The sequence below is a fragment of the Epinephelus lanceolatus genome, chromosome 22, assembly GCF_041903045.1.
Source record: "Epinephelus lanceolatus isolate andai-2023 chromosome 22, ASM4190304v1, whole genome shotgun sequence".
Taxonomy (NCBI): domain Eukaryota; kingdom Metazoa; phylum Chordata; class Actinopteri; order Perciformes; family Serranidae; genus Epinephelus; species Epinephelus lanceolatus.
Window position 1 is genome coordinate 26,596,844 of NC_135755.1, and position 288,358 is coordinate 26,885,201.

At 41.1% G+C, this 288,358-nt stretch overlaps 8 protein-coding genes, 1 long non-coding RNA gene and 7 other non-coding genes across 23 annotated transcripts in view; 7 read left to right on the plus strand and 9 right to left on the minus strand.

Annotated features, from left to right (window-relative positions):
- Nucleotides 1-525: 525 nt before the first annotated feature.
- On the minus strand, nt 526-6,213 carry slc3a2a (solute carrier family 3 member 2a). 2 transcript variants are annotated; one of them, XM_033609737.2, is made up of 11 exons: nt 6,075-6,213; nt 4,789-5,000; nt 4,475-4,659; nt 3,445-3,618; nt 3,259-3,353; nt 2,995-3,131; nt 2,262-2,371; nt 1,771-1,970; nt 1,596-1,673; nt 1,283-1,511; nt 526-1,198 (listed from the first exon to the last, which is right to left on the minus strand). In XM_033609737.2, exons 2-11 carry the CDS (start codon nt 4,983-4,985, stop codon nt 1,059-1,061), a joined length of 1,545 nt encoding a protein of 514 aa, XP_033465628.1. In that variant the 5' UTR covers nt 4,986-5,000; nt 6,075-6,213; the 3' UTR covers nt 526-1,058. The 2 variants fall into 2 exon arrangements, with proteins under 2 accessions (XP_033465628.1, XP_033465629.1); XM_033609738.2 differs by lacking the exon at nt 6,075-6,213 and adding an exon at nt 5,419-5,555.
- Nucleotides 6,214-15,301: 9,088 nt separating this feature from the next.
- snx15 (sorting nexin 15) lies at nt 15,302-22,429 on the plus strand. The gene is made up of 7 exons (XM_033651854.2): nt 15,302-15,530; nt 16,162-16,318; nt 17,134-17,249; nt 17,444-17,726; nt 17,834-18,007; nt 18,863-19,060; nt 21,770-22,429. Exons 1-7 carry the CDS (start codon nt 15,432-15,434, stop codon nt 21,907-21,909), a joined length of 1,167 nt encoding a protein of 388 aa, XP_033507745.2. The 5' UTR covers nt 15,302-15,431; the 3' UTR covers nt 21,910-22,429.
- Nucleotides 19,805-19,886, plus strand: trnal-aag (transfer RNA leucine (anticodon AAG)). The gene has a single exon. It is a non-coding gene; the product is annotated as a tRNA-Leu (tRNA).
- On the plus strand, nt 21,570-21,651 carry trnal-aag (transfer RNA leucine (anticodon AAG)). The gene has a single exon. It is a non-coding gene; the product is annotated as a tRNA-Leu (tRNA).
- A 7,143-nt stretch (nt 22,430-29,572) lies between the features above and the next one.
- prox3 (prospero homeobox 3) lies at nt 29,573-43,415 on the plus strand. Its single transcript, XM_033651617.2, has 7 exons — nt 29,573-29,945; nt 32,223-32,311; nt 33,089-34,944; nt 35,053-35,160; nt 37,080-37,192; nt 37,825-37,930; nt 41,373-43,415. The coding sequence occupies exons 3-7, from the start codon at nt 33,091-33,093 to the stop codon at nt 41,544-41,546; spliced, it is 2,355 nt and encodes a 784-aa protein (XP_033507508.1). The 5' UTR covers nt 29,573-29,945; nt 32,223-32,311; nt 33,089-33,090; the 3' UTR covers nt 41,547-43,415.
- Nucleotides 36,270-36,343, minus strand: trnai-aau (transfer RNA isoleucine (anticodon AAU)). The gene has a single exon. It is a non-coding gene; the product is annotated as a tRNA-Ile (tRNA).
- trnai-aau (transfer RNA isoleucine (anticodon AAU)) lies at nt 38,799-38,872 on the minus strand. Its single transcript has one exon. It is a non-coding gene; the product is annotated as a tRNA-Ile (tRNA).
- Nucleotides 39,411-39,484, minus strand: trnai-aau (transfer RNA isoleucine (anticodon AAU)). Its single transcript has one exon. It is a non-coding gene; the product is annotated as a tRNA-Ile (tRNA).
- On the minus strand, nt 40,473-40,546 carry trnai-aau (transfer RNA isoleucine (anticodon AAU)). Its single transcript has one exon. It is a non-coding gene; the product is annotated as a tRNA-Ile (tRNA).
- Nucleotides 43,416-45,651: 2,236 nt separating the features above from the next.
- Nucleotides 45,652-51,033, plus strand: tmem179ba (transmembrane protein 179Ba). Its single transcript, XM_033651929.2, has 5 exons — nt 45,652-45,808; nt 46,803-46,999; nt 48,455-48,592; nt 48,962-49,040; nt 49,744-51,033. The coding sequence occupies exons 1-5, from the start codon at nt 45,713-45,715 to the stop codon at nt 49,942-49,944; spliced, it is 711 nt and encodes a 236-aa protein (XP_033507820.1). The 5' UTR covers nt 45,652-45,712; the 3' UTR covers nt 49,945-51,033.
- trnas-gcu (transfer RNA serine (anticodon GCU)) lies at nt 50,118-50,199 on the minus strand. The gene has a single exon. It is a non-coding gene; the product is annotated as a tRNA-Ser (tRNA).
- Nucleotides 51,034-51,809: 776 nt separating the features above from the next.
- Nucleotides 51,810-53,301, plus strand: LOC144459778 (uncharacterized). Its single transcript, XR_013488576.1, has 3 exons — nt 51,810-51,942; nt 52,040-52,158; nt 52,671-53,301. It is a non-coding gene; the product is annotated as an uncharacterized LOC144459778 (long non-coding RNA).
- A 516-nt stretch (nt 53,302-53,817) lies between these two features.
- On the minus strand, nt 53,818-59,520 carry brms1 (BRMS1 transcriptional repressor and anoikis regulator). Of its 4 annotated transcripts, none has more exons than XM_078164417.1 (11): nt 59,388-59,520; nt 58,571-58,629; nt 56,622-56,837; nt 56,443-56,533; nt 56,234-56,361; nt 55,415-55,494; nt 54,851-54,947; nt 54,623-54,712; nt 54,424-54,488; nt 54,195-54,234; nt 53,818-54,107 (listed from the first exon to the last, which is right to left on the minus strand). In XM_078164417.1, exons 3-11 carry the CDS (start codon nt 56,794-56,796, stop codon nt 54,100-54,102), a joined length of 774 nt encoding a protein of 257 aa, XP_078020543.1. In that variant the 5' UTR covers nt 56,797-56,837; nt 58,571-58,629; nt 59,388-59,520; the 3' UTR covers nt 53,818-54,099. The 4 variants fall into 4 exon arrangements, with proteins under 4 accessions (XP_078020543.1, XP_078020542.1, XP_078020545.1 ...); XM_078164416.1 differs by having other exon boundaries at nt 56,622-56,841; XM_078164419.1 differs by lacking the exon at nt 58,571-58,629 and having other exon boundaries at nt 59,388-59,509.
- A 2,365-nt stretch (nt 59,521-61,885) lies between these two features.
- On the minus strand, nt 61,886-94,790 carry ppp1r14bb (protein phosphatase 1, regulatory (inhibitor) subunit 14Bb). The gene is made up of 4 exons (XM_033609935.2): nt 94,102-94,790; nt 64,568-64,651; nt 64,440-64,472; nt 61,886-64,306 (listed from the first exon to the last, which is right to left on the minus strand). The coding sequence occupies exons 1-4, from the start codon at nt 94,300-94,302 to the stop codon at nt 64,238-64,240; spliced, it is 387 nt and encodes a 128-aa protein (XP_033465826.1). The 5' UTR covers nt 94,303-94,790; the 3' UTR covers nt 61,886-64,237.
- Nucleotides 94,791-104,268: 9,478 nt separating this feature from the next.
- On the plus strand, nt 104,269-159,774 carry plcb3 (phospholipase C, beta 3 (phosphatidylinositol-specific)). The gene is made up of 34 exons (XM_033609297.2): nt 104,269-104,823; nt 121,929-122,015; nt 139,580-139,648; nt 143,050-143,187; nt 144,761-144,840; nt 144,921-144,974; nt 145,278-145,350; nt 146,188-146,288; nt 146,489-146,655; nt 147,541-147,687; nt 147,802-147,959; nt 148,640-148,722; nt 149,431-149,515; nt 150,278-150,425; nt 150,594-150,695; nt 150,796-150,869; nt 150,956-151,052; nt 151,349-151,433; nt 152,718-152,842; nt 153,084-153,238; nt 153,320-153,481; nt 153,583-153,682; nt 153,847-153,951; nt 155,618-155,712; nt 155,883-156,024; nt 156,656-156,697; nt 156,897-157,006; nt 157,199-157,308; nt 157,478-157,637; nt 157,875-157,951; nt 158,656-158,745; nt 158,858-158,915; nt 159,269-159,355; nt 159,439-159,774. The coding sequence occupies exons 1-34, from the start codon at nt 104,725-104,727 to the stop codon at nt 159,748-159,750; spliced, it is 3,777 nt and encodes a 1,258-aa protein (XP_033465188.1). The 5' UTR covers nt 104,269-104,724; the 3' UTR covers nt 159,751-159,774.
- Nucleotides 159,775-188,073: 28,299 nt separating this feature from the next.
- The window catches only part of slc8a4b (solute carrier family 8 member 4b), a 124,238-nt gene continuing 23,953 nt past the window's right edge, over nt 188,074-288,358 (minus strand). For 2 of the 4 annotated variants that reach the window (XM_078163771.1, XM_078163772.1), the window contains exons 2-17: nt 255,189-255,448; nt 252,704-252,843; nt 252,092-252,244; nt 251,772-251,999; nt 251,259-251,660; nt 247,122-247,232; nt 246,883-247,035; nt 243,490-243,586; nt 243,069-243,260; nt 241,500-241,692; nt 201,974-202,080; nt 196,386-196,510; nt 195,588-195,623; nt 194,870-194,969; nt 192,830-193,102; nt 188,074-189,050 (exon numbers count right to left, since the gene is read on the minus strand). In XM_078163771.1, coding sequence (XP_078019897.1) covers nt 188,671-189,050; nt 192,830-193,102; nt 194,870-194,969; nt 195,588-195,623; nt 196,386-196,510; nt 201,974-202,080; nt 241,500-241,692; nt 243,069-243,260; nt 243,490-243,586; nt 246,883-247,035; nt 247,122-247,232; nt 251,259-251,660; nt 251,772-251,999; nt 252,092-252,244; nt 252,704-252,843; nt 255,189-255,369 — 2,871 coding nt within the window. In that variant the 5' untranslated portion in view covers nt 255,370-255,448 and the 3' untranslated portion in view covers nt 188,074-188,670. The remainder of the gene's footprint in view (nt 189,051-192,829; nt 193,103-194,869; nt 194,970-195,587; nt 195,624-196,385; nt 196,511-201,973; nt 202,081-241,499; nt 241,693-243,068; nt 243,261-243,489; nt 243,587-246,882; nt 247,036-247,121; nt 247,233-251,258; nt 251,661-251,771; nt 252,000-252,091; nt 252,245-252,703; nt 252,844-255,188; nt 255,449-288,358) is intronic. The other 2 variants (XM_033609316.2, XM_033609317.2) reach the window with 1 other exon arrangement.

Genomic DNA, 288,358 nt, shown 5'->3' on the forward strand with positions numbered 1-288,358 from the left:
TGATTCATCTTACAGGAAGTTTGTTTATAAATCACTGAATTTAGCAGAATGGTCTCGGAGACCACGATCAAACACGCTGTGAAAGGAAACTGCATTTGTGTTTTTTTTAAAAGGTATATTGAAAGTTATCTGGGGTCAAAGTGTTGCTTAGCATTAAAAATTAACACATTTGCTTTGCTACGTTTTAAAACGAGACATATTGTTGAGGTTTTTTGACAGTAGTGACTGTAAGAGTTAGTGTTTAACCTATTTTGTGAAACTTGTGGGTACGTGCGCTGCGTACATTTTAGAGTCATGTGTCATGAGCCGATAAAACCCATCTGAGGATGATGATAAACTCTACATGCTTCCTCTGTTAACATCTGTGACACACTTACACACACCTGTACGGACTGAAAATAGTGAACATCTCATCTGATGTTATCTTCGGGAAACAGGAGCACAAGACAGCAACACACGACACAGAACCCACTCCTACAAAGATGTTGTCACAAACACAAATAAACATGGAGGAGTACACAGGAGTCGGTACAGAACTTTCTGTTTATTCATCTCCAATTCAGCCGACTTGACAGACTTGATGCAACTTGCAAAAACAATTGTTTACGAGCACACTTAAAAGACCTTAAACCAAGTCACCACACAAATTAACCTGTTTTCCTGTGTGACAAATGCCGTTGTTAGGAAAAAAAAAATCCATGAAAGAAAGTAAAACTGTCGCTAAAACAGAACTTCTTCAAATTTATAATTAAAAACTACCAAAAAGGACTGCTTAAGAAATGCCCGAGGAACAGGAATGGAATGTCTTTCACATAATTGGACAGATAGTCAACAATAATAAAATAAAAAAAGGATTAAAAAAAGAACAAAATACTCAGTGGATGAGAGTCTGAGGGATCTGAATCTGTTTTTCCTTCTACAACAAAAAAAGACAAAGAAATGTCCTGAATCTTATGGCTATGCGCTCGTATTTCTAAGGATTCGGACTGACTTTCTAGTTTTCGTTTTTAAAAACATGTCTAATCTGTGGGTAGCTTTCCTATTATTTGGCTCCATCTTTAGCCTGCATAGGGGAACTGCAGCAGCACTGCCTGTCCGGGTGCTAGGGTGATTTTGTCCAGGTCGACCATGGAGTCTACCTCCTGGTCTTTATCAGTTGACAGCTTCACCTTGGCTCTCTCTGGCAACTCTAGTCCTTCTGCAGAAACAAAGATCATAGTGTTAATGTAAGTTATTGCAGAGGACACATTATACCTTGACTCAATCCTTCTGTTGAACTTGCCTGTCGAGCCTGTCAGTGCCAGTTTGAATTGGAGTGTCTCAGCTGTTGCTCCCCAGTTGACAGCTGTTATGAATCTTTCGCTCTGGTCCCACACACGCAGGAAAGAGAGGGAGGAAGTGGAGGAGGAGAGAGGATAGTAGTCGCCGTGGAGGAGAGAGCGCTCTTTGCCTCGCAGGTCGCTGAGGGATTTAAACCACGTCCTCACAGCGACGCGTTCCTCCCGCTGAGCCTGTGAACAAGAGAATTGGAAAAGGTTTTAAAAACACGAGGAAATCAATAAGGACACTAACACTCACTGTGAACACACTCTTACCTCAGCAGTCTCATTGACAGCCTCTCCTTCAGCTGGTTTCTCCTCTATGTCCCACACCATTTTAGGAGATTCTGCACCCTGATAAGGAAATGAAAAAGGTGGGGAAAAAAAGGTTACACTCTGGAACAGCTGTAAGGTCACTGAAACATTTTTACATCTCAGTTTCATAGCTTACGACTGCCTGAAGGCCGATCTCATCTCCGTAGGTAAACACTGGGGTTCCAGGCATGGTGAACAGCAGGAGCTGGTAGAGACGAATCAGAGCCGGAGTCGCCGCTTGTTTAGACAGCTGGTCCTGTTGAGCGGCACCCAGACCCCATCCCAGACTTCTCTGCTGAGAGTGCAATGTGTCCATGGCCATGATGCGCCCCTTACCTGCACGTATTTAGGTAAAATACCATCATGCACTGCACCAATTTGCACCAACTGGTTGGTTTTCACACACAAATTAACTTTTGTTTCAGTGCAATTGATAGCTCCTGATTTACACACTACATAATCATAAGATAAAATAGACAAAATAAGTAGCAATGGAGTTAAAATTAAAAATAATGGATGTAGTTTGTCTGAAACATCCTGATGTTGTGTTTAAATAATAGCCAAAAAATTAAGATGAACACTTGACACACATGCAAGTACGGCAAAAGAAACGAGATTCCAACATACCTTCTTTTTTGCTGCTGAGCAGGTCAGACAGGACCAGGTCTACACCTGTGGTATTGATGAGTTGAGACACCTCTGCAGGCGAAACACCTTCAACAACACCCATCAGAGCCCTGTGGAAAAAGAATGTGCAAAGGTTAAATCACATAGACTGCTGACACTATATTTAGTTAGCTGAAAGTAGAAAATGTTAAGTTATGGCATCTTGAAATACCCCATCGAATGTTAAAAATTAGATTGTCATTCCTAAAACCCGCCACAAGGTGTCACTTCACCATGAGAGAGTGTAAAGCGCCATCTGCCTGGAAGCCTGCCTTGTTGAGCCATCTCCCCCTGACCCCCACCCACAGTCCCCCTGCAGCACTGGAATGCTTTTAATCTCCGTCTTCTCTCCGGAAACACTGGCAAGGTCAACATCCTGACATTTTACTCATGCGCTGAAATTACTTTGCCAGCAAAGAGCAGTCCTACAAATTCTTCAACTTTAACATCTTCTGTCCCAATTAATTGGTGGAAGCCATTTTTTTGTTCTCTTTTTTTGCCAAATTGAGCTTCTTCTAATACCTAATTTTCAAATAAATACCGCTGCAGTCTTTGCTCAAAACTGCTTTCTCTGTATCTGTGGGCAATAGCTACATTTATTCAGAAATCTTGCAAATGAAACATCCTGTGTCATTGCACTGACTGTCTACTTGCACAGAACCAAAGAGAGACATAAAATGGCAGCCATAGTTACCTGCTCTTGGTGTTGTCAGTGCGGTTGCCCTGTACGGCTTCACGCAGCTTTGACCAATCAAGAGAGTTGGTGGCAACAGTGAGGTCGGATACCTTGATGCCATCAACACCCAAATCCAGCCAGTGCTCTGCTGCAGCCTGAAAGATTCAGCAACAACAGAATCAGGAATAGTTCAGTGACATGGATACTTTCAATCAGGCAACAGTTTCACATACTTAAAAGTTACTAAATGAAGGACCACAGGACATAGGGTGTGTGTCCTACCTTGACTTTATCCATCACATCACCAACATCACCCGGTGTAAACCAGGGAGAGGCTCCCCGGTAGTTTGGAGTCAGGTCAAGCACCACAGAAATACCTAAGGGGAAAAGTAGACAAAAGCAGTTCACAATCAGCATCCAAAACACAGCAAAATCTGTCTTGCTTTTAATTGAGAATGAGCCCCTTACCCTTCTTGTGGGCCTTTTCCAGCACAGCAACTAAGGCGTCCTGATTTCCCTGGGTCGGGTCGATCTGTTGCAGATTAAGGGTGTTTGGCTGGTCTTCCTGAACAGTGTGAAGAGGGCCGAGAACAAGGCCTTTCACCTTCAACTTGTTGATTTCATCCAACTTTGCCTCAACACCTAGAGACAGACAGAGGAACAGAGAGGAAGAATGAAATGTTGTGTCAGGGTGAATTTCACATTGAGCAAAGACAACAGAGAGTTGATGTAGCAGGGTGAGAGGGGTGGAAAGAGAGGGCAAATGTCTGGTGAGACATTTTGATGGTTTAGGAGAAAGCCCAGTGAAGAAAGGTGCTGCTCTTTTTGCTAGGTATTGACTCAAAGCAGGAGCATGTGAATGACTCCCCCCACACCCTCTGCTGGCCATGTGAAGTCTGAGCACAAGGAGGTCCTTTATGTGAAAACTCCACCATGTCACGTGTGGTTGTTGGAATTCTGCCCAAGGCCTGTTGGAAACCCGAGCGCTCCCTACTTATTCACTCTAAGAACAGCAGAACAACCTGTCCCCCCTTCCTGCCTCTTAAAACCAAAACAGGATAAAAAAAAGAAGCCTAATAATTGTGAACGTTGTTTAGTGACATTTGACAAAGAAAAGAAAAAATGCTTGTTAGACAAGTTTAATCACTTTTGAGATCCCAAGTGAAGACACTTTTATCTGCAAACCACTAAAAAATGTACAAGATTGCTCAACCTTGACCTCAAAGCTGAGTAGGAGAGATATGAAAGGAATGACTCGCAGGCTTTTTACGTCCTTTAGACCTTGAGTCACTTGTTGTCAGCCTTGTCAGCAGTTTGGTATCTGGCCATCTGAAATAGGCCACACAGAACTAAAGAAACCCAAGACCAAACCACCTTGTATAGATAATCTCAATCCTTATTTTGGGAGTAAGGATGGCACAATAGGCAAATAAGATCATGCAAACGGTAGCAAGAAAGGGCATCGCTATAGACATTAAAAGTCTGAAATTTAAAGTACCTTTCAATCCCTCAGAGAAAGCTTCAAGGTCAGAGATCTGGTACAGAGGGCCGTCGTTCCACCAGTTCATCGTGGGGATGGGTTTGCAGCGAGGGGCCCGGACTATGATCACTATGGCTCCAGCCAGCATGCCTACCCAGCCCAGCCAGAACAGGACAAGAAGCACCCAACGGGTTCGCACCCATCTAAACACAAAGGATGAGATTGGGGGGATAAAAATAAGTTAAGATGACCAATGACTTTATGCCACACACCAATACAAGACCTGTATATCTTAAAACATTGTTCAAAGCAACTCTTTTCCAGCGGCTTACCCTGGAGTGCCAGCAACCTTCATCAGCTCCTCTTTAGACAGGCCGGTGAATGTAACCTCATCCTCTGGAACCTTCAGCTTGACACTGCCATTTTTCTCCCCGCCTGCAGCCTGGCCATCACCAGTCATGGGCTGCTTCTCAGGGTCCAGCTCATTGAGCTCCACTTCTTTCATATCGATCTCTGTGTCCTTATTCATGATTCAATCTGATTTCTGTAGAGATGGAGGTATAGAGGAGTGGATAAAGGAAGGAGGAGGAAATAATGGACTGTCACGTTAATTGGTCTTCATGTGAGGAAGGGTGTGGGTCTGAAACACTTGTGCTTAGCAATAACAGCCTTATTTCACTGGAAAATACAATGTCACCAAACATATGGACAATGATGAGATAGCAAAGAGAACAAAGTTGTTAGTCTAACACCTGTTGCATACAGTAACGTTACCTCACAGTTAAGACGTGAAAACAAATGTTAGACTCCTAAAACTAGCTAGCGAGCTAATTCCTAAAGCAGAAATCAAATGGGCGTTGCTAATTAACACTTGCGTCAGGTAACAGCCTCAAATTTTTAAGCAAGTAACTGACAAAAAGCTCAACAACACATAAAACCGGAGATTAACTTTGTTTACTTACACTGCACTTTGTAATGACAGCATTTGTTGCTCTAAGAACAATTACAAGGGGCAGACAACCCTTGAAATGTTCGTTACGAGTCGTGTGTTCAACAGTTGACTGATGAAACACCGGCCGGCAGTTACAGGCTGCGTTCAGCGACGTTCAACGGAAACAATATTCCTTCACAATAAAACTATTACATTTATCAAAGCGGTGACAGGAACAGTTAATATTTAAAAACCATTGCCATCTTTTTTGAGACCACTTCTAGGAACAATATTTGACATAAAAGATTTTTTCTCCATTTCTATAAACTAATTAATTTATTCGATCGGAAGTACATTAGTTAGCCGGTTTCTTCTAGTCAAGTTAACGTTTCAATTAGTTTCACATAAATTATTCGACTAAAACACCTGCCCAGCTGTTAAAACAACTAATTCAAGTAAAAACGGACCGGTCGAAACCAAGAAATGTTAAATATTTGTGTAATTTGTCTTCTGTAAAGATGATGACATCAAGTTCATCGCTACGTCATCTTCTGGTGCACGAGGCTCCGAACAGCTTGTACTTTACTTCCCAGTGATGATGCCCCCATAAAAGCGGTTTAATTCAGAGTTACACCACCATGAGCTTGTCCTGTGGCTGTAAACTCGAAGACGTACATTCAGCATTACCTGTAAAAGCCAACGTATAGTCCGTCCGGGTTTTCTCCCCCTCTTTCAGTCGATAATCCTGTTGTCTCTGCTAATCTTGTTTCAGGTCGGCCGGCTCGGTCTGTATATGTAGCAGCCCTGGTTTCTCCGCCCACCAGGGGACGAGCCAGTAATCTCCCCCCTCCTCTCTGTCTCTCCTTTCCTAGGAACAAATGTTAGGCTACACCCTGTGCTCCAAATCAACATTAATTTTAATACCACATGTCCAGTCTATTAGAGCACTTATTTGAGCCACATTTCTGTTTTGGCTCTGTCCTTACACTGTTTCAGCCTTTGACACATATGCCTACAGAAGACAAGACATGCAGAGCTCTGTTTCTTTTGTGTTTTTATTCCAGACTGAAGTAAAATTCCACCATAAATAGGGGCTAATAGAGATGACATGTGGGTACCTAACAAACCAAGTTAGGTTATGCAAACACTTCCTCAAGATAATACAATCAGTTGCGTAAGCCATGTTGATAACCCACTGATTGGTGGACTGATTGCACACTATAGGCTCATGCTGAGGCCTTTCGTCTTTCGATTAGTGTCGATTGCCTCTCTGCTCCTTATTGATCTAATTTAACCCCCACTTCCTACCACTTCTCTCTCTCTGTGACACCACACAGACTTCATTTGCGTCACTTTTTGGCTTCCATTAACATTTGACAAGCACTCACTGAGTAATCTGTTCAGTCTGATATGATCATGTTCTCATTTTAGTGCTAATTTATGCAACAAAGTAAAGTAATCCCTTCTTGGCTGAACTGGACTTGCGTGGCTTTCCAGTTTTCTCCTGGTAGCTGAGCAACAGTGCTGCTGTAGTAAGCAAATGATTAAAAAATGTTCTTTTATAAATGTCACAGATGTGTCTTCATAAGTAGAACATTTCTTGTACAGAAAATAATCCGACACACCAGACTCTCCCACTAGAACTAACAAACCATACCACCAAACAGTACCACAATATATTATGTTTAAGACAAGAATAATATCACAAATTATTCCAAATCAGCTTTCAAATAATACAAGACCTACAAAATGGATGCATTGAATTGATATTGAATTAATATATTTTAGACAGAACACCCACATCATGTCTTGTCTGAGTGTGGCTCTGAAAATAGTTGGTGAATCCCCTTTTTAAAATGTCAGGTTGTTGACATCACTGCTGTATCGTTTAGTTTTGTCGCTGTTTCCGCCCATGCTTGTGCTCCGAGACCTTCCCAGCTGTTGTTGATCTTCATTTAACAGCAGACTTCTAGGAAAAGCATCCACAGAATCCCACTGTCAAGTACATAAAGTACATGTACACAAAGTTGTGGGCTATTTATGAGTAAGCACATAAGTTTTATTATTAATGAGTAAATAAGACACACAATACTGTTGTAACTGTTCAGAGGGTAATATTTTTGGTTTCTCAATTTACAAACTGTTGTCTTTTTGTAACAGGTAACTTCAGGAACACGCTCCACCACTTTGCTCTGGTGTAGCTGTGCCTTTGCTTGTATGTGCTTGTTTTGAACACCTGTATGTTTTTGTTCAGTCTCTATCCTATCGCCCTGAGGGGGCAATCAACGGGGAGCCGCATTTTCATTCTGTTTCTTTAAACAACCCCCATGTTATTTTATGTAAGTGGATCCCAAATCGTGACCTGTGTTCCTACAGATTATTCCTCCTGCAAATCAAAGGATATCCTTATTTTAACAGGAATAATACCACTGAGAGAAAACAAGTTTATTCACTCTAACCCCTGCTACAGTACCATGTGTTGTCAGACAGTTCAATGTAAACACATTTACAATAACATCTTTCTAAATGCAGGCCTTTCTAAACTTGGGCCTGGGATAAAATTAATCCAGTGGGGGTGTCCGAGCTGCTGCATTTCTATTTGTGGATTTGTGACACTGCAACCTTCCATGACCCTTTCATGTCACCTTAATTATTGATCCAGGTTTTGGAAATTATAACAACCCGATGCAACTAGGAGTACTTCTTCTTCAATATAGAACTGGAAACCTGGAGACTTAATCTAATGAGCATATAAATTTAGCCACAGACTAAATGTGGGTCCACAGCACGTGTTTGGAAGCTATATGTCTCAATGTATTGTAGGAATGGTATCTCTCCTAGAAACAAGCTCAAACACACACCATCTGCTTCTGTTTTTAGCTCGGCCGGAACACGTGTGTGTTTGGCGGAGTCAGGCTGTAATGGAGCTGTTGACTGCCGGCCGATGTGAATACACACTGTGCTGTTGATCAAGGAAGGATGATGGACCGATGCTGTGAGGAAAAACAGTGAAGGGATGATCTCCGTTTCTGTGATATTCATCATACCCTCTGTTTTTTCCTAACTTTCCTGCGTTCAAAGATGAAAGGCGATGGCAAAGGCAAAGGAAAAAACAAGGAAAGAGGACAAGACAGACCACTGGTTTGCTCAGGTAACATGAGTAACAAGGCGTGGCCAAGGGAGCAGGAGGAGTCAGAAGAAAGAGGAGAAAGGGCAGACATGAGAGGGGAAGAGAGGAGGAGGCAGAAATACGTAAACATGTTTGTGAGCTGGGGGTGCTGCAAAATTTGGAACAAAAATTGGAGCAGTGGTATTAAGGGAAATGCAACACTGAGCTATAGTGAGACTTCTCCAAAGTGTTTTTCCACATAACAGGTCAACATCCAAGCAACATTTGAAACTTTGTGTGACAGTACATTGATTAACATGTTTTCCAAAGTAGTGACTTTGTCAGCCACCAACAGCAGAGATAAGTTCATGGAGGACACTGATGAAACAACTCACTCTGAGACATGTTCTGTTGTAAAGCAAGCTGCTTTGTTTGTGCGTTTGGCTGTAGAGGAGGGGACAGTATCATTAAATTCATCAGCAATCATGCACACACACTAACACACACACACACACACACACACACACACACACACACACACACACACACACACACACATGGAAAGGAAAGAGAGAGAGGAAAGGAGGGCAAAGTTGCTGCATGGTTTTGTAGACAAGAGAGGAAACAGGCAGGGATTATTATACATTACACTGTAGTCCGCAGTTCGGAAAGACATAACAGTTTACAGCAGATGTCAGGCAAGTTATTTCAACAGCAAGTGTTGTATGGTCATACACAAGTATATTGAATGAGTAAGAGGAAACTGTCATTTTTAACAATTAAAAGTAAAATTCACAGCTGATTTTGTGACTTAAATTTGGCCAAACTCTTAAAGCTACAGAGTACAATGTTTACTTGTAACAAAAGTGGCTTAATGCACAGTTTTAGACAACACTTCAAATGCACATAACGCAGCTAGTACATAGACAGGTAACTGACACAAATGCTGCTGTGTGGGTCTTAACATAATCAATAATTTGGGTATTCATGTAATTTTTTTCATCCTCAAACAACCAACTTGCCATAATTAATAGCATTACATGTCTTCAAACCACAGATGTTTTACATTTGTACGCTATTATGTAGCAAATAAGTTGAAAATTTACATCTTTGTATTTCAACAACACTATGGCTAAAACGGGTTATGTTAAGGCACAAAAACCACTTTGTTATGATTGGGAAAAGATCATGTTTTGGCTTAGAATACCTGCTTTTGGTGGCACTATCTCAGGTGGAAGCATGGTGATGTCTCAATAAAAAACAACCAGTTTTCATGGCACTAACCTGACTGGAAACACAGTGATGTCTCAGTGAAAAAACAACCAGTTTTCATGGCACTATCCCAGCTGGAAACACAGTGATGTCTCAGTAATAAACATTCACTTTTCATGACACTATCCCAGCTAGAAAAACAGTGATATCTTGGTAAAAACAATCACTTTTTATGGCACTATCTCAAGTGGAAGCATGGTGATGTCTCGGTAAAAAACAACCACTTTCCATGGCACTATCCCAGCTGGTAACACAGTGATGTCTCAGTAAAAACTTCCACATTTGGTGGCTTATCTACTGGAAATGCAGTGATGATTTGCTAAAAAACAACCAGTTTTGTTGTTTGTTTGACTTCAGTAGCTGTCTATACTGTGGTTTCTACTCCCCTCCACATCCCAGTGACAAAGTAAGCCAATATGCTATGTCATTTTAGAAACATTGATATAAACATATGAAACTTACATATGCAACATATCCATGGTTTTCAGAAATTAACAATGCCTAAAATCCCTATAAGTTTAACTTTTAGTGGTGCCTGCAGGTCTGTGTATTGTTCTGTGACAAATCTATAGTCTGGAGGAACACTCACACACAAATACACACACAGGGCCTCACTATAAATCCTTGTCTGATCCCTCTGAGAGAGTTTATTTTGCAAGACAGCATGAGCTTGAAAAAAAAAAAGCCACAGCGGAGCAGACCTGGACCAGTTTAAACCAGTTTGGCTGCTGAGGTCTTGTGCTTTTATCTCATTGTCTCAGGCTCAGCGCAGTATGCAGTCCGTACAGTTCAAGATGAACCCATAGAGCACTATGTTGCACTGATAGTTGGTGAACAATTTACAGAGAAAACTGTAAGCAAAACATTTTATTAGTTTATGCTACACACACACATTCAGTCATGTTGGTTGTACTTCATAGGGACTTTGTCATATTGTGTAATGTTAATGCTTTATGCTCTAAAATCATTGTAGGTGTATTTTCCTCCAGTCTCTCTTCTCTTTCATTTGTCTTTCAGTCTGTAATATATTTCCTCCTATTCTTTCTTTGTTCCCAATGTGTGGCCTAGTTTTCTCTCACAGACAAAGGGGAGACTGTTTGGTGCGGAAAGCCTCCCTCTGTAACGCTCTCCCGGCATGAATGGAGAGCTAATATGGACACAGCAAACACTAATTAGTTCATCACAGTGCAGTCACCACATGAATACATCGGAAATATGTAAAGAATAAAACACACAGAGTACAGAACTAGCATATAAAAAGGAACATAATGACTCGGGACACATCCTGCTTGTATGATATATATAGACAATAAGAGTTTAAATTAAAATAAGTGATCTTGTGTTGAAGCATGCTAAGATAAACCGTACAAATAACATTCTTTCAGAGACAAATTAAAGAATCTCATTGACGTTTTACCATATTTTTCTCCTCTCAGTCCAGTGTCTCTACATTTCACATCTCCCTCTCTACCAGTCGACATACATCTCTTTCTCATTCACGCACTCTCTCCTCCCCATCCTTTATTGGCCCGCTCTTAATGTTACATTTGTTTTTCACCCTATAAACCTTGTACCCTCCTCTCAGGCCCTTTCTTTCCCCCTAGCAGCAGGAAACAATGGCTGCACATTATGTAAGAGTGCACGTTTCTGTGAGGAGAATGCCAAACAGTTCACAATTCACAGATGAAGTAGTCTTTCTTTCCCCTCCCCCAATGTGAAGCAGAGTGGCGCAGCGGAAGCGTGCTGGGCCCATAACCCAGAGGTCGATGGATCGAAACCATCCTCTGCTATTTTGCACAGATCATCCCATCATTCTTGTACATACGTCTGAGCTGAATGAATTCGGTAACTACACTCAATCACCAATGTGTGCGCAGGAAGCCGTCCATCTATATACCTCTGTGTGAGAACAAATAGAAAGACGTCAAGTACTAATGCTGAGAGACGAATTCAGGTACTTGAGCGACTGATAATACATGGTAAGAATACTCTGAGACACAAAAAAGTCCTGCAAGTAAAAGTACAAGTGCATTGGCGTCCAAATATACAACGTACCCATTATGTGGATACGCACATTATGGTCCATTTCAGCATACTGAATATTATATTACTGTAGTATAATCATTGATGCATTGTGTCCATCTCTAATGTTGAAGCTGGTAAAGGTGGAGCTCATTTTAATTACTTTATACACAGTCGGGTAGCTTGCCCCTTTACACCCATTATATTTTGTATTACTAAACTAAATCTGCAAAGTGCTGAAGTTATTAAATAAATGTGAAGCATGGAGAACAATATTCCCCCTTGAACTGTAGTGGAGTAGACGTACAAAGTAGCAGAAAATGGAAACCATACCATATAAAACTGTAGCCTGAACACAACAGGTTTGACTTCTATCTGTCACTGAACTTGTTAGTTTTCTGTCAGTAAAGCCGACCCAGCTCAACAGGTTATCTCAGATTAAACAGTGACCTCATTTCTGTGTGCCGCACATTTTCCCTTCAATTTAACAAGCAATTACCAGAGAGGACAGCAGCACCTGCGACCTTTGAGCTACAGCCTGTTAGGTATCAACTCACACTCAGGCTGCCTCCTGTTCAAGGCCTTGAGAGGGTTTTGATTATGTTTTGATTGCATTTACTTGAGTTTTTGTATAGTTTAGTTTGCATTATAATACTTGTTTATATTGTTTATTCTTGAATTTTTTGTTAAAATAAATTACTTATTTTTATGTAACTCCCCATGTGTTTCCTTATTTGTGATGGTCTTAGAGCCGGACCGTAACAGGTATAGAACTCTGATATGAGGAACATATTGATCTTGGGGTCATTTCAGTGCTCTCGTGAGTCTGTGAATACGGTAAAATAAATAGAGCAAGGTTCTCTGATCTCAAAATGGCCGCATAAAAGATAAGAGCTGGGAAATAGATAAGAGCTTGGGAAAGAGGTGGAATGTATTGTTGCACAATATGAATGCACGGCTGGAACTTCCTCAGCATTACAGTAATGTCTGTTGTTGCTCTCTTTGTTGTATTGTCTCAAACAGGGTAAGGCCTCAACCTTTATGTGCTGTTCTTATTTTAGCATCTTTGACACTGAGACACAGACAATGTGAATGCAGATTTGCATTGGTTATATCGAGAAGCTATCATCAAACAAAAGTCATTTAAAAATATGTTACAGACATTTTCATTTAATGTAAAGTCCCTTTTCCACTCGTCAACGTCACCATGTAAATTACATGAACTTTTAGCGCCACCTGCTGCATTCTGATGATCCTTGCAGAGGTTTAAAAAAAATGTCGTGTAATCGGCAGTTTTATGATTACACATAATGTAATACAATTTGCATATTTTTATGATTTTGACTTCAATTTCAATAAATCACTGTTCCTATGTGAATTATTTCTTAGGTAAATTCAAGGGGTAATGCATGTTTTACATACAAGTAAACATTGTACTTACACATAGACTTTCTATTCCACGTGGCATTTTAATTTTAATCACTTTGAATTGAATCTCTTTCTTTCCTTTTTTTTTTTTTTTAGATATTTAGAAGAGGTTAGCTGATTACAACATTAATGTACACACTCATAATTTAAATGCAGTATGTCAAGGCCTGATATTTTGTCTTGATTAATCCATATCATAGCTTTATATGAAAGAACAAAATATAATTCCATTGTTCACAAAGGATTTCAATAGCATTTAAACTGTAAAAACGCACAGAGCACAAGCCTCATGCTACGTAAAGATATTCGAGTTGGTGATATATTCCAGTCGGGAAAAGACAGAACATAACCTGAAACCTAATTTAATTAGTGCTTTGCCATTATGATTATTAGAATAAGGCTAATTAGGCTATAAAATGGTGCTCCTAGATATAATCTCAACATCAGACAGCAAAGAAAAAACTATATTAAAAATATACAAATAGCTTATCACTGCTACTAATTAGAATGAGATTAACAATAAACAGAAATATTTTAATTGAACTGAACTGATTCTTGCATGTCATAGTAGGTTTTGACATGGAGAATTATGAATTGAATTAGGTTCTTTTTACTTGAGTTGAATATATTGGATATTTGAGATTTGTCACGGGATTTTGAGAATTTTTGTTTGGAAATGAATAAAGTAGCAGAGGATAGGGCATGTAAACTTTTAAACCACAAGAGTTCACAGCAGATGGGCAGAAACAGAAATAGATCTACCCAGATGCTACTAGTTTACTGATGACGACTTCAACCAGCTCCAAGGCCAGGAAGCGAAACCAGCCTCAGCAGCAGAAGGCAGAGAGAGAGACGGAGGTCACATAACTTGTAACTGTTAGGGATACAATCCTGAAAATAGTCACGCATCACCTGCTGGTTTCCAGAGTATTGTCAAAAACATATGGTGGAAGACATTAAGGAAGTGTAACACTTGTCAACCTGGAGAATCAAACCTTGAAACTCTGTATACCCAAGCAAACGACCTACTCACTGTGCCACCAGGAAGACACAGTTTCCTGCTTATCTTATGACTACTTGAGCCGATGATCATGTGCAAACTGGGATTTTTTTGTGTATGTGTTTTTCGGTTTAAAACACTTACAACAGCCAAAGTGTTGGTGATAAAATTCTGAAAATAAATAAATAAAAATATCACATCATTCTGCTGGTTTCAGGTGTTTTGTCAAATGGTTTGGTGACATTTGGTTAAAAATGAGATGAAACAGAAAATACTGTGCATACAGTACAAATTACATCAAGATATGAAATATATCTGTGGACTCACCATTACACTAACACATTAACATTAACACTATTTGGAACATATGATATATCATATCCAAAGAATGTCTTTTTCAATTTTGGTTAGATTTGAATGAAGACGTGGAGATATAGATGGTGATTCATTTTGAATATTCTTAGAAATATAAGTAACGGGCGTCTGAACTGACTATAGGTTGCAGTTATTATAAATAACTAAATAAATGTTGAAGCTTGGAATGTGAAATGTCATGAAATTTAGATTTATTGTAATATAGCCATGCCTCTACTGAGTCATGACCCTAGATGGTACAAACTGAATTTTGCTCGAATCCTTGCAGCTGATTATGAGAACTTCACTTTCTGAAACTTTACAAAGTTGTGGCGCCCTCTAGTGGCAGAGTATCCCAAGACTTTTTAGCAAAGCCTGGACAAAACATCCACACATGTGCACAAAGTTTGGTTACAATTGATTAAGCCATTTTTGATTTCTAAGTATTTATGTAAAATTGAACTTAAGACGAATGTTTGAAAATGTATAACTACTTTTTGTGGCTGAGGAGTGAGTGGAATTGCAACCCACCTGTCAATTATGGTGAGAATTCGTCCTGCAGTTTTTGTTGCAGAAGAAGAAGAAGAAGAAGAAGAAGAAGGAGAAGGAGAAAGAAAGAAAGAAAGAAAGAAAGAAAGAAAAAGAAAGAAAGAAAGAAAGAAAGAAAGAGTGATAAAATAATAATAAAGTTGCATCGACCTTGACGCATCTACCATACGTAATCACGCAATCTACGTCACCAACCAGGAAGTGAACGAAGAGGAGGAACAGGAGAATCACAACAGAGCTACTACAGCTTTGACAGCTCTGTTTTGTGCCGCTGAAACACGCTGTTTGTCTGTTGTTACCGTTAACTGACATGTCGCGAAAACCCAAAGATGAATTCTACCGTTTTTTTTCCGTTAGCGACCCACGCACACACGAGAAGGGGTACACCGAGTACAAAGTGACAGCGAGGGTTGGTTTACTCTCTTTCTCTTTCTTATACAGTGTGTGATCTCTCTTCTCTCTAACATCATTTACTTATGGTTTGCCTTCATGTTTTGTTTCTCTTAAGTGCGTAACACATGCATTGTTTCGTGTGTTGTATTATTGTGCTCTTTGTTCAGTTACATCAATCAGAAGTAACTTTGTGTTGTTATTCGATTATAACACAATGGAGTCACATCAGTCTTACTCATAAAAAACAAAGGCTCTGCAGCTAGCTCAGCCAGACTGATAAATACACAATGGCCCTGTTATTTGAGGCAGTGGTGCACAGTGAGCACTCAAGTGAAGCAAAGCGAACTTGTGATTCAGTTCATGAGCTCCAGCACCCCCATGACCACACTAATAACCCGTGGTCTACACAGGCATGCACACAAAATCAAACTGGATAATATCTTTATAGATGTAAGCCTCCATCACCCTCCCTTAGATGTAGCTGCCTTACTTCTCTATTCTGGAAATCTTTTTCAAAACATGATGTCACCCATAATTTCGTAAGAATGTCCTCTGATTTGTGCGAAGATGCTAAAAGCTGACTTGACATTTAATGTTAAACATGTATTTGATGACACAATCTGTCCTCTCGTCTCTGTGGTTTGTAGTTTGTGTCCAAGCGTCATCCAGAAGATGTGAAGGAGGTGGTGGTGTGGAGGAGGTTCTCAGAGCTGAAGAAGCTCCATGGGGAGCTGGCTTACACTCACAGGAATCTGTTCAGAAGACAGGAGGAGTTTCCATCTTTTCCCCGCTCACAAGTCTTTGGTATAATAGGCAAAGAGTCTGATACATTGTAGATACACCCAGTTACAGCGTAGTCACCAAGGGCTACGATCACGGATTAATTGCATTGTTTGATGTGCTGCAGAAGGTAGACAAAAATACCTCAAAATATCAGAGGTTGTAATTCACCTCAACTTTTTTTAAAAAAGATAAGATAAAACTTTTTATATCAAGAGAAAATTGCTGTGCAGGAGTAGCAATACAAAGTGAGAAGAGTGCAAATATAAAAAATCTGAGATAACAATAAGGTGCAAATCCACAAATATATAAATATATACAACACGCTTAGGCTTTAGTTTGTAGCTGTTCTATGCAAGTAGCCTGTTGAGTGTCTTTCAGTCATTTCTGGTGACGATCTACTTGTTCCAGTGTGCCTGTTTTTAGCATCTCTCTTCACTCTTGTGACACTTCCCCTCGGCCTGTTGCACTATTTTTCAGTGGTTACAGATTCAGAATTGCAAAGGCAGCAGCACAGCTGAGTCATATGCCAATGGACTGTCACCACTTAGATTGACTTTGAAGCTGCCATGCTGCATTGCTTGAATGCACAAAGGCAAACTACTTTGGCAAAGAGTAACAGTGGCTCTAAACCATCACAATGTTGAGCTGATGGGATATATGTTAAACAAAACTGTAAGCTACAGCCTGAAAATTGACAAGCAATTTCAATAAACACATCTAAAAGTCTCCCCAAAATCCAGCACTGTTAGGTTGACCAGCTGGGTTTCCATTTCTGCTGTTTGTTTCTGTCATTTTTTCCTAGCGTTGTCGTATTATATTGTCTGTCTCTGTTTCAGGAAGGTTTGATGAGGCTGTGATTGAAGAGAGGAGAAATGCTGCAGAGGCCATGCTTCTATTTGCCACCAGCATACCTGCTCTCTATAATAGCCCACAGCTCAAGGACTTCTTCAGAGTAAGACACATTTGCATATACACATATAGACAGTGAGACAGATATGAAAGAGCCATGCACATCTGCACACAGGAAAACATGCCAGACCTGGAATAATAATATTACTGGACTCCTTGCTCTCCTTACTCTCCTTCTACCCCACAACACCTCTTTCTCTCCCTACATCTACCAAATTCTCCTCTCCCCTTTCTCAGGGTGGTGAGGTCACAAGGCCTCTGGAGGCCACCCCTCTGTCCACTGCAGCGTCTCTTCCTCCCCCTCTCATCCCCCTCCCCAAGCGGAGGGACTCAGACTGTGAACCTGCCGAAGAAGAGGAGGGAAGGGAAGCTCCCGCTTTACCCCAAGACCTGGGTACCAACCTGGGCTTAGAGGTGGGAGAACCGGAGGTGGCGGCTGAGGCTTACAGCGAGATGGGAGGCTCTCCCAGAGAAGAACAAGAACAAGAGGAGCTTAGCGATACAGAACTGGATGACAGAGGTATGACAGGGACAAAAAAAAAAATCTTCCAAAAATTCACACTGGTGTGCACTTTTATTTTATTATTAGTCATGTTTTTACCTTTTGGTCCACGTTTCCACCTCCAGTTCCATCTCTCGACCCGTGCCCAGCCAGAAACTACCAATCACAAGAGTCCCAGGAAGAATTTGATTCACTGTTTGACTCTGTGGCAGAAGAGCAAGTCCCATCCCTGAAAGAGGATGGTCCACCTCCTCTGACTGATAATGACTTGGCTGTCTTTGATCCCTGCTATAAACAAGGTGACAATAAATGTGAATGGATACACATGAAACAATAACAAATTTGTCTTAATCTAATTACAACCTGTTTTTGGTGATTTTGTCAAAAATGTTTGCGTCTTGTGCAGATTCTTTTTACTTCTGACCCTCCTGCCAACGTACCTGAGTCTAAATCTGATATGCAAATGTAAAACTGATAATATTGAGGCTTCTCTTCCGTTGTACTGCTGTGTTTCCACTTTGTGAAAATAGGTCTGTACTGTACAGGCTGAGTGGCATTGTGAAGTTATGTTGAGCTAACACTTGCACATTATGACATTATGAAATAAGTTAATACATGGAATTTGCTCTGAACTGATATGCTTTCACGGTGTTTGGTTGATAATTGTATTATGTTGTAAGTAAGTGTTTAAAGTAGTAAGAAAAATACATAACAAATGAATGGCAGCTCGTGGTATAAATATAATTATTACAACCCTTAGAACTTGCTGGTGTGTTAGCTGCTGCGCTCTGATTCAGAGCAAGTCTTGGCAGAGCAAAGCTGAGCCGCTCTTGCTAAAGAGATGTCAGATAGTGAGCTCAGTGCCTCTTGAGATAGTGTGGCTGAGTGGTCCAAGGTGCTGCAATATGAATCATTTTCTTCAGGGGTGTGGGTTCAAATCCCACTCCTGACATAGGAAAATATTTAGCTATAGTGTGCTTTTTGAATCATGCTGCTGTCAAGAAATCATGTCATGTCTAAGTAGGGCTACAACTAGCAGATATTGTCATTATCAATTAACCTCCTGATTATTTTCTCGCCAAATGTATTATTAATCTAGCTTTAAAACTCCCAGACCCCAAGTTGACTACTTCATGGTGTTTGTGTTGTTCCAGATAAATCCAATTCCTCCAGCGACCACTCAGAGTTGTTCTCTCTGCCGCCTGCCAGTCTGGATGGAGGGGATGCGGGTTACCTAAACCAAGCTGGCACTGAGCTAACGGCTGCGATGGAGTTGGAGAAGGAGGGAGAATTTGGTTCTGCCATTCGTAGATACAGGACGGCGGTGGATATACTGATCACTGGAGTGCAGGGTGAGAAGATGTATGAAGGGATCGAAGGAGATGGGATGGTGGAAAAGGGGAGAGGATGGAAGGAGGAGGGATGTGGTAAAGTCTTTAGTTCAGTGATAGTCAGGTAATGCTCCCAAAATAATAATCACACACATGCTAAGGAAAAGGAAAATGGTAAACTTAGTGATGAATAAAAAAGTGTGCAGTGGCGTGCACCTGCAAGCACTCTCAGTTTTGGGGTTATTCACAATCTTGCATGTGAGTTCTATTTCAATATGGCATTTTACCTGAATGCACTCTATCATGCCCATTCCTGCATGAATCATGAGCCAGCTTTGTTGCTATAGTGACAGACCATCTACTCACTTGCAAAAACTGCAAATTGCGTGACCATGCTCCATGTGCAAATAAGCTAGTACATCAGCACAAATGATATTGTGCATTTAACTATGATATCTTGTTTACCACATTTACTCTGCACTACATATTCTGATGTGCTGCTCACACGCTACCATGCTGACAGATGCATTACACACAGCTGACACACACGTACGCACAGAGGTAAACAGACACCGCACAGCAGAGCGTGTGTGCCATGTCAGCATGTGACCTCATCGTAAAATCAACACTGCTATTTTGTCCTCGTATTTACTGTCCTGTTTTAGCAAGGGTAAACTGTGTGTTGCTCTGCCATGACTCTGCTAGATCACTAATGGATGACTTATTCAGTCCTCTTCACTGTTGTGTGTGGCAGTGTGGTGTATGGGTAGCGTGGCCGAGCGGTCTAAGGCGCTGGATTAAGGCTCCAGTCTCTTCGGGGGCGTGGGTTCGAATCCCACCGCTGCCAATAAGCTTTTCAGCTGGTGTTCCCTCTGAATAGCTGGATCATACCTGTATGGAATGGATTTAATCTGAGTCATATCAGAAATCTGATTTGTGTCTGAAGACTGTCAGTTATGCAGTATTTAATATCCATAAGTGTTAAGAGTCAAAGGCAACTGTCTGTGCATGAGATACTCGAAGATATTTTGCCTTTCATCCAAAATTCGTCTTCATTTCTCATCTAATCATATTCTCGAAAAGACACAGAGGTTTTGAGTGCTGGAGTCAGCTTATTTTTTTCCTCCTAGTAAACAATATTGATCCTCATTTTCTTTCCTGTGAGATTGAACTCTGTCTTCTTACTTTGCAGCGTGGCTGAGTGGCCTAAGAGGCTGGATTTAGGCTGCAGTGTAGTATGGGGTATGGGTTTGACTCCCATTGTATCTGTGGAAGACAGAAAAGCAAAAAATTATGTAAACCTGAAGACCTCTACAAACAAACTGCTTCAGAAACTTGCTTCAGAAGCTTCATACATCCCTGAAAAGTTTTTACTGTGATAAGCCATTTTACGTGCACATAACAATCGATCACATAGGAGGCGGGGGATAAATTTGACAGTTTCCAGTTGTCTTTATTTATTTATTTATTTATTTATTCAGCTAAGAAAAGGATGAGATTACCATTTGACATCAGCACTAATTGACCATCCTGATCGTGCACAGTGAGGGGTTAGAGGGTTTTAGAGATACGCAGTCAAAACTGTCTGGCAGAGCCACTGAAAATGAATGTTACAAATAATATTATGAATTACTGATACTAATGAAAGGGCTTTTGTTTTTGTTTTGTTTTTTTTACAAATTGCTTTTGTGTAAAGGACAACACTTTAAAATGATATTGCCTCATGGTGCAGTGCCTGCTTAACCAGTTTACCTTGCTTTCTCAGTTGTCAGAAAAAGAAGAAGCTTATTTTATGTGTTAATCAAACATAAAATTAACTGTGCAACGTCTAGGGTATGGAGGACAAAAAATGACTTAAGTATCAATAAATGAATAAATAAATGTATAAATAAAAATAGGAAATAATAATTAAACATGGGAATGAATGTAAAATACAAATAAATGAAAAAGAAATACCGAAATCAATACAGATATAAATAAATGCATTAATAAGTATTAAATAATAAATAAATAAAAGTTGATAATTAAAAAAGACATAAATAAATATAGTAAATTTATTCCTAACTTTTTGTACAACTGCATAAATATATTTTTGTATTTCTGTCTTTGCATTTTGAGGTAGATGGTCCTAACCTCTGCATTTATTTCTTGATTTATTCCTTTATTTATATTCCATATTCTTTTATGTATTTGTCTCTGTATCTGTATTATTTCAGTATTTATTTATTTATTCTTGTATTTAAAAAAAAAAAAAAATTGATCGATTGATACTTAGTTATATTTCATCCTCCATACCAGTGTGCTGTCTACAGCTAACTGAGTCAAGCAGAGATTTAAGTGAACGTCACAGACTAACACAAGTATGTGTGTTATCTGCTGCTGTGTTATCATGTGACATTCTTGTAATAGGTTATCTGGGGTCATTTTGTGCCCAGTGTTTTCTTCTTTTACACAGTCCAGATCTATTCTTGGAAATATTGACCCATCTTTCAACATGTGTTATGCAATAGTAATATAAGCAGAGTCATGAGGTAGCGTGGCCGAGCGGTCTAAGGCGCTGGATTAAGGCTCCAGTCTCTTCGGGGGCGTGGGTTCGAATCCCACCGCTGCCAGTAATCTCTTGCAGCTCAAATATCCTCAGTAGACTGCTCTCTTTTAGCACTGCTGTTTAAATAGTTAGATAAGGTAACGTAATCATCTCCCTGTTTATGTGTCTGTCTGCCCTCTCAGGAGACCCAGATCCGATACGCAAGGAGTCTGTGATGAGGAGGACGGCCCAGTATCTGAAGCATACTGAGATGTTGGTTGACAAGCACTCCTCGCCCACACACACTCTCACACCTACACACACAAACACACAGGATCCTTAGTAGCACATGCACATTTTTGAATACACTATTCACACATGAAGACTGATCAAAGACAAACAAGCTCAGGGTTGTGACATACATAGGCACACACATACATTTCACACACACACACACACACACACACACTACCATACACTCTTGATAAAGGTTCACATAAGCATACTTACACAAATGCAAAGTTACATACAGTATGTTGACACATAGTGAGAACACAGAACTCAGAAATACATTCAGGCACTACCAGCACACCACACACATATATGAACACACACTCCTGAGGTACACACTACACTGCAGACTGCTGCTTTAGCTGCCTTTGTGTAGTAAAAAAAAAACTGATTTACTAAATCTAAAGTAACTGCAAACATCATGCATTTATGGATAAATAATCCATCTCTCTCTTTCTCGTTTGATTTTTACCTTCTTTTTACAATGTTTCCTTGTTAAATACAGTAATGTGTGTGTATATCAGTAATTTGCATTTTGCACAATGTTTTGTTAATAAATATGATTTTAACTTAAGTCAATATGATATCTGTGTTTTTTTTTTGTTAAAGCTTAAAAGGAGCAGGTAGTTTGCTGCAACCAACACTGTTTGGTAAGACTTCCTAACTGCAGCTTTTGGATTACATAACCAGATGGTCAAAATAAATCACTCAGCTTATATCAACAATAAATGCATAAAATTTGCTCTGATGACAAATGGTGCTCTTTAGGAACCGCAGGTACATTTCTGTTTATAAGTGGCAAAAACGTCCGTTGAGTTGGTATAGGCAGCCTTATACCCTTTCAGTATACTGTGATGATGCATTTGAGTATGTAGTGGTGCTTTTTTCTTTCAAGGGTATTTTTTGGCATGCTGTATTGATAGTGAGAGAGACAGAGATATATTAAAGGAGAGAAAAAGGGGAGGACCTGCAGCAAAGGGCCCTGGGCCAGACTAGAACAGCGGACTCAAGCTGCAGTAAGGACTCAGCCTTAGTGGTATACACTCTACCTAGTGAGCTAAGCAGTACTTTAAACGGTGTCATCATTACACAGCAGTCTGTCAGTAGTCAAGTACACAGCGGTTGCTCAACAGAATCATTAAATTCTCTTAAAGGTTTGCAGTTGCGCAGCAGTACCTCTGAGGGGCGCTGTTGGCTATTAGATCGTATCAATTATACTAGTGCAGAAACTCCTCATTCCCTGTGTTCTCCAGCTATAAATCTGCTAAATCTTGCATTTGTTTTTCTCAGAGTAGCAATTATGACAGCAAAGCAGCAGTTTAGCTTTGCACTCACTAAAATAAGCTGCAGGATCGTTGAGGAAACTAGAACTTACCCTGTGGATGAACTCTCCTGTCTTCAGCTACAATGATCAAATGGAAACAACTGCTACTAATTATTAGTTTTTTTCTCATGGTAAATAACCTGTGTGTACACCCTTTCAGTGCCGTCAGGTAGACTGTTAAAGAGGCGATGTACATATTCATAACTTACTTTAGAAAAATAATATCACTAGTCTCTGTAACTGAGCTGCTGCCATCTGGTAATCGTTCACCAGTCTGTTTGTATGCCAATTTACGCTTGTGCTACTTTACCTCCCCAATTCTCTGTCTTCTCTTCCATGCTCAGTACTGTACCTGGTTAAAGATGCATCAGAATTGTAAGAGTTTCACATTTTTAAATAAAATTGCAAAGAATTAGATCAACATCCCTTTTAAGCTTAAGTTTAAGTATTTTTATCCAAACAGTAAAGGAGAAGGGATTGATTGAGAGAAAAAAGAGGAGGAAGTGGGATGCAAAAGAGAAGAGAAAGAGGAAAGAGATCAGCACCATACAGCCCAATCCCTTCTCTGGAGAGGATAGAGGGATGGAGGGAGAACTGGAAGGACAAACAGATGGAGAGGCGACAAAAAAGGGAGGCCGGCAAGAGGAAAAAGGCTACCCTTTTTCTCACCAGATGAGCAAAAGAGGGGTTGCGGGGAGCGAGAGATAACAGAGAGGGACGGAGGAGAGGAAAAAAGAAGGGACGTGATTAGAGGATAAGCAGAGATCATCCCTCCATTGTTAAAGGGATGGAAAAACTGACCCTCCCTCTTCCTCTATTTTCATCCTCCCGTACCTCTTTTTTTTTGCATGCTTTGTTTAGAGCATTGTGGGGAGCTTGAAGAGGATGGAATGATGGCAGAGGAAGCGAGAGATAACATTGCTCCATCCTGTTATATATCCCTCTTTCCCTCTCATCTCTCCACCTCTCTACCTTTCTGTCCATCTCTCCCTCTTTCTAGTGCTGCACCTGTGAAATGCAGAGGATGTGAGATAGAGAGGAAGATGGAGAGACAAAGAGATGGATGGAGGGAGGGAGGGATGAAATCAGAGGGGGCTGGGGGGGGTAGAGCCTCGCAACATTAGCATGCTGAGAGTGTCAGCACTCTCCTCTTTTTCTCTCCCTCCATCCCCATCCCTCTTTCCATCCCTCCCTCTGTCTCTTTCTCCTCACTGGTCACTGCAATTATACCATCAAAACACTCCAGCCTGAGAGCATAATAGCTTCCCCCTGTGTGTGTGTGTGTGTGTGTGTGTGTGTGTGTGTGTGTGTGTGTGTGTGCGTGCGTGTGTGTGTGTGTGTGTGTGTGTGTGTGTGTGTGTGTGTATAAGAGAGCGAATGTGTGTTGTCATGACAGATCAAAAGAAAGAGATGTGTGTGTGTATTTGTGCATAATTCAGTGCCATGCATGGTGCATTACATGTGCATGTATGACATGAAGGGCAGCTGTCGATGTGTGTGAGTGTGAATGCCAAAAACTGGATTTGCAGCATGTGTGGGTGCACATGAGTGTGTGTGTGTGTGTGTGTGTGTGTGTGTGTGTGTGTAAGTATCTATTGAGTCCTACCAGCTAGAAAAACTGCTTCTCCAACCTCTGACCAAACACACTCTTAAACGTACGCTAAGAGACCCACTTTACATGCGTGTGTCTAGTGAGTTTCTATTTACACACACATACACACACATGCTCACACACTAATGGATGCACACAGGCATACAGTCATGGCTTCGAGACACAAACCGTTATGACCTACATGCCCAGTGGGTCATCATTAAGCCAAATAGCACACTCTGACACCTTCGGCTGTCCGCACACACACGCACTCTCTCCCTGTTTTTGTTTTTGTTCCCTCAACTTCCTCTATCCCTCTCCCCTTCCGCCCTGCGTCTCTTCCTTTTTCTCTCATTCTCTAACACACACGTACACGCACACACACAATCCCCCCTCTATGAGCTTGTTATCCCTCTCTGTCCGTTCGTTTCTCTCTGTCACCTTGCCCTGAGCTATTTGAGTACACTTCTGTCTCTCCCTCGCACTCCCATCCCTCTCACACACACATAAACACACTCATTCTCTTTCTGTCTATCTGTCTCACCCGTATGCTCTGTTCCAACCTGTCTCTCTCTTCCTGTTGCTGTCAGTCTTGACGTATGTGGTGTGTCTCTCAGTGTCTGGCTCACTTTCACTCAGGGGCCTGATTGTGAGGTATCACCAAGAGCATCTGAATACATCTGCATACAAGTAAGTCAATCAACACCTAATACAGTTTACAGAAAATGAATAGAGCTGTATACAACATTCAGAGCATATCTATGATTCACAGTCTGACTCAGGTTGTCTGCACAACATAGAGGTGGCCTAGCTGGCTAGCAGTTAATGGTGTTAACTCCATAAACAGTGCTAACAACAGTGCTGGTGGGGACCATCAGCCCACTCTCATTCCGAACTCATTGCTGCTTTGTCTGTGATCTGCGTTTTAGGTATCGACACACAAAGGCACCTTTCATGGCAGTATGATATGCACCGGACAGCGGCAGTTGCTGACACAGTGCCCACATACCAAAGTTCAATCAAGACCACTGTAGTCAAAAAAAAAAAAAAACAACAACAACTCTATCTCCATTTGCAGTATTATATTTGACAGTAAGGCTCTATTCTGGGGCCTCTATGCTTTTCATAGGTCTACACAGAAAGCCTAAGGCGGAGAAAGCACACCTCTCTGCCCTTCCATGCACCTAGACGGAAAGCCTAAGTCGGGAGAGCAGCAAGGAAGACACCCCGGGAACAGAACAGAGCAGCATCATTGACTAACAGAAATGATATGAGTCAGACACAGCATGAAAAGGAGGAGCTGAGGTGGAGGCAGGTTGCAAATTGGCTTGCAGAGGAAGCGGCAACAGTAGACAGGCCGAACAACATAATATAAGGAGCTGGAAAGTCCCTATAGGGTGGGCATGAGGGGAGGTGGATGGGTCCAACAAACCTTTGATTTACACCCAGGAGCTGGCTGTTTACTTCCCATGTGAATGTTGAGCCAAACTATGACTATAAAGTTGTGTTCTGTAGTCTCATTCATCCACTTGTTAGCGACCGCCTTTCTAGAGATACATAAAGGCTTCAAAGTTTATGAGTGGGGTAGGCCTATTTACTGACGTATTTTATGCAGTAGAACAAAATGTGATAATCTCTTAAGATTGTGTTAACCACAAACAACTGACTTTGAAAGAGGGAACCATAAGTGGTAAAACGCTAACACATTTCTGGGTTTTCGGACTGATTCCTGTAAGACTTTATTAATACTCTGAATGTTGTATACAGCTTCTTTCGTACACACACAAAGTTCAGTTTACATGTCACAAGGTTTACGCAGCCTGTTAAAACAGTTATATACATCTGTTGTACCTCCGGAGGGATCTTTCCAATGTTTGGGAAAATGATGTCATCAGGATTATTTCAGACTGGGCTTGAGACACAGTATTGTCAGCAGACAACATGTATTGCAAACTTTGGGTAAGGGGTTTGAAGTAAGAAGGCAAGAAGGATGCAATGAAAGATGCCATTGAGTTGCATTGTGGGAAATGGAGGATCCAGTGTTTCCTGTAGTGCTTGACCATTTTGGCCGTTCTTTTTTTAAAAATCTGTCTCTTGTGAGTCTCCCCAATTCATGGAAGGGAACCACTAAACTATAATAAACTGAGCAATATTTGATTTTGCTTTCGGCCTTGTGGGGGCAACAAAACAGTTATGGCTAATGTGTTAGCAAGCAAATTTACACATCCATAGCTGAGAGGAACTACATTCTCTGTGGCTCCATTGCTATGAGTGACCCCCTTCACATTGCACACAGTCATTTGACCCATAGCTAATATAAGTATATTGATTAACACAGCTTTAATTAGGTCTCTATACCTCACATTGTCCCTCGCTTTATAGTATTGCTCTGACTTGTTTGCTGTTTCCTCTTTATTATGGCTGACTCTCCCATGCTTCTCTGTGCTCCCTGCTTTTTATATCCTCCCTCGCCCTCCCTCTCATTCCATCTTTCTCTCCCCATCACTCTCCCCCTGTAAGTAAATCAATGAACATACACTTTATGCCATCTATTGATTCTTTCATATCTATCTGTCCTCACCCCCTCCTGTTCTTGCCCTCTCTATTTCTCTCAGTTTTTCACTCTACACTCCCCCCACATCCTTTCTTCTCACCCTTTTCGGTCTCCCCTTTGAATTTATAATCTCTCTCCCCCCCTCTTTCTCTTTCTCTCTCACCCCAACAGTCCCCTTCTCTTTATATCTCTCGCTCTGGGACGTCCTATTTATATGGCTGGCACCTTCACGTTTGTACTGAAGTGTGTGTATGAGTGAGAGAGAGTGTTTGATGTTGGTCTAAGTGGTTAACATAATATGAGCCCTCAGAGAGATGGTGTTCCCGCACTCACTCACACACACACACACACACACACACACACACACATACACAATTTTAGGCTTTTTGGTAGGCTTTTCTGTGAACAATTTGTGCTTTTTAGTATTCTCTAGCTTGTGCAGCAGATCCATGTATTATCTATCACTTGCATTCTCCCACTCTGCCACTCTGTCCAACACACACACACACACACACACACACACACATACACACACACACACACAAACAGACACATACACACACACACACACACCTTTGTGGCTCGACCGCCTTCCTAGAATGACAAAACCCGGTATTATCTTTTGTTATTTATTATTGCAGATGGAGCCATCATTTCATGACCTCGCCGTCTCTCGCCCTCCTCCCTCTGAATATGTTTTTATTTATTCAGACCTCTCTCACTTTCTCTCTTTCCTGTCCTTTCCTACACTCTGCATGTTTATGTTTATTCAGACACATCTCTCTCTTTTTCTCTCCATCTCTACCCCCTTTCTCTCCCTCTGTACCCATGTGTCCAGCTTTTGTTACCAGCCTCGTTTCCATAACAACTGCGACCTTTCAGTCAGTGCCTAACCATTTTTAATCAGAAGTAGAGAAAGACAGAAATGAGATGAGACAGAAAGAAAGAGAGGTGGAGTGAGTTTGGAAGGGGAAGGTTACTTAGGTGATGCATTTGATGGAAGATAAAAGAAATGATTTTCCAAAAAAAAGAGATAATAATAAGGAGGTCTGAATAAAGTTAGGAATGGAAACTGGCTCTGGGCTCCTGAGGAGACCTTGTGAGCACTTTGGAGGCTGGCTCTGAAGGGCAACATTCCCAGCAACAGGTGGCAAAGTGCTGCTCAAGGTCAAGCATCAACATTATTGTTTTCCTTGAAACTGGTTGATTTAAGCAAAAAGGTTGAAGTAAATCATCAAAGACAGTTCAAATCGGACTTCACTAAAATTGCTAAAGGCTGTGATAAACGGGGTATTTTTCCTGTGTTGCGTTAAAATATGGTCCATTTACTGCTGTTTACCTTCAGTCATTATAGGGTTGACTCCAAGACTGGTTTTATTTCAATACTGTGATATCTTGAAATAATGTAAGCATAGAATAGCTACCTATATTTTTGTTCAGGAGGTTTTCACCAGGAGCCGAATTATCCGCAGATGTCTCCTTCCCTCCAAAACAAACTGACCAGGTGATTAAAATCGATAAAAACACTGAATAAAGCAGTTTCACAATACAAATCAGTGTTTCTTCCACCCTGTTTGGCATATCACAGATGGCCTGCTTGCCCAGCACCTGCTAATGTGTGCTCACTTATTTTTTCTGCTAACCTAAAGCTTGCTCGCCTTATTTCTGAACCAGATGTTGGTGAGCCAACATTGGTGAGCCGACCTTTAAATTAAGTATTACTTTTGGCTTACAAAGTTCTGCAGTAACTCTTTAGTGCCTTAATTCTGGATTTGTTTTGTTTGTGCTGAATCAAATTAGGGATGTATTGTCAGTTCTGTGTTAGTTTCTATGCCTGGTTTCATAGAAAATACTTGTGATGAGATAAAACTGTTAATGAATGACCTGACTTTCATTGGTGAATATAACCTTACAGTACATGAGAACATGCTGCTAAAGGTCTGTCACCTCACTGTTGTAATGCAGCAGAAGCTCTACAGACTTTGTTTGGCTTTAGAAAGGCTGCTCAGTCTCGGTCAACTTCCCATCTCCATAGCCTACCTGTGGGTGTGTCTGTGTGGGGAACAAGTAGCTATCTGCAACAAACTGTTGCTATCATGACTTATCAAAAATGCATTAATCTGAAATCAGTTAGCGTTACTTCTGACTATTTAAACCAGCATCTCTAGTGTGTGTGTGTGTGTGTGTGTGTGTACTGGGGGTCATGCCAACATGGGAGGGACCGGACCGTCAAGTGGCCAGCTCTCGAGCCCGCCCGCCCACCGCGCGCCACTCCACACCGGGAGCAGCGCGTGAGGATGATGCCAGCCAGAGATAGATGGGTTGGCGAGGGAGGAAAAAAAACCTGCACAGTGACACAACTCGAGTAAAGAGGAGGCGGTGGATGAGTGAGAGTAAAACTGCGAGAGTTACGGAACAAAGGACAAATAAAGAGCAGAGGGGAACAGGAAATAGCCGGAAACTCGCTGCTGGCTGGTTCTTTTTCTGCCCGCACCGATGTCCGAGGCCCGCCCGGTGCCAGCTGAAGACAGTCGACCGAGGCAGAGCGCACAGGAACGGCCACTGGAGTGGGAAGCGTCGGGGAGCGGACACCGCTGGAGCTCCTCTCTGTGACTGAGAGTGAGTAAAATTTTTAAACTTCACACGCAACATAATGTTTGACATTTTCCACGGTGAACAAGCTACGAGGGTCAGTGTCTGTTCTACTGCTCTCTGTGTGTGTTTGTTTTTTCTCTTTCATACTGCGACATTACAGTCCACCGCTGCCAATTAGTCACAGGACGCACCGCGGGCGCGCGCACACATAAACTGACAGCTCGTGCGTCAGAATGGCCAAAGCGGATTCCTCTCGCGTGGCAAAACCGGCAGATGTTGCCACGCGGAGGCTTCAAACATAAGCTTCAAACATTATATAAATTATTCAAAGTGGCGTTATTTCCACCTGCACAGACAGATAGATAGATAGATAGATAGATAGATAGATAGATAGATAGATATGGGCAACATACATTAAATTAAATATTTTAAAATAATTTCAAAAATAATTTTAAACAAAGTGATAAGCCCAGACAAATAGCTCACCCATATAATGCTAATGGAATTTATTTGAAAACCATACATTTTAGATATTGTTTAAACACACAGTCTACCTACTGACATTGTGCTAAAAATCTACTGATATTTAGCTTTCCCTTTATAATACAATTAGACCACAAATATATATTTTTTAATCAGTGTGAACTGCTTGGATGCAAATAGGCCTGAGAGCCTAATAATTGGGGTAACCTGTTGGCTTGTGTGTTTTTCTTGTGTATTACAACATGCTATCAACACATACACCCACATTAGAATCTCTAAATATACTTTATATAATACCAGTGACTTGTGTGTGCTTTATTTAGTGTGCATTCCCTCTCTTGTCAGTTTTCCCAGTGCCAGCCACAGCAGTCCAAGAGTACCATTCTTAAGTCTAATCTAGTGGTTAATAGCTTTCATTTTCATTGCTCAGTGATCATATTTTGCGCAGCTTTCCGCTGGCTTTGAAAAGCTAATCTGTCCCTGATATAAGCGCATTGGCTGGTTTGCCATCTGGGCTGTATTATAGTAGAGAGGACAGGGCATTTGAATAATTGATATTTAGCTATTTATAGTAGGATTATTCTCTTCATGTTGCACAGGGGACCTATGCACTGGTCTATCTATCTATCTATCTATCTATCTATCTATCTATCTATCTGTGGTCTAATCATTTTTAATTCCAGCCACTGACAATCAAGTAGTTCAGTCGGCTTAAAATTTAAAATACTGTCTGTGTTCACATTTCGTCTGCCTACTACACCTCTTTTAGTCTGTCCTTACATCTGTCCATTTATCATCCATCCATCTTTCTGTTCAGTGAGCGGTAGTGTATCCATCTGAAGTGGATTAGGGGTGTTATCAATGCTAAGTAGGACTGCTGTTCACACACACTCTTGCATATGCACACACACACACACACACACACACACACACACACATACATGCTGCTCTCACTCTATTTCACTCCCCAAGGACCATTGACCATTGTCAGCCCTCTCTCAAGCCTCTTTCGCTTTTGTGTGAATGTGTGTGTGTGTGTGTGTGTGTGTGAGTGTGTTTGACGGTAAACACTCTGATCAAACAGTGCTTAACAAGCTGCCTGCACTGATAACAGAAAGAGGAGAGGAAGAGAGGATGAGAGAGGGATAGAGAGGAAGGAAAAAGGGGAGAGGGGTGTCGGGACGGAGAGGTTACATACTAAAAAAAAAAAAAAAAGGAATGGGGATGTGTGTTTTTGATCTTGATTAAATAGTGAAATGTGCTGTTATTCATAAGCCCAGCATTCGCTTTTTGGTTTTATAAGCTTTTCCAGGTATTGTATGGAGGCCGCTTAGAAGTACCCACTGTCAGTATTTTAATTACCCACATTTCCCAGCGATAAAAAAAGACATTTTCCAGCAAAAATGCTCTGCAGTATTTTAGCACAAGATCATCATCCGTACACAGCTGTCTTCCGCCATTTTGTCACATTTTTTTTTTTGTTTATGACATTTGTGCTTTCTTAGACAGCACACAGTTGAGAGAAACAGGAAAGATAGTTGGAAGAGAGGTAGCTGATATGTGACAAAGATCATCAGCCAGATGTTAACCTACTGCAACACCAGCAACTAGCCTGGTACCCGGTCTGTTGACACCCTCTCTCCCTGTCTTCCACTGGATTTTGGTCATTCTGTAAAGTGCTGTTCCTCCTATGGTAAAAAAAGGCATGGAGGTGGATATTGACCCTTTGAATAACTGTTTGGACCACTTGGGAATTCATCTACTCTGTGCTTTGCTAAATTCTTCAACACTGTTACAATGTGTGCTTCTATTTTGCAGCTTTACGCAAGGACATTTGCAGCTCATTGTTATTACAAGTGGAAGTGGCTGTGTGCTGTGATCGGCCGGTGACCTGTTTAGCTATCCAGGTAAGCAGAAGTCCTCTTTGGCAGCACCTATGGCAATAAGCTGTAATTGGGGGTGTGTTTTTGGATCTCACTTCCCAGAGATCAAAGCAGTGTTGCCAGTGTGATGTCATTCTTTTGGCAGTTGGCACCTGACCATTGTAACAGCTTACATGCATCGCTATAGCAGAGAATGGAAAAAACAATATTCTACTTCCCACACAAATTGAAGAGGCAGTTCGTTGCGTTAGCTCCGCCTACCCCCTCTGGCAGACCAACCACTGCTGAGTGATAAACGTGTCACTAACTGCGCCACTCGTGATTTTTTCAGAGGGTTTGTCACTACTCTTACCTCATTCAGCAGTAGATAATGACTTAACAGGCATTCATTTAAATGAAAATCTTTAAGGTTATTACTTGAATGCAGAAAAGTGACCCGTGTGGCTGGTATAGTATTATATATTATATCATTTGATTATTATTGCTCATGTATTTATATCAAAGCAGCATTTTGCTGTTGCTTAAGGTGGAGCTTTAACTGTTTTCTACAGGGCTGCAACTAATGGTTATTTTCATTCTAGATTAGTCTGATGATTTGTTTTATTAATAGATTGTTTGGTTTGTAAAAATTTGAAAATTCAAATAGAGAGAAAAGCCCATTAATTACCCAACACCCAAAGTGAAACCTTCACAATGCTCAATTTTGTCAAACCAATATGAACCCAAATCAATCCAGTTTAATCACTGATTAAAAAAACAATCATTCTTTTTTTCTCCTTCCTCCTCTGTCTCTCTCTGCAGTGATGGATTCCCCCACAGATCTTTTCAATGACTCTGCTCCCCAGATGCACGCATTTGCTCCCACTCAGGGCTCTACAGATCTCCCCGGAGTTCATCCTCAGCCCAGTGCAGGTCGCCCTCCTCCTGCCTTCAGACCTCCTGGCTTCCCCCTCATCCACCACCTCCTCCAGCCGGGAGGAGCCCCCAGGAGGATTGGAGGGCAACTCAACACAAACCTGGGCACACACAGACACCTGGAGGACAGAAATTTGGAGGAAGACAGGGGAGAGAGGGATGGACAAGTGGAGCAAGGGATGGATGGAGCAGAGGAAGGAGTAATGGAGGGAGAGGACAGCTTGTTGGGGGTTAAGAAGAGGCACAGTGATGCCGCCCTCGCAGCTGAGTGGAGTCAGGACGTCTTAAAAGTGAAGAGGATGAAGCTGGAGAGCCGGCCAAGAGATGGAGAGGCAGAGGAGGGAGGGAGGAGGCGCGAGGGAGGTAGGGAGGGGAAGAGAAGAGAGAGGGAGGAGCTGAAAGAACAGCTGGAGGAGGCAAGAGAGAGACTGCAGGCCCTGCAGGAGAAAGTATGGAGGGCTTTTGGGGAAAAGCACATGGCAGAGGAGAAGAAAAGGAGGTGCAGAAACAGAGGAGAAGGAGGAGAAGGAGATGCTGGGATGATGGAGGAGGAGGACATTGCAGAAGGGATGTATGATGAAGAGGACATTGATGGTGGAGAGATGGAAAAGGAAACTTTCTCCCTTCTTTCTGTTTCCCCTTTTGACAACTTCCACAAACAGAGAGAGGAGAGGCAAAAAGACAGAGAGGGGAGGACGGAGAGAGGGAGAGGTGGAGGGTTGCACCTGGAGGGTGTGATGGAGGGAGCGGGGTTGTGGTTGGATTGTGGAGGGCTGGTCAGAGGTGACTGGCATGGAGGGATAGAAGATGAAGGAGAGGAGGGAGGGCAGAAGTTTGCTCAGGCTCTGAAGCTGGAGTTGGGCAGCGCTGTTGCTCGAGTCATTGACCGAGTTCTCCGCCTTTACACCGAGATGACAGATGTCACTCCCTCCTCTCCTCCTGCTGCCATCTCTTTCCTCCCCGCAGATACGGGGAACGATGATGGGAGGGAGAGGGGAGTGTGGATGGGACTTTTAACGAGAGGAAGAGGGGAGGAAAAATTAAGAGGTAAGGATGAGAAGACAGGAAGGCAGGATGGAGAAAGAGAAAAAGAGCTCCAAAAGAGAAGCAACGGGAGCACCATGCCTCCTGGACAGCCTCATCGCACTGAACCATCAGATCTGGCAATGCCACTGGCTGTTCAGAGGTCACCTGACATACGAAAAGCCCACCCACTCCTTGGCCCACCTCTCTCTACTCACCTGAATCCCTCTCATCCGAGCCTCTCCCTCCATCACCCCTCTCTACCTCGCCCTCCTCCTCTTTCTCATCCTCCCCTCATGCCTCCGGCTTCACAGCCCAAAGACCTCTCCTCCACCTTCCATCCATCCTCCTCCTCCTCTTCCTCTTCCTCATCTTCCTTCCCTGCGCCTCCCCCTCCCCCTCCTCCGCCTCCTCCCCCTCTCCCTCTCCCCCTTCTCCACTACTCCATGCAGCAGCTCTTCTCTCGCTCCCTTCACCACCCTCAGCTCCCCCACCTCCCCCCATCCCGCAAGGACTATTTGAACTCCGACCCTTTCTTGGAGTTCTCGTCTCACCCCTCATCTCACCCCTCTTTCCCACCGCTCCCCTTGCTCGGTCACCTGGACGCCTCCCTTGCACGCCACGCTCATGGAGGCAGGGAGAGAGGGATGAGGGGAGATGGGGGGATGAGGGGAGGAGGCGGGATGGATGGAGGAGAGCTCTTCCTGACTGCTGGGGGAATATCCTTTTTTTCAGCAAGGGGGGAGGAATGAGGGAGCGATGTGTGTTTGTTCATGAGTGTGTGAAAAAGGACGTATGTGTATCTCCTTAACTGGCCTCATGTATACACCCAGGAAGGCTTGTCTCCCTGCCATCTGAAGAAAGCCAAGCTCATGTTCTTCTACACACGGTATCCCAGCTCCAATACACTCAAGACTTACTTCCCTGATGTCAAGGTGTGTGTACCCCATCGCAGTGCTGGATCAAGGTTTCTTTAAACTATAATAAAAGTCGGATAATGACATAGCAGCCAAAATTCATCTTCATTCAACATCTGCAATGTAACAAGTAATTATTAGCACAATATTTCCCTCTGAAAAAAAAATAGTGCATCAAATTTAAATACTCAGGTAAAGTACCTTGAATTGTGCAAACATACTTAGCTACTTTCCACCTCTGGTTATATGTGAGGCACAGTTTTAAACTTCAATACAACACTAATATAAAAATACTCAATACCTCTTTGAAAAACCACTGCAAACAGAAAAGAAAGTCCTAGGTACAAGAAAAGAGGTGCATTTTTTCTTTTTTTATTTTTTTGTACAATCTGCACACACTTCTGGTACAGAAAAGTCACTGAACACACACCCACAGTCACGTGGTGGGTTTGTTGCATAGAGAATGTTGTATCAGCCACAGGTTAAAGATCAGTTGATTTTTTTAGCCTATGTGCAGTAGGCTATTGGGTTGCAAATCTGATTGTAGATCTTTTTTTAAATTCTTATGGTACTTTCACTACTGTCAAATGTATAATTAATGGAGATCGTATCCTTTTCAACAGAAAGACACAGAAAGACACTGAATGCTAGCCTGCTAATAATAAATAAAGCGAAATATAATGTAATTGGTACATTTTCTATTTTCTTACATTTCCCCATGCCTGTCTTCAACTCACTGCCGGCCAGGCAGCATCTCTCATGCGGGGCAGTTTGTATTTTTCAGAGCCAGTATCATAGATTTTATGGCATGTTAAACACAATGACAATCAATCTCTCCTCCACACATACTTCTTTCACCACAGTTGAACTTCCGAAGATGTAATTTTGCCACCGGAAGCAAACTTATACATATACCCTTCTACTTGCACTGATTCGAAAAGAGGATGAGGTGAAATGTGTCAGCGCTATTTTAATTCATGAGTGAGTATAGCTTGAATTTAGTAATGGTTTTTCAAGGTGCAAGCTGTGGTTGTGAACACAACCTACCTACTGTATATAGTTTTTTGTCATTACAATTATTGGTATTAGTAGGACTATGAAGAGTTCCTGTTCATATGAAAACATCTTGGCCCATACGGGGATCGAACCCGCGACCTTGGCGTTATTAGCACCACGCTCTAACCAGCTGAGCTAACAGGCCATGTTTATGTATGAGTCATGTGGCCATCAGATCGGAAGTCATTGTGCTGTTAGCCTTTCATATTATTGTATTTGTTTATGGGCAACCCTTCCACAAGCAATTCTGGGAATTTTTAAAAAGCAATAGATTGAAGTGAAGGAAATATTCCAGTCAGATAATTTAGCTTGAACTGATTGAGCTCTAAACTGGAGTCAGAGCGGGGATTGCTTTGATGAAATGTTTGGGGTTGTTTTACAACAGTCTTAATAGCTGTTAGAAACTACTGGAAATACAATTATTCATAATAATTGTATTGGAAATACAATTATTATGAATAATCAAAGACAAATGACAATATTTTGACTCTGACAGGCAAAATCAAAGGTCATATTTACATAAAATTTGAGTTTGGAAATAAATATGTAATTTGTGTTTGAATATCTGTTAATACCCATACATCTGTAAAAAACTAATATCAGCAGATCAAGTGCAGTCCAAGGTGGAGTTTACAAATAAAGAAAGAAATGTTGTTCTCATGTATTATTATGATATTAATTAGTGAATATTAACATTTTCCATTATGAAGCATCAAAACAATTTCTCTCTTTCTCTGAGCTACTGGCTTTTAAAACTCTCTTTGAAGTCAAATGTTTTTATATAATTATTAATGCCAAACGAAATCATCTAATAAGCACCCCTCTCTCGCTGTCCTCACCTGCTCACTTCCTGTCCTGCTGTTTTCCTGTCCGCTGTCTAGTTTAACCGCTGCGTGACCTCCCAGATGATTAAATGGTTCAGCAACTTCAGAGAGTTCTTCTATATCCAGATGGAGCGCTTTGCACGACAGGCTGTCCGCGAGGCTCTCACCCGGTTGGTTTGAGTTGGCACTGGTTCACGTCAAACTCATTTGCTGCAAAACTTCCATTGTTTGACTGGGTTTAGGAACTTGCATGTTGGCACTGGGCTTTTACATTAGCTGACACTTTGTCTGATTTATGCATCAGATACTGTGCATATGCTGTCCTACACATTTGGTAATTTGTAGAGAGAAAGAATTACAAAAACCAGAGTGACAAAACTTTGTTGTATCATGCTGCAGGCTTTCCTGTTTTGTGCAACAGTGTGAAGCGCCATCACTTCCTCTCTGACAGTCATGCAGTTGTCCTATTATCAGCCAAGCAAAGAGATGCTTGTGGCAAAGAGATTACAGATCATATTTTATATTCATGAGTTATATTAAATGTGAATTTCCATCAATTCCCACCACTACTCCTATTTATGACAATTATCAGTGTTGGGTCTGGTTTACAACTGTTAGTGTAAGTGTATATGAAATTGATATTTTGGTTTAAGTGGTCAACATTCGCCATAGTGCATGCATTGAACACCCTCAGGAATTAAATAGGAATTAAATAACTAGGACTTAAATTCCACTACTAATAATACTAGTTGAATAATATATTCAATATTTTAAATATTAATATATTTTTTGTGCAATCCAGGGATGGTGCACCTCGTCTGGGCAGAGAGAGTCAGCTGCGAGTGGGCCGTGACACAGAGCTTTACCGCATACTGAACATGCACTACAATAAAAGTAACGTCTACCAGGTAAGGGGAGTGTGTCAGTATGCAGCATGGTTATAGTCCTTGGGTGGATGCTTTAATACCGTATAGCTCTGTCAGTGTGGGGAGAGTGTGACTGGGTACCTTGAATCTGATTTGCTCCAAGTTTTATTTAATGGCAGTATGTCATTTTCCGTAAACACAAGGACACCCCAAGGTATTTATTTTATAATGTATGAAATAATATATGAACAGGATATACATCACACACTCTAACTGCTGTCTATAATGACACAGCCTTGGTTTATCCAATAAAGAATGACTTGTGCTGTCTGGGATGTTATATTTTCACCATAGCTGACAAGCTGATGTCAGGGAAAGACAAGATGAAAGACGGGCCAATCAATTTTTATTTTTAACTTACTACCATGAGAGTTTCTGTCCACATACATACAGTGTTTTTCCTGCTTATTTTAGTCTTTTCATTAAATGGAATGGAAACTAAAGCTGTGTTGAATTCATCCTCCTCAGGCTTAGTTGTCTTAAATCATCACTATTAAAGAGTTAAACCTTGTTTAAATGTGCTTGATGTATGAATGTCTTTCAACTGCTGTGATATAAAAAGCCTATTTATGGTAGTCTCTGCACAGGCATGTGTGAAAATGTAGTAGCTATTGCATGCACCTGTTAATGTTAGGGTGCACACTGTGCAAATGATGGGGCAGGAACTGTGTTTTAGTTCTCACTAATGATATTTGATAGTGTTTCCAGATGTACACTCTTTTGTGTCATATGTTGAGTGCACCGTGCACTTACACTTTCTTGTTTACCTGATACATGATGAATGTGTAATTCTGGATCAACAAGGATGAAGTGCTACTTAATGGGCACCAGATGTAAGTCAAAAGTGCACTGGCCCGTACGGGGATCGAACCCGCGACCTTGGCATTATTAGCACCACGCTCTAACCAACTGAGCTAACCGGCCATGTCTCTAAATTGATGATTGATGGCCGTCCCTTCATTAATCATTATGATAACAGACATTGCAATAAGGATCTTCTGTTATTCAGTCAATATCAACCATGATGTATGGTTCATTGTAAATGATAATTTGGCAAATGGTGTTGTTCCAGAGAATGTGGCTGAGATAGACAACCCCCATATAGTTAGTTTTAACATTCTAAATAAGAAATTAATTTAAAGATATGCATTTAATAAATAAATAAAAATAAAATACCATAATAATAATAATGATAATAATAATATAAATAGGCTGGTTAAATGTCCACGAAGTCAAAATGGTAAATTTGTTCAATTTCAAATTTGTTTCTCTAAACCCAAGTTTACTTAAAAAGTCGGCCTGAGAATATTTTAAAGATTAAGTGACATAATGCACAGCACATGAATTCGAACTTTGTACTAGTTTCTATTGGGGATATATTAGCATTGTGTTTTCTTTCTGTAGTAATGAGAGTATTTGTTCATCAATGTCATCATACCAAGCATCCATTCTAAAATCTCTTTGGCCCGTACGGGGATCGAACCCGCGACCTTGGCGTTATTAGCACCACGCTCTAACCAACTGAGCTAACCGGCCATGTTTGATACTCCCCTATAGCCGCCTACTGCCGAATTATTATTCAAGCAGACGTCGTATGTTGACAATCCATAAGCAAATTTGAAATAGGCTAAAGACTGAAATGAATCAAGTGATTCAGACACTGAGAATTTAACTCTCCCATCAGCCAAAGTAAGGATTTTTGTCATTCACTCATTATCATCATTTGATGGATAACCCCTCCATTGCTAGTTTTAACATACTCAAACAAATATGAATGTAAAATAAATAATATATTAAATAGATAATTAAATTAATGATAATAATAGGAGCAAAGTAGTGGTAAAAATCTTATATGAATGTGCTAGTAAAATCTCCAGAAAGGTTAAAATTGTTGTTGATGAGTGTAAATGTCACATTATGAGGGCACTGCAAAACAATATCATTATATTATCATATAATGGCGATCCATATACAATACTGACACTCCCAATGAGCAACATACTGAAATGAAGGAGGCAATACTGACACTTTGATTCAGTTTGGAGTTTCTGTCCAATATACCAAGGATTTTTGTGATAAATCATTATCAATAATCACGACGTATGGTTCGTATTGATTGATGATTTCTTCATAGCTAGTATTAACACTCATGAGTCATTTATTAGAGGAAATATGAATGTAATATTAATGAAAACGACAACTATAATAGAAATAATTATCTTATTGTTATTAAAATTTCCATAAAGGTGAACATTGTAAATTACTTTTCCATTTGCCTTGACGGAAATTCACTTCAAACATTGCCATTGAATACTGAAGGTATTTCATAACACATTACAACACCTTTGGCAGAGTTACGAGTTAAGCTCATCAGTTGCCTATGTTCGGTAATGGTTTCTATTGAGTCTATTCAAGAGACCACTTATAGTACCGACGTCGGAGGATGTTTTCCTTTCATGATGATGGTGGTACTTACATGATGAGTGTTCAACTTACCTATCATGATTTCACTGCAAAATCTTCCTGGCCCGTACGGGGATCGAACCCGCGACCTTGGCGTTATTAGCACCACGCTCTAACCAACTGAGCTAACCGGCCACATGTGGGAAGAAATTTGAAGACATTTTAACCCCGACTAAATATGAAGTAGACCAGTGGCAGTAACACTAAATCACCTCTGCCGTGTGACGTCATACAGCTCATTATGAGATTCCAAAAATACAGTTGTTAGGGTCTGTGCTCACCCATACAGGTGTTAGGAGTTTACTGGCTGATTACACCTCTGCTCAGGCTGAAACTGTGAGCTGAGCTCCACATATTCTGACATGTCGTACACCAGGATGAGCACGTGTAATTAATAACCTTAATTATGCCCACGCTCCATTAACAGTTCCAGGGCCCAAGTATTATGCATGCTTTTTCACATGACATGGCTTTCGGTGACGCTTAATGGAATAGAGCACTCATTAACGTTATTCTTCTTCTATCTTCTTGCTACAATATCCTATCACGTAAGGTCACCAGATTCCACGCACGGATAAGAAATTGTATCTAACAGGAGAAAAGGGGTTATATCAATGAGGTACAGTCTGTATACTCCCAGAGAGATCCAATCGGTGAAATTGTGAAAACATCTGCGTGGGTGCACTGTAGGTGTGAAAGGACTTTAATAACAATGATGCTAAAATTCTGAACAGCCATCATAACATGCGTTGTCATCTGCTTCCTATTGAGGTTATAGAACCATTCACTGCCCTGTAAATCTTGTTAAAATAAATAGAAGTACAGTAGCTTGTATGAGATAAAATAATAGGATAATTTTAGTCTTGCAAGATTAGATGTATAATTGTGTCCAGAATTTTAAAGCCCTACATCTGTAGACCTTGAAGTATTTATCCTTTGACGTCCATATTTGTGTCTGCAGGTCCCAGAGAGGTTTATCGAGGTATCAGAAGTGGCTCTGAGGGAGTTTTACTCAGCCATCTGGACTGGGAGAGACAGCGACCCCTGCTGGAAGAAAGGAATCTATAAAATCATTTGTAAGCTTGACAGTCCTGTACCAGATGCCTTCCGACTGCCAGGTTGTCCTGTTGGCTGATGATTGATCCACATGTATAAGAATAAATGCATAAACACACAGACTCACTAAAAGAAAGGGAATTGTGTTAAAGCATTCACAAACTGTGAGAAGTGGTGTGAAGGAATCCATTCAGTTCTGCAATTCATTCATAATGCATTCATTCTGAGACAAAAAAAAGATAATTTTAGATGATAGAAGTATTTTGTTTGACAGTGTGTGCAGGGAAAGACACACAGACGCTTAAATGAACAGACACTCACAGAGTGAATGGTATTCTGACATCCTCAGTGCTGTGATAAGAGTCTTGTGACTGCACTTATCGAGGAACGTGACCATACCATTGAATTAAAACGGACAGAGCAGGAATTCCCTTTCCCAACATTCTTCACCAGTCAGCTGACTTGTGAAATCACAGTGCTGCTACACTGGATTGACAAAAACTGTCGTGAAAATAAAAATTGCTGCAGGCACAGAGCTGGGATAGACTGATGGACTGGATTTAATAACAACTTCACCGAAATATGCATACTTGTTGTGCATTATGTGTTACCATGAGACCACACATCATTCATTCACTTGAAAAGATAATATGCATTCCTTGGCAGTCCCTTGCAAATGATTGCAATTCAGAAAAAATGCCATACTATGCACCCCCTCAGTAATCAAATGTACTGCTGATATCTGTTTACCGAGCATGGGCAATGCACAAATATACGTTTCAGATACTTGCAGACAAAGAATCCACATACCAAATTTTCTTAGATTAGATGCCCTACTTTCCTCATTGTCACTTTAACTGTGAGCAGAGCGCACTGTTCCTACAAAGAAAAAAATCCAGCTTCCTGATAAATATTGTTTAAAAAGCAGTAATATTGCTTTGTATTTGTTGGTAATTTTGCACAAGCAGCACCCAACTATCACCCAAACATTTACCCACTGCTCTCCCTCAGGGGGTGTTCACAGTTTTTCATTAGAGCCTTGTCAAAACGTTGAATCTGACTGTTTGCTAGAAACTCACTGTAATCGCTGCCTTGTGTGTGTAGGCTTCCCTGCAGGGTCACAGGTACCTTTTTGTTCAGTGTGCCCTGCAGCTTTTACAGTTTCTCCATGCTCAGAGATGCTTTCCTCTTTCTTTTGTTTGCTTGTTTGTTTGCCCCACCAACACAAAGCTGTCATGTATCCAGCAGAGAAATCAGTCTTGGGAATCTTTAAAGAAAACATGAGGACCAATCATAACTACTGTCACCTAATATATTGCTGTTGTTTGAGAGAAATTTAAGGGCAGTGGTTGATTTATTTTTGCCTGTATTTCCATCTCTTTGTTCAATAAGGAATTATTATAGCTTTTGTACATGATGGCACAATGTAATCAAAATGTAAAGTTCTGCCAAGAGGGACATTATATTGAATTTAAAATAGTAAAATTAATGTTTTGTTGTTTCCTTGCTGTACTCTTATTGTTGAAATATTCACTTCTGTTTTTGTATTTCTTTAACGTGATGTTAAACTAAATAGGCCAGCTGCACAGTTAGTATATATCGACATTTGTTTCCTGGAAGTATTGCGGAAACTTTCACTCTATCTACTGTATATCATGACTCTGACCCAGAGTGGACTTCTGTTCATCAAAGTGTTGCTCCAGATGAAGCCTCCTCTGGCTTAATCACACCCCTGTGAGACCGAGCCCGTGTGTGAACTATTTGTGATGTGTTTTCAGGTGCATGTTTCCTATATTTGCATTACATTTTGTATCGTAATCTCTTCTGTTTCTCTCACGGCTCTTATCGGTCTCTCTTTTATATTGTACATATTCTTTAGATCTGTGCCTCATTCGGACTTTGGTGAATTTTGGTGTTTAAACTTATCAGTGAATTAAAGTGATACCAGGCTTGTGTTGTGATGTCTGGTTTCACACCACACACACGAAACACACACACACACTCTCTCTCCTGGTAGCCAGCACTAATACCATCATACTTTAAGCCTTTAATCTAACAACACTACCGCACTAAAACACACACATACACACATTCTCGCTAACACTAATGCTTGGATGATGGCTTTGTAAGAGGCTCAGCCCTGGACTAAGTCTAGCCACCTGAGACAGCAACGCACACACACACACACACACACACACACACACACACACACACACAGTTTCTCTGGTATGCTAGCTATGTATCCAAACCACAGTCCTGCAGAAAAGCCTGTTTTTGACTAACAAGCTGGACAACGGCTCTTGTCACAGGGAACCTGGTTAAACCTAGACACATGCTCCACACATTATTAGCTTTAGTTTGGCATTTTGAAGGAAGGCATTGGTGTCACGACACAGAATATAAATGCAAACATTCCCCAACTAACTTACTGTTGACTGTCAACACTTGAGAATAAACCAGGTCAGATTTTAGCCATCAAAATCAACAACATGTTCTTGCTATTATTAGCTGGTCTCTATTTATTTTATAATAAAATATTTCTGACACCAGCTTTATCATACTGCTGTGACTGATGCTGAAGCTTTAATAGCTTCTTTGAATATCATTTTGCCATCTCTTTGTGTGCTTCCCCTTCGGACAATTCAATCGCCTGTGGAATCAGGAAAGCACCACAACAAGAACGTGCTCACAGTTTTCACAGAACTCCTCAAAGCACAAAACATCTATAGAAGTCTTCAGTGGCCTGACACAGAATTGGCACACATTACAGACTCTATACAGACTATTTGTGTAAATCTGTAAAAAAAAAAAAAAAAAAAACCTGCTCTAAATACTGTAGTGATTAGCTCTGAAGGGAATCTGCAGTAGCTTTATTCTGCTTGCAGAAGCCTTTGTTCACTATGTGACAAGTCTCTTGAAAATAGAAAATAAACCACATAAAAACATCCTTACAGCAGACTACTGTTTCATTTGTGCAGTCTGAGGTCAAACACATTTCTTGTGCAAACTTGAATGATGCAACAAGCTCCCAGTGGGTTTGGATGTGTGTCAGGAATTAGCATTTCTACTGCAGAAGACTTGAAAATTGTGTTACATATATCGGCCCAGCATGGATCATATGACATAAGTCACAAGGTTTGATTAAGCACTTTGGGGATGAAGTGCTACTTGCAGCCATCACTCTCTCTCTCTCTCTCTCTCACACACACACACACACACACACCCGGATGACATGCCTTTAGATCAAGTAGCTCAACCTTTGACTGAGTCTAGCCACCTCATCTTTTATTACACTCAAACTGCATGTGACATCCTGCTTAGAAATATGACTTTTGCATAATGTTTTGACATTTACTACATAAATAAAAAGCTGATGCATCATCCCTTCTTTCTGTTTCCCACAGCTTTAAGTTTATCTTTCTGGGTCAGGATCAGTTGAAACCAGCTGCTGACCCGAGGAAAATTGCTCTGTATGACAACCACTGTTGAAGCTCCCCAACCCGACAGTGTGACAAATACACGATTTTTACGCATTCTGCTGGAGCTCAAAAGAAACTCCACCGAATCTAAAACCTGGAGGGAATCGTAAAGGGTGGATTGTCGCTTCGAGCAGCTGGACTGTAGGGACGCAAAAACGGCCAAAATAACGCCGGAAACTAAATACACTTATCTTCAAAATATAAGCGTGACATATCATACACTGCATTAGGAACAGACAGGTGAGTAGTGCGAGTCAAAATGGCTTCATCTGGCTTTATTAACAGAATTTTAAATGATGTTTTTCAGTCTTTTCATAGCCTAATACAACAACTTTCAAGTCAATAAGATTGAAAGATTTTGTTTTGAATATCACATCTTTATGACTGACTGTCTGTCTGTCCTCAAGGATATTCAGTTACACAGTGATAAACGAAACGACTGCTAAAATACGGCCTTAAACTCCAGTCAGTCATGCAATGAAAAACTTTAATTAACTGTGTATAATATTTTCTGGCATATCGTGAACATTTAATTGGAACTTTTAATTGATTTATCCACTTGTGTTTGACACCAGTCCGCCCTGTTTCTACTGCGCACTCTTCAAGACATGCTAATTGTTTCCTCCTTACAAGCTCAAGTCAATTAACGTTTTATCGCTTTTATCATCCAAGATTTTACTTTGAAGGACCATACCGGAAGTTATTTATCTAACTGTGGCTGCCTTTACGCTGGTGTCCTCCCAGACACGAACCTGACCGCAGGACGATGGCGTTAACGGGGCTGCTGCTGCTGGAGTTGGGTCTGTACGCCTGCTGCTTCGTCTGTGGGATTGTTGCCGCCGCATCCGTCACCATTGTCCAGGTGACTTCATCCATACATCAATAAACCAAACTAATCCTTAAACTTCTTTTATCTCCATCCTCTTCCGGGTAGACTCACTTTTTCAGTGCGCGCGTGAGTTCCAGAACGTGAAAACGGGCAGTGAAAACGGAAAAAATAACAACATAGAGGCTGTATTTGTGCCATTTATTTTACCGTATTCAAAGTTAATTATGTTTTCGATATATCTCGGTTCTAAAATGAACACAGTACGCTGCTTTTGGGGGCCAAAACAAATTTTTAATCCCTTTTTACGCTCGTGCGCATCTTAACATATTTCTGTAAATGTTACGTAGGCTGTTAGTAGTGGGGCGCGAGCAGCTAAAAAAAAAGACACGCGCTTTCACTTTCTTCTGATTTCCTGCTAACTGTGAGTGTTGTAGGAAGTCTCAGACACATCTTTATATTATATCTGTGTTTTTAGGCTAGTTCCTACATCACAATGTGTTGTTTCCTAAAGGGAACTACTTTCCTTATCAAAAACACTAAAGAAAATTACGCAAACTCTATTATCATCAGCACGCGCAGTATTGTATCACTGTGTGTCCAATTTATTCCACTTAATTTAATGAGCTTCTAGCTAAAGGCACAGTTAAGAATAACATTTATTTTGAGGCTTAACATCCGTTTAACTCCACTTTCTCTATCAGGAAATACATGAGCGTGTGAAAATGCGCGTGCACCTAATTGTTTTGATGTGCGTGCGCGCGCGGGTAATAACAGAGTCATGTGTCCAGATACTGTTCTCATCATGTGACCAGATGGTCCTCGTGCCCAATTATTCTCTCCACTCTTTTATAGAAGTCAGATGCTGCACTTTATGTGTGTTGTATTTTGTTGGTGCAATTACAGCAATGTGACAAAATGGAAGTCACGGGAACAATGTGACTAAACTGAGACTGTTGAGTGAAACAAAATGACAAAAAAGAAACAACAGAAGTACAAAAATAAAATTTAAAATCTCTTTATCTCTCAGGGTAATTTTGGAGGTCGGTGCATGCTGTATGGACTCGTCAACTACAATGCTACAGCAAGCCTCATTGATATCAAGTCCTCCAGCTCCTCCTCTCTGTGCTACTTTGTGTCTGCCATATCAGTCCTGGTGGCAGTGGTGTGTTTCTCACTGTCTCTGTACTGGCTGTACTCCTTCTGCATCGAAGGGGAAATCAAAAGGTAATTGCACACGTGTTTGTGTATGGCATCAAAAACCATTAGCTCTCAGTGCCCTGATAGAGGAAACAGCCATTGTTTGTGAGTTCCTCTGTCTTTCTGTTGAATTCTGTTGCTTACTCTGTTGGAATCCTTAAAGCAGGGCCAAACCTTGTGTGACCCAACCCTTAGGAGACATTTGTAGAAACTCACCAGCTAAACCAACTTAAAACAAAAATCAATGAGCAGGGGATGACTGAGTGCCTTTTTAGGGAGCCAGCACATGACTGAAGGCAGCACGGGGGAAAGTGCACACACTATGTCTTTTTACGACTTTTTTATATTATTGTTTATGACATACCAACTCTTTACGAAAACTATAACAGTTGACAGTGATATAGCCTACCTAACACTCATATTACATTTTAGTTTTACACTTTTAATACATTTGAAAGTAAGGAAACAGAGAGACAGTACAGTGTTTGACAGTGATTGTACCTGCTGCCCACAGCTGTTGAGCAAAAGCTGGTATGGCAACACCACTTGAGCAAACCAGATGCAAAACAGATTATTTTGGACATTGGTGCATGCTTGCCTGTTGTAGCATTGCAATTTTTTTCCTTTATATTTTTTATCACTATATTGGGGGGGGCTTGGTCCTTTGTTAAAATGGGTTGACTAAAACTGAAACTTCTCCTGTAACTCTGTAATCATCTTATATTTGAACTTTACTATTTGCCAACTAAGTGAACGCAAATGTTACACAGCTTGTAATAATCTTAATTGATCACACAAGAAACTTTTAAGTGATAAAAGCTGATATAAGTTCAAAAAATTGGCACTAGTCAATGTTTCCACTCAAAATCGAGAGGAAAATGAATATCATGTATTAAAGCTGATATTAATATCCCATACAGTATTTTCCCACCCATAACAGCCATCTCAGCCAGGCATGTGTAAAAGCATTTTACTATAAATGCATGTACAGAAACCGTGCAACTGCACGAAAACAGAAGTGTCACAATTCTCGTAAAAGCACAACTGCTGTTATGCTTGTTTTAACTTGTATCAGCCATTACACTGTCTGTCCCTACTCCAGAGTTGTATCCTTGTTAGTGTGAAACAATGAAACAACGTCAACCCACACTTTTAAACTTATTTTGGGTGTGTCAGCAGGATGGTTTAATTAGGTTTTGCTACAAGTTTTACAGACTGAATGGCCTCTCTGACACTGGTCTAACAGTTCAGGCTGCAAAACGGGCGAGGAGGGAAAAACAAACATGGAGCAGAAATCAAAACCTGGTCACAGAGGACATGCCATTGTAACATAGTCACATGTTACATACAGTAGTTTGACGTCATTTCCTCATTTGTTCAGAGGTTGAGATAACACTTTATTCTTCCATTTCTGTTTTCCATCGCTTCACAGAACGCTCGCCGCCGTTCTCACCCTTGTTCTGTTTACTCTGTTCTCCACAGGGAGCGCTTGGGGATGAACCTGATTATAGCTGCGAGTGGCTTCTTCCTGTTCTTCCTGCTCATCTCGGGGTGCATGTTGAAGATCGGACGCGACTCGCTCTGCAAGTCGGTCATAGAGAGCGTTCCCAACATCACAAGGTGGCACAGGCACACACACACTCACACACTCCTCACAGTGCGACCGCAACATGCACAGGCTTGTCCACACTAAGTCAGAAATGAAAGTCAACACAACTTTTGAAACCCTGTGAGCTTTACCCTCATGCTTGCTTGCTTTTTCGTTTTGTACTCAGAACTGTTTAACTGTCTTCATCTCTTTTTTACAGCCTTATAAGTATGCTTACTGTATAACTTTTAAGCCTAAGTGGTCATGTTTGATATTTCATGATTATTTTGAAGGAACTTTGGCAGCCAGTCAGCTAACACCTATTTGACAGGACACAAATGTTGGTTTGAAATGTTATGATCAGTAACTTTCTAACATGCGATCTATTTCTGTCTCTGAAGATGTGAAGATGCCCAGGCCAAGAATTGGGTCAGCCCACTTAAAGGGGAAAGGTTCTACAACAGTCTATATAAAGCTGAGGTCAGTAGGCTTCCTCCGTTGCTTTTTATGGGTACAGAACCAGTTCTTGTAACTCTTTGCATTATGTTATACTACATGTTATATACCCCAAATGTTCCTTTTAATAATATACAGCAAAAAAGAGCAATATGGTCATTGTTCTTCAGTTTAATGAATGGAAGAGTTGCCTAACATCTGCGGGAATAAGAGAGTTTAAAAGAAAAGTGATCAGAGAGCTAGTTTTTACAAGATGTGTGAATGAATTGGACATGATTCAGTCAGCGTTCATTCTTAAAACAGCTATAAAGAACCACTAGTGCGGGGATATTCAGCTTGCTCTGCCCGGGGGCCACTTTTGCAAAATGACGGGAGACAAGCAGCCCGTTAATAAACTGTTAATTGTTGTCCTCACTCATCTTTGCCAAGAGGCAAATCCAGCTGCAGCAGCCCTGCACAGGTCAGGTGTACACAGGGTTGTTTCTAGGATTTAAGGACATTCAGGGCTTAGCAGGGACTATTATTGGGGGGGGGGGTCCTCCTCTGGCACTGTTTGTTTTTTTAAACAAGCTCTATGTTGATGCTTTTTTAAATGAAAGTTGGCACCTTATTTACATCCAAAGAACAAAAAAATATGTAAAAAGAAAAAAAAATTCAGATTCAGATGAAAGAGCTTCAAGTCCATCTTGTGTGTCATGTTTCATCTCCTCCTCCTCCTCCTCCTCAGACGGCAGTGTGGGTCAACTTCTTCTTCTGGCTTATCATCGGGGTTCTGGTGCTCGTCCAGAGGCGTCAGAGCTCAGGGTCAAAGTTGATTCCAGGAGGGTATGGAGGGTACGGTGGGCCGGCCGGGGGGCTTTTTGGTGACGCGGGGGTGACGGCTGCAGAGACTGAGCCATTTTTCAACCGTCCCGCAAGACCACAGTGAGGACGGGCGTGGAAGATGACTTACAGAAACACGTACATTAGCACAACATGATTATGTGGGAGTAGATGTGGAAAACAGGTAGACACATTCAGTGTTCATATTTGTCACAGTTATTTATTGTGTTTAACTTTATTTGCTCCCGAGTGTTGTGATACAATAGAAGCATTGCGCGTCGACGAGGATGGGATTCGAACCCACGCGTGCAGAGCACAATGGATTAGCAGTCCATCGCCTTAACCACTCGGCCACCTCGTCAAGCTGGTGTCCCTCACTAAAAACAACAATGTTGTCAAGCCTTTCTGTCAGGGCATATCTGCCACAGACTGCCACTTTAACTGCTGATAAGAACATTTACCTGTTTCCCACATGTACTCACAAAAGCCACTTCAAATGTCTGACCACTGGATCACACAGAAATATATCTATTTGTTTACATAACAAGAAGCAGGACAATGTTTATTGCAGGCATTCATTTTTTATATCAGTGTGCTACAATTTTGGATTTTTGATTTGACTGGCAGATGTGTCCTATGTTAAAAACATTTTCACTCATTTTACAAATATTAACACAGCCCTCAAAAGCCTAAAGTCTTTTTTTTTTTTTTTTTTTGAAAAGTTCCACTCTGTGCCCACTAATTTTATTTCTATGAGTTGCCTCTGTTCTTTATTTATAATTAATTATTTTATGTGACATTGAGGCTGATTGTCGTTTCTGTTCATTTTGTCTGGAAATGTTTGCCATGTGATCTTGGATAGTCCAGTCTGTCACACTATGTGAACATAACCACTGCTTATAGAAAGACTTGCTATGGCTCAAAACAACCACAGTAACCTTATATTAAATTATGCAACACATAAATGGATTTTTACTTTTAGGTATGATATTTGCTCCCACCATAACTTTTACATCTAATATCCTGTCTAGGTGCTCATCAACAGTGATACTGTGTTTGGGATATTGCACCTTAGGAGTTAATGTACCTTAAATGTCTGTATGTCAAGATCTCAGCCACTTGGTTTGTAGTGATGACACGTGGTGTGCTCCTTTTTGAACCAATAAACCAAAGAGTTAAAACACAAAGACCCAAATGTGTGTACTGCAAATGTTTTTCAATGGGAATGGAGACATGGAGACAGATATGATGAACTGTGTCTCCCTCTGCTGGTTCATAACAAGTTAGGAATTGTACCAGGGATACATGGGTGTTAAACTGAGTATATTTTGTGTCAGTTCATGCTCCTCCATTGCAATTAAGCTTTATTTTGGCCATCCAATTCAAGTACTAATCAGCAGGGATAGATTCAAGACAAAACAGCGCATTTCCTCCAGAAGAAATTAGCACAAAGCATACTTCATGTTGCCTTTTTCCCTTCCATCAGAAGCCTGTTTCTGCTACAGCCTCACAAAACCAATAGGTCCCACCAGTTTATTAATTTTGCCCAGGACAGCTAACCCCAACAAACCACTGCTTGGCTGTGATATTCGTCAGTGATTAGCAACCGATCACCAATCTTACCAAACCCAAGAACTTGTCTATATCAGAAAACCCCAAAATAAATTCAGACCTTTATTTATATTGGTAATAATCTAAATGCACCATGAAAAATGCATTTATAGGTTAATCTGTGCACAGGCAGTGAAGTAAAACATACTGTAGCTGCATACTGACAAATATTTGATCAATATTCGACCATCAGACTCGGGAGATTTCTTAAAAAATTGAACGAGGTGTGACTGAGCGAGTTCCCAGTGGTCACCTGACAGATCAAAATAGACAGCTTACTCCTGCTATTACAACATGACTCCTACTCCTTCCTTAAATGTCTAATCTCTGTGGATTACCTGACCTCACTTGAGCCCTGAGGTAGAAGATAATAATCACTGGAGGGAGAGAGGGAGAGACAGGATTGGAAAGAAGGAGACACATGGGGACAGAGAACGGAGATAAAACAATATAGGGAAGACATACCAGCACACTGGAGGAAGAACTTCACTTGGTCTGTAAATCAACTTCCAAAAGCTACTTCCACAATCTACATCTAAATTAGAATCCAAACCTGGAGTTACTGTATGTTTTTTCTTAAATATGCACAGGAAGTCTAAAGGACAACTATAAAAGAGAGAGAACGCTGGAGAACATCGAGGACTGTCTTGAACTCGAGTCCCAGAAGAAGACCACAAAGGTTGTGATTAATTTGACTTTGGAGTCTCTGGTAAGACCTTTTCACACCTATTTGGCTATTCTATTGATCTACTGATTTAAAATGAGCTGTGTGGATGCAAACATGTCCGAGAGGAAAAAATAAGAGTAAATTAAATAAGAAGATAAAAAGAGACTGATGGAAGAACAGGGATAAAAGAGGAATACAGAGAAGAGCAGCAGTGGCCACTGTAGCCTGAGCTAAGCCATGATAAGCCTCTTTAAGCTACTTCACTCTCCACAGATCAAATGTTCTGTTTAAAACCTGTTGATCTGTGAGACTTCTGACTGCAAGCTATTGATTCACTTCATCTAATTTTTTTTTTTGGCAGGATAGCTGTAGTTTGCTGCCAGATCAGACAAAAGGTATAGAGAGCAGAGTCCTGAATAAAGAGCCTTCCGAATGGACAAAAAGACTCTTTTCAAGCATCTGTCTGCTTAAATGTCCTTGAGCTAATCATTGTACAATGTCTAGCTCGTGTTTTGACCTCTGACCTCCATCCCCCCCCCTCTATCTTTGCACAGAACATGTCTCTGAACCAGTGTGAATCAGTGGCAGTGAGCGTGGAGTCCCTTCTCACTGACGCCAAGAGGATGCAGATGCAGTGCCGCGAACGCAGCGAGCAGCTCTCCATAGCCGCCACGCAGCTGAGGGTGGAGTCGGCCGCCCTGAGGGAGCAGTGCGAGTCCACCCAGCTCGACATGGCGCGAATCCGCCGGCAGCTGGACGAGCTGATGGATACCAAAGCCGCCTTCGAGGCTAGGGAGAGGCAGGCGCGTAAACTCAGCAAGCATCTGTGAGGGGAATGAGGAAGAGAGGGATGGTGATGGTGATGGTGAACACTGGATTTGTACTAAAGGTGGAAAGTGGGGGTGAGGAGGTGAGAAGAAGGGGTTTAAGTCTAGAAACTCTGAGGGAAGGGGGAGAAATGGATGAGGGAGGCAAGGAAGACAGAGAGAGAGAAGGAAGGGAAAAGATGCCCAGTGATGAGAGTCAGAGAAAAAAAGAAAGAAAGAAAAAAGCACTTTATCAATACTGACAGCTCTTTCTTGTTCCTATTGGCTTTGGCTGCTATGTGAAACGTGAATACGTACAAGAACTTGATCCCTCTCCTATTTCCCACTTTTCATGTCAAATAAACACTGTCCAAATACACTCGTCTCCTTCTGTCCTTGAACATATCCTCTCCTCATTAAGCTTGATTTAAACTCAACACTATCATTAGGCATGTGAGGTAAGTGGCTTAAAGTTGATAAAGAGCAACCGATGTCTGTTGAGGAATGACATCATGAACTAAATGAGATAAGTTTTTTTCCCAACATTTAACCTGGTATCCCTGAATGCCTCACATTGCTCCCTGATGTTGTTCCTATGGAAACGGGGAGCCAGAAACTGTTGAGCACAGGCTGTTAGCTAGCTGTAGCAGCTATAAAGATAAAAACAAAGGGAGCAAATAGGTTAATTAATATTTAATCTGTTAAAGAATGACAGTTAAAAAATGTTCAAATATCCAACTGATGCAATAAACATTAACTGACCCTTTATTAAATAAAACTGATGTACTACTTTTATCATTGCATGCAGGACATGAAAAAAATTTGTGTGTGAATTTGTGTGTGTGTGCACTCATAAACACCTGAGAAGGAACTGATCGCACAAACAAGCAAACCCTTGTGTCACAAAAGATTAAAATTTTAATCACCATTATAAATCATTCTATAAATACATAGTCGCCATATCATTAAGAACTTATTTTAAATAGCAATAGATAATAAACAAGCAATAGGGAGGTTGGTCGCCGGGGTCAAGGGTGCAGGAAAAACAACAACACAGTAATCTTCTGGTTGATGCAGTGGGGACAAAACCGTGACTGTTAGTGGAAGTAGCTGGGAATGTGTGTGTGTGAGAAGTTTGGTTTCTTTGCCATTGGTCTTCGGTAAAATCTTCCTCCTATCACCGCTCTGAAAGACAAAATGAGAATGGGTTACAGAGAAAATCTCCCAACAGTAAGGTGTTTGCACATGCAAACAGGTGACAGGTAGACTTACTTTCAACTTTCTTTTTTAGTGGCGACAGTGCTGCTTTTGCCTGAAATGCACACAGAGAAATCACACATTTAGCTGGTTTATTTGTTGGAGTGTGTATGTAGTGTAGCATTGTGACTGTCAGTTACTTATCATTGTAATTTAGTGTAATGTCAACACTGAAATGAGAGTGTAGTGCAACAGCTGAGACACATGGGAGCTGAAATGGAGACATAGCTAGTCATTTTTTTACCTTCTTGATAGCAGTCCAGTCTTCAAGGATGTCAATGTCTCTCAACATGTAGACGATGAAAGGCCCTGTGAGACAGAGAGGGAGTACTGAACTGAACCGTACCGAACTGCTTGGTGGAAACAGGGCTTAAATGTTTTTGAATGAAAGGTAAAAGGGGATGTTGAGGTAGGGGGGAGCGCAGAAAAAGGGGAAGGTTTACCTGAAACCAGAGCTACTTTCTTTTTCCTCTCCGACCGACCCAGCAGGTTCTTCCTTTTACACTTCTTGCCCCTCATCTCATCGCTCCACTCTGGAATTAAATACAGCATTTATTACATAACTGTAACTGTTCAGATTCATTTCTTAACAATGGCAGCAAAAGTACAGTAGATTTATGTTGTTCCTCACATCAGCAAGACTAATAATGATAATGACATCTTAGCTGTACCTGAGGTGAGGTCTATATTCTGCCTGTCCTCCTCCAGTCTTCTTATCTTTTCCAGCAGTTCAGTCTTCATGGTATCGAACAGCATCATCCGCTCACTCTGTACCACACATACAGTACAAATACACAAACACAGTTTTAGTAATGTGTTCATTTTGCTCAGTGACAATGGCTAATGTGTACCAGTGTCCCTATGCAGTGTACAGCAAGGGTGTCCAAACTTTTTAATGGAAGCTAGATTAGATCATTTGAATACTTGGGGGCCAGCTGCTGCTTGCATCATATGGTTCATTTTTAATCATTGCTAGGTAACCAGATGTTTACTTGTTTACCGTGTGTGTGTGAAAACACACTAGTTCTGCCCACGTGCATGCCTACAATCTATATGACAGTCCTGTCATCATGAGGTGAAGGGAAAAAAATGCAATTTAGCTAGCTTGATTAACCAATTTCCATATAGCCTCGTATATTTTGAAACAGCAGCCATTTAAAATCCACCCGCAGGTCACAATTGGCCCCCGGGCCAGACTTTGAACATGCCTGCTGTACAGTATGTTTGTTAATTACCTCCAGGTGCTGCTTTGCTCCTTGTTGTTCACACTCATACTTGTGCTTGATCACCTGCAGACACAGCTCTTTGTACACTCCTTCAGACAGAGACAGAGAGAGGATGTTTAAGACAGAAAGTGGATATTTATAGATTTTTTTTGTGGTTTTAGTTGCTTTTAGAAGTTGACAGAAACAAACACAGCCTGACCTTTATGATACTAGCATCATTTAACGCCCACTCACTAATCAAAGCAAAGACCAAACACAGACCATTTCTATATGAACACAGCTAAAGAAACTATAATGGGCAGAATACAACAAGACATTGCTGTAGGTGTAGGAATAAGAAATTCCCTTTAAAGTGCCCTTACATAGCATTTGAAATCAATCAAATCATACTTTAGGCTACAATCACCCTCCAGTCTGCAGATTATATTTAGCACAGGGGGACTTCTGGAGTCCCATCAAGCTGCCTGAGACACTGATGTTTGTCAAACAGCCCCACCTAGTGGTCAGAAGCTATATCATGCTACGTTAGACTTGAGAAAACACACACACCTTGTAAAAGATGTAAAGTCCAGTTTGTGTGCTGGAAAATGTATGACAAAAGTAATACAATGCAAACTGTAACAGATCTCCTGTTAAGTTTTTCAGGTCTGTTTGGGATGCATATTGTGTGCAGGTGACATTCATCCAAAAAAAGTCACACATTAACTATAAATTTGAACATCATTCCACTGTGGTTAAAGGAAACTGTAGTGTTGTACGCCATGAGATACAAACTCGGGCTGTTCAAAATCTGAGCATGTCGGGTTCCGTGTGTGTGTTTTCACTTACCAGCTACTTGTGTCCGTATCTGCATGCTGTCCTGTAGTGCAATCAGTGGTTCTCTGTATTCTCCAGCCTTCCCTGTCAGCACCTCGTCCAGCTTCACTTTCACTTGGTTCTGCCGCTCCCGAAACAACCTGTAATCACACGGTGCAGTCAGTCTTTCCTTCTTTTTTTTCTGCTTTTCTTCATACTACTGAGATTATGTTTCAACTTACGTCTCTTTCAGCTCATGAAACTGTTTTTCCAGATCCATCATCTCATCAATACATTCTCCTCTCCTTCGCTCACAGTCTTCATCGTCCATCTCTTCACGAAGGAGACAAGACACAAACAGTGAAAAACAGAGACATTGCATCTAATCAGGCAACAATTCCGCAAAGCTCTTGGATTTTACCCGAACTCTCCTCTTCTTCCTCCTCTTCCTCGTCTTCACTATCATCCAAGTCGCTCTCCCTCTCTTCCGTGCTCTCCTCCATGGTCTCCTCTCCTCCTGCACCTCCACCATCCTCTCTTGGTTTCTCCACCACCCCGTTGGCCTCAGGGAGCTGTGCCTCTCCTGCTGCCTCCATCCCGTCCTCCGGCACCGTCACAGGCGGTTGGGTGGACAGGCCTGGCTTCGAAACATGTAGACACACTTTAACTATACCACAAAGGTAAAGGTTTATAAGTCAACCAAAACTTGTTCTTTCTCTTGCTGAGCTATTCCATTGATTATTGAATATCACATAGTACAAAAAATGTTTACCATTAGTAAATATTCTAATTAAGATCACTTGATTACATTTATTATTTTTCTTGATAATTTTAATTATCATAAACAACCCTCCCAAATGCTTAAACTCAGATTTGTGATATCATCAAATATAAAGTCTGGAGCTGCTCCACAGACTACAAATTGGGAAAGACGTTGTAGAGGGGAATGTTCTGAGTATATGAGTACATCACCTGCATATAAGATAATTTTATGCGTTATGTTATTGGTGCGGATACCTGTAATGTTGCTGTTTTGACATAATGCTGCTCCTAATAGTTAAATAAGAAGTGCAAACAGTGAGGGTGAGAGCAGACATCCTTGTCTGGTGCCTCTACGGAGTGTGAAACTTTGTGAAATGAGGTTGTTAGTCATAACTGCTGCCCTTGGAGTGTTGTAGAATGTTGTGATCCATTAAATAAATGATTATTAAAAGTCTGCCTTTAATAAATTCTGTTTGGTCTGGGTGAACGAGGGATGAGATAACTGATTCAAGTCAGGTTGACAGTGCTTTGCTGATGATTTTGATATCTGTGTTAATCAAGGAAATGGGTCTGAGACTAGTACAGTGAGTAGGGTCCTTATTTGTTTTAAGCAGTACAGAAATCAGTACTGTGTTCATATGATATGGTGATATTTTTTTAATCTCATCTGTCATTCTGGTGAACAGTGGTGATAGTGTTTGCCAAAAGTGTTGGCTTGAATGTGAGCATGAATGGGTGTCTGTCTCTCTATGTGTCAACCCTGTGACAGTCTGGCGACCTGTCCAGGGTGTACGTCGCTTCTCGCCCAGTATCAGTTGGGATACGCTCCAGCCCCCGGCGACCCTGTACCAGGATACGCAGTTACAGATACTGAAATAATAAATGAATGGATATAAACACACATTCTGTGGGTCCACAAAATCAGTCTCTTATTCATTGTCCATGGGACAGCTCCAGTCTTTATACTTGATGACATCACAAGTCTGACACTTACTTCTCCGGTTTCAAGCTGAGAGAGAGAGTAGCTCATGTTCATAAAAACTGATTGAACTTTCCAAGGCCATGGAAATAAGTTAACATATTTGAGTTCTTAATTTAGGTAGTGTTCCCCTCAAAGAACGTAGAAAGATTTCTTTGCTGATTTAAAAAAAATGTTTTTAACCACCATTTTGTTTTGGATGTCCTTATTTAAAATAGAAACATATAAAATAGCTGCATGAGGAAGTATTGCCATTTATATCACAGTTGCAATACTTGTAAAATAGAACAATGTATGTGTCCACTACTGGAGAAATGCAGTGGGAGCCTAGATTTAAAATAGCTATTTTAGGTTCTTCTTCTTCTGTACACAGAGCAAATTTAAATGAAACGCAACCGTCTTTACTGACAATGTTGATTTCCTTGATTTCACGACTACTACTTACTCATTATGGGTGACACTGGTAAATGACAACACTGCAGCTGGGTGGCAATAATAGTAACCAATGCCACATGAAAGCACACAGAAAGCAGACAGAGGGGAAAACATATTCCCATGTTGGTCTGTTCTCGTTTTATTTGTGACTTGTAGCTTGTTGTGCAGACAGACATTAATGTGAATATACTTACAGTGGAAAGCCCGCGGGACACCGAGCTACCGTATGACTTCCGTATCTCTGTCAAGTCAGCTGGAATAGAACACAGCACACGACCGGAAGTTACCCGACTTTGTTTGATGAAATGCAAAAGAATAAGCAAAACATATTCTACCTTACACAACGTTGGTGACGCTCTATGTAAAATAATTAAAAAGTTGAAAATACAAACTGTTTATTTTCTCCGAGATGTTGCTACACTCATTTACAGGGTTTTTATTTTGATACCTTACCGGATGACTCATTTTAATCTGCGCACTTGACCACTGGCAGCTTCCGTGATGTCATACAGTAAGACGGTGAACGTTATGAACCCGTCGGTGTATTTACACCAAACTAACGTCCTGAGCTGAGCCTGAAGCCATTTATCCTGTCAGTACATTCACATACAACCCCCAAGAAATTAACCGAGACTCGTTGTTGCGTTTTCATGTCAAATTAGCGGCAAATAAAGCCCAGTGAAGTCAAGTGCAACACTAGCTAACAATTGAACCCACACAGCGAGGGAATGACTGCTCATCACATCACACTGTCACAATGTTTAAGTTTATTCAATGGCAGGTATTTTCTCTGCGTGTAGTTGGTTGTTAACAATATAATACGCGTTTAAGTGCCATTATGTACGCTGAGGCATCACCAGAGTAGCTTTCACACTGACCCTCTCCTCCAACTGTACACGGATTAATAAGTAACGTTATCCGTCCATGCAGACAGACAGACAGGCGATGCTGTTTGTAAACACATAACGTTTCCTTTACCGGACAACACAGTGACCACAAGAGTCCGCTCACCTTCTCCCTCCGCTCTGCTGTAGAAAGTTAAAGTATCATTTGCTGTATTTCCATTTTAAAAAGTACTTCCTCCTCACTTCAATCTTCGGTTCGACACTTTGCCGGACTCTACAGCCCGTGAATTCAACCAATCAGCGCTGAGCCGGACTGTTGGAGTGGCCAATAGAAGCGACGATCCCCGAACATCGCTTGTCCAATCAAAAATGCTGAAGCGTGTCTAGAAACCAATCACAGTCCACTTTGGCGCTGCAAACCACCAGAATTAGCCGGTAGAGTAGACCTTATAAAAATACCGCGCATCTTCATTTTTTTTTACATTACATTTTTACAACATACATAACATTAAGATCAAAACAAAAACAAAATAAAACATTTTAATACAAAATAAGAAATCTATCTTTCATAGTTATTATTAATGATTGATATTTATCTATAGTGGCCTAGCTGACCTGATATTGGGGGTGTGAATCAAGGCCTCTGTGATGTAACAGACAGTTTTTCTGATCTTTTTATTCATAATATGCATGTGTAAAACACCTGTTGTGTTACATACATTTCAAGCCAAACATCAATAAAAAGATCCAACTACGGGCAGATGATGAGACAATGGGCCCCTGGGCACAGATATGCAGAGGGGCCCACCACCTCTCCTACATAGGAGCAAGACTTGCAGACTTTGTGGTGGTTTTGCGTCTCTTTGTAGTCGTTCTGCATCTTTTTATAGTAGTTGTGTGTCCTTTTTTGTTGCATTGTGTGTAGTCAGTTTGTGTCTCCTTGTGGTAATTTTGTGTCTTAATGGTGTAATTTTGTGTCTCTTTGAAGTAACTTGTCTTATTTTTGTTTATGTGTGTCATTTTTTTTAGACATTTTGTGTCTCTACTTGGTTGTTTTGCCTGTTTTTTTGTTGTTGTTATTTTGTGTCTTTTTGAAGATATTTTGCATCTATTTGTGGTTATTTTGAGTTTCTTCCTGGTTGCTAAATATTAATTTGACATCTTAAATTTTGCAAGTGAAGGCCAGGGTTCCCCCTGAAACTGTGGGCCCCTTGGATCCATCCATGGATCCAAGCTGAGCCCTTAACTCCTCCTAAAGTTGTTACTCTAGCAGTCATTATATTAGTGGTGTTAAGCATCATTCTTACATTGACTACCTTGTGATCAGAACATCAGACTATTCAGAGACCACTCCTGCTTCTCAGTAGGGTACAAATGTGGTGTTTGTACTGCAATTAGCCACAAGATGGCACCAACGTAATGCAAAAATGTCTGGAGAGCCACACAAATGATAATGGTGGAATTCATATCATTTGGACAATAGGCCTTTTCATGGCAGACATTTTGGCATGTCACTGCAGGAATACCACAGGTGGAGCTAATAACATTAATTATGTCTGCATTCCCTTTCCTCTGATTGTGTGTCACTGACTTACAGTGACACTTAATGGAACAGAGCCAGTGCTCTTGTTATTAATTACACCTGTGCTTAACCTGCTAAGTCCAAATGTCTTCCATGCAAAAAAACTATAAAGAGTTTATTTGTGGGGTTAAGTTAGTTTAGTGAATAAATTGCACACTGATGAATATCAAATTCAAAAGGGATGTTCTGTTGAACATAATACAAGCAAATATACTGCGGTGTGATCATCTATAAGACTCTCTAGGTCATCTGAAGCACACAACTGACAAAACCAACAAAGACAAACAATAAGTCCATTTTACATGTTTTTATTAAAGTTGCATAAAAGTGTAACAAAATTGGGCAAAAACAAGACCTGTTGTTGATATTGCTACATTTGTTTGTTGGTTTGATCTAATCATTGTCCAAAAAACACCTCCCCTCCTTCAATCCGCATGGTTTAGCTCTTGTATTTAGCCTCAATGATGATAATCAGTATATATATTTTTTGCAATTTTCCCCAACAGTAAAAAAACAGACTTCTCAATAACAGTCTAAGAAGTTATAATCCAAACCTGGATTTAGAAATGAAAATCCACTCGAATTCACCTACTGATTGAGCTTGCCTGGTACAATCCCATGTTTCCAAAGAAAATGCAGACCGTGCTTGATTTGGAAACACTACCAGGAAGGCAAAAGCAATCGCACCAAAGTGTATCTGAATGGATTTTTCGTTCAACTACATGTTAATCCAAGGCCTGGCATCAAGAAGTGTCATGATCACAATAAAAACAGAGCAGTATTCAAATGGTAAATGTAAAGAACATTGTTTTATCTAAACAAAATCACTGTATCAAGGCCTAAGTATTAAACACTCCTAAAAAAAACAACAGAATCTCATTTTGTTTTTCCAAAAAAAAAAAAAAAAAGCGACAGAAGATCCGAGATTCTCCACGTGCCGCAGTTCTGCTCAGTAACACAAGTGTTTGCGTTACCTTTTTAAAAATGAATGTCTCCCGTTTATTTGGTTTGTGTAACATAAATAATACCTAAGGCAACATCTGTTTTTAAAAAGGGGGGGAAAGGGGGGGGGGGGGGCTGAAGAAAGGACAGAGGGAGGGAGGGTGGACAAAAGGATGGAAAAGGGTGGAAGGAGGAGGAGAGAGGGGATGCCAGGGAGAAATGACAGAGCAGCAAGATGAAAATGGGCCAGTGTGTGTGTGGATGTGTGTGTGTGTGTTGGCACTGAGAGAGGAAGAGACAGACAGTGGAGGTCTGCTGTCACCGCAGGTGTTAGCAATTGGTTGCAGGAATCATAGCAAACGCTGCTGCTTCTCCAATTGGCCAATGGGCTTCGGTCTCAGCTCTGATTGGCTCACAATGAGAAACAGATGGCTTACTCTTGGAGATGATTGGCAGCTGCAGCAGGGAAACACACACTTCTTGTGACATCTATGGACCTGTCTGTCTCTATCCCTTTCTCTCTCAGCACTTGGAGTGTGAGTGTGTGTGTGTGTGTGTGTGTGTGTGTGTGTGTGTGTGTGTGTGTGTGTGTGCACATCTGTGTGAGAGGCAGCTGTGTTTACTAATGTGTTTCCTTTTTCCCCGCCTCTAGGGTGGCCTGTGTGTGTGTGTGTGTGTGTGTGTGTAAGTGAGAGAAAGAAAGAGAAGGGTGAATGCATTTAGACAGCTTCAATGTAAAACAGTGGCCTCCCTCCCTCCAGCCGTCCCATTCAGACGTCTCATTGGTGGGTCTACTGACAGGCAGAGGGCAGCGCAAAGTCTCAACAGCAACACACAGCTCTGGAGTTTCCATGTGCGAGTGACTACTCTGAATTGACATCTGCCTAACACAGACAATGTGGCGGACTAAATAATTTCTAAGCTAAAGGGAGAGAAGTGAGACGTATAGGGGGGGGGGGGGGGGGGGGGGGGTGGATACAAAAAAACAAGGCAGCTTTGTTCTGGGTCCCCCTGTCGGACTGTCAGTGTGTGTGTGACAAAATGCATTCTGGAAAAAAAACAAAACAAAACAAAACAGGAACCAGTCCTATCCTAATAATCAAGTTTGTCGTACAGAACAGCAGAATATACAGGCCAGGAAAAAAACACTCCTATTATGAATGTTGCTGTACATTATGTAGCAACACGTAGCATTTAGCGACACACAGACGCACAAACGTGTGTATGTGCAGGCTGGACAGCAGTGGCTTCTGAAGAGCCTCTCTTACGACTGCACTACGCATTTGAGGAAAGAAAAACACTCTTTTTTCCCCCCCCAAAGACTTGGATTTCTATTCACGCACACCCGACCTAAGAGAACCTACTTCTACTCTAGCCTCAAAGGAAGATTTTAAGTCTAAAATTAGTTGGGCCGTATGACCACCACAGCCAACCAGTGACTTTTTAAAGGTTCAACCACTATTTCCAGGGATCAGATTTCCCTCTTTGTTGCTAAAGATACACCACACATTATTCTTTGTGGTCAGAGGTTCTGATTTTCTTCCCAAAATGACATAGTGCAGATTTTTCAACAGATCCACACACACAAAAAAATGACAGTCTTTAAATGCACCACTGTAGCAAATGCCTCTGATTAAAGGGGGGGATTATCTGAAAAGACTGTACTGACCCCCCCTATAAAGTTAACTAATTAAAAAACTAAAGTCAAGTGAATATCCCCACGCCCTCAAACTGAACTTATCAAAAGAATCATGGTTGCTAGCAGGATCATTTACAAGTTTAACCCCCTTCACGAATAACAAAATAAGGAATCTCACTGGTAGAGACATAAGCAATGATTAGGCCCTGCTTCAAGCCGATTGGCTGTTTCCACCTTCGTCGTTCACCCTTCCACTCTTCTCTTGGCTGTTGCAGACTTTCTCTCTTTCTCTCTCGTGCCTCTTCCCACTCTCAGCCGCTCCGCTCTCAGTAATTATGGGACTCGGCTCCTCTTCTCTTCCTCCTCAGACAGATGGAGGGTGATATGAGGGAGGGTGGGAGGATGAAGAGCTTGGTGAGGAAGAGGAGTAAAGCCAAACAAAGGGTGAAGGAGGAGCAGGAGTGAAAAAAAGAGAGAGAAGGAAAGTGCCTGGATTCAAACCAATGAATCGCTTATTGCTGTTTTTTTGCATTCTTTACTTTTCCTTCTTTAATGATGTTTTTTTTTAAGAAGGAGGTCCAACAAACAGCAAGGGAAGGTCACAAAAAATGAAAAGTAAAAGCGATTTATGTGGCTGGACCCAGGCAAGGAAGAGATTAAAAGAAAAAAAAAGAAAGGGGTTTTAGCATGGAGGGTGTGCAAAAAGAGGAAACAAGGTTTAGTTAAAGTATTTCATGAGGATTCGCGATGGAAGACGTCAAACTAAAAAGATGGAAAGCACGGTAGGAAGACGAGAGGTGAGGGCTGAGGTGGGTGGGAGGATGAGGGGGGTTGAGGATGAGGAGGGACGCCATCATTTCTTCTGAGGCGTGGAGAGCTTCTGCATCCCTCGGATCTTGTCGAGCAGCTCTGAGATGAAGTCCTACGGGGAGACAGGTGGGACAAAACACATGAGGGGGATTCAGAGAACAAAAAATCCGCAGAACATAGATACAGAGGTAAAGTGTCAGAGGAGGAGGATGGGAGACAGGAAGGAAGAAGGATAAATCTCTTACCTCAGTAGGTTTAAAACAGTCAACCAGTAAATCCTGTAAAAAAGTGAAAGAAGGTATTAATATATATCTGGCCTTTTGCATCTGTGAGTCCTCGCATGCTTTGACACAAGCTTATGTTTGTGGCCTACCTTGACCCTGGCTCCCCGTTCAACGTCACTGGGCATATCCAGCAGCTCATCCACATCTATCTCCAGCTCGGGAATGGCCTCCTCCTGTAACAGCAAAAGAAGAAGAGAGGAGAGCACATTAAGAGACACAATCCCAAATGTATTTACAAAAAAAAGTGATCATGTTTGGTTGGGTAACACTGCTGGACTCAAGTCACATGACTTTGACTCGAGTCAGACTCGTATCACAAACATGATGACTTTGGACTACACAATATCAAAGAGGACTTGCACCTCTGCTTGGACTTTTAACAAGACTTTACTTGGACTTGAGCCTTTTGACTTGAGAATACTTAAATACCTTGCTCCAACACCCAGAGATAAAAAAGAATGTTGTTTAAAAAGTGTACCACGAATCAATTCATTTCCTGAATCAACTGACATTAACATTATTCATTCAAAGATCCACTCTGTTTGAACCAAAGAACTACATTACTATGCGGCAAATGATACCAAAGATAAACTGTTTGCATGCAAAAAATATGCAGAGGTTAACAAAAGTTGAATTGCAGTATGTGAACTAGCGGTGGGGAAAAATAAAAACCGATACAGCATAGTATCACAATATTTTTGTACGGCAATATTGTATCGTCACACAGTGCCAAGTGTCGATTTTTTTTAATTCTCTAAATCATTAATATGACAAATACCAATAAAAACTTTGGTAGCCTACTAGAAAATTATTATATAATTATTATACAATTGCTTTTTCAGTCCACTACATACATTATACTGCTGCAAAAAATGGCTGGTGTGAAATGAACAGACTGAAAATTTTGTCTTATTAGATAAAACAGATGTTGAAAAATTTTTCCTTTGGGGAAATAATTTGGGACACATCTGTGACTTGGGACTTGCCTGTCTTGACTTGGGACATGAGACTTACTCCAGCCTCTACAGCTCACTGTCAGAGTGCTCACACATTTTACTGAATCCCATATTGTATACTTTTTCTTTAAACTTTAGGTAAATAAGACACTGTTGCATGGAGTATGCATACAATTGGGATATTTGTGCTTGCTAATGTATCCGTCTCAGTCTGTAGCGCGAACTTTGAAGTAAGAAAAGTATGCAATCTGAAATATGGCAGATCTTAACGTTACCTCAGAGATGCAAAACACAATTTGCTGAGCTTTGCTGCCATTTTGCAATGTTGGTAGTTTTAACTTTTATGTGATAACTCCATACATTGTAGACTCTAACATGCATGATAACAAAATTACGTGTTCCTCTGACATCCTTATGTTGTTACTGTTAATCTATATGATTATCTTATGGCTTCCGTCAGCAGTTAGTGAGCTGTCATCTGTCTGCGCCTCAGTGGATTTGATGTATCTTCCGCTGCACAGAGGACTGCGCATAAGAATAGCCATAAAAGCATGATGGCTTGCATGAATCAGAATGTGAAGCATTACATCCTGGTATTTTTGTATTGGGACATACTAAATCTTTTTCTGGTATACTAAATGGTATGGTAGTATGGGTACATGGATGCAACGATGGATATAAATCCTCACCATTCTTTCTATTCTTAGTCCCTGTGTTTATGTTATGTGGTTGTCTGCAAATTGACCAGCACAGTCTTTTCTGTCTCTGTATGACGTGGTGCGGTGACTGATGAATGTCCATTTGTGAACACTAGAGGGCGGTGTCCTTCCTTTACCCAACATGCTGTCCGTGACCGAAGAGAGGAGAGACAAAGAAACTAGACTTTTTCAAACAGCTAATATTTTTCAAGAATGTCCATTTAAATTCAAAATGAATTTGCCTACATGCACACAGTTTGTGAAAATGCTTGCTCTGTAGAAAGAAAGCAAATTTCCATTCTTCACTTTCAATAACCCACCCATGTTCGCAACACAAATGACAGCTACACTTCAATCTTAAAAATCCCACTGAACATCAGCAGAGGTGGGGTGACTGTGTTTCAACAGGGGTGCTACACTCTGATGAACTACATTAGGCCTGCATCTCACAATAAACACTATAAATTAATCTGCAGACCATTTTCTCGCTTAATATTTTTGTCCAAAAATTTGTGAAAAATGCCACAAGTTTGAAGAGTCCAAGGTGATGTCATCTAATGCCTCATTTTGTTTGACTAGAAGACAAAGAAAACCAGAAAATACTGACATTTGAGAAGCTGGAAATCTTGAACATTTTTGTATTATTACTTTAGGAATTCCCTTTTTGCATTTAATCAATATCAAAATAGTTTCTGTCACTAATCCACTAATTGATGCAGCTCTATATGGAGCCATGACACAAAGGCACACAAAGACGCACACTTTAAACATTAACAGAGAAGAGCAGGACTAAAAAACATATGGTCAATGCTGACACATTTGACTCTATTATTGATACCACCCATAGTAGGTATTTTAGGAAACACATTTGCTTTCTTGCTGTGAGTTAGATGAGAAGATTGATACTATTCTGATGTCTGTCAGTTACAAATTAATCTACAGCCAGCAGCTGCTTAGCTTAGCTTAGCATAAAGACTGGAAGCAAGGCAGATTTTATTATCCTTGGACAGAGCCAGGCCAGTTGCTACCACTTGTTTCCAGTCTTTATGCTAAGCTCAGCTAACCTCCTACTGGATGAAGCTTTATATTTAGCAGACAGATATGAGAGTGGTATTGATCTTCTCATCTCACTCTGGGCAAGAAATCAAAAAAGCGCATTTCCCAAAATGTCGAACTATTGCTTAATACTACGTCGAGAACATTATTGAGAGCTTGCCTGTAATCTGCTGACTGTCACGCTGCTGCCTAAAGTGAAAACACGCTGCTGTAAATCTCAAAAGGGTCAAATTTGCTTCTTTGAATCATTGAAGCTGTTTAGCGGAGAGAATTGGCCTGTAATTCACGTTTAAACAGAAATAGCTGCAATAAAGGAAAATGCACACTAATGCACTTTTAATTTCAGCAAAGCAATTATCGCCTGATACTGATAAGCTGACCTCTAATATGAAGGTTAAGAGCACCCTTGCCCCTAGCGTAGAGATATTTGGCTTATTAAATAAGTAAAAGTGAAAAGTGAGTTCACTGTAAGTTCATCTTTGTCTCTTTCCTTCCCCTTCTCGCCACGCCCTCTCCCTCAGGCCAATCAATTCCTTTTTCTGATTAATCTGTTGCTCTATATAAAGTGGTTTAATAGTCTCCCTCTCTTTCACTGTTTCTCCATCTGTCTCACTCAAACACACTAGCTCAGTGTGTGCTATCAAAGCGGTTCACCACTAGCAACAGCACACTCACACACACACACTCGTACAAACACTCGTTTCCCCCTCTTTTGCAGCTCAATTGCTACCCTATATTCATGTCATTCTCTAGGAATCTCGCCCTCGCTCTCGTCCTCCCCCTCGGTTAGAGTTGCCCGCACCAGCTGTCTCTGCACCTGCCCAACTGCCCCCTACTCCATCTCACACACACACACAATCATGTACACTCACAGACAGACAGGCACAGCATGCTGTGTGTGCACATTCGTGTGTCACATTAACCGAATGGTGCTTTTTTTTTTATTTTCAAGTGGCAAGTCCTCAACATCACACACATCCTTTCTGTTACACACACCTCACTCACACACACATGGATTAAAGAATTATAAAAATGAGCATTAATAAGTCTGAGCTGGATGAAATGTGTGTGTGTGTGTGTGTGTAAAGGGTGGGGTACGAGGATTTAATTCTGAGCAGGACAGCCTGTGTGTGTGAGATAGAGACTGGAGGTGACAGACAGACTTACTGTCAGCAGAGTTAAACACACACACAAATGGACAAGTTGACGCACAGACAGCAGCAACGCAGGAAAAAATGTGCAAAAAATACACACACACACACACACACACACACACACACATACAACACAAAGTACACCCAAAGTACACCATTAACACACTTACTCACAGACATGCACACACAAAGACACATAATCCGGTATTCTTACAGAATTTAAAAATTAAAGCTCCGACAGACAGACAGACACAAAGGTGCACACATGCTCGCACTGCAGACATACTGACGCTGTCTGTTATTAACACTCACACACATACAGGCTGTTAAGTCTGACACAAAGACTGATCTGCACAACATGTGGGCTCCATGTGCTACCACATGCAGTAAAGAAAGCTATGGCACAAAGCATGAGAAAGGCGTGAAGACAAAGGAAACGATACTGGATTTTTTTTTTATTACTATAACTGCTCAGTCATGTGGCGAGAGAGAAAATCAACATTATTTTTCAACTTTGTAGCTCATCATTTGTCATATTAACAGCATTTGATTTCTATTTTGTATCTCTGTGGCGGTCTCACAAGGTAAATGTAATGTACTAATTGCCATTCCTGAAAAGCGATACACTTTGGCTTCCATTTAATACAGCTTACTTGAAAATGATTTGAGAGACAGACTGTTAAAACTGCCGGGGGGGGGGGGGGGGGGGGGGGGGGGGGGACCAAGAGGAAGGAAGGTAAGAGGTTAAGGAGCACATCGAGAAGAGGGAGCAGCTGAGTGGAGCGAGGAGAGAGGGAGAGGGAGGGAGGGATTTTGAAAAAGGCCGGAAGATGGGCTTCAGAGAGGAGACACAAAGAGAGCAGGGAATCACGAGGGAGGATTTCCAAAACAATCTTCCAGACTGACTTACTGAACTAGTCTGGAGTCTGGAGGGGGTTTGTGCTGTTGGCTGCAGATGTGATCTGGACTAAAAAGTGCCTACGAGATATTGGCACACACTGCGGGGTTGTAAACAAAGCAGTGCAGTGTGGGACTGTTCAAAGAGGAAAATCTGATTTACCCTGAACCAGGAATCTTCTCAGTACAAACACAAGACATCAGCAGTTTGGATGTTTGATACATTAAACACATCACTGTGCAACTTTATAGGGATACATGTGCAAGTAACAGATAAAGCTGGGGAGGAGACAAACACAAAGAGTACAGTGTTGCTCTACCAGGAGCCTCCAGAATACCGTCAGTGCTCCATGATATGTAGTCTTTAGGTGTCTGAAACTGTACTGGAGGAACAATACTTATTCATAGCTCTTCTTTCAAGGTACCAAGGTAGATCACCACTGTAACGTATGCTGCATGGCTCTGACACCTGTTAAAGTTACAAAGCACCTCAGCTTCAAGTGATTTTGTTTACAGGGAAAAACATTTTCAGCATCATTTTTAGTATAAATGGAATTAAACATCACAAAATTTTACTCAGCTTCAACCACCTGCATCATCTGAGAAACAAACTATAAGCTGCCATACAGACTCCCTTTACACCTTGCACATAAAATGTGTCATATCCAGGTTGTATCTAGATATGATTTAACATGATTACATTTACACCTGGTATAAAAATGTTTCTCCAGGGCCCACACTTAGATTTGATTGAGATTCGATGACTCTGTAGGACTCAAAAAAAAATGAACGGTTGTAGCTGTTCTCCACCATTTGCTCCAATGCAATATAAATTGCCATTTTTTACTTGTATACTTTTGTCAGACCAAACTGCAAGCAGACACTTGATAGCATCTTGACTCCATCCACGAGAGTCATGAATATCCATAAGCTTTGCTGCTGCTTTCTTGCTAGTAGCTTAGCTCGCTAACTGGCTAATGGTCACGCTGGTTTTTGAACAGTCAGTGGTTGTTGTTGTACGTAGATTGAAAAACACAGTTGCATTTACACTTGTGTTCAGTGTGTTCTTATTGCGTCCATGACCACCAGGGGTGGTTTGGCCGAACTCACAAAATGTCCAGAAAGGTAATATTGTTACACCTACTTTCCTTGTTAAACAGAAAAATAGAACTGTACACCTTCTGATTTGAAGGTTCTTTCTTTCACCTGACTAGGACTGGTATAATTGCCTTGTTAACTCATCATAAAGGTGCTCACAGACTCGGGCGTACTATAAGCGGAGCGGACTCCGCGAGGAATGTCCGCAGTCATTTGGGCTTCCATAGTCGAGCGCACTTCCGCGTTGTAGTTTCCTGTAAAAATGTCCGTGAAAAATCCCCACAATGTGAAAAATACATGCCGAGCAGTCTTTTGTGTACACTGGTGCGCGGAGCGGAGTCCGCGCGGTTGTAAAATCTGGGCTTTGTGCACACAAGGCTTGCGGACGTCCGCTTTTAGTCTGGGCAGATATCCGCGGAGTCTGCTCCACGTTCTGCCCGAGTATGTTTGGGCCTTAAAACACACCTCTTTTAAACTAAACAAACTTTTTTTTGGTTAGACCTTCCACTGTTCCAGTAATCACCAACTCTGGTTTGGTCAAAATAAACCCTTGAAGGTGTAGTATGCAGGATTTAGTGCCATCTAGGTTGCAGATTGCAGCCAACTCAAACTTCTACTGTGTGCCAAGTGTGTAGGAGAACTATGGTGGCTGACGCAAGAACGTGAATGACCCTATCTAGAGTCAGTGCTTGGTTTGTCCATTCTGGGCTACTGTAGAACAACATGGTGGACACCGTGGAAGAGGATCCATGCTGTATGTGGATAAAAATGGCTCATTCGAAGGTAATGAAAATACAGTGATTGATAGTTTCAGGTGATTACACAATAACGAAGACATAGTTTTGAATATTAAATTCAGTTTCTGCCAATAACCCCCCTAAATCCTACACACTGTATCTTTAATTCACAGAGTTCAATGTGAAAATATGCTGGCGATACATGCTGTTTTTCTCCGCTGTCTCTCTTTGCTGTTGCTGGCAGCAGCTCTCGTTCTTTGGAGGCAGACCATTGAATTAGCAAAATAAAATGACAAAATTTCCCCCACCAAAAAAACAACCTGCAGTGTACTCAGCCAATCTCCAATAAAAGATATTCTTCAAATCGCCCAACCCTAATATAGATCTATTTTACTGTGGTCTTTAAACTTAATTATACTCTTACTGACAAGCTTGTGAATATGATTCACACAACCACAATGAGGCTGAGACAGCGAAAGAGCAACAGACAGACGCTCTGTCTGTCTGGAGGCTGCCTGCAGAACAGAGCAGAATATGATGTGACAGTATGAGAGCGTATTTATGTGTACGCGTAGGTCATAGTACTATCCCTCTCACAGGGGGCTGTGTACAGCGGCTGCAGGCTCGGACAGATCAAATGCCAGATACAGCAGCCTTACAGGAAAAACATAAGCTACACACAAACAAGTAGGTCAGCGTCCTTGTATTACAATAAAAAGGCCTATCATGGCAACTGTAAATGTCTTTGGAAAGGGAAGTGATGCGGGAGAGCGCATTGAAGCAAAGTCAGGGTTTCTCCTGGGAAGTCTGGTCAGAAACTAGAGATAAAATCTTCATCGTGTGTCTACTGCTTTTATTTTAGACTGGCTTGATTTGACAGTACTCTAAGTGACTTCTACTCAGTTTAAAACTTCCCACACTGCAACTGTGATTTACTTGTGAGACACACATAATGCAGTTACAGGCTACACACAGTGAAAGATGAACTATGCAGATATAAAAAGAAAAAAAAGGGGGTGTGGGCGTAAAACCAGAGAAACAGCCACCAGACAAATGCAGATAGGATCATCTAACTCTCAGCACATATAGACACAGAGCTAATGAAATGATAATACAGGTCCATACTGGGTATAATAAGGTGGATATAAGCCAATGTCTTTTTAATGTGGGGAGCTTCATGTGTAAGTAGGTCACAGAGGCCACCTACAGGGATTACACAGCATGTCCTCCAGTGATAACACACTACATAGCTGATTCCTGTGATAGGATCTGTGTAAACTGTGTGTGTAAGTATGTGTGTGAGTGAGGCCAGAGAGAGACGGAAATGGAGAGGAAAGTGACTGAAATGTAAAGGATTACAGAAAGGCTACTGAAAGCTGATGATGGATGATAAATAGCCACTTTTGCTTTCCTACTGCCGCAGTAACAAACAAGAATAAAAATAGTCCCACTTCAGGATGGCTACTCGCCCATTTTCCTACAAAGACAAAGACAATGTTTTGGCTGGGTATGGTGCGGGGGATGAAGAGGGGGGAAAAAGGAAGTTGGAGACAGAGGGAAGTGATGGCTGAAGCAGGCAGGATGGAGAATGGAGGAAGGAGGATGATGAAGGAATAGGAAAAGTAGGCCGCGTGGCGCTGAACAATGTCACCACTCACTCCAGTTTCCTCGTGTTTGTGTCCCTGTTTTGACTGAATAAACCAGACCTTTACACTCCATCTACCTCTTCTTTTATGTTTTGTGCTTGTAAGTTCTTTTTATTGATTAGTGCAGAGGGGAGGTTGACATGTGATCTACAGGGATCAAATCTGACACTACTAGGCTACTACACAAACACTATATGTCTTTACTTTCCATATCTATCTGCACTTATTGTTGGGTTGCCACCACATTACCACTCCCACCTCATCAAATAGGCTATGGTCAGTGGCCCTATATGTCAAACTATGATCCTCTAGGTATCCCTCCAGCGTCAGAGACAGTGTGTCAGTTTACGCTCATTATGTGAATTGTGTCTTTTCCTAAATATACTTCAGTTTTCACAGGAAATGTACAGTTTCAGCTTGTTAAAGATATACAGTCTCTCTTTTAAATAACGCAGGTAAAAAGGCTTTAGACTTACTTCTTTGGGTTTAGGCCACATTAGGTATGTGGTTAGGTTTCAAAAGAAAATAAAATTAACAGCACAGTTTGACTAAAAATTGTAACGTTGCATGGCATATGTTACTAGCGTAGTATACTAGACATACTAGCTTGAGATTTTCCGATACCATTCTTTTCTTCCCAATACCCATTCCGACATTTGAACATGCGAATTGGCTGCTGTTTTATCTGGGTGTGAAACTACTTCAGAGTTTATCAGTAAATGACATTGTATGGGACTGGTGCATAGACTTGTGTACTCGCCGATATGCTATCCAGCAATTTAGGTGGTAACGAAGGCATTTCTAAAACTGGTATCAATATTGGAACAACTCTAATATTAGCACAAATAACTTGGTTGACTTTCAGAATGATCTCCTGAGTAAAAGTCCGGGTTTGTTTGACCCATCAGCCACCACTCCCACACGTGCCCTATGCAAACTTTCTCACTCTTTATGCTACAGCAGTTGATCAAAGCATCAAAAAGTGTCTTCATCTGGCGCATCTCATACCACAGCTAAAGGGTGCCTCGGTGCATTGATATCTGTTGCCAGGGGCCACTAACCACGTGTCAGCGTTTGACAAATGGAGAGTGAGACTGGCTTGGGTTTTACTGTATTGAGGTCAGTCCAAGTGGGAATGTGTGTTTTTGCTGAGTGGCTATATGTGTTTGCATTATAGAGTGGATGAATGTGTGTGTTTCTGTAAAATGTGTGCGCTCCATTAAAACTATTACCCCATGCTGGTGGACTTGGCACAGTGACACAGGTACAAAATATGTGCAATGACAAGTTACAGACACACAAACACACACACACACATCACTAGCAGGAAATGTGAGCACAGGCATAGCTGAGATTGTTTGGCTGTTAAAATGTTTCAGTTCTCACAACTGAGAGAGAACATAATGTCCACACAACATTTTTACAGCTCCAAATAACTGACATCGGAGCAAGACGGTGCTGGTATCAATAGGTTTTAATTAGTGTGGATCAATTTGTCAAGAGCTAAGACTAAAATGCCTGAAACTAAAGCATCTACTTAGATTTTCTATTTGCCTATTTGCACCCAAAAAGGATGACACACATCTTTAATGGAAAAAGCTGGATTGTGTTTTAATCATCTAATGTCTAATGGTCCAAATCAAATGGCCTGAGCAATAAATCATTCAGTGCTTTGTCGATAGAGCTCAGCTATTGTAATTAGTTGTGAATGTGAAAAAAAGGATTATTGGTGCATCACGAACAGAGAGTCACCCGCTGAGGTGAGCTGAAGGACGGGCAAAGTAAAGAGGTGGGAAAACAGAAGCGTGGCTGAAGGCCAATAAAAAAAAACATTCAAAGAACAGGGCATTTTGATAAAATATTTGGCTGTTGCCCAGGTCTGAAAACATCCAGGCAAAAAAGGAAGATGGACAGAAGAGAGGAGATAGTAGAACAGCTGACAATCAATTTTAAACAATCATACACTGATAGAACGAGTATGGTCTTGCTTAAGCAACAAAAAAGTATATTCCTGCACAGTTGCGCTGGATTAATTTCAGAAGGGGGGGGGGGGGGCAAAAAGTGCTGTGCATCTGGGGCTTTTCACCGTGTGGGCGTGGCTACCTGTGTAATGTCCAGTTAATAATAGGGACTAGTTACAGGTGCTGTACTTAAATCAGGGATTGAAGTACAGCCTGAGTTGAGTGTGAGCTTGCACAACAGCGGCAACAAAGGGCCGAATTCACAAAGTGGCGGCCGCTTAACCAGTAAAAATGGAGCAAACAGATACCGTCTAATTCACAAAGCACGCGCAGAGGGTGAAATGCTCCACTAACTGCGCTGCCAAGCAGATTGTGTCTCGGTGCTCCGGTGTTATTTGCACCTATTTATATGAGGTAATATGCATATATTTGGCGCAAAAATTGCCCCTTTAAATGAGCCTCATTGATAAACAACGTCTAATTCACTAACACCAGCGCTAATCGCAACACGCAGTTTGAGTGACGTAAATAACGTCTTTAGAAAGCTGGTGCAAACTGGGCGCTCCTCTGTGGAAGCCTCTCGCCCAGACTTTCCAGTGATCGTGGCAGCAGTGATCGTCTGTTAAATCAGTCTGTAAATAATATTTTGACATTATTATTATAATCATTATTACTTTAATGGCATCCGAAGATATTGATGCGTTGAACAGGTGACAGTCTGCGGTCGTTCTCAAAACGCACTTCTGTCACGCACTTCAAAAGCAACTTTCAATAATTTATTTTACGAAACGGGGGAAACAAACGTGAACAAAAACGGTTCCATAATTCATATTAAATTCAAAAGATGACGAAAAAACAGCTACAAGTGAGAGGGAATAGTGATAAAGTGGTCAAACTTGGTCAAATCCACAGCCTCAACCCATCCGACACTGTTAGACTGACTCGCCAGCAGACATCACTACATGAGGGTTTACAGTATTCAGTACTTTGCCAAACAAAGTCTGCCATTGTTCTGCCACGGTGTTCTTGGTGCAAAGCCAGCATTTATACTTTGCCATGTGTGGCTTATTGCAATCAGGGGCAAATCAGGGGCAAACTGCACTCAGCTGCCAAACTTTGTGGGCGTGTTTGCGCTGGTATATCATTAGCGCAATATCCTTTGTGAATAGGACGTTAAGACGGAGCAAACTGCGGGTGCAAATGAAGTGCAATTCAAGGTGCTATCAGCAGCCGCAGTTCATTCTTTGTGAATTCGGCCCAGTGTGTTTTAGTGAAAGCAGCAGTATCTTGCAGCAAGTTACACGCTCGTCCTCTCTCATTAAAAAGATGGCGAAGAAAGACAAAAAGTCAGATAATGTATTTAATCACGAACTTTATCTTGGGAGGAAAAAAGCAAACAGTTTATTTCTTAACAGTGTTTGCATGAAACCTGAACACTTTGAACCCTTTATGGATAGGGCTGTACCCAAATAATTGGATAGTCTATTCGAATATTCGTTTCTATGGGTAGGTATTCGTTAAGAAAATTTGATATTTGATTTTCGTTTTTTTTTTCTTTTTACATATTTTTATATAGGCCTAGCTGTTTTTTCATTATCTTTTGAATTTAATATGAATTATGGAACCGTTTTTGTCAACGTTTGTTTCCCCCGTTTTGTACAATTAATTATTGTTTAAAGTTTCAACAAGTTTCTGGAGTGCGTGACACAAATGTGTTTTGAAAATGACCGCGGACTGTCACCTGCTCAACGCATCATTACCTTCGGATGCCGTGACAGTAAGAGCATAATGATTATAATAACAATAATGTCATCATCATTTACAGACCGATTTAACAGACGATCACTGCTACCCGACCCACAGGTCCATTTGCGGGTCCCGCAGGTTACGGGTCGACCCGCGCATCACTACTCAGCTCAGTCTATAAAGGCTGTACACACAACAGTAAGGCTATAGACATTATATTCTACTCAGGCCAGCAGAACCAGCAGCGCATTGGCTCTACAGTGCACGGCACTGCTGATTAACCATTTTATTGCAGCACAGAGTGTCTGCCAGCAACCAATTACTTGCAGAGACTTCCTACAACTTGTTTCAACGGTTCCGATTTTATCAGAAGACAAATTAAACAGGATGACTAGCCAATGTGAAAATCAAAAGAAAGCATAGAATAATGTACTGAAGGAGACTGTTGTGCCATCACATTTTTTTGTGGTTTGAGAGCAAAGATCCGGTCGCCGCTGCGCAAAACTCCGCAATACAATTCTCAAACTTGAATGACAATCAGTTTCGGAGTGGGGCTGGTTCGGAACGGCGGTGTTTCGGAATGGAGGGCTGTCCCCTGTTGGAACATTGTGCGCGCACAGCCCTTCACCACCTGCATCCTAAAATAAACACCTGTTTTATTACATAATCATGCTTCCGTGTTGCGCCATTCATAAAGATCCTATTTCTGTCATTCAAATAACAGGAATTGTGGTTTAATACTCTTAATTATAACAGCCAACTTATTGTAAAATAACGGGTTTGGATCATAATTAAAATCCCGTCATAATTTAAATCCCATCCCGGACATAACGTGCACGGGCTCGGGCCGGGTCGGGCTGGATTTTTTGGGCCTGATCTAAGCTCTCTTAGCCGCTCTCGTTTCCCCTGAGCCGCCTCAAGAAGTGCCTGCTCTCGCCCTGCAGCTAGGCGGAGTCCCTCCTGATCAAAACGCCGCTCCACTTCTGAGCGCAGCAGGTCCAGGGCCTCTGTAGCCTATGTAGTCAGGCAGGCTGCATATCACATCAAAAGCATAGATGTATGCATTCATGATATGAAAGTGATAAATGTAAGTCAGACAAATTGAGTTTAAATTCAGATTCTTTATTTTTTGTTTTATGTTTGTGTACTACGGAGCCGCAGAGGGGCATTGAGAAAAAAAATAAAACACACCAGCGCTAGAAATGTTTGATTGCGAACCAGATAGGCCTACAATTTGGCTCGCTTTTTGATTTATTTCTATTTTTTATAACTGGGGAGTTCTTACAATACGGTGGGGATTACTGCTAGGATAGAGCCAGACGGCTAAGAGTCTACCCGGAACCTGCCGAGGATGCTCGAGGCTTTACCGGGCTGGTGAGGCATTAACAGGTACGCACAATTGAGTGCCTGCTGGAGGCTGTATCGTTCTCTCTATGGCCCCTCTCAGTATTTTACCTACTGTATGAGTGGAAGTGAAGAGTGAAAGTCTTTTTTACCATAAGTAATGTAATATAGGGACCTTTGATTCGGCTTAAAAATAATGTGTCAGGAGGGTAAAAGTGGGGGGGCCAATGGCCCCCTGGCCCCCCCGTTCCTGCATTGCTCAAGTTCAGGATAGCAGTGGCTTTAGGACGAAACATGCTTAAGCAGAGATTCACATAATTATACTTAACTAAGAGCTCACAAAGACTCACAGATGAGCCGCTAAGCACACCTTTGAGTTCACACATCGCAGTCATGTGCAGGCCTGTTTCTTAAATAAGCACTGATTGAGCCAGAAAGATTTAGTAATAACATTAGAGTTGAGCAAACACCCAGACCTCAAAATGTGTTTCATAGAAAATTATGAATAGGAAAATTCCACCATTACAGCAAGTGGAGAAGTTAAGGTTATATTGCCAGATATTGTGCAAATATGTGCAGGGTATGGACATGCCAAGATGGAAACATGTTATTTCATAAGATGACTAAGTGGCCTATTTAGAAATAAAGGACACTAAAAAAGTTAGCACTCTTTTATTGTCAAAGTAACAAACTAGAAATATCATCTTGTGGTTGTATGCCTTGTATGCCAATGGACATTTGTGCCAGATCTTGAGAAAATTCTCTCACGGCCTTCTTAAAGTGGGGGTACACACATAAAGATAATCGGGCTGATTTTGTCTCGATTTTCCCCCTTCCCGACCCAGGACGGCAAATGCCTGATCATCTTATGTCTCATAAGATTATCCTATAACATTATCCTGTGGTGTGAGGTGTGTTAAGAGTCCATTTGTCCCGATAATCGTAAATATTAAACTTGTTCAATATTTACGATCAAAAATCCTGTGTGTGGGGAAAGCCGAGTCCTGACTCCATGAATTGTGACGTGGAACAGAATGTAGCCATCAAGAAGCGAGCTGACTGAGGAACAAGGAAGCAGACATAGTAAATAAAGAAATAAGCATGTTGCAAATAAAGTAAGCATGGCTGACTCGAAGCACAAAGTCAGGTGGACGTCGGAAATGGAAGACCAGCTCGTAGAACTGGGAAACCCACAAGTGTTTATATAATGTCTCCGCCAAGTTGTATCACAACAGGAACAACAAGGACAAGAGTTGGCAAGAAGGTAAGCTAATGGCTAGCTAGCTAACAGCTAGTCTTGCTCCAGCCAGTCGTTAGGTGTGTGGTGTGCTGTGTTGAGAATATCGGAGCACACCACACACAGTACGATCAAAACCGTTCAATCCATGATTTTTTATCTTCATGTGTGGGGTCTCCCACAGATAAAAAATCTCTTAAGATTTATAAAATCCTTATGTGTGTACCCCGCATAAGATATGGTGTTCAGGAGAATCAGTCAGATGCAAGGTCATAGTAACCTTTGACCACTAAAATAAGTTAATCCTTGAGTCCAAGTTGACGTTTGTGCCAGATTTGAAAACAATTCTCTCAAGTTTTTTGACATGTTGTGTTCACAAGAAAGAAACAGATGGGGTTACAGTGACCTTGACCTTTTACTACCAAAGTCTAATCAGTTCATCATGTCAAATTGTGTCAGATTTGAAGAAATTCCCTCAGGGTGTGAGATACTGAGATATTGCATTCACGAGAATGAGACGAACAGACAGACAACCCCAAAACATAATGCCTCTGTCCGTGGCTATCACCAGTGCAGAGACATAAAAATATTTGACGTTAAAAACTGAAAAGTTGCCTGCAAGCCACCTCGAGGTGGTAATTCATGACACCCTTGTGACTGGTAACCAGACGTCAGTAGACCAAACTATCAGATCACAGACGCACACTGACACACAGACACTCGGACGATGATGGAAATAGTGGAAAAATACTGGGCTTGAATCTGCTTCCTGTCATGCTCTCCCCTTCTGTCTCTTTATCTTAATGTCTCCTTTGATGCCCTTCCTTCTGTCAGACTTCCTGTCTGGTTGACATTACCACCCTGTGCTGCTGCTTCTATAAATCACTCATGGTGCGTGTAATAGGGCAACTCATAGCGTTGCTGTGGGCACTTATGAGTGAACGGGAGCAAGAATATATGAGAGAGGGAGTCAAAGAGGGGTCAATGAGGTTGTAGGGATTAGGGATGCATTGTGTCAGTCTTCGCCTGCTGCTTACCATCTTCTTCCTATCTCCCAAACACGATTGCTTATCAGGAATCTGCAGCTCTTTCAATAACAGACATTGTTGGCTACCCTCCTCAACACTTCTTTTCCTTCCTCCCACAACCAGCGGGGCTCACAAAATGTGTGACCCCAGAAAATAAGTTTCAAAAGGTCTGATGCAAAGAAGGGGTTAAAACACAAGAGCACCCAGCTACTTCCTGTCTGGGCACGTGACCTTGGGAGATAGCCGGGGGGAGGGGAGGTAAAGCCATATCTGTGGGAAGTGCATGGCTGAGTGTGTGTGTGGAAGAGTTTACAGAAACACTTATAGAGGGCTGAGTTGACGGTGTGTGTGCGCGTGTGTATGTGTGTGCAATTAATCTAAGTGGTGATTGGCTGCTGTAACCATAAACCACAATCCATAATCAATACAATGCAATGTACTTAATTTAGTCTGGGAAGTGCATGCAACATCGTGTGTGTGTGTGTGTGTGTTATTGTGCACCTTTTGTTTGTGTGTGTGTGTGTGTGTGTGTGTGTGTGTGTGTGTGTAGCTGATCTTCATCTCTATTGCACGTCTAATCAGTCAGATGTACTTCCTCCCAGGAAGAATATGATGTCCTGTTTTGAATCATATGAAAAACAGAGAAGAGCCGCAGGCAAAACAGTTAAACCAGACTACCCTCTTTATAGCCTGCTTAGGTAATATGACTTAAGTGTCATAAATCATAAATAAGTCATAGTTTCTTTACTCTCTCACACCTTGCAGTGCAGTAAATGTCCGGTTTTCAATTTCCAATTTCCAGTGTCTCTCAAATACACCTCTGTGAAAGTAGGGACACATGCAGTTCCTTCATGTTTTTGTTCTATTTAAAACCCCCTCTTAAAACAACACGCACCCCTCAATGAGTACATCCTACCAGAGGCTCCATATGTTTCGACTGCAGCCCTGTCAGCCTTCCTGCTATCTCACTACTGATAAAACAGATCTGTCATGTAAAGTAAAGGGAACCAGAGCCTCCAGAGTCTGGTGGTGGTGGTGGTGGTGGTGGTGGTGTGGGCATGCCATTGTGTCCCAGTGTGTGTGCGTGTGGGAGTTGCTTCAGACTTATTGCAGGAGAAAGCCAAACCAAACAGGCTCCAAGTACACAGGATGGATCTTCATATGATGCCAGGAAACATTCATCACTATAATTAGGTGAAGGCACAGTAGTTTTGGCAGTTCTTACTCTGCAATTAGGCAACAATAGCATATATATATATATATATATATATATATATATATATATATATATATATATATATATATATATATATATATATATATATATAGCATTAGTAGAGTTGAATGACATACATAATATAGAGTTAAGTTATATATTAGTAAAGAAGGGAGTTGCAAGCAGAATCTGAAGATGCTGATAGACATGGATTGGCCTACTTGCACCCAGACACACACATACACACACACACACACACACAGCTAAAAAATCTATTTGGAGAGTTAAAATGTAGAGTGTCACCCAACCTTGACCACCCCAAAAGCTGCCCAAAGTCATAGTAGCTGGCAGCACGGTTGAATGATTCACACATCAGCTTGTTTGGCCTGACTGAACGGTTCAGTGGTTTCAGTGTGTTGACTGGACATGTCTGTGCTGCAGCCTCTCCTGGGGGAAAACACTCTGGCTGGTCCCTCAGGGTCACAACCAGCCTCGGGAAGACTTGTACTGGCAACCGCGCCGTGCCGCCAGGGCTGGAGGTCTGCCGCTGGATCACGCTTACCAACGACTACATGAGGGCAACAGATTGCCACTGCTGCTGTTCAGTTTCACTCCATTTGCTCTAGCTGTTCATTCAGCTGTGATGGAAAAAATAAAGCAAAAATGGGCAAAATATTTATATTTGACTATTGCCACTGACTACCATTTAACGCAATGTAACAGCAGTGATTTAAAGGAGCAGTGTGTGGGATTTAGTGGTACCTAGCGGGGAGGATTGCAGCTGAATTATCCACAGAGGTCTCTTCCTCTCCAAAACAAATGGACCAGGTGACTTAAAACGGTAAAAACAGTGAATAAAGTACTTTCACATAACAAATCTCTGTTTCTCCAATGTTGTTTGGCTTGTCGCAGATGGGCCGCTAGCCCAGCACATGCTAATGTGTGCTCACCTTTTTTCTCTGACAACTTCAGAACCAGATGTTCAGAAGGTTTTTAGCAGGAGACAAATTATCCACAGAGGTCTCTTCTTCTTGTAATGGAAAATTACCATATAACTGTACAACCCATCACCTGAATTACCTTTGCTCGAACAAATGTCTTATGTAAGTTGCTCACTGATAGAACTCTCCAATGACTGTCTCCCATGTAATTTAAAAATGCTCACACAATCAAATACCATACAGGATTTGTAATGTTTGTTTCATTCTGTTCAAGGCTAAGTCGACTTGTTGACCACAGAAACAGTCCTAGCCGGTTGACGTCCTTGCAGGTGCGCATACCTTCTTATCAGTTGCCTCCCTAACTTGTCTATAAGGGAGCCCCAACAAGGATACCTTTTGTCTACACTCTGCAGACTGCCTGCTGGCTGCCACTCTATATGATTGTCTGACCCTTTGCGCAAAGCATTAAAAGATTGAAAGACGTCTCTGGTGTTTCAGAAATCTTTTTTTTTAGACTCTCACACGCTAATAAAGTGCATATATTTTTGGAAACCACATTCTCTAAAACAGCTCAGCTCATCATGGAGGGGCCGCTAGCTATGGTGGCTGACATGAAAATGCAAAAGGCCCTATCTAGAGCCAGTGTTTGGTTTGTCTGCTTTGGGCTACTGTAGAAACATGACAGTGCAACATGATGATCTCCATAGATGAGGACCTGCTCCTTATGTAGATATAAATGGTTAATTCAAAGGTAATGAAAACACAATTCTTATATTCAGGTGATTATACACTAAAGAAAACATCCTTATTCTATTATATTCCATTTCTGCCAATATATCCCCCTAAATCCTACACAATGGACCTTTAAGTTAGTTCATTCAAGTTTTTTTCCCAATTTGCCCTAAATCCTCTTAACAGCACACTGGTGACACAGTGACATACTTAGAATTGACTGAAAGGTTGGGATAGGTGGAAATAGCTACCATAGCTAGACAGGCAAAAACTATAAACACTCAAACTTTGTCAAACGTAAAAACCCAAGTGTAAAGAGATGCCAGCACAACTGCTGTGATCAACAGGAGATCTGAGGGAAGAGCAAAAGCAGCACAGGAACAACTAGTCAGCCAGTTGTTGAGGACCACTTCAACAAAGTTTTGTAATGTTGTAAAAATTAAAACAAATGTAATGCATTTGTGTCAGCTAGGTAAAGGCAGGTACAGTAAATATGTATGTCAGACAACCAAACTTGGCAGTTGGGGGGGCGCCAGAAGGCGTGCTAACTTTTAACCTTTGCTTTAAATTTCCATACCGCTTTTAATAATTTGCATAAAAAATACAGCTTCTATCTGCCCCCATTCTCTCTCACAGACACAAAGAATATCCATTTCTCTCGTCAGCCCACTCTAATTACTAAATGCCCCATCTGAAATATGTGATCCAGGCAGCATCGTGAGTGCCCGCTTCCACCCTCCACCTCCACTCTCCATCTTCTCTTGAGTCTGTCATTTCTGCAGCAGAGAACACCTCAGGAGAAGAACATAGCGCTCTCCTAATTCACACACACAGGCTGATATCGATGTGTGCGCATGCATCCGGGGAACATTGGGGAAAAAGTCCTCTGGGGTGTTCTAACAAATTGATTTATACTTTTCTTCCATCAATTACTAATTATCATGGGAGCAAACAAGTAAAAACAAAAAACCCAAGAACAAATACGTACAGGAACAGACAGTGAGGAAGGCCACACATACACGCGTACACACACACCTCCACCACAAGCCTGAGGAGTCATTACTACTACAATTGGACTGAAAAACCAGATTACGTGCAGATTAAATTAAGAATGCGTCCAAACAAACAAGGATTACAACAGATTATCATTATGTCATTCTTGGCGAGTACTACTAACACAACCAAAGAGCTCAACATTCATTTGTTCATTTGCCATGCCACTGATTTAATGACTCACTCCCTTATTCTGGCAGTTTCAGGCAGAAGTAAAGTTTGGCAGTCCTACAAACTCATTCAAGTCCCATTTAAATATTTTTTCCATTAATTTCTTACCCACATAGCCAAAGACATTTCCATATTTATTTGTGGAGCCCTTCAATTCATTCTGCCATTATAGAGATGTAATCCCTGTGGATTTCAAAAGGGATTAGAGAACGCTATAATTCTTTAATACAGATCAATCATTGACACAACCTCTGACTTCCTGAACACTGGCAACACTCTGGGTACTTCAATACGTGAATGCTTTGAGGAGCAGATTATCACATGCAAACAAAAACAGTCAGACAAGACAAGGTCTGACACAGTAAACCTAAAAAGAAACTAGCTGTCCCAACATGATCATTCATCCATTTCAATAACTGATTTATTCATTTAGCCACCTAATAAATCATTTACTCCTCTGAACATAAAACACACACCCCTGCTGGTTTGAGGGGTGGCAGGAAGGAAGTTACTACGGACATGTTGGTCAATTTTGTTGTCATATTTTATAATATGGAACAGGAACAAGTAGTGAATGACTGAACACTTGTGTTGCTTTGTTCACTGAATGCTCCTAATTCCAACATCATGAGAGTGCGTGTGAGTGAGAGAGATTAAGAGACCCGACTCCCTTCCTGATGAATCAGTAACTTGTAAGTCAGACGCCCAAATATGGTCGGATCTTCCTTCCTGCTTAGTGACTAAATGCAAACTACAGGGTTTGCTTGAGTCCATAAGTTAAAGGGATAGTTCAGATTTTTTTGAAGTGGGGTTGTTTGGGGTGTTTATCCATAGTCAGTGTATTACATACAGCAGTTGGTGGTTGGCACGTCCCAAGTTTGGACAAGCAAGCGGGAATCTCACATGGAAACTAAGCAATGTAATGCTCAGGATGGGTGTCAGCAACAAAATGTATTTTAACCGCCTAAAAAAGTCCCACCTAAAAAAAAAAAAAATCAATATAAGTTCAAGTATATGCTATATTGAGAATATATATATAAATTTTTTTTTTTTACCATTTTGGCTTTTTGTCAGACAGTCCGTTTCAATGGGTAAGCTGTTAACGGCTTCAATTCCTCATCTATGCGCTCGTCAAAGCCACCAGACTCCATTCACAAAAACAGTAATTTTAGCTTGCTGAACAAAGGAGCTGCTGGTCTACTGCTGCTTCGATTGATTAATTCATTTGTGTTATTGTATAACTTTGCTGAATCTCAACTAACCCTTATAGACACCAAAGAAACACAATAATGCAAATAAAAAAATTCTTAAAGGCAGCAGTAGACCAGCAGCTCCTGTGTTCAGCAATGTTAAATCAGCATTTTTCTTAAGGGAGTCTGGCTTTGAAGAGAGCAATATAACGACTTCATTTTACGGCTGGAAATCACTGTCTGACATTAAGGTAAAGCAGTGAACGTATTCTACATATAGTGTACACTTAAACTGATAGTGATTTTTTGTTTTTTTTAAGTGGCTATAATACATTTTGTTGCTGATCCCTCCACAGCAGTATATTGCTTAGCTTCTATGTTGCACTCCAGTCTGCTTCTCCAAACTGGGGGCATGCTGACTGACATCTACACTTTCAATGGATAAGTACCCCATACAACCCCACTTCAAAAAAATCTCAACTGTCCCTTTAAGATCACACATGCAACACACATAGTATGAAAAAGTAAACTGTAATCTCTTAATGATTCACTAATTAACCAGATGGACAATATAAAACTACATAATTAGAATTTCTTACAATAAATGAGAGAAGTGACTGGTCATATTATTCCTCCACCTCATTCATCAGTTTGTCTATCATCTCTATTGCCAGTCTAGTTGTCGCTCTGCCTCCCAGCTGTCTGTCCATCTGTCCACACATCTTTCATCCATCCACGTCTTCCCAAAGCCATTTTAACCAGAGCAGTTTTCATAATCACACAACAATCCTTCCACATGACTTCTTGTATGTTATGATACTGTGAAAGCTTAAGTTGGGTTTCACACAACGGTGACATCATGGAGGACATATGAAGCCAACATGGCACCGGTGCTCTCACCTGGCAAACTCTTCATCAGTGTCTGCTAACACAGTGCCGCAGCTCTGAACACAGCCTGTTTCTGTGAACCCATCTGACCGCACGCCTTTTACTACCTGCTGGAAGCTATAACATTAAAAATCACAACTCAGGTTTGACATCATCCATCAGCTTCTCTAAATATACACTATAAACAGGGAGGACATTGTGCACAGCTCCTGTACAGTCTGTTATTGGCCTACAAACAGTACAATAAACACATTATACACACACAACACAATCAGAGACAGTGAATAAAGCCTGTGCTTCCCTGCAGTTAACAAACAGCCCAACTGGCGTCTGCTCTAATACACCTCCTGGGACGAAAATACACTCCTGAGTGGATTTGCGTTACCTCACTCAACCTGCAGGCAGTTGGCGTTTCTTACGAAGAGACTTCATGATGAGAACAACTCCATAACAAAGATGTATGCCAGCTGCTGCCAACTCTAGTCGCAACTGTTAAATATTGGGATAATGGCTTCATTGTTTTCATATGGTTTCAACATGGAGGCCAATTAAAAAACGCATCACCAAAATCTCATATTCATTTCTCATCTAAAAGCACTGTTGGAGGAACAACACCCTAGAGTGACATACGGTTATAGCACTTGCCTGTGTACCAAACTATATCACTATTATACCCATGCTCACTTTAAAAAGCCTCCTCAAGGGTGCTGGAGCTTTCTCAGAGCAGCTATCAAAAGCATACGTACAGTTTTATAATGCATTAATTAAAAAAGGACAGTGAATAGCACTTTGGGTTTGGACCGGGAAGAGTGTTTGTAGGAAACAAACTGTGTTATACATTGCAGCTCATTCAAAATAATGAGCAGAGGAGCAAAGGGGTACTTTAATACATCACAGTCATTATCTTTATGGAGGCAAAGATCTCAACAGCTTGAGTATTTACAGGATGCCCATTAAATGTGCACACACAAAATACACAACTGTTTAGCAGGAAGATGTCAATGAACAACTGGCTTTTGAGTCTGTAAACTGTCTCGTGGCATTAAACAAGTTACTGCCTGCTATTAGAGTCGCTGCGAGCAGCCGAGTTTCATAATCGAACTCCGAACCTCCCCTGCTTGACTTGTGATCGTTAAGGTAAAATGGTTTTGTTTAAACCTTTTGCAGTTGGCTGACAGCCCCAGGTGTGTGACAGAGGATGGAATGACAAGCTCATCAGGCTTAGCTAGTACTGAAACATGATACTGAAGGGTTTGACTTGGTGGAAAGGTGTTAGACAATCAGTACTGTATGTGCAGACTATGCTGGCTGACACATGACAGAGCATGTGCCAAGGATTGTTGCAAACAACAAAGAGACTGAGACACAAGAATCATGGATCCATACACATGAGTACACACATTATTTATTAGGGCTGTCCGTCAACTACACGGTTATGAAGCTTTTGAAACTTTGGCTCATTGGTCAACTTACGTCTTAAAGGTATTTTGTGGAGTTTTTTGTCAAGAAGGTGATATTAATATTCATTATTTCTCACTAAAATACACTGTGTGTATCCCTGAGGCCTGACAAATGTGCTAAAGGTCCCTGATGCAAATTTAATGTTTAAATTAAAACATTATTTTTCTCATTCTATCTGCCTAAATATACCAGTTATCCCCCTTATTATAACAATAATAAGCCATTTTTTTGGGGTACGCTTTTAGAGCCAGTAGCGTTTACATCCATATTTGCTAGCTGGCAGTCTCTTTGCTTTCATGCCTGTTGCTGACCCATTGCTACATTTCTTCCTCCAGTTGTGAAACATCACTAGGAATTTATATCAAAGCGCCAAAATTCTCCGGCAAATGCATGTGTGTTTTTGTGCATGTGCACCTGACACAAACAAAACAGGGACCTGCACTTCAAAACATTGCTCCACAGCACTACTAATGGTCAAAAACTCCACAGGGTACCTCAAAGTAGCCCCTTCATGATGTTGCAATTGCATCAATTAATGCAAATTCAGCAAACGTGATCCTGAAATTTTGTCCGATCGCCACAGCTTTACCGTAAATGTGACTATTTAAAACCTTATTTCATGGTAGAGCTGCATGTACCATGCTGATTTGCGAAGCCCCTCCTTGCCCCTCTCTCTGTTTCTTTCTCTATCATGAGACTACTGCTGCGGGAGTGTGAGCTCCATGCCTGGAACTTAAACACAGTGACATTGCTAACTGTTAGCATCACACAGCTAAAGTTACCCAGTGGTTATTTATGTGTTTACCACATTTATGGTGTCGGTGTGGGATTGTTGGAACCGTTTCACGGCTCGGTGTCGGATGTTAGCACCTGCTGCTGTGTTAGGTCGTGCAGAGTGAGCAGGAGGAGAGCTGCTCACAAAGACAATCCATCATCACTGTGTCGAATCGCAGCAACAGCTGATTGTCAATGATCAGCTGTTGCCAGGCCCACCCCCTACCATCACAAATAGATTCTAATTCTGTGGGTAACACTGATTGTTCACAATAAAAGGATCCGAATCCCAGACAGCATTGCGACTATTTTTACAGTTTTCACTTCCCCCTACACTTTCACTGCAAAAAACATTAAAAACATTGCAACATGCATTGCAATGTTTTAGAACAGCAGAAAAGGCTGCAAAATAGTGTAGGAACTACCTTAGATAATATACTGTATATATCTGAAGATATTCACAATATGTACCAGGCTGCCAGACTAGTTGTTTCCAGCTCACACATTAAAATGTATTATGAGTGGTAGGTGATAAGCATGATCTGATGTGTATTTGAATTTTAAGCAAAGACATTTGGCAAAAGCATGCACTATAACAAATGGGAGGATTTTGACATCCTGGTGTTCTTGTCAGCTTCAATGACAAATTGGCCAACAGACCTATCCCCCACGCATGTGGTGTATTACAGTCCCTTTTCTCTTATCTTAACATTAAGCAAACCTTAACCTCAAACCTGACTCACATGTTTTCAAAGTCTTTGATAGCAAAATGTGTCTCTTGATCATTTAGAAACCCTAAAGTATGCACAACACAAGTGCACTTAACCAAGACAAACATGTGAGTGTGCGTTTGTGTCAACAGGTGTGTGCATTGACTGTACACTGTACTTTGAGGGGAAAGTGATATGTTAATATTGTCCATTTTTCTGTGGACTCTTATGTGTTTGCCTGTCACACACTTCCTCTCTGACAACATGCATAAACATTCCCCTTGATGACTCACATCCCTCATTCTCTCTCTACATCCCTCTTTTTCTTCATCCATGCCTTCTCTTGCCTGGCGTCCTTTACTTCCTTCCGATCTTACTCACACACTAACCAAAACACGTGCTCGGCCTCCCTCGCTCACAACATTCTCGGCCGCCTCCCTCCCTCCTCTCTAGATTGGTTGATTTATTCACTCGGTGTCTTAAAAGAAGCTCACATGGTCAGTCAGTGGGTCAGGCTACAGTACATGCTGACTCACCCCCCAATCAAACAGGAAAGAACTGTTCAACATGTAAAACCACATGTAAGCTATTAACACGATGTGTGCATGTCTGTGTGCGACTGTGTGTGTGTGTGTGTGTGTGTGTGTGTGTGTGTGTGTGTGTGTGTGCGTGCTGGTGTTAGTGTGGGGGGGGGTGTTTACAAAGACACACTAGAGTCTTTCACTCCCGCTGTGTAACAACCACTCTTTGTAGTCACCCTCTTACGCACACTGAGGGAAACAGGGTAATGCTGATTGGTATTCCGACCTTTAAGTGTCAGGTTAAAGCAAATGTTGCAGTGTCTGTGTGTGTGTTTTGGTGCATGAGTCGGCTGGAATGACTTACACAGACACACAACACCATGTATACATGTTGTGTTTTTACCTGACTATAATGATCCCTTCTTTAACAGTCTGTTGTTTGAGACAGACTGAAAATAAGGCAACATAATTAAAGAATAATCCATTTACAAACTTCCTTTGCTGTCATGCTCCTATTTTGTTCATTTATTCAGCTGTCAGAAGTCAAAAGATTGTTTTCAGTGCTGCTGCAGTCAAATAAGAAGAATTTAGGCACTATTGTATTAAAGCAATCGCAAAGGACACATGTTACAAAAACACTTTCTCCCTCTTTGACATCCCTGCCTCCTCCTACTACTTTTTCCTTCTCCTCTTGCCATCCCCTCCAGTTTTTTTTCCTTCTCTTCCCCCGTTTATTGCATTCCTGCTCACCAATCCTGCCTCTGTTCTCACTCGTATCCCCATCTGTGTTTATGTGTGTGCGCGTGTGTGAGTGTGTGTATCCATGTGGCCACGTAGGGCCCTGGAGTTTAGGGATTGGACCGCCCACTCGCCCCACTGTTAACTATGTAACTTCTGGTCAGCAGCGTTCTACGAGCAGAAAACAAAAGGAACCAGCAGAAAATTATTCTTTACTGACACATAAACATTTAACAGCACAGTTGCCATGGAAATGATACCAAGGCTGGTGTGAAATTTGATCATTTTTACTAGAAGTAAAGTTGCGGACTCGACGAGCGTAACCCCCACTTTCCTTTTCCCTAGTGTAAGCAGCTCAAACTCACTTAGCACATTATATACAAAGCCAGTAATAGAGTGGAAGCTCAATAACAACAAAGAAAGTGTACACAATTTAAAAAGTCATCTCTCCTTAAAGAGACACTCACTCATTTTGTTATGTGCCCCTTAAATCCTAACACTTCCTGCCAGCTCGGTGTTTATGTTTTCAACCTAACACAGTTTACAGTTGGGTTTATTATATAAACTGTGAGACGGGCTGGAATTGTGGGATCTGGAGGCTCTTTTTTTTTTTTCGATGTGCCCCAAAAGCCACATAAGATGAACTCATGTAACCCCTTCACCTACACCCTGGTCGAGAACCACCCCTCTACTGGGCACCCTATCAAAACTAGGCAAATAAAACATTAAAATCGACGTGCAGGAATTCACTAAAGCCCTGCTAACATAAGAACTAAATGGCTCTAATTATAATCTTGCATTAAACGAGCAGAATGAATGCAGGGGCTTTTTGGAAATGATGGTTTTACTAAGCTTTCTTTCACTAAATGGGCAGCACCGTTATTTTTTTCCACTGTATGGTTAACCAACATAAACATTTAACCAAGCCTTGTTGCCATGGAGCCATATTAAGGCTCGGCTCCTCGCTATTACCCATAGCAACTCTGACTGATAGACTGACTAAGTGGCTGGATGCATATCTGACAAGCTGGCTGGCAGAAATGACTGGCTGACTGCTTGTAGCGTGTTTAAAGGGATTATATGAATGGGGGAAAATAGCTTATTATGAATTCCCTGTTGAACAAACTCCATGTGGTTGTGTTAATAACAGAAATATGTGTCCAAGAAAGGAGAGAAATAAAGGGAGATGGGAAAAAAATGGAGGGTGAAAAATGAAAATACGGATTATGGCATGAGTCAGAACATAGAGGCAAACACGGGCCGGCAAGAAAAGGAGGGAAAGACGATGTAGGAAGGTGAAAGGAAAGGAGTGAAATCCCAAGCCACATGCGCCATATCTTTTGTCAGTGCACAGGGTTCTCCCAGTACCCTCTCTGCTCTGTGACCGGCTAAAGCTGCCTCTCCGGTTACACTGTTTAGTAGCACGTGCTCCACATTTCCCCGTCTAAATGAGCCCAATGTCTCTCCATCAGTGAACTGACTGTAAATTAATCTCTTTGTTGTCTAACAGCCTGGGCAGAGATGAGATCAGGACAATGAAAAGGGGGGAAACCACCATGAATGAGAGGAAAAAATAGGCATCATTACTAGAGATGAATGAGATGTGTGTCCAAAAATGTGGAATAAATCAATATCCTATTTACATGAGTATAATCTGATGTGCCTGTGATCTGGCGAAATCATTACAATCCAAGTCTCACTGTCAATGCGACACCTTAGTGTGAGGATTTTGGACTCTTTGTGACCCCGTTTGCTCCAAAAAACAGCTGACTAACAATGAAGCATCAGTGCATTAAAGCATGCATGACTAAAAAACTGAGTGGATTAGTGAATGAGAGATGGATGTGAGATGGGTGAATGAATCTACATTGAGAAAATCCTCTGTCTACTATCATTAACCACTTTGATTGTCTTCTAGTGAATTACAGAAAGGTCACAACTAGAACACAGTGCTGCAAAGATTTTCTCCTGAAAATGTACTTTTGTGACTCTGCAAGGTTTTAATCCACAGCATATTAATCCATCGTTGGCAGACAATCAAAGCACATTGATTTTAAAATCCTCCCTAGGCCATTTAATCGCCCCTGCTGGTGTGCGAGTCTCCGTAGTATCCCTGCTAACTTTATTGTGATCTGCGTGTCACGGGATATCCCTGTAACTGCCGTTACAATCTCAATGAAAGTAGGATACAATCTGGTGGTTTTCACACCAGATGATATGGGACGTATCAGTTAACAACTCTCCTGTTTACCAGTGGCTGTGAATAACATCTGGTTACAATTAGTTACAGTTTGTCAGTGGGTTGGATTTTGAACTTCCATGTGTAAATGTGGAGACGGCCACACCGCCTGTAGCGCCTCTGATGTTAATGGCCAACCTGTCTCCAACAAGACAACTCCTTCATGATAGCAACATCCAGTCCTAACCCTTCACGTGTAGATAAGTAGAACATTCTGAATGTTTTTAAAAGTTTTGCTCTGCAACAACAAAACTTCTTATCCCCTGTAGAGTGTGTGATTTTGCTTCCAGCCTCCAGCCTCCAGCACTCCTGCCTTTTCGTCCCCTACTAGGAATTCTCCAAACCTGTTAAGTCGTTGTATTCCTCCCGCTCGGAATAGAATGTGGGTCAATGCCAGCTCAGTAGAGTCGACATGAGCTTACCAACTACTGACGCCAGCAGCCACACCACAGCTGCCGCCAGGTTACATTAGGACCATGCAACTCTCCCTTTGGGTCACCATGACCAAGGGTTTGATGTGCAATAGTGCAGGGAGGGACTCTAAAGTTAGCGTCCGCTGATGGTTAGGCTTAGTCATTATTACAGCCAGGGAGGTTATTATGAGGGGCCCTCCCTTAGATGACTGAACAGCCCGCGCAGATTCATCAGTATCACCTCATTTGTCCTCAACCAACCTTCCTTGAACAACAAAGCAACACCTTACTTTTGCGTACTTAAAAGTTTGCATTCAGTCAAAATCTGACAAGCTGATCTTACTTTAAAAATTTAGGAAACCAATTGTATTGAAAAAAGTAAGTAAACATAACTATCACACACAACACACAAAAAGTTTTCCCCCTAAATTTCTATATTGAACTATTGCTGTTAAAAAATGATGCCTGCTGACTTATTTTCCCACCCAAATAGCAGAAATAGTCTGATTTCCATTCAGCCATTCATACTTGATTAAATCAGTTCACAGGTGTGCTTTAAAACAGCTCCAGCCAATCAGAGGAGAGAACAGAGGGAGTCTATTTCATGATAAGGCTATAAAGCTGCATCAGCTACATTTAGCCTACCTGTGGGTGGGGGGTCTGAAGTTAAACCACAAGGCTCTTCCTCTGACTTAGAAATGTCTGCCATGAATAATTTGTTTCCTGTAATGGTCACACTCTTTCCCAATTCTCCATCTTCATTACCTCATCTATACTTAGCCTCCATATGGCCCAGATACTATGGGCTATAGAAGAAGCGAAGCTAGGCCAAAAGCAGCGACAAAGGGCCTATTAATGTTTCTTTATCAAGAGTTTGCTTCCGGCCTGGACACACAGACAAGCCCCAGAGCTGATACACTGACTTATTAGGCTACACTGTAGGGCTCTATTACTTAGCACGGCCGCCTGATCGATACATTCGATCGGTTTCGAGGCCGGTTATTGTTCGGGTCTTTACCTCACAGTCGTAGAGGTCCGTTAGCTGGTCGATAATCCACTCCTCCAGGTTCAGTCTCTTCCTCAGCTCCTTACGGTCGTATTTGACGGTTACGCGTCCCTGCTTCCGAACGGGTGTCTCCGGTTCCTCCGTGGTGCCGGCCGGCGTCTGGAAATACACCCGGGGTTGAGGGCTCGTCTCCGGGCTTGTTACAGCAGCCATGGTCGCTCGGTTAGGGGAAAAGAAAAAAATCGCCCCCGGGAGGTGTGGAAGTGTGAACGGGGCGACGGAGAGGAGGCGAAGCGGTGTGTGGACGTCGCTTCTCCGCACTGAAAAATCCCGACTGATAAATGAGTGACTTGGAATCCCCCCGAAGAAGAAACAACGTTGGACCTGATGCTTTTGTTGTCCAAAGAAAAATCGCTCAGAGGGACATTGGCAGCAGCCGGCCGCTTCCACAACACAAAAGACGAGCGAGGGTTACGATGAAACGTAAAGTGTAACCGGCTTATAAGGCTATTTACAGCATGCAAACTCTGCTTATATAAAAAGAGAGGTGCGCGGTGGCGGAGCCGGCCTCAACTCTTCATTCAGTACAAAGAGAAATCACACGTCTTTCTCTCTGTCCCCACGAGAGGTGCGTGCGCGCTCTCTGGCTGGACTCGAGCGCATCCGACGTAGAGCGACTAAAAAAAAAAAGAAAAAGCAAATGTTGATTTTTTTTTTCCAACTTTGAAAACCAGCTCACTCCCCCTTTTCTCCTCTTTTCTCAAACACATCCCCCCTCTTTCCCTTAATTTTCACATGTGGCCCCCTGGAGCCCAGTGCCCTCATGTTGACTCAGTTAAACTCACTTGGCACAAGAGGAATATGCTCTACTGCAAGCATTATCACATTTAAACAGCAAAGACAGATATTTTATTGTCTGTATGCTCTTATCCCACTTTTAAAAACTAAACTCCTTCTCCACAGTGGTCTATTCAGGCCTATTCAATAGCCCAACCCTTGACCAACTTTTTGACTTTTTAAATGACCTATTATCAGTGCCGTACCCAGCACATTTGGTGCCCTAGGTGCCCTGGGCAAGTTTCATCTGTCCCCCCCATAAAAAACACATGTTGTAGTAGTAGTAGTTGCTTTACATGATTGTATTTATAACAAGAGCTATCTAACAAGAAAAACTAAACTGACAAACAACAATAATAAATACCATAAAACTTCTAAAACTTTTACTAGCCTGGTGTGCACATTAAATGTGCACAAATAAATGCCTATCTTAATTAGACACCTGGTCTGGTTGCCAAGCAGTTTATTTTTATAATATTTCTTTTGATTTATAAAACCAGTTTGCACATACAAATATAGAGGTTTAAACTTTTGTCAATAAGAAGATGCTACACATCGTTCAAATAAACAATTTGATAGTTTTTCATCATCTTAGCTGAGCAACAGTTTTGCTCAAAGGGAATTAAAGGCCTCTCCCATGTAGATGCCATTCCCAGTTATAAGCCTGTTGACTTAAGTGATTTGAGCAAATAATAGCCCGGGCTATTAATTGAAGTTTTCATTTTTTATTACTCTAATGTATTCCACATAAACTCCACTCCCTTATGTTCATTTTTTTGAGTGTCTAAATAAATAAATATATAGATAATGGCAATATTTTGTCATTGTGCTCACCATCAGAGGCAAACTGTATACAATACTACGCTCGCAGTGCATTGTGCAACACTTTGTCCTTACACAGTATTTACACAACTACGGTTTAACTACTTTAAACACTTGGTATTTGAATGCTCATTTGACTAGTTCATAACAATATCTCCTCTGGAATGTGTGAAATGTATACAGGCAAAATTTCACACCTCGATTTCACAGTTTATCACAAGATAAGCCTATGATTCACAGTTTACAAGTATGATTATTGTATGCTTTCCATGTTTGCTAAATTTAGCTATTCTCTTCTAAGCTTAATTTAAGAGGAAAGCAGCTCGTTTTTCTAGTTTCGGTTCAGTTTTGGAGTTTAACTTTTACGCTTCATCAGAGATAAAAACCACTGGAGGTGTTCCATTAACAGGAAACCAGTCCCATTTTTTCACAGCCTGTCCATTGTGTTGTCACAGCAGGGAACCCCACACCCCGGCCAGGCTGGTTAATAACAAGAGTTTTAATAATAATAGGAGTGTGAAGTGAAGGGGGAGGTAGAGAGAAGGAGAGCAAATTCATAATGTCTGACTCCCTCTTTTGGAGTGTTTATGGGGGTGTTCACATCTGTCAACATGCTCATATTGGTGCGTGTGTGTGTGTGTGGTGCTGGCCCAAGCAGCCATTTCAGAGACAACCATGGCAACAAGACATAAAAACGTGAATTATTCAGTGAGCATGTCTGAAACTTACAGTTGAGTAAGCACAGACAGACCAACACACACTCATACACAAATGGTAACTGAAACAATCACGTGTGCTTGCATATAAAAATACCCCCACACACACACACACACACATAGTCATGCAGTCGCTGCTACACAAAAACACTTGGCACAACCCAAATGTGTCACCTGGTAAAACAATAAAATGCATATGCAGACTCGCTGTGTACATCAGTGCCATTACACAGGCTAAGTGGACTTGCAAGACCTGTCAGTGATATTTGGGTCTTTTCCACTTCATGTCAGACACAGACCTCTGGAGAGGAAGTCGGTATAATGTTAGCATGCAACATTGACACTGTGGTGGCCTCGGGGAGAGTGAACCGTATTAGGCCAGTATATATGGTATGATACATGTGTGAGAAAACGTCATGAGCTCAAATAATCTCACTAAGAACCTCAAGCTTGCAAACAGCCATAAAACTGAGTTTATTAGATTGTATAGTGAATGCCCCTGGGCTTAAGCACTGTGGGAGACCTATACATGACACAGATCCGCTACTGCCTTACACTTATGTAACTGCAGTGTTGATCAGTCCATGGCTCCACGGTGACATAGTTTTGTCCTATGAGCAGCTTGTCAGCTCCTTCATTTAACTAAAGTTCTTTTTCTTGCGCGGACATTGTGACCTTTGAGAACTGGCAGCCACAGGGGTGGAGTAGGTTTTCAGATCCTTTACTAAAGATAAAGCAGCAATACTGCAATCTGAAAAATAAAAACTAAACTAGTCTCCAATCATTTGAGTGAAGTGCTGCAAAGGCATGTACAGTAAGAACATAAGTGAAAGAAACAAATCCCGTGGTCTACTCTCAGTCTCAAGTTCCTCTTTAGTGTGCAACCATACAGAATGTTAACCCGTGTAGCTCATACTGTACAGCTTGACACAGTGAACCAGACTCTCACCTACTATTTATGTATGTATTTATTTGGACTCATGAAGCTTCATATAGAGAACTGCTCTCAGAAATACAGACCTCTTTTTCTTACAAGGAGCCAGGACAGGAAGTCATCCGCCCACAAGGGGGAGCTGTCGAGCCGTTTCCTCTGAGATGTCAGCTCTGTAATAAACAACCTGGAGTGTTTTGTGTCAGTACATTTGTTTTCACCTACTCATTGCACACTTTTTTCCATAAGTAAGAATAAGGTTACACTTTGTTTATGATTGTAGACACTTTCTTGTTACTATATCCTTCTATCACAAGGAGGTCAGAGGTCAGAGTTAACTACATCCAACACACCTAGACCACACCAGAATGTGTGACATCATACATTTCAATTGTTAATTGACATATAACATGATGGATGAAACAAATAGAAATAAATACTTAAACATATGAAGTCAGCAGGGCTGGACCTAAGGCCAGCTTCCCCTGGTGCCCCCTCCCCATATTGCATTTCTTCTTCTTCTTCTTCTTCTTCTGTCTTATTATCATTATTATTATTATTATTATTAGTAGTAGTAGTAGTAGTAGTAGTAGTAGTATTAACAAACCAACACAAATAACTTAGGTAACAACAAATTCAAAGAATATGGTTTGTGCAAATTTGTTACTTAAGTTGTATTGTTTTACTTTGTTTGTTTGTTTGTTTGTACTGCCCCTGGATGGCTTTTGCCTTTTAATTTTCTCTTATTCTAATGCTGTCGACATACACTCCCTTGTGTTTGATTGTCCCAAGTGTATTGTAAAATACTTTGATTTAAAAAGTGTCTTGTATTATACTCTATTCTGTGATTTCCATCTTCTTCACTGTCATTGTTTTAGAATGGAATCCAAATCTGTCTGTCTCTTAGTCTTGCTTTAGCCTATGTTATTTGTAAGTGGTGTGCTACTGTATACACAGTGGGTTTACCCTGATTCACTTGTGCAAATACACTTAACACAGACTGCTGTGGTTGACAGGTGTGCACACACTCAGGTAGCCTACACCCCCGTTCTCACAACAGAGGACAACTGACTGACGCAGACTTTAAACTAGTGCACTCACATTCCTAACTGTTGCACAATCCACCCAGCACTGCGCAAAGGGGAGGGTAGTGTTGCCATGCAACCACTAGATGGCAGTATAGTATAATCCTATACTGCCATCTAGTGGCAGTATAATCCTATACTGCCACTAGATGGCAGTATAGGATTATATTGCAGACGTGGTGATGGCGTACAAATCTTGGGTTCAGTCCCCCATGTGGAGCATTTCCATGCTGCAGGCTGTGGGGATTGACAGCTGGAGCGAATCTCATTTGGACAGAGTGGACTGTGATGAATGGAACTATCATGAAAGATACTTTGGTTCTCAGTCATCACATCCATCTGCGTTGTCTATGAATGCCTCTTCTGGGGGAAAACTGTAATCAGCACTTTGCTCACATGCCCACACCATAGCTCTTTCTCCACAATAACCATGCAGTGTTATGGAGACAGATGGGTCCAGTCTCCAGTGAACTGTCAGCGACTTCAGGCCAAACTCTCTGCAGTGCTGTGGAGGGTAATCTGATCAAGCTTTTATTGCCACTGTTGACTGAGTCAGGCCTTTCTTATTAAAACTGGTGTGTGTACTGTACATGCTTGTGTGTTTCTGTGCGTGCAAATGTGTGGGTGTGTGTGGAGAGGGGGCAGTGTGTGGTGAGACAGTGAATATGCCTGTGTGTCTTCATACAATGTGTCTTTGTGAGTCCTTGGCTTTGCGTTGGAGAGAAAGATCTGGCTGTTACTAGAAAGAGAGAGAGAGAGAGAGAGAGAGAGAGAGAGAGAGAAAGAGAGAGAGGAGGAGAGAGAGGGGAGTGGTTGGGGGTCTTCCCTTTCTCCACAACATCTTTTCCATGTGTCTCTGTCCTTCACTTTGTTCCATTTTTAACCTCTGTTGTCCCTCTTTTGTCTCTTTTCATAACCCTCTTTATTACCAGGCCATTATGAGTTCTCCTTTTATTTTCTTCTGGCAGCCTACACTTATTCCAAACTCTGCAGCCGTCCTGCCTCCCTGTGGCCCTTCTCTCACTCTTTCTTACTTACTTTATTTATTTGTTTCCAACACTTGCGTGCCACTGTATGTGAAAGGTAATAAGGAAAGACTAAACTCGGCTTCCTTGTCAAACTGAGCACAAAAGAGTGAATACCTGAACATGATAAGATCTCACGTTCATCCTGTTACATTTCCCATGAATGTAAAATATCTTTGTCCCTACTCCCCTCCTTCGCCCATAAATCCTCTTATTTTGTTTTTTTTTTCAAATTGAATGATCCTCCCTTCACTCTGCTTGTCCTCTTTTGCTCCCATTTCTGTCTCAGCTTTACCCCTTACTTTAGTGGTCTTATGGAGAGGGCTTGTGAGGACACTGCAGCTGTTTTGATGCAGCCCAACCAGTAGTTGTCAGGACATGTCACTGAAAACCAAAAATTCTAACCTGCTGGTGGGGCTAGAGGAAACACCAGGGTGTCATTTAAGGCTACATTGTCTTTTTACCCCTTTTCCCACCAAAATTAGCACTTTTTTTTTTTAAATGTGGGAAAACCAGCTAAAAATTGGCAATAGACTGCTTTCCCCATTGCCATTAGACCAGAGGGGTGTATTGCTTTATCTTTTATTTACTTATGTCGCATTCAATGTCCAAAACGAGCCAGAAAACAGGGTTAGAAACAGTAGAAAGCAGCACGGGGGCTGGTAAAGATGTTACAGCGGTTACTTAAGTCTCTTTGAGACTCGCTACTGACTAATTTTAAACAATGTAAAGTGCTGCTTGGTTGGAGCCATTTGGTATGTTGTTGAGGCCCGTTATTGCATCGCATCGGAAAAAGGTCGAGAATTAGTACATTCATGAGGGTGTCATATTTCCATTGACATTGATTGGAGCCAGTCAGTGCTGGAGCTGCTAAATACCTATGCCTACTGCAAAGTCATTTATCTGGGAATGAATGCCAAATGTAACTTTCCTCATCAAACACAAAAGCCAGATGTTTGTGGGTGTTTGTGTTTCTTCATCCAGTAAAAAAAAAGCGGCTTATGGTTCATCCTCTGGGGACCATGAATGTCTGTACCCCATTTCATGGCAACCCATCTGATAGTTGTTAGTCTAGAACAAAGTTGGGGAGTGACAGACAAAAACAAAAACTCAAAACCACCCCTCATACACTCCACAGACACAAACTCCAAACACACACAGTCACTAAGTTTTAGTGTGGACACAGTTGTGACTTCTAGAAAGCAGGGCCACGGAACCCTCACCAGGGGTAGATCTATTCCTGTTACAGTTAGAGAACCTCCTGCGTGAGAGAGCTGACTGGACAGGAGTCAGAAATGTACTGGGGAGCCAAAGCATTCAGAAGAAATATGAGGTTGATTCTGAGGAGAAACAAAAAACAAAAAGCCTGCTCATCTACATTTACTCTTTCTTCAGAGTGCAATATGTGTTATTGCCTATTTTCATATTTATTCAGATGAGCAGCTTGCACATCATGTCGCATTAACCAATGGAAGCTGGACACCTGTTGGAATGAGAGAGCAGGAGATAAGGGAAAAACACAAAGGAGGAGAGAGGGAATGTTTTTATCTTGGACGGAGAGACCTAAAGAGAGATTGTGTTTGTAAAACGAGAGACAGAGTGGTGAATGGAGGGAGAAGGCTGTCTATTGACACCACAGGTGCCTGCACTTCAAATGCAGCCTTCAACACAACATGGTCTGGCTCGAAGGAAGTGCATTTGTGTGTATTAGTGTGCATGCATTTTATTATGCACCATAGAAACATAATATCCCCGCTTATGCCGTGCTGCTGAAAGGATGCATATGCATGTGCCCATTTTCTATTTGTTTGTTGTCATTTGAGAGGTCATGTGTGCGTGCATGTGTCTGTGTGTGGTGATTCAAGATCAGATTAATCAAGTCCACCTGGACTCAGTTACGGCCCAGACTCAAACACACACAGCTCAGATATACAAAGACACACACACACAACTACATCAATGTCAATCTGTCTAGCTGCTGAATTGTTTAACAGTCTATCTCCCATTGGATGTGTGCACCTCTTCGTGGTCATGTAACACTGGCACCAGCACTTTCTAGAGACAAATATGGACTCTGTGTTCATGACAGATTATTTCTGATTGATTCTCGTGCGTTTTCATTGGATTTCCTCTTCTTCACTTTGGTTTTGGTCGAGGAAAAACACACCGTCTGCAGTCAGCAGGCTGCAGCATAGCAGACATTCCTGCAGGGTGTAGTTAGGGAGTTGGAGAATGGCAACGGTTTCCAAAAAAGCTGTTGCTCCGTAGGGTTTTTTTTATGAGAAGTCCAAGTTGTAATGTTGCTTGGCAGCAGGATTTGGATGGGATTGTTACTATGCAGCCTCCTTCACACTCGCACTTCTTAAAACATGATACACTGCCACTGATGAGGAGCAGGCAGAGGAAAGTTACCTGATGACTTTCGGTGGCTTAAATTACCTTACTGCCAAATCCTCTGAATTATCTCCTGTCTCTGTGATGCAGATTTAATATCGTCATTTATAAAATATACCCTTAATCTCACAATCTGACAAAGTTAAAGTTACCTCTAAACTCATTACTGTGTATTTCCAATAACCATGATAACTGCTACCATATTTTTAATAACATTACTGGATGCATAAGTAATCTGTCACTGTCAGCACCGGGGAAAATCATTTAATGCAATTAAAATCAAAGGTACTTTGAAGAATTAAACAGTCCCTTTGCTTCCTGCAGACTACAGTAAGTAGGAGACTACTATATATATTTCTCCAGGCATGTATGTGTGCCTGTGATATTAAATAGAGATGGACCTTACACCATTTTTATCCAACCTTTTTGGTTTGTAGCCCCTCAAAGAAGCAGTTGGACATTTTGAGAAAGATTGATGGGTGGATTTTGTTACCTCGTGCTGCCAGCTCTCAGCAACAAAGTGAATTAGCAGTGCTGCTGCTTCATATTTCGACTCTACTCCATTTACATGAGTAATATTTAAATTTATTCGGCATCTTAAGTTACTGATTATTTCGCATGCAAAACATATGAGGAGCTGCTGCAGTGTTTTACTGTACTTTTAAACTAACCTCTATTTCAATCCAGCTGTCTCCCCCTGCTTCCAGTGTCTAACGCAACCAGCTGTTGACTGTAGCTTCACATTTAGCAAACAGACATGAGAGTGGCACTGATCTTATCATGTAGTTCTCATCAAGAAAACGCTGGTGCATAGTTCCCTAAATGTTGAGCAATTCATTTAAAACAAAGCAATGTCTTCCTGTGCCCAGTCATCAACGGAAATTAAAGAAACCAAAGAGTTGCTCATGGACTCTTTTAACTGAGGGGTGTTAAGACGCCTGAAGAGGGGAAGGTGTCTAACTGAAAAAAAAAAAGATAAACAACAAAAAAGGAAACATTTTCCCATTCTTAAGCCTTTTATTACCTTGTACCTTTACCTACCTTAAAATAAATGTAGATTTATACTTTTATTTAGCACTGTGCTACAGATCATGCAAGGCTTGTGTTTATTCCAAATACACTTCAGTTTCATATCTGTGCTGCTGATGGCTGCAGCACTTGAAGCTCATCAAAAGGACACTCCACAGATTTTACACATCAAGATCAATGTAGTCGAAATGGGAAGTAATAGATTTTTTGTTGTATAATTTCCTCATTGGCTCCAGAAAAGCTGTTAGAAAAAATGACCCTTGTAATGTCCATGGATTGATTATTGAATGGGCCTACGGGGCACAGGCCCAGGGGCCCAAAATGCAGGCTGCCTCCTGCAAAATGTCACTCTAATTAACCTGTATTGACCAAAAGGACACTTAAAATGACCACAAAGAGACACAAACAGACCAAAGAGAGATGCAAAAGAATCACAAAGAGACAAAGAATAACTAAAAAACAAGCAAAACAACCACAAAGTGACATAAAATGACCACAAGAGACACAAAGTTATCTCGAAGAGACTTAAATGACTACAAAAAAGACACAAAAACACATCCACCTGTGTGTTTTGCTGAGTAGGACAGGAGGTGGGGCCCTTTACTGGGCATCTGTGTCCAGGGGCCCACTGTCTTATAATAGTGATGTCACAAGGGTTATCTCGACCTGGGCTTGGAAACAACACTTTTTTTAATTAAATGTCTGTATTACTACATGGAGAAAGACAAGGGCTTTTTTTTATCAAAGGGGTGTTTAATGAAAAATACTTTGCAGTTGCATTGTGGGAAGTGTAGGATCGAGCTCAGGAACAAAAGTCAGGATATCTCAGCCTCTGCTGCTTTGATTTTGACAATTCTGTTTTAAATCTGCCTCTCACAAGAGACACAACTTTATGAAAGTACAATACTGAATCATTGGGGTGCACCTTTAACTTCCAGCAGACTGCAGGTGGAGAGATTTGGCGATGAAGTCAAAGTTGTGTAAACTTTAACAAATAGGGACAAATCAATATAATTTCAGAAAAAAACACACACGATCATGTTCTGAATAAACACAATGACATTTAGGAGGCATGCAGACAGACTGTCAGACAGGGGAACTGAATTAAAACACACCCCTTTTACACAAACTCCGAACCCCCCTCCTCCTCCTGTCTCATTTCTCATTCACTCAGCGCTATCTGACGCTGCCATTCTCTCTCTCACTCTCTCCTCGGAATCTTGTCTTTTTTTTCCACAGAAAACATGCAGGGAGGAGAGGAGGAGGAGAAAAGAAGAAACGCGTTGGAGGCGACAAGAGAGAGAGGAAGCAGCAGAGAAAGTTGGTAGAGAGGAGCGAGAGGAGAGGAGAGGGGTCGACCAGATGGGAGGAAGGAAGGAAAGGATCTCTCCGCGGGCTCACGTGCGCGATTAAAGGATCCTGCATAAATAAACAAATATATGAATCAAAGCCTATAATAAAAAAAAGTGGAGTTCCAGGCGCGCCGCCGTGTTGCGTGGACGCGGACGAGAAGACAGCGGCGGTGCGCGCCGCCTGCAACACTCCTGTCTTTCTCCCTCTCTGGATTTTACTCCTCATGTTCTTCAAACTCTCGGTGAGGTTCACTAACTTTTGAGGTCGGCGTCTGAAAAACTTTCCCCTCCCCTCGTCCTTTCAATTCACGCGCTCCCCGGAAAAGAAAAAGAAGCTCCGGGGTGGAAGCGGAGGAAGGAAGAGCAGTTTTTGTTCCTTCCGAGGAGTCCAGCTCGCCTTAGCCGGGGTTTAGGCGTTGGCACCCGGGCAGGGAGTCCCTCGCCATGGCCGGGGCCAAGCCGGGAGTCCACGCGCTGCAGCTCAAACCCGTGTCCGTCCATGAAGCGCTGAAGAAGGGGGGCAAATTCATCAAATGGGACGAGGTGAGAATGTTTTATGTTTCCCTCCCACAGACAGCACTCAATACATGCCGCAAAGTGAAACGAATCATTGTTTCATGATCAAGACAGTCCTTCTGATGAGAGCCAGCATGAGACATGACAGCTTTTGACAGAGGGCCCACTGTTGTGAAGTGACACACGAGACTGGTGTGTGTGTTGGAAAGATACAGACACAGATAACGTGTGTTTGTGGTGTGCAGGTGTGTGTGCACAGCCTCACACAGAAGACCACTATATTTGTGAGCGTGTGTTAATCAGATACTCTAGTAGAAAACTCCCCAGTAGTTGCCAGCAGGCGCTTGAATGTGTGTGTTGTGTTGAATTCTTGTCAAGCCGGTTTTGCTCGGGCTCAGGTTCAGCTCAGACGCCCTCTTTTCTCCTTTTCCTCTTATTTCCTTCTCTACTTTCCCCCTTTTTTCCCAGCGGATTAGAGGAGAGAGCACCTGTCCGAGTGGGAGTCTGAAATTTTTTTTGAGTGCACCTCACACTCTGAAACATCCCCTTTTGAGTTCTGTTAAAACTGTATCAGAATGTTTACTGTGTGTTTTGTTTCTTTGACTCCAACATAAAGATTTAAACTACTGTTTCTGTCCTATTTTTCCCTCCGCGCAGCTTGTCTGGCAACCCTGACATGCGCCTGCCCGTGCCATTGACCCTAATAATTGTGTGTGTGTGTGTGTTCCTGTGTGTGTGTGTGTGTGTGTGTGTGCTGGGGTTATCTCAGACAGAGTGCATGGCCATTCTGCAATCCTCTCCCTAGAGAATGTAGGTGTGTGTGTGATCAATGATTAACTGAGTTGCTGACTGATCTGACTCTAACCGCAGGCCTGTGTCTTCCAACTGTTGCATGCAAGTGTGTGGCTCATTGAAACTTTATATAGAAAGGTCCAGAGTTCCAATACGGCTGTTATCATACTTTGTAGATGTGAGGTCAGGTGTGGTGTAACATGCGCACACACACAGACATAAAGAAAAATGGACAACCCCTATTATAAAACCATATATCAGCAACAGAGCTTCACACACATTGTAATGATGACACAATGTGCGCGTGTGTGCATGTGTGTGCCTGGCCTCAGAAGAAGGGTCTTGTCACGCAAACAGTGCATACCATGTCCTTTTGATTTCCTTTCTTTCTCTCCTTCTCTCACACACACTAACTCCCTCTGTCTCTCTCTCAAAGGGAATTCCCAGGAAATGGCCATGGTGGTGATTAAGTGTGTGAACACTCGAAAACATATGCATGCCTTCTCCTTGTATATCTTTCGTCCCCTCTATTTGCTGTTGCCTGCTAAAATCAACATGTGAATTACGGAGGAGAAATGGAGAGAGAGAGAGAGAGAGAGAGAGAGCGCACATCTGGGAGAGGAGGGATGTGGAGGAGATGAGAGAGGGGGAGAGAGGAAAAATGCCAGTTTTCTAAAATGCGGAATTAAATAAATAATCACAGGAATGCTTTTGTGTTTGGGGACGAGATGTCAAAGATGCTCCATTGTTAGACATCAATATAATAAATGAGACCGTGGTTGACATAGTGCTTATATTCAGTAAATCAAGCCTTGGATCAGCCTGACAATTCAGGATTCTAAAGATTGTGATGTGTGAAGCCAAGCAAATTCAAAACCCCTTAAAATCTGGAAGAGAAACGCTGGCCAACAATGTAAATGTTGCACGAATGATTTTTCTACTTGGCCTGAATTTACAAGCAGAAACTGTATAGCCGTCTTTTTGTCCCATAAGGCCATTTCACAGATTTCCTGCCAAATCCATAATGCAAATGTCACATTAAGGCGAGTTAATCAGTCGTCTAATTCCTTTTCTCTCAATAATGAGTTTTGACAAACACTGTTTAAGTCAGTAAATTGGTATTATGGTGTCATCTGGACTGCGGCATCTGGTCCGCACACTGAGCTGTGCTGAAACAATTAGTCAGTCATTTGATTGCAGATCCACAGAAAATTAGCTGTAAACAATTTTTAGAACGGTGAAATCATTTTTTTTATGAGGGCAAAATGCTAGACTTTCTCTGTTTCTAGCTCTGCAAATAGGAGGATATATTGCTTTCCTTTCTCCTCTTTGATTATCTTCGAGTGTTGGACTATGAGTTGGTTAAACAAGCAAAGCAAAGATGAAATCCTGACCTTTGGGGAAAACTGTTTGCATTGCATTTTTCATGATTTCCTGAAGTTCAGATGACTTCTAAAACTAATTGTGAGTTGCAGCTGTTACCCAGCTAATGCACAGCAGTAACCCTGCTGAGTGAGACAAGTTTCACATCTTCTAATTACCCTGTTTCTGTCATCACAAATGATGCCTGTGCTTGTCCACATCTTGTAGAAAAGTCATTAAAGAATCCATTTTTTCCCCCCATAAAACAATCAGGCAAATTTCTTGCCAAATCCATGATGTAAGTGGAGTGTAAAGACGAGACTTATTGCAAGTTAAGACTCTCAGTCTTCTTGATGATCACCTTATTTGCTCACTTTGTCATACTTGTATCTAGGGGTGTAAATCATAACTTTAATCACGATATGATTGGACAACAGTACAGTATTTGCTGATGTGACAAAGTCTGCCACAATATGACTTTGAGTCGATTCAGTTCAATTCAGGGGCCGGCGATCGATGTGAGACGATATCAGTTAATATCCTCATTGTCTTTTTCTTGTCTGCTTGGCAGTTTGCAGTGTTGGAATGTTTCAGAAAGAGGTGTGCTCGGACAGAAATGGTGACACAGGCATATCTTAAAGATGACGATATGTATCTGTGTTTTCACTTTGCATTGATGATATGAGATCCTTGATCATTGAATTGATGTATCGATCCCAATGGCTACAGCTAAATAAATAACACTGTTAAAAGTCAATCATTTGGGCTCCATCAGAACTCTGTAGCAGCATCTCAAACTTAAGAAAATAACAACTTGTTGCAGCTGCACAGCTGAGTGTTCATTTTATTTTTATTTTGCTGAAACTTTTTAACCAGGAAGTTCTCTTGAAATACACGTTCTCTTCTAGAAGAAGAAAGTGGCCAAATCGGCAGGGTAGAGTTAACACTGATTCACATAAAAAATACATTTACAACTTTCTCACATAGCAAAAGCATTTAGCATCCTTAGAAAGGGCCTGAAATGCAGAAAAGAGAGAGTTTTTCTATTTAACACAGTCGAATTACTCATGAAACTTTTTCTTAATATGGCATTTGAATGCCTGGTATGAAGGCGGCGTTTCGAAATCTTGTAAAAGATTCCAAAGTCAGGGTACATGCAGTTTTTTACAAGTTCAGGTTTAAGAGCAGACTCTGGGGGACACTGAAGGTTACCCATATCAAATTAAGCATGACTCAGTGTGGCTCTGTTGTGCAGGAAACAAAGGGCATGTACTGTGCTGCAGCAGTAACTGAACCACAGGAGTTGCTTAGAGTTTATTAAGGTTTATGGTCAAGATGTATTGATCACCTGAGCATACGATAAATCGAACTGTAATTGAGTAAAAGAGCTGCTTGTCATAAAGCACTGTCTTTTTTTTTTTTTTTTTAGTTTTCACATGAAGCTCAGGAATAATATTCTACCGGCGACCCATGGATTATTTTAGTGTCTGTCTGTGTTTTAACAAGGAAGTTGACCAATGGGCTTCTGTCCCAAAAACTTGGAGTAGTCCTTAAAGGCCTTCGCAAAGTGAGAAAAGAATTAGGACACACACACACAGACAGAAAGGGCCCAAGGCCAGTGCAGTTTGTTTACATGAAAACCCCTCTTATGACCCCATCCCTCTCTTTTCACCCCTCCTCTTCATCACCATGCCCTCGCTCCACATAACTTATTCCTTCATCTCTTCATACTTTTGTCTCTTTTTCCTTCTTCACTTTTCAACCCAAACACTCCTCTGTCACTGAGCTGCTGCTGCCGTCCACTGTATGTCCACTGCACATCAAATGATACACACAGACATACTGAGTCATGAACGGGGGGGAGGGAGGAGGAATGCATTCCAAGTTGTCCGTCTTTCCTCTGTGTTTCGGCTTGTGTGCACACGCGTGCTCGTGTGTGTGTGTGTGTGTGTGTGTGTGTGTGTGTGTGGTTGTTTTGTTCTGGGTGTGTGTTTGACGTTGAATGACTTCCTGTTCCAGCTTGTTGTAAGGCTCCAGAGCCAAACCATTTTCCCTCTCTTCCCCTTCCCTCCCTCCCCTACCGTCTGCAGCTGCTCCACCCTCTCGCAGCCTCGGCCACAATTCAATTTAAATGAATTCCAACTGGAATTCAGTTAAAATTCCTCCTAAACAACCAATTAAACAAACAGAGACAGACAGCTCGTCTACAGAGCATCTCGGCTCTCCGTCGCTGTGCTGTGGAGTGCAAAAAAAAAAGTCAAACTCACAATCATCTTTACACCTAACATCAACATTTGCCCCTTTTGCAGAGTGTTCCCAGCTTTCATTCAGATGGATTATATTTGCACCTGGTATGCAAATACACTTCCACTGTTTCACTTCCCTGTACAACATGTGCCTTTGCATGCATATACTTTCAAAACAGGCACAACAAAGGCAGAATTTTTCTCAGGGTACAAACACTCCTACAGGTTTTCCTTGGTCAGAACCACATGGGACACGTGCACTTTTTTTTTTTTTGGTTTTAATTTGCTTATGTTCACATTGCACAATTACAAGCAAACCAAGGCTTATAAACAAAGTCACATGAGATCACCAGTTGCTCATTAATTGGACAGAGTTTTGGGAATGTGACAGTCTTGGCTGCAGGTCAAAATGCCTGTAACGTGAGCGTGTGAGCACGATGCACCGTAAAATGATGCATTTCGAGGTTGTTTCCTGCAATTTGGTAGGGACTGTTTTGTCAGACCTTACAGGCTGCACCACAGTTCGCTTAGAGGAGCTCAGAAATATGATCTTGGCAACTGTTGAGGACACAAAAGACACTTTAATGCCACTGTTGTCCTCAGTGTTTATCATAGTATGTTGCCAAACCAAACTGACTGTGGACACTTGTTCCCCATTCACAAGTATCCTGACTCTGCATTTTTTGATCTACTGTTTTCACCACCCTCATCTAGTGTGAAAATACTGAGTGCCCACATGCTGCTTATGAGTGATGCATGCATGAAAGTTTGTATCATTCATGTAGTTAGCTGAAATAAGCCAAATATCTAGTACTGTAAGGAACAATTTGACGTTTTGGGAAACTTGCATATCCGCTTTCTAGGTGAATATCAGGTAAGAAGATACCACTCTCGTCTGTTCGGTAAACATGAAACTACACCCAGCAGCCAGTTAGCTTAGCTTAGCATCATGAATTGGAGAAAGGGGACATTTTAAAACATGAAACAAACAATGACACCCAGATTTCTTGCATGTGCGGACATTTGAAGACAAAATCTCACACGTGATTACATTGCATCATGTTTATTCAGTCCACTGAACTATCAAATATTGTTCTTTATGCTATTAAGCTAACAATCGTAATCAAACTTGTAATCTTAGACTCAGCGAGAGAGCAAATGAGCGTATTTGTGTTTGTTTAAGGGTGCCATTGTTAACCTCAGCACCAGTTTAATGTTTCCTGGAAATCCATTCAACAATGACTTATGTTTTATTCTAAAGCAGATCAACATTTTCCTTGGCAGTTTTCCAGGCATATGATGCTGCGTGGAGATGACTGACATCTGTTTGTTTTTCAGTAGTTTTAAAGCTAAACTATGGAGGAATTGTCGCTTACTGTTTATAAAGACAACATTCAATCCTGGCCCCTTGTCTTTACACTGCTTGTACCCACACTGCAAGCTCCTATTGGAGGAACGTCACATTTGTTGTAATGGAAAAGCGAGCTAACTGTGTTAACTGCTGGCACCTGTCCAACACACTACAGGCCAAATCTACGTTGCTCTTCGTCCGCATCCTGTCACCATTCTCTCCTTCAGTGCTCACCAGAGAAAGCAAAAGTCGACCCCAGATTTACTCTTGTTTTGGACAGCTTTGTCTGCTTGGCATTTTGCATTTGTATATGCGTTTTTTTCTGCACTGCGTCCGTGATTTTCATAACTTCCTTTTTGTATGCATGCTGCTTCTCTGGGCTGCCTTTTTCCCAACCTCACGTGAGCGATGTTATTGACTGGGAGCAAAACACCAATGCCCAATTGCAGCCCCTAAAGGTCCTGAACACAGCAAAAGAAGAAGCTTATAAGTCTGTAAACAAGCACTGCTGGCACAGCTGCAACCGCAACTAGACTTTTACCTGACAGCTGATGTCCAATTGACCATCTTAACATTACCCTGGAAAATATGCACAAATATGGTGCAAAAATATATTGACATTTAGATGAACTTAGTTATGTCCAGCAACAAAAATCCACTCAGATTGGGGGTCGGGCTGAGCAGGGCTGAGACAGTTACAGAGTACACATGGGAGAAGTTTGCCGAGATGGTTTTCTGCCAGATATCTATCCATTTTAACCCCAAGCAAACCAAGAAATCCCCTTCTGGAAGATAAACCTCTCTCAACAGCTACATCCTGCAAAACCATGCCCATCCGAATGAAACCCCTTGTTTTTAGGGAGTCCCATATCCAGGCTTTTGGGATGTCTTTCTTCATACAGGAATTGCCTCCAAATTCCTCTCCATCCCCACCGTCTACATGACTGTTATGAGACTGCATTTCCAAACACAGATTAGTCAAACCCTCTTACAAATTTTGCCCCTATACGCTTTCTTCCCCTGCATGTCGGGACTCGCCAAGCAGCTCCTTTTATCATCTTGTTTTTTCATTCCTGCTTGGCTTTGGCCAAATCTGAGTAAACACTTCATATCACACCATTGAATGTTTTTATGATGCCACAGCACTGATAAAAAAATATCCACTGTAGCAGCTTTGAATGATCATTGCTCTCATTAAGTATGATAAATAAGAAAGATATTTTCCTTACTGACTCAGCACTGTTCATGTTGCTGATATAACACTGGATATATGATGTGTTGAAAGTCCCAACACAAGGAGAGATGGTTTCGTAACAGCTTGGAAAGCATTGTACACCTGAGAAGTGACAGTTAATGTATCATAATGAAAACATTTCTATCCTTAGAAGCAGATCTCCTTTGTAAGCAGAGATGCTGTGTCATGGTGACCTTACGGGAAAACATAATGGGCTCCATTTTCATGCCGATTGTTCCTGTGGGCCAGTATCAGAAAGTGATGTCTCGGTTTAGCGTTAGACGCGTGAGAGCAACAAGCCACAAATTGTCTTATCAGTCAATGAAGGGGTAAGTGTCTTAGGAAATGAGAGTGGGAGTAAGAGGAGGAGGAAATGCAGGCTTGTGCGAAGGTCTGACGCCGTGCCGAGAAACACTGCTGACATCCTGACAGCGTGGTGAGAAACGAGGGATGAATGGATGGATAGAGAGAGGTGGAAGGTCAACCACAGCCACATGTGAAGTGTGGGACCGACATCTGGACTGCTCCGTATCTACTCCTCCCCTTTCACTTGCAATCACTGCACATTTAATCTTGCTGTGTCTCTATCGGATATGTGATCTCTTCCCGATTCATTCCTCTGCCATCTTTCTATCACTCTCTCTTCCTCCTTCTATTCGTCTCAGTTTGCTTCCTGTGTTTTAGTTTTGTTTCCCCTATGTCCTCGTCTTTCTGTCTATCTCGTCTGTAAGTTAAGATCCCAGTCTGGTCTTCACTAGGGTTAAGGGTCCTCAACTCCTACACATGGTATCCAAACAGCCCTTTCAAATATTTGGTCATAAATTGTCTGTATTTAAAGGCTTTAAAACACTGCAGTGTCTCAGTAGAGCTGGTCGAGGTCTTGTTTGTCACAATGTATCTCCAAATAGGGTTTTAAATGAGTTACTTAGATAAGAGAAAGAATGAGGATTTTTGCAACTCATGAAGCAACAACAAAAATCGCCAAATTCGGATTTAGTTTGCATTCAGCAGCTCTCTTATCTTATTGTTCTTAACGGTCTGTTTTATTACACTGCCCAGTTATATATAAAACATCATATAAAATTCAAAGTAGGCAAATGTGATGCGCTGGTTATTAGTGTAAGATTGTGGTGACATCACCAAGCTAGTGCTGTCATAGCAGTGTTGCTCAGTTTGACAGCAGGTTTTCCTGTTTTTTTGTCACTGAATTGCGACACGGACACTCATAGCACCTCCAGAAATATTGTTGATATTGTTGACTGTTGGTGCTTTCACAATATATTTACACAATTAGGGCTGCCACGATTAGTCGACTAATCGATGACTAATCGACTATTAAAATAATCGGTGACTATTTTAGTAGTCGACTAATCGGTTTGAGTCATTTTTCATAGAAAAGTACTATAAAAGTACCCCAAAATACTCTTACTGCAGCTTCTTACGTTCAGATATTGGCAGCTTTACACACTCTCCCGTGACAGTGAACTAAAACCCTTTGGCGTGAGTATGAAACAAAACATTAGATGATGTAATTTTGGGGTTTGGGCGAGACAGACCGACATTTTTCAACATTTTAACACATTTTTTGATGAAATGATTAGTCGACTAATCGAAGAAATAATCGACAGATTAGTCGACAATGAAAATAATCGTTAGTGGCAGCCCTATACACAATGAGAGTTTTGATACATGATCGTCAGTAATATGGACATAATGACTAAGTGGGTTAAAGTGGGTTCAGGAAATTACATCACTTTCCTGTAATGCAGCCTTGAAAACCAGGAAAAGACAACACTTATAATATTACAAACTTTAAGACTATATCTAGTCTCATATCGTGATGTTGATATAAAATCGATATATTGCCCAGCCTTATTTACACCTACTTCATATAGTGATCGTCCAGGTGTGTAGAGGTGACAGAGCGCCTTTATCCCGCTGAACGATACTGACTGATTCTTTGGGGCATCTGTAGCGCTAGGAATGTGAATTGTTGTTTTGTTTTCCTGAGATGAAACTGCACATTCTAGAGTGGCCTTTCATTGTGACCCCTGTGTAGTAATGATGCTGTTAAGCCCATTAACCTCAGCAATAGGAATGTTCTGCCTCTGCCTAATATACAAAACAAACACTCCATAGGTTATTTGAACTACGTACATTGTTCAAATTTTGAGATATGCTCATTTTTATGAGCAGAGTGTAAAGGCGTTTTGATTTCACCATTGATTCCTCTGCCGCCACCGGGCGATTTTGCGTGGTTTTGTACTACATTTCTGCTGCAAAAGAATGGCATGTTAAAGCTATTATGGTTTTTATTTTGGATATTTTTAAGCAGGATCATGCAAAGGGTTTATCAGCATCTTGATATGTCGCACCTGCCAGGTGGATGGATTATCTTAGAAAAGGAGAAGATTTTAACAAATTTGTAATCAAAATTTGACCGAAACAAGTGTTTTTGTGTGCATAAAAAAGTTTAGATCTTTAATTTAAACCTGCAAAAAATGGGAGCAAAAACAAAAATTGTTGTGTTTCTAGTTCTGATAAAACATAACCCAACCTAACCCTTGGGGTTAGGTTGGGTTATGTTCAGGGCATAACCCAACCTAACCCTTGGGGTTAGGTTGGGTTATGCCCTGCAACACTAACAGTGGCTGTGACAAGGACATCAGTGTGGGAGAATTTGATACTCCCAATAAGGGGGAATGTGGAAAAAAAGCTTTCCACCGTATTTGACTAAGTGCAACATGTATACACTGGAGTATTATTCGGTAGTAAGATCATGGCACCTCCTCTTGTAGGTTAGTGGTTCATTTCCTGAGTGGATGTTGGATCAGATGAAGGTTAAATGACCCCTGTGCAGAAATGAGTATACTGAGAGTCCCAGAGTGCCCTTAAATCCGAATACGTTTACACCTTCATTATGTAATGCTGTTTTGATGAATATATCCACCACATGCCATCCACCACTCTAATAAATATTAACTTTACTGACCTTCTGTGTTATATTCTATAGCTTTGTTTTCTCTCCGGCCCCACTCCTCCCGCTTTCCTCTCCTCTCTCTCTTTTGAGTCCAAAGGTTACCTACTGTCATCAACTTTTACCATGTTGCCAAAGCAGCAGCTCAAACACACTCGCACTAAGTGCACACTGACCCTCTTTCTCACACTGCTCCTGCAGACTGTCGCTGAACACACACACAGTATGGCAGACCAAAGGTGCACTTGGATCAGCCACTTTTTATCAGTCTCTCACTAATGGCTTTCTCCTGACTCGTATTATACAACAAACACACACACGTTTGTGGGGAGGGCAGTGTGTAGGAAGAGAGGCAGAGTAGTGGAGTGTGTGTCTTCCAACATGTGTATGCCCTTATGGGTTTGGATTTTTCAAGAGGGACTCATTAGCTAGTGTCTGTCCATGTAAGACCTCAGCCTCAGAGGGTGGTCCAACCACTGTGTGTGTGTGTTTGACATTACGGTCAGGTAATGAAGGTGCTTGTCAGAGGGTCAGGGCATCTGGAGGGGGTCAGGACAAACAGCCGTGGTCTACAGTCAATTAAAGAGGGAAAAAGGAATCGAAGTGTTGGAGAGAGAGTGAACTGAGGGCATGATTGACATGGAGAGAAAGACAAACATTAAAGAATGCAAAGAAAGGAAGGAAGCGAGGCGAGACTTCAGAAGGTTTGTACATATGGCCGTTAATTAGTGAGTGGAGTGAAGTCCAATTATAGACCTACCACCCACTTTTTATGGTAAACAAGGTGCATGTGTGTGTCTGTGTGAAGGGCATGCACTAATGATTTCCTGGTTAGGCTTCTAAGAATTACACATAATTTCATCTGGAGGCTATAGTGACCTTTCACGTTGTGAAACACTTATACAGAGCAGTCGCAATGACACTGAGCAAGAAAAAGTGGATAAAGACAATAAAATAATTGCTATTTCCATCATCATTAACCTGATGATCTTTTTTGATTAATCATTTGATCCATAAAATGTTAGAAGATAGTAGAAAAATAACCTTTACAATTTTGGTGACATCTTCAAATTACGTTTTGTCAACCAGCACCCAAAGATATTCAGTTTATTTTGATGTAAAACAAGAAAAGGCAGCAAATCCTCATGTCTTTGAAGCTTGAACCAGAGAATATTTGACATTTGGCTTGATTTAAACAATTAATCAATAATGCAAATAGTGAGTAAATTCTCGAATACACACAGAGAGATTAAAAGAGAAGGAATGAGAGAAGGATGTAGTGTAACAGAGAGGTGTGTGTGTCATGGTGGAAGGCAACACTAGAAAGCAACTGCTAGGTATGTGAAACTCACCATGCATAACATGCAAATATATCTGACCACAATGATTTGTGTGGGTGTGTGTGTTCAGTCTTCCGTCTGTGTGGCTTGAAGGCTTTATGGGAGAGGTTGTTATGTTACTGGTCACATGAACCTTCACATCACATTTGTGTGTTCGGCCTGAGTAGAATTCCCCATCTATACTGCAAAGTGTTTATTATGGAAAGAACAAGAGGAGTGTTGGGATGAACCATTTAATGTGTCTACAAAATAAAGTGAGAATGAAAGGAGTTGAGAGAAGGGAGAACACTCAGGGTGGGTAACTGTAGAGCATCGTATATAAAACACAAGATATGTGTGGTGACTTCTACCTCTCTTAACTATGAATTTCTCTGATCAATCTCAAATGTACTAGAACATGATTTTTGAGTGCCATATCGCAAGTGAGTCCCCAGTATTATGGTGACTGACGACCACTTTTAAACTGAATATAGCCCTGTGATGTAGCAGTGAAGTGTGTGAAAGAGTGGGTGCTCTTGGTAGTGATCAGGTATTTACCCATGACCAAATGCATGGTAAGAATTAGGGCTGGGTATTGCTTAAAAGATTACAATACTGACCACTGAATGGCTTTAAAGAGGTTTCATGACAGAGTCTAGTTGTTTTGGTGTTGGTGTGAGTTTGTCGGGATGCTGCTGTGTTAGCCCGTGCTAGTTGGGCAGATGTTGAGCACACCCTCTGTCAAAGATGGAGATGGCAGCAACAGAAAGTTTGCTGACAGCTGACATTTGACTGTTTCCACTTTTGAGTCTACAGTTCTACAGTACATACTGACTCTATGTAGCAGTCATGTTACAGTTATTGTGTGAGTGTTTATGGAACCATGTACTTAATCCTACTTAACACATAAGAATTGTTTGCTGCAGAATAGCACTGCCTTCCATAATGTATTCATCCAACATGGAGTATGACAGCTGCAAAAATATATTGTGAGGGTGCTCACACTGTTCCATTTACCAGCCGCCATCACCATATTTAGATTAAAGTCAGTGAAGTTGAATGGAAACTGCCTAGTTTGGAAAAAAAAAACCCATTTGAATCTGTCTGACTTTTTGAATAGAGTGGAGCACTTTCTAAAATGGATTAATGTTATATGTCGGAGGTGCTTGCATAATATGGATTTGTTTATCCAGCTGCAGCAAAGATTACCTTGAATTTTAACAATAGTCTCATTTGCCTCCATTGCCCAAGCCTGGCATTTTAATTTGCAAATAATTTGCATCGAACAGAAAGCCCAGTTGTGTGAAAAGAATGGAAGTTGTTTTCAGCCCTTTGACTGTCTGCACCTTCCATACCGACTCTTCCCAGTTTGTGTCATGGTTTGTTGTCAAAATTGAGCGTAGCAGGCAAAAGATAAACAAACATTATGCCTGCAGATATGTGAGCTCAGGCTTCACTGCATTTTAAATAACTGCTCAGCGTTGACATCAAATCAGCAGCTGAAAAGAGCATCTGACATGAGGTCACAGCCTTAAGATGATAATCGCAGCGTGAAATTGGAGTTATACAGGTTTTCGCTGGTTCCAGTGAGTAAACTCAGGTCATGAGTTTAGTGATTCAGAGTTGGCTCCACTTTTGATGTTAAGCTGTCATTCTATCACTGGGGTTTACATAAAAGCACAGCAAGACATCCTGATAACGTCACAGCTGGCTGGTGCTACAGAGCAAAGCGTCTTGTATCAAAGTAGTCTGATAATCACCTAACTCTAAGATCAGGATGCTCACTGGAAAGAGACTAAATTTACCGTTACTTATTAAGGTCTCATGATGTGGTTGGACTTTGATCTCATGCTCTCGTCTTCTACTCCTGACCTTTTTGTTTCTTTCTCTTTTTCAACCTTCGCCCTTCTGATCCCTCTCCTATCCATCTTTCCTCCCATCTTCCTTTTTTCCTCTGTATTCCTTTTTTTCCTTATCCCAACCCAAACTCCTCTCCTGCTAACTCTTTCTTCATTAGCCGACCTTGGAGCCTAAACTCAAGGTATGTTTTAGAGAGCACGAAAAATGTGCATTTCCAGGAGACTTCTTTAAGGAATACTTCAACGTTTAGGAAAATAGACGTATTTGCTTACTTGTGGAGAGATAGATGAGAGGCATGATGAGTAATAAGCTAAGCTGGTTCTGTCTGAAGGTAAAGAAAAATTTGCTTATATAAAAATAACTTGTATTGTCTCTCCAAAATGTATTTTGTGATAGAGGGATACAGTTATGAGTTGGTCTTTTGTACCTGTTTTACATCATAACAATGTTTATCCCCCCATTTAAGGCAAGCATGATTATTGTGAGTATACATAAGTAAAATAGTCCTTTTATGGAGTCTTAAGGCCCAGACACACCAAACCAACATCAAAGAACTAGTCGCAATGAAGGCCAACTTTTGTCTCGTCTCATGTCGCCTGTGTGTCGGCCAAGAAGTTGCACTTGAACACCCTCCAGAGACTACGGCCAACAGCCAACTAGCACGTACATTCTGCGTCTGTGTGGAGGAAACAACTCTCCGTACCAGCAAGCAGTGGTAGTCTGTATTCATCATTCAAAAGGGCAAACAGGAAGATTGACAGGACGGATTCAAGACACTAGTTAACCAGTTAGCATATTACCAACACAACCTGATGTGAAAGAACAAACGACATTCACCGTGTGCTAGGGTAAAATAACACAAACAATTATGAACTGTTTCTGCTAAAGAGCTCAGTGGCTAAAACAAATAATCCTGTCTGATAAAACAGATTTGTTTAGATCTCACACTCGCTTGACTGTAACCGCCTGTTTACTTTCCTCACTTCTGTTTCTCTTCTTGAGTGCTGAGCTGAACTCCCAGAGTGATTTCACTCACTGATAGTCTCCACCGGCTTTGAAGACAATGTCAAATCAGCTGAAAAACAGTCGACGAGGGCTGACTGTAGCGCCAAGGGAGCGGGACACATCGCAAAAACAAGGGCGACAAATGCTCACCAACAACCCGACATTGACCGACCACCCCTCGTCGACTTGGTGTGTCAGGGCCTTTATAAAGTGATGATAGAACATTGGGTAATTTGCTTGTCTTTGGTTCAGAATCCCACTTCTTAGAGAAATTGATGTGTGTCAAGTCTTTAACGCAGGATCGTGTTTGTTATGCAGAATTTGAAATCATTCAGTCTTGAATGATTATTTAGCAGTCAGATTCTCTGATCGTCTTTGCACATTAATGTGTTAAACATGAAGCTGTGACCATTTCTATATTAGCTTTGTGAAAAACACATGGTCGTCATTTTTTTTGTCTAACCCCACTTGAAGAAGTATCGTTTGTATGTGGTCAGTTGTTTGTGGGTCGCTGCTTTGTAAACTTACTGTATTTCCTCTGATAGTATGCTGGTGGGAAAGTTTCTGTGGGTTGCCGGACAGATCATCTCGTTTCCAATCTGATGGCGATGATGATGATGATGACGCTGATATTGATGCTCATGACGACATGTGTACATGAGTCATCTGTCACTGCAGTAACAAACAATCTGGATCATCATCGATGTTTCCCAGGATGTCTGGACGGTATGTTTGTCTGGGCCAGAGTGTGACCACTCGCTGCTGTAATTACAGAGCCAGTTGCTGTGTGTGTGTGTGGATGTGTGTGTGTGCGGTCATGGTATCTTGCATATGACCCCATAATGATGATGCTAATGACATGTTGATGCAGGCTCCTGTGCCATCATTATGCTGAACACGAATGAGTTCTTCATGCTGGCCAAACTGTGTGGTTTCCAGCATCGAAACAGCTGTTGCACGTCACGTGCGCAGAAACACACAATATCAGTCTGTCTTCCTGTCTGTCTACAATCCCATAATGGCAAGGCACCATACAATGGCAGTTAGAGCCTCTGCTGCCATAAACAGCTTATTTCATGTCACTCTGTCCTTAATGTATTGCTGTGGGACTTCTGTAGAGGGAGAAGCTGCTGCAATATTCTCTTTACACTAGAAGTTGTTTACTTAAATACAGCTTGGGAACGAAATGAATCATAGGGCCTGTTTGCTTTTATGGCCCCTCAAGGATCCTGTTGTGTATAACAAGAAGACTGACCAAGCAGAAATGAACCCAGGGCTCAATTAGAAGTCCAATCTGTAGCTTTCAAAAACACTGGCTGAGGAAATTTGAGTTCGGAAACAAAATGATGCTCTCATACAATCTCATTGTCACCATCTTTCACTTTAAAAAAACAACAAATTTGAACAAATTCAAACTGATGTGCAAATCATTTGATTCAGTTTACATGCAACCAACGTAGCCTGTCACCTAAACTGAACCGTAGAATTTACATTCTGCTGTTCATTTGCAAGTTTTATCTCTTCATTTAAAGAGAACAATAGCCTGTTTTAGTGATCAGACAACAGGGCCTGCAGTGGGTCAGATGGACAGAGCTTTACAGGAACATCCTCTGCTGGAGTACAAGGCATAGCCTGTTGTGGTTATACACTCGGAGATGAATTCACAAAAGGATTGCATGGCTTTTGCAGCTGCTAAACCTGCACAGATAAGACAAAAAGAAACCATGTAATTCTCAAAGCACCTGCAAAGGGTGAAATGCACACATACCTGCGCTGCCAAGCAAATAGTGTCTATTAGTGCTCCTGTGCAATTTGCAGGTATTTAAATTTGGTAATGTGTATAAATTTACCGTGAAATTGGCCCCTTTCTCTGCAAATGAGCCTCACAGCAAGATCAGTCCAATTTGCAAAGATCAGAGCTACACACACTACTACAGTTTAAGTAATAGCGTCGTCAGAGAGTTGGTTGTTGATGAATGCTCATTTATGAGGGGTGTCAAGCCCAGCGCTGAATCAAATACGGTTTCTCTCTGTTATGTTTAAATTTCTTGCCTGACCTGAAGCTCGCGGCCTGAAAATTCCAGTTTTCTTTTTCTTCTGCCTGTGTTTTTCACACAAAGGCAACATTTATACTGTCTGGAAGGTTGAATAACGCAGTCTTGCATCACAAAAATCAGAAACGACCAAAAATTCCCAAAATCCATAAGTGACAGTTCATCATCCATTGGGATGTTTCACTGTGGACATTGTCTTTGCCAATTAGGTAGATATCACTCAACCCTAATTCATGGTGCTATCAGCAGCTGCAATAATTTTTTTGTGAATTCATCTGTGAATTTTGAATTTCAGCTTATCATTTCAGAATAATGCCTGTTTTCTCTCCTGTTCGAACAGTAGTTCTGATTTGAAATGAAATGTGACAACCTTAAATTTTACTCACCAAATCAATTGCTCAGATGTAGGAACGCAGCGACATTTGTTACTACAAAGTAGTCAGACTGGTTGCATGACAATGAGACAGGTCTCAGCCAAACTTACTTGGAAGAGAATGTGAAAGAAACATTTACCCGTACTCTTGGCTGTAAACATCCCTCACAATTTGCAGAGCGACTTCCTGGTTCGATTTTGGCCAACAGTGCTGTACTTTCCAGTTGTGCACATAGTTTCCTGTGCAGTGAGGGATAGTTAGACTTCATGTGTACTCACTTTCATTTGAGATAGTATGGTTAAACTGATCAGCTGAACATTCGAGATTTTCGTCCAGTCAGACATCATTTTAACAATTCTGCCTTGTTCCCAGACATAAGCAATTACTTTTTATAGGCTCTAATCAATATAATTGATAGTTAAAAGTGCCAGCAAATTGGCTTCTGGTTATAAAACTGGAGCTCACTTGTACTTGTAACTGTGTTGTGTGTTTGTGTTTGAGGGTGAGATGGATATTATTGTTCGTCTTTCTAACATCTCTATTTCTGTTGTCGTCTAGGAACCCAACAGCGGGCCCCCCACCCTGGTAACCCTGAAAGTTGACCCAGATGGATTCTTCCTGTACTGGACTGGAGGGTCCAACCTGGTAAGACACACACACACACACACACGCAGAGATTGTTCTCAAAGTAGGCCAAATGGACTTACAAAAACAGACATGATCAAGTACAAGTGGGCCACTTTAAAGCAGACCACAATGGATTCTTAATGCACCAACATAAGTGCCAATATGGATATTGCACTTGTTATTTGTTTACTTGAACTCCACCTCATAGCTACGCTCCTTCCTCCTCCAGCTATTTCAGTTGTCTCTCCAAATAATTGTTTCTTCTTTCTCTCTCTTTGCATCTCTTTGTCTCTTATTGTGGTTTTATCCAGTCCATTAGTTCAGCCAAAATGGGTTTCATCAATTTGTCCCGGTCTTGTTTGCCTCCTCCTTCCCCTGTTCCTCTATCTCCCTGAAGTCCTTGCGGTCCACATCCTTTTAGCCCTGCATCTCTTGCACTCCATCTGTACTCCCCAACAGGCACCCTCCTCTCCATATCTTTGGTGGCTGCGCTTAAGCCATTAGTTTAGTAAGATTGGATTCTGACATAATTAGCCAGACGCAGTAGACAGTGAGTCAGCAGGATGTAGGGTTTTGAGATTTTTATTGTGGTTGTCTAGTGCAGATGTTTTAAAAGTGTTTTATTTCAATCCCATATACACAGTGACCTCTTCTAGTCTGCTACTTTTTTCTTACCCCATCTCCTCTCTCTTCCATTTATCTGCCCACTTACTATATGTGTGTGTATATATATCTGTGTGATGTTGGCCCGGTCAGAACATTTCGTGAGGCCTCTTGGATCAAATGACATTAGAAGGCAGCTCAATTAACGCACCCCACCTCCCCCATCCCCCCATCCCCTCATCCCCTCATCCTAATCTCTGTCTATGTTTTTTCACCTTCTCTCTCACACTACACACCGTCCCTCCTTTTTATTTCTGGCTGTCTATTTATCCGAACGGCATGTATGGAATGGCCTGTTGATAGCCAATATTATCACTGCGTTGTGTCTGCATGTTTTGGACAGTGTGTGTGTGTGTGTGTGTGTGTGTACCTATCTGGGCCAGAGCACACGTCACGCTGTCCGTGTCCACGTGTGTCAGCATGTGTTCATGCATTCACATAACACACAAAGGCTTTAAATACTCATTTTATCCTGATGCCCGCTCACGTGTATGTGTGCGGGAATGCAATAATAGGCCGTTAGTCGCCCAAGGTGCAGCTGTGACACTGTTTAGCGAAGAGTCGGCCCGTCAGTGATTAAATCTTTTCAGCATGGTGATGAAGCAGCTCAGCGCAGTCACTGCAAAAACGGCATATAACTTCAAATGAGGTGTTATTTAGATGTCAGAGTTGGAACACGGAGTCATCGGTGTGTATTACATGTCACGATTTACAGCATGACTTCCTGTTTCAATTTTGACCTACTGCCCTGTGAAATGATGGATTGTTTTTTAAATACAAAGACATTCAATATGAAACAGGAGTGTATTTAGATGTCACATGACATGTGGTATTAAAAAAGACAACAGGAGATGAAGTCAGAGACAGACTAGAAGGCAGATCAGCCTTCTCTAAACCCCTGTGAGTGTGAGTCCAGGAATGTAGATGACTGACATATGTTTGTTGACTCGGATCCAGCCATGCAAATTATTCATTTTCATACTGCCGTGTCAGATTTTATCTTAAAACTACAACAATACCTAAGTAAAGGCAACATCTGGCTGCCTACCTGGAAATGTTGGGATAAGGCAGTGCCAGCACCTCCTCATTTGCCTTATGTGCCGCAGTGTTTGGCTTTTCTTTCATTACTTACTTAGGGTTTTTCATCTTTGTTAATGTTGGCGTGACTGAGCTGGATTGTGGCCACTGTTCTTACTTCAGTAGCGGGAATGGAGCGCACTGCTGGCCATAAAATCTGAAATATGCCTCAAAACATTCAGACCACCAAGGCCAATTACAGGGAAGCAGAAACAGCATCGGGCAGTGACTAATGATGATGGTTATTTTTTTCTTTTAATTGTCACATTTCAGTGTCCATAAAGCTGTACGCTGCCAGTTTCAAGTTGTTTTCTGGGGTAGATAGACTGTTTTCAGTCTTTGCTGTGTTGTTTTTGAACTGCACCACAGATCATTCGTCAGCTTCACTGTGTGGTCAGTGCTGTGACGTCTGTTTCTTCAATTTTTCTGTGCATTAAGTTACTACAATCTAAATCTGGCTCAGAAAATCTGCACAGTAAAAATGTGAAACAAGCCCTCTCCTCCTCCTCAAACTTCCTTTTGGCCTACTGATAGCTTCTCTGCACTGCTCTGAGGAAATTAACACACCTGAATGTGTAGATATGGACTGTGGCTTTCCAGAAGTCCTATTTCAGTGATCCCAGAGTGTTCAATGATGTGGCTCCCCTGGAGATTTCGAACCAGAGCTGAAAAGAAAGAGGACACTGCAACACAGATATCCAGCTATTATTAATGAGATCAGTTAATACGCTTTTACACAGATGACAAGGGCATTGTGGATGGAACCCATTTCTCTGAATAGAGGTACCTAAAATATTTGATCTCCAGTGTAGGCTTTAGTTTTGCTGCTCTGCTCTTCATTTCATTTTGATGCCAAGGGATATGGCGTTCAACGAAAGGCGTGCTGCTTGTATTTAAGGATTCGTCGCATTCGGGCCGTGATCGAGATGTATTGTGTCTGCTTTGTGAAACTCATGATACTCATGGTCAGTGAACTGGATCACTCACTGAAGTAATTTTTAGAACCTGTGCAAAGACATGCGAGGGCATCCAAAAGACTACAACCCAAAAATGTCACAAGAACTTTTTAAACAGCGCTTAACTTGAGATGAGGGGATAGAAAGTACCACTTTCTCTGTCAAGGTGAGAAGGACGCAGCACTGACAGTGCATTTTATGTAGGACGGGCACCAATATGCATGAAAGCTCAGCCCCTATGGATTTGAGTTTGAGGACTCGGCTCTTGGAGAACTTTTGAAACACTCCCCCTCTAATGTCTAACTACAGTTATAGAGGAAACCAGCAAAGGTGGGTCCGTGTCATTGTTTTGCAAGTATGTCTCAAGTCTTTGCACTCAAGTTCCAAGTCAGTTCTTTCCTGCAACTTGATTGGCTGCTTGCAGAATGGTTCAAACAAAGTGGAATTAAAGTGATAGTTCAGGTTTTTGGACATGAAGTTGAGTGAAACGCTGACCATCTGTAGCTCTGATGTGACGGTGTCACTACTGTCAACGAGCCTCCTGCTCTGAGAAATCGCCCGTAGCTTACCGGAGAAAAAGTAGTTCTGAAGATATAAGGGGGACACGTAACCAAAAGGTTTTAAGCTACAAAAAAGTATGCGTGTGTTTTGTTAGACTATTTCAATAATTTTAAAACCTCCCCGCATTACGTCAAACCTTGTTATCAGTTGGGACTATTTTCTGGCCAGTATCACTCCGCCGTGCAGGCCCACAAGACAGCGTGAGCCTGAGCCGGTGTTCGCGCTGTAGTAGTAGGTATATATAGGGCTAGTACATCTTTTTCCTCACTAATAATAGCCTACTGGTTCTCTGTTGGAAACAGCCGATGAAGTTTTCATTAGCCGTTGCTATCCTGCACACCTGCACGGCGTGATGATGAACTGTCTAACTGATTTCTGTTCGCGTGCTGTCTTGTGGGCCTGCACGGCGGAGTGAACTACTTTTTCTCCGGCAGGCTACGGGCGATTTCTCAGAGCAGGAGGCTCATTCACAGTAATGACACCGTCACATCAGAGCTACAGATGGTCAGCGTTTCACACAACTTCATGTCCAAAAACCTGAACTATCACTTTAAGGATTTAATTCAGATATTAGCCCTCGACTTGCTGGGAATTAACTGATTCGTGGAGCGCTTTAAATAATATGCTTTTTATCTTTGGGTCAAAAGGCTCAAGTCCAAATGAAGTCACACATCATTAGAGTTTAAGTCCAAGTCAAGTTGCAAGTCTTCTTTTATTTTATTAAGTCCAAAGTCATCAAATTTGTGACCCGAGTCTGACTTGAGTCCATGTCATGTGACTCGAGTCTACACCTCTCGAAACCAGTGTATATTCCGAATATTGAAAAAGCAATTTCTACAATTGCAGTATCATTTCAGATATCCCCCTACGCACAGCCTGAAGGAGCATGTTGTGGCCTTTTCTCTTGTTCCATCCATCATTATTCTCTTTTTATTTAAACCACCTGCCTCCGTCTCACCTTTTCTCTCAGTCTTGTTTTACAACATTTCCTCTTCAATCTGGTTTATTTCATTCCTCCTTTTACATATCTATCTGAACATGTGTCCTTTCACCTTTTCTCCAGGTGTTCCTCCTCATCCCATCCATCATCTGTTTCCTTTCTGTTCACTTATCTTCATCTGTTTCGTGTCACCTTCTCCTCACTTTGTTTAACATTTCCCCTTAAATAACTCTATCTATATTTCTCTCTTTTTCCATCGTTCCATTAGTTACCACCTCTTTTCTGACACCTTTTCTTTGAAACATCATTCATTCGTCTTGTCCTGAGAACAATCTTCTTCCTGCTCTGCCGGTCAGCTGTGCCTGATTTCTCTTCTTTCCTCATTCTACGTTAATCTTAGTCATCTCCTCTCTCTCCCCCCCCCCCCCCCACCCCCACCCCCGTCCGTCATCCTTTGCTCTCAGTTATCTCCCTCTCTCCATCTTTGTGTAATGTCCAGAGGTTTGGCTTACAGGACCTCTGACGTGTGTTTGTGTGCACGTACTCAGAATTTCCCATGATGCTTGAGTCAGTGGCGATAACAACCAACTGTCGCTGACAGACAGACACACACACATGCACACAGTGGCTTGGCAGTGAAACAAGGGAGACACACCCCAACCTTGCACCAGCCTGGACTGATTTTCTTTTTCTTTCACTCACTCACTGTCCTTCTGTCCATTCCTGACTCTTAAATTCTGTCCACGGTTTGCACTTTATGATGAAGTTGGTATTAACGTGATCATTTGTATTTAAAGTCACTGAGGTGCAGCTCCGCTCTCTGATTTATACAAGTTATTATTCCTTGGGTGTTCTGCAGGCATAAATCGAGTAAGGGTACACAGGGGTTGAATGTTATGAAAATATTTAAAAGTAATGACAGCAGGAGTCTGTAAGCGTAATATACAGGCCTCGCCAAATGTTAGTGTAACATGGTTGGTGCTGTTTGATGTAGCACCTTAGAGAGATATACTCCCAGGCTGCTAATTCATGGTGTTCCATGTGGTCACTTTAATTAAACAGTGCATATTTCACCACTTTCCAAACTTTGAACACACTTCCTACAACAGGAGCTCAGAATAGATTTGCTTCAGATGACAGAAACCCATTTAATAAAAGAGTTGCAGCAGAATTTCCTGCACAAAGTGTTTTAATGCCGGCCCATCCAGGGAAAACTCTATCATTTTAGACAAAAACATACACTCTTTAAATTCAAAACATTAAAAATCTTGTATTCCCTTTGTTTGGGACCTGTTGTTACCCCTTTAATGACCTCTAAGGATTCATAATATCCAGTTTGGAAAACCAGTTCCCTATTACTTAACACAAAGTGCATGCCAGTGGCTGAGGGTTACACCAGATCCACATCCCAAATCCACACATCTGTTACAACATATGTTTGCACCCTACTGCTAACCCAGCTGTGTGAGCGTCCTCTTTCTGTGCTCTGGCCAAACTCTCCTTAAGACCCACTTTACATTTTCAACTTAATTTCAGTGTTGTAAGTATTTAGCGAATGCACACACTGTCGGAGGTAAAATAACAGAGAGAGACAAATGGAGGAGAGGGGTTAAAGGGTTCTCAGAAGAGGTTGATCTGAAACTAGAGCTGTCAATCACTTCACATTGACAAGTTGACAAGGAATAAACCAGCTAGTTCTCATTCCTTGGGCGTCAAATATGGCAGCTAAGTCAGTGGCTGTCAGTGTCTGAGCACAAGGCACCTTTAAGCGTCTATATGAAATACATCGCGCTTTCAAGTAACTCCAATGCATAAAGTAATTTAAAGAGCAAGAAAGTTTGTGCAGGGTGGGAGGGAGCTGTGATGGATGGGTCAACCAAACACAGGACTTTCACAGAGGAGACAGCTGTTTGTGTCCGGTGTTAAACATTGAGCTTTACATGTTAACAAATGTCCACACAAGTAGTTTTGTTACCTCAACCTAAATCAGTTTTGGTGACAAAGCTTTTGTTTCCTGTGAACACGGATGTTTATTTTGGAAAGGCAAGTTGCCATGGAAACTGACAAGTCCAAAACTGATGCTTAAGGGGTACCAAGGGCGTCATAGTTTGAAGGGTAGGGCCACTGAACAAGCTGCTGTATTTGATGAGTTGGGAGTGAAAACATGCTTATTAGACTGGAACGCTTGTTGATTCTTCCTTTGTGGAAATTTGAGTTGTAGTTAAAAATACAAACAAAACAAAAACAAAAACAGCAACAACAAAAAACACAAAGAATAGATTCACACCTTTTGCTTTTTAGAGAAAAGTCATCCTTTGTTTTCTCAGAGAGGACAAACCTCTAATCAAAGTGCATTTCAGTTTCAATATTTTTTTTTTTAAAGCAGCCCATTGTTGTAGATCATGGTGATGTTTTGTTGGGGTTTTCCATTTAACCTTATTAATCAAATCTCCATCTTACACTCCCTTCGTTGGAAGGAAATACAGAGAATAGACACAGGATGTAAGCATGTGGTTGGGTCAGACTATAAAGAACCTCACTGTAAAGCTTGGGCTCCACTGCATAGCCAAACGGCGCTAACCAGGCCTGATTTTGTTCGCCTTGTTTCCCTGTTCAAGAACATTTCTGCCATTATTCATAATGCAACCAGCGTCGCCAGTAGAGATGATGTGTTAGTCAAAATGCAGTCTCCAATAAACGAACAGGACCGTTTGATTTAGTGCTGTCATGGCGATGCGCAGTCTCTCCTGCCACAACAGGATAAATTAAAATGCACCTGGCAGCACTACGAATAATCCTCCCGTCGCTTTGTTTTACTCTGGCTATCCTTTCTTTTATCACTTTTGCTGTTGGCTCTTGCCCTGTTTCTACACGGCACAATCCACCTCCAATTTGTCTTCTTCTCCCTCTTTTACTTCCCTGCGTCTCTGTGTCTAAGGGGCAGCTGGTAGCCGTCAGAGAGATGAGGCAAAAGTTGTTCCTTTAATATAAACTGAAGGATGACATTTCCTCCCTCTCTGCTCTCCATCGTTTCTCACTCTTTTTCTGCCACAGCACTATCTCCATTTCTCTCCTTATCTTTCTCCATCTCGCTGCTTCCCACCCCTCCCTCCGCTCCCTTCTTCCTTTTCATCTCATCAATGGATATTCTCATGTGGTCCCTTCCTACCAGAGTTATTGCTCTTTAATTTCTTGCAACAACACTTCTAATCTCCCCCTTTCTCTCGTTTAGCGTGGGAAAGTGGGCAGGAAGTTACTCAGACACGGGAGATGGGGGTTCTGGGGAATTTTGTTGCCCCCTCTTCCACCCTCCTCCTCCTCCTCCTCCTCCTCCTTCACATTTCCCCTTCTCTCTGAATTCCCCCCTCTCTCCTTCTATCCTTCCTCCTGTCTTTCCCTCCCCTCCTCCTTTAAGGTGCACAGGTCATGTCAATAGCACCTGAGCTTTTAGACGTTCGCCCCCAGGGGTGTAATTGAGTTGCCACAGAAGTCCAATTAAGCCTGTAATGGTGTGGAATTGATTTCACATTCCTTGACCACATTGAGGGGCAGGGACGCACACAGAAACCACAAACAAACACACACTGGTGTTTCAGGTATTACCTGCGATGTCATTTTAACAAACACCCTAGGGGGCTGCTCCAGTGTCACCACATACTTGAGAGTTGCTGGGGCTGTCTAAGTGATTTGAATTGTTTCAGTCCAATTTGAGAAAGAGTGGTGCGAGTGGATTGAATTGTAAATAGCTTGTATATCTGGCGTGTTTAAACCATACAAAAAACAAGTGTAAAAACCTCAATTTGTGGTTTAATGGGGGGTTATATGCAGGGCTATTTCTAGGCACAATGTTTTTCCAAGGCTTATTTTATTACAGTTGGACAGAGCCCTGCTGGCTGTTTCCACCTGTTTACAGTCTTTAAGAATTGTTTTATTAATCCCTTTTTGGGAAAAAATAATTTCTCCAATGAGCTAAGCTAATAGTCTGTTGGTTGTAGCATCGTATTCGGTGTACAGACATGAGAGTGGTATCAGTCCTCTCATTCAGCTCTCAGTAAGAAACCTAATGAACATGTTTCCCAAAAGCCATATTGTTCTTTTAATGCATGAACTGACTGCTGAGGGTAATGTTGACTTTAGCTTATGATAAATGTTCTAATATTAAAGGGATATTCAGATTTTTTTGCAGTGGGGTTCAGGTTTTTGATTGCCCACAGGCCCATAACTGCTGCTGGCCGGGTCAGGCTTTGACAGAAACAATACAGGCTGGTCTGATTTTCTTTAAATTGCTTGTTTTGTCAAACCAGCCAAAACAAATTAAATTTAAAATGATATAAACTAGAGAAAAGCTGAAAATCTTCATATTTTGTAAGTTGACACCACTACATGTTCAGCATGTTTCCTTGGCATCTGCCTTAAACATCTTTATGGTGATTCATTTTCTATTGAATGGCCAATTATCTTTAATTAGCATTTGGAATGGCTTCACGAGCCTGCTTAAATACACTAGAACCATACCAACTGAACTGGTAACACTGGGTGTGAGTACACGGCAGGCTTTTAATGTAGTAGCAGCCTCTTAAAACTTTACTTGTGGTACTCCCTGCTGCACGTGTGTGTGTGTCTGTTTGTGTGTGTGTGTGTGTGTGTGTGCGCACGCGCGTGTGTGTGTGTATAAATGAGCCAGCTGAATTGTAAGTAGAACGATTGTTGGCAGGTATAAGTAGAGATCTAATAGAGATTATCTCCCCGGCTCAAGTCAAACATCCACAAAGAATTAACTTGGAACAAGGGGGTTTACATAACACACACACACACACACACACACACACACACACACACATCCAGTGAGCGGTTTGCAGGGGAAGTTGAGTGTCAGTCGATAATGTGACAGCTTCCTCCCTCTTTCTCCTCCCTTCTGGTTTCCTTACCTTGCTCGGTCACACGTTTCAATTTCTGTTGACATTATCTGTTAGCGCACATGGCAGTCTTTACTTTCACTCTCCACACACACACACACACACACACACACACACACACACACACACACACACACGCACACACTCATGCATCATAGACATTCAGTTCTTCCCAGGATGAAGAACTGAGACACTGCACTGTATCACATCTATTGTCTGAGCAGATGCTTCCTCCAAAATGTGTGTTTCTGTGTAAATGTAATGCCTCGCTAATCTCTCCACTCAGCTAATGAAACTTCCACCATGTGTGAGCAGCTTAGAAATTAGGATAATTCTGGTTTATCACAAGTAGAATGTTGTTTTATATTCTTAGCCATCGTTTCTACGTCACACGGGGCAAGAAACAGACAGGTTGTAAACAGAAACAAAAGGGCAAATGAATGAAATTATTATCCAAACTGTCTCTTTAAAACATCCATCAGAGTTCAAAGACAGATTTTCTGATTCAGCTTTTCTACTTATCATAGTTTTCCTGTGCAGGGAAATGAGGGCTTGTCACCAACATTCCTGTGCACTCATTCTGTGTTTCATCTCTAAGTAAAGTAGTTCAGATAATCTGTAATTGATTTCTTGCTCTAGCGTCATATTAAGTGGACAGAACCATGGGCATAGACTTTATTTTGATGAGATCAGAGACATTTCCACCATGAATTGATGCAGAAAAGGCAAAAATTGATGCTTAAAAATTCACCAGAAAGTGTTTGGCACTCAAACTTTCCTTTGGAGGGACCCCAGACCCCCAGTTTTATATGTATCCCCCCAATTCCTTTAAACTACACACACTCACATGCACACCTACACTGGTCCTGCATTCTCTGTCTGCTTTTCATGCCCTGTCTTCCTGTGTGTGTGTGTATGTATGTGTGTGTTGGTGGCATGCGGGTTTGTGTTGTAAGTTTGCCCCACTAATCTGTGTCTGTTTGTGTTTTGTGAGAGATTTATGATGACTGCAACTATTTTGTTTTGTGTGTTTTTGGCCATGTTCTGCCTTTATTTATTTGCGCTGTGAGACATTTGGTATGACGATGTTGTTTACGCGTGCATTCATTTCATTGACTGTTTTCAGTTTTCCTCTCATAAACGATGTTTTTCCGTCCTTGTACATTTGGATTTAATTTCTCTTTCATGTTTAATTGTTTCTTTCCCCCTTCAATCTTCTTCTTCTTTGTGTTGATTCTAATATTTGACTGATCACAAATCACTACCGGATCAGCCTGTCCACTAAGTGGCTAAAATGTTTACTCTCTCTTCATTTTCACCCTCCCCAGGCCACAGAAATATGGAACAGGAAAGACAAAGAATGAGAGACATAAACAGATAAAGGAGGGAGCTTTATCTCATTGATGTGCGCCGACGAAATATTACGAGTGGACACAGAGACAGAGTTATAGAGCTGTCCCATGTTCACATGGGTATTAAGTGTCCCCCTCCTTCTCTTTCTGTAAACACCTTGCCAACTCTCCCATCGCGGCCATAAAACAGTTTGAAGGTCTCTTTGTTCTACTTCTGCGATGCTTTTGTGTCCTTTAAAGTCCTCCTCTCCTCTCCTCTCCTCTCCTCTCCTCTCCTCCACACTGATTGTTGGGTCACAGCCAAGCGGTAGAGGGTGGAGATGTATGCTGGCCTGGCACTGTGCGTGTTGGCGTGTACGTGTGTGTGTTCCAGAGGATCAGTTTACCATATGCCGTCATCATGTGCCATTTGATCGGAGCCGTGATTGGGCATTCGAGGCATATTTAGCTGTGGTGATCTTTCAAATGCACACGCAGGCGCGTCACAGGAAAGGAGTGGCGCTCTCTTGATTGTTTAGCTGCCCTTTCGTAATTTTCTAATCTGAAGAAAATGAATGGGGGAGAATGGCAGGGCAGGGGGGGAGGAGGGGAAGGAAAGAGTCAATCAAAGAAATGAAGGAAGGAAAGCAGTAAGTGAACAAGGACCTAATCAAAGCGCATTAATATTTACTGTACTTGAGTATAGTGTCTAAATATAGTCTAACCTAATAGCAAACCACTCATGCACGCAACTGCAGCACAGCACAAAAGATTACCATAAGGATACTATGACAGAAATTATAATTTTTTTTAAACACTTATTGCTTTGTGCAGAAATCAATGCCTCTCGTATCTGCCTGATACTATAATAGCATTTCTAGAGGCTGTCCTATAGCCTACCTTTTGAAGGTCACAGGTTCAAACTGACTCAACAGCACTAGCAGTTCAGCTAAGATAATAAATCTGGTCTCATTCTTGTATTTCTGAGCCCAATTTGTTGTTTCAGGCATTGATCTTGTGGCCAAATGTACAATGATGGCTCAATTTATGTCTCAGATGCGGCACTTTGGTGATATGATGATTTATGCTATGACATGAGAGAAATGCGTCAACCTTCAGATACTTTGCTGAGTTGTTTAGCATCAGTAAGTGGGTTTACATTCACACTGTTACCCTGTTCTGATCAGGATTTTGGAGTATTCTAGTTATGTCTTGAACATGTAAACATCTCATCATCTTAGAGACCTGAATAAGCCCTTACCTTGGTTTGGAGAAACCCAAACTCCGATAGACCCAGCCTCTGACTCAACTGTACTCAAAGACATGATCATAAACAATCTAATAATAGTCTACATGCTGAAATGATTGGGTTTTTGCCATTATCTTTACTGATGATAAGAGGTTAAGAGGTGATAAGACGTTAAGAGGTGATAAGTGGTTAAGATGGAGACGCTTCATTACATTCAGCACCCAGTATGGGTTTGTCCGGTATTTTATACATTCGATTAGCCAACAGCTAGCATTGTTGGTTATTTTACATATAAACACTCCTTATTAGGGGTGGGAATCTTTGGGCACCTCACGATTCGATTACGATTACGATTCAGCGGCTACGATTCGATTATAAAACAATTATTGATGCATCTTTAATTTATGTATATTGATGCACTTTTTCACAACACACATTTCTTTTTGTCTCACTGAATAAGCATTCAACACTTGCAATTTTTAAAAACAGTGCATTTGTAATAAGAAAGAGTTGAATTCATTTCCATTATATTTTATTAAACATATAAATGGAAATGTGTGCAAACTGGAAAGTTACAACTTCGTTGTACGGAACCAAAGGTAACAACAGATATCTTAAATCACAAGATAAAATGTGCAGTTAGAGTAACAAATGATTCGGTGGCGACAGACGTCCACGCATCACATGTAACTGCGTTCCTACCTGCCTTCGACAGTGAGGCCATGACTTCTGTTTTGGTTTGATGGTAGAGTGTCGGGATGGCCGTGTCGGTGAAATAGCGTCGGGATGGGATGGTGTATCTGGGCTCCAGTGTATGCAGCAGTGCTCGAAATCCCTGATTTTCCACGACAGAATAAGGACGCAAATCCTTGGCAATAAATGCCGCGATGGCCTTCGTAATTCGCTTCGCCTTTTCCGATGAGGGTGGCAGCTTTCTAATTGCTTCCTCGATTGTTCTCTGGTCGGTAGCGCCACTAGTAGCTGCAGCAATAACAGCCTGCTGTCTCCCTGACTCCTCCGTCAGGTGGAATCGAGTTACATGGCTTCTCATGTTTGTTGTGTTGTCAAAGTATTTTATTTTAGCACGACTTACATATAACGTGGCTCTTGTCCAGTTCGCTTCCGCCGTCAACGTTGTAGAAGCCGAAGTATTTCCACACATCTGCTTTTAAATTAGAAGAAGCTGTTCAGCTCTTACAGCGAGGTGGGTAGCGGTCAGCCATGTTTGTTTTCCTCTGTGCGCGTGTCGGTGTGTCTGTTCCAGGTGCGCATCCCAAAGTGTCCCGGAGATGACACATACCGTGCTTCTTAGTTCCGCATTATTTAGAACCTTCTGTATTACTCTAATTAACAGATTTAAATAATCGAAATTTAGACGTTTGTGAATCGATTCAGATTCACAAACGTCCGAATCGCGATGCATCTAAGAATCGGAAATTTCCCCCACCCCTACTCCTTACATTATTTTGTGCATGTTAACTAAATAAAAAAATCAGGATTAGGGCTGGGTATTGTTTAAGAAATTACAATACCAGTACCCTTAAAGCCTCAGTGTGTAAAAATGGTGAGTAACAGTGACATCAGCAGTCAAATTCTAGATTGCAGCGCTCACTCGCGCTCACTCACTCACCCCTCCTGTCGGGTAAGTGACGGTGGCCTCGTAGGACAAAAAGCCTTGCGCAGATAGCAGAGTTTTTCAAACTTTCAAACTTCACATTTAAAGTGCGACAGAATCATAAAAGTACAAAGCAGGTTCACGCAGAAGCGCCCCGGATTGATCTTCTCCTTAACCGTCTCAGTGACGGCAAGTTCTAGGTAAACGCGAAAGGCGAAGCGCATATATCCCTTTCGGCCACTGTATTTAAATATGGCGACGCAAGAAGGCAGCCTCCAGCAGACCGCGCCCTGCCTATATATAGAGAAATCATTCTAAGCCATTGAGAAAGCTTCCATTTGTATGTGAATTGCATTACACTTTAGTAAATATATATTTATGAAAGCAGTAGTTGATATTTGCTAATAAACAACCACGTAAATTACATTTTGTAACTTTTAAGTATACCGATACCAATGGAGTAGTTCATTTGAAATAGTCTCTCTGAATTTTAGGCATTTATTTTCATCTGACCCCACAGACGTAGTGTAGTCATACTTTTAAATGTTTTGGTGGCATCTCTGCATGCTGAACTGCAAACTCTGTCATATAAACCATCGTAATCACATCAAAGAATGCTTATGTTGTTTGGCTGCAAGCAATATTTTCTCGATCTGGGTACAAAAAGAATATTATGCAGATATCGTTTGACTGGAGAAGTTGTAATACTACTTGTTACTTGGTTATGTTGGTCGATACCTTAAAGGTCTTGAGTATTGATACCTGGCCCTATAAAAGACTAAATGGTATATGATACACCACCATCAGTCTTTCTGTGGATGATGGCATAAAAAAGAGTCTAATCTAAACCATCAACAGTAGTGGTTTTAGTATTGCTTCCTTAGAGCCAAAGAGGGAGGATGAGCCTCTTCTATACACAGTAGACCAGAGTTCATTGCAGCAGCACATGCATTGTTTTGAATAAATGGTGCAATACAGTTTTTCTCAACTAGAAACACTCCCTGCCCATGTAATCAACAGCTGAGTGCAACGACAGGCAACGACATTCTGTAGAAGTGGAAAGGAAGTGCACTCTGGAAAATATAGGAAGTCGCTAGCTGAGGCAGAAGTACACGAGGCATGCTGAGGGAAAGTTCTCCGGTCTACCAAAAACGGTAAATTAAAGTAAATGATAGCACTTTATCACAACATGACTCCCGGAAAACTCTCACCCACACTCATTTGGAGCAATAATGAGCCTGCAGCCCAGTCTGAAGTGATACATGGAGTGAGCTGTGTTTGAGCTTAGCACCGAGAGATGAATGGAGCGCTACAGCTGCCACGACTAGCTAAATATTACACACTGAAACACACAGATACACACACGCTAACTGAGCAGAAGGGCGGAATATGTTAGGAATGTGCTCTCGGAGATGACCGACCTTCACGCGGACACACGCACCACGTTGTGCACTCAGATACACAACCGTGTGCCAAAACACACACATTTCACTTGGCATTCACACACCTCTCTGATCACATGCTGACACATTTGTACTCGACTTGAGTGAAGAGTTGCTTGTGAAGAATTGCTCACGCTTCTGTGTTGCATGCATCTAATGTGGGCTGACTGACAAGGCTTTTCCACATGCACACACCTACACATACACCCTGTCTTGTGCAACAGGTCAGGATTGTTCACAAGTCAGGACGTGCATGTCGAGGATATGCCTGTCTGTTTATTGCTGCGTCTTTGCAGTGTGTGTGTTTAACATTACTAGCCAGTGAGAAAATGTGAACTCTTAGAGACAGACACACACACACACACACACACACACACACACACACACAGGCGGCAGACAAAGTTGTAGTCTCATTACTGTGGTCTCCAAGGAGTCACCATGGCAATGGCAGAATGAAACCACGGCCTGTGGGAGAGGAGGTGTGTGTGTGCACGTATGTCTGTGTGTCCTACAGACCCAGAAGTGGTTTATTCCCCCAGGAAGTAAGTTATTCTCCACAGGCCAATCAGAGGACAAAGTTTGAGGCAGAGTTTAATCCAATTGGTCCAACGTTGCTGACCTTTATTACTCGCGGCCAATCCCAGGGGAGCGGACAGACAGCAGGGCGATGACATCACAGCCAGAGTGAAGTAATGAAGGAAGAAATGAGGAAGACATGCGTTTCAATAGTTGAGCCAAGGATAGTGACTTTATGAGTTTGTCTTTACTGTTATTTTTGGAAGGGGAATATGGGGAGAACATGGGTAAAACAAGGGCAAGGAAACAGTCACAGACTCAGACAGGGAAGAGACATAAACATGTCATGTTTTTTTTCATTAATAAAACATCTTAAGACGGGGGAAAAATGTAAATTGTGTCCTTAAAATGCACTCAATGTCACAGCAGAGCCACACAGAGATGGAGAAAAAGATGTCACATGAGTGACACGGATGTAGTAGGAAAGCTTAGGGAATGAGTGCAGGGCTAAACAAATATTTACTGTGCGTCCTCCTCTGTGTTTATGGCTCGGTTTATGACCACACTCTCCTCCTCTCATCCATCCCTCCCATTTTTGTCTCTTGCTTCGCCCTCACTTCCAAACCACGCTATCCTTCAGGTTAAGGGTGCCGTTGAGTCCTTGCTCGCTGTTATGTGGTACAACAATTTTCCTATCATCTCTTTGTGTATTTGGCTTGTTTGTATATGTTTGCATGTGTGTACATGCATATGTACATGCATGCATATTTGTTTTTGTGGCATCAGTCATGCAAATCTACTCCAAAGATGTGTCTAAGATATAATAAGTGTGTTTGTGCAGAGTTCTGCACAAGTTCTGTTTTCCACTGTCTCACACAAACACACGCTGAGTTCCCATGTCAGTGGTTGTGTTTTATGTCTAGAGACGCAGGGGAGTCTGATAAAAGTGGATTTAATGGAAGGAGGAGAGAGGTTACATGGAGCATAAACACACCAAAAACACATGTTTGTTCGTCAGGATTCCTGCTCGCTACATAAACTGCAAACTATTCACCATTTTCTGTACATGTTTCATTATTTACATTAAGGTTGAGCTGTAGAAAACAGCTACAAACTCAATCTATATTTCCTACAGGTAGATTCACAGCAGGACTGAGAGTGCACAGCAATGCCAGCAGCTCTGTGAGACGCCACTGCTGAGACATAGTGGTGCTTTGAGCTAACTGCCAACATCATGTTTTTTCCATGTTCACTGTCTTAGTTTAATGCATTAACAGTAGCTTATCAACACATAGCACAAAGTTAAACTGAGGCTGATAAGGTCTTAATCTTATGTCTTAGATGTCTTAATTAAGGCTGTCTTGTTATGATCTATTACTACCCATCATATTAATTGTCATTTTATTTCATTGTAATGATAAGACAGACTTTATAGCATTTAATTGTCATTAATTCATTTTCATTTTTTAATAATTAATATGCAACAACAACCTTATAGATTATACATTAAGGGCATGGAGAGAAAAGATAAACAGAGACTTTGCAGAGACACTTTGGAAACATGACATTTTGCAGTGGTATGTGTGATGGCTAAAGTCAGCAAGAAGACGAGGTCATGCAGACAAAGGCAAAGACAAGACCAGACAATAGCTAATTAATATGCACACACCACCAACTGTAAAGGGGTGTAAATCACTTAAAGTAACCTAAAGTTAAACCATCAAAATAACAAACATATTTGGTATATTTGGTATTTGGTTAATGTGACCTCTGTTTGTATTTGGTCAAATTTTCACCTAATGATGGCGATGTACAGAAAGTTAAGGGGTCACCAAAGCGATTACAGTTTTACCTGAAGGGGAAATAAAAGTCTGTATCAAATGCGATGGCAATCCAGTCCATAGTTTTCAAAAGACTTCACTTAAAACCTGTTAAAAGCATCACCAAAGTCAGTCAAGGACATTTTCTGGGAACTATGAATGTCTGTCCGTACAAAGTTTTGTGGCAAACCATCCTATAGTTAGTGAGATATTTCAGTCTGGACCAAAATAGTGGACAGACCAACCACACAACACCACCATCCTTACAACAACACTGCTGGCGTGGCACAGGTATGATGGTTTAGGTTTTAAAAAAAATGAGATGAACCAACTAATCCCACTGTTTCCCTTCTTTCCTTTCCCACTGTGATGCTGAATAATATACCACACTAACATATACATATATTTAGCAATTACTGATGCTAATGTTGAATTGTTGTCCCACACACACTCTGCTACTCATGAAGTGCCTGACATCTATCTGTCTGTCTTTCAGGAGGTGGAGCTCCTTGACATCAGCACCATCAGGGACACCAGAACAGGAAAATACGCCAAACTACCAAAGGTCAGTAGTGTGTGTGTGTGTGTGTGTGTGTGTGTGTGTGTGTGAGAGAGAGAGAGAGAGAGAGAGAGAGAGAGAGAGAGAGAGAGAATGACAGAGAGAAGCTGTCACCTCCTGCTGTTGATAACTTTGTCCTCAGACCAGAATTGTGATGCTCAAGTGTGACTGTCACCAAAAGATGTGTGTGTCTCCTCTCTCAGCTGACAGTGCAAAGGTGACAGGGCGCTAATGAGCCTGCTGACAGATGGGCCGTCAGACAGGAAGTGATATAACCAGTGACTGTTGGCGAGGAAGTCATTGTGTAAGAGCGTAGATCTTGCCGACAGAGACGCTAATATAAAGCCGCAGTGTTAACTTGTTGACATGGCGCAGATCTTTGGGTCAAATTGGTGAAAATACCAGAAGACAGTTTGTTGCAACAGAAGTTTACATTACTACTCTACTTACAATCTTTAATCAAACTAATGAACAATGAAATTTGGTGCTGCTTTTAATCAAGTACTACTCATCAATAACTGCAGTAAAGCCGCAGTTATTATGTAAGAAAAACTGCACGTTCAGGAGTATACACAGTGTGACATTTAGGGTTGTTATGTAAAGAGTGAATTTTGTGGTTGTGATGTAGTAATGAAGTGTGCCTTTAAGACTTCTAGGTAATGTTGAAATATGGTGTTCAGAAAAAGAAAGGTAAACAAAACAAAAGTCATATCAGAGTGGTTTAAATTCTTAAAGGGCCAGTTCACCCAATTTACAAAAATACACATCTTCTCACTTATCCTGAATGGAATCTAGCCACACAGATAGCTGTGGTTTGGTTTGCCCAGGTTTTGAGATAGCAGACAGATGATGTCAGTGACTACCTGGCGAACATAGTGAAGTATTTAGCAGCTAAAAAGTGATATATTTCCCTCAGAAGTTGGTGGAGACCAATTCTGAGCTAACTACTAGTGACTATCACTTACAGTACAGGCCAAAAGTTTGGACACACCTTCTCATTCAATGCGTTTTCTTTATTTTCATGACTATTTACATTGTAGATTCTCACTGAAGGCATCAAAACTATGAATGAACACATGTGGAGTTATGTACTTAACAAAAAAAGGTGAAATAACTGAAAACATGTTTTATATTCTAGTTTCTTCAAAATAGCCACCCTTTGCTCTGATTACTGCTTTGCACACTCTTGGCATTCTCTCCATGAGCTTCAAGAGGTAGTCACCTGAAATGGTTTCCACTTCACAGGTGTGCCTTATCAGGGTTAATTAGTGGAATTTCTTGCTTTATCAATGGGGTTGGGACAATCAGTTGTGTTGTGCAGAAGTCAGGTTAATACACAGCCGACAGCCCTATTGGACAACTGTTAAAATTCATATTATGGCAAGAACCAATCAGCTAACTAAAGAAAAACGAGTGGCCATCATTACTTTAAGAAATGAAGGTCAGTCAGTCCGGAAAATTGCAAAAACTTTAAATGTGTCCCCAAGTGGAGTCGCAAAAACCATCAAGCGCTACAACGAAACTGGCACACATGAGGACCGACCCAGGAAAGGAAGACCAAGAGTCACCTCTGCTTCTGAGGATAAGTTCATCCAAGTCACCAGCCTCAGAAATCGCAAGTTAACAGCAGCTCAGATCAGAGACCAGATGAATGCCACACAGAGTTCTAGCAGCAGACTCATCTCTAGAACAACTGTTAAGAGGAGACTGCGCGAATCAGGCCTTCATGGTCAAATAGCTGCTAGGAAACCACTGCTAAGGAGAGGCAACAAGCAGAAGAGATTTGTTTGGGCCAAGAAACACAAGGAATGGACATTAGACCAGTGGAAATCTGTGCTTTGGTCTGATGAGTCCAAATTTGAGATCTTTGGTTCCAACCGCTGTGTCTTTGTGAGACGCAGAAAAGGTGAACGGATGGATTCCACATGCCTGGTTCCCACTGTGAAGCATGGAGGAGGAGGTGTGATGGTGTGGGGGTGTTTTGCTGGTGACACTGTTGGGGATTTATTCAAAATTGAAGGCACACTGAACCAGCATGGCTACCACAGCATCCTGCAGCGACATGCCATCCCATCCGGTTTGCGTTTAGTTGGACGATCATTTATTTTTCAACAGGACAATGACCCCAAACACACCTCCAGGCTGTGTAAGGGCTATTTGACCAAGAAGGAGAGTGATGGAGTGCTGCGGCAGATGACCTGGCCTCCACAGTCACCGGACCTGAACCCAATCGAGATGGTTTGGGGTGAGCTGGACCGCAGAGTGAAGTCAAAGGGGCCAACAAATGCTAAACACCTCTGGGAACTCCTTCAAGACTGTTGGAAAACCATTTCAGGTGACTACCTCTTGAAGCTCATGGAGAGAATGCCAAGAGTGTGCAAAGCAGTAATCAGAGCAAAGGGTGGCTATTTTGAAGAAACTAGAATATAAAACATGTTTTCAGTTATTTCACCTTTTTTTGTTAAGTACATAACTCCACATGTGTTCATTCATAGTTTTGATGCCTTCAGTGAGAATCTACAATGTAAATAGACATGAAAATAAAGAAAACGCATTGAATGAGAAGGTGTGTCCAAACTTTTGGCCTGTACTGTAGTTTTTGTCAGATAGGCAGAAAAGTGACCCTAAATTAATGATCTTGATCTGTAAATAAGCAACTGATACAAGTACACCATGTCAACTTTATAAGATGATAATACTATTGATGTTCTTATTTGTGGCTTGAAGGCCAAAAATTCTGTTAATGCAGGTTGGGAAAGTTCACTAATATTTATGTTCCTGTTGCTCTGGAAAGTCCACAGAACACACTGTCAACAGTTTTATGAGGACTGTTTCTTTGGTAGAAAGGAGTTCCACAGAAAATACTGAGGTCTGTGTATTATCTCAAGTCACGTGGACACTATTGTGTTGCCTTTGATTTTCTTGTTTCATAGTTTGAGTGCACTGATCCTTTAAACTCTCCCTTGCCGCTTGATTACAAAGTACATTTTATGCACTGCCTTGGCAATATTTTCTTGATAAACAGTCATCCGAGTTAATTTGTTTAACTGAAATGAAAGAGACGTGATAGAGAGGGAGTGATGGAGAAGATGCATAATTGATGGAGAAACACTGAGTGTTAGAGAGAGTTGGTGGCAGAGAAAGAGTGGTCTTTAAAGGAGGAAAGAGTCATTTGGTTAATTAGATCAGAGTGCTACACCACATGCATCACATTTACTGTTCTCAAGAGGCAGAGAGATGGACAAGGAGCAGGAAGGCTGGAGAGTTTGTATGCACAAGTCATTATTCTGTGTGTGTCATGCTTATATTCAGTGTCCTAAAAAGTACGTAAGTATAAAAGTTTGGGGTGGGTGTGTGTGTGTGTGTGTGTCTCTGTGTGTGTGTGTGTCTCTGTGTGTATGTGTCAGGACCCGAAGCTGCGGGAGGTGCTTGGCTGCGGCAAGGGTGACAATGTCGAAGGGAAGCTGGTAACTGTCGTCCATGGCAATGACCTGGTCAACATCTCCTTCCACAACTTCCAGGCGATGCAGGAAGATACAGCCAAGGTAACCATGGAAACCACTAGCATCCCATATCCTCTTTACCTTTCTTACTCTTGCCTTTAAAGTACCCCTCCAGACACTTTTTGACATATGTAAAAATCGCCAAAACTGCTGCTTGTGGTAGGTTTTGCGTTCACTTTCTGCTTTCTCCAACGCTTGAAAATGACTAGCGTTAGCCTTATGCTGTACTCACACTATGAGCGACACAGCAACAGGTTACAAGTCATTTTCAACGAAAGCCGGTGGTGACATGAAGACAAACTGACGTCCGACACTTGTCCCTGCGGACAGGCGTGATGTGCTACAAATTAAAAATGAGCTGGCCTTAACTTTTTAGCGCTCCAATGATGCGGTGAAGCGTCAACCAGTCAAATGTTTTTGTTTCTAGCTGTGGAACTGTGTTACTTAGCTTAGTCAGCTGTCGCTATGCTGGCTTTATGTGCGTTGCAGTGCATGCAGGGATGCAACAGGGCTGCGAAATATGATGTTAGAATAGGGTTCATTTGTAGTTAATGAGCACTGATATTTTTTTGAACAGATACAAACTTAGGATGACATTTTGTCTAGGTGCTTTTTGGCAAGTAGCAAACATACACAAGCCTGTGACAACAATGAGTGTTTTAACAACACTTAAACTGAGACTTTGTGATAATGTAGCTTGTCACACAGTTGCGTTGTCACCTGTAGTGTGAACACAGCATTAGGAGAAACACAAGAGATTCAGCTATCTGACCATGACTGACCAAAATTGGTGACTAGCAGACGTATGTTATGTCTTGTTAGTATCTGTAGTACTATTTGTTCTGTTTGTTAACTTGTAGGCTAACTGGCAGTTGCTGACTCAGCATTAGTGTTTGTGAAACATACAGGTACATGTGCTATGGTGGGGTTTTTGGTAGATATTTCAAGGATGCTCCAAGGTCTGGCTTACATCCAAAAACCGTGCACTCTACCATGTTTGCTGTCAAAACTTTGACTATGCTAATGCTAATGCTAACGCTGGCTCTCTGACAAGTCCACTCTGTGCTGTAGGTTTCAGGGTTCTTTACCGTCGTTATGTCAAAGTTTGTTCCCCTATAGTTATGTGCTTACGTATAAGACAGCAATTGGCTTTCGTGTTAGTGATGTACCTACTCTAACTTGCTCGACGTACATTTATACACTTTATACGTACACTTATATGCCCCTCAGTAGAGGAATGCAAAAATGCTTCTCTAGTGATAAACTCTGCACAGACACAAGTCAGTATAGCCAAGGTCAGACATTTTTAGGCACATAAACATACTAAAAAAAAATTTTTGAATGGAGGGGGGACTTTAATTTTTCTTCCTTGATTCCTGTCATCTTTCCATCCATCTTTCGTATGTATCCCCCTCTCTCATTTGTGTCTTTCTTCAGGCCATATGCTGATTACTCACTTTACGATGTTGACATAGAGGCGTGTGTGTGTTTAGGAGTTGTAAAGAGGGATTTTTTTCCTTTGCGTGTGTGTTGTATATAGAAACACTAAGTTGACATCCTTCCCGACGAACAGTCAAACAACCCTGTTTTATCATCTCATGTGTGTTTTTTCCAGATTTGGACAGATGAGCTGTTCACTTTGGCCACAAACATACTTTCCCAGAATGCATCACGGCACACGTTCCTCCTCAAAGCGTAAGAAGCTGTGCATGTCTTATCTTGATATCAGGGAGCCTCAGATCAATGTTTTTAAAGCCTCTGTGTGTGTGTTTCAGGTACACTAAGTTAAAGCTGCAGGTGAATCAGGATGGGAAGATTCCCGTGAAGAAGTGAGAAACGCACATCAACCACTTTTTAAACTTTGTACAGAATTTAAAACGCCAGTGCCCACTTCTTCTTTCCTTTCCTCTTTGCTGACTCTCTTCCATTTTCTCTCCTCTTAAGTTCACCTCTGGTTTATCTCTGCTTACTCATGTCAGTGTAATCCTATCAGACTCTGCTGACAGTGTTTGATTTTAATGTCGAGAACAATAAACTTTGATCTGTGAATGGTTTGACTCAGTCAGCCATGATATAAAAAACCCCTTTGAACAGTGACTGTTATCTCTCCAAACTCTCTGTCCGTCTTTCAGTATTCTCAAGATGTTTTCGGATAAGAAGAGAGTGGAGACGGCTCTGGAGCAGTGTGGCCTCGTCAATAACAGGGTAATCATCAAAAGCGATCACTGACCATAGGGCTTCTCAAGATCTGCACATGTTTTGGTTCATACATGAGATTCGAGTAGTTGCAACCCATTCTCACGCCGGGGTGCTGCAAAGCATTCTTTGCATGCCTTTGCAATGTTGAGGCAAAAAAAGGCTGCAGGCAGACATTAGCTTTAAAATGTGACATTTTGAAGTTTTAGTTTTTGTCCTGGTTACACCAACAAGATATAACCTGTTGTGTGTGTGAGCTTCAGAGATGCTGTTTCAGAGAAAGGCGAGCTAGCTCCAGTCTTTGTGCTATGCTAAGCTAAGCTAAACTAACTAGGCTGCTCCTAGTACCCTCATATTAACCATACACATGAAATGGGCATCAAACATATCATCTTGAAGCAAGAAAGCAAATTAGCCTGTTTCCCCAAATGTCAAACTGTTCTTCAAGTCACACAAAAGCTAGCTATTTATTTAGAAGTCACACAGTTTTTCCTAACAAATTTGGTTTCCTAGAGGTTTCATTCATTCTTTTAAGTCCCATATTGTATTGTCAAAGCCTTTGCTTGTATCTGCAGTGTAAGGTACCTCCGGCTTGTGGTTTTGTAAGCAAAACAAGGTTTCTTGTGTGTTTTTAGTAGGTAGAATCTTTTCTAAAAATCAGTTTGGAGTCACAAGACATTTCTTTTTTTAAATAAGGGACCAGCTTGTGCCAAATGCGCAGTCAGCATTTCCCTTTGTATTGTTTTACTCTGGTGCCTCCTGCTGGTGAAATAGAAGAACACACAAAGTGGGAAATGAGAGGAGGATCTGATCCACAGCCACACAATCCTCTCTGTTCTCTTTCAGTCAGAGGGAATCAAGCCAGATGACTTCACGTGGGAGGCCTTCCAGAAGTTTCTCGACACCCTCAGTCTCCGGCCTGAGATACAAAGCATCTTTGAGGAAAGGTACGTGACACACAAATAACGCTTTTACAAAACTTTGCTGTGACTTTCCATTTCTAATCCCAGAATAAAATTCCAACCCCCACCCTAGATCCTTTAATAATGATGCTCTATAATATTATTAGGATTCTAGGTAATGCTCCCAACCTGTACCAAGTGACCAAACACACATGGTATTCAGTACACTTTTCTCTTTGCTCCAGTGGCTCCAAGAGGAAGCCATTCATCTCTCTGGACCAGTTCATGGACTTCATTAACCGCAGGCAGCGAGACTCCAGACTGAACGAGGTGCTGTACCCCCCGCTGAAGAGAGAGCAGGTCCGACAGATCATGGAGAAATATGAGACCAATGCCAGCCAGCTGGAGAGAGGTTAGTGACTCTGATTTTATATTTTGCTGTTGACATTGTCGGCATTTAGATGCAGCTTCAAGAATGTGATCCTCATAGCTGAGATATTGTAATGAAGTAATTCAGTGAATCATTGCAGCACATCTGAATCAGCTCTGCTCTTTTGCCTTTTAATGTTTTCCCCGAAGACCATCCAAGGAAGTGACCAGAATACACTGACCTTTTTGAGCCGCTGAGTCAAATAACTGCACCAAAAGATGTCACAGTCACATAAAATAATATTGTTTTGGTAGATAACAAGAGTTCAGTGTACGTGCAGCTGTATCCTTGTTTAGATTGTATCTGTTTGTCTCAAAGCAAGGTTTATCAACTGCAGCAGTACTCAGAGAATTATAGGTTTCTAGGTCAAATTGATTTCCTGATCTTTTATTGCAGCAGGGTGTCCTTTTCTAAAATCCTTGGCCGTGGACTGACCGAGCCCACATCCATTTCCTTTCTCTGTAACACCCAGAATGTGGGAATCATTTGTGAATTTGATGACATATCCTCCACATGTGTTGCTGTGGATCAACTGTAAAACTAGGGAGTGAGCAGAGCCCTGGCTGCCGTAAGCCACTCTGCTAGGTCACCGTTAAGCCAAAATCTGTAAGATGATCCACCATACAGCCCACAGTGTTTAGAACTAAGCCAGTGTGTTGACGTCTGAAAACAGAGGCCTTTTGCTCCTCTGGCCAGTTTACTGCTAGAGCTTGCATTTAGCATGGCGTGTTGCAGTCCTTGCCCTTCAAATCAAATCAATTATTCTGATTGCCGTGAGCAGATGCTGGTCCGACTGTCAAAAACAAGTCTGACCTTTTTTGGAGTCCGTAAACACGTCCTTTCCTTCTCTCCCCCTCTCTCATGCAGACCAGATCAGTTTGCAGGCTTTCAGTCGGTACCTGGGAGGAGAGGAAAACACCATCGTACCTCCTGAGAGGCTGGACCTCATCGACGATATGAACCAACCGCTGTCCCACTATTTTATCAATTCCTCGCACAACACATACCTCACAGGTAAAAACACGCTAACAACGCGCAAAGACCTCAAAGCAAAGAAGACAAACACGATTCATTGGAATTTCTAGCTTTATAATATATCTTTGCCTCCCTTCGTCTGTTTGCCCGTAGTGGGTCAGCTGACTGGTCTGTCGTCAGTGGAGATGTACAGGCAGGTGCTGCTGACCGGCTGTCGCTGTGTAGAGCTGGACTGCTGGAAAGGCCGGCCGCAAGACGAGGAGCCCTACATCACCCACGGGTTCACCATGACCACTGAGATCCCATTTAAGGTTACTGCTTTTTGGCATGCAGTTACCCGTGATTATTAGGTTTTTTTGTCTAATTAAATTGTGACAGCATGGTCAGGCTGAGTTTGTGTAAGTCATTGCTCTCATGTAACATTTAATGTACTGCAGCAGTTTTTTTCCTCACATAAATGTCTGTTTTTCCATTTTATATATGACTGGCACCATATAAAAGTGATTCATAAATCACCAACTCATGAAAGTTTTACATCTACACACAGGAATGTACCATATGTTTATGTTTATGGAGGCGTTAGGGTTTAGAGGTGTGCTTTATAAATGTACTTGATAGTTTATGACAAGCTGAGATGCTATTTCTCCTCTTCTAACTGTTATAAAATCTAATAAGTATTAAGGGACCATGGTGTGTGGACCTCTGATCCTTGGTGAATTTGTGCGGTTTGGTCAGTAAATTCTTTGTGCAGTGGATTCAGATATTTTGAATATGGAGGCAGCAACCACCGACAGTTTGAACAAACACTCAGTGTCTTTATTAGTGTTGTGGCAGAGGGTGGTGGCAGTGCCATGACCTGTTGCCAAAAGCAAAAATCTGTTAAGTATTTTGGGCTTTTATTGCATTTTTTGACCTCTTTCTTTTAGCATGTATTTGGAGATTTCATTCAGAGGAGCTCCTTTTAATGTTCTGATTTTTTCCATGACTGTAGGAGGTGATCGAGGCGATAGCAGAGAGTGCTTTCAAGACCTCACCATACCCCCTCATCCTGTCTTTTGAAAACCACGTAGATTCGTAAGTCAGCACATGGATTCATCATTTATTTTTTCTCAGACTTTTTTGAGTCTTTGTAACACTGCAGTTTAGTCTGATGTATTCATAACCAGACCAGATGTAAAAGTCAAGGCTTGTATTAAAGTATTTGTCCTAAAACGTGGATGCTTGAAGACTTGTTGAGTTCTAAAAGTCCCATATTTTAAAAAAACAAACTTATTTCCATGTCTTTTTTTACTAAAAAGCAGGTATAGGTGTTATATAATACTATGAAACATCAAAACACACAGAGAAACACAGAGAAATGTGCACAGTCTATATTCAGAAACTGTGCCTTTAAACGAACCATCAGGACTTTAGTGAAGTTGTGATGTCACAACTATACTATATTGACCGGTCTATAAAGGTCGAAAATGGTGGTAGACTGCCGTTACAGTCATTCCCCAGCTGCAGCGATGGTGCAGAGACGCTGAGAGCGCAGATGCAGATGAGCAGACTGAGCTTTTAGGAGGGGTGTTTAAAGAGACAGGCGCTAAAACAGAGCATTTCAGATGGAGGGTGAATACATGAACATTCAGCCAGACAATGTGAGAACAGTGATGTGTTTTTTTTAAAAACATAAAGCATGTAAATATGTTCTAGTAGAAACCAGAATTACAGATAATGAGCATAATACGGGACCTTTAATTCAAGGGCTAATAAACTAACCTGTGTGTCTTGTTCTGTCAGGGCCAAGCAACAGGCCAAAATGGCAGAGTACTGCCGGACCATCTTTGGAGATGCCCTGCTCATCGATCCCCTAGAGAAATATCCGGTAAGACTGGTCTCCATTCAGATCTGGCGTGAACTTTGCCTTTGTTGTACTTAACTTTCAATATGCAGTACTTATTTAAAACACGTATATAGATACTTGAATTTATGCTATTATTTCAAGGTCTGTTTCAGTCTGAAATAAATGGATGATGTTAGATGATTAGATCATGTCTCACTGCTGTGTCTCAAGGCGAATTAACAACACACTAATATCCTTTGACTCCACAGTCATGGAGTTAATCAACTTGCAAACCATCAGATAGGATGAAACAGCTTGCGATACACACATCAGCTCATGATCTCGACAATTTTACACTAAGACACAGTACGTGATTCGTAGCTCATAAACCTCTCTAGTAGTTAGACTCTTTGTTTTAACCTAGAGCCTTTTTTCCAGTGAAGGCACAGAATCCTTTAAATAAAACTCAAAAATGTGTATGACCCACACCGAGTATCATAACCCCAGATTTGATTATACAGACATTTTGGGCAATTATGTCTATATATGTACGAAAGAGGCACACAATGGGGTTTGCTGAAACACACAAGTTTGCATAAATACAAAAATATAGATGATGTGAAAGCACATCTGTGTTCCAAACACACTGGTCGAGATATGCATTTTTTCATTCTAGTGTTGTCCTAAAAGTTTTTAACTATGGCAAAAAGTTAACGCAGGGTTTGCAGTGAAAGTGCAAATAGATGAAATGTAATAAATCCAATTTCTTTCCAGTTTATCGTTGTGTCTTTCCTGTGTCTTCAGCTGGACCCCGGTCAGCCCCTCCCCTCACCGCAGGAGATGATGGGGAAGATTCTCATCAAAAACAAGAAGAAACACCACCACCACCGACCCTCGAGTAGTGGCAGCATACGACGCAGAGAGCTGGAGGAGCAGTCGTCGCCCAACAATGGTGAGCGCATGTATCTGTATTGGTTTAGATTGCATTGGTTGTAATGATACAGCCAATGATGCAGCTTCTGTCATGTTTGGGGGAATGAAACTTGTATAGTCTTGGGCTAATATATACCATTTACTGCATGTAGATGTTAATAGTGTGAGTTTGCTGCTCTCTGTGTAGACTGCCCTCTGACAGACGGTGAGGGAAGCCAGCTCCTGTCTAACGGGGAGGAGAAGTTGGCTGAGAGGATGGTCAAAGACTCGGAGCCTCGTAAATCCATTGGTGGGTTGTAGAGGAAGGTGTAGATAGATATATGGATTATAAAGGCAGCCACTGTGATCCACAGTAGCTCTTTATAATGTGCATGTATTACATCGAACAGGAGGTGAGGGAGAAAGTGAGGAGGATGAGGAGGACGAACCAGCGGCAGAGTTGAAAAAGCCAAACTCCGATGAGGTAGGAGCCACACGGGATCAGGGCTGACAGTGTGTTTGACTGGCTGACGGGCTGATTGATGGATTAGTGCTATCTGCCTCCCTCAGGGTACAGCCAGCAGTGAGGTGAACGCCACAGAGGAGATGTCGACTCTTGTCAACTACATTGAACCTGTCAAATTCAAGAGCTTCGAGGTGGCGAACAGTAAGTGTGTGTGAGTGATAAAGAGACAGGAAGATGTCCTCACTTTATGTGCAGAGGAGATATGAAGTAAAAGAAAAAAAAAGTGTGTATGAGGGCTTTGGATAAGCCTCGTTAGTTTTAAGCACCTCTCTCATGTAGCTCATTAGGCAGGCAGGCAGGCCGGCTGTACCGACTCATTTGTGGTTAATGATCAGTCTTGTCATACAGACCTGTCGCACATACATTATCTTAATCAATTCCTGTACTTGTGTCAGTTTTTCTGAGTTCTTTTTTTTTTCACGCTTTCTGTCCACCAGAGAGGAGGAAGTACTTTGAAATGTCGTCTTTTGTGGAAACGAAAGGCATGGACACCCTGAAGAGCTCCCCCATCGAGTTTGTCGAGTATCCCTGGAAGTTTGTCATTGCTTGAAAACTTGAGCTTCTTTTAAGAAATAGGGTTTATGTTGGTGTGTGTTTGAAATATTTGGTGTGTTCAAATGCTTCTTTTGTTTTGGAACCCTTTATTAGCATGGAAAGTAGAGAGTGTGAAAAAGTCTTCAAAGCTGACAAGAAAGTCTTTTGACCATAAGGGCAGACATTACAGGTGAACAGGTTGAAACTTTAAACTAACTGATGACTTTCTCAGTTGATTACTTACATTAAAGGGATTATTGTTTTCTGAAATTTTATGTTTAAATCTGCAAATGAGGTATTATATTGTTAGATATGCGCTAATTTTCATACCGCAACAGAAATCTAAACACCGGATAAAGCCAGGTTGAAAAAAAATCTTGTTTCATTTTGTTTCATTCTGTTAAGAGCCATTAAAAGAATCAATTTTCAACATGTTTTTAGGTACAAAATTTTATCTTAATCAGGCTATGATTAATATTTGAACAATCCCATTTGGAATCAGATTATATATTGGAATAAAACTATTAAGTCTGGTGTATGTAAGTGCCACCGAGGTGGAGTGAAAGATATAGTGACATCTAGTGGTGAAGTTGCAGATTGCAATAAACTGAAACTACTTCTGTGTGTCAACGGTGTGGGAGAACTACAGTGGCTGATGCGAAAACACGAATGGCCTTATCTAGAGCCAGTGATTCGTTTGTCCATTCTGGGCTACTGTAGAAACAACATGGTAAATTCTTTGGAACCAGCTCCATATGTTGAGGTAAACTTATGCTAAAGTCACGTAAACACAACAATTAGATATGAAAAGATATGTATTGTTAAATTCCATTAATTCTTCTGACACAACAGGGGAACAGGGTAAAACTTTTAACCAATAGATGTCACCATCAGACTTCCACAGGTCATTACTTACATTAAAACACTTTTTTGTATCACAAGTTGTCTGAAATGTTATGTTTAAATATGCCAGTGACACACTATTTAATTCAACATGCACATTTTGCATGATTTTCCAGAATATAAATCTGATCTAAAATAAACACCCAATGTGAATTTTGGATGTTTTCTTTCCACTAATCTTAAAGAACACATCTTAAGACAATCTTAAAAATTGACCAGGACATGAAATAAACTATTTTCACCTGTAGTGTCTCCCCCAACATGTTAAATGTCAAGTGTGCCTTCATATGCTGCAATTTACAACATGTAAGAAACTATGCACACATATGCCTCGTATACAGAGTTTGGGTCTTAACAGCACTCCTCCAGGTACAACAAAAATCAACTGAGCCGAATCTACCCTAAAGGAACAAGGGTTGACAGCTCCAACTACATGCCTCAGCTCTTCTGGAATGTCGGCTGCCAGATGGTGGCGCTAAACTTCCAGACCCTTGGTGAGTCTGCTTATTTCAGCCTCAGATGGTCAAAGTGAACACTATTCACAGAACCAAAAAACACAAATAAGGTCTTGAAAAATTTAAAGTGTTGCTTTAACTTTAACTTTAACTTAAGATACTTTAACTGTTCAAGGATCTCAATATTCATCCCTGTAAACCCCTTTCTTCCCTACCTTTCGTGCTCTTTCTCATCTCTCTCCCCCCTTTGATTCATCATCTCCCCATTCCTCTGTACCAGACCTCCCTATGCAGCTGAACATGGGTGTGTTCGAGTACAACGGCCACAGCGGCTACTTGCTGAAACCTGAGTTCATGAGAAGGACGGACAAACACTTTGACCCTTTTACAGAAAACATAGTGGACGGGATAGTTGCCAATACCATCAAAATTAGGGTAAGGACAAACATGTCATCATTTGGAAAAGTTCTGTGTAAGAGTTGTTATAATAGACATGTATAATTTAACATCCACCAGGTGATGTCAGGTCAGTTCCTGACTGATAAAAAGGTCGGTGTGTACGTGGAAGTGGACATGTTTGGCCTTCCTGCTGACACCAAGAGGAAGTACAGAACCAAAACGTCCAATGGGAACTCTCTGGACCCTGTGTGGGACGATGACATGTTTGTTTTTAATAAGGTAGGATTCAAATGTCTTTCAGATTTTTCTCTTACTCTTCACTGACTGTCCTCTGTTACATGCTCTCTAAACTTCTCCCATTAACACCCTTCTGTCTCCAGGTGGTCCTCCCTACACTGGCCTCTCTGAGGATAGCAGTGTTTGAAGAAAACGGCAAGTTTATTGGACATCGGATCCTCCCTGTGTCAGCCATTAGACCTGGTCAGTGCAGACGCAAACACCCATAAACACACTCATAATGTCAAGCATTTAGAGAAGTCTGGTTGTAACCAAACTGATGACCTGTTTACATGCTGCTTTACCTTTGCTTGTCCAGCACTAATTGACTGCAGTCATTTATTTATTTGTTTCTTCCTTCCTTCTAGGCTACCACTACATCAACCTAAAGAATGAGCTGAACCAGCCCCTCCTGCTGCCCTCGCTGCTGGTTTACACTGAAGCTCAGGACTACATCCCGAATGAACACCAGGGTAAGAACACTACATTGACAACAGCACTTTGCAGCTCCGACCTGACATCCCACTAAACCTGACCTGATCTGACTAACTTTAAACATACTTACCTTAAAGCAGTAGTTTGACAATTTGAGAAATACCACTATATTTAAATGCCTTTTTCAGCTGTTTATCCATTTTCTTTTGTTAACTATTTGAACAATTTATCCATTACTTTTACAAAACAATGTTGACTTTGCGATTCTAGTTCTACTAGTTTTCAGCAGTGACGTGTGGCCGATTAAGGGAGCTGGTGTGCACACCTCCTGCAATTCAATTGTGAAATACATATTTTACTGAAAAACCGTTTTACTGTTACTCTCACATAAATCATAAATACTGCCTGTGGTATGTATGTAATGTGTTCAAATATTCCCAGTGATTGGTTGACACTGCATGCTAAAAATGACTGGTTCCGGGGTGCAACGATTTTACGACCAAGAAATGTTGCCAGATTGGTCAATTTTCTACTCTACTGGGCAGCTTTAGGAAAGATTATGTTGGTAAAAATTATTTTGGGTGGGTGGACAAAATTTTGGACTGGTTTGACATAGTAGTTTTCATATGTTTTTCAATATTTATTTTCATGTCTCGCTAAAAATGATGTCTTTGGTCCAACCTGGCAACACTGCTGTAGCTAGAAGGCTACTCAACTAGGCTGGTCAGCCACCAGAGGCGAGCTTGCTAGCATATAGCTGCTCAGATCAGCTAGTAGCAATGATGGTTGATATAGATGAAAATAGTATTGATTCACAGACATTGCAACACAAGAGTACAGGAATGTCTGTAGTACATATTTGTGAATACGGGTACATTTTGTGAACCAAAAACTATAGGGTATTGTCTACTGGTGGTCCCTGGGGACATCTGTGCTTTGACACCGCCGCCTTTGCCAGGCAACGGTGGCACACAGAGCTTCAGATCAGGGGATGAAAGCGGATGGGCAGATGATAGATCTGTGCAGAGCACCTGAACAAAAACACTGTCACATCACCGACAGTTTGATAAATACATCCAAAACACCAGATTCCCTCACAGTGGTTTCAGCCAAAATACACAAAGCTACCTACAGGGCTGTAGGACCACCTAGTGGAAAAGTCACACCATGCCACTGGTTTAGAGCAATCCTAATGCCAACACGATGGCTTTAAAGGAATAGCTTTACATTTTGAGAAATGGGCTTATTTGCTGTCTTGCTGAGACTTAGATGAGAAGATTGAAACCACTCTTTTATCTGTACAATATAAATGAATCTTATCTTAGCATAAGGACTGGAAAGGGGGAAACAGCTACACTGACTTGAGGCTTAAAATAAAACAAATGTATTTGACTTTGACACTGTAAATTCTGGAAACATATTTATCAAAAGGAACTTGGTCTCAGCTATGTAAAATCAGGAGAAGTCTTCAGTGACCTGATGGAGTCAAACACTGCAAATCAACATCACTGCCATTTTAAAGTTAGTCAACCTTGAGTTGGAGGACTTGTGACTTGACTCGGACTTACCATAAAACACTTAAACCAACTTTGCCACTTGGCTGAAATCTATGAACTTGTGGATATCAATGACGTTAAGGCGCTCTTTGTCTTGTTTGTATGTGTGTGTGTGTGTGTGTGTGTGTGTGTTTGTGTGTATTTTCAGAATACGCAGAGGCTCTGACCAACCCCATTAAGCACATCAGTCAATTACACAAGAGAGAGACACAGCTGGCTGTTCTCATAGAGGACAACAGTGAGGTAAGACACATCTGTTCGTTGAACAATAACAGGGACGTCAGAACATGTTTGTGGGCCAAATTTCCCCACACCCCCTCGTTTATGAAATATCTGTACCCCATTAGTTAGATAGGCCGACAGTTTGTGGACTCTCAGTTACTCAATTTCATCTTCCTGTTGTTTTTGTCCAGCCTGTCCCTAACCATCCCAAAGAGGGAGAGACCAAGGGAGAGTGTGAAGTCATTCCAGGTGGTCGATTCTCTTCCCCCTTCCACACCCTCCCCCCCTGCTCACCGGACGAAGCCCCTGACATCCTCAAAGTACCTGCGCCAGGTAGAGACCTCTACACATCACACACACACAGCCACAAATACTGTCTTAATGTCTACATGTAAATGCAAACACCTGTCATTTACCTCCAAAGGGTGTTATGTTATTCTAACACACATTAGGTTGATATCACGTTAAATGATTGATACTTGTAATCTACCACTGTGAATGACTTGGCCAGTTTGGTTACGAAACAAGTTTAGAGGTCAACAGCCTGCCGCAGAGAAGAGTATTATATGCTAATTCTAGCATATAATAACATGTCCATGTATGTGTCTTCACTGCACAAATACTCAAAGTTATCTTTTCACTTGTCTCCAGGAAATTCCAACAAGAAAAACGTTCTTTTTTCAGTGTTGTGAAAATCATGCATCTCCCAAATGTCACGTTTTCATGAATTAAAAACTGTTTTTTCATTTGTGAAAAACTTTTTTTTTTTTTCATTCCACTGAAGATTAACTGATGTGCTGAACTTACACTAAAGCCATGCACACTGTTTTGTTCATTGCACTGGGCACAATGAGTTTTCTGCCGGGTGTTTCTGGCTCATTGTCCCATCATCCATTTCACACACACTGTCTGTGTGCTTTTCCTGTTTGTTTTTCCACATGTGTGTGTGTGTGTTTGTGTGTAGCACCAAATCAGAAGGAAGACCTTATAGCCACTGTGCTGGCAGGTAAGGTCATTTCTGCATTCATTCCACACCCAAATACGTGAAATCATTTGTGTGTCAGCTGCATGTAGAGAATGTATTTTATGGCCATTTTTAAATTAGACACACAAGGAATGGCTTGGTGTCAGCTAGATGTACAATTGTACATCACAATGATTATTGGCCTCCATACTAACTCTCTTTCTGTCTATCTGTCTCTCAGACATCCAGGCCCAGTCTATAGAGGAGCTGAGGCAGCAGAAGAGTTATGTGAAGCTGCTAAAGAAACAAAGCAAAGAGCTCAAAGAGATGCGTAAGAAACATCTCAAGAAGGTACGCTCACAGACACAGTGGAAACACACCTATTTTGATCCGTATGCATTTTTCACTGCACTTGTTGGAATATTTCAGCTCTGCATAGAAACTGGATATGAAAAGTCCCCTGTGTTGGCAGAAGATACAGAAATATCTTTTTTTATTGTGCTCTGGAAAATAAGTTGGTTTTTTGCTTGTGTGTGTTTGCAGGTGTGGAATCTGAGCAAGGAGCAGAAGAGTCGGACTAGCCAGCTTCAGTCTGACACCCAGAGGAAACGCAGTCAGATGGAGAAGCACCTCAAACGTAGCATCAAGAAAAAGTAAGGATGGATGGCTTTATGCTGTGCATAAAGTGGAAAGAGATCTCAAGAAGTACCAGTAAAGGAGAGAGGAAAGGGGGAACAGATATGATGAAATACTTAGATAGATTGATGATGCAAAGATAGATAGGTGGTAACTAAACCTGACCTTTTGTGTGTGTGTGTTCAGCGAGCCCTATGAGCCAGTGCAGCGTGAGCTGACGGCGCTGGATCAGGAGCTTGAGAAGCAGACGGTCCAGCTGAGGGAATGGCAGATGCAAGAACTGCTGAAGCTCCGACAGCAGCTCCACTCGCTGGAGAGAGAGAAGCAACAAATACACCTGCAGGAGGTAATGACACACACCTGTGTATTAACGCGTCAGTGCACTCCCCCCAATCTTTGCACACTTAGACATACTCAAGGTGACACACTTGGAATAACACTGTATCCCTCCCTTGAATTCTTAAATACTCGTACACTCACACAGAGTTCATCGTTCGCTGACCTCTAAGAAACTTTATGGCGCTACTGTACATCTGCGCAGTGATTCGTTGACACGGTGTCGTCTGCTGTGGTGTGTTTTTAGGCCTTCCAGAAGTTAAAGGAGACGGCGAGTGAATGCCAAGCAGCTCAGCTGAAGAAGCTCAAGGAGACGTGTGAGAAGTAAGTGCAGCTGTCTCACCTTGCACGGCCGAACAAGAAAAGTTGGGACAGGACACAGAAGTCATTGCCAGAGTGACTTTCTGCTTTAAGTAATTATTGTAGTATATTTAAAGGTCCAGTGTGTGGGATTTAGGAAACTGTTTTATTAAGTGTTTTTATTGATTTAAATCACCTGGTCCATTCATTTTGAAGCGAAGGAGACCTCTGCGGATAATTCAGCTCCTGGTAAAAACCTCCCTAACATTTGGATTTTAAGTTATCGGGAGAAAAAAGGTGAGCACACATTAGTAGGTGCTGGGCAAGCCTGTCTGCAAAGTGCCGAACAGTGTCAGAGAAACACTGATTTGCAATGTGAAACTGCTTTATTCAGTGTTTTTACTGGTTTAAATCACAGTCTGAGGAGGAGACCTCTGCTGAGAATTCGGCTCCCAGTAAAAACCCCCTGAACAATGAACACTGAAGGAAATTTAACCAGGAGAAGTTTTAGCTGGTTGCAATTTGCGTTCCTTCACCACTAGATGGCACTAAATTTAATCATACACACTGGACCTTTAAGTCTCAGTGTACGCCATAGGGCTAAAGCTATTTCTTTTTACGCCAGGTGACTTTGATTCCTAGATGTGTCTGGGGTTTTTTTTCAGTAACATTCACAAAAAAGTCCTCTGTGAATTTTGCAATTTCTTGTGATGTCATTGTATTTGCAGGGAGAAGAAAGAGCTCCAGAAGATCCTGGACAGGAAGCGTCAAAACAGCATCAGTGAAGCCAAGAGCCGCGACAAAGACAAGGCTGAAACGTAATCAACCTTTTCATTGGATATTGGATCAGTCAGACCTTATTTTGGTTCTGCCTTTCATCATTTTTCCTTTTATTTTTCTCGCTCTTTCTCCTCCTATCCCTCTCTGTAGGGACCTGAATGAGATCAACAGGAAACATATTCAAGATTCTGTCTCCCTAATCCGCGGGGTAAGTATCCACTCTAACACGCACACACACACTCTTATCACCAGCAGTCCTTGAGGATTTATCTACTTCATAGTACATTTTTCTGCCATTGTCATCAACTTTACTCCACTCTTCTCACACACTATCTTCTTTTCCCTTCCTCCCTTATTCGCCAATATTCGCCTCTTAATCCACGTTGCCATCCTTCCTTTTCTTATCCCTATGTTTTCCTTTTTGACTGTTTTATCCTAAAATCGCCTCCTACATACCTCTCCTGCCGTTTCATTCCTCCACATGCAACTCCCCTCAAATCTTACTCCCACTGACCCTTTCCTTTTTCCTTCCTAAATCTTCCTCCCTTCCTCGCACTCCAGCTGGAGGAGGCTCAGACCAGGAGACAGGAAAAGCTAACACTGAGACAACGGGAGGTGCTGCAACACTTAGATGATGAACTTCCACAGGTGAGCAGAAAACACATCGACTCACACACACACATTGAAGTGCTTGAATATACTCTAACACTTTCCCGGTGTTTCTCATGCAGCTCCAGTCTCAGCTGGAGAGGGACCTGGAGCAGGAGCATCAGCGACTACCAGAGGAAATCTGCGAGCACCTTCAGCTGGAGCTCCAAAACAAAGGTCTCCGAAAAGACGCCCTGTTCTCGCCCTTGTCCAATCACAGCAGCCCCAGCTCCGGCTCGGGCCCGCCCTCCAACTGCTCCACGCCCTCGTACCCGTCGACGCCCAATCGGAGCAGCTGGAACAGGAGTATGGACAATAGCATGGCCTCACTGGCAGATTCCACTTCCTCGTCCACCACTCCCGTCCTGTCAGAGGCGGAGATGTCGTTCAGTTAAAACTATTACTTGTAAAAAAGAAAATACATACAGTACATTCAACTGGGGTCTATAATGATTATAATGTGGGATAGTAATGATATTAATTATTTACTAATTTTATTCCTTTTTTATTACAGACTGTTTTTGTTCTTGTCTACAGAGCTATATTATTTTTTATTTTGCTGTTTTTGTCAGATGCACATCATGACTTTTGTTGGAAGATTTCATAAGAATCATAACCAAACTTTTTTTTAACCTTTTTTACATTTTGTCTCTGTCTTTTTAACGTCATGTTCTTCGAGATCTTTTTCTTAGCATTGTTTCCATGTTTGTCTGCTCAGTAAGTGTTGATGTGGTTTATCGCCACACCACGAGCTTCATGTTCACACTGTTTTTACGAAAGCTTTCTGTTTGTAACAGCTTTAACAACTTTATTGATACCTTTTGAAAGCTTTAAACAGTGTAGAGAGAGAAGCGGGGTTAGATAACGGCTGCTTTTGCTCAGAAGAACATTGTGACATACATACACCTGGCCCAAGCGTTTAATCTTAATGGTAAGAAAAAGTCTCACTGCAAATTTTTGATTTTTGGTTTGGAACAATGTTAGACCTATTGCTTTATAAAGGCCTCACATTCTACACATAGATGAGGAACTATTTAAAAACTACACATCCTTTCCACCTTCTCAAGTAAAAAGGTAAAGGTTAGAGACATATTTTCCAGAATTGAGTATCAAGAGGGAAAATAAGGCAGAATTTTTTTAGAGACTTTAAAAAAAAACCCTGACGTTTTAGCTGTAATGGCAGTAGCTGACCAGCAGGCGGTGCTGCAGCATTTGCTGTGTAATCTAAATTGGTGGTTTGAACTTTCCATTCATGCCTGATTATCCTATTATACTGTACCCTGACACACACTCACTCACACACCTGTCTCAGCAGGATCTGCAGCGTCATTGGTTGGGGAAAAAAAATCTCTGGCCTTTAACCTCCGATCGAAATCCAGCCAAGGTCGCATGGGGGGCGGTCAGCAGACATCCATCTGGCTAGAAACAAGTGTGTGTGTGTGGGTGTGTGTGTGTGTGTGGGTGTGTGTGTGTGTGTGTGTGTGTGTGTGTGGCCAGAAGTTAATCTCTTGATGAGACATCTGCTCTTGCCCACTAAATGGAAAGAGTCCGCTCAGTGTTTGTGTGTGTGTACATGTTTGTTATGGCAGTTAGCTTGCCACTTTTGCAGCCTAGAGAAAGACATTGTGCTTAAATAGCAACGCTGCTGTAGGAGACAGTCTTCAGATGACGACTTAAAGCTGCACTATGACGTTTAAAGTAAAAATGCACTCGAAATTTGGAGTCTGAATCCCCAAATAAGGCAAACACATGAGGGTATTCACTTGACTTCTAATCACAACACTGTAGATTTGCTCAATTTAACAAGTTCTAATTGTTGTAGTGTAAGATAATGTGGTAAGAAGTCCTGTCACAGTTTAATTTAACTGAAGCCTCAAAATTCAAAGAGTTACCTCTTATCGCCATCATGTGTTGGTATGAAAAACAGTTCTCGTTTCCAGAATTACCGATGGACAAAGGAACAGCTTATTTGCATTTTATTTTAGGGTAAATATGCCCTTAAAACATCCCACACAATCTCTTATATACTCCATTTATGCCAAATATTGAATGTTTGAACGGTACTTTAAGTTAAAATTCTATGTTTCTGTCTCTGTTGAAGCTTCCTAGCTCTTTTTTTTCATCCATTACTGGAGACTTTTTTAACGGCACAATGTTTTTTTTCTTTCTCGTCTTGTCTGCTTTGAGGGGTAAAATGATGGCACTCTGTGTTTATGTATTCTGTTTATATGTGTAGCTTTATGTGAATTTTACTACTGACCACAAGTGCTGGAGAGGGATGGAGGTCAGGAGAGGTAAAGGAAGGTTGAGGGGAGTATTTTAATTTCTACTTTTTCCACAAAGAAAAGATTGTTTTTTTGTTTTTTAGATGAGATTCAGTGATTCCTATCTTGTCCTCTCCCACCTCCCTCCTTCAATAAGCACTGGCTGCCTGTCTGTCTGATTGTTCCCCCTCTCACACAGCCTTTGTAAACTCTCATCTGTTTAAATGGAATTTTAACAACTTTTTCTTTTGTGGTTATTTAAGTTTTTATTGATGGAAGAAAGGGTCCATTCATTCAGTGAACAATTTGCCGAGTGTAAAAGGTTTTCATACTTCAAACTCTCATTACAGATTCATTTACAGAGCTCAGCTCCTTCAGGTTGGACACCATAAAGAAAGCAACTTGTTGGTTTAACTTATAAGTCATTAGTAGGACAGCAACAACAACATACGCCTGATGGGGTCAGCACTTTGTTTAAATTATTACGCTGACTTTTTGATCTCTGGTAATTTAACAATCGATGATTTCCAGCCTGTTCACCTCTGGCTGTCCTGCACTCACTGTGCCACACTGCATACAGTATGTAAATGGTTTTGCTCATCTATCTTAGTTTGGACACTAATATATACAGTGTGAGTATGTTCTTTATGCAGCAGGGTTTAAACAGCCACCAGTCTTTTCAAACCAAAAGGTTTATTTTCTAAGAAAGTCAAATACATTCCTTGCTAGTCCAAGCCATTCCTAGTCCTGTGGCAAGTATTCAGTAACATTTGTACATTATTACCAGGTACTCAGAGGTATTTCTCTCTCTCTTAGAGGTGAAGCATCCCATTTTACTACAACCCTTTTTTGATTTTTCTTTTATTTTTGTGTAAAGTTACAGCAGTTGTTTATTTTTATGAGGTACAGTGGCTGTTTGCAAAAGAGTCAATGAGCACATTTTACTCAAGACAGTTTTTTCTTTGCACTTTGAGCTTTTTTTTTTTATTTGGTACTATTCCCACAGATGCTGATGTGTGAGGAAGTGATAGAAGACAAAAATAAAAAATTGTCTACTATATACAGTTCTAAAAGGAAAAATACTGGAAGACAGAAATACTTCAGATATCTGAAGGTGTTTGACATGTGAACGCATGCTGTTCTAGAAAGTCCCCAGTGGCTTTGAATTTAGATGGAGAGTGTCTTTAGATCACGAAAAACAAACCAACATTTTGGAACTGTATAGACAATATTTACTTTGTGCTGGGGGATAAAGATGATGTCTGTCTAGCTGTAATCAGTCCAATATAGGTTCACAGAGTAAATGGCATTTTGGGAGTTTGACGAGAATCAACACCAGATTGATCCGTCACCCGTTAGGTCAAATAGCTTAAAGCAGTGGCGGAGCACGGGGTGAGGGTGGGGGCTTCTTAAGAGCTGAATCTTTTTAGGTTTTTAAAAACCCCTTCAGCTTTGTGTCGTTTCCCCTCAGTCTCTCTTCCTGGACTGGCAAATCAAAGGAGCAAAAGTTTTATTACTTTTTATTGGTGATACTGTTTACACCAAATTCCTAACCTACCTATCATGTTACTTAAAAATACACAGATAACAGACAATTTTAGCCTCTTTCTTAGGTGGTAGGAATGAAAATTAGAATGGTGACGACAATAGGAAAACAAATACAGGATGATATAATCAATCTATCATCTCAAATGGCTTTAAAATTAGTTCATAAATGGGAAAAACAAGTTCTCCTTGGGGGAGGATAGCCCTGGACCCCCTAGGTTTGGGCTGAGCCCCAAATGTTTACAATGCGTGGCTCCGCCCCTGCTGGAAAGTAGTGACAATATGTCAATGAGCGGCTTTAATAGGCGACTGCATCATTAGTTAGACATAATGACTTAATTCATTGGTAAAATACCCAAAAGACCTATCATTTAAATGCTACAGTTAATTAGTTTATTTTATTGTGGAGCTGTTGATTGATATCAGAGTGAAAGCTGTACTTATTAATGTTTTTATTTTAACAATGGATTGATTCTTGTGTGATATAGTGACAAACCCACAGAGAATTATCACACAACTGCAGTTCCCCCAGTTTAGTTTTTGTCACTCTCACTGTGATTACTCAGCATTACTTAACACACTACATGCTAAATCATTAGCATGTGCACTGTACAGTACATGTAGTGCTGTCTAGCAGTTACAGAGTTAAAAACTTGTCAGGCTTGTGCAAAATGGGTCAAACTCCCAAGAAGCCATTATGCTCTTTTAAAACATAATTCTGTGGACAGGTATTGGGATCTATCAGCTGCTTTTGAATCTATTGACTTAAAGTGTAAACCATGGCAGTAAAAGTTCTCTTTTCCTTGGTGCTTGTTCAGATTTGGCCTGTGCAGCTTTGGCACACACTCGCACACAGAGAGACGAGAGAAAAGTCAGTATGCTAGTGCCGTTAGCCAGTTTCCTTCCCACCAGAATGGAGCCTGGGGGTTGTTTCTTGTCAGCCGTGAGCTCTAACCTCTGTTATTTCTGTCCTGTTTATGTTGAAAACACTCATTTAAACAGACACGCACAATATCATACTCTGACACAAACACAGCAGCGTACCATTAGACACTATGCTCACTTCAGCGTTACACACATAAACACTCCTTGACTTTACTCTTATTAGACATTTGGTGTGACTAGTCCCCCTTAGGCCCACCCTGAGGCCTCTGGCTGTCATGTCTTCTTTCCCTCTCTTTTGCCTTCCTCTCTCTGCCCCACTGTCCCATTTCCTCCGCCTCACTTTGACTCAATTAAAGAGACCATCTTTTACTTTTGGACTAGTTAAATTAAATAAAAGCATCAACTGTGTGTGTACACTTCAGGTAGTGGAAAAAGCATGCAATATACATTAGTCTAGATGTGAAGTGAGGTTTGTTGACACTGTATATGTGTATATGACTGTCTGATATAAGGGAATACTATACAATGATCCAGATGTAATATTTTATTCATAATTAATATAAAATATATGACTGAACACTCAGTAATAAACTTAAAACTTCCTGTTACATGTGTGTGTGTGTTTTGTTTTTTCAGAACTTAAGATAGGTGCAATATTTTCATCATACTATACTAACTATACTATGACTTTTTTGGCACACTAAACTACAAAATATTTGCTGGCATATTTAACTGACTTTTTTGGCTTTTGTTGGCATAATATACAGTGGCATATGACTATGATGTTTTTTCTTTTCATAATCATACCACATCATACCAGCATTGGCATATTCTTATATTTCACCAGCATACTAAACTATGAGTTTTGATGGCGTACAATACTATAATATGGCTAGGTTTCAGCATTCACTTAAGCATAATATACTATGACATTTTATTGGCATACTATCCTAGGACATGTTTGGCATAATATACCACAGTGCATTTGTTGGCATATTTTACTTTTTTTGGCATACCATACTATGACTTTCTTGGCACACTTCGCTGTGACATTTTATTGGAATACTTAACTATGGGTTTTTGGCATACTATACTATTAGTCTATTTTGGCATGCTTTACTGTGACCATTTTGTATTTTTTTGACATAATATCCAATGACATTTTTTACTAAACAATCACAGTTTAATGGCATAATTTACTATAACTTTTGGCATACTAGACCATGACAATTTTAAGGTACACTTTACTGTAACTATTTTTTGGCACAGTATACTATTACATTTTTTGGCTTGCTATGCTATGACTTTTTTTTTTTGGCATCTTAACTATGACATCTTTGGCATGTTTTCTTAATGCCATACTTACTGACTTTGTTGGTGACCAATACTATGACATTAAATAGAAATAATACTATGCTTTTTTTTTTTTTTTTTTTTAAATTTTTGACAAACTGAACTATGACACATTTGTTGGCATATTTCACTGTTTTGTTTTGATTTTGTTGTTCGTTTTGACATGTTTCAGCATTCATTTTGGCATACTATACTATGATATTTTATTGGCATACTATCCTATTACATTTTTTGGCACAAAATACAATGACAATTTGACCATTTTACAACAATACTATACTATGACATTTTTGGGCATTATATATTAGAAGTTTTTTTTTTCTTTTAATTTTTGGCATGACATATTTGTCGGCATATTTTTCTGTGATGTTGTTTTTGGCTTTTATTGGCATACTATACAATGACTTTGTTTTGGTTTAAATTTTTGGCATACTATACTATGATTTTTTTCTTGGCTTTTTTTCAGCATACCAATTTGATACTAGTACTATGACATAATTTTGGCATTCTTTACTACTACATGTTATCAGCATATTATGCTATGACTTTTTTTTTAAACCTTACTATCACAGTTTATTGTCATACTAAACTATGACTCTTTGTTTTTTTGAATACTATACTATGACATCTTTTTGGCATAGCATACTATAAATCTTTTTGGGGGGCATACTTGCCCTTACTTTTTTTTGTTGCATAAATTACTATTACATTTTGACATGCCTATTTTTGCTTTTTTTTGATACTATACTAGTATTTTTTGTCATTTTATAATATGAAATATTTTTTGGCATATTTTACTATGACATTTTTTTTGACAAACAGAACTATCAAGTTTTTTTGGCATACTATGCTATGATCTATGTTTTGGCATATTCTACTACATCTTTTTCCCCCCACATTTTGGCATACTATCCAATGACAGTTTTTTGGCATACTATACTATTATATTTTATTGGCACATAAAACTAATTTTTTGGGCATACAATACTGAAATATGACATTTAATTGGCATACTATATGTTTATTATTAGAGCTTTTCTAAGCATACATTACCATTTTATTTTTTATGCATACTATAATATTACAGTTCTTTTTAACAAGACCTTTTTAACATTTCTGGCATAAAATACGGTTAATTGCCATACTATGCCATGACTTTGACCATAGAATGACTTTTTTTTTTTTTTTTTACTATACTATTGCATTATTTTGGTATAGAATGCTATGCATTTTTTTGGGGGGGGGGCATTTTGGGCATACTATCCCATTTTAGCATCCACTTTGGCATACTATACTATGACAGTTTTACTGACTTTTCTTGGTATAGTATAACATTATTTATTTGTTGAGATATTTTACCATGACTTTTTGGCAAATATTTGGCATACTGTAGTGTATTATTTTGCTGGCATACTAAAGTACAACATTTTTGGGCCTCCTACACTTTCCTATTCTATATTTTTGGCACACTAAACTCTAACCTTACTGCATTTCTTGGGCATACTTTACGGTGACATGTTCTTCAGAAAACTACAATATGACTATGTTGGTGGCATATTATACTATGACTTTTTTTGGATTTTTTTTTAGCAAACTATACTATCATAATTTATGGCATACTGTAGGGTAAATACAGTACTTACAGCACACAATACTTTGACGTTTTATTGGTATACTATAGTATGACGTTATGACGTCCTAAACAATGACTTATTTTGGCATACTATACTATGACATATTTGTTGGCGCAATATAGTATAACTTTTTCATGACATTTATTTCGTATACTATGCTATAACTTTTTGGCATACTATACAATTGCTTTGTTTAGGCATTCAATACTTTTTTTTCATACTTTACTATGACATTTTTGGCATTTGTTGGCAAACAATACTATAACTTTTGATTGGCATACCATCCTATGACTTTTTCATGGCATTTATTTCATGTACTATACCATGACTTTTTTAGCATACTCTACCATGGCTTTGTTTTGGCAGACTATACTATTTTATTTTCATATTTTACCATGACCTTTTGGGTATTTTTCAGCATACAACACAATGGTGTTTTATTAGTATTCTTTCCGATGACTTTTTTTTGGGCAAACCATGGCATTATTTTTAGAATGTGATAGTAGGACATTTTTGGCATACTATATCATGACAATTTATTTACACACTAAACTAAACTATAAGTTTTTTTTGTTTGTTTTGTTTTTTTGCATTTTTCAACAATATTATAACTTTTATTGCCATACAATAGTATGGCTTTTAATATATATATATATATATATATATATATATATATATATATATATATATATATACAGTACAGGCCAAAAGTTTGGACACACCTTCTCATTCAATGTGTTTTCTTTATTTTCATGACTATTTACATTGTAGATTCTCACTGAAGGCATCAAAACTATGAATGAACACATGTGGAGTTATGTACTTAACAAAAAAAGGTGAAATAACTGAAAACATGTTTTATATTCTAGTTTCTTCAAAATAGCCACCCTTTGCTCTGATTACTGCTTTGCACACTCTTGGCATTCTCTCCATGAGCTTCAAGAGGTAGTCACCTGAAATGGTTTTCCAACAGTCTTGAAGGAGTTCCCAGAGGTGTTTAGCACTTGTTGGCCCCTTTGCCTTCACTCTGCGGTCCAGCTCACCCCAAACCGTCTCGATTGGGTTCAGGTCCGGTGACTGTGGAGGCCAGGTCATCTGCCGCAGCACTCCATCACTCTCCTTCTTGGTCAAATAGCCCTTACACAGCCTGGAGGTGTGTTTGGGGTCATTGTCCTGTTGAAAAATAAATGATCGTCCAACTAAACGCAAACCGGATGGGATGGCATGTCGCTGCAGGATGCTGTGGTAGCCATGCTGATTCAGTGTGCCTTCAATTTTGAATAAATCCCCAACAGTGTCAGCAGCAAAACACCCCCACACCATCACACCTCCTCCTCCATGCTTCACAGTGGGAACCAGGCATGTGGAATCCATCCGTTCACCTTTTCTGCGTCTCACAAAGACACGGTGGTTGGAACCAAAGATCTCAAATTTGGACTCATCAGACCAAAGCACAGATTTCCACTGGTCTAATGTCCATTCTTTGTGTTTCTTGGCCCAAACAAATCTCTTCTGCTTGTTGCCTCTCCTTAGCAGTGGTTTCCTAGCAGCTATTTGACCATGAAGGCCTGATTCGCGCAGTCTCCTCTTAACAGTTGTTCTAGAGATGAGTCTGCTGCTAGAACTCTGTGTGGCATTCATCTGGTCTCTGATCTGAGCTGCTGTTAACTTGCCATTTCTGAGGCTGGTGACTCGGATGAACTTATCCTCAGAAGCAGAGGTGACTCTTGGTCTTCCTTTCCTGGGTCGGTCCTCATGTGTGCCAGTTTCGTTGTAGCGCTTGATGGTTTTTGCGACTCCACTTGGGGACACATTTAAAGTTTTTGCAATTTTCCGGACTGACTGACCTTCATTTCTTAAAGTAATGATGGCCACTCGTTTTTCTTTAGTTAGCTGATTGGTTCTTGCCATAATATGAATTTTAACAGTTGTCCAATAGGGCTGTCAGCTGTGTATTAACCTGACTTCTGCACAACACAACTGATGGTCCCAACCCCATTGATAAAGCAAGAAATTCCACTAATTAACCCTGATAAGGCACACCTGTGAAGTGGAAACCATTTCAGGTGACTACCTCTTGAAGCTCATGGAGAGAATGCCAAGAGTGTGCAAAGCAGTAATCAGAGCAAAGGGTGGCTATTTTGAAGAAACTAGAATATAAAACATGTTTTCAGTTATTTCACCTTTTTTTGTTAAGTACATAACTCCACATGTGTTCATTCATAGTTTTGATGCCTTCAGTGAGAATCTACAATGTAAATAGTCATGAAAATAAAGAAAACGCATTGAATGAGAAGGTGTGTCCAAACTTTTGGCCTGTACTGTATATATTTCATATCTGTTTGCACACTATGTTATTGCAATTTGTTTTGGGCATGCCATACTATGATTATACTATGACTGGAGACCCAGGATCTTAAGACATACTCGTAAGGCAGCAGGGATAGGACCCTAACACAGATGGAGGAGGCAGCCGGATGAATTCAGTGGTTTATTATACTATATCGTAAAGAAGACGATCTGACAAATGAATTGAGGCAGTGGTTCCCAACTAGTCCAGCCACGGGGTCCAGATTTCTCCTTGGTCATTAGTTCAAGGTCCACACAGTTTAATATATTCAGCGTCATACTTGGGTTTGGCCATGTCGTCAAGCTAATTTGCCATCCCTGTCAATTAGCTGACCCACTTATCGACTAAGACCCACCAGTTGGTAACCACTTGACCAGTATATGAGGAAAGTTGCTGACAAGTTAATCAGATGCAGGTGAAGAGTTGGGAAGGTCTCGAACAGGTGAGTAGATAGGTGGGGCAGTCAGGTAATGGGGAAAGGAGCAAATGTCCGAGGGCATCTAGGTGGAAGGAAAATAGCAATGGAGGGGCCTGGGAATGGAGGATGTGGCCGAAGAGAAGCGGCAGAGAAACAAATTGTGATAGGCACTTTTTATGGCTCCTACTATTTTTAATGACTCTGTGCTGTGTCTTATATCTATGATGATGATAACTTAGACACACACTCTTTTCGTGACAGTGTATATGCCTCATGTAAACACACACTCTTACTCAGCGAAGAAAAGAAGTGACACAATCAGCTGCCATAGTATCAAACTGGTAGCTTATCGACCAGACAACAGCTTATAGCTCCACCATCCTCTCTCCTTCTTCTCCTCTTTTTCTCTCCCATGCTTCCTCTCATCCCTCTCTCATCCCTTGCTGCTGCTCGGCAGGTCGTAAAGGTTAGTTTGAGAATATAATCCATCACAGATCGCTGATTACCTGCTGCAAATCCTCAGTAATCAGCAACACAATAGAGCCTCAGCAGAGGCAATTGGTTTGAGAGATTATGGACATTTTATCCAGGCTCAGTAATGCATTCTGATTATCACCTGCTTCATTTTAAAATGTCCATAACTTCATGAGCAGATTGTCATGTCACCTGAGAAATCTGTTCCGAATACATCTCCTTTCTATTTAACAAAATCCTTGTTCTCCCTTTAATCATCCTCGTCTCTCCAAATGTAGCGTCATCTCTTCTGTATCTTTTTCCCTGCATCTTTTTTTCCCCAGAAATAACAAAACGCTTCTTCTTTATCTGATGATAAACACTCTCCATCCTCTTGGTCATAAACAGACCTGAGTCCCATAAACATCATTTCACTCTCATCCTTCTCCAAATCATTTAACAGCCTGCCTTTATTCCTCTCCTCCTCCCTGTCAATCTCATTTCCTCCCTACCTCTTTTATCCTTCCTGTTTGCTAAAAGTCTGGTCTATCCTCTCGTTGTCACAGCCACTTCTCTCTGCTCTCTTTGATTACAAAGTAGTGTTTCTTTTTACCCCCCTCATCCTCTCACTCCAGTCTGTCTCCCTGTCCTCTTGCTCTATCCTCGCTAACATTGCTGTTTATCTTTATCCTTTCACATTTCTCATAACTGCACTGGATGTTCTCTTTCATTCACAGGGCATGAGTCCCTCATCTCACGCAATCTGAATATATCTATATGTTTCTTTCTAACATAAACATTAAAATATGGGATACGGACAACATAACTGACCCTCAGCATCTATTTTGAAGTCCAACCCCACCAAAACATATTATATATCAAAACACATTAAGTATCCTAAAGCCAGTTTAATAATGGACCAAATAATTAATGTGACAGTAATGTGTAATTTGACAGGTGTTACTCATGATTACCCTACAAATAATCAAAATAACCCACCTCTGCAGTTATCTTCAGCTTTATGGGTTTTTTTTTTAGCCTCTTTCAGCTTATTGTTTTGGTTTTGTACCTACAACGACAGATTGTGTAAAAGAATTGGACGTAACCACCATGAAGTAAATTATTGGTTTATGGACTACCTTTTAGAAGCCTTGAGTTTGGCATTTTGCCTGATTAATTGCAGCCAGAAGTGATTATATTTGGACACGAGCGTGGAGCTGTGGAGGACCGAGGGGTGGATCTGACTGAGAGCCTGAGGACAACGCTGTGATAGCGACTTGTCAATCAAAAGGCAGCCATGCCCTGAAGCATACCCTGCTTTATTGTCTATTCTACTCTAAATGGGACCATCATTTACAAAATGAACACCATGCTGTATTGAGGAAGACTTGAAACTAGTGGCTGAGACCATAAACTCGTTAGTGTTTACTGAGGTAGTAAATCAGGCTATTGTCATAAACTGTGTGCACCCAAATTTGTACATATCTCATATTATAATGAGCCAGTAATTTTGCATAACCCACATTTTTGGAAGGCTGTGATCACATGACCAATGTGCTGACAGGTGTAAACAAGGAAGTAGTCCCAAGCAGTCTGTAGGGACTCAGGTTGGGGCAGTGGATGGGTCACAAAACACAGGACTTACCCAAGGGTCTTTCCCTAGGAGACGGGTGTTCAAAATCATGTGAACTTTGAGTCATTTTAAGGTACGTCCTCACCATGTTTTTCATTCTCTACACCTAAGCTCAGTAACTTTACTTTACCCACTTGACCTAACCACTGTAACTTAATGTTGATTACAACGAACTGTTATGAACTGTTGTGTGTTGATTTTCATAGGATATTAGGGGTGTAAAGATTCATCGATTACATCGATGCATCGATTTATTTTCCTACAATCTAACTGCATCGATAGAGCCTTGGCAAGTTTTCCCTCACTGATGACGATATCGCTGTGAAATCGATTTACAAGGTCAAAAATCGATTATATCGATTATTAAGCATTTGTGCGTTGTATTTAAGCACGACAACGTTATATACATGTATTTTTATCACTTCTAATCGTAAAGTTGCTTGATTCGCTTCACTCTCCCTGAGTGTGACGTCATCGGCATGTGCCGGTAGTGCCGACTCAAAACAAAACGAAGCATGGCTAACAGCAAAGAGGAGGCGGACGAGCTGGAGATTTTCAAGCCGAATTTGAAGTTGAGTGTGTGGAAACACTTTGGTTTCTGCGAAAAAGGAGGTGTTCTGGACAAGTCGGTGGCTGTCTGTTGAATGTGTACTGACTGAGTAAAATGACAGAGAAGAAGCAGGGAAAACTACTGTCCATTCAACCTGATAGGTAAGGTTGCACTTTATTTTTGTATATGATTGTACTCCTTTTATACTGAGGAAAATGACAGAAGTAGCAGGGAAACCTACTGTCCATTCAACCTAATAGGTTGCACTTTATTTTTGTGTATTATTGTACTCCTCTTATACTGATTGAAAATTACAAGAGAAGTAGCAGGGAAACCTACTGTTCAGTTGTAATTCAGCCTGGAGGAATGTTGATCACACTTTTTTTGTCTTTTGATCAGCAGGTTCTGAACTTGTGATAATTCTAGTATTTAATAAAAGGTGAATGTTTTTGCCATTAATTGTTGTGTTTACTTATTTATATCCAAAATTAATTAATCCCTGATTCTCTTTCAAATAAAAACTCCCCTGCACTGTCCACAGTTTTCAGGTATGTATTTCACAGTCACACTGGTTCAGTTTTTGGCAAAACAAAAAAAGTTACTGAATCGATTTCTAGCCCTTGAATCGAATCGAATCGTATCGTTCTAGATGAGCCAAATATCGTTCTTGAATCGAATCGGAACCATTGAAAATGATATGAATTGAATCGTTGTAAAAATGAATCGTTACACCCCTATAGGATATCATACAAACTGTTCTATGAGGATACATTGCCTAAATCAAGTGAGGAGTAGGGTCATTTTCTAATACGCTGTCATAAAATCTGACTTCTTTAAACAACTGCCGAAGTCACCCCCTGCTGGCCTTTAGAAAGGATACAGGTTTAAGGCACTATCGCATTGGCTTCACTTTTCAGACACAGAGATAACCCTTTGTCTGGAACTTTACTGATTGGCTCACTTTTATCAGCGATGTTTCCAACCACAGCAGGCAGCTGTTTTTAGCAGACAGGTTTAAAGAAACCCACTGTACGCTCAGCACAAAGTACCAGACAAAGTTAGTGACTTTCTGGTTTACACATGTATTTAGCAGCTATATAGACACATATTTCCCTCGGGAGTTGGAGGAGACCAAAAAAGAGCTAAATGGACATATTCCTCAGATTGCCAAAAACTCGACTCCACATGAATGCCAATGTTGCTCTGTCACTGCTGGCAATAGCTTGCATATATTCACCATAACAACTTTATAAAGAGATATGTCAGTGTTGTGTTCGCTGCTTGGAGAATATACATAATTCATCTTTATCGTCATGTAATTTTCAGTATTTTGATGCTTTCGTTTTTTATGAAAGAACCTTAATAATTAAGTAGCTGTAGATAAATGCTTAGTAAAAGCAACAAGACCAACATTTCTTGGGATTTTGGAGGACTGCCGTATAAGTCTTCAGTGTACCAGAACTTGCCTTTAAATTCTTTGAATTATTTGCAGTAATACTGAATGAAGCTTCTATAATTATCTGACATAGATTGTCATTAACAAAAACTTCCCTGCTTCAAATGAGCATGTTTATTTTGTTACTGAGCAGATTTTCATGTCTGTAAATGACTGAAACAGAATTTGATGCTTTACCCTTTTAGTGAGAAACACCATTGTGTCTGGTGAATATTAATATGAAGTTGTTTGTTAAGAAAAACTGCAGAGCCAATTAACCAACTAAGAAGTGTCAAAATCACTTTATGTGTGAAGGCAAACATTTGTACCCAGGAGAGGGAAGACAATCAATGTAGCGTGTCACTTCCTGTCTTCTTCCTTATCCCACAGGATAAATCTGTGTCAGCACCAACTCCATCACTCCTCTCTCATGCTTCAATTTGTTTATTGCTTTCTCTCTGTGTCTGTTTGTCTCAGATTCTGGTCACATTCAGACTCCTCCACCGTCTGTCTGCCTTTCTTTCTCTCCTTCCTCCTCACACACTTTGTAGCTCTCCATCTCTGCATCTTTTTATTTTTTATTTTTACCTGTCTATCTCTTTTTGTCTCTGTCTGCGCCTTCCTTCTTGTTGTTCCTCCTTCACTTCTCTATCTCTCCCTCAGGACTGTCGTGTTTACTCTGTGTCTCTTCGTCTCGTTCTCCTCCAGCGGAGGATGGAGACGTGTCTCGCCGTCGTGGTTACCGCGGGGTTGCTGTGGGAATAACAGCTGCCACTTCGTTGTTTGGAAACTGACAGAGAAGAACAAGAAAGGGAAAAAAGAGGCAATAGAGTAAAAACATGCAAAACATAGAGTGTTATAATCCTCTAAGTTGAAGTTTGTATTTCTTTTTCCTTAATGAGGTCAGTCTTAAAGTGTAATGCACAGACAACACCTGGACTATAATACAGAGCGAGTGCCTCTGTTGTCCGCTATTCCCAAAGTGCCCCAGATCAAATCAGGGAACCACAGTGGAGCTGTTTATTGGCCAACAGGGCAACACAGCAGTTGTGCTGGTCAGGTCCCAGGTGTGTGTGTATGCCTGCGTATGTGTGTGTGTGTATGCGTGAGTGTTTAATCTCCAACAACCCCTCCAGCCAGCGCTATAAATATGAGTCTCATGTTGCCAGGTTAGATAACAGCTAAAAAGCAGAGGTGAATGCTGATGAGATAATTAACTTTGAGGCAGTATACTGAAATTAATTTTTTAAACTAATGCACAGACAAGGAGAGTTCGCAGATTGACCTCATCCTACCCAGCAAGCAGTTCATAGAGAGTAACTCCCCAAATTTGCATGACATGCAGGTTAAATGTTAACCTAGATACAGGCACATATTAGCATAAACATAAACCTACTGCAGTTATTTTTACTGCAGTACTGAAAGTGTTCTTTTAAATGGACAAAATAGCTTCTTGCTTTTATTTCAGTCCTTTCCTTCTGTAGAAAGCCATATTTAAAGAGCCATTAGCGACCAGAATGAAAGTGCGGTTTTAGGACTTCATCATCATCATTTGTTTCTTCAAACCTGCTCAAAATGATTGTTTTGTCCACTGGGGGGCGTAAAAAGCTATAAACAGAGCAATGACATATTATCTGCTTCTAAAGTTGTTGGCTATCCTGTTAGCATACAATTCTGATATATCTAGCAAGTTCAGTTTGCTTGATAACTGTTAAATCCAATTTTCGGTCTTTGTTTATATTTGCTTGTCTTTTGTCTCCACCAGTTCTGAGGGAAATATCTGGCTACTGCTAAATGCTACACTAAGCTAGTAGTTGGTTTCTAACTTTATCTGTCTAGGCAGGTAACAGACACTTTATTCAAGTTTTTTTGCTGAAAAGAGCTGCTTCTGGAAACAATGTTGATGAGTGTTTAGAGTTAACTAAAACAGTAAAGTTGCGGGCTGGAAAACCAAAGCAACGAGCTAAAAGATGCCCTGTAGACTTGAGAGGAACAGCAGAGACGAGAGATTATCCTCTCTGGGTTTGTCACTACTAGATTCCCCTTACGCAGTACTGAACAGCCCACCCCGCTCATGCCTCCCTGTCCAAGCAGGTAGGAGAACCTATAGTGGCCCTCAGGTGTATTTGCACCAACAAATTCAAGCTGTCACTTCGATGTATAAATGTGAAAAGCCCACTTTAAAGGGAAAGAAGGACTCATAAGCTAACAAAAACACAATGATTCTTAGTTTTAGGTGATACTCTAATCAGAACATAATTCTGAGTATCATATTCCATATCTGCTAGTAAATCCCCCAAAATTCTCAACACTGGTCCTTTAAGCTTTTACTATATTCAGAGTGAATCTATGATTCCGATGTTGCCTGCACAGGACTCTCAACATGGAGGTGGCTGAGTCGGCAGCTAGCAGCTAACAGTGATAATAGTGTGAATGGTGCTAACAATGTTAACAGTGCTGACAGAGCAAATGGTGTCAACCAAGGGGCAACTGATCCTCCAGTTGCCCCTTGGTTGACACCATTTGCTACACTTCGGCAACAACACAGTAACCGGTGTATGAACACAAGCAAAGTGGCAGCGATTAGCTAGCCTGTGTGACACACTCAAAGAGACTCACATGCACTGTGCGGCCAGATCTTCCAGCACAACAAAAAAACAGAGAAGCTCGGATTACAACACACAGAAAGGTGCAATGACTTCATTCTCTGCTTAGGATGCAATTACTCCAATAGATCTCTACATAGCTAATAGTTATTTGCTGCTGTTTTGATGCTATGAATGTCGTATAACAGCAGCCAATCAGCACATTGCTTTATTAGACTGAAACACACTTTGTAGCTTCACATACGTCTATGAGATGTAGCTGTATTTCTAAGCCATTGTAATCACCCTAAACACAGCTTACTGTAGTGTTTTGCTCAAATACTGACATTAGCCCCATGGGGGCATGACCCAGTGATCTTTTGATTGGTCGGGTCAGGTCAGGTCAGAACCTCTCCCACCACTGCCACACAGCTATTTAATGGCTTCATTGTTTTCTTGATTTAGACAGGCTCAAGTGATTCAAGCTCTTTGGGATGCTGATTTGACCTTTTCATCACTGTTTCACCAGAGAGAAAATGCTTGGAAATCCGGACTAATCCCCTGTTTAGACAGCCGTAAAATTTGTAATGCAGCTCATACAGCATGATATATCCTCTCGGTTTGACTATTCATAAGTTCAAAAAGGCCCTCAACTGAAATGGATCATTGGCAAATGTTTGGACTGAAGAGGACTCTGCACACTGGTTCACACTACAGTGCTAGTGTGGTGGGGTCAGTACAAGGTGAGAATGACTGAGTATACATTACAGTGACTTGTTACGCCCAAAAGGCCTTGTCATTGCGGAAATCAATATTTTCAGATTTAATTAAACGCTTGACTCCAGCAGCAGCAGCAGTATGATGGGACACTGCTTTTGCATGGTTGTCCTCTTTTTTGAAAAATGATGTTTCACAGACTTTGTAGATTCTTGCCATTTACAGTAAGCTCCCCAATTTAAAAGTGTCGAATAAACAAATTGGAAATATGATAGAGATTGAGGTCAGCAGTGTAGTCGCATACTGGATCAATATCAAGCTCTAAGTTGGGAACATTTGGAGAAATCTAAGAAATTATGACATGAAGTTGAAGTCTATAAATTGACATGACAATGCTGATAGCAGTTCTGTTAAAATAATTTTTAAGACATTTCCAAAACTTTAACCTGAAAATATGCTTCCAACTACTGCTACAGACCGTAGAGCACTGCAGGGATGAGTGTTTTTTTGTGGGCCAATGTGGAAGTTAGCGCCACCCGGTTTCCTTGTCAAAAAGTCAGTTCATGTTGTTGAACTGATGTATTGCATTTATTTTGAAAGAGACAGTATGTAAATTGTAAATTTCCTGTGAAAACGGGAGTATATTTTGGAAAAAGATAATGCATGGAACAGAGTACCTTTCATGTTGTTTGTGGTCGTGGAAGGTCCATGACCAAATGTCCATATGTGACAAAGTCGGAGTGAGAAAGTGTTGGCTAACAACATAACTTGCTCTTGTTTAGCGGCTAATGTTTACCATGTTCACCACGTTAGGTTAGTGTGGGACTTTTAGTCTCTAGTATAAGTCAAGTCCACAAAAACTGGATCCTACATTTCCCATAATTCAATCATTAGCATAATTTAGTTTCACCTTCCTTATAATGTCCTTGCCAAGCCAAGATAACCCTAACTGTGATATCACCAGGGTTAGGTTTCCTTACTTAGAAAACTCCTTTGAGAGCCATAGAGGACACTGTGCTACTTTTTTCAAAGACTGAGTAGTGCTCAGTAAAAAGACTTTAAGTGTGAAATTGGAATTCCCCTTTAATTATGTATTTTTATTGAAACTGATGGAGTCAATTCATTTCCAGGTCAGCCAGCACCAAGTGCAACAAAAATTAATTATTATGTCCAGGATTTGGAGATGTTTTGCACTGCAGAAAGTGAATTATGCAGAACAAATTATTATTATTAGTAGTAGTATTTTTGTTATCAAGCAACCTCTCCTCAGAAACAAACTCACTGAGAATAACAAGTGTTGTTGAGGCAAACACTGAGTGTTTTCTGATCTTTCTTTGGTTTCTGCTCATTATCTTGTTTATTCAAGTGTTCACACACACTGGTAATGTCACCATGTTCCACCTCAGGATCGCAAAGTGAATTAGAATTTAGTCCTGTTCCTGGCATTCAAACTCACACTCCTCTAATCATGCATGTGCCATCTTGTCATCATAACTGTTGACAACAAAGATCTAAGGGAAATAGACATCAGAATATTCTGGTTTTTTTTCCCAAATATTTGCTTATTCCTCTGTGGTTTAATTTTATGTGATCATTTCCTCAGTTAAGTTATGATATCTAATTATTGGACTTTGGCAGACATACAAACACAAACTCTCACACAGCAATATGCATGCATTCTTGTAGTGTTTTTGTCACGGAAATGACCCAGAACTTTATTGATCAAATTATGCTTGGTATCAAACAGTTAAGTGATCATTTTTGTGTTGACAGTGTCCTTTATTGTGTTGTGACCTCTTTTAATATTTCAAGTGATTGGTCATTTTCATAATAGCCCAGTGTAATAGGATAAAACTGACAGAATGCCACCATGTTTTCATATCATGTCATATCACTTATCTGTGGGAGGATGACACAGTCCTGGTTCTGGGAAGCTGAGACTTCAGCTGTCTGAGTAAGACAAATATATGCTCTAAATTTATATTCTTTTTGTTATTAAATTTCCTATTTTTATTTCTTCAGGCAGTGTTTCCTTGCTGAGCTGTGAAGGAGGGTAACACACAGGGAATTTCATGCTAAAAAAGTAACCTCGGAAGATATACCACTGGATTTGGCTAGTTCAAGCAACTGAAGCCTCAGATTAGCTCCAGCTGAAATCCACAGTGCATTTTTGTAAAGACTGAAGTCCCATTAAGTGCCTCTTGTTCCACGAAAAAACAAAAAACCCCAGAAAAAACAGGACTCTGTGCAGAATTCAGAGCACACGAATTGTTGCAGCGCTAACCAGGGGTGAACCTGAGGGTTGGTGCTAAGCTTCCACTTTGACACTGTCCCAGTATTAAGCAGGATTTAGACTTCTGTATCGAATCGATGTCATACCAGCCTACGCTGTACCCTACACCATAGCCTGACATGCAACCCCCCATAAATGTAACAACAGGTCGCGGCGATGCAGACCTCCTGTTTATTTTTGTAAGCTGAAAATTTCCCTCAGTGGAAACAAAGCTTTTATTTACTTTAATTTCCCAGATGAGAAACAATAAATTGTGGAGACAATAAAGCCACCACAAAATATAATTTTAAGTCTTGTGTGTGATTTATTCTAGCTTCAATCTCACCTATTTGAAGATAAGACCCCACACTTGGGAAATTCACATTTTGTAATGTTACCATTGTCAAATGTTGCTTTTGTCCCTGGCTTCAGTTGAGTAGAGGAAAAGTCCGCTAGCCCCTAGGCTAATTTATACAGTGTAAAATGCCATAGGCTTGTGCTAAAAACATTAGCATGTTGTATTTGTGGGGGAAAAAGTATCCAGCTTTTGAAAAATGCTTTGTCTGTGAATGCTGCCAGTTATAGTGAAGCCAATTTGTGTACTTGTGTTTGAAATTGTTGCTATTAAGCCATGTTTAATGGGTGTTTAATGTGTGTTTTGAATCAGCTAAACATAAGAGCACATCACAGAAACCCCAATGCTGACTAGTGTTTTAGAGGTGTAACAGACACGTCATCCGAGAATGCTCACGATGGCGTAGGTCACGTGCATAGGCTACGGCATAGGCTCTGCATAGAGGTGACACACAAGTATAAATCCCGCTTTAGAGGAAACTGCTATATAGGTGCCGTGAAAAGTGGTGGCAATGAGCTAGCCAGTGGGATGCATGTGTGGATGGACCGGCTTACCAAGACAAACCACAGAGAATCTGGAACCACAACACACACAGAGGTAGTGTGACTTCTGTGCTCAGGACGTCATTATTTCACTATATCTTTACATAGCAAATAGAGGCTTGCTGTATTGATGCTCGGAATATTGTATACAGAACCTTTAAGGTTACAGATGTGTGACCTGACTGCCCAGACTAGAGTGGTGTGTTGAATCTGTGTAAGATTTGAGTCACTTCTGAATCTGCTGCAGAAACTTTGCACAAACATTTTTAGTGGTGCCTGCAAATATACATATTATGCAGGGCTGTGGCTAGACTACTACCCAGCTAATCAGTTCAATCAAATATGATTATGTACTGCAGTCAATTAGCAGAGCATTTAGTGAAAATAGCATCTTAATTTTGAAAATATCCTCAACCATAACTGAGCTAAGAGTTCTTCGTCATCCATAGAAATGATACAGACATTCCTCTGAGCATTTGCCAGTCAAGTTTTATTTCATCTTTGAGAAAAAAAAATGAGAAAAGAAAAGTTTGGTCTTTGTAAACATCTATATCGTTTTTCATGTCATGTCATTTTCTTCGTTTAAAAATACTTTACTCTTTACTACGACAGTTCCAACATCAACACTGTATTCAGAATGAGCTTAATTCATGCATCGACACACTCGTGAATGGAATGATATGAAGAAATGCACACGTCCACACACACGCTCGCATTCTCTCTCTCTCTCTCTCTCTCTCTCTCTCTCTCTCTCACACACACACACACATACACACACAATAAAAAGGATAAGAGCACACTTATTGTAATTTGTTACTAGGCTAATTTGCTGTTCTACTCTCTGAGGGCTTTTTATTTTTACAAAACAAATCACCAAAACAACACAAACAATGGAAACATATCGACCATAAGAGTACAATAATAAAATAAATGGAAAAATTAAAATACCAGATATTCATATCAAAAGCACTTTGTGACTTCATAAATAGGGCTGCATGATATATCAATAAAATGAAGAATATGAAGTGATAAAATATATAAATATTTAGAAAGTAGAGAGCAATTGAGTGGCTAATAGTAGAGAGAGGGAGAAAAGAAAGGTAGAAAATAAAAAACACTTATAAATAGCGGCTGATTAACACAATTCTCTCTCTCTCTCTCTCACACACACACACACACACACTGGCACACACACATTCTTCGGATGTTTCCAAATCTAAAATGTGATTTTTTTAAAACTTGTTCAGCATTATTTTTGAATTCAGAAACCAAATCCTTTACATTACATCTTTATGTTTCCCAGAGCATACAACGGCATTGAAGAAATTAACTCATTGTTGTGCATCACTGCAGCTGAATGTGCAGAGTCAGCAGGGCTGTGGCTAACACCCAGGACACTGAGGTCATGTCCTTGGTGATTTTCCCCTGAATTTCGGGGTTTTAGCAGATTGGGAGGGGTGACATTCAACCATTAAATACATGCCAGGTTTTATCTGACTCAATATGTTTAAATTTTACGTCTTATATGGTAACAACATCAAAATAATTAAAGGTATACGATGCAGGATTCTCATATAAAAGAAGTACGGAAGTAATCCCTCTTGATCACCACTTATGACCCACTGGAAGTGTGTGGTGGTGTATTTTTTGCTGTATTTTTTCTGTATAGCGTTTACTGGCGAGTGGCAACCGACAATCCTGCATAGTATACCTTTAAATTACAAAAAATGTATTAGGTATAATGTAAATATGACAGCAGCTACTGTCATTAACAATTAAAGGTGTGCCAGAATACAAATAAATATTATATTTCAAACTTAGATACATATAGTGATGTCTGTAAACACCCCTAACATACACATACTCATATGCACAGCAAAAACAAGCAACCATGTACTTACAGAGTGAAATAAATACATTTCAGTTTTCATCCCACGTCACTGTAGTCTTTTTCTAACTAAACTGAAGTGTGACATTACTGGAAAATAAGAATAGTTTAATAGACTGTAAAGATTCAAACATGCCCAAGCTACCAAGTACCAGCAGCGTGTCGATCCTCTGGTTTTCTGCATGTACAGTACATTTGTTTATATTTATGTGTGCATGTGAGTGTGTGTCTGCTAGCCATCAGCCAGTCAGTGTGTGGAGTCAGCAACCTAAATGTATGACAGTTTCTCACATACTATACACACACAGATGCACACGCACACACATACACACACACCACACTTCTTCAAGCAGTGTGCCACCATCTATTCCCAGTCTTGATCACCAGCCAGATCTATTATATATCTAATCTGATTCGACAGGCACACACACACACACACACACACACAGCAAGGGAGAGTACCAGGCACAATCTACCTGCCTCTCTCTCACTGTCACACACACACACACACACACACACACACACACACACACACACACACAAGGAAGGGAATCCAATTTCCAGGCATTTTTTACTGTGGGTCAGGTTGGCATTCTAATTCATTAATCTAGCATATTGGACTCAGCCAGGGACACACAGGGACGAGCCCTTATAAGGAGATTACAACACCAACCGACACAAACAAACACAAGCACACAAAGGCACAAATACGCATGTAGATCTACACACAATGGATACACATGCAGACAAGGGGAGGCACAAGAAACATAAAGTAAAAGAAACACACGTAAAAAAAAAAAAACTGAACATATGAAGAGTAATATATGTTGAGATTCACCCGCAGAGAGAGAACATATGAATGAGAAACTATATTGTCACATTCACTGAAGAAGAAGGGCAGGCATACAAAGTGAGAAACATCAAAAGACGATCACACACACACACATACGTCTCACACACACCAGCAACAGTCAAGAGGACAACGGCTTGCAGATAGATGGTCGCTAAGCAACAGGCAAGAGACTAAAAATATGGTTGCATTTCTTCACTCACTTAGAAAGCATGCACACACTCAGATGCACTCACACACTCAGTCGTCCTCCAGCAAGGCTTATCAACCTTTAAAAAGCCTACATTTCTAAATCAGTCCCAGTATTCCTGTGTTCCTGTGGCGTCAGCAGTACTATTATCCAGCCCACTCATTCTTAAACTGGCAACTGTTACGGAAGCTTAAGTCATTGAGAAACAGAGTTTGGCCCGGCAGACGTCCTGGCGTCTCGAAAGGCCAGGAGACGTGCCAACGTGCCAGTCATGTCAAAACTGGTGGCTGGCTGATGACCTTCGTCACAGAGGGTTTACTCCTACGTTTTAGGATACTACAGAAATGAATGGATTTGGATGGTTAGTCAGACAGTTTCAGCTCATTCACCATGTCAACAAGCATCCAGGGCTGTAGCTATGATTCAGAACACTGAGGTCATGTCTTTCGGGGTTTTCAGGGCATTTTAGAGATTGTGAGGGACATAACATTCTAGAAACCTCCATGTGGCAGGTCTTTCGCAGCCTGAATTCAGTGTTTTTAGCCATGCTAGCAGCATGGCTTTAGGGATGACAACATTGGTTTGGTCCAGACTGATATAGCTCTGTAGCTATTCGGTATATTGCATTGAAACTTTGTACAAACATTCATGTTGCCAGGACCAAGGACTTTGGTAATTTCATGACTTGTCTGTCTAGCATCACCATGAGGTTCATTTTTGTGGATTTGAGTAAAATGCCTACACACATGAATGAATGGATTGCTATGAAATTTGGTTCTGACATTTGTCAAAGTCAATGCAAAATCCAGAAGGCCTTATAGGAGGCCTCGAAACCTCCATGAGAGAAAAAGGTCAGATATTAACCCTGTTGAATCACAAACACAAAACGAGCAAAACAAAGCAGCACCAGAAGAACCTAATAAAAAGACAGAACCACCGAAGATCCAGAAGAAGAAAAAGAGGAGGAGGAACTGGAGCTGATGATCGATTACCTAACCTGCATGTCACTAATAAGTGACCTGTCACCACCACAGGCAGAGCCAGGGCCCAGTGGCGAAGAGGAACCACCAAAGGAGAACAACATCAGGAAATGAAAGGACGGGTGGAAAGTACAGGCACTGCTGAGTAGACACCGATGGCTGGTGAAAACGGGAAGTACCTGAATTAAAATAGATCGTTTGATTAACAGATCAGCAAAGCTCAGCAAAAAATGGGTTCATGACCAGGGTTGCTTGGGGGTAGCCTACTGAAGTACTGAACTTTTAGGAAAGGACACAAAGTTTTGGTCATGTAGCACTTGTTTATCATAGCAAAGGTGATCATGCTATGTGTGACTTTTCATTTCGGGGCAGTAAAGAAGGAGATCTGATGAAGGATGTCCATGTAGGAATAGAGAAAAAGGTATAAAAACTCAAGGTTTTAGAGAAGAACGGATCCCCTGATCATTTGGGACACTTTGCCGCTCTGAACAAGAATGGGAGCTGAACAATTCTCCACATGATGATTTGTACAGGAACCACTTTGGTGAACCCTTTGATTGCGCTATCATCAGCTGAAAATTCTAACTTGTCCAGTACTTCTGTTTTTGACCAAATACATGCTAAACTATTGACATTCCTGTCAGCCTCAGATGCAAGTTGTTTAGTGCTAATTGAAAAATGCTAGCATGCTGACACACTTAACTAAGACAATGACCCTGGTGATGAGCATGTTAGCATTTTTAGCATGCTAACATGCTGACGTTAGAATTTAGTTCGAACAATGCTGTGCCTAAGCAGTAGCTTCACGGAGCTGTTAGCTTAAAAACAAATGAGTCAGTAATGTTGAGGCTTTAAACATTTCAATCTGCATGTAGGAGAGTAACTTCAAATGGAAATATAATGGAACAGCTAACCGAACGCTCGCTTTGGGGTTCGAGAAACTTTTCTGTGGAGTGTAGGGAGTAGGGGGGACTCAGACTCATGACCTCAGTGCTTATAAATCCTGGCTACAGCTTTGCAAGCACTTAACATGCTGATCCCTGTGAGCTCTCAGGCAGCTCCTCTGTGAGGAGGAAACTCTGGGCGTGCCATTTTGTCTAATATCTAGACAGCAATGTTAAATATTTGCAGCCAAGAAATATTCCTTTGAAATCGAACATCATGGCAGGTGGCCAAACTCCTTCTATCAATGAATCTTGGCTGAGCTTGTCTGAAATCAGCTGATGCAGCAGCTTTGAGCTGGAAAACAGTTGTTAAATGAATCACAGTAGGATTCACTGCACCTTTGTACGATTAAAGATTGGAATATTTCTCCTTTCGTTCCTTTATAGCTGTCAGAAAGTGCAAGGAAGGGGTGAAGCATACAGGCATTTTCACCCAAGCGGATCAATGCCCCTCTGCTCCAAATCGCCACTTATCTTCCATTTGTGGGAGCACTGACTCTGCCAAGGCTGAATCGGACAAGCTCGTGTTGTGTTTAGTCTGGTCACAACTGAGCTGGCTCGGTGAAGCCTGCATTTACATTGAGCTGAAAGCAGCTGGTAATTTGTCCATATTCAACAAGGCGGATGGTGAGCAGGTAAATTGTTGTTTTCAGTCCCATTTTTCTCTTAGTGAACAAAAAGCTAAATTATTGTTTTCTTTTCAGGATTTTCCTTGAAGTTGACAGTGAGCTCCGTGGGCAGTTAAGGGAGGAATGGTTGCAGAGTTTTTCCTTCTATGCTGTTGTTAACAAATGGAATACACTCAATAGTTACTTGCACTGACAAACCATATGCCATCCCTTCTGTCCAGCTGCAGCCCGGCCCCTGGGCAAGACAGGGGTATCAACACAGACATAATATAACTCTGGATTCCACACAAACACTAAGAATATGATTGATATGTGGCATAATATCGTCATTTTAAGCTATTCTGATATCTTACTTTCACTTTCACACACAATGCCTGAATCAACAAATGTTTCACAAAAACAAAATAAATACCACAGCTTCAGATACAGGCTCGTACCCATATAAATACCAATAATTAAGCACATTTATCTGTAGTGTGAACACCTTTATGAATTTAAATGTGCCAGTTTTTTTTCAACTACAACTGACAGCTTGTGGGGCTTGTACAACACCTGCGAGGTAAAACTGCACACTGAAAAATGAATGGTGATCTGTGACAGTGTTTTTCTATTAAATCTCTGGACAACAGAGGACTTGTGATGTGTGTTTTGAATACAAAGAAATGTCCCAACGTTACAACTGCTGCCGAACAGTCGTGTGATATTTCAGAGCTGCCGTACATTTTCACTCAGAGCGTTCGACTCTCCTCTCTGCCTGTGAACCATCTCAGGTTTAGACATCTTACAGCCTTTTTTTTCCTTGCGATGGATTTCCTTAACATGTCTTCCTGAACTGTGTTTCAGAGGAAAAAGGGGATCACGTGGATCGTCCTGTTCCTCTTCCAGGGTTTTCTTTACAAAGAGGGGAACTTCACATAAATTAAATATCAGTGTTTTCTCACACACATCAATAAAAGTTTCTTATGTTACCATGTACAATTAGAAACACTGGGTATGGTCATAGTTTTGATTTGTCATCAACAACATTGTCATAACCGTTGGTCTTTGTCAAGGTCACAACCAGTGAGATCCTTCATTCTGATTCGTCCAACCTTGTTTGTTGATGTCTCTTGGTTCATTTCCTGTTTGGCTCCAGTTCTGCTTGTTCACATGTTCATTTCCTCGACATTTAATGCAACATTAGAGTGTAAACAGCACAACGTGTAGTGCACAACGCTTCTTCATTGCAAGAAAGACAACTATTACTAGGTGGACTGCTTGCTCGTTGGTTCTCCAGATGTTTCTAATCTTCACTCTGTTTATCAAACATTTCTTTTGCTCCGTCTTCCAACTGTTGAGATTTCCTCCTGGTGCTAATCCAACGTCTTGATCCTCCACGTTACATTCCATCTTCCAAACCACCTGCTTTTTCATCTCTATCCCTCCATACAATATTTATATGTCTCTTTATTTATTTATTTTTTTTTACAATTGCACGGTAACAACATCAACACGTAACGCCATTGAAAAGTTTAGAAAAAAAGGAGGGGGATCCATAGCGGGATAAACGAGGCTGTTGATTGGCGTAAAAGGAAAGGGACTTGGGATTGGCTCAATTAAAAAAGAGGACTGGTTGGTGGTGACTACAGCGTTTCGTTATCACAACTTTAAGACAATTCCTACAGGGGAGATAAGAGTAAGGCAAGAGGGAGGGATGGAGGAGTGTGTAAAGTCTGCAGATTGTTTGTTGGGAAGGGGGTGTACAGTTTGTGTGTGTGTGTGTGTGTGTTGTGGGGTGGAAGGACTATTTCGCACAGTGTTTTTTAAAAAGAGAAGGAAAAAAGTTGTCTGTTTTGATCTTGCCTGTTCGCCCGCAAGTTAGTGAGTGGTCCTCCACTGCAGATTCACCTGAGGGCCCCGAAGTGTGTGTGTGTGTGTGTGTGTGTGTGTGTGTGTGTGTGTGAGAAGAGGGGTTAAAAGAAATAAGTCACTGGTAGTATTAGATAGAGTTCAGTGGGTACAGTATGATAGGAGGATCCACTGTTCCCGTGACGACGAGAGACAGCAAAGATGGACGGAGCGAGAGAGAGAGCGTGAGGAGGGCGTGTAGAATAATATTTTCCCCATCTTGTCTTCTTCTTTTACTTATTTCTGTCGTATTTTCTCAAGTCTCCCCATTGACTTTATCCAGACCTTTCTCTAGTGTTGTTGCCTGCAACCTCCTCTCTTAGCTTTCCCTCTTTTATCTTTCACCCCTATCCTTCTTCTTCATCCTCACTGTTCCCCTCGGAGGCCGGCTAAAAGCTCTCCTCACTGTCTGTCTCTTCTTCTCTCCTGCTGGTTTGCCATTATACTGCAACGATATTAGCCTTATATTAACCATTAAACTGTGTTTCCCACGGGTGATGATGGATGAGGTAACATAAAAGCGCTCCTTAAGACCTGTGTTGCATTTTTCTCATTAATTCTCTCTGTTAAATAACTCTAAATTCAAAGAGTTAACGTATCCTACAAGTTTCTCCATCACTGGACAGACAGAAGGTCTGCTAAAGCAAAAAGAATGTTTGGATATATTTGAGGAGTTTTAATGTTTCATACTGGTATACACTCGTTTTCAGTAAATAAATAAATAAATGGAAAGAGAAAAATAAATCTATCTGAAACACTGGAAATTTTGGACTTTAAAAAAAGGAGAAAATTGAAAAGATCTGCTGACTCCATAAAAATATCAAAATCGGCCCATATTGATCCACCTCTACTCCTCATCTCTCATCATCCTGTCTTCCTCCAGACTCCTCCAACCCTCCCTCTCTCTTTCTCTTCATATTGGCAGTGGGTCTCTCACCCTCCCCTTTCCTCTCCGTTTAAAACCCTGGTAAATGGCAGTAGGCCTCCAGTGAAGCCAGCAGGATGTAAATCAACCACATTGAGACGAACAGCAGCGACGTTAGCATCTTGCAAGTCCGCGGCCCACCCAGCTCGCCGCCGGCCACCGTCGCCCGCCGCCGGTACAGCAGTGTGACTACGCACAACACGGCCAGGATGGTGAAGAGGGTGACGGAGAAGGCCAGGTTTCCTGGGTCCACCTTGAAGGCCTGGCCCTTGGAGCGCCAGGCGATGGCAGCGATGGTCCATGCTACGCCAATGCCGAGGAAAACGTTGACGGCATTGGAGCCGGTGACGTTGCCAATGGAGGCGTCAGCGTACTGGTCTTGGATGGCGGCGACCTTACTGGCGAATGTGTCTGGATGAGAAAGACAAAACATTAACAGTCATTTTAAGGCTTCATCTTCTTTGATAGCACATTTTTTTGATCACAGTCATTTGGCCTCACTTTTATGAAGTTTATTCTTTTGTCATTATTTTTAAAACCTTTTAGCTTGTGTAAATCATACAAATAAAATGTTTTCACAGCTGATAAGACTGAGAGCAAAAGCAGCATGCAGGAAACATAAAAGTTAACAAAAGAAAAAAAACTGTAAAGCAACAGTGAAAATCAGTCTCATGAAAATGACTTCTGATGATCTTTTTTAAACGTCTTTCTCACTGAGCTAAGAAGTAAATAACTTCAAGGTAACATTGTATATGAAACCACCCACGTATAGCACTCACACAGGGACGTACAAACACATGACACACATGTATTCAATGCAAAGAGAGAAGAGAAAAGATGTACTGGGTATAATAAACAGGCACTATGAACCAGTTGACATAAAGGATATCATTTACATTCACTTGGTTAATGTTATTTCTCATCTATGTGCTGGAAACGAAACACATAAATATGACTTGGGTTACTTCCAGAAGATTCACAGTTCCGTTTTGTAATCCGCAGTTGTACATTGGCATCAGCCTAAACCAGGACAGATGTAATTAATGCTGTAAAATGCTGTAGGTGCACATGAGTGGAGCTCTTTGGTGCTGAACATTTGAGGAGAAATTGGGTGAAAAGCGCAGAGACTCCACAACTGGGTTGGCAGGGAGCACCAGGGAAACAGCTGCCAGTTACTCCACGCTTGTCTCGGCTTATTTCTATTTTTAGACGGGCTGCTGAGATGAGTCTCAATTCTCATTTGAATGTCAGTGAGATTAGTTAAAATTCATATCCCAACATGAAAAACATCCTCCAAACTTTCTTGGGGGAGGGGGTGTATGTTGTAATCCCGTGGGTTGCAGACCGCACAAAAAGAAATGAAAAGATTGTGTGTTGACGCACGGGTACACCAGATTGTGGGTTTGAATCTGAGTCATGAAACTGCACATTATTGCCTCTACTCACATACACACACTTCTAACTAATGCTGGCCACATAGAGGAAGATCATACCCAAATTTAGAAACCAATTGTATCACACTGTACATTTACCAAATATTATTATTTTTTCCCCAGTTGTGTATAACCTTCTCAAAGACCCAAATTAGACACTATAGTATTTGTTCAGAAACAGCGTAGCCTGATTCCCTACCTCTGATTTGCTGCTTATGTCTCCTTTTTTCAGCAAATAGCAGGTGACTCTAAACAAAACCCAGGTGATTTCTAAATGTTAAAGGGCTTATGTTGGCAATCTGGCTAAGAAAGTTTTGAAGATGAAACTGATTCTCCCTGGTAAAACAGCAGACAAGTTGATCCCAGAAATGCCAAACTAATACCCTATTCTAATACGCTATTCCCACCAAAATTAGCACATATCTGTGGGGTTGCCAGTAGACCAGTTAGTGTTTCCACCCAGATGTCATATTTCTATTACTGCCAATTGTATCCGAACTGGAGCTAATGAATAGCTGTGACTCCTGCAGTCATTTGTCCAGCAGATAAACGTCAACTGTGACTTTTCCTATGAAGGATGCTAGGCGTTTTTTTGTCCAGTGAGAAAAAGTTACTGGGATTAGTAACTGTACTGTAATTTCTGAATTTTACATTTGAATCCCTTACTCTATTTGCTACTTAATAATGTGATTGATAAATGACTGTAACTAAGTCATGTGTAACTGGTCTACACTGGTCAACGTCAGAAACATTGCAACCTAAAACTTTAGCTGTTCCACAATGTCAGTTTAAAGTCCAGTACGTACAATTCAAGGGCTGTATTGGCAGACATGGCATATAATATTCATAGCTATGTATTTGTTAGTGTATAATCAACTGAGCCTAGGAATTGTTGTGTTTTCATCACCTTAGAATGAGCTGTTTACATCTACATACTGAGTGTGTCCTCTTCCACGGCCAAGTTGTTTCTGCAGTACCCTAGAACCAACAAACCTAATGCTGGCTCTAGATAGAGTCATTCATGTTTTTGCATTGGCCACTGTAGTTCTCCTACATGCTTGGCACACGAGAAAAGTTTCACTTGGTTGCAATCTGCAACCTCACCACTAGATGCCACTAAATTCTACACACTGGACCTTTAAAAATACACTATGATTGTCAGTTACTGTTACTATGAATATTATATATTATAAGGACTATTTTTCCAGTAGAAAGCAGTCCTAAACAAAACTGTCAATGTACCGTTGTTGTGCTGGGATGGAGGCAGACATTTTTACCTAGGGTGGACAGACTCTTTAACAATCATGTTCTATTAATGTCTTAAGTGTGACATCAATCAAAAACCAAGACTCTCTCATTCCATTCACAGATAAACTCAAGCTAGTACTGTAGCAGTGTGTGAGATCAAGACTTTAAACCAGTGAGAATCTGTGATCTCTACAGGACTTGTTTATCACCAACGCAAAAATCACATACTGTTTTAACACCGCTGATACTGTTTAAATGGCTCGGATGGTTACAAATGAGCTCCATAAACCTCTTAAACACCCCGAAACTTGTAGCAGCTCCCAGTGTCAAACCTCCGATCAGCATTTGCTCTCTAATTGCCTGAATCGGCAAATCTGGTGTAAATTGGCTGGATAATCCTCCAGTGCGTCTCCGATGTAATAATGCAGAAATGCTTTTATAAATCTGGAGGAGGGAAGAGTGCAAGTCAGAGAGGAGGGGAACAAGAGAGGAGATGAATGTTTCTAATGAGCTTTAAGGAGACACACATATACACACACATACACACACAAGGGAGCACACACTCCCAGTGGAAGTTATAATGACCTGAGGGACCTGCCGCAAACTTGCATCACCTCGACAGAGCAAACACATTTTCACCCACACACACCTGGGTACCACAGCACACAGGTCAGGATGATGGATGATACAATAGTGAAAACACAACATCCAATAAGAGGAGGGGGGAGGAGAGCAAGAGACAGAGGTAACACCAAGTCAGAATTATAAATTGACCGGGATGGGGTGTGAGAGCAAGGATAACAGATAAGTGAGGTGGGATGTGAGACTGAGGGAGGAAGGAGGACGAGAAAATGGTGATAAAACAAACAAGAGCGAAAGAGATTCGGAACAGAAAAAGCAAGAAAAAGCCAGCAAATTAACATCATCATGTCATGACAAACAAACTGGTAATGGATATCAAATCTGTGTTTACAGCCTCCAAATCCAACACACAACATAATATGGCTGCTGAAGGAATTGATTCAGACCTCGCCGCGAGCCATCAAAGTTACCGCCTGGAAGAGTAGCAAAGGAGCTATTTCTATAAATCATACGAAGGGGCGACAATAAAACGGCTGGCGAGAGGAATGAGAAAGGGAATTGAATTAAAGCCCTGGGACAACGCGTCCCCACAAGCTCAGACTGAAGGCTGTGATGGAGCTGGCATTTTACAATTCAATTTTTATTTCCAGCCTACTTACTGAGGGCGGCTGCTATTGAAATCAGATGGAGGAGAGAGGATCAGTCCTCTTTCTTTTATGTGTTTGTTTGTTGCCCTGTCATATCGGAAATTTGGGAAGAATATGCATCTCATTTGTTTAGTGCTGTTTTTGTAGGGGGAGTTTTTTATAGTTGAAAAAAGAAAGCTTGAATGTTACGTAAAATCAGCAAGGAAGCATTTACAATGACAAAAATGGACACTGCTTTGCCTCCATCAATCTACACACACATCAAACCACCCCCGCTCACCTGGCACCGATGTTCCCAGTGCCACAAACACCACAGCCGTCACAGAGTCCTTCAGTCCTATTGTGCAGCCGAAGTGTGACGCCAGATCACCAGTGACTGCAGTCAGGACACCGATAAGCGATATGGAGACAATGAAGCAGGCCCAGCCGTTCCAGTACTCCGTGGGCGGGACGAAGGCGAACAGAACCTTCCAGAAGACGGTGAGGAAGTGCATGATGTAGTCGAAGCAGGACGGCAGACGCTCCTCGCCGCTCTCCTCCTCGTCGTCGTCTCCTTTGGGTGCAGAGGGTGATTCAAATGTTGATGGAAGAGACAGATAGAGAGGAAAGCAGAGAGATGATTGAAAGAAGGTGACAGAGGGAAGTGACTGACAACTTTTAGAAACAATTTATGCTAATACCATAAAATAAAAAGCTATCAGATTCAAGAATTAGTTCAACATTTGGTGACATATCAGGCCCCCAGGAAGTGCAGCAGACTTTGAAGCCCATTTTCAGAGTGGCCACACGGTGGAATTACGTCTAGGGCCATCACATGATGCCATAGGCCGAACAACATTTTCCCCCATAGACTTACATTGTGAGAGAGGCGTCTGTAAATCAGCAGTTAAACTTTTTTGTGCGTCACCCCTACAAAGTGAAATGTCTCACTACCGGGACTTGATCCATTTGATCCGACAACACTTCGAAAGTCTAGAAGAGCCACGTGATTAAATAATTCTATCCCAATTCAAATTACTGGAGGGCTGAATTGGTTAGTTAGCTGCTCGGCTCACGAAAAGTCTCTAGTGCACTTGCTATAGGCCCAATGACACAGAAAATATGAGTAATTTTACACCTAGGAAATTGACATTTTTTGGCTTCATGCGCCACTGAGCAACTATTGTAGGAATGAATGGGCCCCCACCTTGAACGCTGTATCCAGTTCTCTTTATACAGCCATGCGAAATACGCACATGCATTTTCTTGCTTAGAGTTAAGCTGCCAGTATACTTCTTCAGGACTGCTTGTCAGATGGTCAGATAGCTTTAGAAATTCATTCACCTTCAAAGGAGGAATTGGGGGAGCTGTGTTCAACTATTTCTTTCCAAAACCAATTCGTCATTGACACCCACTTCACGCCTTGATTAGCTAACTGTGCCAATGACTCAGACAACACATCGTACAAACTAGTTCTTTTTGAGGATACTGGCCCTTTGAGAAGAACACTGACACCACTCTCATATCTTTCTGCTGAGCATAGGGCTAGAGCCAGGTGGTGATTACCTTAGCTTAGCATAAATACTAAAACTAGTAAGCCACCCTGGCAAAGGAAAAACGTCCATCTGCCAGCATCGTTAAAGTTCACTGATTAGCAGGTTCCTAGACAAACAGAAATGTTACATCCTGTAGGCAAATTTATTTGCCCATAGATGGTAAAGAAATAACCCACCTTACTGTGCCTCTGATTGGCTTACCCTGACATTCATACCCTATTCTGAACCAGTTTCACCCCTCTTGCCTAAACAAAGGCAACAAGTACTGGCCATTCAGAAGGAGAGTAGTTAATATCTCTGCAAGTAACTCCTGTAAAACCACAAATTGTCATTTTAACATTCCTTTTTGAGTTTCAATTAGACAAGCAAAATACAACATCTTTGTAAGCTTTAGAGGTGTTACTAGGAACATCTTTAAAACTCTGGTTCAAGCCAGGCTAGCTGTTTCCGCCTGTTTCTAGTCATTATGCTAAGCTACTCTTAAGAGGAGAATGGTGTTGATGTTTTTTGGCAAGAACGCCTAACACTTCCCCCAGTCCCGTGCTGACAGAGAAACAAAACAAGTAGACTATGAATACATTGAAATACATAAATGAAATGTTTCAAAATAAAATGCTGATACAGACTTTTAGCAAAATGTACTTTTCCTTCATCAATCATCTTCTCCAAATGAAGTCAAGAAAGATGTCAACCAAAACCACTGTTCATAAATCAACATGATGCCTGGTACGTGTGTGTGTGTGTGTGTGTGTGTGTGTGTGTGTGTGTGTGTGTGTGCACGTTACCTGCGCTGACAGTAACGGCACTGACAAACTGCTCCCTCCAGCTGCTGCTTCCCACCACCAAGGCCAGGTTTGTCTTCTTGATCAACTTATCTACCGTACTCTACACACACACACACACACACACACACACACACAAAAACACACACAAAAGCAAACATGCGAGTGCATACAGACCAGGCAGAACAGGAAAGACACAACCCTCAAGTTGTTAAATTCATTCGCAGCAACAGAAACAGGAAACCTTTCAATAAGCTTCCACGCTACATTTAAAAGTCAGCATTTCGTGACACTGACAATTTGAGGTATAGGTTGCGCTAATTAATACAATTGCTGTGAAATCTAGGAAAAATCTTCAGGCAGAGTGGTTGAGTTTTCTGTTTAAAGCAGCGAGAAAGAAGAGTAATAAAAGATTTGATGAAAAACGGCTGTAGAGCACTAGCAGCTATTATTATAACCCAGCTGACAGAGCTTTGTGAGGAGAAAATCCTGCATGGTTGACTATCTAATAAGTGAAAAACAACATTAAAAACACAAGATTTACTGTGTATTAGCAGTCTTAGTAAGATAATTCAAATTAATTGGGGTGTGGGATAACAGTTAAGGATTTATAGATTGCACTGTGATACTGGACTCAGGCACCATTACAACATTTTGTACAGTAGCAGATTGAAGAACAAGCATTGCATGCACAGGCCAACTAAAGAGACAGATAAATAACCTTTTCAGCTCGCCAGAGAAGCGTATTCACTGCTTTCTGCAAACACACACCCACACACACATTCAAAATGACACAAATGGACAAATGTGCAACATAAATATGATTGGTTTCATTTTGAACACAAAAACTAAATCACAGATCAAAGGCAAAATCACTTGGAAATAAACAGAATGAAAATAAAGCAACACACACATGACATGACAATGCACAAAGAAATGAAAGATGAACACCAGACAGGCGCCCCCAGTTTGTGCTGCACACCCGAAATGTCAAATTATTTGTAATGATCCATGGCTAAATTACACACTGATCAAATCTGAAAACACATTTCTTCTAATCTACAGTATTTATTACTCCACTAAGCGAATATATTTTCTAATTTGCTGGATGAATAGTCTACCAGCGACTTTCTTTCTTTTAAGGCCTCCCTGTGACAGCTCCCTCTGAATAAATTATTTGTTGTCTTTTTCATGTCTGCTATCAAAATGACAAGCATCTCATCAGAGACGAACAAAATGAATCATTCATCCTCGAGACCGGGGCTGCTGACACTCACTTTAAACCATTTTACATCCAATTTGCATTTTAAGTCAGTTTACTTTATAGGTGATAGTAAACGCAGCTGTCTTGATAGCTGCCAAACTGGTGGTTATTATTATTTCATCAAGACTAGCTGTGATTTATTCTGAGGTGCCTTTGAAAAACAAAATTAAAGGAAGCACTTACAACGCACATAAACACACACATCCCTATTAACAGAGACGTAAATACAATATTTGCATAAACAAACACACTTACCTTAAACTCGTAGGACTCTTCTATGATCACCTCTACTTGTGTGTGTTCGCCCAAACTAGGGCAGCCCATCTTTGCCACCTCTTCCTCCTCTGCTCCCACCAATGGCTTGTTCTCATTGGAGTCGCCTAGGAGACCACAGAGATGAATAGGTTGCCAGTAGGGTTGGTGTAACCATGCAGAGGTTAACTTATAAGAATCCAATTATAGCCAGTTTTTTTTTTTTTTTTTTTGTGATATACCGCTATGCTCCTGTATACATCAAGCGCCAACCTCGGGGGATGAAAAATGGTTGATGCTAGAATGTATGGTCCAGAGGGACAGAGGAGGGACTGTCAGAAACTCGATGCTGCTGTGATTGGTTGTTTTGCTGTGAGGCAAAGAGTGTTGATTTTGACCACAGCCATCTCAGCAACATGCATTAAGTCCACAGCTTCACATCCAGGGGGATTTGGATATTGGAGGAAAGCCGACAGAGAGCCCTGGGCCGAGGGCATGAACCCCGCCGCCCTCTCACCCTCTCTCTGGTTCTCTGGCTGAGGAGCAGAGCACAGCCTGGGTCACTGGCCTCCTGGAGGCTGCTTGGGGGCTGTGGGTTAGAGCCAGGCAGCTGAAAGTCAGGCCAGGGGTCTGTGCCCACGGCTGAGTGCCTGCTGTCGGCTGTCCTCCAGTGTCCCCACTGGAGGACAACTGACATGCAGTGTCCACACTAGATGTCAGCTTATACAAAATGATGTTTTGTTATGAATTAAACTTCCCAGACCCTGGCTCTCCTCTCAACCACTATGACCAGTTAAGCCTCTAGCAAGCCCCACTGACCCCAGCTAAGCTCTGCTTCTCTGCCAGAGAACCAGAAAGAGAGAGCAGGAAGTTGACAGGGTTCGTGCTCACAACCGGAGGCCCTCTGTCGCCTTTCCTCCAGTGTCCACATACCCCTCAATGCAGAGCTGTGGGCTTTGCCTCTTTTGGGGGGATTTCATGACCGTGCTGTCCAAACATTTGTTTGTTAGGATTAAATGTAAAATGCTTTGCACTCTGGCATCAAAGCATTGTAGGGCAGTACTTGTCCCTACAGAAAATCCATTCTAGCATCGACCATGAAAATGAAGCCAGTGTGGAACTGTCAAAAACTGCAGTTCCTTGAATGGCCACTTGAGGCTGGCTTCAAAAGTGTGTAAATCCCCATAGACCCCCTCTTAAAATGCCCAACTTTACAACAGAAGTAAACATGTATACAGCCTGGTACAAAAAATATTTTGGTCTGTGCAGCTAATTTCAGTTGTCATGGCGACTGTATGGGGGGTGAATTTTTATGTAACTCCTCCGTTTACATTTTACTAAGGCTTAGAGTTACACCTAAACGATGATGTGATGGCTTTGAGTGATAGGCTGTCTGCCTGGTGTCAAATATGGTCACTACTGGTCCCAAAATCCAAGATGGCGACGGCTAAAATGCCAAATCTGAGGCTTCAAAACAGCAGTCCGCAAACCAGTTCGTGTTGTCACAGTTTTTTTATACAGTCTATAGTCTACATGACTTTTATTCTGAATAAAAGCATGTCATTTCCTTTGGTGAATATGCCATTATGTAGCCATGTGTTTTTGCTTGTTTTGTTTTTTTTCTTGCGGTTGGAAAAAGGTCGCAGATGCTGTATTCATATTATTCACATTACTGTAAATTGTGTAATATGCTTCACAATAACATTTCTTTTATGGGACCTTCTTTTCTTGCACTGTGATTTTTAATTTAAAAACAAGACCTTTAGTCACGTTGGGGTGAAACAAAAGTGTAAAAGTGTAAACCTAAATTTTGTGATTTACTAACTTAAGCAGGTAAAGCACTTCTCATCACAAAAGTCCAAGGTATAGGTTTCAAATTTTTGCAAACTACTGACAATAATATACCACTACTTTGACTAAGGAAATAGATTGTGTCGGGGGTCCTTTCATTTCAACTTCAAAATCCCTGGAAACCCTCCACTCATCAGATTTGCCTCACTTTTAGTAATGTGTCCGTAACAGCAACTATTCTGCTTGCTGGAGGATTTCTAATTATCTTCGTAAAACACTGGAAAACTAACAGAGACGGTACTGTCTGTTTAATTGACTAAGAAATTTCTTAAGTGTTCAGATAAAGTTGCTGCAAAGTGGGAAAGAGCATTTCAAAATAACAACTACCATAACACCCCAAGACTCTCATACAGGAAGAATTTTAAGTATTATTCCTGTAAAACAAACTTAAATCTTTGTGGTAGCCTAAGCAGTTCTTGCAATTAGTGCAAGACTCCTTATATCTGTGGGATTAATATGCAATAATGTGCTGTAGTATTAATACATTCAGCTTTTGCCTGGCTCAAATAATGTATCACAGGAGTTTTTTTCATTTGTCTGATTTTTGCCAGAGCAGCATTAATTGTTTCCATAGTGTTGCTGGGGTATCATTTTAAAATTGTGTGCAAGCAGTAGTGAAAGTCTATAATGTAAATGCTAATATTTAATAACACATACGGGCCACATGGGAAATCCAATCTATCAGCACCCCACGATGTTATTACAAATATGAATACCCACAAGGAATTTAGATTTTCTTCCATGAAACAACCTCATTATCTCTCCATTACCATGTGTTCCACTATGCATCCCTCCATTCATCCATACGTCTCCCCCCTCACCGAGTGCGGGGAGTGACAGTCATTAATTGAGTCAGCTGTTATCAGTGCAGACCTGCTGTAATTGAAAAGCAGTGTACAGTATGTGACACAGCCTGTGCGTGGCTCAGTGTGTGTATGAGTGTGAATGTCAGTCCACTTCCTATGTGACAGTCTTATAAAACCAATTATATCTCCTGTGCGGTGAAACATGCCCCGGGCTGTTGGCTCCTCTCGACTGACATCGAGAGTGTGGACCCTCACTCCACCAGGTCTGTCACCTTGTCTATGCAGGAGGAGTAACAGGAGCAGCAGGTTAGCAGAGCAGCAGCAGGAGTGCTGAAGCTCCTGCTACTGCTCTCTGCTGACGTGCTGCTCATGACGATGCCTTCATGTACAGTGTTGGGTGTAGGCAGCTCATGTTTCTTGCCTGATATCAGACAGAACTGTCAACTCATTACACTCTGTTTCCATCTCAGTCTGATACTGGCTCTACTCCAACCGATTTCTGTGGGGTAGGGGGATTTAATTTTCCCTAACCAATCACTGGAGACCAACGTATCCACATCCACAACGTATCTAACGTCACTTTAAGTCGACACCAATACATAGCCACGCCAAAAGATGTTTTTAACAAGGTTTTCAGAGTGCAGCAAAGCATTAGTCCCATTCAATGCGTTCACTGGATTGACTGGTTGGTTGACTTTTTCAACTGAGAAACCTCTGTTTCATGTCATGATGTCAGACAATCAGTTAATGCAGTGGAGCAGGCGGATTCAAAAATGTGGACCCAGGCAACCGTGTTTTGGCATCGCACAGACAACACACCATCACTGTTGATACCAGGATTACGAAAAAAGTAAATATAATCAGCCCAGGTAACATTAAAAAAATGTGTAATTAGATTATTGTGACATTGTCAAGGATTACTTAACCATATTATGAAACTTTTTTTTTTCACAATGTCTAATGCTACTAACTCATGAAAAGCGTGTCTGACATAAGGGGTCTCTTGGGCAAGTGCTCCATTTTGTGGTGGTAATTAAAAAGGGTAATTTGATTTGGCCAACTGTAAATGTTGAATATGCAAAACACATCTTATTTGCTTTTTTAAATTGAGATGCTTAAAGAGAAAAAGGACAATTTGTAAAACTCAATTTTTTGTGGCCGCATCCATTTTTATCATTCAAAGGTACAATATTTTAATGTTTAAATTTGAAGTTATCCAAAGTTATTTAGATTGGATTACTTTTTATGGTAATCCAAGGGATTACGGTACCTATTACAAAAATTCCTATGTAATTTGTATTTAAAAACAGACATGATTTCACAATAATCTGATCCACCTTGGTTACATGATACAGAAGAAAATGGACTTGAAGCATGAAAATATGTTTTGGGTTGCCTTCAAGTCTACAAGAGTAAAATATGAGTTAAGCAGCTCCTGTTGACAGCGGAATTAATTAAACAGATGCATACTTGTTCCATCAGATGCATGTGAGACTAAACACTTTTTTTTTTTTTTGCATAGACACACTGTGTGTGTTGATGTGAAGATGACACTTTGGGTTCTAGAAAATTTTGACAGGCGTTCTTTTCTGAAGTTTTATAGACCAACAATTAGTTGGTTGGTCAAAAAATCTATAACAGATTAATCAACAGTATAAATAATCACTAGCTGCAGTCTCACTTTTGTATTCTGAGTTGGGGAAGTGAGTGCAGATTAATCTGTGTGTGAGATGCTGTATCTTGTAGAGCAATGATCTATAGCCCAAACTGTTTTGGGTTGTGACCACTTGTTACTTACTCCATAAGTTTACTGGCTGCGCAGGAGACATAAGGAGCAAGTAACACATTTTTGGTTCCCTGTTAATCTTTTCCAACCCCTCAGAATTATCCTGCGACCCCTTGTAGGCATCCCGAACCCCAGGTTGAGAAAAGTCTGTTAGTGGTTAAATGTATGTAAAGGATCCTGTCAATGACACAAAAAGCAAACACACAGTGCTGCAGTCAGTAGTTAATTAATAAAGGAGAGAAATAATGAACTAAATGGAAGAAAGAAAGATGCGAAATTAAGTTAAATGAGACAAAGGAAATGTCTCTGTAAAATGAAACAACTTCACGAAAGTTACTCCAGATTTCTTTTTGTCTTTTATCATCTTGTAAACTTTCAATCATGTGGAAATTCAACAGAAATGTCAAAGCAGAACAAGCTGCAGAAATTGCTTATCGACTTTCAGCGCTGGTTCTCTTTAGCCTCAAGTCACCTGCCAGAGATTAGCTGTCTGCATGCTGTAATGAGCCTTTTAAAAAATTCAACTAAAGCTTCCTGCGTTTTAAAAAAGTTGAAGGGCTTAGATGTTTTAGATGTGTGGATTTCGGAGCTCTCCGGTAACGACGTTGATTCAGAAAGTAGGAAATGACAGTGCAGAGGAGGGAACCTGATCAAAACAGATCATTAAGCAGGAATGAACGGCAAATTGTGCTTAATCTGCTCTTTTCTCGCTGCTTAGTTTACAGAATTCTTTGCCATTATGACCACAGTGCAATAGTGCAGTGATTTCAGACACCAATATAGAGGCTTCCTGGCTATTTATACACTGTATGTGGTAAACAACTTTATGTATATGGTAATGGAGTGCTGCTCCAAACGCTGATTGCAATTGCGAAACAATGTGACAAGGAAACTGCTTCAAAAACACCTCACAGCCCTTCTTTAAATCCTGTCCAAGCTACATTCAAAGTGAAATGTTTCCCAAGTTAATCTGAGTTTAGATTGGAGGTTTCAGACGATTAGTGCAGGTCTCACACTGTTTGTAAGAGCTAGATGTGGCAGAGGCTTGATACTCCATTCTGTCTGTCACCCTGTTTCCTCTCTTGACTCTTTAATGTTCCCTCCAAACACACACACACACACACACACACACACACACACACACCTACCATGTTTCTGCCCTATCTCTAACAGAATGGGCTCTCCCAGCTCGATGGTGAAGGTCTTGTTCTTCTCATACTCCTCGTCATCAATAATCTTCACCTCGATGATCTTCCTGTTAAAAAGTGAGAAGGATGAGACTCGGTGAGTTTACTCCACATAATTAACCTTTTTAGTTTCATGCTGTCCTTTATAATATGAGAGCATTCATAGCAGAGGTGTTTAGAGCAGTCCATTAAAATTGCGGAGGTCTCACCCCCTCAGGCTGTAACCAGACGGGAAGTCATTTCTGCTGCTCCTCATTACTATCAAAACCTCTAAGCTAACAGTGCCGGACCTAATACAGTCGGTGCCCCGGGCAAGCTTCACCTTATGCCCCCCACTCTCAAGAAAAAAGGTACACAAATAAACACCTTAGCTGATAAACAATAAGAGAATATCCTCCTTATTATTATAATTATTCATATTTTGTGTTTTGCTTTTATTCTTTCTATTGAATTTACTTTTATTGTAATGGTTTTTTTTTAACTTATTTTTACCTCTGTTTCTCATTATCATCTGTGCATCTTACTTTAGTTCAGCATTACTGTTTGGCTCCCATTGTTGTATTGCCTCTGGGGTTTCTTGTTTCTGCTTTGCTTTGTTTGTCAAAGCACTTTGTAAACTCTGTTTTTATATATGCTATTTAAAGAAAGTCATTATTATCATTGTTAAATTTGGTGGTTACCTATGTCGTCTATTCTAACAAGTAACAAAAACAAGAGACAGAATTGAACACGATTAAGTTTGCACTCCTCCATTTCCTCTCGCAGAAGAAGATTAGGAGCCTCTGCATGAAGATGAAGGTTGAAGCCCAAGTTGACATTGCTCAGTGGGGCACTCTATGAGACTGCTAACCCCCCCCCCCTCCCCCCCTCCCCAGGCCCTGGTTACATTTTTCCCTCCAGCTGACAGTGATGCAATGTGCAGCACAGCCACAGTTGAGACATTTTCAATTAGGAGCACCCAGGGGAAAACCCTAAAATGCAGCGCAAAGAGTTTTGAGGGGGCCGCAACCAGACCTTAACAAGTTAATTGGAAAAAAAAAGCAGTGGGGATATTCAAAAATAGCAGAGTGTGATTGTGAGCGGTGTCTGAATGAGGAAATAGATGACGTGGCATTGTTATCAAATCTGCCAGTGTATCATCTAATTTGAACTTGGGAAATTTTCGTTAACACTGTTCTACTCATTGGTTAGTAAGGTCAGATATATTTTAGATCCTGCATATTAGTTGCATGTGTCACTTGAAGAAAAGAGCATTTGCAAATAGTGAAAAGAAAGATGGAGGCACACTCTGTCAGTTGGATGCTTTAAGAATACCCTAAAGTAGGCAGCGGTTACGAATGTATAAATGTAATAAAGGAGGCTGACAGCACAGAAAGTATTTTCATGACATGTGTATTAGTTTTGGCCCTTCACATCCGTCTGGCTCCTTCTGGTCTGTTTCACCCAGAGTATATAATCTTCATCTCAACTATCCATCTGCACCTGACAGCCAAAGAGGAAGAGAGAGTGTTCATTTCCACCTGGTTGTGTCATCATATGCCTCACTGTCAGCCATGTTGGCTCTGACACCACAAATAGGCTTTGGTTCAACAAAGAAAAACAGGAGGGAGGAGGGGAATGTGAGAGAGTGATGGAGGTGTGGAGAAGTGGAAGCGCATTGTTTTCATTGGTGAGCAGTCACAGCAACAGTGGATCAAACTGGCTGGATTTGCTATTTCCAGCTCATCAGGTTGAGCGGCCAACTCTCAACAATGTTGGAAAAGATATGAAAGTATTGTTTAGTCAGATGTGAAATGAGGGAGGAAAAAAAAACAACTACATGCAAATCCATTTAGTGAAGGACAAAATGGGGTGGAAGACATGAAATATGTTTTATATTTTAAACCTTAGAGCTGATTTGTTTGCTTTAATCACTTTCTGTCACATCTTAAAGTGTAAATAGACAAGTTTTTGCTCTTACTTTTAATTATGAAGTAAACATTGACTGCACAATTTAATGGCTATAGAATAATGACACCATCAGCATTCAGATTGTTTCCCTATAAGCTTTGTTTTAACTACGCAATTCTGTCTGCCACCAGATACGATCTTCTGGGAAAACGAAGGCTTAATTTATGGCACAAATGAACCATTGCATAATCAAAACAGGGTGAGGAGAGCACTTTTGTTTTCCCTGGTTGCTATTGGTAGCTATCCAGAGCTACCAAAGAGTGTCAGTGTAATTTCTGAGCAGTTACTATCCCCACTAGTGACAACAGGAGGCGGTACAGCTGCAAATCGATTACTTGTCAACTATTAAATCAGTCAACAACTAATTTGATAATCAATTAATCGGTTGAGTAACATTTTAGGTGAAAAAAAAAAGACAAAAACAAAACAGACATTTGAGGATGTCATCTTTGGCTTTGGGAAACTGACGGATCAAATTTTCACCATTTTCTGACATGTTGCAGACCAAATAACTAATTGATTAATCAAGAAAATGACAAAAAAGGAGAAATTGACAGATTAGTCTACAATAAAAGTAATCATTAGTTGCAGCCCTAGCGGGCTGTGGAACAACTGAAGGAACTGTGGAAACTGTGGTAGTTGCTAGACTCTGAGGCAAACAGAAAGCAGAAAGCAACCATGTCTTTGAGACAGTGGTGCCAACAATAATGCCACTTGAAAACGCTGGAGTTGTTGAAAAATTATTTTTTCACTTGGGTTGGTTACCGAACACCATTGGTACTATCGAGTACCAGTTAACGTTAAAGCCTTTAGTGCCAAATGTCGGCACCTGAGGGCTTATCTGGGCAAGAAAGCCGAGTTTAGACAAGAGCATAAGTGCCACAAAGCAACCCAAAGCCTGGAAGCCGGACATGGAGTTCCTAGGGTGGCAAGGGGGCTTCACGGAGCCAGCAGACTCAACTTTAGACAGGAGGCAGTAGCATACTGAAGCAAGGAAGCCAGCCTCGGAGCTCCGAGTCCACTCCGTTGGCTTCCTAGTGAGCCAAAGCTATAGCTGCAGAGTTAATCTTCCAGAGAAGTTCCGACATCTGGTCGATTTTCCTTTCTATTTTACTAATAGTCTAATATCACTGCTAGACAAGACACACTAACACACACACACACACACACAAGGAGACAGACAGACCGACACAGAAGATTAGCTCTATGTGTGATTAGAGAAGAGCACAGGAGCAGAATTGCATTTTTAGTCTCCTGCAGCTTGTTCAGAAATTAAGTTTTGGTATTACAGAGACAGTAAAGGTACTGTTGGGTAGCAGTACCAAATTCCAGGTACCGAAACAAGTACCCAACCCTAGATTCTACTTAAGTGGAATGGAAAGATTAAAAGATGTAGCAACAGTAACTAAAGGGGGGGAAGGCTCGGCGAACTGTCAGTTGACAGTGAGATGAGGGAGGAAAGGTAAGAGAGGTAAAAGGATAGGGAAATGAAAGCAGATGAGAGAGAGGATGGGAAAAAAGAGCATTTGATCAAATGAAAAGAGATGTACAGAGAGGAGTAGGAGGCAAGGAAGGAAAGGAGTGAGGAAGAGGAAGGAGACAGAGACTCAAAGAGGCTGAAAGAGTATGAGTAATGCATAGACTCCACTGAGATGTGAAGGGTCACGGCTCAATACACACTGAGTTCAGTCAGGGGGACAAAGCAAACACACACACACACACATGCACTGACGAATTACCATTTACCTTGCATTTACACACAAATCATATAACCTCCAAAGATAAGGTGCATACACACAGATATGTACACACATTATGTTTTTCATGCTTTTTCATTCACATTACACAGAGCACAGTTTGTATGAACAGAGAGGCAGCCACCCCCACATGTGCCCACGCTCTACTAGTTACACACAAACACGCAAACAATTCAGCTCAATGTACACAAACACGGCACGCATGAACACGCGTTCCTGGTAAACACTTGGAGGGCTAATAAACATATGTAAGCATTAATTTAGCACATTAACACACACACACACACACACACACACACTGACTGCAGTGCTTTCATTATTCATAGTTAGTGCTGGCTGTAGCAGCACTCCCATCTGTGCCCTCCTCTCTCCATCTCTATCTCTGCCCTCGTCCCTCCTCTTTCGGCTCCCTTTTCACCTCGTCCTCGTCTCTCGCTGACTTTGTTTCTGACTGTCATCACATGGACCCAGTTCTTCCTTTCTTGTTTCCTCCATTTTCATGCATGTATTTTTAAACACAGCTTATTCTGCTCATGGTCACAGGAGGTGAGTTTCTATCCCAGTGTCTCTCCTCAATTATACATGAGAACACATCTGTAAGTGATATTAAGGATTAGGCGTTTAACACCTTTCTTGCTCAGTTATGTAGTTAAAACAGTGTTTGAGAAACTGCTCCTCTGTGGGGTTTTTGAGTGCTTGTGTGAGGCTCCAACATCAGAGACTTGAAAGCTATAATACTGGTCCTGGGGACTATCAGTGGTGGTCCAGGTCTTTGAGTGTGTCATTCTGAGGTTGTGTAAAGCGTTATGAGGCTCTGGCTTTAGATGTAATGCATTTTATTAAAGTTTTCTGACGCTATGAGAAGCACACCCAATCACACACAACTCTAAAAATGCTGAGGGCCGCTATGTTCTAAGACTTATTGCAGATGTGGTCCTTGATGTAAAGATGGCAAAGATGTCCAAGGGATAAGGCAGCACTGAACTACCAACAAACTAACACAGTAAATACCTCAGAATAAAACATCACCAGTAATATAACTCCAAGTCGAACTGTGAAGTCAAACTTCACAAAATGAATACTGAAAAAGGATATCCAGATTATAACTAGGATGATAACCTGACACGTAACATCTTTCCTACAAGCCACAACTTGACATTCTTTCTTGTGACAGCAGTGTGGCTCTAGGGATGGCAATGTCAGTCTGTCAACTGGTCCAGAAAGAAATATCTTAACAACTCTGAGATGGATAGCAGTGAAATTTTGTGTGGATATTCATAGTTCGCAGGGGATTAGTCCTAGTGACTTGGGTAATCCCAGTAGACAGTAGAAAACAATGAACATATCATACTGATGTCACCCATTGGTGTTTGGCATTTTGGCTGTCGCCATCATGGTGTTTTGGAGCTAGAAGTGACTATGCTTGGTTGCCAGGGTGGAGCTGTACAGGAGCACTGACTCTGCGGTGATGCCACAGTCACTCAAAGCAGCCCTGCCCTTAAATATGTATAATTTATAGCTTTAAAAGTTTCAACAGGTGACATACAGTTGTCATGACCAAAACCACTTTTTGTACCAGGCTGTAAACACGTTTATTTCTGCTGTAAAGTTGGGCATTTCAACATGGAGGTCTATGGAGATTAACCCGCTCTCGGCGGCAGCCTCAAGTGGCCATTTGTGGAACTACAGTTTTTGGCACTTCCTTGTTCTGACATTTATGGTTTGGAGTGAAATGTTTTCAATACTGTTGGGTAAATTGCCATGAAAATTGTTACAGACATTCATGCCCTCCTCAGGATGAGCTCTATTAGCTCTGGTGATTAACTTGCCCAACCAGATACTTCCGGACAATTTTTTTTTTCCCAATACTTTGTTTTATTACCAATTACATGCAGAACTTTTAACATTCCCTTTGCTGTTTGCCAACATAAGTGTACATTTGAGCTCACGCCCAACACCAACATAATTAACGGCATTTTCATATTGCCTGAATACAAATGTCCCCCGCACTCCTCTGCCGCTCAGCTTTCACTTTGTAATGTTGTTCTGTACGCAAATACACTTGCATTATCACCTATGTGATATTTTTGTTGTGCTACAGTCCAGAAAAGGGCGCTGCAGACACACACTGCTAACCCTGCAACCATCATTAGTGGGGACCAGCAGAGCAGCAAGGTGAAGTTCTGCTTCTGGTCGGAGGAGAAGCGCTACTGTTGCTGGGCTCTCTGCCTCTCGCTGGAGCTTCAACTGCAGGTTGAAGGAGGCAGTGAATCTAGGTCTGTCTGCTGCGGGCTGTGTTGCCATCTGATACAGAGGCATCAGTAGTAAACTGAGACTGTTTCATAACCTGCTAAAAACTCCTTGTAGTTCAGTTTAATAGCCGTCCACTTTCATGTACTGGTTCAGTTGGTGTTAACACCTGATGAGTACCGTACTGGAGTAAACATGAACCATACTCTTGGCCACCTTTTCAAGAGTACTGATCAGTGTTCCATGCCTGGGTACGGTACACAGTGTTCACACTGATCAAATGAACTGGACTTTGGAGTCAAGTGTACACGGATCCAGGCTCAGGTCCCTGATGTGAAAGTCCCCCTGAGAGATCTGTACTTTGTTCTTGAGTGTTTTTTCCAGCAGGTAAAGTCTGCCCTGCAGGTGATGGTACATTTTCATTGTGAAATCGCAGATTCCTTAATAACTAATTCACTATATAATCCAAACAAGTTCAATCCAACACAAGATGCCATGAAAATGTATTGAAATGGTTCCAGATCTGGATATGCACACCTGCCTTCCATGGGTTCCTGAAATGTGAATACACTCCTAAATGCAATACATTACTTATATTCACTTCCTCTGTCTCTGTCTCGCCTTCCCTCTATATTTCTACCTTGTTACTTTTTGACACCTGCTCCCCAGAAAGTTCCTCTGTCAGACAGCAGCCTCAATGCCCCAGTCCGTCAACAGACTGACACAAAGCACAGACATACACAGACCAAGTTCACTGAACACAGCACTCGCACTACCAGAAATAGAGACTGAAAAAAGCAGCGGGGGAAAAAAGAGAGTGACAGAGTGAAAAAAGGTCAACAAAAGGTATTGTTGATTGAAAAGCCCCAAACAGAATCAAGTGGGCTGTAAATCAGTTTAATGGGTAAGTTTTATATTGCTGCAGGGTGTGTGTGAGTTTACATAAGGCCCTAAAGTTCTTATGGAAGTGAATGATTGAGCGACAGTTTGATTTGATTAGTTGAGACCTCATCGCATTACTTAATGGACACAGACTCTCTTTATATCTCTGTCTCCATCTCTTTCCATTTTCTTCTAGCTCCAGTTCTACTTTTGATTTACAACTGCTGCAAGTTGTGTGTTTGTGTGTGTGCATATGTGCGCTTTCAGGCATTGCAAGACTGCCGTATTTTAAAGTACTGCCAGCATGTGTGTGTGTGAGACGGAGCATCTTAGAGAACGGCCGCAGCAAACAACTCATTCTCCTGAGTGAGGCTGATTTATATACGCGCTCTGGTTTTACCGTTCCTGCTTGTGGCGGAACCTCTAAATCTCTCCATCTCTTTCTCACACAAACGCACACAGAGAGTTGTGGGAGAATTGCCGCAACACAGTAAAAGTGAGATCATAAAATGTTATGGTTGAAAGTGTAAAACTTGAACAACAATGCAAACCACAAGGCAGTTGTTTTCCTTAAGCAAAGCCATCCGTCCTCTCACCTTGACTATAGGACAGTCAGAAAGAGAGAAAGGATGAAGAAGAGGACACATCCTCAAGACCTTCAGCTGACTACCAGAATTATAGTCAACAAAAAAAACAGGATTACAGTAATCTGATTACACTTTAAAAGCTTGTGAGATCATAATCCCATTGTGTTATATTACATTTACCCTATAACATTTCATTTGCCTTTAAATGATGGATGATACTGACTATATATGGAGTTAATGCACTTCTTTGTTCTTTTAATTGGTTGTTTAAACCTGCATTTACTGATTTTGGAGTGCAAACATAACAATGATATATTATCACATTGTAAATTATGATAAAAGGATTTGCTGCCTGCTGTATGTGGTATACCTAGAAGGGCACTCAGAGAGCGCAGACCTTTGCCAAGGCAAATAGTACGTCTTCTATGATATGCAAATCTGCAAGCTCAACCACTATGCCTATGTCTGGATATATTTCCAAAACTATTAGAATGATGTAAGAAGCCTGTGCATTTATTATGCACAGGCACTAAATTGCGGTCAATATTATTGCTTGTTCTTGTGAAGCTTAAAGTCTGAACGTTGGGTTTTATTCCACCAAAACCAAATGCCCCATCTTGCAATGTTAACAAACAAACAAACAAACAAACAAAATGTGTCCTTGGCCCATGGGACACACTTCACTTGAAAATTAGGCCAGTAGTTTTTCCCTTATCCTGCTTTCAAACAGACAACTCAAAGTGAAGACATAACAGTCATGGCAGAGGTACTAAGATGTCAGATCATTAATCTTTCAGGCAGAAAAAAGTTGGTACATTTAGCTTTATCGAAGGCTAGCTAGCTGGTGTGGTGGAGGGGTATATGCAGGTATACCCACCTCTTTTTCTGGCTGTTTACATTATATCCACCTGTCAGCCAAAAGGCCAGTGAAATACTGTTTATAGGAGAGTATACCCACTCCCTCCTCGGTAACCTATCCATCTACCTAGGAGTACACCCACCTCATCAACCACCACTACACCACTGATTTCAGAGGATATCATCTCTTTAGCGTGTCTATCAGAAGAGATGGGCGTTAGGGCCCTTAAACCAAGCTTATGGTCAGCCACCTGTCAATGAGTGTCAGTAGCCCTAGTTTTTGAGTTGTGTTCCATGCTGTTGGCCCTTGTTGGCTTTTTTTTGGCCAATTCAGCATGTTGAATTGATGTCGGATACAGCAGAGCCCCTTGGTAAATGAAATCACTCTGATTGGCAAGTCGTCACAGTAAAACAACCTTGATATTTTAGGTATTATTTTTTAGCCATTGAGCTCTTCAGCAGAAATGGTTCATAACTGTTTGTGTTATTGTTTGCTGGCACACAATAAATATCCTTTGTTCTTTCAACATCGGGTTGTGTTGTCAGTGTGCTAACTGGCTAACTGGCATCAGGAATTCATCCTGTTCCTCCTCTGGTTTCCCTTTTTGAATGGCGAATACATACTTTCACCATCTGCTGGTATGGAGACTTATTTCCTCTCAAGCAGGTGCAGATCATATGTACCGGTCTTTGCAGGGTTGTCATGTGCAACTCTCTGATAGTTGATACTGGTGGTATATGGGGTATATATGCACTTCAAACTGCAGGCTGAAAACTCAAACAACCTTGTTTGAACTTTTTTGATTAACTGTAATGCTGATAATCTTATAACTGAGACTTCTTTCTACTAAAATGCCCAACATATTACTGCAACTCTACTCTGTCTGCTGCTTCACTATCAGGAATGACTTCAGAAGTTAATCAATCAGTGTGAAAACTGCTAACTTCGGACTTAGCGGGATTCTGAGCGACAGCAGCTTTTCAGTTTTTACAGATAGTACAAAGTGCAGAGAGGCAGAAACGTACAGCAGAGCTGGGTATGATCAAACGATATAAGTTTGTCTGAACCTTTCTCTCTTCTCCACACACAAACACACACCCACACACACACTTCTTCAGGAGCAGACAGGCTGAAAGAAAACCTTCTTTGGGCTCTGCTCGTCTGAGTGGTAGCAACACAAACAAAACAATTTGAGGGAGGCCAACAGAGAGAGCCAGAGAGATAAAAAAGCTCTTAAGGGGAGCAATATCACCCCCTCTTAATGATATCATGGAACGCATAATGAGAAACAACACAAAACACACACACACATACACACTCATGCTAAGTGGTCTCCAGCTGTGGTGAGTAATAAAGTTGCATCTCTGGTGTGTGTGGGATGACAGAGATGGATAAGTGCATGATTTGAGGTTTGAGGAGAGGGACAGAAGTAGATATGAAGCGGGAGGAGGACTAGACTTTGATAGAGAGAACGTAAGAAGACAAGAAGATAGGCTGTGGAAAAACAGGAAGGGGGCGGGATCAGAAAATGAAGTGAGAGAAAAAAGGCAGCTGATAAAAACCAGTGGAAAAGAAGGATAAAGGTTTCCCCTGTCGCTTACATGGGAAATTCAATAATGTCAGAGCACAAGTGACCCTCTGACACTTAAAAAAACACTGTCCAGTCCTCCAGCAAAGGGCATCTTATGAAGAGGTTTTATCTCCAGGGCTTTGTGAGCTCTCACATTCACATCACACAGCATCAGAATATTGTGGGGACTAATCTGCCATAGCTGTTGGCACAGCTGGTGTTTGTTTACACGGTGTAGTTGCTACAGATGCTACTTTTGGGTACACTAAGGTGAGAAACTTTAACTGATGTACACAGGCAACCATTTTAGAAGTAATGATGCTGCTACAAAATGACAGAGTGTAGATGCGGAGCAACTTTGATGAGATAGATATTTTGACAAATGACTGAAACTTGATGTGTTCCTTCAAATCCAGACTCTACAAGACACGTACAGTTCAGAATGCAATGTAGACAGTCACTATGATTAGTGGAAAGTATTCCTGTTTTTGCTCTTATTCCCTAAAAGACAATATTCCGACTAAACTGTTTAAGTTGCTAATGAAACATTCCACTAACACTGCTGTTTACATGTAGCCATGCATACTATGATTAACATGTTGCTTATCACGTCAAAATATAGAAAAGTGGATCAGCTGGAGCTCTTGTCATTTTGCTTTATTGCATCAAAAGAATTTTAAAGAAAAAAGACAGAAAGTTAAGAAATTTTTCTTAACAGTGGTGGACTTATCTGACCGTGCAAACACAGCCTCCCCCTTTCGTTCCATCAACCAGCTTCTTGCAAAGGTTGTGTTGCGATATTTGCGCATATCCAAAAACCTGTTAATATCCAAGTCTTTCATGATGTTTAAAAGTAAATGTGTTTCTTCCTCTGACCAGAAATGTTGGCTTTTCTTTTGGGCATGCATCTCTACCCTAGCCTGGTTCCAGACCATAGACCCCGCCCATTCAACTGAGTAGGCTTGCATCTCTGGTCTGGCATACTGCAATGAATTTGCGATTTATCTCGTCCAAACGATGGACGGACCAATGAACGCCGGGGGTGGGGGCTGGTCTAGCGATTAGCCAATCAGCGCCACGCTGATGTCAAGCTGTACGCGCTGTGGGTAACTGGTAAGGATAGCAACAATGGCGACCGCTACAGATCCTACAGACCACATTAACGATGCTATCGAGGTATTTCGCCACTACTCACGTTAATGGAGGATCAAATTAAGGAAGCTGCTAAACTGGATTTAACGGCGATGCAGCTGGGCGTGCACGACGACAGAGACATTTTAAATGGGCAATGCTCGCTTGTTTTCGGCACCCCCGAAATTTGGAATATGGCCTAATTTGGAAAATCTAAATGGATTATGCTGTTAACATGCACTGTATCAAATTCAGAATATTGTCACATTCAGAATAACAGGGGAACATTAGTGTGCATGTAAATGTATCCAGTTGTAAATAAGGCTTATGTTTGATTCTAGAAATACAAAATTAAAATACCCACATATTTAATGGAGTTTTGTGTCTTTTAGCCTACAAGATAAAGGGACATATCAGGGTGTAAATATTTGTTTGTTATTAATAATAAAATGGTAAGTGAACCCTGGTTGAAAATGTCTAAATAAAACATGAAATCTCCTGCAGTGCATCATCAGACAGTGGCCTGTATGCCTTTCTGTCTCTGCTTATTTTGCATTTCCAAAGACTGCCCACAACATTGATGTGATCTAGCTGGCAAAGCCCCTGCAAACCGCAATGCACATGCAATTTCGAATGCACATGACCTGATAATGGGTGACACATCCATGCTGTGGATACACGAAGCCCTAAACTGAACTATAATCCAACTGCTACACAAGAAGCACATGACCACCTTGATGGGGAAAACTAATCCAGCATCAATCTATCGCTGGAGTGGATATCAGTACTCAAACCTATAAATAAGACATGAGGAAGCCTCCATTATGTTGACCCAACATGTAGTACTGCATCCACAGCCTCTGCTGGCATTCAGGAATAAGACGACGAAGGGTTAGAAGAACGAGAGATGAGAGACGATGGAAGGGAGAAATTCTGTTAGAATCTGAAAGACATACGAGCCATATGGAGAATGTATGGTTGGCATGGAAACATGAAGAAGTGAAGTGGAATATCACCCCCTCACACACACATACATGTACAGTACACGCACAAATCACAGTCGCTTATACCTTACCTCATATACTGTACATGCTTAAGTCTGTCCTCAGATCAGTCTCAAATAGTGCACATACACATGCGCGCTAATGCCCTCCTATCTGCATTACGTTGTGTAGGATTAGGCTATGTCACAAATCACATCATGCATACATTAACACACACGCACGCACACACACACACACACACACACACACATACACACAAATCTGCATGATGTACTGTAATCCAGTGGAGCTACTGTACTGTTATCTGCTGGGAGCAAAAGAGAAAAAAGGGATGAAGTAGAGGACGGAAGAGGATGAGAAAAGAATATTGAGAAGGGCAGAAAAGAGGGGAGAAGATAAGAGGCTGAGATACAAAGAGAAAAAGGAGAAGGAAGAAAAGGATATAAAAATGGCACGTTATAAGACAGAAACGATGGGATAAAAGTAACGTGCAAGGGGAGTGAGAAAGGGAGAAGAAGGCGGGGATCAAAGAGAAAATAGAGGGAGGTGTGAAAATGTAATCTGGGGAAGGAAGAGGAAAAGGAAGGAAGAAGGAGGACGGAAAGACAGGCTGTGAGTTTGGCAAGAAATTGGGAGGCTGACGAGGTTTGATCTTGCCACCCACAAGGTTGGACTAAGCTGAGAAGGCATGAGAGCACTACTACTAATTCTCCCATTGATTTAAAAGTAGGGTACAACAGATAGGAGCTGACACACACATACTGTATGTATACACAGATGTGGAGTGGCAGTATAGAGGCGCACAATCTGCACACTTGCATGAGAGGCACGCAAAGGTGTGTGATCAGGACGACTGGTGAAGTCTTCACTACATGCTGATGGATGGAGGGGAAACTCAGCTTTAATGCATCGCATAAATGATGCGAGAGAGGTTTCTGAATTAAATGCACTGCCAGGAGGTTTCACTTTAACATTTGAGTGAGACACGTGTGAAACAGGGGGTTTAGGAGTCCTCTGCCAGAAAATTTGAAGCCTCAAACACTTAATTTCTTGCATTCTGGTGATTTTTTATGCACTAACTTGTTTCTTTTCTACATTAGTTCATGGTGAAAATGTCTTTAAATTTGTCAAAATATAAGTCCTCTGGTTTTTTTTTATGTTTTTATTGGAAAGCGGGGGACAAATGCACATGTGGGGTGTGTGTCCCCGAGCCAAAATCTACTCGTGAACTCTCATAACTAACTCCGAAAAATCAGCGATCTGAGTACAAGACGATGTAGAGCCATAATACACTGAGAACATCCTGCACACATTCAGAGCTGCAACACTGACCGAAGATAAAGGCACTGACTAGGGCAAAACTACATGCACAAGATTAAATTACAGATGACAGATTTGAATTATAGGATGCAATTCTTGCCACACAAGGCCATTACTGTTCCTGCGGCAGAGTGGCAGACGAAAATGAGAGACTGCTGTAATATGCAGATATTCGTGTGAAATCTGCTGCTACATTTTGAGACATCTACAGTATATTATTTTGAAATGTTTATTTTTTTGAGCATAGGAGTATAAAGTGCTCCTAGTCTCTGCTCCGTCATGTGTCCTAATTAATGTGCTCTTTCTCTCTCAGCTGTGTGTGTGTGTGTGTGTGTGTGTGTGGTGTAATACTTGGAGAGGATCTCACGAGGACTAGATCGCACTTAACAGTTTTCAAGAGGGAGCATAAGAAAAACAAATGAATCAGAGGGAGCGAAGAAGCAGAGAATGTGCAGGCATTAAAATTTGAAGAACATATACAATGTGCATGTAGCTATTGCATGAGCAGCCTCTACATTTGTGCATGTAAGTGTGAATCAACTGTGTATACACTGAGCACATTTCACAGCAATGAATATCATTAACAGCTTTTCCTCTTTTGCATAGCGAATACACAGAATGTGGTTCATACTGACAGTATGGGGGGTTGGGATCGAGGGCTTAGCTGAAGATTTGAAGCTCATGACTTCAATAATGTGAGACAGACAGACAGCCATCGCATCAAACCAGACTCCCTCCGCTATTTTTACATGGCACTTTGCCCTCCATGTGTAATTTGTGTCCATTTAAAAAGAGAACAGCAGGATTCAGGCCTGACAGTATGAAAAGGTTTTGAGTACAGAGGAATCACAGCAAACAGTTTGCCTCCAAAGGGAATGGCCCGACCTCATGAGAGCGCATGAATCTGTGAGTCAGCCGAGAGTTTTTTTTTCATGTGGCTCATCGCATCATGGGTCAGGGGTTTGACCAAACACTTTGACTTTATGTAATAGTTTATGTAACGGCTTGTGTCATCAGCCATTTTGCATCTTTCCAAGGAAGCAGCGGGTACAGTTCAGTCCCGGAAAAATGGCACAGAGAATCTTCACCTGAATAGCGGCAACTACCTTGTTAGAGTCATTTTTATTCATTCAAAAGGCAGTGATTCAGTTATCCTCCAGGCATGGGAACAGGCAGCTGTTAACCTGTGAAGAGTGAGCTAAAAATGAAGACACACTGCAGATTTCCACAGCTACTGTATCACCTTTGTACTTGGCTTTGCAGCTGCAATGGAATTATTCTTTTTTCTCAGTTTCTCCTGAAAACGAGAAAACATTTTGACAGCCTAACTTTTTCTGATACAATATTAAACCCTTCTGACTCATTCCTTGGCATATTATAACCGTGTAATGTAAACCTTGTACATGGCAGTGTCTTACATTAACCCCATCTCTTCAGCTTGACAGTGTTACAGCTTGAATCTGTCATTAGGTGGTTGCCATGGTGATGACCAAGATACATAATGGCCACCCATGCTCTCCCGACATCACTGTCTCCTGACATTGTTGTGTTTTAAAATATGTTGTTTAAACGCTACGGTTGCCAGTTCTGCTCTCCCCACTTCGGCAAAGCCTTTTAGCAGCTTTTAATTATACATCAGTTTTTTAAAGCGGAGAGATGAGTGGAGAGATGCATAGATGAATGGATGGAAATGAGGAGAGATGAGAGGAGAAAGAATGGTTTGGGGGATGTAACAGAAAGAGATGTTAAATAAAGAAGAATAAAGGAATACAACATAAAGACACAAGCCCATGAATGTAAGGATGAAGGATGGATCAGTCTACAGGGACCAACAGATGGAGAGATTAAAGCCAAAAACGGAGCAAGTAAAATGCATGAAGGGAAAAAGATTTTCAGAGAACACAAGGGCTGAAGAGAGTTGAAAGACAGAGAGAAAGAGTAAAAATGAGAAACAGACAAAAACACAGAGATAAAAAGCCAGACATGCAGACATTACTTAATCCAAACTATTCCTTATCCATTCTCCATCTTTATCATGGGACGAAAAATGATGATAAACAAGCAATGTCAAGAACAGACACACAAAGAGAGACAAACGAGCGACAGGCACTCGTCCATCCTCGTCTTCTGTTGTCATCCCTTGTTCTTTTATCCACACCCTCTCTCTTTATCTCTCTCATCTTGTCTGTTCTCATGTATGTTTTAGCACTGCTCATCATATATTTATGTTCTGGTCAAATAGGGGGCTGCCATGGAGAACCAGGCTGTTTGAAGAATGTCATAACACACAGACAGAATCTGTTTCACTTGCCTCCATGTTGTTTCAATGGACATTAGGTTTAGTTTATGTAATTGAAAGGCTGTTAAATTCATCTCAATACACACCCTCCAGCAGTGTCGTCTATATTCTCTATCAGCTTGTTGCAAGTTTTTATTTAAACTATATGAAGTCTGAGGGAAATGTGCAAACCCAAGGGCCATTTTTATGGCTGCATTTTGTACATAAAAAACTCTGGATGTCTTGTACATCAGTTCAGACATATTTCCTCCAAATTTGGCCTCAAGTATTTGGTATATTTGGAAACGTTGGGATCACCACCATGGCTGTAATTAACCAGCTAGGGGGAACTGGGGCAAAAATGAGCCGCTGGGCCCTATTAACTCCCTGTTCTTCCCACTGTGTGACCTTCTTTTTTTAGTGAATATATTATGTTTGGTTTTTCAAAATGAGTTTGGGTTTGAATAGTCTAGTCTGGTAATTTAGGAAAAGCCACCGAATACCCAGAAATGTTGTTGTGTTTAAGAATTAAATCAGCACAGCTTTTTCATTTTAATGATAATAGAAAAAACCCTAAATCATTAAGAGAGAGATCCTTTGTCTAGTCTATATAATATTATATAGTTATATAATGGTGAAACTGATAAATAGATTTGACTTTTAGTGCTGTAAATCTTGCCAGCGCCGGCTTTACTGTGTAATAATGTTAATAAACACAAATTGATTTAGGATTATGCATAGCATTATTATTATGCTATATGTAAACACAATACTGAAGAAACTCTTCAAGAGATAAGGTAAGATGAGGTAATAAACAGGACCCACCTTAAGGCCACTGTCATGTCAGTCTAAATAAACTCAACAGAATTAAACTCTAGGTAAAGAAAGCAACAGTGACGCTTAAGAAAAGAGCCTGGAGCTACGGTTATTTGTGTAACCAATAACATTACACAACGTAAACATGTTGAACATTTACATTAATCTGGACGACTAAATAAACTGTGTGTTATTTCTTACTCAGTGGTGCATATTCTTGAACAAATTTTCAATTAAAATTAGACAAACCACTTAACACACAATAAGCCTGGAGCATTTAGGGCCACTGGAGTGCTGGGGCCATGGGGCAGTTGCCCACTTTGCCCAGTTGGTAGTCCAGCCTTGAGCTACACAAGGGTTAAATCTCCACAAAACAATTTGTGTCATATCTTACGAAAATGCACATACAAGGTTTCTATGATATCTAATGAATTAGCGCCCTGGCCATTGAGGTTAGGTTTAAAAACAGAATTGTGGTTGGGTGACGTCATCTTACGTACTTAACGTAAAGTTACGTAGGTTAGGTTTAGGAATAAAATGTTATGTTGGTTAGGTTTAGGAAAAGAATTATGGTCGGGCAACATCATGTTATGTACTTAACATAAAGTTACATAGGTTAATTTTAGGAAAGTTATATAGCTCAGGTTTAGAAAAAGAATTATGCTTGGGCGTCGTCATGTTACATTATTACGTGTTACGTAGGTTAGTTTTAGAAAAGGAAACTTACAAAGGTCAGGTTTAGGAAAAAAGTTACGTAGGTAAGGTTTAGGAAAGGACAGATTTGTAGGTTAGGTTTCGGAAAGTAAAGTTACGTAGGTTAGGTTTAGGAAAGTAAAGTTACATGACCCACTTTTGGACCGCGACCCACCAGTTGGGAACCACTGTCTTAAAATAACTCAAAATTCATTTGGATTTACATGGGACCTGAGCACTGATCTGCTGAGGAAAAGTCCTGTGTTTGTTTGACCCATCCACCACTCTAAACCACCTCATTAAGCTGACTCTGCTGTTTATACCACTTTCTTCTTTACCCCTGTCAGGAAATTGGTGACGTGATCACAGCCTTTATGATTACATGGGTTATATATGCATTCTGGTTCATTACTTTTCAAAGGTATTCATACAAACAGTGCATGAGAACAGCCTGAAGAGTGAGTAGTTCATGCAGTCAGCAGTGGTCCCAACAAAAATAGACAATCTGTTGAATGTGTGTAATGACACCTTGGTTTGATTGACTGGCATTAGTGGCTCAAGGTGAGGGCCTTTAGGCAGTGGGATATATATATCGCCGTGCCAACCGCTGCCAAGCTCGCGTGCTTGCCAAAGGCTTTCAGTCACACACACACACAAATACACACTCTACACAATCCTAATTCTCTCCCTCCCCGTGGCACAGGAAAAATGACCACTCCTCTCTTTCCTGCCCCTCAATCTCTTTCACTCATTCTTCCTCTTTCCCTCCTTCTCCACTCAGGGTGCCAACAGTTGGCTGTTCTCCTCATCCATTGTTGCTTCCTCTCTTGCCCCTGTCCTATTTGTTTTACTTCCCTCCCTCTAGCCATCGTTTGCTCTCATTCTCTCTCTTCCCACCTCCACCTGCCCTTTCTCCTCCCTCTTGTTTTTTCTCCCAGCAATTCATCTGTCTTTCTCCCCCCAACTCTGTCTCTGTCTGTCTGTCTTTCTGTCTCACTCTCCTTCTTGGTCCATTCATCTTTCTTCCTCTCTCTCCTGTGTTCTCATTTACAGCCTGTCCCTGAGCCTATTCATCTTTTCTCTGACACCTTCACTCTCCTCCTGTGTCCCTTTTGTCCATCTCCCTGGCTTTTATCTATCACTCACAATACCTGCAGAAGTGTGTTTATAACCTGGAGGTCATAAGAGGTTTTTATCACTGACCATCGGGGGAAATTACAGTAAGGAAAGCGAGTGAGCCACAAATAATATGACTATAGTATAGCTGAATTATAAGACTTAACACAACTGACCACATGATTTACTAGCTGCATTTTGTACCATGTTTAATGATGATTAACAATGATCAATGCGTCTTGTTTGTTTGTTTTACAGAAATGGAAAAAGCACAGTTCCGAAAGAACTAGTGGCATGAAGGCTGACTATTATGTTCCCTCATGTTGCTGTGTCTCGGTCAAAATTGCACACACTGCAATGACCATAGCCAAAGGACAGCTAACAGGTATATTCTGCAAAAGAGTGTCCATAACTGTCCATACCAGCAGGCAGTGGTAGTCTGTGTTTGTCATTCAAAAAGGGAAACCTTAAGACCAACAGGAGGGATTCAATACACTAGTTAGCCAGTTAGCACATTAACAAGACAACCTGATGCTGAAAGAACAAATTATATTTACTGTACACTAGTAAACAAAAGAAACAATTACGAACTGGTTCTGCTAAAGAGCTCAAAGGCTAAAAAAATAATATTACTGAATATAACAAGTTTGTTTTTGATCTCACACCATCTGGACTTTAACCCTTTGTTTACTTTCCTCGCTTTCATTTCTCTTGTGCACTGAGCTGAACTTCTAACCAGAGTGATTTCATTCACCGACAGGCCGGGTGTCTCCAATGCCGATTCAACATGCTAAATCTGCTGAAACAAGCCGACTAGTGCCAACGGTGGGAAACGCACTGCAAAAACTAGGGCAACAGATGCCCAACAACAGCCTAACATTGACAGACAGCTGACCGTCAGCTTGGTGTGTCAGGGTTCTTAGGAGGAGCTGAATGCTGGAGCTATTCTCTGGATGAGTAACAGCCCTTTAAGAAATAGCACAGTAACACAGTAACAGTACCAGTACTTGTGTCTTGTCTCTGGCTACAGTGCAGATTGCCAAATGGGCTCGTAGCCAAGTTTCCATCCAAATTTACCACAAATTTAATGGAGTTGGGCTTATCAACATTAACAGTTGGTGGCACTAATTCTCGAATTAATTCTATTAAATCACTGCAGAAGAAGAAAGGACACAATTAAAAGAACAACAGTCAAGTGAAAGAGGTTTTTGTCCTCCTCCTCACACCCAGTCTTAGCTCTATCTCTACACAGTGTATGCTCTTCTCAAGAGCACAACGCAGGGCATTTTTGTATGCATCTCTCCTGCTTTCAATTTGTGTTCATCTTTTTTCTCGTCCACATGTGTACATCGTTCTCCAGTCTACCCTTCACCTCCTATTCTCTCCTCTATTTGTGTTTACTGGCCATTAAAACCGAAAGTCGTCTCTAAAATAAGCTTTATTGGCAATGTATTTATGGCATGCTGAAGAAATCAATAATTGGGAGCCATGGAGTACAATAATAACTGCCTATAAAAAGAGCGGAGGTGTGTGTGTGTGTGTGTGTGTCTGCAGTGTTTGTTTTAATCCTGGCCTGAGCTGACCTTTTAAAAGCGCACACCAAACTTTTTTAAGCTCCATTTTTCTCCTGCAAACACACATTGTTCAGACTCCAGCTGCTTTACATTTTACACACAGAAACACATGTACGCAAAAAAAAGATTTAAGGAAAAAGGAGGCAAGAGAACAGTGATAAAGTGAACAGTGATAAAGACGGAGGGCAAACGATGAAGTGGTAAGAAGAAGCGATGCAGCAAAAGAGAGAGCAAAGGAGGTGAGGAGGAACGGATGGCTGAACGATAAGACGGCAAGGGATGATAAATCATCCTGTAAAATGAAGAGGGAGACAGAGAAGATATCTGCGATGGGAAGAATAAAAGTGAAGAGACGACAGGGCAGGAAGATGGATGGAGCTGAGGTGGAGGGCAGAGAGAGATTAATAAAGGAGAGGAAAGATGAGTGAGAGACAGATGGATGTTGAGGAAAGACGGGCAGATCAGGGCAGAATATTAGGATGGGGAGGGAGAGAGTTGGATATAGATACAGGAAGGAAAAGGATGATGGAGGGAGAGAAGGAGGGGGGTATTATAGAGACAATGAGTTAAATAGAGTCCGATGGAGAGAAGAGGTAGAACTGTATTGGAAAGAGTACTGAGAGGGAGGGTGAGAGATGTGAGTTGCGATGGAGAGCTTGTGTGAGTCACATCGTCTCCTCCGCAAGCTATTAGTGATTTAATCACTCTGACATCACTGAGTGTGTGTGTGTGTGTGTGTGTGTGTGCGTATCATACCAGATTACCCTGAGCTAGTGCAGTCAGGAACTGGCTCATCACTCTTCTGCAGCAGTGTGCATTCATCATGTCAAAGACGTGTTTCTCAATCTATGGGCTGAGACCCAAAACAGGTCGCAGGTTGTCACTGGTGGGCCTCCACCTGACTAATAGAATAGTTATAGAGCTATGTCCTCCGTGAGTCTGATATTAGCAGTTTGATAAACTGCATAACTGATCTAATATGACATAAGGTTATATTGTGTTGACACAGCAGTAACACGCTGCATTTTAGATTGAAAACTGAGATGAAAAAATGCAGTAGAGAGCCACAGCTATGAGGGAAGCTATCATAGCCTAGATTATCACCATCCACTTTTATTCAACCTCCTCTCTTGGAGTATAAACTGCTCCACAAAAGGGCAAAATGAGACCAGAGTTGATGGTACAAATAAGGCTCATGGTATTACAACCTACCAAGGCATTAAGAAATCCAGACTGACCAGATTTTCAACACAGTCAAAAATATGGACATGCATCTTCCTATTAAACTCATATGGAGAAGCTGTGCTGAGGACATATTGTTTGTAGTGCACATCACGTGCCACTAGAGGTCAGTCTACTGGTGGAACAGGCAGGTAAGTTGGTGGGGATAATGTTACAGGACTGTAAACAGCCGACTAGCAATGGCACAAAGAGACCAGAGAGAAAAACAGCATATTTTCACATCTAACTTGGTGCATTAAGAGTTTACTTCAACTAAACCTGAGTTGGTGATTGTTGGAACAGTGGACTTACTAACAAAACAACTAACAAGACTATCTCGACTAGTTTTGGTGAATTTTATTTTGTTTCTGTCAAGTCTGTGTTGTTTACTTACTAGACTGAAAAAGCTAAAACAGCTTGTGGAACAGGAAACATAGATACCGCCCGAGCCTTGTAAAAATACACACTTTCAATAAGTGATGTGAACTGTTAGCAACCAAGCTAACAAGCCGAACGAACAGGAAGCATGCAGTTAGCAAGCTTGATTTCTCCCTCTGGATCTAAACCAAAATCAAATCTTATGTGTCACAGACATCATATACCTACAAGTACAATGTGTCTTGAAGGAGAGTTCTTGTGACTGACTAGAGCTATCCTGGCTGTCTAGCAAGTTAGCATTAAGCTAAAGTAGTTCACCAACTAGCCCTGCAAGTATTTACCTTGTTGCCAAGCTTCTTGACCCAAATTTTTCACAAAGACGCAGACTGATGTTATTGTGCAACTTCCTGGGCCTTAAGGATAAATTATAGAATCATAACCAGATGTTGAAGGTTGCTGCCAAAGTGCAATCCAGCATGAATCACTGATTACTTGCTCAAAATTCTTCTCTGCAACTCAGTCTGCCTCAGAACCTGAATGCAACACAGTTATTTCACAGCCAATATATAGCTATGGAGTAAGAGCGCTGCGAATAACAGACTATTGATTGGATACTGTTATTATCATCATCCACAACATGTTTTAGAGACAAAATGCAGGAAATCATTTAAATCCAACCACCTACTATTCTCTTCCAATTAAATCCCTGAAACCTGTTATCTAAGCTCTTCGGGTCTGATTGCACCTGATTGCTACAACAGCTGCATTTCCTGCTTTTTGCAATCAGAATATTTATGCAGCTGTTCTAAAATCTGACCAGTGTTTCTCTTGTACACTGGACAAGAGTTTGGTATGGTAATCCCTGCCATGGGACAGCACCAGACAGTCTGAGGATGCATTATCATTTCACTTCATTAGTTGGATACTGCCATCAGAGCAGTATCCAATCATGCACAAACAGAGGTCACTGCTCTAATTTAATTTAACAATGCCCCCTGACCAATCAGAGGGGCTTTGGTGATAATTGTTGGGCCAAGCATACATTATGCCAGCAAAGATAATTAAAGCAAAAACAGAAAAGAGAGGGCAGACAAACAGACTAAACTCTCCAAGGATTTTCCATGATGTGAATAGGCAGAAGAAGACTAAAAGTGTTAGTGTAAAGTGAGAGTCAATAATGAGGATTTGTTGCTTTTTCTTCACAGTCTGTGTTATAAACCAAGTATCTGTGTGCTTTGGACTCTTGGTCGGATAAAACAAACAAGCAGGAGACATCACCTCAGGATTGAGGAAGTCACAGTGGGAATTCTTCACTATTTTCTGACACTTTACCAAATAATTCATTAATCGTGAGAATATGTAGCAGATTAATCAGTTTGGGTAATAATCTTTAGTTGTGTTGAATACTTTTCATAGTCTAGGACTTAGTTATTTATACGATGATTCGCCTCTGCACTGCACTGCTCACATTGTGTACCTCCTGGGTTGCTTTGAGGCACAGAGATGAAAGGGGGCACTATTCTCCCAGCACAAATAGAGCTTAAACTTTCAGCCTCTCTCAATGGCAGATGGTGGAAGGAGTGAAGACCTAATTTAAAAAACCACTTCCCACATGTTTATCCTCTTCATAGGCAAAAAAGAAACATAAAAGACGCAGAGGGTGCAGTGGCTTTATGGGAAACCATCTTTTTTTTTAAGAACAAGAGCAGTGGTGTGAAACAGAGGCTACCACTCTTTGCAAACATGGCCTTATTTGTTTATGGGAATAATCGGTCTATGCTCTCTATAATTAATTTGATGAATTATAAGTGAGGCCTGCCATGCTCTGAGGCCATCCCATAACATACATGCAGTAGTTAATTCAGTCAGTCTGCTGTGAAAGTCTTTAAAAACTGCCAGCAAACTTGCAGTCAGACTAAATAAATGGAAAGCTGACCCACCCTGGAGCTTCTACCCCAGGCTTGTTGTATCAGGGGACCCAGTGCTGAAGCCTTTAATGTGGTCTCGGCGTGGCAGGGTGGGAGCTAGTGGAGCCGGGTATCGAGGTCTCCTGTTAAGGCCCTAATCATAAGCAAGGAAGGGCAGGGGCAGCCTGTTGCCGCAGCTCACGGTAGGTCTCTGAGCTATGATTACAGGGTGTGTGCAGGCCACGGGGGGCTGATCACAGGGATGCGTTGGCAAGAGTCAGTGTGTGGATGCATGTGTATGTGGGCGCTGGACTCTGACCATAGGGCGTGTATACGCTTGGCAGAGAAAATTGCTGGGACTGCAATGCTAAAAAAAACAACCACAGGGGGAAGATGCAGGGCTAAGAAGTACAAAACGAGAGACGCAGAGAGACTGAGAGAGAACAGAAATAGGGAGTGACAGGGATGCTAAATGGCAGGATTGTATAACAAAGAGACAGAGGAGTGGAGGGAAAGAGGAACCAACAACAAGGACTAAAAAAAAGGAGACAGCCAGACGGAGGCAGCAGGGTTAGCATTTCAAAGTCAGAGCTGCCTCAACTGAAAGCTTTTGTATTTCAGCATCGCGACATCCTACCTTTCTATATACCTGTCTAAACCACTACTGTAAAATCCTTAACTGCAACTCCAACTGTCAAGTTGTTGGCTTCGTCTTAGACCCACGAATCAATAGATTTCTCTGCTGTTAAACAGCTGCACCGCAAGACAAAGACACACAGGAAGAGAGGAGCCAGAGGCGGGGATTAAAAATGGGTTAAAATTGTGTTTAGAGGAAGCCAGAGGTGCTCTGTGCTGGTGTGTGTGTGAGACACTGTCAGACGAATTACTGTAGTATGACAGAAAACATCAATGGGCGAACAACAGCTGGCTGCTGCCACATCGATTTCAATACACAGCTGAAACATAATACACACATGAAGGGAAACAGATGCACGCAGAGAAGGCCTCCAAAGTTGTTAAAGATGTTGACTTAAGCTACTTAAGTTCAACTGCTCTGACATTAGAGGATGAAGAGGAAGAGGGGGGAGAGAAGAGGGAAGGCAGAGGGAGAAATTAAGAGAGTAAAGAAGCATGGAGGAGGAGGAGGAGGAGGAGGAGGAGGAGGAGGAAAAAACGGGTGGATGAAAGCATGTGTGCTCTCTATCTTGCCCCTATTTTTTCTCTCTTCTTCATCTTTATTTTTGTTCTCTGACTCTTTCATTCAGCCCATCCTTATCTCTTTCTGACCCCAGTCTTTCTCTCTGTCAGGCAGACCATGACTATGCCAAAATATGATTTGACTCTTTAATCTACATAATCCATTGGGCCAAAGAATATTTTCCTTTACCAATTAAAGAACAAACAATGGGCGTGTATCTCACACATGACCGCACATGGTAGCTGCTTTAGAATGTGACAATAAATGTTAGAGATGAAATCAATGAGAGAGAAAATGGGAGGAGAGTAATAACGGGCAGAGTAATCATATGGCTATTCGTATTTAAACTTGTGCAGACACGATGGCAGAAAAACAAATCCTTAGAAGAAAACGACAAATCAAAACACAACCAAGCTCCCCCTTCAACTCCCATAATTTCTCCCTTTTGTTCTTTATCTTTCTTTCCATTTTTCTGCCTCTTTCTGCCGTCTCCTCTTTGTTGTGCGTACAATGGGAGGGATCAAAAGTTGCTAAGGCAACAAACAGGGAAAGACCTTAAAAAAAGAAATGCTGTCATCCTTATAGAGACAGTGAAATCCAGACATTCTTCAGTAGAAAGGAGAGAAAAGGGGAAATGGAGGGAAGTGGAGAAAGAGAGGATGAGGGGGGAGTTGAAAGTGTTTATCTGCCCATTAGCAGGCTGCATGCAGAAGAGAAGAGAAGACATCAGAGAATGCAATGCAACTGCCGCGAGTGAAAACTGTCCTGGAAAGCACAGTAAATACAGTGTGAGTCTACTGTTTAATGTTATACAAAGAAGTAGCCCTTTTGACACTGTGCTGTACTTTCTGTACTGGCTCTGATGTAGACTGTGAAACTGTATTGATGAGTAGGTTTAATGATGGAATTTTTCATGTGATTGAAGTTTAATTCATTTTAATTATTTTTGTTCAATGGAAATAAATAATTAAAAAAGAAACTACTCCATCTCAAAGAAATGAAATGGCGTTCTCATTTTAAACTGAACAAAACAGATAATCTATTACAGGTCTGGGTATCAAAAAGGATTACAAACACACTCATGAATGTCAACCAAACAAAAGTGCAATTGTTTTCACTCCTTACTCATCAAATACTGCCGTTTTGTCAGTGTTTTTTGCGTCACAAAACGACACAACAACACAAAAAGGCACCTTTTGCAGCGGTATAATACGCCACCAAGTGGCATCAGTTTATAACGTTGCCAGGCGGTGCCAGTTTGTTACATCGCCGGCAACAACATAATAGAAAAAGCTGGAAAGTCTGTATAGGGTGGGCAGGAAAGGAGGTGGGTGGATCAAACAAACCCCGGACTTTCACCCTGGAGCCCGCTGTTCGCTTCCTCCTGTGAATGATGTTTTTTTTGTAACCTGTTTTTTTTTAGCAACCTAACCACGTGTTTTTGTTGCACAAGGGAATGAACGTAAAAACAAGGTGTTTAACCTATGTTGTAAGTGCATTTAAAAAAATGACTGTATGTATCTAACAAGCAGAAACTATGCATTTCCTGTGAAAATGGAAGTGTATTTTGAAAAGACACAATGCATGTAACAAGGAGACACACTGTCCTGGAACATCAACGACAGATGTAGGAGAGTATGTGAAAGTCCACAGACAAAGTAGCAATATTTGACACATGGGGATGAGAACACGTTGGCCCCCTTAGTGACTGTAGGTGGGATAAGCTCAGCCAAAAGAAACATGGTGATACTGGTTCCATTTAGCCGGATGCTGCAGTGTGTGTTAGATAGTTTTTAGGTGTCAGGCAAAATGACTTCACAAAGCCGAATGCAAGAACTACAGTATGCAGTAGGATATATTCACAATGGGATGTTAGATGTCATGTACTGTATGTCCAAATAAAATCTTAAAATCTTAATCTCAAGTAAGTATAGCTACATCTGAAGTAATCTAAGTTCGTGTTTAACTGGCTATGAAATCTTTGGGTAAAAGAGAGGTGGTTAAGGTAAGTGTAAGGGTAATGGTAGGGAGACACCTCATTACTTATAAAGTGAATCACATCTTGAATTATTAAATGGATAATTGCTACATTTGACCTCATATTTGTTCACTTGCAGCAGGGTTCAGATGACCAACGCTGGTGGGTTTGTCTTGTACTAGTAGTGGGTGTGTGGTTGTCGGGGCTACTTCATATCCGCTTAAAAATATGTCAGCAACCAACCAATCAGTCCTTTGTTTCCAAATCTTTTTGATGTAATGACAGACATAGGGAGGAAGCAAACCTGGCTGATGTTGGTAATCTGATATTAGGCTAACTCGTCTTGATGTAGCTTAGGTTTTGCTAACTGTAGCTAACTTAAGATGCAGCTATACACAATGTAATGTGTCCATGAAGATTGTGACACAAATGTCACTAGTCATTAAGATTCATCCGTTGGGGACCATGAATGTCTGTACAAAATTTTCATGGCAATCCATCCAGTAACTGTAGAGATATTTCAGTCTGAACCAAAGTGGTGGACTGACTGACGATCAACTGACCACCTGACAGTGCTACACCTCGAACCATACTGCTAGCATTGTTAAAATGCTGCAATCCCAACTGACTAGTTATTTTGGAAATAAAAACACACTAACAAACATCAACAGAACTGCAAGATATATTACCAGAGGCTGTTCTCAACCGTGCTAAAGGGTTTTAAGCTGAATATGTTCTAATACCAACTCTGCTGCATAAATATTCCCAGCAGGCAGCCGTATGCATACTAACCAACCGACTGCATGCTGTGTTGGTGACAAATATCAACCCACTGCTTGATAGTTTTTACATGAGAGACTCATGCGAAGCAGCATGCAAACATGCTTAAAATAACATGTTTCTAGCGTCATATGTGGTTTCTACTGTATGATTGGTTAATTATGCCATTACCCATGATGAACAGCGCTCAGGCAGTACTATTCTGGTGGGTGCTCAGTCACATCTACCATACAACACATGCTTAGACTTTCGACATAATGACATTGAAGAATAGAATCCAAGCTGCTTTCTGAAACCAGTTTAATCTCAATATGGTGATAAACAGTTTATTAAGCAGCGAGCTGATAAGCAAGAAGGGCACAATGTGCAGACGTGCTGATTGTCTAGAGAATGCTAAAGATGCTAAAGTGTGTGTGTACGTGTGTGTGCAGGGGTAAGAGGAAGAGATGATATGACACTCACTAGATGAGCAACAAACATGACTGAGGAAATACAGGGAAGTGCTAACACACACACACACACGTGCAGCTGTAGCAGCAAACACTTACACAGACACAAATGCATCTGTATGTATGTGCACAGAACAACACGCGCTTGAATGCACATGCACTCTAACACACACTAGACGCACACATACAGCGCACAGCTCTTGGGGATTTGGAGTTCAAAGGATGTTTTATTTTGGGAACAGCTTTGGGTTAGTCACCCTACTTGGTGACAGACGGAGAAACAGGTTGCAAATATCAAACACTTTACAAGCACTGTGACACACGCAAACACCCACTCACATGCACACACACACACACACACACACACACTCACACTCACACTCTCACTTTCCTTGCATTTCTTCCGTCTCTCTCTTAATTCCAAGAAGCATCTTGCCAAAGGGAGAATGTGTTGTTTAAAACTTTGAAGCAGACTTCTCTTTCACCAGCAACTAATAAATGATCACAGCTCTTCTGACAGCTTTGTCAAAAACACTAAGAAGTTGTGTTTGGGCTTCATTAAGACATAACGCAACATGGCAGGAAGTTGGGATTACTCTAAAACTCAATATTGTTAAGTGGAAATTCAGCTTGTGCCCTTCAGGCGGTCTTATGATCCCACTGGAAACAACAATAACAGATTCTGTCTCCTTTATGTGATGAGTGGGAGGTTGCCAAATGCATTGTGTTGTGCTGCGATGCATGATGGGATTTCTCCAAATTAACCACTCACTAAAACCCTCACCAGAACAGTGACTGTCCAATCGTAGCTTAGCAACCTTACATGTGCACGGCAGGTCTGTCAAGCTTTGGATTACTCCACACGGTATAATGAGTGCAGGATCAACGAGGCCTTGTGCAAACTTGCCGTGCATGGCCGTGCTCATTGACATGCATGCCCATAAATCACACTCACACACAATAGCTATTCTAGTTCTGCTGCACATGTATTCTCAATGCAATACATTTTTAAACAGTAGAGTAATACAGCATCACCACGCGCATGGTTTCAGCTATGACGTTTTGCTATTATAGTCCAGGCTAGGTGCCAGGATGAAGTGACTTGAGGGCTGTTAAAAATTGCAGGCAATTTTTTATATTCCATAGAAATACATTTAATAATCAGAGCACACACATGAAAATGTAGCACTAGCAGAGCACTAAATATTTTTTGACTTATCAATGATTCTCTTCAAAAATCAGCAGGGGGATGCGCAACAAGGAGGCTGTTTGTGGCTTGTATCTCTCTTTCTATGACTTCCCTGTTGTTTCCCGTCTGTCTGTGAGTTGGTACAATGGGGAGAAGTCTTTCAGTACTACAGACAGCGCAACACATGCACCATTGGTCCTTGCAGACAACAAACAGCGCTGTCCATGGTCCTGAAACAACAGCTGAGTGATAGTCACATGCATTTCGGCTAATAACATTGTTGTTTTTGCTATTTTTCTATGCACAAATACATGGATTTCATTTTAGAAGCATGTTTGGTCAAGAACAGTCATGAAAAAAATTTTTTTTTCAAAAACAAAACTGAAGGATTGCAAGCCAGACATGGAGGTGCGAGGCTCTTTGTGGAAGAGCACTTCCTGTGGGACGGTTCTGCAATAGTGCCATTATTCATTATGAGGGCAGTGTCTCATTTTCCCCTTATTTTATAAAAGCACAAGAGCAAAAGTGTAAGGAATGAATTAATCAGAGTGGTCTTCTGTTCTGACATAAGCTGCATAAGTTAGCATGTCTCGCTAACTAGCTTACTACTCATGCTGGTAAATGAACCTCACTTCCAAAGTTGAGAAGCACATCATTAACTAACTACAATAGTTTGTGGGGTTATAGGTTATGTTAGAAATGGATACCATCAGACTTCGAGCTAACATCAGCGGCTTCCTCCTGCTCTTTATTGACTCTTTAGGGAACCTCATGTTACCTGAGATAGCATTAGGTTCTCCATAAACACTAGACAGCCCTTATACTAAGAGCTTTTTCTCTTGCAATACTAAAAGGGAAATAAACTGTTCGAGACAACAAACAAAACTGTAAGCCAACATGTAGCTTCACCTCAGACTTTTAGCACAATATGTTGTAGCCAGTGAGAGCACATTTAAGACCCCTTATACAGGATTTACCAATGTACTGAGCTATAACATTTTACAACAGCTTAATTAGCTAGATAGCTTTATCCGATACATTTCAGCAAAATCTACAGTTGCTGACTAGGAATACATAAGCCTGTTTTTGCTTATCTGTGTCTGAAGTCAAGAACCCATTGTTTCAAAAATTCCCATAAACCTTGAGGGGTGAATCTGCCACAGTTATCACTGTAAACTGTTTGCAGTGTGCAGAGCGTACAGATTTACAGGCATAGCAAGCATAACAAAAAGGGGGAGGGCTTAGAAAACATTCAATTATTGTAAAATTGTTGTGTGAAAGTATGAAAATTGTATCCTGGAACGTAATTCTTCATAACAAAGTAAAGGTTAAATATAGCTTCATTTGCACGGTGACATGTTGAAAAGTTTATCTAAGCAAAAGTCTTAGAGGTGGTTTGCAATGTAAAGTGAGTGCTTACGCACACACCCAAATACACACATACACACACAGGGCAAAGCAGTAATTGAACAGGCGTCGGCACAGTTTGGCGGCGACACCTGTTTGAAATTTATAATGAGCAACCAGGGGAGAGGACCCCACACACAGTCATGTACACACACAGTTGTCTGTGTCTTGGCTGTGACTCGGTGCTCAGTTGCAGGTCAGAGGTAGGCTAAGAATAAACTGGCCCCACTGAGCGTCTCTCTCTCTCTCTCTCTCTCTCTCTCTCTCTTACACACACACATACACACACACGCTCACATACTGCTGCCTTTGACTTATGCACACACACATGCCCTCTGATTATCAGAAAGAACAAGGCAGAGAGAGAGACGGAAGAGAGAGACTGAGAGACAGCTAGGAGACACTAGCTTACATCCGGCGTAAAAGTGGCTCACAGTGCAGCGCAACTGTCATGCTACCTTCTGACTGATGCATTGTGTCATTTTTATGGCATGTGCCCATGTTGTATAAGTAGCAAAGGCACTTGCACCCATCTGTCGTCAACGGGTGTGTAGGTCTCAAAGTGAGGTGTGGTCAGGTGCATTTCTATTTTGAGGCAGCACAAAGCTATTGCATCATTCACTAACAAAAAACTGCAATATAGAAAATGTGAAACAAATAAATTGATATGAAAATGTTTAGAAAGTAAGACAACTGAAATCTATTTAATTCCATTTAAATACTTGAAGCTGAAAAGGCATTTAATTCTGTACACAGCAATCAACTAAAAATATACATATTAACACATGGCAATTTAATATTAATGTATTTAAGTGTATAGTGGTCTCAGCAGGTTGCAGACCATATAGTCTGACCGCAACTCTAGTCTTCACCAGGTTGAGCAGAATGCTGCATCCAAGTTTGGGCTTGAGTTGTTATGGCAACTGACACTGTTGACCAGAGGTGCAAATAGACAGTACTGGGGCCTCCACCCAGTGTTACAGGAAACATGTAGTCAGCTACATGGGTTAGGGTTGCTATTGTTTGTCTCAGCTGCAAATGTCAGCATGCAGACCACAGAGTCATAGCTGGAACTTGATGTTCTTCTTGCATAGAATAAATATTTATTCCTTTGTGACTCTTCTGCATTGTTGGATTATTGTCTTTTCTGTGTATCAAAGTTTAGCAATGCATTGGTCATTTTGTCCAGCTGGATCTCTCAAAAATTAGCATTGGATCATCATGCATCATGCTAACCAAATTATCAGCTAGCATTAGGCTTGCTCCTCCTCTTTTCTATGGTCACTTCTGGCTCAAAAATCCAAGATGGCGACAGTTAAAAAGCCAATCTTGAGGTCTCAAAACAGTAACCTGATGTCACAGTAGCTACGTCTATTATTTTACTTTAAACACATATTTCATCAACCATCCACCTTGCTGAAGTATAAATGATCAAGAATTCCTAACAGCTCCTGAGAGCATTCAGCTGAAGCCTGGCCTCTGATGAAGGGAAGCAGGAGAAAAGGGAGCAGAGAGCAGTGCTGCTGTCCCATTCCACATTAGGAAATGCTATGGGCATTTATGTACGGCCAACAGCGTGACTTTATTGATTATTTCAGGAGCTTAAAGTCTAGTACTGTTTCCTTTGTCAAGTTTATAACAACAGTTTTTAACATTGTACTCTGATTGGTTGAATTCAAGTTATGCCCAAAATACACCACTGCTTAATATTGGGACTTAATACAACCCCTTTGCCCCTTGTGCCTTATTTTGCACCCAGATTATGAGCTGTTCAACTAGCAAAAGTGGTTGGACACTCCCTGAATGCACTTGCCCTATGCTCTTTAGACCATGCACTTTAGATTGTTCAGGCACTGTTGGTAAACAAGAGAGGGATAAATAAAAGAAACATTCATCATCTAAACAAAGGGTGAATTTATTGATTCCTGCATGTGCATAATGTGAGACCAAATAGTGAATAAATCTAAATTCACTGTGCTTCATGACTTCCCACAGAGTGACACTGAATAAATTCCACTAGAGTGAGAGAACAACATACTGACGATACTGACACACTTACATATTCTTGTCATTCTTTCACTCCCTTCCACCACTACTTCGGTCTGCAGTTCATTATTAAGTCATGAAAGGAAGACATCATTCTTTATCTTCTCCTTCCATCTTGCACAATACATTACTGGCTCATTCCCCTTGTCCCTCTATGCGCATTTAAAGAATGCATATGTAAATACTTTTTCTATGTGGGAATCAATTTTCCCACATTTCTTTGTGTTGCTGCAGTATTGTCTCCAGGATAGCATGTTTTGTTACACGCTCCCTGCCTGGTAAATTCCCACATCTTTCAAACATTTATAATGCAGGCTTTCTGTTTGTAGTCTCTAATTATAGTCTGACATTATTATGACTCCATCAGAGGTTATGTCCTCTGACTTGTCAAAGCTCCTTGAAAGCAAGCAGCAACCTCTGGGACTGAGAAGTGAAGCAAACCAGCAGAGCCAAAGGCTGCAGTTCCTCTGATGGCCACTTGAGGCTGGCTCCAAGAGTGAGTCAGTAATCACAGTCACCTATATGTTAAAATGCCCAACTTTACAGGCAGACATAAACACATTTACAGCCTGGCACTATCCTGGTTTCTGGCTGATACTCCCTCCAGATAATGGATATCCCAGATCAATCAAATTTGACAGAAATAATTATGACTGAAAACACTTAAATTAGTCCAACTGAGAAAATGTTTAAAAAGCTATGAAACTTAAAAATACTTAAACAATAATGAATCCAAAATGTTTAAAAAGTAATGACACAAAAAACTGTTTAAAAAAGAGTAGTTAAAGTAAAAGTGTATAAAAGGTGATTAAATGGATAACTACTTGAAAAAACTCACATAGAAGACAATTCAAAAGCAATTAAACAAAAAATGTATTAAAAGGTTTTGAAGCGGAGAAATGCTTAAAATAACGATATAGAAAATGTGAAACAAATAAATTGATATGAAAATGTTTAGAAAGTAAGACAACTGAAATATATTTAATTCCATTTAAATACTTGAAGCTGAAAAGGCATTTAATTCTGTACACAGCAACTAACTGAAAATATACATATTAACACATGGCAATTTAATATTAATGTATTTAAGTGTATAGTGGTCTCAGCAGGTTGCAGACCATATAGTCTGACCGCAACTCTAGTCTTCGCCAGGTTGAACAGAATGCTGCATCCAAGTTTGGGCTTGAGTTGTTATGGCAACTGACACTGTTAACCAGAGGTGCAAATAGACAGTACTGGGGCCTCCACCCAGTGTTACAGGAAACATGTGGTCAGCTACATGGGTTAGGGTTTCTATTGTTTGTCTCAGCTGCAAATGTCAGCATGCAGACCACAGAGTCATAGCTGGAACTTGATGCTCTTCTTGCAAAGAATAAATATTTATTCCTTTGTGTCTCTTCTGCATTGTTGGATTATTGTCTTCTCTGTGTATCAAAGTTTAGCAATGCATTGGTCATTTTGTCCAGCTGGATCTCTCAACATCCCCCCCAAAAAACAGAAAAAGGTTTTGGTTTTAATAGGTAATTTTCCCCTTTATGACAACTGCACAGGCACTTAATTTTTATATAACTCACCTGTTTCATTTTTATGGGCGGGTGCCGTCTGCTGACAAGTCGCTACCATGGCTCAGACAACATTGTTAAGTGACGTAACCATGGTATAACCCCAGATTGTAGAAGCATATCTATAGCTGTCGCAAATTCAGAGTGTTTTCAGCTCATGAAAGTTAATTTTAATGTTTTGGTCGCCTAAAGGAATCTTGTTCAGTGTTTGGTCAGGGTTGGAATTTAACATCAGCCAAATGCCAGTAAATTATACAAGTGGCTGCTGGATTTGCTTTACTCACCAGCCAAAGAACAACTGTTGGCTGATAGATTTTGGAAATCACCAAAAAAGTTAATATCCAGCCCTGGTTTGGTTGTACTAAAATACTCTAAGTTGAAAGTTCACTTTTTCCAGTAAGTACATTTTGTTTTAATGGTTTCAAGCGTTTTTTCCAACAGCAAAAAGTAGCGTTGTATCATCATGCATCATGCTAACCAAGTTATCAGCTAGCATTAGGCTAGCTCCATCCTCTTTTACAACTATGGTCACTTCTGGCTCAAAAAAATCCAAGATGGCGATGGGTAAAAAGCCCAACTAGAGGCCTCAAAACAGTAACCTGATGTCACAGCTACGTCCATTATTTTATACAGTTTTGAAGCCACATGAATAAATTATGTCTTCGTGACAAGTAAATTGACATGATGTAGCTACGTCTATTATTTTACTTTAAACACATATTTCATCAACCATCCACCTTGCTGATGTATAAATGAGCAAGAATTCCTAACAGCTCCAGAGAGCACTCAACTGAAGCCTGACCTCTGATGGAGGGAAGCAAGAGAAAAGGGAATCACATTATTTTTGTATGAATTAGCGCTCGTACAATTGAGCCGAAGCCCCCTTCTCCTTCTCTATCTTCACTTTTTCCTCCTCATCCTCTTCCTCTCCTCTTGTCAGTTCAGCTCCAATGCCTTTTAGATTTTCCCCAAGAATTTTAAGCAGCACCTGGCTCATGCACCCCATCTTCATCCACCCCCCTCCGCCTCCTTCCTGTGATCCATCCAGTGACTTTTACCAATTTACTTGTTTCCAAAACTTTTCAGAAAGCTCATCCCAACAGACAGGATAAACAAGAGAAGTCACAGATTAATGTGGGGTTGCTAAAATGCAGGAAATAGACAAAAGGGGTAAACAAAACTATTCCGCAGCTCGAAGGAACACATACTGTAGGAGGGACAAGCGAGAACAGAGGGAGGTATGCATGGTGAGTTATGTCTGGGTTGTGATCCAGCTAAATTGCCTTGGCAGTAAGTCCCTTTTCTCTGAGTAAAGGGTTAGACAGAGATGGATGGATGGAGAGTATGAGGAGAGGGGATCAAGTAAGGGAGGGGGATGAGGTGGGGAGAGGGGTAAAAGAAAAGGAGCTGAGACTAAGAGACAGTGGAGCAGCATACGGGTGTCAGGTAGAAGGTGAGGAAGGCAGCAAGGGGAGGAAAAAGGGGAAAGAAAATCTGACAGTGTAAATAAGTAAAGGTGAGAGACAGAAGGGAGGAAGATGCAAATGAAGAGGAGTCGAGGGTGCGCGGGAGTGGGTGAAAAGGGGGGGAGGAGAGACATGAGATGACAGGGAGGTGAGGGTAGAGGAGAAGGTGAAGAAGGGAGAGAACCAGAGAGGAGGAGAGGATGACAAAACTCATCCTGCATGGAAAAAAAAGTCTAAAAATATATCAGACAAAAATATGGGGGATGGGAGAAAGGGGGAGAGATATTTTAAAAAGCCCGACAGAGGCTTCAACAAGAAAGAAAGACAGGGAAAAAAAATGGCTAAACCCAAGGTCAATGAAGAGCATAAATTTAATGAGGCAAAGACAGAAAAGAGAGAAAAGGGGAGATGGAGGGGGGAAAAAAGACACAAACGAGCGCAGGGGATAAAAGCAGGTTTACATTAGTGGGGAATTTTTTGACAAGGGGCTCAAAGGCACAGTGATGAAAAGAGGAGAGAAACACACACAGAGAGGTAGCAGCAAGAAAAGACATGAAATAAATATAAGTGGGGGAGGGATATTATGAGAGAGCACATCCTGTTAGCACAAGTTCTCTCTCTTTTTTCCTTTGGTTTGCCCATTTTCTCAGAAAGCCTTTAAGAAGAGCAAGACTGTAATGCCAGAGCCACTCTGACATTATTACTGCTGACAGAGCACAATCACACTCAATATAAAGAGATATAACAAACAGGCATGATGGGACAATAGCACAAACTATAATGCCCCACTGGAGTAACTATTTAAAAAAGCAGATAAGCAGTTATTTATGTGTAGGTCATTTTGGTACTATTTCAAATAAGCTGATTCCATTGTGTAACCTATTATTTTATAACACATACTTTGTAGTTGTCAGTAATGCATACTGTCTGCTACCTTGGGCCCCATTTATACCTGGTGTTAACATGCATCTTGGGTGATCAGATCACAAATGGAAAGCCCTTAATACAAGTGTAAACGATCACCAAGATGCATTGTGATCTGATCACCACTTGCCAAGGTGGTCTGGGACATATTCGACCATATATCTTTAAAACGTAATGCTAAACGCTAATGCTAGGACTATGTTATCACTGCAGGACATGGTGGTTGTTTTGGTGACAGAGTGCATTTGTATTTTCTTTCTTTTTGTATTCAGATATTCAACCTCTGTAAACAAAAGTTAGTTTGACTGTAAGTCACCTGCTTCATCAGCCTTATGCAGCATCTGTTTTGCATTGGTATCTGTCCATATATTAGTCTTTAATTTGTATTCTAAATGATCAATAATACAGTATAATTAAACTTTACATTGATCATCTTACATGACAATACCTGCTCTGTCAACCATCTTAATTTGCACTACCATCATAAGCATATGTACTGTAGTAACAGCTCTCTGTAGTAGTCCTGGGACTGCACTGCTTTGTGTTTTTATTCTTCTGCTTATATTCTCTATCCCTTTATGAATCTATGTTTTTTATGCATTGTGTAATCGGCTACTGGGTGCCTTAACTTCCCTCCGGATTACTAAAGTATCTGTTTATAACTTGCCGATTTTATGTATGTGTGTTAATGAAGTGTTGCGTGACTGTCCATTGTTTTGCCCTGTGGAAAGAGACATGCTGAATTCTGCTGACGGCGAAATCTCCAGCTGTACCAAAACAACTGCTATCAAGCAGCTGACAAGAGTGTGGGCACATTAACTGTGGGCCATATGATCTTCTAGCGCAAGTGATGTAGGCATTAACAAAACCTGTAGACTTAACTGTCCACTTGTGTTCGTATTACCGAACGCATGTTAGAAGCTGGAAACAACTGGCTCTAAAAGTGGGTGTAGTGTCCTTATCAAAAGGTGAGACTTAGACCTATTTAAACTTACAGTATGATTCTCAGATGCTTCATAAATACAAACCCTGTACTATTAATCCACATCCAGTGGAAGATGATCCTTATACTTATTGTTTACTCTTGACCCACAAAGTTAAAATCTCTTCGGAGTAAAACATACTGCACCCACTGATCTCTATAATCCTCTTGTAGCAACAGAATCTTAACTCCATTGACATCAGCCCTCTATTAAGTTTCTGTACTGATACACCCGCATCAGACTTTAACAGCTACCAGAGGACGTACAGTACAGCTCCCTCTTATCTCTCTCTCCTCTCTCCCTCTAAAGCTCCCTTTCATTGCTCTCTCCACCCTTCCTAACCTCACAGCTCACTAGCTGGCTTTATACGTAGTGATTGCATCATTGATGGTACATCATTTCACACGGACATATGCATGCAAACACATTCTGCCCTCGTGGAGACACTGATATGCAGAAGCTGGCTGTAATCAGCTGCAAAAAATCTCCTTAATTTGTAAATTCTGGTCTGACACACATGCACATTTGTACTCCTATACTTGTGGGGACCCTAACTTATACCATGCATTCCCTAGCTCCAAAAGTCTTGGCCACAACTACTGCACAGTGCATGTCTAACCCCAGCTCTTAACCTTAATTTACATGTAACTTTAATCTTAATCTGAAAGTCAATGTCTTAAAGTTTAAACAGCTCTTTAAGGAAAAAATGTCCTCACTCTCAAGGTCTTAAACTAAAATTGGTTCCTAAAAGGATAGGAGAACAAGAGCATACACACACACACACACACACACACACACACACACGCAAAAACACTCTGCCCTTGTGGTGATGCTCATACATAGCTGGCTGGTATCAGCTGGGAAGCTTCTTGTTCATTTGTTAATTTTGATCTGACACACACACACATATGTTTGTACTCATGAAGCCTTGATCACAGCTACAGTACATGTCTAACCCCAGCCCTTAACCTACAAGTAATTCTAATCTTACCCTGAAAGTCAAAGTCTTACAGCTTAAAGAGATCTTTGAAGACAAAACATGTCCTCATTCTTAAGGTCTCAAAACCAAACATGATCCTTACAAGGACAGAAGAGCAAGAACACACATGCAAACACACTCTGGCCTTGTGGTGACGCTCATATGTAGAAGCTGGCAAGCTTTACGTCATTTGTAAAATTCTGGTCTGACATGTGTTTGTACTCTGTTCTTAATCTGAAAGCCAAAGTCTTGAAACCTAAATAGATCTATGAAGACAAAAAATGTCCTCACTCTTAAGGCCTAAAAGTGAAATTGGTCCTTAAAAGGATAGACAAACAAGAACACACAGGTAGACACACACTCCATCTTCTCAGTCTTCCTCTAAGGGCAAACCACAGATGAACAGCTTTTGAACGGCCTTGCCAACATTTGCCCTCCCTAGACACACACACACACGCACACACACACACACACACACACACATTTGTATTATTATACACTTAAGCCCTAACTACTGTCAAACCTAACCCCAACCCTGACCTAACCTCTAACCTTGTCAATCAAACAGCACATTAAGGACGTGGCAACCAGCAGAAATGTCCTCACTATGCATAAATGTCCTCTCTTCCACTTGGTCCTCATACAGATACAAGTACAACACCAACACACACACACTCTCACACACACACAAACATAAAGTACTTGCTTTATAGGCCCCAGGAGGCGCTGAGGAAACTGCTTTCCCAACTGCTTTATGTATTGGTCAATTTAACACCGGCAACATCAGCATATTAAAAATACATGTGCCCAAGGACACAAGAGCAATTTTGTGTGTGTGTGCGCGCACGTGTGAGAGAGCATTTTAATGCAGAGTAGCCTACCTTGAAGAGTGCCATTACTACGCTGTTATCTGCCTAATAGAGCTGTTTATACTGTGAATGCATGTTTAACACTCAATTAACCTGAACAGCCATTTCTGAATGGGAGTCAATCACACAGAAAGGAAACTGAGAAAGTGGTATGTGTTATTGGGAATCTAAAAATATGTCAGTCACCTTTTAGAGTGGCAAAAACATTTTTTTGATGAATTAAAGGAATATATATTGGGCCATTGGTCAACTTCCCCTTTAAGTGATGAGAACTTCAGCATCTATGTATTTTCAAACCTGTTACTGCTACACTGTGAACAAACGTGGATTGAATAACAATTCCTCACAACATGTCTGCACTTACATGGTCTCATCATTCTGAAACTCCAGCTTGCCAGCTGCCAGTTCATAGTCCTCTCCTGCTTTAGCAGAGGCATCCACAGTTCGGTAGGGGACAGCTACCAGGCCTCGGGCCCCTGAAGTCCTGAGCACCTTCACCTCCATCACACCTACGCTCTCACTCACCCTCTGACTGGCACTCTCAAAGGTAAAGATACCTGGGAAAGAAAGAAAGAAAGAAAGAAAGAAAGAAAGAAAGAAAGAAAGAACTTTATTTCGCAGGGGAGCACCACTAAAAAGACGTGAAAGATGAAAGGTTGATCAACACCTACGCTCTCACTCACTGGTTTGCTCTCCAATGCGTACCGTATATATAGTGAAAGGAATAATAGATTCGCACCCACTCTCTCCAGATAAAAGATAATAAGCATCGGGTAAACGCCCACTCTCCACTCAGCCTCCCTCAGTTTAATTCTCTTTGGATGTTATCAAACTCCTGTAACTGAAAAAGAGGTGACAGTGAGGGGACTGGAACTCTTCGTGATACCTTTTTGATGATGTCCTGGGACTATGCAGCAAAGCAGTAGACCCATGTTGATTTAAAATTAAGGAAAACCAGCTCTTAAAGGGAAATCTAAGCAATTTTTCAGAACAAGACTTCTCCTTGAGCAAGACTTATACGTTGTGAGGGGAGTATACCTTTCTGTTTTGTTTTTTTGTCTTTTCTTCTGTTGTGTCAGGTTCTATATCACCGATAGGCCAGAAAACAGGTTGAAAGCATGGAGGCTAGTGAAAGTATTACAGTGGGTATGTCTTTTTTAATATCTCTTACTTATTCAGTCTCTCACTCAAACTCAGTCGCAGCTAAATTGTTCCATGTTAAATGTTCAAGCGCTGCTTGGACGGAGATGGATGGCATGTTGTGGCTGCCAATCATTACATTGTGCTGGCAAAGGGTCTAAAATGAGGGTGTTGCATTTTCATCATTGCCCATCTCAGCAGATCTGCACTGGAGCAGATAAATACCTGTAACTACTGCAGAGGCAATTGCCTCGGGAGTGAATGCTGATTGTAACCTTTCCCATTTAATACAAAAGCTAGATGTTAGTGGGTGATAGTGGGTTTTTTTGTCCAGTGAGAAACAGGCTTTACACAATAACAAATAGACCAGATGAAGTGAAAGGCAAAGAGAAATGTTTTATGTGTCTGTAGGGATGGTTTCCATAAAGTTGTCAGACACTTAGAATAACAATCTGAGCCTGTCAGTGGCAAAAACAAGCACTTTTAGCGGACATATATCGACGATGCATAATTGCCCCAGGTGGTTACATTGCAGCCTGTTTCACTATCGGCTGCTGCAGCACTATTTCCCAAAACTGAACTAAATAAACTCAGACACAAAAATATGGGAAAATAGGGTACAGTCTGGAAAATACATAGTTTCCCTTAGATGTCTGCTTTTGTCACTTTGTCTGTTTTGCATGTTCTATCTTTTACAGAAAGTGAGGGGAATTTTAATTTTAATTTGGCTTTAACTATAAAATGTACAGTGCAAATGGAAACTCCTGTGACATCATTCAGGGATTCTTCTTACCTGCGTGATCATCATCATAGATGGTCACTGTGGCTGTGTGGTTGTCACCCAGCACGGCTTTGGGGGTGGCGCTGGCATCCAATGGGGCAGTACCAATCTCAGGATAACCAACCACTCGAGGGTTACTGAGGTGGACGTAGAAATACTCATCCTCCTCAAAGATGTCGTCATCAATCACTCCGACTGTGATCTCTGGTAAAAGAATTGTCATTTTAGAATGTTGGTTTTGGTACAGACTAGAGTAGTTCCTGGTACTCCTCTTTATGCAAAATTATTTCAGTCTAAACATTAAAATTTTCTTGAAGCCAGTGGAAAAAGTTGTCTAAGATGCTGAAGATAACCTCTTCTATTTGAGTCTGAGTCTCAGTGATGTGTTTTTTAAAAATATGCCATAAATTATTGCTGCGACTGTTATTTTTACCTTTGAGGGTCTCTCCTGGCTTAAACAGCAGTGTTCCCTCCGCAAACTCATAATCTGAACCTGCGTTTGCCGTACCGTCCTCTGTGCGATAATCCACCTGGGGGAGATAGGAACACAAGGAGATGGGAAGCGGGGTGAGACGAGGGGGAAGAGAGAGAGAGCAAAGAGACGTCAAAAGATGAAACAGAAGTGAACAGATATGAAAAGGGCAGATAAACACAAAGAGAGAGGGAGAGCACAGAGAACAGAGAAGAAGTGAGAGATCGAGGAGGACGGCAAAGAAACGGAGGAGAGGCATTTGGGGAGATGCGAACATAGGGTGAGAGAAAACAAGAAAAACGGCTTCATTAAACTGAGCCCTCTGGTCAGATACAGTCTGATAATAAAGACTTTGAAGATAGTACAACAAAACTTTCCCTGTATCCTCTTCATTCCCTGTGTCCTCTCTTCATCTGCCCCGTTTATTAACCCTCTCCAGCCTATACAGAGGCTTACAAGCTTATCCTCATTGTTTAGAATCAGATAACAGTGATCAGATTGTGTTGCCTGTTATATAAAAATTGAAAAAAAAATTAAGATTTCTTCAAAATAATCTGAGCCTGTCCGTAGGCAAAGCTGAATCAGTGACTCGGTGTTGGTGGTGCTTTTATAATCATTTTCTTGGCTCTGCTGTATTTTTTGCTCTTGATGAAATGTGTGAGTGACACAGCTTTAAACTTATTTTTGAATGCATCCACTATAATAGCTGATATTGCTGGGAGCTACTGTATACTAAGGCAAAATTAATATTTCAGATGTCTGAAATTTGAAAATACAAAATGTAGATATGAATTGTGAATGCAGCAAGCTTATGTACAGAATAAATCTGATAGGAATATGTTTCCTTATTGCATGGATGGTATAGCAGAAACATCATATACTAACTATTCTAGCAAATTTAAAGCTGATATTATTAGCACTTTTATTTTCGGAGTAAACAGCTCTGGGGACTTGTTGAGAGGAAGTGCGCACTGGGGAGCCCCCCTGAGAACTATATAAGATACCCTCAAGGGCTTTTTTTCTGTTTGCATTTGCCTTGCCAAGAAAAATGCTGAAGTGATGTTTTGTAAGCCAGCCACGTCACTTCTGCTTTGACGAGTCAAAATCACGTGGCCTGGACTTGACTGTTGGTCCATGTGTCCATGTTTTCTTACATTTCTTTTGTTACAAGCGTTTGTGTTTTTTCTGTTGTCTATTGTTCACACAACTAGAGCACATTAAAAGTGGTGGTTGCTGATGCTGCATTGGCTGTGTTCCACCGATCAAAGTATACTTACATTTCGGGCTGAGTATCTGTACTGGATACTTTTAAGATATCGACCGATATAACCCAGCACCAAGTAGTATCAAATATTCTCCAGTCAAATGCTATCTGCATTCAATCCTTTTTGCACCATGGGGTCTGATCCCCGACTGTCCCGACTCCCCAACAGATCAGCAAATTTTCTGTTGCTGCTGTTACCAGAGATGCTCTGTCTAGTTAGCACGAGCTAAAAAGGCAGCAGCAGCTAACATACAAGACCTAGCAGTTAAACGGTCCTAACAAACTTACACCAACACCGAAATGACTGGACTTTGTCATTAAACCCTGTTAATAACCATTAGATAACGTTAGCCATGTGATGCTAACAGTTACCCCTATTACTGAGTGTGCGCAGCCAGGCAGACAACTGTTCCCAGCACAGAGCTCACACTCCCACATTAGACGCTACAACCCACATAGTGTGTGGAGCGGTGAGGTCAGAGATGGCAGTTCAGAGAGCAGAGATGCCACCAAAACATTTTAAATTATGGCTATACTACACACCACTCCATTCCCATTATGGGTGTTGAGTTAAGTATTCTATTGGTATCAGTTTCAATTTAAGGGTAGGCCTACTGGTATTGGCACTGGTATCATCATTTTTTAAATGACACCCAGCCCTGCTTACTTCCACATCATTCACTGTACACTTAGGTCATTCATGGTTCCTCCAAAAAAAAGTTAAAGTTCCCTTAAAACTGCATTCTAAGAACTGCTGTTCCTTGTTCTTGTGGTGTGGACACAACAAAAAGGAGGTTTTTAGAATTATGAAAAAGTTCCTGTGAATGTGAAAATTTATGGTCATATTGAAGAACCCATGGAGAATTGTCACCTGACTCTGCTGTTCACTTTAGCTATACAGAACATTTTATCATTCTCTAGCATTCAGCTGATTGTTTCAGTTTTACAGCAGCAACATTAATGCTTTGGTTCAGTCTAATTGCTCTTATCTGTGTTGTTTACAGGTAGCTGTTTTCAACTGAAAAGCTCTAAAAAGCCACTGTACACAGCTCAGCACCAAATGGCAGACAGACAAAGTTGGCAAATAGCTGGTGAACATGGTGGAGCATTTAGCAGCTGGAAAAGACAGAGGTTTTATCTCAGTGTTCAAGTAATTGCATTGCAAAACAAAGTTAAAATGAGTGTAAATATTGGACTAACACACTTCACTTTTTATAGGGTAAAGTGCAGTGTAGATTTCTTTGGATTTTTCCTGTATATTTAAAAGTCTTGCAGATTGCAGTCTGGGATTGTGAATAGCTTCTCTGAGCTTTTGACTGTTTCAGTAAGTGAGCCGTCAAGTACAAGTAGCTTCATTTAGGAATCCTGTTTGGTAAGAATAATAATTTCTTATTCTCTGAAGCGCTGCTCTGACACCATGTCTGAAGAGCCTGTGTGTGGGCTAAATAGACCACTTCACTTAGCAGAATCAGCCTTCAGTAGACAGCGGACTGAGGCCATGCCTTCAGCCTGCCTCTACACACAGCACTGATGTTGCATCATAACTTCATTTGTATACAGGGAGAAGAACAGACGAGACACAGCCTTTCAAAGCCCCCGGTAGTAAAAGCAAGCAGATCAGGTATCATTCCGCTGACACAGACTCCCCGTGGGAGACTTGAAAGAAAATCTCTTATTCGGAGTACGAGGCCAGCGTTAAGCCCCAGATCAATGAGCCTTTGCAGGAGGATGTGTGTTTTCTTTGAGTTACAACCTGGGCTGGAATCTAAAAATCTGGAGAATAAAGTGTTCTGTATGGTGTCTCCAAATTCACCTACTTCTATCCTTTTACTAGCTCTGACCAGAGAAAAGGAAAAAGGATACTCAAAGTCTCTAGAGGTGAGAACATGTTATAAGGAAGATCAAAACCAAGACCAGGAAAACTGCCAAAGATGTGAATGAAAACAGTTCAGAGCTTTGTGTCTGCTTTAGTCTGTCTGGGAGTCTTTGGGCTTCTCTACTTCACATACACACCATTTTATAAACACACTTTGATTCCTGTTCTTCTGAAAAACTCCACGGTCATGCACTAATACCACACACAAACACACCTTGACAGTAACTCCAGGGTCTCCTCCGTGTCTGGCAACGGTCAGTTTTAAGGAGCCACAGTTTTCAAAGCACTGGTACAAAGAGGGTTCAAACTCCATTCTGATGGTGTGAGGGTCATCCTCCTGGGCCTGGGTCTCATGGCTGCTCACCACCTGGAAAACCACACAGGAAAAATGGTCAGGTGCTTTGTATTTTTTTGCTTTTAATAATGAAGATGAGGGAAGACTGTGCGTCTCACCTTGCGAGCCTGGTCGGCGGCGTGCTTCTTCAGGATGTTGCCAGCTCCGATCATCATCCTGGTTGCCTGGATACGGTAAAATGCTCTGCTCTTTTGCTGCTGCATCAGGACCTGATCAACAAAAACAAATCAAGGACAAATCAATAACAAAGTGTTCTATTGTATTCATCATGTTAATCTATACCTTACTGTGCTTTTTCCAGATTAGTCTTTCTTCAAGAAAAGCTTTCACTCTTAAACTGACAGCTGCAATTTACAGCTTAAGCTGTGAAATTTTTTTTACGTCTCTTCAGGGATGTTAGAGGTCAAAGGTCAGCTGCAGAGTCACTGAGGACACTTCAAAAGATGGGATGCTTGAGGTTTTAACCTAAATACTGCACTATCTCTTTTGTTTGTGGGGTTGGAACTTCACTCCCGCATTAAAAAGCTGTAACTGCACTTCTAAACAGAGACAGACAAAATAAATGAATACATAATTAGAATCACGCTGACAATGAATGACTTTGCATTGTAGCTGTCTCCCTAAGTATTAACCTTTTTGAAACGCACAAGACTGTAGTTGCTGACTTTCTTAGCTGCAAACTTTGGATCTAATGGGCCTTATCAATCTATAAGTAATGATTTCAATGAAAATGTATGGCTGAATACCAATTTAATATCCTAACGATCCACCAAATAGAAAATGAACAAATTGGCCACTGTATTTGAGAGATCATTAGATTAAATGTGGTCTCAGAGCTGGGAACACAGTGATTTATAAATTCAGAGGAAGCGAGCCGGCAATTTCATTTCAGAATCCTCATAAAATCTACATCTCCTTGGAGGGACAGAAGCAGTGATTGTTAGTTTAGTTAAAAACTTGATGTGGTTTTGCTGAGCAAGCTGGCCGAAGTTGATGAAAGTCCAGTTCCACCACGGGGGACCCTTATTTTATTTTTTTTTAATATAATGATTCATTATGAGCACAAGAACCTTAATTTACCCAGCTGAGTTTAATCTCCAGGGCAGCTGTCATTTTTATTTACAGCACGCAGCTGAGGGAGTAGCTGCAGGGGGGAGGGAGGCTTGAATGCAAACAAACATCTGGAAGTTACCCAGTGCACCTTGAGGTGCCTGCCAAACTCCTTTCCTTCCCTCCTTCGCTCCAAAAAAAACCAAAGACCGAGACCGAGATATGACTTGGAGAGGAGGCAAGGGAAGGAAGAGGGGAAAGCAGAGAAAGGGAGAGCAGCAGAGGCTTGGACCGCTTCTACAGTTCAGCATTAAAGGATGAAAATGGATAAAGCAGAGGAATCCTTAATGTGCCAGCTTTATTTCTTCTCATAAACATTTTTAAGCAAGTGTGAGTAAATCTCTCAACAGAGACATGTGTGTGTGTGAGACAGCAATCTAGTAGCAGCTTCTTTCTTATGACCAGGGATGAGAAGATTAACCGACTAGTCGATTAATCTCTCTGTGACGCACTGACTATCGAAACTCAGCTAATCAAACACCAAATTTAACCAAAAGTTAAATTTAGGACAAAGCACACATTTTTTCATGGCTTCTAAATATCAATGAACAAATTGTAGATCTAAAATTCCCCCAAAAAATCTTAACTCGAGGTCCGCCTGCTGGCTTTTTACAAACTTTAAACCACATCTCACGGTCTTTCTTGTAAATGAACTCACTGTGAGAGATGAAGCTGTTAGCTCAAAAAAAGGTAACCTTGCAGTGGACCTTGTGTTACAAATTTTTTGTCAACTGTGAACTTTCACGCTCACATACCTAATGTTCTTATAACTTACCGGGCAAAAAATCACCTGGATGCCAGAGGGGTTGCATGTTTTAGTGCTGTCAATCGAGCCAAATGGCACCTTCCACTCTGCAGACTAGTGGTTTTACCAGCACATAACATTAGATGAAAAAACTGTATTTCCCTCTGTATCTGTTGATGTGTGTGAGAGAGACTGTGTGGCTGTCTAATACTCAGCCAGCAACAACCGCAGCCTATAATAATCATAATAATAATAATACATTTTATTTGGAGGCGCCTTTCATGTCACCCAAGGTCGCCTTACAGAGCGTAGAGGATAAAAGACATCGTTAAAACAAAACATCAACATAAAAACAACTGTAACTTATAACTTTATATTTGGTGTGTGTGCATAGTTGGGTTTCTATTTTATAGAAATAAATAAGCACTACAAAAGACAAATAAGGATTATTTTAATTAAATTTACTGAAGCAGTTACAGTAGGCATAAGTCTTATTAATTTGTTAAACAGCTCAGAAGTTGCTCTGAAACATTTTGAGACGTTCTCTGTATAACGCCTATGTGCTGTCCTACCTGCTATCGCCAAAAACACCTCGTTCACAACTGGATGTGTCACAGCGTCATCTCCAACACAAAGTCACCCTCAGAGGAGTCACACTTGAAATGTGTATGAGTAATGTTATTTTTCATTTTGTTTCTGAACGTAAAAAGATTTTTAGAAGGAGAACTTTAAGAAACAAAGTCGAGATGGAGACAGGGGAAACTAATTGGAAGAAAGTGTTACATCCAGTCATATTCTTAAGTGTACACACCACTGATATACTTTTAAGTTTTTGTATTGCATATGTCTTGGAGTAGCTTGACATTTTGCTGAATACAGTAAGCTTATTTGCTTTTTTGCCAAGAGTTAGAGAAGAAGCTCGATACCACTTTGATGCCTGTGCATTCATGCTACAATTCATATACTCCTTGGATGGTCCCATTTCCCTGAGTTAGCCTGAAGTTGTTCTTTCAACTCCTGTGTTTGTGAGTTTTTAAGTTGTACAGTGGAAACAACAGGGATGCTACAAAGAAGATGTGTTGAATTTTATTGCTCAGAGCATTTTACATCCCAGGGAAGATTCATGTTGCTATATTACAAAGTGTTTTTTTCCCAGACTTGTTGCTGCCCCAGCCTGTATTCCCAAAATCCACTAAGATATTGCTTTACCTTTCCTGACGGGGTTAATGCTAATAAATAACTTTTCTAACTAATCTAGGTCACACTACATGGACAACAACTAATAATTACAGACTAATACCTTATTACTGATTACATGTGAGCAAAATTTAATATGCCATACGTGAATGAATAAAAAAGTTCTGAACATCAACCAAACATTTGTAATGTGTCATTAACTCAGCAGGTTGTGTACCATAATTTTGACTTTTTGCGTCATTCCAATTTGTGGGCGTTCATGGGAACTCATTTTTCTGATTATTCCAACACCACATGAATGCAGGTTAAGTATTCTATTGAGCTAGAGCCAAGTGATTATCTTAGCATAGCTTAGCTTAGCTTAGCTTAGTTTAGCTTAGCTTAGCTTAGCTTAGCTTCGCATACAGACTGAAGGCAGAGCACAACAGTTAGCTTGACTAACTCCAAAAGTCAAAAATATGCCCACTAGCACCTCTAAAGTTCAGTAATGGACACATGTCTCATTTGTATAATCCATAGAAACATAAAAGATGAAATTTTGTGGCTTTAGATGGAGTTAGATGCTGAAGCATTTGCTTTTTTTTTTTCTCCTTTGCAACAAGCAGTTAATAGTCTCCCAGTCGCCTCCCAGTTCTAGCTCCATACTTAATGCAAACATGAGAGTGGTATCGATATTCTCAGTAGAGTATTGGCAAAAAAGCAAAATGTCACACTATCCCTCAAAAGTGGGACCAAGTCTTGTTTCAAGTCACAAGTAAGTCTCAACATTCAAGATCCACGTCAAGTCTCAAGTCAAGACAGGCAATTCTTGGGTCAAGTCCCAAGACCTAAACTTTGAGTCTTAAAAAAATCAAAATGTGCTCTTCAATAAAAGTAATGTCAATATTAAATCAACAAAATCATTTTTTAAAATTGTGTTTATTTGTTCAAACAAGTTTGTGAAAAAGTTACTTAGCTGATAAGCTAATGTTAGCAAAGCATTAGCTCTCTGTGTTAATATAAGCCTCAACTTGCTATACTTTGATACTTTGTGCAACCTCACGTCAGTCAAAGCTAGAAATTGTTCTGTCTTCATCTGTAAAAATAAGTACGGAATATCACCAAACTTACACAGCTATTGTGTTTGTGTGTGTGTGTGTGCACAAGTGTGATTTTGTGCATGTGTGCGCACACACTCCCTTACCTGATAATTAGCCATCTCAATCAGTTGCTCCATGTCTTTGTCTGGGTGCCTCTGCTTCAGGTCCTTCAGCGTCCTCGCCATGTCCCTTCTGGCCTCGTCCTCTTCATCCTTAGCTCCTCCCTCTTCCATCAACCCTCCGTCCATCCCACTGTGACAGTTTAATGCCATCTGTCCATCCAGCTCCAGCATGTCCATCTTGGTGAAACCCCCCGGACCCAGTGCTCCTCCGGCCATACCCATCCCTCCATCGTTCCCTCCCTCAGTTTCAATGATGATGCCTCGGTTCTTGTCAGCACGGTAACGCTTTCGGACGTACTTGTAAAAGAGGAGGCGACGGTCGGCCACCCAGGCCTGGACCACACAGAGGGGGAAGAAGAGGAAGGTCAACACCGCCTCCCATACCTAGAGGAGAGAGGAGACAGAGTTAACAGCTTCCTTTTTCTTTCCTTCCCAACTTCCTCCTTTTCTCCCAAACTTTCCTCAGGTAACAGCTTCCATTTCTGCCTATCTCACCTCCACCTCTCCAGGGGAAGAGACACTCAGAATCAGATAAAGCCAGATGTAGGCGAAGATACTCCAGGCCGCCGTGACGAAGAACACCCGAAGGTGTTTGATTTTGCGCGTCTCTCCGTCAGGAACCACGTACACACACAGAGCAATGATGACGAACATGTTGAAGGCAGCACTGCCCACGATGGTGCTGGGACCCAGAGAGCCTGCCTCGAAACCGTGACCGCACACCTATGGTGGGGTGAAAATCAGATTACCGTGTTCCCATTACATTCTGTATCAGTTAATCTAATGTGTAACCACCTAGCTCATATTGTGCTCACCTCAATAACAGACAGCAGTATCTCGGGGGCACTAGAACCCAGAGCCATTAGAGTCAGATTAGAAACGGTCTCATTCCAGATCCTGACCGTGGCGGTGGTGGTCTCACCGTTCGGCCTCTTTATAGTGATTTCCTTCTCTTGGGATGTTATGACCTGGAGAGGAGAGGAGACACCAAAAGGCCAGAAAATGAAAGGAAATAAATAGCAAGAAGAGGAAAGGAAAGGAAAGGAAAGGAAAGGAAAGAACAGGCAAGGAAAGGCAAGGAAAGGAAAGGAAAGATGAGACAAGACAAGAAAAGAAAAAAGAAAAGAAAAGAAGAGAAAAGAAGAGAAGAGAAGAGGATGCAACAAAGGGAAATGAGAGGAAAGTGATAAGGAAAGAAAAGCAATTTAAATATTTTATGAGATGATGCCACAGAGCTGTCAAACATGAGTCATATTAAATTAGATCCATTGTATTTCCCCGAAATGATGATGGCTGGTGATAGCTGTCATGACTTCTATATATAATTGAATTAATCTACTATGAAGTCCTGCAACATCATGAGGAGAAACTCATAACAGAAGGTCTCAACAGTACAATAAGTGTGCAGTCATCCATTTCTTGCCTACCTCTATAGAAGACATGAATCGGTCCGCTATGATGCTCATACCCAGGAACATATAGATGAGTGCTACGAAGTAAACAATGGCCCGTGCCACTTTGTCCCCTACAGAGGGGTTCTGAGGGTTCCACACGGGTAATACCACTCCTGAAATGTAAAAAAAGAAAATAATCAAATTGAGTTTTGCAGCAAAGAATCACAAGAAATAACAATTTGTGTGATAACCTCACTGATCTCTCCCTCTCTAATCTCGTACAGTCTGCCACTGGCATATTCTAAAAAGCTCAGTGACAGCACAACTTGATTAAGGATTATAATAAGTGGGAGATTTTCCATATGGTCCCATTCGTCTTCATAAAATTTATAAAAAATGGATCAATGCGCTCTAGTTCCAGGGCAGTAAATTGGCACAATCGGCTGATAACTCACTTTTTTGTTTTTTTTTTCTTACCCAGGAGGCGATGAAACACTGTCACCTTCGTATGGTGTGGTGTTCCTGCCGCGGGTGTGTTATGAATATTCTGCTGACGTTGTTCAACTTTAACTATGCATTAGCACCTGGCAACTGGCATATAAATCTCTCTCTGTTATTTGCAGAGCCTCTGGACAGGTCGCACAGCATGAGCTGGCAAAATGTACTGCAATAAATGCCAGGAGGTTATTTATAGGCTATTTTAGAAATTAAGGACTCTTAAGACTAATATACTGGTACCACATGAGAGATATGCAATAAACCACATTTAGTTAAGCTGTGATGTAACTCCAATCTATGTTACTATATGATATTATAAAGAAAACTTATATATTTAAAATATCATTATGACTGACCATAGGATACACATTAAGGTGTTTATTTTAGTTCAAATTTCTGGTCTGGAAATGTATGCAAAAAGAACATATTTTATTAGATAATGTCTCATTTGTATATTTAAACATAAAAATTCAAGAAAACTTGTAATAAAAAAAATATTATTTTAATGCACACAATCAACTGGGAAAGTGAACAGTCATGTCTATTTGTTACAAAGTTTACCCTTTTCACCTGTAGTGTCTTATTTTTTTGTCTAAAAATGTATAGAATTTTATAATAATGTATAGAATTTTATAATACATATCTTTAAAGCTTAGTTTTTTCTCAAACCCAGAATCTCCACTTCAGCAGTACTTATATACACCAAATTTCCCATTGTTTTCTACCTACATTCTGAAGTTTTTACAAAGGGGTTCATTCATGTACCATTAAAAGCCTTATTTATACAACTTATTCCTAAAAACATGACAAAAATGGACTTTTGCAGTGTTTTCTGATTTTTGAAGTGATAAAAAGAGATATCCAAAACTCATGTCAACAACAGGAAACAAGAATTTTGAACCAGGCTTTTCAAATGTTCAGATTTCTCTTCTAGAAAAATCTGTGCAAATTTACCTAAATAACACCTCATTTTAATTTTTCAACATAAAGTTTCAGGACACTTCTACTACAAAAAAAAAAAAAAGTTTTAATGTAAGTATTCAACAGAGGAAGTTTTAAGTAATGGTCACACGAGTGGATGCAGGTGAGTGACGAGGTGATGTTTGTACTGAATGTGGGCAGTGGATGGAAAAGGAGAGCTAGCTTGCCAATAAATACTGCAAAATATGATGTTATTGGTACCTTTTCCATTTTCTTACATTCCATGCCTGTCTCCTGACTCACTGTCAGTCAGGCAGCATTTATAATGTGGGGCAGTTTGTATTTTTCATGGCTACAATCATACATTATTGGGTTGTTAGACACATATATATACTTCTTTGCTACTGGTTGAGGCTGTGACTTTGTAAAGTTTACCAAAGTTGAACTCCACAATGCAAAGACGTACTGGCTATTCCCCCCTTCTGCTCACATTAAATGAAAGTGGAAGGGGGGTAAATACTCACCAATGTTAATTTCACTCATGTGTGACCTTGCCCTTGTGGTGATATCTGGTTAAATGTTTTACCGTATTCACCTGTTGTGTCTCCCCTTTAGCTGACAGGCAAATATAGTGCTTGCACCAAAAAGCTAAATGGCTCTGTGCAAAATCATTGTTGAGACTTGGCTTTTACATCTGCAGGGTACTGAAGCTGAGTAAAATTATTAATGCAGTCAAGTCATATAGTTTAATGCATCTGCTGCCTCCATTGTAACAGGGGCATACAATCAATAATGAATTATATGCTTAATTGTTGTTTCTTACAAAAGAGGAAATTGATTTCATTGAGTAAGCCACTTCAGAGATGAAACGCTGTAACCACCACTGGTAAACTTCACTGATCTAAAGCATCATTATGTTGAGCTGTGACAAAGGCTGGTGACATCAATAGCTTACATGGCTGGTACGTGGAAAAGTAGAGGCTTAACCCTTTTCCCTACTTAACCCTTTCAGTAAGCCGCACCTCCTGTAAGAGTTAAGAGAAGAAATCTATCCCATGTTAATCCCTTTCTGTGTGCATTAAGCCACAGACCAACCCACCTTCTTGACAGGGGTCTCCACTGGCTGAGCAGTTTTTCTCATGTGAGCCTGCGTGCACCGATCCAGGACACGACAGCAGGAGAAAGGCGGAGAGGACGAAGAAGAGGAGGGTTGAGGAGAGGCGGGATGGGTGGAGAGAAGTAAGAGGGGATGGAGGCAGAGACATGGCTGCTGGAGCCATTTCTGCTGATGCGGCCGGGCCTTCACTGGACTCTGCTGAGTTCTAATGGGTCAGTGCAGCGTGGAGTGACGTCCAAATCCTTGAGGTAGACAAAGAAAAGGTAGAGACAGAAGGAGAGCTGTTATTGAACCATTTAGAGAACTACTTCTGTTAGTTAATTGTATTCACTATAAAAAAACATCTTAAATCAACTCAATGGCTTTTAATTAAAGCATGTAGGAAGTAGTAAAACTTGAGGTTAATAGCGCAGGCTGAGAAAAAGCATCCCCGGTGAGACAAAACTTAAACAACATTCCTCATTTTTAATAGAACTCAATAGAAAGTGGTTGTTAACTGCTTCATGGTGGATTAAAACAGATAGAACAAAATAAAGAAGCGATAAAAGCAATAATGAAAGGTCATTACATAAAAGAAAGGCCACGAGTAAAGTCTGTAAAAATGCTCTAAATGATGATACACCTGTAGCCAGCATCTGTAATAAAGGTAAAATAATAAAGTCTATAATAAAGCTGAAGTAGATATAGCTGCCCTGGGTTCTTCCAAAAAAAATAAATAAAAAAAATCAATCACCTCTTGTTTTTAATCTGGATGCTAGAACAGTCAATAGGAGGCTCTTTTTAAGCTGCACTGCAGAGCAGACAGTAGATGCACATTTGTAATGTGGACTTTAGAACTTAACATTGTTTTTTAATCTAGACTTTGTGATAGAAATCTTCCAAAGCACCGCAGGCTATAAATGGGCTCATACAAGGACGGCTTTGTGCCCGGCCTTTCATCCCTTAAATGTGAAGGTAGAACTCTTAGAATCACTTGTGATGAAGGATAAACACCGGGCTGATGTAATCTAGGCAAACATTTGGTTTTATTATTCAGGGACGAGCACATTGAAGCTAACCAGAATCAGGGCCCCCTCCGCTACACTCATCACTATGAATTTTAGTGGTGATAAGTTTTCACATAAAAGCATTTCCACTGCGCACTAAACTTCTCCGCTCAGCATGTCCAATATATTCATGATTACAACAAAATGTGGTGAATTTGTTGATTTATGTTTTGACAGATAAACTATACAGTGGATACAGTGTGAATCTGGATGCAGATCTTCCTGGCAGGTTGCTAAAGGTGCATTGTTCACATTTTTAAACAAGCAATGGGTCAAATGATTATGTGTAGTGTGAAAGAGGTTGTTTGTACTGACAAATTCACAGATAAATATCCCTGGATAATTATTCCTCTTTGCTGCATAGACTTAACTTGGCCCAACACTTGGCTGTTTTGATTCAGTCCCACCACTCTTGTAAGCATTCCAGCTGCATCAGTCCGCTGTTTTTAGTGGAAAAGCTCTAATAGACCAGCACATTCTCATTCCCAACTTGTCAAATACTGCCGCTTTGTGATGCTGCCAGACGGCACCAGTTTGTAACATGGCTGGCAACAATGTAATACAACGTTTCCCATGTGAATGTTGAGCCAAACAATGATGTTTTTTTCTAAACCTAACCATGTCCGAAAAAGACTGCATGCATCTAACAAGTGAAAGGCATTTTGAATAGACATAGTGCTTGTAAGAAGTGTGAATTGACACGCCATCGCAGAACATCAACAACAGATGCAGAGGGCCACTAAGCGTGTCATGTTCAGTTGTAAAAGTCAAGAGTGTTTAAGTGTTTAATAAACAACAAATCCTAATTGCCAGAATAAATGTAGGCATTGCCCGTTTCTGCAAGTGAGACATGTTACATTTGTATGTTCCATATGTAGCAGATATGTTGACATTTTCAATATCATGTTGCGAGAACCCTAAGGTTCATCTGTGATAAGGTTTAGGCACAAAAAAACACTTAGTAATGGTTGGCAAAACATCATGCTTTGATGTAAAATGGTTTTGTCACAAACACAGCTGGACATGTTTTAACTTCTGTTGGTCTCAAACTGTGGTCTGATGCTGTCTGCTGCATTTTGCCTACAGTAGATGACATGCCATCCACCATCTCCTCCTCACAGAGATGTAATCTGAACTACGCCGTACACTTGAAATGTACAATATCCATGTTTTGCAGAAAGGTACAATGGCAACATTTTACTCTGGCGACTGGGCTGGTACATCACCTGCCTCATACAAAACAGCAGTCAAAGTTAACAACTAGCTGGTGAACACTGGAGCATTCAGCAGCTAAAGAGCAACATACTTCTCTTAGGAGTTGGTGGAGACCAAAAACAGAGCTAAAAGGAGAGCAAATGCTGGACATTCACCAGGTGGCCAACAACAAGATTTAAAATGAATGCTAACGTTGCTAGGTGTCTCCTGGATGTGTAAATAGGCAACTGCTTGATTACACCTTTCCCAACTTGATAAGGCGTCATTAATGTGTCTGCAGCCCAAAGAAGTGCTCAAAAAATCAATTCAATTTGGGTGCTAATGTCTTTCAATCTCAAAGCCACAGAGAAAGTGCTGACTGAGAGGTTAAACTCAGGGCAAAAGACTCCCGCAGTCTCTCTGCTACTGCTCATAAATCTTTTGGTGTGAGTGCACAGTGAAGGCCGAATGTTCAAACTTTGATGACTGTTTCAACTCAAGGCATTCTCTCATGTGTACAGCATGAACATGCTATTTAGCACAAACTGCAACATTAAAAGTAGGTGGACAAACTGAATTTCCCTAGAGGAAATAATGGCCTTGAAGAAGTCTTTCATGTGTAAATTTGTACACACAAGCCCTTACAGACCAGTGCATGTGTGCAGCCGGCTGGAGATGCTGTACTTTGCTGCAGATTTCATGCTGCCCCACAGTGTTTGGCAGTGAACATTAGCTGAGCTGAGAACAAGCAGTCGACAGCAGAGATACGACGGCAATATGTTTCCATGAAGAGGAAGCAGAGTGGCTTTTCAGTTTTGCCACAGTTAATATGTTGAGAGTGAAAACAGACCAAAAAAAAGGGATGAGACCCATTTGAACTGGCAGTGTAAGGTCAAATTACTGCAAACATGTACTCAGGGAGGAACAGAAACATGTACACACACAGAGCAAAGAGACAAATACACAAACACAAACTGTGTTAGTCTTGTAGTGCCGAATTTGCTGACCTTGTACTCATATACTCACACACACATACTCAGGGTTCGTCAGCCTTGGGCGAAAAATCGCTGACCCTGTCTTCGCACAAACACATACGCGCGCTCACACACACCAACACACACACAACCACCGTTAGTCATCTGTCGTGACATTAGCAGGGAGTTGCTGACCCTGTCTTCATCTATCTTCCAGGGTCTCGCTGCTCTGACAACAACCTGTCACTTCAATACTTGACTCGCTTTTCTTCGCCGCAGTCTATCCTGCTACTGCTCCCCTCCACTCCCTTACTCTCTCTCTTCTTTTTTTTTTCTTCGGTTTTTTATTTCCAGTCAGAAATTAGACTTCACTCCTGGATGACAGATTGCTGTAAGGTTTTCACTGCGAGTGTTAGAAGTGGATTTTTTTCCTTCTTTTTTATAATGAGAGGAAATTGAACTTTCACATCTCAGCTGCAAGTTTAAAAAATCTTCCCCATCTCTCAGTATGAAAATGAATTTTTACAACTTCACAGACCTTAACCCTCTGCAGGGGTCTGGGGCAAATATAATCTACAAGTGCACTAGTTTTGATTAGTCATTAACTTGATTAAAGGAACACTTCACCCTCCAAATGACCATTTGTATTTCAATTACTCACCCCGCATTACGCTGAATTTGTTTTTCTCGCATGCCTCTGGTGATTGAAGAATCCAAAAACTGAGAAAGTTCTTTCTGAAGTCATAGGGGGTCTGCATTTAACAACAGCACAACTATATCAAACATCTGCTTACAAACTTTCACACAACTTGTGCAGTATAATCCAAGTCTCATTTATCTAGTTGCATGCTCAGTATTTCCCGAACAGTCAGCCCATTATGCTATGCTCTCTTCAAAGCCAGACCCCATTAACAAAAACAATAATTTTGCCTTGCTAAACACGGGAGCTGCTGGACTTCTGCTGCCTCGATTGGTTAGTTTGTTTGCGTTATTGTGTGACTTTGGTGATTTTGATCTTACCCTTTCAAACACAATTATTTCAGTTCATGAAGAATTTTTTCAACTTTCGGATTCTTCATTCGCTGGAGGCACACAAGGTAAGATGGGATACGTAATTAAAATGCAAATGGTCATGTGGAGGGTGTAGTGTTCCTTTAAGAAGTCACTGGTTGAGAAATATGTACAGTTTAGTAAGACTTTAAATTTTTATTTGAATCCCCTACCTATCTGTAGGATGTGGTCACCTCTGACCATATGGGGCAGATGTTCTTCAAGTAATGAATGGATTCAGCAAAATGAACTCAACTCAGGGTCCATATACTTGCTTGTTCTTGAGCTTTCAACTGTACACACCGTCCTCATCAGCTGTTTGAGTTTGCTCATTTGCTCTCAGATCCATGAAAAGTTTGAACATCTTCAGTTTCATGACAAATTGGCAAACTTAATCTGGTGATTAAGGCTGAGTGGTAAGGTTGAGAGCTCTGGAAAAAGCCAGTAAGTGGACTTTGAGTTGAGGTACTCAAGGTTAAGAATTCATTGTCATGTTCATAGTAATATATAGAGTGAAAATTAGTTAGAGCTTGGTGATTTAGAACTTAAAATCAATTATCTACTTTGCTTGAATGTCATCATCATAATCATAACCATAATTATCACTCCACTGTACAAACTCAACAGCGAGACACTGATGATGCTCAAAACTCCCCCCAGATTACCCCACTTCCCCTATTCTCCATACTCGATTCATCAGTGTCGCTCAACCTTCTGTCTCTCCTCTCTTCGTCGTTTACCTGCTTCATTAAATCTCCCATTCCTCCCCCTCAATCTTTCCCATCTTGTCCATCTCCACCTCCCTCTCAGCCACCCTCTTCTGTGAGGCTCCCACCACTTCTTTCCATCTATCTGCCCAAGTTAATGTCCTGTTGTTCTTTGTCTCTCTCTCCGCCTACACACACACTCACCACGTCTCAAGCACCTCTCCATTTCCACTGTTCCTGCTCACTTTCTGTTTCACACCTCTGATCCGTCCAGCATCATTTTTCCTTTTATTGTCACCCTCATCCCTAAACAAATATGTCCTGCTTTTAGTCTACATTGTGTACATTTGCTGACAGAAAAGTACACAATTATAATAAAAAGGGCTGCTCATCAAGGGGGAGTTGTACATAAATTAGTTGACTTTTCATTTTTGTAGTATGTAAATTTAACTGGATATTGACAACAAGTGATGGGGCGGGAGGATGACTGTTAATACACATGCAGCTGTGGCTGAATTTCAGCTTAAGAGCTCAGTTTTGTGTCAAGGTATTTATAATTTCCATAGCTGCATTTGTGCTAAAAAAAGAAGCTACTAGTCTTTTCATGGACTAAGTCTTTAATTTTCAGACCTGACTTAAGTGCAGCCCTTTTATTAAAAATGTGCAAGGTTGCATGAATGAAAGAGCAAATCAACACAAAAAGGAAAAGTGGAAAGTTGCAGAATATTAGCTGAAAGGTGCTACACTGATTCATTAACATGAAGATGAGGGGATTTTTTTCAACACTCGAAAAACATGGAAAATGCTTTTATCTTGTTAATTTATACATCCTAAGACAGTTGCACTCTTTGATGTTTGGTAGCAGTGACTTAAGGATTTTAATCATAATTGTCTTCGTCTTTTATAAACCCAAATGGTGGCACTAGGCCAGAGCTTGAAATGACTTCTTAATCCTTGTGCATGTATGTGTGTGTTCATTATTTCCCCAAGGCTTCCCCTGGTAGAGCATCATTCACACCAGCAGCTCACACACACCATGACCTGTCCTGACTTTTCCCAAGACTGACAGTGACGCTCACCCTATGTGGAGCATGTATGCAAATGCATGTATGCATTTGCATGCACAAACTGTACAAGCCATTGACATACCCCAAAAAAAACACACCTGTGCAAATGTGCTTTCAATGAAGCCAGCAGGTGTTCACACTGTGCATGTATGTGTGTAACGAGGCAGGTAATTTGATGATTGGATGATGCGTGTTTATGTTTTTGTAGGTGAAAGGCTGCAAGACGTTGATATAACACGGGGATAATGAGCTAAATGAAGAGAAAACAGGCTTTTACTGTCAGGGCAGGATTGCAAAATGTCTTAAAATAAAAGTCAGGGGGGAAAGACAGGCAATGATATTGTATCCTCTTAAAGTTTTCTGATACCATTTATGGTCAACATTTTATCCTGCAATCGCCACTCGATGTATTTACATCCTGTAATTACCTCTTTACATGGTAGTTTTTAATTGTTGGTGGCGGAGTCCGCCATTCCCACACTGGATTTAAATTGCTGAGACACACACAGGGGATTTACAGGAAAACAATATATGCAATTTAGCTTTACTGTGTCACTCTCTTAATGGTGTATCTGAGCTGCATTAAGTTACTGCTAATACAAACCAAACATGTGCTGCCATTTCACATTAAAAGCATTCAGCTGGCTAATCATAGGATGGCTTTTATTGTGAAGTAGACACTGGAAACACCATGTATTTTTCACTGAGGTTCTATCACTCATCAAAAATGCGTCCACAAGGCAAGAAAACACATTTTTTGACAGCAGATCAGCTTGAATATTGCATTATATTATCATTAAAATATGTTTGTTTGGCAGCACTGTAAACTGATAAACCTGCTGCTCTTCTGTTTCCAATTTGGACAAAGTTTCTGCTTCGACCAGTAAGCACAAGTGTCACCAAATCATCCAGAACTCAAAGGGATTATAACTTAGCAGCCCTGGGAATAAGACAGCAAAAAAATCACAGATATTAATGCAAATCTCTTATCCTCAAGCAATATAAAAGAAAGGACACCACAACAAAAACAGTACTGACCAAACATAATGATCTGTCTGGAGAGGCAGAGGCTGAATAAAGTGGAACAACAATGTCTGCATCAAAAAGTGAATTTGGAAAATGTTAAGTATAGCATGTGCCAGAGGGCCTGGAGGATGAGATGAAGCCAGACAATGCACATATTCACACCCACTGTAGAGCACATCACACACACACACGCACGCACGCACGCACGCACGCACACACACACGCACACACACACAAGCTTTGACCCGACCCGTTTATTGAAAGCAGTAAGAGCATTGACCATGGTTGTTGATTCATATTACATCAGCTGTGTTTCACTGCTCTGCCTGCTTTGGTGCCATGAATCACCACACACACACACACACACACAGTGCAGAGGGCTAATGTTGTACTTGTATTAGTCTACCCCACCTTTTCCTCTTTTTTCTCCATCCTCCCATCTTTTCACACTGCTAACACTGCCATAACAAGTAATATGACCTAATATTGAGCAACAAGAATAACTGAAGTGAGATCATATCACTGTTATCAGTGCAAAGCACCTGTGAGCCACAAAGGTGTAGGTAGTGTTTTGGTTTCTTTAATATCTCTTTGCCCTCAAGATAAAGAGATTTTATATAACTACAGCACAATATTGGTTGGACCTGGATTTATATAGTCTGTCAGGACCACAAGTATTCTTTAACTGCTTTTAATTGCTGTCTCTAGTCAGTTTCTTGGTTTTGTAGCACTTTAATGTGCCCCATATTCTTCATCTTTAAAGGTGCTGATCTCCCCGTCTGATCTCTCAAATGCTGCACTACTGGGCAACTTCTGAGTCTTGAATCATGGCGAGGAAGGCACCAGGCTGCCATTTGGAGGTTCCATTCCCAATGAATGGTCGTGAACAGGGAGTTAGAGTGGATTCAAATGTTTGACTTGAAAGCACAAATAGAAGATAGAAGATATTTATCTTGAAGGAAATTGTTGTGCAGTTGGCTCCCACAATATTTCAGACCATCATGAGCGCACCCTGATAGATCTTTGTCTTTATTTAAATCAGACCCATCTGAACTATGCACTTTCTCTCTCCCTGTTTATCACCATCTCCTCCATCTTCCTGTCCCCATCTGTCCCTCTACAGTATCTTCTAACCCCTCCTTCTCTTCATCCCTTCCTTCTCCCATGACTCCTCCTTTTCCTCTCTCCTCCATTTATCTCTTCCTCCATTTTTCCCTCCATCTCTAACGAAGTTATTATCTCTCCTCCACAGAGAGTGAAGGGGAACAAGATGAAGCCAGCGTGACTGATCTTGGTCATATCTTTTGTGTGCGCACATGTGCGTATGTGTTTCTTGTTCCCTGCAACTTTGCTGGTGTTGTGCTGTGTGTGACGATTTGCTGAGTGTGAGCGTTTGCATGGTTATGTGCATGTGTGACTGATCTTTGGCCGCAGCCGTGGAAGCTCCAGGCTGGGAGTGGAGGGGGAGGGAGGGGGTTGGTTGTGGAAGTGGAGGGGGGGGGGCAATGAGGCGGCGAGGCGAACCCAGGAGGGAGCAGTTATTGCGGGAGGGGGGGAGCAGTGGCACTGGCTGCCTGAGAGCTCAAAGAGCTTGGTTACTTGGGTAGGACAAGATTAGAGGATAGATGAAGACAAGAGGATGATGCAACAGAGAGAGAGAGAAGGGGGGAGGAGGGGTTGGGGAGAAGAGGAGAGAAAGGTAGTGAGAAAAAGAAATGAAAGCACTGAGGAAAAAACCAAGAAAGGCAGGGAGGAAATGCACAAAGATAAAGAAAGAGGTGGAGAAAGAGAGGCAGTGCGTGAGTGTGTGTGACTCTGGGATTACAGCTATTGAGCGGCTGAGGAGCTGATGAGATGCGTAATTAGGCAGATTTAAGGGCGATAGCGAACGCGCCCCACTGGGCCGTGGATACAGCTGTCCAAGCATGTTAGAGAGCGCTGCGAAGTGCTGCCCATACTCCGGAGCACAGTGCAGATTTAAGGCGAAGGCGAAGGCAACCCAGTGGAACGAAAAGGAAGACATCAGGGATGCAGCCTGGCTGTCCCCTCACGAATCTTGCACATGCATCAGTAAACTTTGAGTTTATGAAGTGCGTGTGGGCATGCGCAGGTCTAAGGATGATAGTGGATGCAATCTGCAGACAGACTGACAGCTGTTCACTACAGTCGCTGCGTCTTTACTATGAGATGTTACACATATAGACTGAGTGTTATGACAAAAAAGGCAGATTTCCATGAAAGATTCAGACATTTCAGACAGGTTTAAAGATTTATAGGTGCCAGTAAATGCATCCCACTGAGTCTAGACATTCCTGGAGGAAGCCATTTCGAAGTGTTGCACAAACTGTGGAGCACAGCACAGATTTACAGTGCTTGCAAACGCATCCTGCTGGAGCTTAGAGCAGCCTCTGATGCACCTGTCCCTTACTCTCCTTTCATCCTAGGAGGAAAGCCTGATGTAAGGTTGCTACAAACTAGTCATGCTAAGTCACAAAAAAGTGCAAAATTTTGGCTCATCATTCCTATGAGTGGGATATAATTGAATATACAGCATTTAAAGGTCCAGCGTGTAAGATGTAGGGCGGTTTAGGGGTTTAGTGGCATCTAACAATGTGGATTGCAGCTTGCAACCAGCGGAAACTTCTCCTGGTTAGAATTCCTTCAGTGTTCATCGCTCAGGAGGTTTTTACCCGGGGCTGAATTATCCACAAACACAAATGGCCCTAACTAGAGCCAATGTTTGGTTTGTCCACTCCGGGCTACTGTAGAAACATGATGGTGCAACATGGCAATCTGTGTAGCCAAGAACTCACTCTCTATGTAGATATAGACAGCTCATTCTAAAGTAACTACAGCACTACAACACTTATTTTCAGGTGATTACACACTAAAAGAAATATACTATTGTAGTAATATACTATACTACTACAATATATCCCCTTAAATCCTACACACTGGACCTTTAATATTCAGCAAAACTTCATGCAGTTTTTCCCCAAAGTTTATTGAAACTAACCAAAATACTTCAGTGAGTCGCAGGCTGTCAGCAGTGTGTGTATTTGTGTGTGAGTGTGTGGTCAGTACTCTGGTGGTCACTCAATGTTTCTCCCTACAGGACTGTGCTCAACATCGATCTGCCACAGAGCTCATCCATCACTCGGAGGACAAACACACACTCACACAGAGCACACTGCCACAAGATGCTTGCATATAACTGCAAACAAACAAACAAACAAACACAAAACAGATATACAGATATACAATCATGCATTTTTAACAAAACACATAGTCGTATCGAGCCTTTAGCCAAGGCCACAAAGGTTAAGCTTGAGAGGAAGACAGTGTAATGTGTATACCGCTTTTTCTTCCAAACTTATTCTGTCCCTTTCCCTCCTCAAAAACCTCTTCATTTAAAAACACTTCCTGTTTTTGTCATGTGGCTGCACAGAAGACAATTCATCTGCCTCAGAATCATTTACAAACAGAAGAAGAGGAGAAGGTGAAGTGAAGTTCACGGGTAGAGAGTAAAAGAGTCTTGCTGTTCTCTGCCCCCCAGAAGAGTCTGGCTTCTTCAACTACAGCATACAAATTTCACCACAGGGTATTAAGTCAGTGTGGGTTAATATTATCCTGCCTGAAGCAATGAAACTTCTACGCTCTCTTTATTTCCCTTTATGTCTAATTCTTTCTGTGTTTTAGTGGTTTTGTATCTACTATGAGGAAATCTAACCCTGTAAAATGCTGTTGCGTGTTTTTCATGGCGTATTAAAACTGTATGAGGATATGAGCCTCCAGCCAAAGTTCTCACTTCTCTCTCTCTCTCTCGCTGTTCGTGTCCCTTCATCAGCATGCTGCATAAACATGTGAAAGTTTGTGTGGGCGAGGACATCAGCCAAATGGGGTTAAAAGGGTTTTAATGGCCTGTGACATTAAAATAAGAGAAGATGATGCATGATATGATGAGGCTGGCTGTGTGTGTGTGTGTGCGGCTATTTGCATGTGTGTGTGAGTAAACTAGTGTGGAGGATACTTTTCTGAGGGGTAAGTGCAAGTGGCCAGGGGCATGAAAATCAGAGGACTCTGGAGGTGGAAATTAATTGTTGTTGTCTTGTTTACACCCATGTTCGCATGCTAGCAATCTTCTTCTTCTTGCCTTGCGCTTGTTGAGTCATTGCTACGCTTGTTGGTTCGTTACTGCCTCAGCCAAATCGACGGGGACTACTCATAAAAACATTGCTCCGTACCACTACTCGTGGTCAAAAACGCCACAGAGTGCCTTTAATTGGCTCTGGGAATGCATGTTAAGGAAGAGCACAATTAAAAGCACAGTAATCATTTAACCTTCAAGCCAAGGCTAGTGGTGGGAAACTCTAAGCACCTCACGATTAAATTCCAATTCAGAAGGCTGTGGTGCGATTATAAAGTAACTATCGATACATATTGATGCATCGAAGTTTTGTTTTTTCTTACCATGTGACTACTTGCTGCTTTTCAGACAGCATTTTTGTAATGATCCATGAATAGATAAATAAAACGATGAATACTATCTTGTAGTGTGGCTCTTGTCCAGATCTTGTCCCTTCATTTTCATGGAGGCCAAAATGATTGCAAGAAGTAGCATAGTTTAGAGCACCTATTGCGTTTTACCATCCAATTGTTTTAGCCATAAGGAAGGTACAGTCAAGTCTTTCAAATTTGTCTTTGGCAATCGCAATGACAAGAATTTGGGTTTTAGATTTTCGATTATTGACTATTCTGCAACAATCTTTTATCTTTAAAGCGATAATTGTGACGCTAAGCATTAATTTCTCCCCCACCTCTAACCAAGGTCATTGGAGAGTGAAGAAAGTAAGGAAAAGTGAGTTAACCAGTGCAACACATCCTGTCCATTAGCAGCCTGACCTTTAGAACGATGGATATGTTTTTAATAAAACCTAGAAATGACTCAAGTAGAAGCTGACAGCTCAGTCACCATGTTGGCATTATTATATGTAGTTCTGATTACATGTATATGAGCTGGTTTTGTCATCAGGAGGTGGATGGCGTGACAACTAGGCGAGACGGCTGCCAAGCAGCAGACAACTGTTCGAGACCAACAACCAACAAAACTGGTTGTTTTTTTAGTGAGTCATCAGCAGTATGTCCAGTCTTACTTTTGCTGCCAAAACCAGGCATTTTAAGCCAAAACATGATCTTTCCCTAACCATAACCAAGTGGTTTTTGTGCCTAACATAACCACACATAACCACAGCATTGCTGAAATGTAAAGAGATTTAGTTTCAACATATCTGCTGAATAACATGGTTTGCAGAAATGCACAATGCCAACATTTATTCTGACGATTGGGTTAGTGTAGACTGCCATTGACCAAACTGGACACAACAAGGATTCAAGCTACATCTGTGACAAAGGCTGGCCACCATTACACAAATGAGATTATGTGTATGTATATGTGTGTGTCACAGTCTGTGAGGGTGAAGAGTTTATCACTACAACTATCCCCCTCATCCCCCCCGGGCTTGTTTCAGAAGGATGATGCAAGTTTCTCTTGCTTCCTTTTCTCTTTCTTTCCGGTTGTCCTCACTCTTTTCTCCCATATTGTGTTTGCTCCCTCTTTTTTTCTCTCTCTCTCTCCTTTCCCCTGCTTCATCTATCCTCTTTTGCAATCCCTATATGCCTTCACACATACTCCTTCTACCTTCTCCTCTAACTCAGATCTCTCCGTCTCCCAACATCGTCTTGTCTTTCAGAGTCAAACCCCTTCACCCTCTTTCATACTGTCTTTCTGCCTTTTATCCAGCCCTCTCTTTCTTCCTCCATTCCCCCTCCCTCTTGCCCTCTCTCTTGTGTGACAAATAACAGCAATCTTAATAAAAAGGCTAAAGAAAATCCCCTTGTCACTGAGAGCTTAGAGGGAAGAGAAAGGGAGAGACAGTGAGAGAGGCCATTTGCTTATACATGGGAGGAGGGGAATGGAGGGAGCAAAGGAGGAGAGGAAAAGAGAGGGAGGAAAAACAAATGCAAGAACAATAATTGGAAGCTGCATTAATCCCTCCTGATCTCTCTCTTATATCCCTGACTAGTGAAGCACACACACAGCATACCTGTCAAAGTGTACACACTTTATTCCTTCACATGTCACACACGACTTTCCTCTGTACAAGCACTCTCTGTTCTTTAAACACACACTTTCTTATCTTTATCTTTTAACACACCCACGCTCTTCATGCTATACAGTGATAATAACTTTGGTATTCCATTAGTCACCGTGGTAACAGCGTAGGGCCAATCATGTTCCTTAAGCCAGCCATTTTCCACACTCTCCTGCTTCCTGCTGTCACTTTGCAGTTTCTATATATGGACTGTTTCTATTTTCTCTTTTCCTCTCTGTCAATCTGTCCTTTCACTCTTTGCCTGTCACCCATGGATGGATTACTGAATGGGCAGAGCCGGCAGGGGCCCAAGGGTGGGCCACCTGGGTATCACATGCAAAACGACAAAATGACCACAAAAAGGTGCAAAACAAACACAAAGAGATGCAAAATAAGATACAAAATGACACGTAAAACAACAACAAGGAGATCCAAAATGACCACAAAGAGATACAAAATGACCAGAGGGAGACAGAAACGACAACAAAAAATGCCACCACAAAGAGACAAATTAAGCACAAAGAGATGTAAAACAACCACAAAGAAATGCAAAATGAGCACACAGACTCACAAAGACATAAAACAGCCATAAAAAGAGACACATAATGACAACAAAATGAGAGAAAAACAACAACAAAGAGATGCAAAATGGCCACAAAGACATAGACATGCCACATAGAGATGTAAGACAACAAGGACATGCAAAATGATAACAGAGGGAGACAAAATGACCACAAAGACAGACAAAACAACAATAAAAAGATGCAAAATGACCACAAAGACAGACAAAACAACAATAAAAAGATGCAAAATGACCACAAAGAGAGAGAAAACAACAACAAAAAGATGCAAAATGGTCACAAAGACAGAGAGACAACAACAAAAAGATGCAAAATGGTCACAAAGACAGAGAAAACAACAATAAAAAGATGCAAAAGGACCACAAAGACAGAGAAAACAACAACAAAAAGATGCAAAATGACCACAAAGACAGAGAAACAACAGATTCAAATTAATCAAAGACAGATACAAGTTGACCACAAAGTGAGAGAATATAACAACAAAAAGATGCATAGACAAAGAGACAAAGTGACCACAAAGGGACGTAAAACAACAACAAAGAGATGCAGAATGGCCACAAACACACACAAAATGACCACAAAGAGAGATGTAAAACAACCAGAATCCGAAACAAAAGGACTATAGAAGCAAAATGACCACAGAGAAAGAGAAAGCAACAACACAAAGATGCAAAACCACCACAGAGACAAAATGACCACAAAGAGATGTAAAACAACAACAGAAAGAAGCAAAATGGCCACAAAGAGATTTAAAAAGCTGCATCCATAAAAATAGTTTGTTCATAGTTGAGGTGGAAACATGTTTTTGTCACTGAAGAAAGAGCTGAAACAACTGGTTGATTAATATATAACTTGACTGACAGGAAATTATTCTGATAATCGGTAGGTAGCCTATGTGACACATAAAGTGAACTGAAAACTCATGAAGCACATTTTCAGCTGCAGTGTGACACAGCGACACATCATTTTAGCACTAATGTTGAACAATGAGTTGGCCTGCACTTATCTCAAGTGCAGTGTAAAAGGAGCAAACCCGTCACGCAGTGTTACATTCAAATCAAAAAAGGGATGATTAGACAGGGGGAAAAAAACAGAATGAGAGTGGGGAGCAGAGAGTGAAGAGGCCCTGTGCTGTTGTGGCGTTACCACAGTGATTAATGGGATGGGAAAGTTATTATCATTATCATTAGGAGTATGAATAGAGTGGGTGATGCACTTAGTGCGTGTGTGTGTGTGTATATGTGTGTGTGTGTCGGCCAGATGGGAGAAACCAGAGAGTAAGATTATTCATAGGGATTATTCATTAACTAAATCAATTAGATAAGAGGGTTTTCCTCATAAATTAGACTGTTAAGTGGAGGATTACAATAACAAGCTCATGCAAACAGCCATGCACACACTGATGCACTGGATTCAGTGATATAAAGGGTGTTAGCGTGTCTGAAGTGTGTGTTTGATAATTTAGTCTGTAGATGGTCAAAATGGTTCAGGACATGCAATACCTATTTTAAATTTGACTTGTGGGATAAAGATAAGGGGTTCAAGTCGCCAAAAAGTCTGGATCAGGGAATCTAAGGGAAACACTCTACGCAGAAAACACTGCTGTACCCACTTTCTCTATTATCACTCCCCGAAAACCCTCCCAAATACCATGATCCAAAACATGCCTCTGCGCTCACAATCTGCCCAAACCCGCTAATAAAACTAGTGAAAGCGTCTGTGCTGTAATTGTGAGTGGGAGGGTAGCTCTATTCATGTATGCGAGTGTGTGAGTGGGTGGGCATATGAGCTGTGGGAGTGAGAGTGAGAGGAGAGGGAGTTGTGCTATTTTGCTGCTGCATAGACAATTAAAACACTCACACACACACTAGTTGTACACAATGTGAAGTAGTTGGAATGAACCTTTTACTGCCATTACGATGACGAGAATAGTCATTGTTCCTGCCAGGCTGAATAGCTGCTGGTTGGCTGTAACAGGTAAACACACACACACACACACACACACACACACACACACGATCAGTTTATATCTACTTCACATGCACAGATGCAAACAATGACTGCATAATGCAAATGGATGTGGATGGACCTTTACTGTCAGTGTTGTAATGACTAGGACAGTTAAGCAATGAGGTTGGCAAGACTTTTAACAGGTACAATTAGCGCAGTTACACACACACACATACTGTAGCACAGGCTTAGCCACAGATGATCGAGGCTGGCGGTTAAATCCAGCTGGAGGACAGACTGCAAGGCTGGGAAGAAAGGGACAAAGAGGGAGAGAGGGAGGGGAGGCGGCAGCGGCGAAAGAAAGAGGGGACAGAAAAGCAAGAGGGAGAGGAGAGAGATTTAGATTAGGAGGGGGAAATTTTTGTGGCTTGGCAGCGAATCAATTCACGGCATTACCAGCAGCGACGCCAGGGAGGCCTGGCAATCAACAGCTGAATGGACCTCGTTACCTCAAGGTCACACACCTACCTAGATACACACACACACAAATGGAACTAGACAACAGTGTGAAAGATCGAGGACGTGGCACTATTTCGCATGAATTCACTCAGAGTCATACTCAAATGTTCATATTTAAATGATGTCAACAGTCTCCTCTTTGGTATCACCACAATTTAAGTGGTATACTCTGCACTGTATCTTTATTGACTACTTGGAGAGCTCAGTGGAAGGATTAGCTGGCAACTTGTGTGAGCATTGATTAGAGAAGAGTGCAGGACTTAAATGAGACTCCTGCGCCCAAATACTGCTTTAAATCCCTGTGAGCTCTGAAATAGACACTTTAAAGATGCATCTAGATGTTCCTAATCCCAATTTACACATAGCTGTTAACTTGATTGCAAATCTGGCTGTATCCATCTTGCACGTCCAACATAATTCAAATCTGTGTAGACCATGGATGTGTTAAAAGACGTGGATGCTGCGTTCCAAGATGCCGCTCAATCACCCCCCCAAGCTCCCCAAAAAAACAAAACAATTTTTGAGGCTTTTCTCTCTTTTCTGGCTGAGCCGACTGACCTCCTGCTGACTTTTTAATTTCCCTCAAACCTGAAGGTTCAATTTGGTATGGTAAAAAAAGTATAATTTCACAGCATTTGTAACAGTCAGAACAAATACATTTTCCAGGCAGGATCAAAACAACCTTATCCCAGGACACTGCAGAATCCTCCTGTTGTTCACTTGGACTCATGTAATTAACAATATAAATAAAGGATGCCCTTTGTTTTTATAAGCCATTTTGGGCCAGGGAGTCATGTGATGTGCAATCTCCAAACCTATCAGCTATTAGTCTGACAAGGCTAAAGCTTCTGGGGGCAAGGGTCAATATTTTGGGCTGATCTGGTCTAGCCAGCAGATATCAAAGCCAATCATTTCAGCCAATCTCTAAAAGCAGATATCTGCATATGAATGCAGATCAATTCAAAAATAAAGCTAATATAAAGCTTACTCCTCTTAAAATGATGGGTTTAAGATTACATTTCAGCCAATGCATCCCTCTTCGCTGTGTGACTGCTGCTCAAACAGAATTAGTCAATACTGCTCAGCAGAGGTTGGAGTAAGTCATGTGTGCAAGTCACAAGCAAGTCTGAAGTCTTAACTTCAGACTTGTCAAAGTCTCCAGCAAATCCCAAGTGACTGTGATGAGAATCAAGCAAGACAAGTGCAGTCCCTGCTTTAAGTCAAGAAAGACAAGTCAAGTTATTGTTCAGGTCAAGCAAGTCACAAGTCATATGAAATTCTGATAATCTGGTCAAACAAAAGCTCTCTAGCTAGCTGTCTAACTAACACTTGACTAGCCAATGAACTAAAAAGACACAGTCATGTACCTTTCTTTGTCGGTTTTGCAGTGGCGTACATTGGCAGATTTATGTGTATTGCACTAGAAATCACCGGAATATGTTTCAAAAACAAAACCTAACTTCTCAATATCTAGAAAAGCAAATATTAAACAAAAAAAGTCAAGTCCTTAAGTCGTCTGTTTTAACTCTAACTCAAGTCTCAGATCATGTTGTCAAAGTCAAGTTAAGTCTTTTATCAGTGTCAAGCAAGTCTCATGTCCCCAGATTTGCGACTCAAGTCTGACTTAGATCCAGTCATTTGACTCAAAGCCTAGAAATGGAAACCAGAACACTTCCAGTACCAAAATCTTGTCCCGTCGCCTACATACATTTGCAGATATCTATGAAGAGAGATTACATAACAATTCCAACTATGGCCACTTCACCAAATCACTTCTGCAAAATCACCTTACAACCCAGTGCTGACCTCCTGTCTCCTACATTAAAGTCAGACATACTACGTGGCACATGCCTGTACTCACACTACTTCCTACATTGGCACTGAACGTTGGCATGAGATGTGGTGTAATTTGTTGGGATACTGTGACAGGAGATCTCATCTCAGTGTAATTTCAGAGTCATTTCAGCCGCTATAACTGACATAGTCACACTTGAAAGGAGTACAAAATGCCATATTGGAGAGACAGATGCATTTACACCTTTTCAACATCTGGCTAGAATGCGTTTCAGATCGCTATCCATGTCTAATGCTTCTAACACTTATTTTTTATATATTGGGGAAGCTGTCCAACACACATAAAAAGTCAATGGTGTACTAAAGAAATGTGAGATAGAAGACACAGCTCTTCTCTGTGATGTGCTGAAGCTTGAGCCAGCTGACTGTTGCATCACTGTATAAACAGCAGGAGGCTCCCTGTTCTGACACCAGCACACACAAACAAATGTATCCTTTCTCCTCTAGTAAAACCTTCTTTAAAAGACATTTCTGAAACATAAGCTCCATATTCTCAACTCACTCCTTGATACACCTTTGTCTGAAGATAAAGGTTGGCAGAAGATCTGGCTATTTCCAAGACACTTGGTGCAAAACCTCTTGGGGCTACAACTTTAGCTATGATTTACCTCAAAGCGACTGTATTGCAATGAGGAGGCACTGTGGTCCGAGTACAGTCTGATTATTCTGACCTTGTGTTTGAACGTCTGTCTGAAGCATCGCAAGGGGTTGTTTCTGCGACTAGAACAAGCTAATCAGTGTTTGGCTCGTTAGAAATAAATTCTGTTAATTAACGGCAGCCGCGATCGATAGAGGACGAGGCTGCGAGAGTGGAGGAAGGCAGAGGAGATCAGAAAACAACAGTTTATATTTATAATGTGGCTGACAACAAAAGGAAGGAGAAAGCATCAAATGGAGAAGTGAGCAGAGGGAATGCTGTGAAAAAGGAGAAGTCGTAAGGCGCTAAAGGAGATATATAGCCTGACTAATATAACCGGTGTGGATTTCCATTTTAACCTTGAGGAGGTATAAAAATCCTATAAACACACAACCATAGCGGCAGTCTCTCTCTCTCTCTCTCACACACACACACACACACACACACACAGTCTTGACTCATCTATAAGCCTCTGGTAAGATGCTACATCCTGCACGAAATCCGTAAAAACCCTCCAGTCATCTAAGGAGTGACAAAATGCAGCACGTAATACCACATTATAGTCCAGTTGTTCTATGAATTACTGTGATATTGTCTGACTTTTCATATATCAAACAATATAAGATGGGGAAAGAAAAAAAAGAGAAAGTAAGACAGACATGTTTTACAGCAAGTATAATCTGTGAAGTGGACTGGTGTTCAGAGAGGGATCACTTTCAGCAGCAACAGCCATGCAGGGCGGTTTGGCCATGGCCTTCATAGTGGTTCCATTAGCTCAGACTGGAGTAGTGGGGGGACAATTTCACCCAATTTGTCTGGCCACTAATGCATTCATCTCTGGATAGCAGACACACTCAGGATGTTTAATTTTAAAATGCATTCCATCTAAGATTACCCATTACACAGTGACAAAGTGGAATCAATCCCGTAACCACAAGAGATTAAAGTGAATCAAGTAAAAAGTCAAATCAGATCACCTCAAGTTACTTTGGAAAAACTTTGCCTCTGAAACCAACTCAACAAGTAGAGACTGAAATGTTATTATATCTAACTATGATGTACCGCAATGCATCATTTGATTTGTTACTAACTTAAAAACTAGTTTATAGCCATGCTAGCATTGTAAGACATTTGGTTGGTCCACTACTTTGGTCCAAACTAAATTACGAACAAGTATTCGATGGAACCCCATGAACTTTGATTTTGACATTCATATTTCCCTCAGGATAAGTTGTAGTAATTTACCTAATGAAATACAGATATAGAATAAAGGTAAGACGTATGGTTGAGCTGAGAACTTGCATGAAAAAAGTGTCCATCACAAACGATGTACTTTTTACAAGAACAATATCATCCGATTAAAAGGTTTCAGTACATAGACTGTATAAAATATTGGACATAGTCACCGTGACTTCACCCACTGATTTGTGGACTCCATCTTGGTTTTTAAGAGCCAGAAGTGACCATATTTGGTCAAGAGGGTAAAGCTGTGGAGGAGGGAGGAGTGGATCTTGCTAAGAAGCTGAGGACGCTGTCCACAGACGGCCTGTCGCTCAAAGCTTCCACGGCCTTTATAATGCATACTTTAAGCCTTAATGAATGTAGCTGTCATGAATGTTGAAATGAGCTATAGAGACCAAAACTGTTTTTTGTACCAGGCTCTAAACATGTTTATTTCTGCTGTGAAGTTGGGCATTTCAATATGGACCACTCTGAGGATTGACTCGCTTCTGGGGCCAGCCTCAAGTGGCGATTCAAGTTCCACATTGGCTTCATTTATCAGCCCCGGAGGTTGCTGCTTGGCACAGTAGTTAAAACGACTTGAGTAACGTTAAAGTATCTGTTATCACACTGATCAAAACAAGCCTCTAACAAGTATTCAATATGCTTGTAAAACACAAAAAAATCAAAATAATGTTGGAAATGTGTGGGAAAACAGACTGCTAAAAGTTCGGCTTCTGAGACACTGCCAGTGGTCATCTGAACCACAACAGAGACAAATCAGAGTAACATGATGCAGCATGTGGGGTCAGTAAAGAACAGATTTTTCCTGAAATCCATTACATCGCTTTTCAGAGAACCGAGAAACAGATCAAAATTTGTTTTTTAATACCATCACCTGACAACACACCTTATATGTGATGTTAACAGTTAGCCTTTTTCTTCTGACGAAACTGCAATTGGCTGTTTCATTGAAAGAAAGCGTTTTATGAGCCTTGGCTCGGCCAAATCATCAATAATGTCTTGTGATATGCCACAAGTGTTTGGAAGAAAGAGAATTCCGAGTGATACCTATTTTGTGTAGCAAATTATAACAATGAATCTTATCAATAATACCCATTACTGTCTCCAGCATCAGACAAGGCCTCAGTGTATCCTGTGAGAAATGTCAGTGCAGAACCAGTCGATTCCATTCCTGAAAAGAGCCGAGACTTTTCTGCTGGACGCATGACGATGCAGAGACTAATTGTCCATTATGTAGGTAGGAGCGTCTGATCCCACCTCGTTCCTGTAATGATAATGGCTTCTCGCAGTTAGTTGTTAATTACTGCTGCTGCCCGCATGCATCTGAGTGTGTGTGTGTGTGCGCGCGTTCATTATGCTGAGCACGCTCAACGAGCGTGTGCAGCCATGGGTGAAAGCACCCCACTGCTGCAATGAGACAAAGAGACAGAAAGAGAAAAGGAGAGAGGCAAAGTTAGATTCTAACTCTAGCCTAACAAACAGGTGAGTCCCTGAGTCACCCTGACCTTATGATCGGTCTGCCAATACACACACACACACACGCACACACACACACACACACACACACACACACACACACACAGAGGATCACACGCATATAATTATGCACATGCACATCCAGAGTGAGTCTGCAGCCCGGTGTGGCTAGGTGATGTCAGAGCAGTTGATTTCAGTGGTCTGTACTTGACACCACCATCTGGCCTAGCTGCAGGGAACTACACACACACACACAATTGTTACTATTAATGTTAGAAGAACACAAAACAACCCATTCAAACACAACTTCTGACACTAACAGCACAGATTGAGAATAAGCACCTTCATAGACGCACGGTTTCTATAGAACACGGAAGAAACATTTACAGTAATTACAATATCTGAAACAGACACCATGCACACCAACTATTAATACATACGCACATTCCTACGCATGAATAATTTATTTATGTTCACATAAATTTAAAAATATCCAGCCTGAAATCAATTAAGATGCAGATGCCCTTCTCTCACCCAGGCCCCTAACAAATCTCCTCTGCCTCCACTTGCCTTCGCCCAACAGTAAAATATATGAGTCTCTGGAGTTCTCCACCGAGCCCTGCATTAAATTACTCGCACTGAAATTTTAAATGCAGGCATTTGAGAGAGCGTAAACATCCAGCTATGTGGCTGTGGTGACTGTGGAGGACCTGCTGTTGTTGTGTCTGTGCACTGCACTTCCTAAAATCACTTTTCAATTAATTAACCAGTGTGGGTGGGACTGTGACAGCCTTTCCTCTTGATTTGTTTGTAGGTTGCACTCATATTAACTGCACGCTTCCTTCCAGTCTGACTACTATTACAGGTGCAAGGGAGGAAAAACACATCACTTCCTGTTCAGCAGAGCATTTTTCCCAAGAGAAACCAAATCTGTTTCCCAATTCCACACAACCTTACACTCACTTTTTGAATATGCTATCAATGTCCACTTTTGTCCTGCAATCAAATGCATAAAGATAATGGGGGAGCCACTCACAGCCTTACAGTAAATTAAAATAAACTGTGAATGGTGGTGTGACAGCTCAGAGGCGATCTTGGAGAACAAACAAGTATTAAATCTTTGTAAAGCATCTTTGCTTGCTCAGTCCCGCCAGAAAGCTGGCATTCCACCCACTATTTGTGTGAGGATTACAATACGCATGAACCAACTGCTGTATCTCACTGACAACCAACATATCAATAGTTCTCTTCTAATGAGCAAAATGAGGTATCATTTTTGGCTGTAGACCCAACCTGTGTGTTGCTATGGTGACTTAAAGGAATACTTTGCCCCCAAAATGATCATTTCATTAGTTACTCACCCCGATACACTGAATTTCCTGATGAAAACTTTGTTGTTCTTGCATGTCTCTACAGTGAACGAGGAATCCAAAAACAGAGAAAAATCTTGATGAATTGAAGTCATTGGGGTCCGTGTTAAACAACAGCAAAATATCAAAATATCCGTTTACAAACTCTCCATGTCTCATTTATTCAGACGTATGGTCTGTACTTCCCAAATAGACTGCCCTTTACGACAGGGAACTGAACTAAAAGAGAATCGTTCCTATGCTCTTGTAAAAGCCAGACTCCATTAACAAAAACAGTGATTTTACCTCGCTGAACAGCAGGACTGCTTGTCTGCTGCTGCATCGATCATTTAGTTTGTCCGTGTTATTGTGTGACTTTGGCAATTTAAAGGGTTGGTTCAGATTCACCTAAGTCACACAATAACACAAACAAACTTCCAATAGAGGCCGTGGTAGACCAGCAGCTCCTGTGTTCTGCGAGGTAAAATTACTGTTTTTGTCAATGGACCCTGGCTTTGAATAGAGCATAGAGAAAGTCCCATTTTAGGTCAGTTCCCCATCAAAAAGAGCAGTGGTTCACTCACTTTTGTACTTAATCAATCAGCATTGGGCTACAAAATGGACAACTACATAAAAATGTCACAGCTTATTACTTTAACCTTCATCCACAGGAGGTTGATCACATTCACAGTTCTGCATTGCCGAGTTCAGTTAGGACTTTAGTGTCTTGTTCACGGGCTGCAGAGGGAGGGCAAAGTGTGTGTCTCTACCTATCCAGACACTTAAGACTCTCCCAGGATTCAAACTGACAACTTTGCGGTCATGGCCTCACCTTATTAAACATTAGGCCCCGGTTGACCCTGCTGGAATGACTTTGGTGCAACCACATTGCAGGTCTGGGGATAAATGTTGTATTAAAAGTTAATTTACAAGCTACTTCAGATTCACCTCCATTAGATCACAATATTCCACTGGCGTAAAGGTAAATGGCACTCGTACATTTCTATGCATGACTGTGCACGTTGGAGACGAAAGCATTTACTGGACTGTCAGATATGAAGCACTGTAGTGTGTGCACAGCAGTTAGCACCCATGAGAATATGCATGAGAGTGACTGGAGGTGCTTTAAGCTCCCTCTGCTTTATTCAGCCGTGAATGTCTATTAAAGGAGCACTTACCTGGACACACACACACACACACACACACACACACACACACACACACACACAGTATAAATGTACCCTAAAGGTAGTTAAAACTATGTAAGAGACCTCTACTTTAGCCCTTCATGTACATCTTTCTTCAGTGTCACATTAGATAAGACAGAATGTCTCTGACTTCTACATGGTGCTGACGTACAGGGCAGAGCAAGGTCAAAGCATACTAAGGGCAAGGACTGAGATGCTGATTGCCAACCACACACAAGATGTAAGGAATACAAAATAAAACATACCCTGTCAAGGATCACCATCATCCATCATTCACATATACATAGACTGAATTAAGTAAAGCCATGTTTTTGTTTTGTTTTGGGGTTAAGTGCTCGTTGCTATGCTGTTTCGGCCCTACACTCTCTACAGACCACCAGTCAGTCAAACTCTGGACAGTACTGTGATGTATATTATCCAGATGGAGTCTTTAAAGGTCCAGAGTCTAGGATTTAGGGGCATCTATTGGCAATCACTTAAAAATAAGAATCTTTGTATTTTTGTTACCTTAGAATGAGCCGTTTATATCTACATGCAGAATGGCTGCTCTTCCATGGGGTCGGACATGTTGTTTTACAGTAGCCCAGAACAGACAAACAATACATTGGCTATAGAGATAAGAAGGGCTTTTTTTGTATCGGCCACTGTAGTTCTCCTACATGTTTGGCACATGGCAGAAGTTTCAGTTTTGCAACTTCACTGCCAAGTACCACTAAATCCTACACATTAGACCTTTAAAGTAGTGCATGTTTATCTGCTCAGCCTGTATGACAATCACTGCTCATGCTAACTACCAAATCTTTTTTTATTTGTCCAGCGCCGAGTCATTGTTCTGATGGCACAGAATTCCGAAGCCCCATTAGTCTGAAAAACGTTCCATTGGACCGAAAGCCTATGTCTTCAATAGCTTGTTATCCAAAAACAATGCCCATTACTCTGAAGGACCATTTGCCAAAAAATACACGCTCCCTGCAGTTAGTTTTAGTTTCCCAGTGGCATTTGAGCCACTGATCCTGGGTGTTTTACAGACCCTTCGCAGCATCTCCCAGCAGTGTTTGAGCCATTGAACATGGGTGTTTTAGGCTAAAACATGATCTTTTCCAAACCATAACCATGTCATTTTTGTGCCTTAACCTAACCTCACATTCACCACAATGTTGTTGACAAATGTAAGGTATCCGTGGTTTACAGAAACATCTAAAGTGAACATTTTATCTGGCGATTGTGTTGTCTAATTGCAGAGTGTTTATTTTCAGGCAATGGGGTTTTTGAGCAATGGGCCTCTCTCTCATTTTTACTCACTTTTGCGGGTTTCACCATTTTTTACTCACTCCTGTCTTCCTCCACCTCCTTACACTGCACTACTCCTCTCATAACGTGTTTTGTCTGCCATATTGATATACAGCTTTATTTCCTCCATTTGTTTCTCTGCGCAAGCCTCACCTAATCCATTTCAACCTTACACAGGGTTTTCCGAAAAATGACCCTGCTTAGAATCAGTGTTATTCTTCATTAAAGAGCGGCCCTGTTCCATTCTTTATCTCCAGCATAATGGTTTCCATCTATTCGTTACACCTTACAAAGTCATTATAATGTTCTAATTAGGTTTAATCTTGTCCCACGCGCCATCTCCATAGCAATCATCCATCCGTTCTCCACCTCCTGCAGCTTTCCTGTACTCCACTGTGCATCAGCCTCCCATCTCTGTTAATCTCCACTGCTGTTTTCACTTCTTTTACCGCTCACTCCACCTCTTCACCTCTATCTGTCATCTGGATTTTTTTTCTCCACACTCTCACTCTGTCAGTCACATCAGTCTGTAGTCCGTCAGCCTATTTTTACAACATTGTCCTCACTTCATCACTCCTTTCCTTTATTTTCCTCCATCTTTGTGCCTCTGTTTCATCAGTTTCTTTTTTGTCATTCATCCTTCCATCCCTCAGCCTTGCAACTTCTCCATCTTTCAATTTTTCTGTCATCTTCAACTGCTCACTTGTCTTTCTTTCTATTTTTCATTTTCTCTCACTCTGACTTGTCTGTCCTCCATTTCCCTTTTTCTGGCTCTATTGATTTGTACATCCACCAATGCAAAAAAACAATACCATCTGCACACACAAACATCTTTGGAACATGGCTACAAATTAGGCAGTGGGTAAGTCGACTTCAGCAAAACTAATTATGTCAACACTGGAAATAGTTGGCATGCAAAATGATTTCAAACTGAGGAAGTAACTCCTAATTAAAAAATATTAAATATGCAAATTTTAATGGAATGTTTTCATCCAGGAGACGGAAAGGAAGTACCAAATAACTGATGAAAGTACCAAAGAATCAAAGAGCCAACTAGCCCAAGAATTAAAGAGCCAAAGACAGAAAGGTACTGATGGAGGAACCAAAAAATCAACAAGTCAAAAAGCCAAAGAACCACAGACTGAACCAAAGAAAGAATCAAAGGACCAAAGAGCCAAAGAACAAACCAAAAATCTGAAGCAAGGACAAAAGAAAGAACCAAAAAAATCAACAAGCCAAAAAGCCAAAGAACCAAGAAATGAAATAAAGCAAGAACCAAAGGACCAAATAGCAAAAGAGCAAACCAAATGTCCAAAGCATCAACAAAAGAAAGAACTTAAGAATCAAAGGAGAAAACAAAGCTAAGAATATCAAAGACATAACTGAATAAATAATCAAACAACAAGCCAATAAATCAAAAACAAACTAGAAAATGAACTTATGAACCAACCGAGGAACTAAAGGAAAAAACACAAAGAAACAAAGAAAGACTCAAAGGGACCTAAGTACAAACCAAAAATCCAAAAGAAACAACGTAAGAATCAATGGAAGAACCAAAGATCCAAAAAAATATTCAAAAAGAAAATAATCAACAAGCCAAAGAGCCAGGGAATGAACCAAAGAAATAACCAAAGGGCCAAAGAACAAACCAAAAATCTGAGACAAGAACAGAAGAAAGAACTTTAAAGTTAAAGGAGGAACCAAATCAAGAACCAAATTACAAAAGAAGAAATTAAAGAGCCAGAGACAGAATCAAAGAACGAACCAAAGTAACAATCAAACAACAAACCAAATAACCGAAGGACACAAAAAAAACAAGGAAAAAACAATTAATCAAAGAAAAAGAGATAGAAAACACATCATCATCCATATTGCAGTCGGTTAGCAGCTAATGAAAACGACATTTTTAATTATTCTGTCCTAATCATGTTAGCAGGACTTCATTTGGATCCAGCTCACCTCTCACCCCCTTAGAGAATGCATTTCAATTACCTGCTCATGTATTCATTATTGATCCTGTGGCAAACCAATGCGAGGATTCAGATAACGATCAGAGCTATGATCCATGGCCCAAACCATCACACACATGCAAGAACTATTAGAAAGCACTTAAAGGGTTATTTTATTAAACCTGTGAGGGTTTAAATGATCTTTGACCTGCAGGCAATGAGCGGGCTGGCTGGACAGACATTTCTATCTCTGCTCGTCTTTCTGTTTTTATAATTGTCTCTCTGTGTCTTTGTCCCTCTGACTCTATTCCTTAATTCAGTTCATGACATTGGTATAAATTATGCATTCATAATATCGAAATTGTTGAAATTCCTCCAGACGACTCTGAAATTAAACATTAACGTCATTTCTTCCACTGTCTTCTTTTTCTGTCTTTCTCTCAGGGTCTACACACACACACACACACACACACACACACACACACAGAAAGGGAAGTATGGATCTATAGTGAGGCAGCGGTGTGCGGCGGACCGAGGGAATTCCAAAGGTCAAACAGAAACATGGAGCTCACTTTCAAATACAGTCACACACCAATGCATGCCCGCACACACACACGCACACACACACACACACACACACACACAGCCTTCACACATATTGTACTGTTTGACAACACAGAGACACATAGCTTAGTCAACACAAACACAAAGATGCAAAAAAAGACCAAGAAAAAACACATGGCTGAAGTGTGAAACGCAAGCCCATATACATAAGACAAGCGCACACACTCACGCTCGCCCCTCTGAGTGTGTTGCGGTCTTGTCTAAATGGCGCTCTATTGAGTCGAGGGTGACTGAGTGACTCACTGTTGCAGCTGGCTGCCTATTTGGCTGTCTGCATTGCCAATAGACACACAAACACAGAGAGTCAATAACCTGTGCATGCTCACACACACACACACACACACACACACGGAATGACTGAGCACCAAACGTTTTCATCGGTGTGTAAGTCAGCTGAGGGGATGACTCATACCTGTCTTCAGACACTGTTCACAACTGGGGTTTGACCTGGCTGTCTGACTTGTTCTGTGTGCTCTCTGGAGGAGAACATCTCACAGTGAGGTTGACATGAACAATCTGAAAACTCAACATTTGCTACATGAGTAAAAAGTTCAAGTGAGCAACAAAAAAACATTCATGAATGCTCCTATGATGTAGCTCAAGGTCCTCATGGAGTTATTTTGAGATAAGATATCCCAGCTTTATGGCGTACCCACTTACTCATTTTACCATAGTAGTTAAAGGAATCGCTAAGCATTTTTGGAAATATATTTATTCCCTTTCTTGCCAAGGCTCAGATGATCAATAACACTCTCATGTTTAATGTCTGAGTATTTTTTGCTGCAGCCAGAAAGCAATTAGCTTAGCATAAAGACCAGAGGCAAGGGCAAACAGCAAACTGAAGACCACTGATTGACAAGAAATAGTTAGAGCACTTAGCGGCCCAACAACCGAACTTGATGTTTACACTTTGGTTTTTGTATGGATTAAACAGAAATGTTGGCAAGTTCCTTTTCTGACTTGCCAGGCCAGCTGTTACCCTCTGCTGCAAGTCTTCATGCTAAGCTAGGCTAAAAAGAAACACATGAATGCAGCATTGATGTACAGACATGAGAGTGGTTTTGATCCTCTAACCAAAGTGCTGGCAAGAAAGTGCAAATATGTCTTTTCTAAAACGTTGAAACACAGATCAGAAACATTTTAGCTGTATGTATATTAAAATATTACTTAATATATTAAATGTCGCCAGCAATGCAAATGAAAACTGGTACCACTCAGCACCTCCTCCTTCTATCTGGCCTCTTGTGCCCGCAGGAGCACTCAATATCAGCAGCCAGGCGGGTCAGCAGATGACAGGTCTGACTGCAAGTCATCCAGTGTTTATGTCTTTGCTTCAGCAAGACCAGAAGGCTTTGCTGCCTGACACCAGCCTGCTCAATTTCTGATCACACAGGCGTGTGTGTTTTCTACTGAATCACTTCTGTTTGCCCAAAGTGGAACTAAACTGTGTTCTTAATTACAGCCATCATGGTACAGTGGAAACTCTTACACTGATCACATGTGTCTGGGTCAAACTGATCACTTAGAACAGGTGATTATTATAACCCAATTTGTTTCTTTTTCTTTATTTCTCATGCAGATTAGCATTTAAATGACATTTGTATATTAATAACATTACCGTTTCTCTGAAGACCGCAAAGGATGTCAGCCCCTTACAAACAGGAATGGGAATTGATCATATTTTTTTGATACCAGTGCCATTATCAATTCTGATTATCTGTTGGATTCTTTATCAATTCTCTCATTGATTCCTGATCAGTTTTCTGCATGAAAGGGCGAGCTGCTGGGCAGGACAAGCAACAGCCTGTCAGTCACCTTCTTAAACAGCTGAAATGAGAGAATATTTGTACAGCATTTGTGTTCATTTATATTGTCTTAGTTGAAGAAAAATCTGCTAAGTGTGCCTGCATGGTGCGGCTGTTATTATAACAGGATATTTACCCTCGCTAACAGATGTGTTGCTCAGTTGGAAAGCAGTGCCGCTTGTGTGTAAAGTATCAAATACATGGAATTTCTGGGATTTAAGCCTATGTTGCGTAAAACAGATGATTCAGCGATGATGATTTTACAGACATTACAAGCAGAACTGTTTTAATCTTAAGCATTGAGCAATGCTTTGGATCGTTTGTTCCTCTTCGTCATGACTCTTGTTGTGAGTTTGCAGCAGCATAAATGCGTGAATTTGACGTCATTGTTTTAAAATGCACAACTACCAAAAAAGCATGCTGGCACTGATAAAAGAAATTAACCAAAGCAGTTCTCGATTCCAGTCCCTACTTATGAGTCATGCTTATTGCACATGTTGCTTTGTGAAAGGTCATTTAAGGAGACTGGGTGCTAGTGATCTTGCCTTTGGCACCAAACAGGCCAACACTGTCACAGTCAACAGCAGAGCCAGAAACAAAAGCTTCACATCACAGCTTTCATCACTCCAAACACAACATGTCTGTGCAGTCTGTCAGAGGAGAGGAAGAAAATACAACACCAAACAACGCAGTGGGCCCAGGAATTGCAGAGCAAATCACCAACGGGCGTTTAATATCGTTTCACAAAAAAAACAAACAATCTCACAAAAAGATGCACCCAAGTGTCAGTACACTGGGTTATATTTCCTTACCAAAGGTCACGTCCAAAAGCTTATTCCAACTTGCAAGTTGAAAAACATGATTGATATTCCACCACAACAACAACCACTCTGGAGTTGTTATGGATTTTGTCCAAGTCTCAAATCCCCATCCCTGCTGAGAGCAATATCCCCCCTGCCCGGCACCTTCAGGAGTACTTTGATTTAATGGCTTTCAGTCTGGTGCAGCAGGAGAGTATCTCAACCATTTTTCAACCAGGGAACATGAGCTCAAGACTCGCTGATAGACAGGGTCCAAGAATCAACACTGAGTCCCTGCAGCACAGGGGGAAGAGTGAACTGAGAATGAACCCATTGAAAGAAAAACCACCGAAAAATGACAAAATTAACAAGCTACAATGGCGCGACTTGGCTCCAACTTGGGTCTTGTAATGTTAAATTGGATCCAAGTGCAGAACACACACGACAACTTTGACTCAGCTGATAAAACAAAAAAGACAAAGAAGAAAGACTACCGCCAGCAGGGAAAGTAACTTCAAGTGGCCAACAACACTTGGCAACTGCAACTATCTAAAACACAAATCACTCTCTTGACTCTCTTGGGGTGGCAGGAACGACTGAACAAGAGGTTTCTTGGCAAAAACAAAAGGCTGTGGTTTGGTTTAAAGCAATGTGCACCCAGATTTGTCCTCACACATTTAAAAGTTGCTGTGCTTTCTGGTCCAAGATGACACAATTTAGTTTCACAATAAGAGAAATGTTTTACATAATAGAAATGAAGGAGGAAAATGCACGTTTGCTGCTGATTAAGTAATAGAAAACTATAAATATTTTTAAGAGTGATGCATTTCTGCCTTTTAAAAAGGACAATGTGTAAGATTTAGGAGGATGAAGTGGTATCTAGCAGTGACGACTGCAGCTTGCAACCAGCCGAAACTTCTCCCGGTTAGAATTCTTCCCTCAGTGTTCATCGTTCTGGACGTTTTCACCAGGAGCCAAATTATCTATAGAGGTCTTCTCCTCTCCAAAACAGACAGGTGATTAAAACCTACAAAAATACTTAATAAAGGTGGCTCATGTTACAAATCAATGTCTCTCTGCTGTTTGGCACATCGCAGATGGGCTGCTAGCCCTGCACCTGCTAATGTGTGCTCACCTGTGTTCTCTGATTACTTAGGATCCAGGCGTTCAGGAAGTTTTGCCAGGAGCTGAATTATCTGCAGAGGTCTCCAAATGGACCCAGTGATTTAAACCAGTAAAAACACTGAATAAAGCAGTATCACTTTAACATAACAGTATTTTCTGACGTTCCAGTCGCGGAGGGGCCGCTAACTACAGTGGCCTTATCTGGAGCCAGAGATTAACAACTCATTCTAAGGTAACAAATACACTAAAGACACTAAAGAAAACACACTTATTATATTCAATTGCTGTCAATATATGCCCCTAAATCCTACACACTGGACCTTTAAAGAAACCAAGCTGTTAAACGAAAACCCAGAGGAGGAGTGAGGTTAATGGTCAAATTTTAATGAGTCTCTGAATGAATTATTTCTACGGCTGGAGCGTTCATTAAATCTTCTACAAAGAGTTTGGACTTCACTCTATAAGCTCATCACTGCCTATTGGCCAAGAGGTGTTTAAAACTGACACTAAAATTACATTAGCCTCAATCTACAGCCTTACTCAAAGTGGCTGATTTATAAAATCATGCCTAGTGCAGCTTTGAGGTCAGATTAAAGGGTTTGGATGCAAAGCAGCCAGCTCTGCCTGGCTCCCTCTCTATCAGTGAATACTAAAGGACAGAGTAATTCCTTAAATAATGATGCAGCGTTGTGCTCATCTCACATCCCTCGCTGTGTTGTGCTTTGGCTGGTACAAAATTGTGTTTGTATAACCCCCCCAGGGTGACAACTGCACATACATTCATACACAATCAGCCGCGGGAACACACACACAATAAATGAATCATGTCGTGTACGCTCCAATAACATTTGAGTTCCCATCTGCTCTCGCTTAAAGACATCTTGAAATGTTCTCACCTGCTTTGCAGTGGAGAGAAACACACATACACTTAAGCTCTGCATTCGCACAGCCTACACAAGCAATCCATATTACCCAGTAATGTGGATGCCCCTGGAGCACATACACAGATGTACCACCACTCTGTTAACCATGTTACTCTGCCCTTAGGGGGTTACACACCTGCCACAGCTTCCAGCAGACACCCACACGCTCACTACAGCTTTTTCTTTCCTACACAGGAACACACATGGCCATACAATCACTCAGAATCCAGCAGCACATACTGCAGCAACCAAATCTGCAACTGCTTTTGTCAGTAACTAGACATGTATCTAATTACTGTTTCAAATAAATAACACAATTGGTTAGGATCTAACATCACAAGTAGTGATGCTCAGCTCACGTGAGCAGCACTTCCCTCTGTTGTGTGTATGTGTGTTTGAGAAAGACAGAGGTAGGGGAAGATTACTAATAAACACAATGTTCCTGTAAGTTATTAATAACTTAAAGTTACTAAAGATGCCGTGGGACCTGCCCATCAACCAGCACATCACTAGTCCCCCCACCTTACAGCAGCACTATAAATGGCCTGAATCAATCAATCAATAAGTGTCACTGCACACAATGACATAAAGAGTTCAGGCA

What these genes read in the sequence shown, in the direction of transcription:
- slc3a2a (XM_033609737.2), bottom strand. Translation starts at nt 4,985, where the DNA reads ATGAATAAGGACACAGAGATCGATATGAAAGAAGTGGAGCTCAATGAG. An exon ending in GGAAAAGGCCCACAAGAAGG is followed by an intron (nt 3,354 to 3,444) that starts GTAAGGGGCTCA and finishes TTTTCCCCTTAG; the next exon opens with GTATTTCTGTGGTGCTTGAC. An exon ending in ACTGACAACACCAAGAGCAG is followed by an intron (nt 2,372 to 2,994) that starts GTAACTATGGCT and finishes CTTTTTCCACAG; the next exon opens with GGCTCTGATGGGTGTTGTTG.
- snx15 (XM_033651854.2), top strand. Translation starts at nt 15,432, where the DNA reads ATGTCGCGAAAACCCAAAGATGAATTCTACCGTTTTTTTTCCGTTAGC. An exon ending in TACAGAACTGGATGACAGAG is followed by an intron (nt 17,727 to 17,833) that starts GTATGACAGGGA and finishes TTCCACCTCCAG; the next exon opens with TTCCATCTCTCGACCCGTGC. An exon ending in TGATCCCTGCTATAAACAAG is followed by an intron (nt 18,008 to 18,862) that starts GTGACAATAAAT and finishes GTGTTGTTCCAG; the next exon opens with ATAAATCCAATTCCTCCAGC.
- prox3 (XM_033651617.2), top strand. Translation starts at nt 33,091, where the DNA reads ATGGATTCCCCCACAGATCTTTTCAATGACTCTGCTCCCCAGATGCAC. An exon ending in TCTTCCTGACTGCTGGGGGA is followed by an intron (nt 34,945 to 35,052) that starts ATATCCTTTTTT and finishes CCTCATGTATAC; the next exon opens with ACCCAGGAAGGCTTGTCTCC. An exon ending in CTTACTTCCCTGATGTCAAG is followed by an intron (nt 35,161 to 37,079) that starts GTGTGTGTACCC and finishes TCCGCTGTCTAG; the next exon opens with TTTAACCGCTGCGTGACCTC.
- tmem179ba (XM_033651929.2), top strand. Translation starts at nt 45,713, where the DNA reads ATGGCGTTAACGGGGCTGCTGCTGCTGGAGTTGGGTCTGTACGCCTGC. An exon ending in ATCGAAGGGGAAATCAAAAG is followed by an intron (nt 47,000 to 48,454) that starts GTAATTGCACAC and finishes TGTTCTCCACAG; the next exon opens with GGAGCGCTTGGGGATGAACC. An exon ending in ACAGTCTATATAAAGCTGAG is followed by an intron (nt 49,041 to 49,743) that starts GTCAGTAGGCTT and finishes CCTCCTCCTCAG; the next exon opens with ACGGCAGTGTGGGTCAACTT.
- brms1 (XM_078164417.1), bottom strand. Translation starts at nt 56,796, where the DNA reads ATGGAGGCAGCAGGAGAGGCACAGCTCCCTGAGGCCAACGGGGTGGTG. An exon ending in GAATATAGACCTCACCTCAG is followed by an intron (nt 54,713 to 54,850) that starts GTACAGCTAAGA and finishes ATTTAATTCCAG; the next exon opens with AGTGGAGCGATGAGATGAGG. An exon ending in ACTGGACTGCTATCAAGAAG is followed by an intron (nt 54,235 to 54,423) that starts GTAAAAAAATGA and finishes TGTGCATTTCAG; the next exon opens with GCAAAAGCAGCACTGTCGCC.
- ppp1r14bb (XM_033609935.2), bottom strand. Translation starts at nt 94,302, where the DNA reads ATGGCTGCTGTAACAAGCCCGGAGACGAGCCCTCAACCCCGGGTGTAT. An exon ending in CGGACCTCTACGACTGTGAG is followed by an intron (nt 64,652 to 94,101) that starts GTAAAGACCCGA and finishes TTGCTGTTACAG; the next exon opens with GAGGAGGCCATTCCCGAGCT. An exon ending in AACGGGGAGCCAGGGTCAAG is followed by an intron (nt 64,473 to 64,567) that starts GTAGGCCACAAA and finishes ACTTTTTTACAG; the next exon opens with GATTTACTGGTTGACTGTTT.
- plcb3 (XM_033609297.2), top strand. Translation starts at nt 104,725, where the DNA reads ATGGCCGGGGCCAAGCCGGGAGTCCACGCGCTGCAGCTCAAACCCGTG. An exon ending in TGCAGGAAGATACAGCCAAG is followed by an intron (nt 143,188 to 144,760) that starts GTAACCATGGAA and finishes TGTTTTTTCCAG; the next exon opens with ATTTGGACAGATGAGCTGTT. An exon ending in AACAAATACACCTGCAGGAG is followed by an intron (nt 157,638 to 157,874) that starts GTAATGACACAC and finishes GTGTGTTTTTAG; the next exon opens with GCCTTCCAGAAGTTAAAGGA.